Below are 283,033 nucleotides of genomic sequence, written 5' to 3' on the forward strand. Positions count from 1 at the left end.
TTGAGCAATTTCATCCCAGGACTTCTGAGAGCAGGGATGAAGAGTCCCCCTCCTCTTCCTCCTCCTCCTCCTGCCCTTTTGGGGACTTGGTTCACCCCAGAGCTTCCTTGGCTGCATCTCCATCTCCCCCTCCCCAAACATCACTTTGCCCCAGCACTGGGGAAAATCTCCATCAGAGGATGGCTGAGAACTTCTGCACCTCAAGTTTGATGGCAAAGAAAGGAAAACCAGTGGATGAGGAGCCAGGAGCACCACCCCTGCTGCTCACATGAACCCTCATGTGTACAGCAGGTCTGGGCTTGCTCTCTTTATCATCTTTTTATTCTTTTTATAAAGCACCAAAGCAAAACTCCTGCTTTTGGAGCTCCCTCCTCCTGGAGAACACCAAGCTGCACCCACCCAGCCCCCTCCTGCCCTGGCAGCACCAGGAGAGCTGCAAGTCCACCCCAAAAATCTCCACCCAGCTCCTCATGCTGAGGCTGTAGATGAGCAAAACCCTGCTGAGGCTTGAAGCTTTTATATGATTGAAGATGAGGAAATGAGAAGCACTTGGAGGCTGGCATTCAGATCTGAGCATTAAATGAGTCTCGTAGCAATTTGTGTCAGCAGAGATTTTACAGAAGTCCTCACACTCCCCCTGGCTTTGAACTTGATAGAAATTCCATCCTCCTCTGCAGCCTGGTGCCCAGGAGCCCTTCTGGAGCACCCTTCATGCAAATCTGATTCAAGAATTGCAGCAGAAATGCTGCAGTGACCCCAAATGCTGGTGCAGATGGGGCCAAAGCCCCCACAGCTCGCTGCCATCAAAATCCAAGAGCCTGGTGCTTGTCTTGCCCACCCTCTGTGCCTGTGAGCCAACCCCTCCAGAAACCACCCCAGCCTCAAAAGCTGAGAGGAAAAGTGCTGTGCTGAAGGAAGGGATTTCATCAGTTCACTGAGGGCAGGGAAAACCCCCCTTGTCTCTGGGACAGGTGCTCCATAAGGAGGATAAAATCCCTTTTAGACACCACCCTGAGCACATGGGGTTGGGAAAAACGTGAAGGGCAAAGCAAGCCAGGAGAGCACAGCCTCACCCAGCAGAAAGCCTCGGTACCAAACACTCTGCAGAGTTTAAAACAACTTTATCACACAGCAATCACAGAATCTTTGAAGTTGGCAAACACCTTCAGGATGCCCAAATCCAACCTCAGTGGGTGGCTTTTGCCAGATCTCAGGAAACCAGAGGAGAGGGAAAGGGAAGAGCTTTGGAGGAGTCCTTTTCCTTCTTTCCTGCACTAGATTTTTGCAGAGCACAGAAACCCACCCTGCTGTGAGCCCTTACACTGAGCAGGGCCCAGGTTTAAACCTCCTGTGTTTGTGCTCTCCCTGCAGCAGCCAGAGCTCAGGCAGTGTCTGTGCAAAGGTGCAGGTTCTACCCACCTCCCCCAGCAGCACCCTATGTCACTAAAATGTTGGAGTTTGCCATTTTTTATCAAGTTCAGTGTTAAAAATAATCAATAGCAGACACAGCCACCTCTCCCAGAGGCTTTGCAGGGCAGGTGGAGCAGCAGCAGAGCCCTCTGGTGATGAGCAGGATGGTGGAGGGGCAGCTGCCAGCACTGAAAATCCAAAGGAGTCAAAATCCAAAATCCAGAGGAGCCTCATCCTGCTTTGCTTTCACACAACCTCAAAAGCTCATTCTTCCAACACCTTATATATATTTTTTTTGACCCACTCTGAGCAGTTTTTCTTGATGTCACTCCACTCCCACTCTCCTCTTAGCAGCTCCCTACTCTGCCAGCCAGGACAGAGCCCCAGGAGAGGAGCATCAAGACAAGGATGGTGACAGTGGCAGCACAGAGCCATGAATGTGATCAGCCCAGGATTCCAGGTTTATGTGGTGCTGCTTTCTGAGGGGAAAACAGGACAGAATCCAGGCAGAAATGCAGACATGAAAGCCTGGTGTGGAAGCTGAGGAGATTTTGAAGTACCTCAATTAAAAAACCTTCAAGATCAACAACTCTGTCTCCTTGAGGAGTGCCAGCAAACCCTGGCTTTACAGAGCTGGGCACTCAGGGAGAGCAGCACCAGGGTATTAAAGCAGCAATTTCTCCACTCTAAGTGAATTTAAACTGTGATATTCTGGCACCTTCTCTTTGCTGGAGGGTGTTGCCTGTAACTGAAGGGAACACAGGCAAATTGGAAACCACCCCTCTGAGCCATTTCTGTCACACAAAGCACTGGAATGTGAAGATTTCACATGGTGCAAATGAAGCAGGTTCCTTTCAAAAGGCACCACAGCACAGGGTTACTTTCCATTATCCTTTAACAGCTCAGAAAAGTGGAATATCCTCACAAAAAGCCCTTGTCAGGACACACTTCTGGGGTTCTCAGCATGGATCTACCCCAGGACAACACTGCAGTGATGAGCCAGGGGTGTCACAGAGTATCCTGAGTGGGATGGACCCACAAGGATGATTTGGTCCAGCTCCTGGCCCTGCACAGACACCCCAACAATCCCACCCTGGGCACCCCTGGCAGTGCTGTCCAAACCCCCCAGGAACTCTGGAAGCCTCCGGGCTGTGCCCATTCCCTGGGGATCCTGGGCAGTGCCAGCACCCTCTGGGAGAAGAACCTTTGCCTGATATCCAACCTAAACCCACCCTGGCACAGCTTCATGCCATTCCCCATTCATGCCAAGCCCAGGAATTCCCAAATGAAATCCAGGGTCCTTTGTCATCTCCTGAATTTCTTTCAAGAGTGGATTAATTCCATATTTGCTTTTAGCCAGGCATAAACCAGCACTACTTTCTAAGAGTGATGGGTGATTCTGGTGGGATGGGACACTAGGAGGTTCCTAGTTCCCACTTGGAATGAAACTGAGCTGATGCAGGAGTTTAGGGGTTAATTGCTACAGGAATTCCCTCCCCTAATCACAAGAACATGAACGTGCAAGAGCAGGCAAGATCTTGCACAGCCAGCAGGAGGAGGACCTGAAATGAAACCTGAGGTGTGCCAAGGGCTGCTCAACACAGCCCTTCCCTGTCCTGTCATGAGAAAACTGGGAAGAGGACAGGAACACTGTGATTTTATCTCCCAGTCTCTCATCTAACAGGGAGGGTTCCCTTTGGAAAGTGATAACAGGGAGCAGAACTGTTCCTGCTGCTGCACTCACCTGGGTGTAGCCTGGGACTGCATGGCAGCTCATGACCTGCTGCTCAGGGGACACAAAGTCCCATTGTCACCAAACAGGACAACCTGACCACCAGGGAATCTCTGAAACAAAACTATCCCAGAATCCCCGGGTGGTTTGGGTTGGAACAAACCTTAGAGATGATCCAATTCCACCCCTGCCATGAGCAGGGACTCCTGCCACCATCCCAGCTTGTTCCAAGCCCCATCCAACCTGGCCTTGGACAATTCCAGAGATGGGGCAGCCACAGCTTCTGTGGGAAACCTGCTTCCAACAAACCTGAGAGATTCTGCAGGCAAGAGTGACCAAAAGTATGTTCCCTCTCTGTTATCAGCTGGCATTTTTAGTTAACTCACTGCACTGCCCTGTGAGAGCAGAGGAAAAGTTACAGTAGTTCATCCCACCACATCAGCCTTGGAAATGGGAAAACTGGGCCAGCAGTGAAATAGGGGAGTGTCCCACCAGTGGAGGCACCACCCCTCCCTGTCCAGACCACAGCCCTGGGTCCCACAGGCTGCCCAGGGATGGGGGCTGTGGGTGCAGAGCTCTCTGCCCTGCATGGCACAAACACCTCCAACACCCACCAGAGACACACCTGGCTCCAAGTCCTCCTGGGATCCCCCTGCAGCTGTGGCTGGGATGAGCACAGCCTGGTGGGACTCTGGGAGTTATTCCTGCTGTGTGGATGAGATGGTTGGAAGCTTTGGGTGAAAGTGTGAAAATGTGTGTTTTTTCATTGCCCTGATACTCAGACAGCAGTGCCTGGTGAATAAATGGCTCTTTGGTGTGTATGGAATTGCCCTCTAAGAACTGAAATTCTGAGCTTAACTTTAGAAACAGGGCAGCCAATGTTAATGAAAATACACATGGAGCATTTCATCCTTCCACAGATGCCAAAGGGCTCTCACTGCACTGGGGCTCAGGACACCCTTCCCAACAAGGTGGGAGGGGGCCCTGCCCACAGCAGGGGTGGAATGAGATGGATTTTAAGGCCCCTTCCAACCCAAACCATCCTGTGATCACCACCTCTCTCTCCTGGGACAGTTTGGACTGGCTGGGAGTGAATCCACTGACTGGGCAGAGCAATGGAGCTGGGCTCACCCACGGGAGTTTGGGCACCTTCCTTCCCTGGAGTGGAGCAGAGTGACACACCCACAGCAGGATGAACCCTGACTCTCCAACAGCCCTGAACAGCTCTTACTCCTCTCCTAAGAAATATATAAATACCACTTAGAACCACTGAATCCTTCAGGTTGGAGAAGCCCTCTAAGATCGAGTCCAACAATCCCCTCAGCACTGCCAAGGCCACCACTGACCCCTGTCCCCAAGGGCCACATCCACACAGATTTTCAATCCCTCCAGGGTTGGGGACCCCACCATTTCCCTGGACAGCTGTGCCAGGGCTGGACTATTCTTTCCAGGAGGAAATTTTCTCTAACATCCAATCCAAACCTCCCCTGGTGCAGTTTAGTTCCCTCTCACCCTGTCCCTTGTTCCCTGGGAGCAGAGCCCAGACTGCACCCAGGGAGTTGTGCAGAGCCACAAGGTCCCCCCTGAGCCTGCTCTTCTCCAGGCTGAGCCCCTTCCCAGCTCCCTCTCACAGGACTTGGTCCCTCAAAAATATTCAGCTGAAGTTTTCTGGGTCTGCAGGGCAGCAATTAACCCCACTGCTTCTGCATGGCCACGTCTTCACTGATGCACAGGAGCTGCAGGCAGAATTCATTTGAGAAATCCAGAGGAAGGGACAGTGCCACAGCTGAACAGGCAGGACAAAGCACTGCCCACACACTGCACTGCTCTATGAACAGATGTCAGGATTATTTTTGGACCATGGCCTAAAAAGAGCTTTTTGTTTCTATTATTTCCTTCTCACTGCTGCCATTTTTTCCCTCCCTGAAGGGTGAAGGTGTGAACCAAGGCAGCAGCATTGGCCAGCTCACTGTGACTGCTCTGCAGGACAATACATGGAAATGCAGCCACAAGTGATGCCCAAATTCAGTAGTTCACACTGATGCCAAGCCCTGGAGTTTCTGTTATTCACTTTATCCCATCAAACTCCTGGAAGTGTGTAAGAACAGGGGTTGGGGGGTCACTTACCACATCCACGTGTGTCAATCTGGCACAGGAATTGTTCAGGGGCAGGGAAAACACACACACAACTCTTCACAGGTAAAAACCAGTCCCATTCTTCCTCTGGAGCAAGCAAGACCAGATCTTTTCTCTCCTAATTACCAAGGAACTTGTGAACAGGCAGTACCTGGGGCTGACATGCTACACCAGAGCCACGGTCCCATCCACATTTAATATCCCTTATGTACAGGCTGCAAATACCACAAAAGGAAGAGGAAAAACACTCACAGAAGTCAAGTAATTCTGATTTTATATTCAGGCTTTGCAAATCAAGGATGTCCTATTTTTACTATTCATTCAAGGCAAAAGTCTACACAGGCATGTCAAAAGCAGGAATTGAAAAACAGTGAACACAACAGTCTTGAAAATACGTTTAATGTCTAATCTTATACAAAAGTGACAGCATTTTCAAAAAAATATCAAATCCTGTATTTATAGCTTCTCACTATCATACAGCAATATTTGTTTCATCTAAAGAAAATACAGCAGCAGGTGATAATCTATACTTTAAAGATGTGATTGCTTATATTTCGTATTGTAAACAAATGCAGTATGTCAACCTCAAAGCACAAGTCAAAACGAACTCCTCAGCAATTGAACTCAAAATGATGCATAGAAATGTACAAATTCCATTGCAAAAGCTTCAGGCCAGAAGTTGCTCACACTTGACATAACATGTGATAAAGTTACTACACGGTATATAGTGACACCTTGAGTTTTTACACAATAGATTAACAGGAATACCCTTTTCACTGCTATGCAAAGAACTCTGCTCACAAAAACAAAGGGGTTATGAAACAGTTTTCATGACCTCAAGAAATACGAATATACATTGAAAAACATCCCATATATATTGAATTTTAGCCTAAATGTTCCAGTAATAAATCCTGCCTATTTCAGGAAGAACCTAGAAGTCTAGTTACTTTTACAAAACCCCTTTCCTTGCTACTTTTGCTTTATCCTTTCCTACCTCTTCCCATTCCCTGCAGAGACATATGGCCAGTGCAATTCCAACTGGAGGGCTGCTACTGCATGATCCATTCATTTGGAATAAATGTTTTTTTCATTACAATGATTTACAGTCTAAGGCTGCAGGTATCAAAAAAGCACTTAAGCAAATGCAGTCAATGTTGCTTATGTTAATTTTTAATTAGTCTTGCCAAGTCTGCTTGGGGGGCAACTGGGGGTTTTTTTAAGGTTAGTTGCACTTTTGGTTCTTATTCCAAGGGTTAATTGCTGGGGTTTAAGTTGAAGTGTTAAAGTATTTTTGTTCAGCTCCAGTATTGTCTTCCTAAAAGAAAAAACAGACATTCCTCTGCTATCAGCTTTCATGACATTGGATGAAAGCAGCCACAGCTCAGCAGGCTGCTTTCTCCTGCAAAAATACTGTAGGACTTTGCCATAAAGGCTCTAACTACCAAGGAGCACCACACCAGGTCACCCCATGTGCTTTCAGAGTGTCCATCACATGCATGCAGGAAGCCACCAAAGCACTGGAAGAGAATTAACTCGTGTTCACAGTTCCATGATACAAAGACTCCCTAATGAGCTACCATGTGAAGCAAAATCTGTTCCTAATTCTACCCACAGAGGCTAAGTCAGGAGATCCCCAGCTGGGGAGGAAACAAACTGTCCGTGGTCCAAGTGCAGGCCATGAAGTACCACCAAGAGACGTGGCCGTGTCTCGGCAAACCCCTCGGACGTGCTTGGCACAGATATGGCAAGAACACGAAAGCTCAGGGCAGTGCCCCTTGGGAGAGGCAGCTGCACAGCAGTGCACAGGCTTCCTGACATTCAATTTCTCCCAAATTCCTCCTACTCCGTGAGGTATGCAGACACCCAGCTGGGAACAGGGGCTGCTCCCAGGGACAGCAAACGAGAGCCCCTCGCGCCCAACCAGGATCTCTGTCGTGACACAACCGTGCCAAAAACTGCTGGGAAGGGAATGCTCAGGTTGGGTTTTAAGCTCAAGTTCAGTTTCCAGGGACTCTGAAAAAGTCTGCCAGGTTTACACAACCCAGCAGCCAAGTCAAATTTGAAATGACTAGAACCCAGGTCAGAAATAGGGAAGTACCTACGTGGGGATCAGTTTCTCTTTACACAGACCAAGCCAAACTTCCAACCACCACAGAATGAGAACTGGCAACAGGATGTCCTCATTTGCATGCATAAAACTCACATTTTGCTGATTCAAAGTTAACTGCACATCCAGGTTATTTCACTTGCACAGGAATGCCTGTTTGTGAACACCAACAGTGTGCTGACAAGTCACACCAAGGCTTCCAAACGTGGCTCTTCTCCTCCGTAGTCCCAGACCGAGCAATTGGTTTGAGTATGTACAAAATGCTGAGAAAACCTTCGAGTTCACATGCTCTGTCTTGTTAGTTTGAATTACTGTAGCACGTTCAAAAATTAGGTTTCTTGACTAAAATGTTGAAACACTTTCTCTATTGACTTTTTAGAATAACCTGAAAATAGACAAAATATGACTATCCATCCGTTCAATGACCAGCAGGAGTCTGGCAACGAGACTTAAAGCATTAATTTAAGAATTAACTTTTTTAAAATTCCATGGGCCTGATTCTTTATAATCCTTACATGGCAACTCCTGTTTTTCCAAGGAATACTTGCCAACATAAGAACCACAGGTGTGTTAGTTGATTTCTTCTCTTTGTATTTCACTTGATTAAACCAAATAATTATGCCAGCATATGAGCAAGGTAAATTGATGTAAACTGCTCCTTCATACCTCAAATGCACATACAAGAGGCAATATTCTTCATAGCCCCATACATTACTGAAACAAAAACTGTAAAAATCTCTGTAAGTAGTGGATGAAGGTGGAAAACTACAGTATTTTGCTGCCCAGAACGTATTCAGCGGTAAGGCTGCAAGAGACAATAAGTCATGGTCAATACAGGCTTTTCACACAGCAGTTCATTCACAGTTACAAATACTGTTAATTAATCACAAATTCATCCTTATATTTTGTTATTCCCTCCCTGTTGCTCTATCAGCAAGCTCTCTTGAATAAGAGATCAGAATATTTTCTCTTTCACAATTATTACACCACTTTCCCCCCCCTTTTGGCTTTCAGAGTCTTTCCAAGCAGTGGAAGACCACTACAACGTGAGACATTAACATAATTTAGCCATTCTGGTATATTTAATATTTAAATTGCTGTTATCCCACTGACCTGAGGAACTAAACTTGAGATGTGCTGAAACTCCTTACCGGCACTAACAGGTTTTACGCTACTGAATTTCCCCACTTAAAAGTGAAACACTTTAGAGTAATTTGAGACCAAAAAAAAATACTCACATGGGGACCACCAGGCATTGATGGAGCACCAGCAGGACCAGATGGCACTTGAAAAGGATTAGGGGGCGTAGGATATAGTCCTGGAGCTGGATATGATCCTGTGGGTGGAGGGAATGGGCCGGGCGGTGACGGTCCCCACGTTCCGGGTGGGACCGTCCCCCACGGTACTGTCGGCGCAGCCCCTGGAGTCTGGGTGGGAGCAGAGTATGGCCCTGGGGGTGGATATGGCATGCTGGGAGCAGGATACTGCCCTCCCATTGTTGGTCCCCATGCTCCAGAGGGCATGGATCCCCATGGCCCAACAGGAGCAGGAGGTGCAGCTGGCTCTGTTGGACCTCCGTAAGGTCGTGGAAGCTCTGGAAAGGGCATATTTGGTGGAGGATACTGCCCTGGTGGGACAGGACCTGGCACAGTTGGGGGTGGATATGGACCACCAGGAGGAGGGCAGGAGGGTCCAGTAGGAGGAGGAGGAAATGGAGCAGGCGGTCCCGGGGGCATTGAAGGATACATTCCCGTGGGAGGAGGTCCGAAGGGCACGCTGGAAGCCGATGTGTTTGGTGGCAGTCCCGTTGGAGTCATAGGGGGGGCGCTGGGGTTATTCCAAGGGTTGGAAGCCGGCCAGCCCTGCGGAGGCTGCCCGGGCTGCTGGCCAGGCTTGGTGCTGCTCACTTTGGAGGTTTTAGCAGGCGACTGGTCTGGTAAAGCATCTGCCAACTGAAAGACAAAGCGCCGGTGAGAAAGGAATGCGGGCCGGAATTCCCGGCTGCAGCCATCCCCCCACCACGTGGCTCCAGCCCAGCTGCCGGAGGGAGGGAGGAGAAGAGCTCTCGGTGGCTGCACAGAGATGATTACATTCATTTTTGTGCAGCTCCTATCACTAAGGCAGCAGAGGCATTCTGACAGGCCACAGTTAAAAAGCCAGAGATAAAAGGCGACCCACCACACGGAACGACAGGCAGCTGCAGCACAAACCTGAAAACATTTCCCTAAATTTCCATTGCAACTATCCTGATGCCAGGAAAGCACAGCTCCTTTGTTAATGTCACAGGAGAGAACCCACGAGGCACCCAGCAGCTTCCGATGTTTAGACCAGGGATTGCTACGTCTACCCAAAAGGAAAACACCAGCACTGCGACACAGAGGAAATCTCAGTTGTCAGAGGAAGTCTCAGCTGTCAGCTCCCCTTTTCCTTCAAAAACTATGGCAGCTTTTGGGATAATCAACACAACTGGCTGATTGAAGTATTTTCTGAGACCCCTGACAAAGGGAGGAATGATGAACCTGACTCCGTGTTCTTAGACAGCTAATTTATTATTTTATGATCTATATTATATTAAAGAATACTAAACTAAACTATACTAAAGAATAGAGAAAGGATACAGACAGAAGGTTAAAAGGTACTAATAAAAAACTCGTGACTCTCTCTTCAGAGTCTGACACAGCTTGGTCATCGTTGGCCAATAACTAAAAACAATTCACGTGTTGGATAAACAATCTCCAACTACCTTCTAAAGCAGCAAAACACAGGAGAAGCAAATCAAACAATATTGTTTTCTTTTTTTCTCTGAGGCTTCTCAGCTTCCCAGGAGAAAAATCCTGGGCAAAGGGATTTTTCAGAAAATATGATGGTGACAGCTGATCTTCAGGAAAGAAAAACTGTTACTTACCGAAAAATCATCAGTTCCAGACATTGTGCTGAAAAGTAAGGTAAGATAAAGTGAAATTTGTTGAAAATAATAAAGGTATTTTTAAGCAAGACTAAATGAGACATCTACATTTGTCTCATTTGGAGCACAGCAGGTGCTGAACCTGCAGCACCTCTTGGTGCCTTGGTTTGGTTCCAGAGCCTGGGGCCCACACCAGTCCTGGAGCAGGGATCAGGGTGATCAGTGCTCATGGACACCTGTGCCAGGTGTTGCTTTGGGGATCCTCACTTAGTGAGATAATGGCAATAAATTTACTCTCTGTGTTTAAGCCCTGGGTTCATTGCTGTCCCAGCTGACTCCCTGTGCTCAGAGAGTGACCCAAACTCCTTTCTCTGGATAAAGTTCCCATGAAAAGGAAAGCCCTGAGCCTCCACCTGCCTCCTCTCAGACAGGTGTGACACAGGAGGCAAATGGGTCACATTGCAATAGCAAAAAATATTTTAAGCATTCATATGGAGCCTGCCCAGACAGGGATGCCTGGGAAGGACTCCAGGTGTTTTCTAAACTGGGATTTGGAAAAGGTATAGCAGGATTTTTGTGGGTGAAGTCAATGCCTCTAAACCAAAACATGATGAAATCAGAGAATCATGGAATGGTTTGGGTTGGAAGGGACATTAAAGATCACCTAGTTACACCCCCCTGCCATGGGCAGGGACACCTGCCACTGTCCCAGGCTGCTCCAAGCACATCCAACCTGGCCTTGGGCACTTCCAGGGATCCAGGGCAGCCACAGCTGCTCTGGCAACCTGTGCCAGGGCCTCCCCACCCTCAAAATTCTTCTCAATATCCCATCCATCCCTGCCCTCTGGCACTGGGAGCCATTCCCTGGGTCCTGTCCCTCCATCCCTTATCCCCAGTCCCTCTCCAGCTCTCCTGGATCTCCTTCAGGCCCTGCCAGGGGCTCTGAGCTCTCCCTGGAGCCTTCTCCTCTCCAGGTGAGCACCCCCTGCTCTCCCAGCCTGCCTCCAGCCCTTGGAGCAGCTCTGTGGCCTCCTCTGGACTTGTCCCAACAGGTCCCTGTCCTTCTGATGCTGGGGACCTCAGAGCTGGAATCCCCACACAGATCTTATTGCCAAAAAGAAAAGAAGTACAGCTTGCTGATGGTTTATCTTCCAATTATTTCAGAATAAATATCTACACCAAGGGCAGAGGATGCTCTTATTTACATGAACCACTTCCAGTAACTGACTGCAGAAGCATCACCAATATATATCCAACTTCCAACCTCTCCCCACTTCCAAAAAAATAGGCACCAAAAATTAGGGACCAGTGAGATATATTAACACATAACCAGAAGTGAGGAACCGTTTAAAAAGATTACCAAGAGCAGCCAAAAAGTTTTAGGGGAGAGTGTAGGAGCCAGAAAGGAACATAAGAGCAGGAAAAATGTAAAACAGAGTACAGGAGTACAAATACTACTGCAGGAGTTGGTCCTCACAAAACAAAATCCTTGTATTCCCCTTGTTGATGGGGAAGAACTGACTCCTAAGACAGAGAATGGTCTCAGGGATGGAGGTTTGTACAGAAAGCCCAGATCAAATAGGTTTTTAAGCTCCCTTAGGTTAATATATATCCACATTATTTACATTTTACTCCCTTAGGTTAATATATATCCACATTACTCACATTATATTATCTATACAATCTTCTCTGAAACTGTATTGTAAATTTGTTACTACCTACACAATCTCCTGACCTCAGGACAGGTCTGGATCAGACAAGAGCCACTTAGCTCAGCATCCCATTTTATTTTAACCAGTAGAGACCACCCCATTTTATCTTAACAATGACCAGCAGAGAAGAACAAGAACAGGAATGACTCTCACCCAACACTTCAGTGATTCCAATCTCAGCCACTTCCTAAGCTGTAGACAATTTCCATGGAGCAATAACCCTCAAATAATTCCTTTTCCACAAACACATCCAATTTCCTCACTCAGATGAGGGGATGTCTCATTTGCCCACTTCAGAGTTGTTCCTACAACACCCACTGGCAAGGCACTCCACAGGCTGCTATTTGTTGCACAAAAGCCACCTCCTTTTTTTGTTCTAAACCTGGATTTTACTACTTTCACTTGTAGCTCCTCCATTATTGCAGCTGAGGAAATCAGCAAGTCTATTCTTACCCAGCCTGCCCATGCTGATCATTATCCTACAGATTTTTACCATTTTCTTTCATCTCTCCCTTCTCCAGGCTGAGTTCCAGCTAATTCCCCTGCCCCTTGTGCAGCAGCTCTTCCCTACCTTTGATTATTCTCCCTGCCTCAGTCTGAGGCTTTTCCAGGTCTTTTGTATCTTTTGGGATGAATGACAAGAAAGAACCACAGAGAATTGAAGATGTGGGATAACCATTGATTTATGCAGTATCATAATTATGCTCTGGTTTGTCTTCTATTTCCTTCATTTTTCAGCTGCTTTTAGATCCCTATGGAACTGACACTTCTGCGACAATATTTCACTCCTCAGTGTCAAGGGTCAGCCCAGCATTTTATATGTGAAATTATATGCACCACTCTACATTTATCTACTCTGAATCACAGCAGATTTATTGCCATTGAATTATTTCTGCCAATTTATTACCCAATCCTTACTTTCCTGAATGGCTTTGGATCAACAGGACACTGCTCATCTCATTTCCCGAGTTATTTATGACCACATGGAACAACCCAGACCTCTGTGGAAACTCAGTGAACTTTTCAAGTTACTCCTAATAATTTAAATAACCTTTTAAGAAATACCTTGTAATTTAAATAAACCTTTCAAGAAATATCTAGTAATTTAAATAAGCCTGTCAGGAAACACCTAATAATTTAAATAAACCTTTTAAGAAATATGTATCTACAAAGCTGATGGAATTCAGTGCCTAACTGCATGAATACAAAGGTTTGTTTAAACTCCAGTTTTAATTTATAACAGCAGTAGTTCTTTCAAGTAAGGACTCAGTCTCAGATGAGGAACATTTCAGATCAAGGACTATTTGTTTAAAATTGAGAAACCAACTGAACTACATCAGGGAAGTGGTTTCTGCTCTTGCTATTAACAGCTCAGCTGTCTGAGACGTATCTATTCCAAACTCAATTTCTCTTCAAGAAATACCTCTTCTGCTAAGAATTCATTAATTTTTGCAATTAACCACACTCAATAATAAAAAGTTGGCAGGGTACTTTTGGTGGTACTGTAGTTCAATTTACCTCCATAGACAGAGAAGCTATTTATCATAACCCCAAAAATAAAGGAAAACAATCATTAATATACAGACAAGTACAAAAAAACTTTTACATAAGGGGCACAGATAATAATCATCATCATCATCTTAATCAAGTTATTTAAAAAGCACCAAAACAGGTCAAGAGAATCCTCATTTCTTTAGGCAGATGGAGAGATGGGATAAGACCAACTGAAAACCAGATCTACAACAGACTGAAAATAGTCCACAGAAGAAGTTGGAACATTTGCTGCGAGGGAGAGAAGGAAGAGAAGAAAGGAAACTAAAGGAGAACTCAGAAGAAAATCCTGTGATCTGTCACCAAAGTGTCAGAGAGGAGTAAATTCAAGTCAAGCAGTGGGTGAACACAGTTGAAACAGGCCTGCTTCCCAAATATCAACTGATATCCCCAATATTTGTTAGCAGATCATTCCCAAATATTTCTGTGCCATGAAAATGAAGAGAACAATTCTGCTGCATGATTTATGAAAAAAAAAAAGAAGAAAAAAATAGTTAAGCACAGCTTATAATGAGATTTAGTGGCTTTTTTACTTTGGCAAGCAGACAAGAGCAACATTTGTTGGCAACATTTGGGCTAACTGAGCCCATGCCAAGCATGTCAAGGATCCTCTTGCAGAAAGGATGCCCTATTTCAGGGATGTTTTTTAAACAGACATTTAATCTGGGTACTGCCACCTTCATTTCATAAAAAAGAAACTGAAATTACCCTTAACATTCAGACAACATATGAACTCATCTGTACTTAAATCTGGAATCTATATTCCATTCAGGTTGTTCAACACTAGGTAAAGAATTTCAGTGCAAACCTTACAGGAATATCAATTATTTTGTTACAATTATTGCCCAAGGCATTCACATGCTCACCAATCAGACTCACAGACAGTGTCAGACAGAAGACCCCCAAGTAACTAAATTTTCAAGTCCCTCCAGGTCACACATGGGCTCAAGATTTTAGAAAAAAAAAAAAAAACAAACCACACTGAAGGGTGGCTTGATGGGATTTTTAGAGTGATTAGAATGAACCAATTATCTCTGGAAGTTTTCCTGGTGCACAAGCACTGACAGCAGCAGAGAAACCCATTCATGTAACAGACATTCATTCTGCCACATTGCAACTCCACTCCAAATTATCTTCCCTGCAGTTGGGATGAAGAAAGAACAAATGGAAGGAGGGTTCAGGAGTTGAAGTCACTTGGCAGGGAGGAGAAAGACAGCAGAGCTGGCAGCATTCAGAATGAAGTCCTGCTTGCATCCAATGTGCTGTGAGATAAGATTCCCTTTGTTTTCTGAAGGCCAACGCCCTGGAAACATCTCTGCCCTCCCAGAAGCCCAGAGCCTGCCAGCTCCAGCTCTGCTGCTGAGGGCAGCACCTCTCAGCCCCCTCGGAGCTGGATGGAGAGAGATGATCAATGCCTGCAAAACCAAGGCTGCCAGGAGCTGAGTCTCTCTCACCCTTTATCCTGAAGAGCCATGAGAGGCAGGAAGGATTTCACTGCACCTGCCTAGAAATTATAACCTGCAAACCCTTCAGGCCAGAGGCCAAGGCCTCCTGGATATCCTCTCCACGAGCTGCTCCCAGAAATTACCAGCAGGTAGGTGAGATGAGAGAGGCTGCTCTGGGAGGAGAGAAAGGCTGGGAAGCACAATTCCAACCCAGCTCTGGCAGGAGAGTTCTTCCAAGAGCCTTCACAACCACGGGCTGACTCTCAGGGAGGTCTGTGCCTGGTTCTGGCAGCCTGGTGCTACGTGTGCTGTGCTAAATCCGTCCTACTGAACAGCTTCCACAACAAACCAGCTCCACGCTGGTTTTTGCAGCTCCAAACCCTCTTGGATTGCATCCATCTCACTGAAACTATGGTGTAGTAGCAATTTTTCCCATGCTTTTGCCTTTCCTGGCTTTTATCCACCATCAGTCCTTACAGACCCTCATTAGGAAGAGCCATCCAAAGCACTTTTTCTTACCCAAAACTAAGCATCAACTGCTTTCCTACTTTTTTTTTTTTTTGAGTTGTATGACATTATTCCAACACTTGATGTGCCAGATTTAGTTCCTGTCTCCAAGATCATCTTTCAAACACAGCAAAAAGGTTTTCTGGATGTGCAACAGGCTGTGCTGCATTTCCACTGGGTGGCACGGCAGCCTCGGCAGAGAGGTTCCTTTGTCACTCCAACATGACTAATTCCTGCCAGCATCACCTCATCCACAACAGCATTTCTGCCCACATAAGTGGAACTACCCAACATAGCACCCGGAGAAAATGGAAGAGACACCAAGTCTTTGACGGCTTCTAAATGTTTTCTAAAATATGCAAATTTCTGCAGCTTCAGGCGTTAACTATCAACACTTCTGAGTCGGCCTTTAGAGAATCCCAGAATGGTTTGGGCTGGAAGGGACTTTAAAGCTCATCTTGTTCCACTCCCTGCCATGGGCAGGGACACCTTCCTCCACTAGCCCAGGTTGCTCCAAGGCCCATCCACTCCCAGGGATGCAGGGCAAACACAGCTGCTCTGGCAACCTGAGCCAGGGCCTCCCCACCCTCACAGGGAAGAATTCCTTCCAAAATCCAATCCATCCCTACCCTCTGGCACTGGGAGCCATTCCCTGGGTCCTGTCCCTCCATCCCTTGTCCCCAGTCCCTCTCCAGCTCTCCTGGAGCCCCTTCAGGCCCTGCCAGGGGCTCTGAGCTCTCCCTGGAGCCTTCTCCTCTCCAGGTGAGCACCCCCAGCTCTCCCAGCCTGCCTCCTGCCCTTGCAGCATCTCCAGCATTTCCTCTGGACCTGCTCCAGCAGCTCCACCTCCTGATTTTGGGGGCCCCAGAGCTGGACACAACACTCCAGTGGGGTCTCAGGAAACTGGAGCAGAGGGGCAGATCCTCCCCCTTTTCCTGCTGCTCACTCTCCAGGGATCCAGGGGCAGTCACAGCTGCTCTGGGCTCCCTGTGCCAGGGCCTCCCCACCCCCACAGGGAAGAATTCCTTCCCAGTATCCCATCCATCCCTGCCCTCAGGCAGTGGAAGCCATTCCCTGTGTCCTGTCACTCCATGCTCCTTTAAACAGCCCCTCTCCATCCTTCTTGCAGACTCTCTTCAGGTACTGCAAGGCCACAACTGGATCACCCCAAAGCCTTTTATACTCCAGGATGAACCATCCCAGCACTCTCAGCCTTTCCTCACAGGAGAGCTGCTGCAGCTCTCTGATCATCTTGGTGGCCTCCTCTGGCCCCTTCCCCATCCTCAAAGCCTCCCCAGTGCTCACATACCATAAAATAATTTGGTGTGCCCTGGGTGTTTATCCATTGGGAAAATAAAGTTCATTGACAAACTAACCCAACAGCTACATCATCTGTGGTTATGAGAGATTTGGGGATATTTCTGCTCCTTTCCCTGTCTGTTATAAATGAAAAAATGACAAAAGTAAAATTTCAGATTTTCAGGACAGATGTCATTAAGACCAACAACCAAATGGAGGCATTTGCTATAAACTGTCAATCCCAAAAAGAAAATAATTCCTCAAAGCAGAGGAGCTGGCAGTTTCCAAGAGCTGTAAAACACAAAGCCATAAGGATCTGTGATGTGTGCCAGCTCCTCACCCTCACCAGGCCATTCAGCTCCACAGCTGCCTCCCACCCAGCCAGAGCTGGTCCCCAAGCCCAGCAGATGGGCAGACACAGAGCACAGGGAGGTGCCCTGCTTGTGCCAGCTGTGACACAGAGACACAACAGAGACCCCCTGCCAAAGATCCCTCCTGTCCACAGCACCCAGCCCTGGGAATTCTGAAAAAGATCTGTTATTCCAACAGCTTGGAATGAGTCCAGCTGATCTTTCAGAGCTGCCTCTAAATTATCTTGAGAGCTACAGAGCCTCACATCTGAGAATCCCAGAGTGGTTTGGGGTGGAGGGGACATAAAGCTCATCTCATCCCACCCCTGCCATGGCAGGGACAACTTCCATCATCCCAGGCTGCTCCAAGCCTGTCCAGCCTGGCCTGGAACACTGCCAGGAATCCAGGGGAGCCACAGCTTCCCTGAGCAGCCTCTGTTCTCCTCTCAAGCATTATCAGCTTCATTATTGTCATTGTTTTGGATGAAATAAACACTCTGACTCTGAGGAGTGACTATCAAACAGCTTCACTACGGGGTTTTGGTGTGCCACCCCCTAAAAAACCATCAAACCCACGTGTCCCAAACCCAGCTGTATCTCACCTCTGACACACACACCCAGACACATTTCTGCTCCTTGGCAGAGGCTCCTTCCCAGAAAAATCACTTCTCAGGATTTACACCTGCCACCTTTCTTCAACTGGCACTGTTAAAATGCACTTGAATGAACTCAAGCTTCAAGAATACCCAAAATGCTTCCCAGGGCTGGCCTGATATCCACCACGAATTTTTCCTTCAGCCCCTGATCTCCACAGCTCCCAGGAAGGGCAGTTTCAGGGCGTGTCATTTTGGTATCAAAAAGACAAAGCAGCTACTTTTGTTCTTCCTCCACTAGCAATGAGGCTGAGGAGCATCAGATCAGCAGGGTTTTCCACGGAATTGTCCTACAAACAAGTTTTTCATCAGAAATAAAACCTGTCAGGCGAGCAGCACTGATACCACACAGTGCTGGCCATCCCCTGTGCGTCAGCTGCCTTAAACACATTAGAATTTGATAAACCAACTTCTCACCAACTCTGCAAAACCGGCTTTCCCGAGCCCTTCTTTAGAGAGGAAGCTTTAACTAAAACTCACTTAAATGCAATCCACGCTCGTTGATGTGCTCATTAATAAACTACGGCCGCACAGCACACAAATAAAAAAAAAAAAAAATTTAAAAAAAAGCCGAACAAATATTGAACCCAGCCAAGCCAGCGCCGCCACCGCCGCTCCAGAGCCACTAGGCCCCGCCACGAGCGACCCCCGGCGCTCTGCAGGGACCAGCACCGCCCGCCCCCCGCAGGTGGGGCGGCACCTCCGGGACGGCTGAGGCGCGGCCCGGCGGCTCCGCGGCCGCAGCCCCCCCGCCCTCCCGCGCTCCCCGCGGCGGCGCGGGGTCCGTGCCGGCGGCGGGGCCGGTGCCGGTACCTGTGCGGGGGGAGCCGGCGCAGGCCCGGAGCGACGCGGCGGCCGCAGCTCCACCGCCACCGCGACGGGCACCGGAACCGGAACTGCGTCACGGCGGCCACGCCCACCCCGCCACACCGGAGGGGCGCGCGATCGACCACGCCCCTCTAAGGCCGCTGTGTCACCGGCACCGCCCACCCGCGGTCTGGCCACGCCCCTTTCCTGCCCTCAGAGAGCGTCACAGGCCACACCCACCTATGATCACGCCCACCACAGAGCGTCACATACCACGCCCATTAATCATGAGACCACGCCCCTCTCCGCCCATAATGCTGGGTGGAGCCACGTTACAGCGGGCGCGCGCGCCCCGGCCCCTCGCGGTCACGTGACGCCTCCCTGAGGGGCGGGCGCGGGCCCTGAGGGGACGGGGCCTGGACGCCCTGAGAGCTCCTCTTGAACAGCGTTTCACCAGCATTTCTCCACCATTTTCACCACTTTCATTAAAAAAAAAATTAAACTTGTATCTTGATTTGTCGCCCCCCTCGTCCGTGCATCAAAATCTGCGCCGTGCAGTTCAAGACCTGCAGCAGAAACCGACAAAGCAAAGGGCTTACTTTCTGTCCCTTCAACGGGGAAAAAATGTCGAAATATTCTTAGTGTAAAAAAAAATATATCGGTTTAACTACTAGGGAATTAAAATGTTACTTCTTTGTGCAAGGTAAATTGCCATTGATGGTTCCAGTAAAAGCTCCAAGAGCATTGATTTGTTTAGACCTACAGCCGCCAGCACAAACACTTCAGCAGAAGCTGCACAACTCCTGTCATGTTTAACAGTGTAATTAACAATCATATAAACAGTGTAATTAATAATCATACTAACAGCTGTTTCTAATGGATCTGTATGACTGCTGAAAATCTGTGAAAAATGCGTATTTTATGATTGGCTTTTCGTGAATATTAAAATGAATCTTATATGTGTTGTGTTAGAAAATAATGCTGTATTCATTCTCTTAAGTAGTGTGTTAAATATAGTCTTAGGATATAACATAAAGTTAAAATAGAAACTATGTATGTGGGATATTTTTTTCAAAAAGGAATGAGATACTTGAGCCAGATAGCAGCCACAGGACGCTCAAATCTTTCAGAGAAAGAGAATTTGTCACAAGAAATGAACTTCTTCCTGCCTCACTCGGGCCTGAATATGCCATCAGAATTAAGAGGAAGAAGCTGACACTGCCCAGACAGAATCCTGTGTTTGAATGGAATTTATGCCTCATGGATGAGGTGTATGAATATACAACAGGCTGTTGCTTTTAAGGGTTAATGCTCTGTTAATGTGGGTCCTTTTTCGGGCTTATTTTGCCCAGAAAAGGTACCCGGACCGTCCGTAACTCTTTGTTTTTATTGTCTCGTATTGTCCTAATCCCAATTGTTCAAATTTTTATTACTCTAATTACATTACTATTTTTATGACCATTTTATTACTATTAAACTTTTAGAATTTTAAAAACAAGTGATTGGCGTTTTTCACACCTGCCCTGCCCTTCCCAGCTATGGCACTAATCCCGAGCCTTTCCATGCCCGGAGAATTCCGTCAAACTCAGCAGAAACACGGGCACGGGCGATGCCCAGCACATGCTGCTGGCGCCCTTCCCTTGGGAGGGAGCATCTGTTTGTGCTTTTCAAGGTCATTATTCGGCCCTTTTTGAAGGAACAGGGAAAATTCAGTGTCAGGAGTAGGAGCGGGGCGCTGGCAGCCCAGAAACTGCCCATGTCCTGGGCTGTGTTCCCAGGAGAGTGAGCAGCAGGAAAAGGGGGGGGATCTGCCCCTCTGCTCCAGTTTTCTGAGACCCCTCTGGAGTGTTGTGTGCAGCTCTGGGGCCCCCAAAATCAGGAGGTGGAGCTGCTGGAGCAGGTCCAGAGGAAATGCTGGAGATGCTGCAAGGGCTGGAGGCAGGCTGGGAGAGCTGGGGGTGCTCACCTGGAGAGGAGAAGGCTCCAGGGAGAGCTCAGAGCCCCTGGCAGGGCCTGAAGGGGCTCCAGGAGAGCTGGAGAGGGACTGGGGACAAGGGATGGAGGGACAGGACTCAGGGAATGTGTGCCTCAGGGCAGAGATGGATTGGAGATTGGGAAGAATTCTTCCCTGTGTGGTTGGGCAGGCCCTGGCACAGGTTGGCCAGAGCAGCTGTGGCTGCCCCTGGATCCCTGGAAGTGTTCCAGGCCACGTTGGACGGGGTTTGGAGCAACTTGGGATGGTGGAAGGTGTCCCTGCCATGGCAAGGGGTGGAACAAGATGAGCTTTAAAGTCTCTTCCAGCCCAAACCATTCTGAAATTCTGTGGTGTCCGTAACAGGCATGAAACTGCAAAGTTTTTTACTGATTAATTTTCATAAATAATTACTACCAAAACAAAATGGGCATTTGCTAGAGACCCCATCCCATAAGGACACGACAACCTGCCTTCTGAATTTAAATAAAAGCCATGGAAGTTTTGGGCTGCCTTCACAGCTCTTTCACAATTGCCTTTCCGAGTCCAGGGATCACTGGGAGCTCCTGTAGGAGCAGCCCTTTCAGGTGGCCTTGTTGGGAGAAATGAGCAATAAGAATGAAATCAATCCTCCTCCAGCTGTGTTCAGGGCACCTTTGCTTTTCCACATTTCAAAGAGCAGCACTGTGGGTGGCTGCTGCCATGTCCTGGGCTGCCAGTGGTGACAGCAGGAGTCCCCAGAGCCTGACGTTTCTTCCTGAGCAATCTGGTAGTTAGAAACCCTAATTAATGAGCAAACATGCAGCTGACAACGGTGGCAATGTCTCACTTTAAATATCAGACTGGGACTGCAAAGCACTTTTAATCAATAATCTCACCAGCCAACCTCACCGAGCTTCACATTAGGGTCACACAATGTGTAGAAGAAAATTATGAGGAATTTTAGAACTTTTTCCCCTCCCTTGGGCAAATGCAGCTCTTCAGCTGTGTCTGTGTATATGCTGAAGGCTGTAAAATTAATCCCAGAATGGTTTGGGTTGGGAGGGACCTTAAAGCTCATCTTGTTCCAAGCCCATGCCAGGGGCAGGGACGCCTTCCACTAGACCAGGTTGCTCCAAGCCCTGTCCAACCTGGCCTGGAACACTGCCAGGATTGAGGCAACCACAGCTTCTTTGGGCAGCCTGTGCCAGTGTGGAATTTACATTCAATTGATTCATCTCAGTGCCAGGGATAGGTCTTGGGAAGGGCTAGCACTGATCCCTGGCCACATCCTATTGCAAGATGTTACTTTGCACACCAAATTATGTAATGAAAGAAATGTTGGGGTGAAACAGTGAATTTAAATTATTCACAAAGCTGTTTGGTGTAATAATGTGAGGGCAGTTCTTCATTGCAGGCCTGCATTGCAGGGCCTGCACCATGCCTGTGTGCTACAAGTGTTGGCCACTCTGTTTTTAGCTCAGCTTCATGTAAATATTTGGGTTGGAAGGAAGCTCTGGTCTAACCTCTGTCTCAATACAGGGATAGCTGTGAACCTTGTCTGCCTGAGTTCTGAGTGTCTCCAAAGTCAGAGATTGCTCAACCTCTCTTCATGCTCCATCCCTGGAAACAGCCCCTGTGAGTGCTGCCATTATTCCCTGCATCCCGTCAGACTTTCCCTTGCTGGATTTGTGGTTGTCCTCCTGGCATGTACCTCTGCCCACTCAGTACCACCCGCCTGGATGGCTGGAGGCTGCCGTGAGCTCCTTCCTAGCCTCTCTCCCAACTCCAAAATACAATTTCCACAGCCTTTCTTCATGCTCTGGCCCCCAGCTGTGCCAGTGGCCCCTGCTGAACTCCCTCCGGTTTCAGCATCTCTCTTGTCTTTCAGTGACAAAATTGGGCATAATTGCCTGCCTCAGCCTTTGTTTTGGGGTAAAAGACCAACAGACAATACTTAAATTGTCTGATTCCGTACTTTTCAGGGACAATAGCACAGATCTTGAGCTGTGACAGGCATCAGAGGCAGGGAACTTTATCACACCCGGAGGGCTGTTCATGCCGTGAACAGTAAATTCAAAGGAACAATAACAATATCTTTGTTGTACCTCCCTTTGACATCAGCCAGTCAGGAGGAACAGCACACACAGTGCAGGCATCACTTTGCTGTCCAACTCGGAAAAAAAAGGGTTTTTTTAAAAAACGAGTTTAAAATTCTGGAATGTAACGTCAGCTTTCATTAAGAAAATGCCAGCCTCTTGCTGATGGGCTGGAACAGTGAGCTATAAGATATTAATCTTTAGTTCCAGTGTTGATTCTTACAGGGCGATGTCACTCGCTTTTCAATTCGTGCCTCAGTGTGCTCTGTGAACATCAAGCACTCTGAAGAATTAGCTGAGCCACCCTGAAGCTAGATTTTAAAGGATACCAGATGGTACGTTCAGTGCATGTGGTAAGCTTTTATATGCTTTTCCCCTATGGCCAATCACTGACTGATCATTTATTTCAAAACTCTCATAAAATAAATCACTTTGAAAACGACGCTGTCTCTAGTTAATAAGTGCTCTTCCTCAAAGCAGAGGCTTGTTGCCATGAAGATAAAATCATAAAACTGGTTCAAAGTGCATGGGGATGGCAAATTCACCCTATTGAGGAGAGGAGATAAACTGGATTGAACTGGAAAGGAAGCGTAGCTGTCTGCTTGTTGTGAAATTCTGAGCAGGTGAACTGTCATTAAAGGCACTCCGACAGTCACTTTGGTACTAACACTTGGGCTCTCTGTGACAACGAGTGAATTTTTTGGGTACATTTTCTTCCCACATTGGTGGATATGTAAAGCTTTGATCATGTGTCAAGTTACTGTATGAGTTTGTTTTCAGGTTTTGGAGTTAGTGATTATGTCTGGCAGCAAAAAACAGAGCTCTCTTCACTTTTTTTTATTCTTTTTTAGTGAATAAGAAGTAGGAAACTCCTCTGTGGGTGACAGCAATGGAAGCCACCCCGTCATCTGTCCTCTCAGAGAGGTGCTCACCTTCTCCTCACCCCCAAATTGAGAACCACAGTTTCCTGGAGTGATCCAAACCTTTGTCACTACTCTCTGTCATGCAACCACAGAATCATTTAGGTTGGAAAGGACCTCCAAGGTCATTGAGTTGAACCTGTGACTGTCACCACCACACCAGAGCGCTGAGTGCCACATCCAGTCATTCTCTGAACACCTTGAAGGACCTTCATCACCTCCCTGGGCAGCCCTTTCCAGTGTTGAGCTACCCTTTCCATGAAGGAATTCCTTCTGATATCCAAAATTCCTTCTGATTCCTCCTTCTGATCCCTTCTTGCCCTTCCCCTTTGCTCCACATGCCCAGTCCCAGAGCGTGGCTCCCAGCATGGTGTTGCAATCCTCTCAATGAGTGTGTGACATTTGCTGGCTGGCTGGCAGCCATGGCTCCAACAGGCAGATGATAATATAGAATTATGGCCCTTCCTTCTCTGAAGGATCATGTTTTCAAGTGCTCAGTGCTGCGGAGAAAAAGCTGGAAAATTTCTTTATCCAAAACCTTGAAAAGAAGATAAAAGGACCTCTTATTTTATTTCACTCTGATGTTGCAATTGTAAACAAAGAGCTTGTTTTTTTGGTTTTGTTTTTTTTTTTTTTTTTTTTTTTGAGAGGGAGGAGGAGGAGGTGAGGAATAACTGGCTGTGGAGGCTTTGCCCTGACAGTGAAGGCAGAGTTGATTTTCCCCGTGGCCCAGATGCTCTGGCAGATATAAGCACACAGGCACATTCACACATCCCTGGGGGAGAAATTTTAGAATAGTCACAGTGGGACAGCCCAGAGTTCCAGCTGGCCTCTTGACTGTGGATAACACCAGATCCTCAGGAAAAGGAGAAGGACAAGGAAGGTGGAGTGATCCATCCCTTGCCAAACCTTCAGGCCTCTGGCAATTGGCACTCTGGGGTTATATCTGCAGCAGCAGCAGCCATGGGAGACCCACCCAGGGCAAGGCAGTGGGACAGTGGCATTTGTGCCATGGGATGGCTGCTGGTGATCCCTGCTATCCAGGGAGCAGCTTCCAGCAGGAAGGATGTGCCTGGATTGCTAAAATCTCAATCACTCCGTTTTTCAGCACTTCCTCGTGACACCAGTTGTGGCTGTGTCGTTGTGTCTCGTTTTTATCTTTCTGTGTTGGGATCCATTTGCTCACTGGGAGAGGCTTGCCTGCTCAGGCACTTTTCTCTGCAAACCTCTGAGGTCTCTGGTTTAGCACAGCCACGACACAAGCCCCGGGGACATGGTTTAGTAGTGAATATGGCAGTGGTGGGGTAATAGTTGGACTCGATGATCTTGAAGGTCTTTTCCAACCTAAATGATTCTAGGATTTTGTACATGACATTAAATGCTCGGTCCCAAGTTGTTCTCTCTGGTTCCGACGTGTATTGATGCTATGGCCTTACTGGCAAGGTCAATGATCCGCTGATGGGTGCCAAAGAACACATTTACAGGCAAATGGCTTGTAGTAATGCAGGGAATGAGGCACGGAAGGATCGTTTGAGCTCCTGAAAGATCTCTAAGTCATTGATGTGACAAAGGTGCTGCTGAAGGGCATGTGATGAATTATCGACGAGAGTATTGAGTAAAAAACACTCTGTGCAAAGTGTTACATCCAGAGCTGATCCTGGGGAGGGGGTGGCAGCGTGGGCTGAGCTGCATTCTCTGCTTTCCTGGTGTGCTTCTGGTAATTTCAGTAGTTTCAGGAATCTTTCAGGGTGGGAGAATTTTCCCCCAGCATTTCTTCGCTAAACTGGGGTGAGCATTTACCAAGCACCTGGTGCAGCTAAGAGAGTTTATTCCGTTCCAGGACTGAGTTTTGTATCTTACCTCTACCCTCCCTGCTCGGGACAGGGATTTGATGGCTGCAATTCCTTTGCCAGTTTTGGTCTACCTCATAAAAAGAACCCGAATTTCACCCGCTGCAACTTCATACAGTTAAATCTTGTCCCTATTAGCCATTTAATGCTCCAAGAAATTCTGTGGGAATAACACCCATGCTATTCCTCCTCCTCCTCCACTTTCAGGCCCTGATTAAGCAAATAGCTTAAGTGCCGGGCTGAAGTGGTGCCTTTTAGTTGCTAATGCCATGCAAAAATGCCCTGAGAATAAAGCCGTTTTCATGATCACTGTTAAGAATCCGCTTCCTTCTTTGGGTCTTATTTTTCCATCAGCCTGCTGGAAGAGTACAGCCAGAAAAGAGATTAGCTCGGGACAGACTTCTCAACTAATAAACAAACCACAAATGCGCTTCTTAGTCACATTTTAGGTCAAATGGATTTGTCAAGTCAATAGTCGCCCAACTATGAAGAAGTCCTATAAATAAATGAGACATATATTTTTAATATCTGCCTAACAGAGATCCTTTAAAGTGCAGATAGAGCTGGAATTAACTGAAGTCAAGATCATTTCCAGAGTCATTAAAAAAAAAAAATAAAACAATAATTTGAACTTTTTAACCTTGGGCTTGTTTCCAGACACATCTCTCACAATGATAATAAATTCAGAAAATTCCATGAAAATCTCTATTCTTTGGACTCTTGAGGCATTTAGCATAATGTTCTCAGTTCCTCTTTCTCTTATGAAAACAGGAAGAAATTATGCAGGGTAGTAGCTGTTTAAATACTAGAAATTCTCCCTGGGGAGATTTACAGCCATTTCAGTGATAAATTGCAAGTGAGATAACGGAAGGTTGGGAATGAGCCTGATCCGAACTTCATTTCCAAGCTTCCTCACTGATTTCAGGGCTTTTTGGGTGAGGTTTGAGACGAGAAAGTCTCAAACCTGCTGAGTTTGAGTGGCAGGTTTGTCTTTGTGCAGGCAAGTTCTCGTTGAAGCAGGGCGAAATAATGTCAGCTCAGCACTGGATTTTTCTGCATGGAAATCCTCCATCTAGAATTCATCCCGAGCCTTCCCAGCAGCCAGGCTGCTCTTCCCCCGTCGGAGCAGAGCCTTACAGCCCCAGGCTGGGAGTGAGCATCATCCCTTACCTCAGCTCTCCCTGCCTGGGGGCCGGCACTCCTCCTCCTGTGAATGTTTGCAATATGGAATCTGTTTCTTCTTTGGCTGAAGAAACAGATTCCAAATCCCCACCGTCAGCTCTTTCCCCCCGCCAGGGGCGAAGGCATCCTAATTAATTAGCGGGAATACTCCTCTCTGCAGCAGTTTGGAAAGCAAAGGGACTGACTGTTGTGCTAAAGTGCACGGCAAAACATCCCGGGCTGAGCTCTAACAGCATCGCAGGGACCCGAGGACATAATTGCCTTGTTATTTCCGTGCTCCCCAGGGCTGTGCTGGAGGCACTTTAGCAGAACGGGCATTTAAAAAGTGCCTCCAGCAAACTCCGCTCCCCGCTGCCTGCTTTCCCAGATCCCTCGTTGCCTTTGCTCCGCTTGGCAAGAGCTCGTTTTCCTCCTCCTCCTCCTCCTCCTCCTCCTCCTCTGGGAAATTCCCGTGCTTTGGTTCCCCATGCCGCGCCTGCAGCCCCGGCCGTGGTTAACACTGCAGAGCCCGCCCGCCTCCAGCACCGCTCCTGGAGCCATCTCCTCTTTCCCACTCGGAATTTCTTCGCGACGTGGAGCATCTCCTTGGCTGGGTTTGGTTTCGAGGTCTGCAGCACCGAGCGCCTGTTGCAACACAAATAAAATGAACACCACCCGGTGATGTCGCAGCCCGGTGTGACAGCGCTCGGGCCGGCCGGTGACCTGAGCAAACCAGTCTGGTTCGGGACCGTGGCACACTCCTCCCTTCCCTCGGCGCTACTGCAGCTCAACACATTCTGGGAAAACAACAAGATATGCTGCCAAAATAGCAGAGAGGACCAACTCCCCAAACAGGAGGCCTCCCCCGAGCTTGAACCGCGGGTTTAATGAAGTAACAGGAGGTAAAAACAACCAGTGCAGTGTTCTTTAAACTTCTGAATAGCACCTAATCACACACATTGTCTCTGAAGAACACGTAGGTAGGAGCAAGGATTGCAGGATAAGACTCCAGCGAAACCATTATGCTGAAGTGCAGTAAAAAAAAATCAAAGGACTCTTTCCCTCAGCAAAGATTTCATGGATTTCTTTTAGGCAACGTATACATTACAAGTGTGCTAAAATGTATTTTCATAGTTAACAACGAGCTGTAATTAGCAAATTAACTAAGCACACTTTTTTGGAGATCCACTCTCATTCACTCACTGATTGCAGTCAGTTGTTTGCAATGACTCTCCGTACTGACAGAAATTCAGACACTTTATAACATTTAGCCCATAAATGTAGAATCACAGATTTGCAGAAGATCCCGAGTTGGCAGAGACACAAAAGGAACATTGAGTCCAAGTCCTGGCCCTGCACAGGACAGCCCCAAGGATCCCAACATGTGCCTGAGACCATTGTCCAATGCAAGAATTCAGTGTTTCATTCGAAGCAACTTCATACAATAATGCTTATTTTTTATTTTGAGATGAACAAAGCACACATTGGTAAATGGGGCTGGCCACTGCCTGAGATCCTCTTCCTTGAGCCTTCACTTGTGGCCACTGTGGGATACAGAGGACTCGTCCATATGGACTTTGGCCCAGCTTGGCGTGGCCATGGACATGTTCTGCTTTTAGAGAAAACCAAATAAGTCTTGTATTGGAGTACAAAAGGGAATTTTGGATGCTCATGACAGTGCTCCAGCCAGCAGGAGATGGAGGGAAGTGTACATGGGTTTTTTTGCTTTACTCCCTCCCACTGAACATTTCAGGTTAAGGTGAATAAGACCCACTTGTGATTTCAGCTGTTACAGTATTAAATTTCATTTGCTAATGCCATATGTTATTTGTGTGCTAACAAATGTGCCATTTTTAGCTCGTAAAGTGCTGAATGAATTTATCTGGGATAATTTCCACCCTAACATGGCCAAACATTTGGCAAACAAAGTTCCAAAGTGAGCTTTTGGGAGTTGTGTTTGATGACAGCGTGTGGGTATCGAAATAATTAGGAGTGCAGGCTGGGGGAAGGAGGACAGAAGATTACAGAGCAGGGACATAACTCATAGCTTGGGAAGCCCTTGGAAAGAGGTGACTCCGGTTCCTCAGTTTCCCTGCCTCCTCTTTCTGCCTCCTTCCTTTCCCCCTCGATAATCCTGCCTGTCTGGAATCAATAAAAGGAGCACATCAGATAAGGCAAGGGATTATTTCCTTGTGCTTTTGCTATTATACGAGGCACAATATCAAAGTATTCCGTGAATCCTCCCAGCTCCTTGTGAAAGAAAGGATCCTTTTATTCCTTGGCTGGTCTTTTGTCTAGCCAAGTATCTGCCACCCACTCAGGTAATTTGTACCAACAGATCATACCTGTGGTAGCAGAAGATCCTGTCAGGAGGGAATATCCAGCAGAAAGCAGGCATTGCTCATGTGTGAGGAAGGCTGGCTGGAAAGGGGAGGAGAGCTGATTTTTTTTTTTTTTTCCCAAATCCTTTGGAGAAGGTGAAAACTTGGGAAGAGACTTTTGCTCAAGCAGGGAACTTTTTTTAATCTTACCTTAATAAATGTGTGTGTTCCTAGTGAGATGATGAAATGCCTCATCTGCTGAGTGCTCAAACTCACACCCTCCCACTCAGCGTCCCCCTCAGCCATATCTTCCCCAATAAAATATTCTCTTATTTCCCCTTCATGTGTGCACCCTCCTTGGGCACAGCACCCAGATTCCTGGTGTATGAGCACACCAGATCCAGCAGCATCACACTGGGATATAATTTGTCTTGGAGAGGATAAAAATGACAGGAGTGCAGAGATGACAGGATGTCCCCGTGGCCAGCCCTGCGGTACCTTGGCGGCAGCGACATCTCAGGCAGCTCCCAGTCTGATGCCAGAGGTTCTGCTGGGGAGAGAGGGACAGAACCAGCCCTCAGCTTGTCCTCAGCTTCCAGCTTGCCAGGTCAAAGATGTCAAAAAACCAGGGTGGGGGTTCCCATTCCACTGCTGAGGTCATAGCCAGCCCCACAGAGAGGAGGCTCTGCTGACCCCAGCACTGGCTTTTTGCCTTGCTCCAGCTGTTAACCCAGTTCCCCTCTCTTGCTCCTCTTTATCCCACTCTGGTTATGGTTCCTGCTCCTGCAGACACCCTTCCCTCAGGCTGACAGCACCCTTTGTGTGTTTGTTGCATGAGAGGCTTCTAGAATAACACTACCATGCTGATAAAGAAATGAAGTTTGAGGGGGTGTGGGTGGATTAATTTCTAATGTGCTAAAATCGTCCAAAAAATAGCCACAAACCTGACATTACCTCAATTTGCAACAGTGCAAATGTCATATTTAATAGAACTACTCCTTTTACACTGCCCCAGTGTTCATAGAGACCTTTCCTCCTTCCCCTGAGTCAGAGGATGAGAAGTTTTGGATGGCTCCAAACAACACAGCCAGTGCTCAGATTGATTATTCTTGACTAAATTTGCTTAATTTTTTTTCTTTTTCCGGCTTTGGATATCAATTAAAAGAACACAACTCTTTTGTCTTGTGTGTTGCTCCCCTCAAAATAATGAACTGTTTAATACACCAGAGGCAATTTCAAATTATCTAGTTTAATGAGGAAGGTTGTGACGGAAGATTTATTACCCGTTCTGATCTGCTAATGTATTTTCTCAACCATCCCAGCAGAACCAATCACTGTATTTTCATTATACACTCTATTTTCAGGGCTTCATTAGTTGTAGACTAAAAATAACAGCGAAGGTCTCAATCTGAAAGCTAATTCAATTTTTTTTAATTGGAAACAAAATTTGATCAGACAACTTTCTAATCATAACAGCATCAAGCATCAAGACCCTTACTAGGTGTTTTGTCCAATTTGGAACTTCATTTGGCTACACATAAAGACCTGACCTAGAAATACAATCATGTAACAGCTAGGAAGGACAAACCCAGCCTTTTCCTGAACAAAAAAAATTCCCACGTTAGCACAAGCCATGGACTGTGGTCTAATCCAGCTGACACACATTAAAAATAAAATGTCTGGCAATTTGCTCACCTGAAACAAATTCAAGAGATGCTCTGAGCTACTGGCTCAACATCAGGCTTAAGAAATAACTAAGACTTTTTTCCCCCAAAGAGAATTAAAAATAAAATAAAGGAAAATAAGATGGAAGAGCTTCTAGATAGACAAATGATCTCCCACCTTCAATTTGGATTCAAATCTTTGGGTTGGCACTTCCCAGCAATGCTGGATTATAGGATTTAACATGAGCCCAGTGTTTTTCCTGCTGCATCATTTTGATGTGCAAGAACCACAGGAATAACAAGAGGACAGGGAAGAGGGATGCATATTCCCAAGGCCCATCTTCAGCAGAGGGACTTTGGCCCTCTACACAGGCCAGACATCCTTCCTGGGAAATGATGGTAATTATTGAGACAGAGTAGAAATTTTCCAGAGTAGAAATTAATTTCAATTTAGGTAAAATGTACATCTTTAAATTAAGTCTGTAGCTTGTAAATATAGCTGTTTAGTCTGACTGCCTGTTCTCACAAAAAAACCTATGCTCAAACAAACTACTTCGGCCAAAAAACAGAGATAAAGAAGGGCCCCTTGAACTCTGAAAGAGACAGACAAGCTGCAAAAGACAAAGCAAAATGACCCAGAAGTTCTTTCTGTACTTTCTGATAAAAAAAATAGCTGCAAGTGTAATGCCAAATCAGTGAAATGAGTATGTACGAACCTATTGTGCAATTACATGCATATGAATTAGTAAAAAAAAATTAAAAAGGATCTAGAGTTCCCAGAAGTACACCTGTCTTTTTGAAGAGAGCAATCCCCACATGTGTCCAGCACTGTAATAAACATACCAGCTTTACAACTTGCACAGAAGTTGTAGAGTTTGTTTCCTTTTCTGCAATTTGTTATGTTCTGGGAATGTTCCTCTCAGGATCACAGAGTGGTTGGGGCTGGAAGGGACCTTAAAGACCATAACATTCCATCCCCTGCCATGTGCAGGGACACCTTGCACTGTCCCAGGCTGCTCCAAGCCCTGTCCAACCTGGCCTTGGATACGTCCAGGGATGGGGCAGCCACAGCTTTTCTGGGCACCTGCCCCAGGATCTCAAACCCCTCACAGGGAGGATTTCACCCTAATATTCCATCCAAACCTATTCTCTGTCAGTTGAATCCATTCTCCTTTACCCTGTCACTCCATGCTCTTGTAAAAAGTTCCTCTCCATGCTTCTTGTAGGCTCCCTTCAGGTACTGCAAGGCCACAATTAGGTCATCCTGAAACCTTCTCTTTTCCAAGCTGAACAATTCCAATTCTTTCAGCCTTTCCTCACAGCAGGAGAGCTGCTCCAGCCCTCTGATTTCCTTGTGGCAACCTCAGGAGCTGTGCTTGCTGCGGGCATCCCTCAGGCTGCTCCCAAACCCACTCTGTTCTAGGGATTCTCCACAGCCATAAAATACCTGGGATGCCCCCACAGGGCCATCCAGGGGGTCTGTGGCAGCCATTCCTAAAGGATCCCCACAGGAAGATGTTTGCCATGACCTGCCTGTGGGGAGGCTGGGCTGAGGATATGTTTTGTCCAGATAACACATCCCCCAGACACCCAGGGGATTTTTAAAAGGGATACAGGGAAGTTATTGCACCTCCTGCCAGCCCCACGCTATAGATTTTAGATGCATAAATTATATATTTACGTTCAAAACTCTATTATTCATAGAGTTGAGTAAACAAGTATCGATTTTTACACTGTAGCACGGATGAGTATTTGCAGTGATGCAGAGGCTCCTCTTTCACCCTGGGTACCTCTGACCTCATCGGTGCTTCCTGAGCGAGGAGCATCCTTTGCCGAGGATGATCAAGTTTAAAACCAGCTGGCTGCTGCTGCTGGGAATGGAAATCAATGTGCATTTCCTTCTCAATGGACACTTCTCCACCCACGCCTCATCACGTGTGGCTCCCCGGGATGCGGGGCCAGACAGAGGCGGGCACAAAGCGAGGGAAGGGAGGATGTGTGAAACCATCTCAGCTCACACAGCAGCCTCGGCTCTCCCACCTCCCGGGCGCAGGCTGTGTGAATAGAGCAGGAAAAAGGAGCTTGAATGCATTTTAGAAGTGATACTACTGCAGAGAGCACGTTAAACCCTCTGTGAAGGGTCAAATTTCTCTCCATTAAACATTTCTCTCTATTAAATATTTCTCTCTATGAAATATATGATGCCACCATGCACATTTAGGGGTGGCAGAAAAAAGAAGTCCTCTAACTGCATTTTCCAGTGCTCCACCGTTTCAGAGGTTAACCAAAATCACTTACTTCATGGCTAACTTTGCTATATTGAATCAATGAACAAGTCCCTTATTGGATTTTTATTGCAGATAAAATTGACAGGGAAAATCACTAGGATATACTTAAAAATGGGAAGGAAATGTACGTTTACAATAAAAAGGTCTCTGAAGGTCTCTTGTTTCATAGGAAGGAAGCTGTCTTTATAGTGCATGAACTATAAAAAATGATTAAAATTGAAGAGAGACAGGAAGCTGATAATTTGATTTATCATCTTAATGGCTATGATTCATGAATAAATAATATAATGGTTTATGTCTCTCTTGTAAAAGAAGTAGAGAAGAGCAATTTGTCTAATAAATGACTTCAAAAATTACAGCTGAGTCTTGTTTGCCACGTTTGTTCTATTTAAAAAGAATGAGTGAGTATCTTATTTCTTATTACTTACTAGGACATTTGTTGTATTATTTATAAGAGTCAAAAACCTTAACTAAAAGCCACTCATCTCTGACCACAGCCTCCCATTAGCTTTAAATTCAGGAAAGAGAAAAGGATTGATCACTAGATCAATAAATCTAACCTTGGATCTGACTAAAAGCTTCCTTTAACCTCCTTCCTCCAGCATCCTTTTTCAAAATTAAAGTATCCCCGTTTTTAATTATTTAAGAGCATGTCAATTTTATAGTAAGGCCCTGTATGACTGCATCATACAAGGATTTCTTCTTTATACTGGAAGCCCACCAGCATCTTTAAAAGGAAAGCCTTTAAATCATGATAAATTGTTGGTTTGTTTTTTTTTTTTAAGTTGGATGTGCTGCTATAGATACACATATCCTTCTCCAAATACACAAATTTCTTGATGAAATACACTGGATTTCATCAAGACAAATGCTAGAATAGGAAAATGGAGAAGAAATGTGTATTCCCAATTCTCAGACACACAAACCATCCCAAGCTCATCAATGACTCTGCTGCAGCAGAAGTTGCTCTGTATCGATGGCCCCGGGCCAACGAGTGACATTGGTACAGACCTGCAAAAAATCATTCCAGGCAACAGCAAACTCCAGAGGACACAATTAATGGAAAGAGTGTTTAATTTTTTTCTAAACCATCCCATAAATCTAACTTGTATATGTAGTTTGCCCAGTGTGCATCAAGAGCCTGACCATTTCCCTCCCTCTTATATCAAAATAATTTAGGAAAATCAGATCTTTTTTAACCAGAAGCTGTTCACACCAATTCAATACACTCTGTTTCCACTGTGCTGCTGTGGGACAACCTTCAAAACAATTCAAAGCACATCTTGCAGACACAATACCTGATGCAAAGCTGGTTGGGTGGCCCAAAACAGGGCAGCTGTGACCAGAGTCACCTCTGGATTTATGACCTTGCTCATCTGCTGGCCTGCTGCATAATCTTGAACACATGGGTTTGGACACATCTCTGCACCTTGCCTTGTTCCACTTTAAATCTTCATCCTGAAGAATGGGGGATCTCTATCTTGGCAGGATTTGGGCTGAGAAGAGAGGTTGTGGACTCCTCATCCTGGGAAGTGTTCAAGGCCAGGTTGGATGGAGCTTGGACCACCCTGGGTGAGTGGAAGGTGTCTCTGCCCATGGCAGAGGGTGGAACTGCATGATCTGTGAGGTCCCTTCTGACCCAAACCTTTCTGGGATTCTAGAAAACAGTTCTTACCTGGTTTTGAGGCTAATTTTTAAGAGGGTTTCAAAACCGAACTCAAGACTAGCTTGTCTTTGGGCCAAGGTGTTCTAAGGTGGTACTGGAGCAGCACTGGTTGGACTGATAATGACAGCAGTGGGAGGAAAACTTTAGGGTGACAATTCTTGGCATATTGTAAAACCAGTCCTGCCAGGTTTATTTAAAACAGAGAGGGAAAGAAGAGAAAAAAAAGGTAAATGGATTGAAACAAAATAGACCTTTTGAGTTCTTCTGTTTCATAAAACAGGTAAAGTTCATGGCATGGATCTTGCACAGACTGCATGTGTGACACAACTCAAGTGTTGTTAGGGACAAATGTCACACAGGTGGATAAAAATCTGGAAAAAGTAGTGGGAACTTTCACAATATCTCATTTATCAATACTTTCCACATATGATTTCTCTAAACTAATGCAATTAGCTGCCCCACAGTCCAAAGGCACTATTTTTATGTGCCACACCTTCTTCCCCCAACTGCTGTATTATATAGGTCTCCTAAATTTGGAGTGCTCAAGATGTTTTTGGGGTAAGTGATGCATCAACTCATGTCAAAACAATGTAGGCTGAATCCAGAATGACACTGAAACACAGTGTGTTGGGGAATGATACCCCAAAAAAGGTTCTCTCCTGGCCTTTCATTTTGAAGGGACAAAATCTTTGCTGATTTTTATAATGTCAGTGGCCTTCACTAATTTCTGAAGCACAACTTTTGGTCAAAATCTAATTTTTGTGCTCCTGCCATAAAAATAATGCTAATCCCTATCTAAAATGATGAGCTTTTTTCCGTAATTAGGAGTTTTTGAAAGAGAATTTTAATCAAGCAGACTGCAAATATCTCTGATGTCACTCCAGATCTTGAACCAGAAGCTCTTCCTTTCTACTGCAACCCCCCAAATCCCAGCCCACCATCCCAATATGATGGGCAGAGAGGACAAGAGCAGAGCAATGATGATCCTTATGTTGCATCTGGAAAATGGCAGTGACAGGGTAAAATAGACTTAGCAATATAAAGCTGCCCTTGATAAAATACAGTTTATGCAAAAAGCAAAGAATGGAAGCAGCACAAGATAAAAATTACAGAAAAAAACCAGAGTGATTTTTCTGCCATCAGTCCCACAATTCCATTTGGATATGGAGGAGGGAGGATCTCAGCTGGGATGAGCCACTCTAAGTGTATCAATGAAGCCACACTGATTTATAGCAGCTGAGAATTCGTCCTGGAGCGCGTTCACCCGTGCGCGATGCCACGGATTGATGTGTTAGCATTTTCTCCCTGGAGACTTTGGTTCCAAACCTATTTAAAACCCAGGGAAAACAAACGGGCTGGTCTCTAGGCAGATGTCCCTGGAAATCTGTTTACATCATCACAGTGGCAGCAGCTCAGTGGAAAGGGTTTTATCTGCTCAGGTTGGGGGTAAGGGCAGGGTGTGGTGGAGTTGCATGGCAAAGCTCCCTTGGTAATTCCTGAGCAGCCACCTTGCAGGATGGATTTGATGTCCACAAATCTATAGGAATCCATTCAAGGTGAAATGAAAAGATTCAAATAGAAATATTGCTTAGTCTGAGTCTACAGTCTTGGAGCCAGACTCTACAGCACTGTGCTCTACTGCTCCTTGCCTGCACACAGATTCCCAAGGGATCAGTGATGGGTCCAGTCTTGTTCAGCTTATTCACCACCCTGGATGAAGGGACAGAGTGTTCCCTCAGCAGGTTTGCTGGTGATACAGAACTGGGAGGAGTGGCTGACACACCAACAGGCTGTGCTGACACTCAGCCAGACCCAGAACAGGCTGGGGACATGGGCAGGGAGGAACCCAAGGAAGTTCAAGCAGGGTGCCCCTAACCTGGGAAAGAATGACTCCACGCACCAGTCCAAGTTGGAGGCTGAGCTGCTGGAAAGCAGAGTTGTGGAGAAGGACCTGGGGTGAGCCAGCACTGTGTCCCTGTGGCCAAGAAGGCCAATGGAATCCTGGGCTGCATGAGGGAAACTATGGCCAGCAGGTGATCCTGCCCCTCTCCTCAGCCCTGGTGAGGGCTCAGCTGGGACTGCTGTGTCCAGTTCTGGGGTGCTCAGTACAAGAAATACAAGGAATTACTGGAGAGGACCAGTGGCTGTGAAGAGTGGAGGAGACTGGAGCATCTCTCCTGTGAGGAAAGGCTGAGGGAGCTGGGCATCAGCTCTGGAGAAGTAACAGCTGAGAGGGGAACCAATCAATCCATACAAATACCTTAAGGGCAGGTGTCAGGAGGATGGGAATAGACTCTTTCCAGTGGTGCCCTGAGCAACAGGCACAAACTGAAACACAGGAAGTTCCATCTGATTATGAGGAAAAACCTCTTTACTGTGCAGGTGATGGAGGCCTAGAACAGGCTGTGCAGAGAGGTTGTGGAGTCTCTTTTGGACTCTGGAGATGTCCAAAACCCACCTGAATGTGATCCAATGCTTGAGCAGGGGGCTTGGATGAGATCCTCTCCAGAGCTCCCTTCCAACCCCAACCATTCAGTGATAACCTCACCCACAGGTCACTGCTGATTTTCTGATAGGATCCTTCACATGCACGAAATTCAACACATTTGTAATTCGACAGGCTTGGGGCTCAGTTTCAAAAGCATTTTGAGAGGATACAAAGGCTCCCTGTAGTCAAAGGAGAGGAAACAATGTGGTCGTTGGAGTTACAATTACACCATCTCACATTCTTTTGGCAGAGGAGTTCCGGGCCCAGTTTGGGAGAGGAGATAAAGCACCAACAGGGAACAGAACTGCAGGTCACTGCTGCCCCTCCTGCAGCTGCACCCCGAGGCCAGCCTGGAGTTTCCTGTCTGAACCCACATCCCCTGAGCCTCATGGGATTCCACCAACAACTCAGCAGCAGATCTGCCTGTCCATGTAATGTAAGTAATGCTTTTAGGAGCATTATCCATGCATGGTTTTCCCGTACATGGAATTTGGCAGGAAGCCATTGTGACCGAATGCTTCACATTGCAAGAAAATCAGCAGACTTGTTTTCTTTTAAAATTATACTTATTAAAAATACAACCCCCCCTACTAACAAAGTAGGAAAGTTATTCACCATCACCTCAGGCTCAACCATGCAGAATCAGATGGTTAAATATGCAGATTTTAAAGGAAATATCTTCCTTCCCACCCTCCCACCCTGTGCTTTATCATTTAAGCAGTGGCAGCTCCTACAGCAAAACCTGGGTATTTCATATAATGCAACAGTAACACAGAAACAGAGTTCTCAAGTCCAAGCCCCATCTATCATAAGTAACTACATGATTATCTCTTCCAGACACTGATCAAATCCCAGTTTATGAGCAGTTTGCTTTTTACTGCTATTACACAAAATGAAAAGCTCTTCCAGAACCCTGCTGCTCTGACGATGATGAGTCTTCCTCCTCTCCAACCAAAACCTTTCCAGGACCAGTTTATACATGTTTGTTCCTGCACTGAGTGTTGTCCTTAACTTGAATTGTTTTTCCTCTCCCTGGTATTTAGTCCCCTGATATATTTATAGAAAGATCATATCCTCTTTCAAACTTCATTTTGCTTGGAATAGTAATGTTAGAAATAGACTGACGAATTTACTGCAGTGGATAGGGATGGACAGACACACACACACGGAGGCTAGAGCACTCATTTTAAAAGAAATGCAGAAAATACAGATGAGTCAATCTTTAGTTAACAGTGCATTATTTCAATCATGTCAGCAACACGTGTCAACTACAATAGAAAAGACAGATCAAGTTCAAAACTGATTTTCAAGGGATTTTAGATCTAACGTCTCTCCATCTATAGAAATACCAGAAAGCCTACCTGGAATTCCATAAAACTCTAGCCTAGGGACAGTACCAAAAGCCCACAACGAATATAATTTCTAAAAAAAGAGAGCTGTGCAGACTCAAAAGTATATTTAAACAGAGACTAGTTTGGGTGGTAAGTAATATGCAGAAAAAGAAAAAACAATCAAGTTGCTATTAAAAAAAACACCTAGAAGGAAAAGAAATTGAACATACTATTGTCTGTTCTGAGAAAATTTCTTTCACAAAAATATTTTCTAGCTTTGCTGCTCTGGTACATCAATCCTGAGCACTCTAACTTTTGACTTATAATGATATTCCTTCAGATACAGCTTCACCGAGGGAGGAATGGGAAGTGCATCGATACCATCATAAGTTGTACAGTTGCAAATGACCGTTCTACATATATGCTGGAGAGAGAAGGGAAAGGTCCTGTTCAGGGGAGTGGATAAAAGTGGTTCAAAGAACATACAGGAACTTGGATCTTTGTAGTGTTCTAGGAGTCCCGTGATGTCAGGAGAATGGAAGACACAGGGATCGTGGGCATCAAAGCTGAAGTTGTGATTCCACTGCTCTATCCGGGCGTGGAGGGAGCGACTGTAGCGGCGGAAGCTCACGGAAAACAAATAGTCCTCCTGGGCAGAGTCTCGCAACAGAAACGTTCCCTCTGGCTTCCCTTCCAGCAGTGCCTCGGCTGCGTATTTATCCATGACTCCCCAGTAGCAGGGATTGTTATTGATCTGGAGGAGGTCTGGCACTAGGCAGTGGACATAATCAATCTGGGTGTGGTATTTCGGGGGCGTCTCCATCCGTAGCAGCTCGTCATCCGTTTCCCACTTGGGCTTGTTTCGTTTCCGAGAACTTGTGCACAGAGTTATGACTTCATCATCGGAGTCCATGTCGCTCTCATCTCTACTGCTCCTTGCCACCTTACCTGTCACCAGCTCAGGCCTCGGGTCACCCCGAGAAGAACTGCTGTCAGTGAAGTCACAGGACTGCGAGGGAGAGTCCATCCCCCCATTGGCAATCTCCTCATCTCGCAGCTGATCCTCCCTTTCCTCGTGCTGGGATAAATCAGCAATTATCCATTCTTCTGCCTTTGGACTTATAGGGGCCGTGTGCCTTTTGATCAAGTGCCACCGGAAAGCCAGCTCTGAGCGTGGAGGGAAAGGACACTTATCCAGCATCAGCTCACTGATATGGATCTTCCTTTTGGATGGCAGTCCAGAGGTGTGCCGGCTGCTGCAGTTCTTTATGGGAAAGCACTGACCCACAGCATCCTGCAGCTTCTGTTTGAGAGACCGCCCTAAAAACCTGTGGCCACAGGACCGGTCTAGATCCAGCTCGATGGATGAGCAGCTATACTTCCTCTCTTGGCTCCTCAAATTAGTCCCCGACCTTCCTGCAGCGCTTGCTGTTTCAGCATCAGGACAATGCTCACTTTTCTTGGACCAGGAGAGCTTTTTCCCACTCCAGACGTAGCCATCCTTTCTGTCTGCGCTCCTGCTCCGGCTGCTTTTGGGCCTCACATCTGCGTTTTTCACACTGCCGTCCTTGTTTTCTGCCATTGTGACAGCTTTGCTTCACGACTTGCCAGGAAGCACACTGAGTTTCTTGTGGGGTTTTTCTACATAAGGAAGCTTCCTCGAGGCACTTTCTGGAAATATCTAAGGAAAAAGAAAACACAGCTCAGTTAGCTGCTATGCACACACACAATGCAACAGCCGTGCTGGTGGATACAGGACAACAATGACAATTAATTACTGACCACGTAAAAATCATGTGATTGAGGTGAATTCAGTAGCACACCCCACAAATACCAGCCTGATCCCAGTAAAAGCTCCCTTAACCCTTCCTTGGGAAAAGCATCCTCCAGAAAAAACTACCTTAACATATTTGTTGAGTTTTCATTCTGATTATGCAGCAGAGCAGAACGTTTTAGGCGTTGGCAACCCCATTGTGCCAGGGTCCATTTCAGAAGAAAACCCTTCCTGGGGCAGGTGATACTGCTTTAGCTGGTTATGGAGCAAATCCTGCATCTCTTCCAAATAACCTTTCAAGAAGGAACAAACCAGAACAGAAACAAGTAGGTCAGAGTACAAAGAGCTACTGTACCTAGATGATATGCCTGTTTGCTACTAATCCACAGGATGGGATGCCAGAGATCTTTTTCTTAACTGACACTTTTGGGTCACTTTTGGGATAAAAAAAAAAAAAAAACAACTAAATTTTATCAGTCACAGATTCTGTCAGTTTCTGAAAGCTGTTTTCCTCTGCCTTTTCAAAGGAAGGGAGCAAGGAAATACTGAGGCCCTAGGGGATTGAAATATCTGGGGCTTTACATACTGAAAAGGATTAAAACAATCCAGTCCCTTACTAAAAGCAATTTTAAAAGGCTGTGAAAGATGGAACTGCTTATTACTCATTAGAGAAGGAAGTTTACATTATTAAAATCAGTGTTGCTTTGAGACCTACAGTTGCTGATTTCATTTTCTTTTGTTTCCAAAGTTATATTGAATTCTCAAATAGATAAGAGGTTTCCTTTTGACTGCTGCACTTTGAAAAAAAGATGAAAAAAATCCTCTTTTGATTACTCAGTTGAAAGTGGAGCAGGATTTTTTCAAGATACATAGACAGCAATATGGTATGGATGCTGTACCCCCTGAGGCATGGCAGGATGTAGAAATATTTCCCACCACTAATCATAATCAGGATATTCTATGATTCTGTGATGCTTCTGCACCAAAACCATGCACAGCTCCTCAGTTGCACTGGGGCTTTTTTTCAGCTGTGGGTTTTTCTGTGTTGTTTTAGGGTTTTGGACTTTTTTTACAACTAATTGACATGGTAAATACTAAGCAGGAAAAGAAAAGGGCATCCACTTCCTCTCTTCATTCAATCCATTCTCATCATCAGGATTAGCCAGCATGACACAACCTCTCTGCAGTCCCCCGGGGCTGCTCTGCGCAGGCTGAGTTCGAGCCTCTGCTTTCAGTAAAAGAACAAGACAGCCTTGCCAAAAGGCTCACATGCAATCTGTGGGCCAAATGCATCCCAGATGGAACTTTCACCCAGGAATTTTTCACATTGCATTCCTTATTTAAAACCCACAGACCTGAGAGCTGTGGGGGAAAGGAAAAGGCAGGGGAAGGGAGGAGATGCAGAAATGTAGAAGGAAGGTAAGATACGTTCAATATTGGAAATATGCTAGGAAGAAAAATGGCATCAGAGCAGTGCAGATGAATATCACCTCACTGGTACCAAGAGGAATCACAGGAAAGGCTCCATATTTCAGCAATTACAAATAAAATATTAAACTAGAGATTTATTTTTCTTCTCTCGGGGTTTTGCAAATTGCTTTTCAGTGAAAGCATGATGAGACACAATGAAGACAGGAGAAATGAAACATGCATATGAGACTCAAAACATCTTTATTTAGACCAGGATTGATTCATTGATTGCTTTTGGAACCTTGATATTTTTCATCCAGCAATACCTAGAGCGAAGCACTGAATTTTCTCCACAATTCAAAAAAAAGAGGGGAAAAAAAGCAATCTCATTTACCCTGGTGATAGCCTGAAGTCACTGAAGACAAAAAGTTTTTAGATTCAGCCTGTAGTAAAATACATTAATTGTCTATATATGGGATTTTTAATTGGACAGAGAGATATCACTGAGGTTGCAAAGTCAAGTACTTAAAAATTAGGATATGACAGTTTGTAATTGCTTTTGAAACCTTCAATTATCTCATTCTGCTCATCCAGCCCATATAAGGAATAAGAACATGCAGATTTTGGGCTTTTAATTAAAATCTGCAAAACATACAAAGCCCAGAAGTGCCTGTTATCTCCTAACTTCAGCCTTCCAACTGAAAGAAGCTTGGGTTTTATGGAATTTCTGGGCTGCTGTTGTATTGAGCTGTAAAGCCACCTTCCCCTTTGTACCTTTCTCCTGTCATGAATCATTAGTGGTACCTGAACCCTGAAAGAGAAGCTGAGGAAGCAGCACGTGATGCTGCAAAGCCACGCACCATTAGCCAGAGCTGCTTCCCTGGGGTTTGAAGGGCTGCTGGAGCCCAGGCGCTGCTTCTGCCACGTCAGAGCAGGAATTGCTAATCAGACAGAGCACTTGAGCTGTGAAAAGAGCAGGGAACAAATGAAGAAAAAAGGGATGTCATCCTACTAAAGCCAGGTTTGAACCTGACCGTGTGTTATAAGCTGCGTGCTGTGGGAGAGCTGCCTCCCAAATCCCAGTGTTTGGCATTACAGCCAGGGAGCACACCTTCACACCCTTCTGGATCAGTGATTCACAGCCCCACCAATAAAATGGGGAGCAAAAATAATTCAAGTGTCAGGAAGAAAAAGGCATAAAGGGCAGGGAAGGCATTCAGTGCTCTATTACCACTTGGGGCCATCCATCTAAAGCAGCTCTTCCTTTCACTGCAGCATCCAAGGGAAATGCCACGTACCTCCATTAACGGCCTGAGAGCTGCTGGAAGAGCAGGACAGGAGGGCAAGGATAAAAGAGAAGGAACACAGAGTGTACTTTTCCCTAGAGGGGAAGGTTAAATGGAGGAGTCCAGCACTGTGCAGCTCACACACATCAGGTCTGAGCTCTTTTTGGGAGAAATAATGAGTGCCCTGCCTGCAAAAGCCTCGTCCTGCACGGGGACACCTCAGGCATCTCCCATGATGGCAGATTTGACAAAACCCTTATGCTGGAAACCCTTTCCCCTAAGGAAACAGCAAAGATAAAAATACATGGGGGGATGAGCAGAGTTCAGTTCAGGCCACAGGACCCTGCTGGTAGTCCAAGGTTACCCAACACTGTCACGTACAGTCCCAGAGGACAGGCAGAGAGCTGGGTGGCTTTTGCTGTTAGTTTTGTGCTCCCTCCTTCAGAGGTTCCTCTCTCTTGTCTGCAGACAAAGTGCTTTTTCTTTCAGGAGCTGATGCCTCTACCCTGAGACTTCAAGCCCAGACTAAAACCAATATTCAGTTGCTGTTTGGAGGGATAACAATATTCCCTCCTAGCCAGGGGTAGGCTGCAACCCACAGCTGTGATAAGACAGCGACAGCCTCACCATATGTCTAATCAATAACGCCAATACCATACATGTAGACAGACTTTTTTTTTATTTATTCAATAAATACTTGAACACTGAACTGCTTTAACCAGCTACTTCTGTCCTGAGCTGCTGGATCCTTGCCTCTAGCCCAACAGTCCCCTTCATCAAGCTGCTTCCCTTTCTGTATAAGGAGGGAGCAGATGGTGGGGGGTCTCCAGCCCAACCTCCCACTTGGAGTGGGATTGCTGCCAGTGTGGGCTCAGGGGAGCCATGGCATGGCCTGGCCATGTCCTGAAAAGCTCCCAGCATAAAGGTCCCACCACCTCTCTGGTGCTCCCAAGCTGCACATCCCTCCCAGTGCAGGAAGTACCAGGAAAGTTTTCTGCCCAAGCACACGAAGTGCTGCTGTACTGTTCCTCTAATTAAACAACAAAAGAAGGCTCACAAAGAACAATGAATCAATTTTGGAATTGTTATGGAAGTTGATTTTGTAGAGCTGATAAAATCTTGAGAGAGAAGAGCAAGCTGCAATAAACTGGAGTACTTTTTCTTTCATAACTTACATAAAAGTTATTTTAAAACAAAATCTCACTGGTCACAAGCTGTTTTCATTAATTTCACCCAATTAGATTTTGGCCACAAGACCACATTTTAAAACCTGACCTTCCCAACCTACTAAGCATAACAATAAATCTCAATTCCTTTGTCTTAAATTATTTTTCTTCAGTTCTGGCTTTACTTTGATTTATGATACCATCTAAAAATACCTAAGCTTAACTCCAGAGGCCTTTACAGCAAATTAAAGCAATTATCACACAGACACACAAAAGAAAAAGACTTTCTAAAGGTACCATTGGCAACCTAAATATTTCTTCCTTGGAAATACCCTTGATTTATCCCCAGAACTGCAGGAGGAAGGGGGGGCCATGCCCAGCTAATCCCAACACGGGGGATATTTTATTCACTCCCAGGAGGTAGAACTGAGCTGGCAGCAGGTGCCAGAGGTGAGGGCTGCTCCCATCTCCTGCCTTAATGAAGCTCTGCTCATTAAGCGTGGCGGGAGAGATGCAGGCAGCGCTCGGCAAAGAGCAGCTGCCTCTCCAGCACTAAATCAGTGAAAGCTTTATGGTCCATGACCAACACTCCGTGCTCCACCCAGAAACCGAGGGGAGCAGCGATTCCCGGCTCGCAGCCACTCACACCTAATAATCAAGGCAGCAGCAGCCCGAGTTCCCAACCGGATTTAAAGTCTTAACTTTGCACTTGGTGCCGTGTCACTTCGGGCAGAGCCACAGCGCCTGCAGTGCCCTGGACAAGTGACCACCCCTGAAAAACCTCCCCCTGACACCCCCCTGAAAAACCTCGCCCCAGTTTTCCTCTGCTGTTCAAAGGGTGATCCCAGCAGGCAACACCTCCAGGCAAGGAAATTCGTTGTTACATAGAAGCGAATGTAAAATGACTTTTGTACTGCAAAACACTTTAGGTGCAGTTTCTGTCGGAGACTCTGAAAATTAAAGTGATTAAGAAAAATAAACACATTTGACAGGCATTTGTCTCCATCCCAGGCAGCGGCTTGCAGCAGGAATAGCTTGGTCTTCCCACTCATCTGATAAGCAGTTCAGCTCCAAATCATTTCTCTAGAACACATTATCCTCGCCAGAAATCATGATTTACTGAAATATGTAGGATACACCCATGGAAAACATGTCTCTACACAGCTTCCACGAGGTTTAATAATGAAATCTGGCCTTATTTCTAAAATTTTTTTAAAGAAGTGTGCCTGCTTTGTAATCCTGTCACTGATTCATTCATGAAACTACCAGCAATGTAAGTGTTAGAGAGAAACACATTTCCAATACAAATAAATCGCTCTGCTCACCCCAACAACCAATAACCCCACTGCAGAGCAAAACTGAAGATAAAAGGGCTTTTCCTGGAAGCAATTTTTTCTTAGAAACAGGAATAAACTGGGCCAGATCATTAAGGCTACATAAAGGGAAAACAGATAATGCTGTTTGTCCCTCTTTAATTCAGGCATGTTCAATTCTACCATTTTTTTAACCCTCCAAGAGATCAGCCAGGATGCTTTCTTCCTATTTTTCAGCTTAAAAAAAAAAAAAAAAAAGAAAGAAAGCTGAACGATTTTTGCAGTGCAATCACTACCTGCCTGACTACCACTGCTGTCAACTCCACCTCGCACAGGCAATCAGGATGGCTGGAATTCCAGAGTAATTCCATAATGACCATAAGGATCTCCAAAGGGACAGGTCCTGCGGCTGGGTGAGCGCAGCCCCCGCTGTCATGGGGGTGCTGCCCAAGGGGGGCGAAGGGCACAGCCCCTCATTCGGGCTTTCCCCGCCGCTCCTGTGCCTCTGGAGGAGCTGCCATTAAATCCATACACAGAAGGATAAGCTGGGAATCTATGTGCCCTATTTGTGTTCGGGTACATAGGTCGGGCACGGGCTTTTTCAGAGGGGAAGCAAACGGACCGAACCCCCCGGTGACAGAGCGAAGACCCTGGACCGGATCCTCCCGCCGTGAACGGAGACCCCGGGCTGAGCGCCCTCGGTGCCAGGAGACGCCGAGCCCCCCGGGCACTGACAGCGGGCCAAGCCCCCCGGGGACGGCAGATCCCGGACCAAGTCTCCCCCGGTGACAAGGCTCGGCCCCCGGGGTGAGTTACCCCGGCGACAGCAGAGCCTGGACCGAGTCCCCCCGGCGGGCAGCGCTGACCCCGGTCGGAGCACCGCGGTGATAGAGGGCGGAACCCCGGCCAACCCCACTGGTGACAGGAGACCCGGTCCGGGCCCCCCAGTGACTGACAGGGCGCAGCCCCCGAGCCCCGCCGGTGACAGGAGACCCCCGATTTCCCCAGCTCACCCCCGCCTGCCGCCCCTCAGCCCCGTCCCCGCCGGCCCGACCCCAACTCACGGTGGTGCGGCGGGCGCTGCCCGCGGGGCCGGCGCTCTCCGCCGGCTCTGTCCCCAGCCGGGTGCCGGCGGCTCGGCGGGCTCGGCGCTGGCAGCCGCGGCCCCTCACCCGGCCGCCGCCGCCATCCCCGCTGCCGGGGCCGCCCCGCGCCCGCCCCGGCCCCGCCCCGGCGCTGACGGCTCGGGCCCAGCCCCGCGAGGGCGGAGCGGCGGCGGCGGGCGCGGGAAGGCTCGAACGGGCGGCGGGGCCGGCGGTGAGCGGCGGGAGGGACAGGGAGGGATGGCGGGTGTGGCCCCACCGGGACCCTGCGGGACCTTTCCGGAGCGAGGGCAGCCGCGGGGAATGGGGGCCCCTGCCGGGGTCCGGTGGGTGGCTTGTCCGGCCTGCCCTGGGACGGCCGACGGAGAGGCCCCGGCATGGCAGGCCCCTCCGGGCCTCGGTAACCCGGGCCCGCATCCCCGCGGTGTCCCCATCCTCACACCCCCTAAACCCGTGTTCCCAACTCCCATTCCTGCGATATCCCCATCCCTGAAATGTCACCCTCACTACAGTCTCCCCATCTCCCACCCCGTGACCTCATCAGCGGGTCCTTCATCCCTGCAATATCCAATCTCCCCATCTCCTATCCATCCCCATGCCTATTTCCCGATGCCCCCATCCCTGTGGCTCCCCCTACCCCGTGTTCCCATCACTACAATGTCAGTGTCCCTATCATCCTACAGCCCTATCATCCCTACAGTGTCCCTATCTCCTGTCCCAGTGACCTCATCAGCGTGTCCTCATCTCCCATTCCCATGCCCCCATCACTGTGATGTCACCATCCCTGCAGTGTCCCCTGCTCCCCTCCCAGCAATGTCCCCATTCCCATGTCCTCATCTCCCATCCTGTGTCCCCAGCCAATGTCCCCATCCCTGCAGGTGAGGGTCCCAGCAGCTCTCACCTTGTCCCCCCATCTGATCCTCTTCCCAAAGTGTTTCCCTTTAATTGATGTTATTTCTCCTCTTTTTTCCTCTCCATGAGCAGACAGGTGGGAGCAAAGATGCCACCAAAGCAGAAGCCAATGCGGTATGGCCACACCGAGGGGCACACCGATGTCTGCTTCAATGACACCGGCAGGTAACAGCCCCGTTCCAGAGCCAAGAGAGGGCTGGGCTTGTTCCTGTCTGATGCTTTCCCAGCAGTTTGGTATTAGGAAAAATTTCCTCTCTAAAAGAGTGGTCAGCCATTGGCACAGCTGCCCAGGGCAGTGGTGGAGTCTCCATCCCTGGGGGGATTTAAAAGCTCTTTGGATGTGGCACTTGGGGACATGGATTGGTGGTGACCTCAGCGGTGCTGGGGGAATGGGTGGACTCGATGATCTTAGAGGGCTTTTTCAATCTGAATGATTCTGAAAGTTTCTATATCAGCCACTGCTGTTTGAGATACTGGGATGGATTTATGGCCTGGCATGGTCCAAGAAATCCTTTGGTTTTTGCCAGTGCTGAGAACTGGATGTGTGACATATTTAGGTGCTCTGATTTTAGAAGTGATTGATTTATAACTTAAGTGTAAGCATATATATATATATATCCCCATGTATATATATATAGTAAGTATTATATATATATATAAACTATATGCACATTTTATGAGTGACTTCATAGATTTTAGCAGAAATCAGTGTAGTGTGGGAGTAAATACGTTATGTATGCACTAAGAAATCAAAAATATAGTTGAAGGAATGCAATATTGGGATTGCTATATTTTCATCTCTTCCTTGTGCTGGTTCTTGAATGTATAAATACAAACTATATATTTAGTATTACCTTTTTATAGACTAAAAAGTAAACTAAAAAAACCCCAAGCCCTCTCAAAACAAACTCAGAGGATCCACCTTATATACTGGTTATGGTTAAAGTCCATATTATTTTATTTGTTTCTGAAGTTCATTATCATTGCAAAGACTGTTCATAAGAGATGATCTGGTAACAATCCCTTGAAACCACAAAAAGCCTCATTTGGCATTCCAACCAAATGCTTGAAAAAGGATGCAGATTCCTGGTTGTTAACAAATCCTGTGTCTTTCCACAGCTGCATTGTGACTTGTGGCAGTGATGGAGATGTTAGGATCTGGGAAGACCTGGATGATGATGATCCAAAGTCCATTAATGTGGGAGAAAAGGCCTACTCATGTGCTCTAAAGGTAGGGTTGTTAACACAGCTCCTCACAGTTGTGGATCTTCCTCCAGATTGTGGCTCTGCCAGCTCAGGGATGCTGCCTCTGTGGGTAACAATAAGCAGGAATTACCTCTGGCAATTCTTTCTACCCCATACACAGCTGTAGAGGAATTATAACTTACACTAATTTTGTAATGTTTTTTCCCCCTCCTCTTCCTTCACATTGAGTTATATCAATTTCTGACTCTGATCTCCTTTCTGAGAAACAAACCCAGCAGATTAAGCTAATTATGCAGTGAACTTTTTAGGCTGTTTCAGTGTTTTCTCACCATGTGAGTTGCAAGAATTTTCCCAGCATAGGATGTGATCATCAAGTATTAGGAAGAAAGCCAAGAGGTTGTTTAGTGTGGGCCTGTGTTAAAGTCCAAGGAATTATAATCTGTATTAATCAAAACTTGCTTTCACAAAGTGAGTAATGGTTTGGTAACACTTTTTTTTTAAATAATTGGTTGATGTTTCACTCTCAGAATTGTTGCTTGGCCTAAAGATGCCTCTGACCTAGTGTCCCTGAAGTGAGAAGAGGATTTATATAATAGAAAATAATTATTTTTACTATGCATGTTCATGTATTTAGCTTGAGAATTGTCACCTTATTTCTTTCATGTCCAATTTTTTATATGACATTAATCATAGTGGGTCTAAAATATTGTCTTTGTGGCAATTTTAGAAGTCTTCCAGAAGCCTACACAAATATTGTGTATTTAACCTGGCAGTGATAAAGAGAAATTTTAAGATTGTTTTTCAACTACTTGGGATTTTGTAGAGGAGTATGAAAGAGGAAATAAATGGGTATTAACATATTTGTATTGCATTATAAGAATTATCATTTGCACTTGTGTTCAGAATTACTGCCTTAATTGAATCCTCTTTCTTATGTCCTTTTTAGCATCCCCCATGTATCTATTCCTCAATGACTGTAAAATCTATTTTCATCATTGATTTTAAGGGTATTTTGCTGTAGATTTCCCTCACATAAATTATTGTTTCATAAACCAACCACATGACTTGAATGGGTTCTCTTAGCAAATCAGTGGCAGAGCCAGAAATTGTTAAATCTGTTAAAGAATAGAGAAGGAAAAATCTTGGGAAAAATTGAAAAAGATTTTGAATTGAAAACTCCTAGTTTTGAGGGATGTTTTATTTTTAAGCAGTGGGAGACTAAATGTCAGGAAATCCTTTTTCAAAAATTACCCATCAGTAATGAAATGCCATGAGGGGCTGTTCTGAGATGTTGATGTAATCTAGGTAATAAATCGAGTCTCTTATTTTTTAGGTTATTCACTGCTGGCTGCTGCTTCCTTTACCTTCAGGATTTTTACTGTAATTTTATACACCTTAATAAAAAACCCCAACCACAATACTGCCTCCCCTCAAAAAAATACACACAATAAAAAAGAAAACAAGGCATTTCTTTATATTAATTTTAAAGTTTTACTGCTGTGTACAACTGAGGAATAGCATTGTCACTCAAAGAGGTATTATTTTCCAAGAATTGGATAATTATTTATTTTATTTTGCACTTTTTAAAATCTGGATTAATTTTTAGTGAGCATCTGCCTTCTGTTTTCTGCAAAGAACTGAGCTATAGTTCATGAACTTCTCATCTTTCCCTGATGGCATTTAACTGAGAATTCCAGTCCAAGGGTGCCCTCTCCTGATGCTGCAGCAGATGAATCTAAATAGCATGCAAGTTAGTTTGGTTAAAGTGATAAATTATTAAAGTGACTATGCTTGTCTGTAGTTTTGGGCAGAAAAAAAAATAAGTTAGAGAGTATTTCTTGTACTACTCTTACTGTCAGACCTTTTTGAAAGAATAAAGAATGAATAAATAAATGAATAATTTGACAAAATATTTGGGACATCAGAGTGGGATTTTCGTCTCTGTGTGCATAAATGTGTTTTAACTGACAGATTTTGTGGCTGATTTTGTTGTCAGAATGGAAGGCTGATCACAGCAGTCTCCAACAACACTGTCCAGATCCACACGTTTCCTGAGGGAGCTCCAGATGGGATCCTCACTCGTTTCACCATGCCTGTCAACCACGTCACCTTTAGTCCTGATGGCACCAAAGTTGCTGCTGGATCCAGGTAATGTGTGAGGAAAAGCACTGCTGCCCTTCAGAGTCTGCAATCTTCCTCCCAGGCAGGTTGTTACCAACAAGGTCATGAGCCCACAGACCTCTGAGGGCTGGAAAATGCCTTCAGGGGGGTGGAGGGGAAGAAAGGAATGAAGAGGAGTTTAGGAAACAATGCTCTGGGAGATACTTCATCCACCAAGTAGTTTTATGTACAAGTCTGGTGTTGTGAAATAGTTTCTTTTCTTTAGGAGCCTTGAGTGTTTTCAGCTCTCAGGCTGAAGCACAAGTGTTCACCCTTGTGGATGGCTCCTCTCAGTGAGGGTTTTGTCACTGGGAGCTGAGGATGATGTCCCAGCTGCTCAGGATCATGGGCTTGCAGATGAATGTGCACATCTAAAAGTTAGATTGGCTCTGATTTGTGTGAGAGCTTTGAGTCATTCTCTGGCATAAGCATCACTGATCTGCCAAATGATAACAGATGACACTTTCAAGACTTGCCTGAGGGGAATTTAATATGTAGTTTAGTTCTTTTCTTAGGGCAGCACGTGTGTTTTTACAGAATATACTCTAGTCCTTAAACAGAGGAGGCAAAATAGCCAACAGGCAATGAGTTTTGTGGGGTTTTTTTCAGTGTATTTAAGGCTCAGGTGATTCTCAATTGGATTTGATGAATTCTTTGGGCAGTCATAGCTAATTCAAACTGCCTGCTTGCCTCTCCTGGAATTTTGCTCCACAGGGGAGGTGGCAGAGATCTGCTTCCTGACTCCTCGAAGTGTGAATTGAACCAGAAAAGCATTTTGGATGAACGTGCTGGACTGTGAACTCTGGCAGCAGCTCCACCAAAACTGGGAGGCTGGGCAGTAACCACTGTAATCTCCAAATCTGACAGGGATCATGGCTTTGGCCCTCTGCCAGTGCTTGTTTCTGAGAGAACAGCTCTGCCCCAGGATCCAGCTTTGATTAGAGAGATTAGGCAGACAGCAAACTCTTTGCTGTTTCTAAAACTTTTATAACCCCCCAGAACTCCTGCAGCCTGGCTGGGGCTCCCACATTTTTAGGAAAAAGAGCTCACAAGACTGTCAGGCCATCCCTCAGTGGTCTTTGTGTCATACTAAAGGAGGATGGTGGAAGCCATGAAGTGTGGGAGTGCAGCTGAGAAGAATTGCTTTATTTGTCCCAGATTTCTCCATTTTTACATGAAGTCTTCAGACTTCAGTTGTTCAGTTGTATAAATTTAACATCCAACTGGCTGCCAAAGTTAGCATGATTTACATGAAAAAGGTTAAAAGTAATGGTTAACCCTATAGAATTAGATCCTAAAATGAAATTTCTGAGGGTATTGCAATGAGGTCTCAGAGGGAGTGGTACTGGAAGTTTATGACAGGAGCTCTTTGTCTTAGGAGTTAGGATTGATATTTTGAGTTGAACTGCAGCATTGGCTGCAATTTTGGAAGAAGGAATTAAAATGTTAAAATTCTCTTTTTGTATCTGATACACTAAATAGTCTTAAAAATCCTGTTAAAAAATCACACAAAATAAACTACTTGCACCATCTTTTTTTTTTAAAGCCTCTTGGCCAAATAATTATATTAATGAATATTGGTCCCACTCAGTAGATGTCATCAGCTCTCTGGTATCTGAGCAGAGATTTTTATTAGATGATGTAGAATATTATATTGAAGAGATATATGGTCTGTGTGTGCATAATATCTTTTTCAAAAAACAACCATATTTTATGAATTTTGACATGAACAAAAATAATTTTCTGGTAAAACCAGTCTGGCCTGACTCCTATTGTAACAATCCTCAAGATTCTCATTTTACATCATATAGTGTTGAGAGCTGTAACTTCCCCAAAAGATATTTAATGCCCAATTTTTATTGCCATAAAACCATAGTTTGTCGTTGTTAATAGCAATGATAACAATTTTATGTCATTGTGATCTGCAGTGACTTTATGATCAAAGTTGTGGAGGTGACTGATAGCAGCAAGCAGAAAACATTCCGAGGACACGATGCGCCTGTTTTAAGCCTTTCTTTTGACCCCAAGGATGTTTACCTGGTAAAAAGAAACTTTTCTTATTTGCTTTCTGCTTTGAATCTCATTTTCCTTGGGGGGAAAAAAATTAGATTTTTTTTTTACCAAAAAAAAACCAACCAGGGACTGGGCAGATGAGACAATTTCATTTCATCTGACCTTGCTGGTGATGGAGTCTGTCACAACTTGGTGCCTCCCAGGAGAACTCAGTCTTTGCTTTACTAATCAGTTACTGTCTGTGTTCTTCTGGAATTTAATTTAGAGGAGAAAAGGTGCTTCACTAAATTTAATATTAGTTTTGAGCCTTTTTTGCAAATAAATAGCTCACTTGAAGTATGAGGGTTTGTAATTACAGCAGCTTGGAGCTGAGTACAGCTCCAAGATGACAGCATTGGAAAGTTTTAAATCTTATAGTGGTTTAAACAGGGAGGTTTTCTTCTTAAAACTGCCTGTGTATCCTGTGTGTGTGGCAATGGTTATAGGGATTTTTCAGTTCTCTAGCATTAATTTCTCCATGTCTTTAATTATTAATTTGTTTACTCCATTCTCTCACCGAGGCCTCGGCGAGCTGTGACGGTTCTGTCAGAGTCTGGAGCATTGCAGATCAGGTAAAAGCTGCCCTCTCCACGTGAAATCTTTCCTAAGCAATCCAGGATTTCACAGACAGCAAGAAGAGCTGGACTGAAATAACCCTCCTGGAGTAGGATTTTCCTTTTGGGGATGAAATCTAGCTACACTTCACAGAATACTTCTCTCTGCTTCTGGGAGAAATTCCAAAACCTGATTATGAAATGTTGCCTGGGTAGCTGTGTTTTGTTCTTCCTGCCTGTGAAATCCCTGATTCCTTCTGTTCATCTCTCCTAATTGGCCAACACTGTAAGTGCCAAGGACAAAATAAGGATAGCAACTGACATCAGAGTCCTCATTTCAGAATTTCAGCACTGAGGAATTTTGATTATAATAAACAGTTTATTAAGTGTAGTAAACACATTTAGCCTCTGCTCTTAGAACTCTAAGGAACTTGAGAATTTCAGGTGAAGGCTTTAATAAGGCAGCCGTGCATATGGCTATGGCATTAGTTTTGCTAAATGCCACTGACTGGAATAAGAATCCCTGTGGAATTATTCCTGTAAGTGCAGTTGAAAATATCCCCCCCACACTCGTGGCTTGCTACTTTTTTATGACACAAGCATAGTTGTGTGAAATCTCATGTTCCAGACTGACAGTGGCTGCCTTCTGAGGAAATTATATTGAGAATGTTCCAGGGTTGGGGCAGTTTGATGCATGAATCTGTGCTGTGATTTGAGATTACAGCCATTCATTCTTTATACAGCTGGGACCATACTCAGGCTGTGGTGTGTCACCTTGCTGCAGTTGATCTGGGTTTGACAAATGCTTTTTGGCCACATTTCTCTATAACCTAAGAATAGATGGGCTCATTTGTTCTGTACTTGGTTAAAAATACATGTTCTGTGATCTTATTTCTGTTACAAGTAGTTTTATTGTTATTAAAATAGTTTCAGGGCTACATTGACAAATTATTTTTAAGGCAGTAAGTACTACTGTATTTTTATGAAAGAGATTATTTCAGTTCAGATACATTTCTTTTGGTTTTTTTTTCCCCACCCATTTCTTTTAAGAATTTGTCCTAAACAGCAGATTTTTGCTGAGCTAAAAACCTTATTTTTTTAAATTTTGTTTTCAGACATGCACGACAAGCTGGCTGCTGCTGCAGAAATGTAATGATGTGATAAATGCTAAATCAATCTGCAGGCTTGCCTGGCAACCTGGCACTGGCAAGGTAAGTGACATTCTTTTATCATGTCTTAATCCTTCTTTGGCCTCTGAGTCCAATGGTAGAATTCAATCTAGGCAAACCCAAATTGCACCTTCTGGGAGTAAGGAAAATATTTGGGGTGAAGTTCCCTTTTAGGAAACATAAAAAGCTGGAAATGGCTCCTTGTTTAAGCTCCAGACTGAGCTTGGCAGGAGTCCTGCTGTCAGCCCTAACCAGCATTAAACAGTCTTGGTGTGCTTGAATAGGAAGGAACATGGTACACGAGGGAAGTAATCAAATTGTTCACAACAGAGCAATAAAGGACTCCTGTCCTTCTCTGCTTTGAGTCAATTTTGCTCTAGTCAGTAAATATTTCCTCAGTAAGTTCCTCCCTTTCTTTTCACCTGAGGATCAAAGTTGCAGCCAGGTGGGGTTGGTGTCTTCTCCCAGGTCACAAACATCAGGACAAGAGGAAATGGCCTCAGTTTGCATCAGGGGAGGTTTAGGTTGGATATTAGGGAAATTTCCTCACCAAAAGGCTTGTCAGACCTGGCACAGCTGCCCTGGGCAGTGGTGGAGTGCCCATCCCTGGAGGAGTTTAAAATCTGTGTGGATGTGGCACTTGGGGACATGGGTTAGTGGTGGAGATGACACTGTCACATTAATGGTTTGACTTGATGACCTTAGAGGGCTTTTCCAACCTAAGTGATTCCATGATTCTTCAAAATCCCTGGCTGCTATGACAGTGTTATGTATCAATTTTCCATGGAAGACTGAATGTCACCCTCAGTACAAATTGTTTCAATATCCATATTGCATAAAACCAAATAGTTTCCATTTTTTAATTCTTCACACACACATGTATTCAAAATGTAAGCAGTTGCCTTGCTTCTCTTACAAAGCAAATTGTTGGAATCCTAACAAAAACAGATCCTAAAGAAATAACCAGCCAGTAACATCAATGTAGTTTTATGGAAAATGAAATGAGCTGGTTTAGGAATCAGCTATTCTAATCAGATTTATTGAGAAATTGTAACCTGATCAAAAGGAGTTTGGGGAGGGAGGGTAAAGTATCACCTAAGCCTTGTGCTCAGGGCATTGAAAATTATGTGTGTGTGTGTGTCATGTTTTGATAAATAAGAACCTATAACCTTATGGTGCAGTTTTCTGCCAGAAGGAAATGAAAATTACAGTAAAAACAGGCTTGTTTTGCTCTGTTGCCTGTGGAAAGCATTAAAGAACCTTGTAATTTAAATTACTTCAGCTTGCTCTCTCAGTTGGCATGGCTGGGATGTTAGAGAGCTGTTAAATCCTGAGGCAGTCACATCTGTGAGGCTTCTGAATGAGGGAAATGTGCTGCCTGAGTGTTCTGTTTGACAGGTAACTTGTTCTAAATGGTGTAATATTTTTCCTTTGAGCAGCTGCTGGCAGTTCCTGTAGATAAAGTTGTTGAACTGTTCAGAAGAGAGACCTGGGATAGTCAATTTAATCTGTCAGATGCCTCCATCACACAGGTAGGTGCAGAAACCAGGGGCTTGTTAAATACTCTGCAATTTAAATGTTATTCTGCAAGAAATTGTCTTCTGCACAGTACCTCTCCCTGGCCCCCTTCTCTTGGTAATGATTGTTCACATTTTCTGTTTCTCATCCTGTTGCTTTCTGTTGGAAAACAGGGCAGAGATGCTGAGTGGTGTCAAACACCTCCATGTGATTCCCCTCCTTCATTTATAGTAACCCACCAGGTCTCTAAAGTCTCCTGGTGACTCAGCCACTGCAGCTGAAGAACATCTGTTTCCACAAATTGCTCTAAATACAGAGCTTTTTAGAGAAAAATGTCAGGAGTATTATTTCTGTGTGGAGCAGAGATGTCACTTGTTCACTTTCTATTTTATTGAGCTGAAGTTTAGTAGACCTGATTGTGCCACCTTCTTTCTTTTGGCCTCACTGTGTACTTGGGATTTTTTGGGTTGAAGAGAATCACCTTCTAGTGTTATTAAGATGCAGAACACACAGCCTTGGATTTTCATTTGTGGGACTGCATAAAGTTCAAAATAAATAAAGCAAGGCTTAGTGCTGAGTTTGCAAAATACACTCTGCTTCTTTCTGCAGGTCTAGAATTGGGTTTTGTTTGGCCTCATGACACTGTTTAATGACAGAAGATGCATATTCTGAAACAAAAATATGTGTGCTGTCTCAAAGAGTGTTTTTTTAAACCAACCATTTTTATAATAGTTTTTAAAGAAAAAGAGTTACTTAACCCCAGCCCATATACAGGAGGCTGGATATGGTCTGCTAAAGATGATTATAGATTTTTTTTATTTCAGACTGTCTGTTTTAAGCTTCAGAATAGGAATGCTGTGAATTCATTGGTTACTTTTTATTATAATTTGTTTTATTTTTTGTCCTTAGCCCTTGAACGTTGTGGTCTGGTCTCCTTGTGGGCAGTTCCTGGCAGCTGGAAGTGTGGATGGGAATTTAGTGGTGTGGAATGTGGAAACCCAGCAGTGCATAGAGAGGTATTCAGTGTTGTTCCATAAATCCCCAAATTCTTCTCTTTTTCTCAAAATAGAACTTAAAGGTCTTTTCTGTAAAACTTTTTTGTGCAAATATAGAACTCTGCCTCTTGGAAAACTCTGAGATTTACAGGGTTTTCTCCTTTAACCTGGCAGGCACCTTAGGGAAGGGACTTGAATGTGGATTTTGTTCAAATCCCAGAATCTTTCTCTTTGTGTATCTGTTATTATTTTTGAAACTGCTGATTGATTAAAGGATAGCTTTGATGGAAACAAATTTTCCTCTCATCCCAGACCCCAGTAACAAGTTTTCTAGAGGGAAAGGGAAACACAGCTCAGTCAGTCAGCCATCCTCACCTGTAGGCCAAAAAGGACAGACTGGCAAATGCAAATTGGTTAATTAAAGCTCTTAAATAACCCTAAATATCCCCCCAGTTAAAATCAAAGGTATTATTAAATGAGGTAGAGAAGAAGAGAATTATCTGAATATTCTGTGTAAGAAACATGAATGTAACTACAATCTCTATGTTAAGAATTATAGACAGATCATGTAAATAATTAATGGGATGATTTTTGTAAGGATAAAGGGTGGAAAAGATAGAGGATTAATTTATCAGTTTATTCAAGAGAAACAAATAATGTTCTTTCTATAGCTGGATGGTTCTGGAATAAATGAGTGCTGAGGAGTTTTTTTGTCTTCTAAATGTGTATCAGGAAGCTGTTGTTTTAAGAATATAATTCTGATTGATTTTCAAACCTTAAATTATTTTCTTCATAGAAAAGGAAGACTTGCTCTGTTTTTGTAGCAGCTGTTTACTCTGAAGGTGGCCTATTAATTATCTTATTATGTGTAATATCATTTTCTTGTACTAAATAAAAATTACCACTTTTTTGCAATAACTTTTGGAGGGGAAGGTTCTGCCCTGAGGACTTTACTAAAATCCATTATTTTCATAATCTTTTTAGGATGAAGCATGAGAAAAAATACTCAATTTGTGGACTGGCATGGCACCCTAAATATAAGCAAATTGCTTACACAGACAATGAAGGAAATCTGGGGCTCTTGGAAAATATTGGTGATGCAGAGAAGCCAAATGACAAGGTGCTCAGTACCAATGACTTCTGGAATGAATTTCATTATTTAGGTTATGTGGAACACTCTGTTTTGTGCTTTGCAAGTTCCATCTTGTGTGTTAATTTATTTCTTGAGTTGCATGTCCAAAGGAAGTTCTGTGCTGATGGCTAATCTGGTTGTAGGTTGCCAGTGCAGTGGCCAAAGACTACAACGATCTGTTTGATGGAGATGATGATGATTACTTAAATGGGGATGTGATTGAACCTCCTTCTTCCCCAAAAACTGGAGATAATGAGGATGATGCTGATGACCTTATGCAACCCCCAGGCCACGTGAGACGGGCAGTAATTGATGATGATGATGATAACTCACTAGGTACACAATAACTGATTTTCCAGAGCTCTTTTACTGGGATGATCTTTTAGCATCTTCTACTCAGATATATTCTGCTTTGTTTTTCCAGAGAAATCTTGTCTGTTTTAAATTTTTTTAACCTATATTCTGTCATAATACTGTGTGTGAGGGTTTTTTTTGTTTGTTTTGTTTTTTTGTTTTTTACTTCTAGATATTGGGTTGATAAAAGCTAGTTCTGGTCTTCTTGAGAAGGAGGATGATGGTGATGATCAGACTGGTGGTGGCTTTTCAGCTTTGCCACCATCATCTACACAACAGCCTTTCTATGATGGGCCAATGCCAACCCCCAGGCAAAAGCCCTTCCAGTCTGGCTCCACTCCTGTGCATCTGATGCATCGATTCATGGTAAATCTGTGTGGTTATTTAGATTTAGATGCTGGTTATTTAGATGTAAAGTATTAGTTTTGTATTTAATATTGTCCATTTCGTGTCATGTTTTAATCTAGTCCAATATTTTTTAATACTTTAGAGTGTGAAGCTAAGTAATGGAAAGTAGCTTTGTTTTCATGCAAGGACTCCATAATGTTTTGGTTTACATTGCAGTTGCTTTAGAAGTAAATACTTTGCTTTAAGACAAAATCAAGCAATGCAGTTTGTACCCATGCTGCTCAATTCTAGCAAATCCATTTTAAAATTCCTTTCTATGTCAGAACTGTGGATAATTTTTGCTGTTAATACTTGTATGTTAAACATTCACTATTTCTTTCTGTCTGCAAGTTCTTTACACTTAATTTGGTAGGGAGAAAGGTGGCTGAGCAGTGAGAGTGAAACTACTTTCTGCCTAATTCAGCTGTTTTAGGAACCACAAGTCCTGATTACACAGGTCTCCAATCTTTATCCAGCCTGCCACCCACTCTGGTTCCAGATAAAATAATTACAACAGGCTGGTTTAGGGCAGTCTATCTGATGGATTGAGGACATTTGAGTTGATGGGTTTCTTTGGGTGTGTGTGGTTCCTTCTGCCAGGTGTGGAATTCAGTTGGAATCATTCGCTGCTACAACGACGAGCAGGACAACGCCATAGACATCGAGTTCCACGACACCTCTGTGCACCATGCCACTCACCTCCCCAACTCCCTGGGCCACACCATGGCTGACCTCTCCACTGAAGCCATCCTGCTGGCCTGTGAGAGTACAGAGGAGCTTGCAAGGTAAGTCATGGCCTTGCTCTGCACATCCCATAATAGGGAGGTGCTTTCATCTTGTTTCAAACATTTTGGCTTTTGTTATCGGCTTCAATCAATTCTGAGCTTTTTGGCTTTTGATCATGCACTTTATTTATGGGGGTCTTGTTTGAAAAGACAGGTGTCTGCTAAGGAAGGCAAGAGCCTTCCTTGAAATGGAAAATGTAAACCCCCTCCCTCTGAATTATTGTAATTTTGAAATCAAAGGGTTTTCAGGTGAAGATATGGGAATAGGAATAACAGTTCTTTACTAGGAAAACTAAAAATACAAATGCAATAAGTGCAAACAAAAAAAAAAAAAAAAACCCAAGCCAAAAATACACTGAGAGAGTCAGAATAGGAGCTGACACCCTCTGGGTCAGGGTGTTGGCAGAAGTCCCATTGAATGGTGGCTGCAGCCCTCCTGCAGTGCCAGCTGTGGTTCTGCTGGAGCAGGGATCCTGCACAAGGGGGGAGTTTTCCTCTGCAGCTCCAGAGGTGCTGGAGATGGGCCTGCTCTCCCTCTGGGAATGCAGGGGAGAAGAAAGCTGATCCTCTGGGAGTGCAGTAGAAAGGCTGTCTTGGTGTCCCAAAATCTCAGATTGGATCCAGGTAGGAATGCTTGGCTCCTCCCCTGGGCAGAACATCTCCCCATGGGATGATGGAATTTGATCAGCCCTGCAGTGACACTCAGTGGCCATGGACAGCAGAGATCTCCTGGAGGGAGGATGGGCTGTGGGAGAGATAAAGAAAACTGCCAATGAACAGAGGAAAACTGCCCCACCTCTAGCAGATGGTAATTGAATACACACCCAGCTAAACCTGAGACAATGGTTCCCCTCTCCAGGAAGATTTTAGCTTCCACCTACTTGGAGACTTCAAGAATATTGAAAAATGTAATTTTTTTCTTAAGAATTTCTTCTTAATTCCTTTTTCAAATGTATGTATACTGGAAACTTCACACAATGCAGACTCAAAGGAAATTGTAAACATGAACAACAATTTTTCAGTCTGCTCAGATCAAAGATCAATCATAAGGGTTCAGCTATTTCTTTTCACACTGTTGCTAAGGAGATGTTTGGAGATACCCATAAGAATTTCAAGTGTGAAGAAGACAAGTTTATGAAAACCACAGAAAGATTTAAGAAGCTGGGCCAGCTAAACTCTGTTCTTGCATTTAAGAACAATTTCAGCAGTATTTTATTTGGTTTCTGTGGAAATATCTTGAAGAAAGAGCTTTCTTCTTATTTTCACACATACAGCCTTGTGGTAAGTTGAAGAGCATCCTTTAAAAGTATTATTTGTTATATATTGGTTGTCTCTTTTTGAAAGTATCAGTGTTTTCCTCAGTGGAAATGGGTAACCTCTCAAAAGGCATGATGTCTCTGGATTGGTCATAGGCAGTTTTCAGTTTTTAAGGACTGAAGTTTCTAATGCTTTTTTCCCTTTGAAAGATAGCATAACATGACTGACTTCTAATGAGGGCTGATATTCAGGGTGCCAAGAAGGACATTTACCTACTTCCATCTAAAAAATCTCCTCTCAGACCTTTCAACTCTCTCTGCTTCAGACTTTAGAGACTTTAAATCTACAGTGCTAGAGGTCAAGCTGGCTCTTCAGTTTTTGAATAATAAGAGCAACACCTCTGCAAATGACCACTTGAAATTTGTGGTGCCACCTGTAGTTCCATCAGAGATCTCTGACAAAAATTTGTTATACTGGTGTATTTTCAGATGTTGTATTTACTTCATGTTGAGATGTTTGTTGGTTCTTTGTCTCTGCCTTAGCAAGCTCCACTGCATCCATTTTGGCTCCTGGGATGCCAACAAGGAGTGGACTGTGGATATGCCAAAGGATGAAGAGATTGAGGCCATCTGTCTAGGTCAGGGCTGGGCTGCCTGTGCCACCAGTGCCCTGCTGGTCCGTGTGTTCACAGCTGGAGGAGTCCAGAAGGAGATCTTCAGTCTCCCAGGCCCAGTGGTGTCCATGGCAGGACATGGAGAGCAGCTGATGCTTGTTTATCACAGAGGTAGTTTTCTCCCTTTTGCCTTTTTTTGAACTGGGATTGTTTTCAGTCTTCACCTCTCACTGGCTTCACACACTGGTTAATTTGTTTGTAAACACCAGTGTTTTCTTCTTTTTTTCTTCATGGCGTTTGTCCTTTTCCTCTTCTGGGTGATGCTTTTACAAGCTCATCCATCACAGCCCATAGACCTGTGACTTCTGACAGCAGAGCCTGTGTTTGATATTGGGATGCTGAGATTAAACTGTGGGGAAGGGGAGAATTTTGCAACAGTGAAATGAATAAATTAAATTTGGGTTTCAGATGTGCCAGAAGGAATTACTACAGGAAATTAAGGAAGTTGTTGTTATGAACAACTTGTGTGTCCAAAGTATCAAATAGTTGTGTATCTGACAGTGGTATCCATGGGTAATGCTGCATTAGAATTAACTTTTGATTCAAAACTAATTTAGCCAATTCTTATGTTTTCTGACACAATCATTGAACAACTTCTTCCTAGGTACTGGGTTTGATGGGGACCAGTGCCTTGGGGTACAGCTGATGGAGCTAGGAATGAAGAAAAGACAAATTTTGCATGGAGACCCTCTTCCTCTGACAAGGAAATCCTATTTGGTGTGGGTTGGATTCTCTGCAGAAGGTATGAAACACCTGCATGAGAGGTGATGGGAAATACTGACACTGCTGGGGGGTTACAGCAAAGCTGGAGAGGGACTTTGGACAAGACAAGGAGGAATGGCTTCAAACTGCCAGAGGGCAGGGTTAGATGGGATTTTGGGAAGGAATTCCTGGCTGTGAGGATGGGAGGCCCTGGCACAGGCTGCCCAGAGAAGCTGTGGCTGTCCCTGGATCCCTGGAAGTGTCCAAGGCCAGGCTGGATGGGGCTTGGAGCAGCCTGGGATAGTGCAAGGTGTCCCTGACCATGGGAAGGGGTGGACCAAGATGGTTTTTAACATCCCTTCCAACCCAAACCATCCTGTTATTTTATGGACGAGTTTGCCTAATTAATGACCTTTCAATAATGTAGATCTTAGGAATTGGACTTTTTCTCCCAATCTCCTCAACAACAAAATTCTATTTTTCTATTCTTTCAATGTATTTGTCAGAAATCTTCAATATTTTCCCATTCAAATGTTATCAGAACTTGTTTTCCTGATTGCTTTTCCTGCTCAGCCAATAGAAACAAACTCTGTTAATACACCATAAGAGCACCCCAACCCCCTAAAGTTGGTAGCTTGGGAGGACCTTTTATAATAAACATAAAATTAATTGTATAATAGCTGGTTTCCTTTGGGAATCAGCCCGAGCAGTATAAACTCGATTTCTCCATAAAATGTTTTAATTTGGAACCTGCCAGTTGACCAGCAGTGCTGCTGGCTGACAGAAGGTGGCGCGTCTCTCCCAGGAAACTGCCTTTTCCAAACGGATTTCTGCTGAGTTTGGGAGAGGGGACGTCTATCTGAAATATGTAAACCATCATTTCCCAGCTGTACCCACCACTCCCACCTTGCTGGGCTGTAATTTGCTGCCTTTATGAGGAACTGCTCTCATTTGTACAAACAGGCACCCCTTGCTACGTGGATTCCGAGGGAACCGTGCGGATGCTGAACCGAGGGCTTGGGAACACTTGGATTCCAGTGTGCAACACCAGAGAGCATTGCAAAGGGAAATATGATCATTACTGGGTCGTTGGCATCCATGAAAATCCCCAGCAGCTCAGGTCAGATAATTCATGCTTTGTTTGTCTTGGTTTTCAATCCTAGAGAATCCTTTCCAATCCCTTTTTACAAAACAGGTGCTGAAAAAGGTGCCTGGTAAATATTCACAGCAAATGGTAACTCCCCAAATAGAATTCTACATGGAAGATTCTTTATTAAACTGGTTTTGAGTAACTCATTAGAGTTTTCTAATTTGTGACTGATTAATTGGCTCAGAGGTGTGTGTGCCCTTTATTGACACATTCATAAAACTGCATTTTGCTAGAGAAACTTTCTAAAGTTATGGTGGCTGTTAGAAATCTACTTCTGCTTTTGATGGCTTTGGTTGTTTTTTCTTTTTTTTCCAAGTTTTTGGGGTTCTTGGTGTCTTTACCCCCCCTCCCAAATGTTTTCCCCTTTTTTGACTTTGAAAAGAATCCAATCCTATAACTCATCTACATCATCAGACATGGAAAAATCAGAGCTGTCTGTTATTACATTAATATTTAAACTGTGGCCTTGAAGAACCATTTTGGATGTAAAATTGCTCAAATATTCAGCTGAAAGCTAACCATTTCTTTATAAAATGCTATACTGGTGTGTCTAAATAACTTTCTTTTTAGTGTGACATGCATACTGGACATTTTGTTGCTGAGCTTTATTTGTAGCCTTTTTTATTCTGTGATCTGTGTCCTTTTCCTACCAGGGCAGAATCCATCAGCTCCCATATTTTACTGAAATTTAGACTCTCTTACTTCACTAATTATGGACAATTGTAGAGTTTGGTGGGAGACTGAATTTTATTTAAACTCAGGTGGCATTCTTCATAATACTTTGCTTTTTTGGAATAGGGGAAATAATTTGATACCTTTGTTAAAATGTCACTTCCCTGCCTGTTTCTCCCTCCAAATCATTATGTTGGCCTCCAGAAAATTCACCAAAAATGTGCAGGTCACATCAGATTGATAAGATGGTCAACTGTGAGTCTTTCATCCTGAGTTTTTCCTTCTACTCCAAGAAAGAGGGTGCTGTTCTCTGAATTGTTAAGAACATTTTACTCAAAGCCAGCAGCATAATGAAGATAAGGAGGGGGGAGGGTTGTGGTAGAAACACCACATGCCTTAATTAAGAGATAGCCAGAACACTGATGCTTCCTGTTCTTTTTTTTTTCAAGTCTCTGGAACAGCAGCTTAGAAACCCAGATGTTTTTGTCAATGCTGCATTGGTGCTGCAGGAAACACAGCTCTTCCCCAGTCAATGGTTTGCTTAAGTGATTGTTACCAGAAATTATTCCTTTAAATATAATCAAGCAATAAGTCTGTCCCTTCAGTTGTTCAGTAGCTTCTGATTTTAATATCATGCATTTACTCTTTGTGACAGCTGTTAAATCAAACATTCTGTGAGATCAAGATCAGAGAGTGTTATGTGCCACATGTGGAGTTTAAAGTGTGAACAAGAGCAGTGTGTGCCTGGCTGGTTTTGAACTCTTTTCTTGCTTGCCATGTAAAGATAACCCTTTTTCATGCATTCTTACACATTGGTGTATTTAAGCCAGTCATTTAATTGCTACTTTCCAAAGGGCAAATGCTCTTCAAGTATCCTGCTGCTTAGGAGACCTGGTTTGGATGTGGAACATGTGGTGAGTGTGCTGTGTTCTGTTTCTGTGCACAGGTGTATCCCCTGTAAAGGAGCCCGGTTCCCTCCCACCCTACCACGACCTGCTGTAGCAATCCTGCCTTTTAAACTTCCTTATTGTCAAGTGGAAACAGAGAAGGGACAGATGGAGGTATGGAATGGTGTGGAGTCCACAGCTGGGAGGCTCAGGTGGCCCTGGAGTGGGGATGATACAAGACCCCTGTTAATCCCCTCTGCTGTGAAAGAGGAACAGTGCAAACCCTGAGTAAAACACGTGGCCGAGGGTTCAGTCTTTGTGGAGCTTCTCTGGTTTGGTTCCCAACTGTTCCTAGGAGAGCACAAAACAAAACTGGCAGAGCTGATGCAAAGCTGTATTTACACATGATCTGTTTCTGACCACTGCGGTCTTTCTCACTCCTGGTTTTTTAGTGGGTTTTGATAGCAGATTTGGGGATTCCAGTCAAGGTGTCCTTGATCATGTCTGGGTTTTACTATTTTAGGCATAAGAGAATTTTTGAAAGATGTACTAAGTATCCAAATTCATAATCACTGAAAACACAGGTCTTCTGGCTTGGCTTATTTAGAGGCTGGTTGGAGCAAGATGTGCCTGTGGACCACTTCTAGACAAATAATTGTCTTTATTCTTCAGGTTTTATTGGTTTAAGTATTTCAAACTTGTGATGCTCAGCTGTAATGCGCAGAAGAGAAATGAACATAAAATTCTAACCTCAGCCTTTCAACAGTTGAATGCTATTTGAAATTTATTCTCTTTGATAGAAGTGTAGATAAAAAGCTTCTAGTGAACACCCTGACATTTTTAATGAATTCTCCTTCATTTGGTCAAGTGTTTTGTTTTTCTATCTGATAGTTTGCCATTCCTCCCTCTCCCCAAAATAATGGGATGAGAATGCCAGGAACTGTTGATTTGGCTTGAGGGAATATGTGTAGGTGAACATGTAGGTTTCATCCTGCTGCAAGTCTGTCATATAAATGGAATTCAAAATATATGGCAACTGTTTGGATCAGTTTGTGTAAGTGTGGTTGTTATCCGTCTTTTCCTTGGTAGCATTGATTTGAAGGAGAATTGTTTGCCCATCACCCTCATTATCAGAGGAAAGGAATGTTTCAGAATAAGTGGATAAAATCCATTGTAAATGATTAGACATTATGTTATGGACTGCTTTTCCCCTCTGAATTCCAACACTCATCCTTCTCCCTTTTTTCAGGAGCAGTACTGGCGTTCTGTTTTATTTCACAGCCACATGGATTACTTGTCAAAAAATGGATATGAATTTGATGAAAATGCTAAAAACCAGGCAGTGAAAGAACAGCAGGAACTCCTAATGAAGCTGTTTGCTGTAAGTACAAATACATAACAGAAAGAATCCTTAAGATTTATCCCTGAGACTGGAGGGCCAGGATGGCCAGGGCTTGGAGCAGCCTGGGATAGTGGAAGGTGTCCCTGCCCGTGGCAGGGGGTTGAAATGAGATGAGCTTTAAGGTCCCTTTCAACCCAAACCATTTTATGATTCTATAATTTATTTGTAGATGGCATCTGATGTAAATACTGATGTGATTCCTCTTCTTAGGAGTCTGGCTAGTGACTGGCAATCCAGCTGGTTCAGACTCTGATAAAAGGTGGGCTGCAGTGTGAAGGGTGGGGGGGAGAAGGAAACAACAAAGCTTTTCTTTGATTTGTAGCTCATGATTATTGGTGTCTTACCTTTATTCATTCACTCCACCAAGACCATGATATCCCACTCCTGGAGTCTTGAGGGAGCTGTGGAATTGAGGTGTGTGACTCCCCAGGCTCGTTCCCTTGCAGCTCTCCTGTAAGCTGGAGCGCGAGTCCCGCTGCGTGGAGCTCGCTGGCCTCATGACCCACAGCGTGCTGAACTTGGCCATCAAATACGCCTCCCGCTCCCGCAGGCTGAACCTGGCCCAGCTCCTCAGTGAGGTGGCTGTGGAAAAAGCCTCAGAGCTGGCAGCAGCACAGGAAGATGAGGAGGAGGAAGAGGATTTCCGAAAGCGCTCGAGCGCCGGGTAAGGCGAATTTCCGTGGCTAAAAACTGGGATGGGTTTTGCTGCTCTGTTAAGGTTTTGATGCACTTCTGTAGCCCACAGTTTGCAGGGTATTTGTGGCTGAAGTGACAGCTCGAGTTGCTCTGCTTGGAAATGATACTTGTGAATGACACATCCTTGCTGGTGTCTCGTGAGGACTCCTTAGTCCCAGGACACCAGCACAGAGGGAAATATCTCCCCTCCTCACTTCCTGTGTGCCTGTGTCCAGCAGCCTCAGAGCCAAAGCAGGCTCAATGCCAAGTTGCTCAGACTGGAATTTTCTCTTCCCACATTTCCCTACTTTTGTTTGGCTCCCACCTAATTTTTTTTTTTTCCTCTTTGTCTCAGTCTCTCAATCTCAATTCATTCCACACCTGTCTTAAAATCCTATCTTTCTCCACCCATCCCTTTTTTAGAATATCCCATCTCAGTTTATTTTATTTGGTCTTATTCCCTCCTAACTAATCCCAGCTCTTCAAAGCTATGGAACATATTACAGATTGCCTTTGCATTCTTTTTCTCTTTCTGCTATCAATCTTTCCTCTCCTACCTGCATCTGCTTTGTATAAAATGATGAGGCAAAAGGTGTGTGCTTGTGTTTTGGTAGGTATTTTTTAATTGTTATGGAGTTGCTTTTTAACATATTTAAATTTATAATAATAATAATGACATATATTTATATTCATTTATGTAATATTGTTGAAAGCAATGTCTTCCTATAGCAATTTTATGTGTGAAGTTTGGGACTTATTTAAGCAAAAGGAAGTGATAAGTCCCTGAATTTATCTGTAGCCTTTCCCTTATTCTTCTGTGTTAAACTGCACAGTCAAAACTAATTTCTAAATATTCTGGCTTGTTCTTCTGGATCCTGTGTGGAAGCTGTAATCCCATGTCTGCAACTTCAACCACTCTGAGGGCTAAAATCCATCACAATCATTATGTTGTTCTTAGTGCCAGAGTAATCTAATACTGATTGTTTTGGTTGAAAGAAATGGGCCTTTTGTTTATGTATATTATACAGATTTTGGTAATTGGCAAATTTTACGAGGAAAATGCAAGAATTGTACATCCTAGTGTGTTGGGAATTTAGAGAATAATCAGATTAAATGTTCAAACTTGATGCCTTCAGAATGAAATTATATATCCATGTTTTATACATATATATATATACATATATATGTATAAATATAAAAATACATATATATAATATATATGAATATACTGTGTGTATATTTATGGATGCAGAAAAAGTAATCTGATGATACTGGAGGTTTATATGTTTACATGGAGATTAGAGAAGATCTTTAATATTTCCATTTATATTTGTTGCAAAGTGTTCTGGCAGTAACGTTATGGAGTGGTTAATGAATCTTTAATCATCACAGTTTAATCAAGGTGTAATGCACATAAATGCCAAATGGTATTGTTCTTATTGTCTGATTAGGTAAGTGAGCTTGCCATCTGTTGTTTCAGTTTTCCTTCTGACTTGGTGACCACTTCCTTTGTGCTGAATTCCTTCCTTTAGTTCCAGCAGCTCTGCCACCAAGTGGGGGCAGCTGCCAGGCAGGAATGTTCAGCAGGACCAAGAAGTGGAAGATGAAGAAGAAACTGATGGCTGTGAGGAAGCAGAAGAAACCCCAGAAGTGCATAAAGAGAGTAAGAAAAATATATTCTCTGAATAGCCTGGGAGTTATCCAGATAGCTTTTGCAGACTTAATAAGGAATTAAGTGGCTCCATATTCCAGCCTGTGCCTGCAGTCACTGCAGAGAAACAAGTTCACTGTGTGTCATCTGCTGTGTCACAGCTGTGTGTGCTTTGTGCTCAGTATCCATTAGAGGGGCCCTGGGGGATTTTTTCCTGTTGCCTGATTTTATTCCTAAAGGACTGGCTCACCTTCTAATCAGTTACTTTGATTTCAGCTCCAATCTTGCAGGAGGTAGATTGATAGATGAGTAGTTTGAGCACACTTTAAGGAAGAAGCTTAAGGTTTAAGAAATAAATTTACAACTCTTAATCTAGTAGAGATTCCAGATGGTTTTGTGAAAGTGTTTGTACTCTCTGATAATTTAACTGTAGTCATTGAATCACAGACTGGTTTGGGTTGGAAGGGACCTTAAAGATCACCCAGTTGCAGCCCTGCTGCCAAGAGCAGGGACACCTTCCTCTAGACCAGGTTGCTCAAGCCCCATCCTTTCTTACTTGTCTGTTTGGTTTGATTTTTTTTAAAGAATTTATGCTACAATATTTTATTGCATGTAAATATATTCTCCTTTCCTTTTTCAGAAGAGTCAAGTGGTTTCTCCAAAGGTGTCACTTCAGCAGAGGTGACTACTCCAAAGCCTGGTGAGGAAATCATTCATTCCAGGATAAAAAGATGACACCTTTGTCATTCTTCACAAATCTGCTCCTGTTTTTTATCCCTTGTTCTCCCATTACTCCTTTAATTTACTGCATAACAGTGTTGTCAAATGGTAAAGTCACAGAATCATGGGAGGGCTTATATTGGAAGGGACCTTAAAGCTCACCTCATTCCACCCCCCTGCCATGGACGGGGACACCTTCCACCATCCCAGGCTGCTCCAAGCCCTGTCCAACCTGGCCTGCTCACACAGATTGTTTTTTTAGAGGTTCCCTATTCCTGTCTTCACTACCTGATGGTGTTCATAACACTGTTGCTGAATCAGTGCCTGCCTGGCTGTGCCATGAAGGGACAAATGAGAACAGTGATCAATGGATTTGTTTCACTACTCACAGGCACGTTTATTACTTGCAAAGCAGAGTGAGAAATCCTGGAGTAGAGCTGTGAGTGTGGGCAGGCAGGAGCAGAATGTGACCTCCAGCAACCTGCCAACCCTTGAGCAAGAATAATAGGAGTGGAAACGGATTTGGGAGTGGAGGAAGTACTGGGTCTTCCTCTGGGTTTGTATTTTAAGCTGTTGGTCCTGTGTGGCATTTCTGATAACTAAGAATAGCTGAGCACGTACAGCATAACCTTCACCGGGTTATTAAAGTGTCTTTCTACTCATCTAAAATGTGCTCATTTCCTCAAAGATTTGGATATATGTGTTAGTGCACACATTTTTATGTTCTTTTTTCTCTCCTCTGAAACAGCTCTGGTTGCATCCAGCAGCAGAGGACGAGTGAATCCATTTAAGGTAAGAATTTTGCAGCTTCGATTGTGATGCTCTGAAAACCACAACAGATTCTGTCTGGAGTTTCCAATATAACTGATACCTTGGAGGGGAACATGACAGAAAAGAAATAAAACACCTATTTCTTTGTTTTGCTAGGTGTCATCCAGCAAAAAGGACCCAGCGGTCCCCTCAGGAAATGTTTTAGACAATATGACCAAATACTCAAAGAAAACATCTTCATCTGGCAGTCGAGCTGCAGACAAGCAGAACCCTCCTGTTATAAAGCCTCTGACCCCCAAACCCAAGACCAAGCAGGTAATGTTTGTAGTTTTTTCTTGCATCATTTCAGTGAGGAAAGAACAAGAAATGGAATTTTACCAGCTTTTACTAAGTATGAAACCCTGTGAGTAAAGCAGCTTAGATGGCAGAATTCATTTAAGCACGGTGCAAAGACTATGATAGCACATAAAACAGCAGAAAAAAGAATCAATTGTAGAAATTAATTTCTGTACTGATCCTTGTGCTTTTATTTTAAATAAGTAAACATCTGCTGTGCTGAAATTGGATGGACTAGATACTCTTTCAATGCAAGTGATTATTATGTCTTTAGGAAAGACTTGGGGTTTGTCAGGCTACATGGTACATGTTGTTTGAGAGTGAGGTGATTTTACATTTTTCTTTCTTATTCTCCATTTCTGTAGGCTTCAGCAGCCTCCTTCTTCCAGCCCCGCACACCTGCAACTAATCCTGGTGAAAAAACAGTGGAAGAAAGAGAAGAAAAAGCAGGAAATGAGTCCCAAGAAGCCAAAGTCACTGCACAGGAAAACACTGAAAACAGAAGGTGAGAGACACTTGCATCTCAGTGCCCTATTCCAATTTTGATAGAAATGCAAGCCCAAAATCTGTTTTATTTCTGAAGATGTTGGACTTGCCAAAGAAATATAACATGAAGATTAAAGTTTAGCTCACAAGTTGTCACATTCATGAACCCACTTGAAAAATGTGGGAGGGAATAATAAATGAGCAGTTCAAAATATAATTTTGGGGCTCTAAGCAACATTTTTTGCCTTGATACTGCTTGTAATGACCTTTGATAAATGAAACCATGCTGCTGTGACAGTCCCAAGCACAGCAAATAGTACAAATTTCAACAGCTCTAGAAAATCACAAAGTCTCAAAGCTAAGGGTCTTATATGAAAGAGTAAAAGCTTTATTTTGGTGGGGTTTTTTAAAGAGAAGGTCAACAAAATCTTCAGTCACCTGAGGAGCTCATCTCTTCCTAGCTGAGGCTCCAATCTGTCTTGTTCCTGGGAAGCAGATGTATTTCCTAACAACCCCAATCCTCATGAAACCTTCATTATTGCAATCATGTTTCATTTAGCTGAGGAAGGTAAAGGTAATTATTACTCCTTTGGACTGGCATTCTTTCAGTTAACCTTTACAGATGATGTTCTACAAGTGGCAAGGAGAGCTGGGAGAAGGATGAGCTGAGCTAATGAATGTGCTCTATTTTTAGCTTGATGGGACCCTGTCAGAAAGGAAGAGAACCATTATGCTTTGTCATTCTAAAAATGTTAATCTCCATATATATATATATATATATATCTCACAGTTTTAATAAAAATGCTTGACTTAGTCTTGCCTTGTCAGCATGTTCTCAGAGCATCCTGCAGTGGAGAGAGGAGGCTGCTGCCCTGAGAGGTCTTCTGAGCAAAAATACCCAGTTTGGTGCTGCTCAGAAATGTTGTTTTGGGAGGATGTGGTTTTCCTATAATCTTCTTAACCAGACAATTTTTGTGTGCTTGCTTTAGACCTAAGACAGGTTTCCAGATGTGGCTAGAAGAGAACAGAGCAAACATTTTGACAGATAATCCTGATCTGAATGAAGCAGAAGTAATAAAAGAAGGAATGAGTCGATTTAGAATGCTGACATCAGAGGAAAGGATGGTAAGAAAACATTCTCTGATTCTGTGGGTTTGAAAATTTTTTTCTCTCCAGTGAATCCCTGGGTTTTTTTCAGTTAGGACTTTTTTTTCCTGGGAATTCCACTCTTACCCATCTTTATGGATTTCAGTTTTGAACTGTGCCTTGATCTATGACATATAATTTATGAAAATAGAAACTGAATTATAAGCAATATCAGACAGCAGCTTTTCCAAAGTGAGCTTGTGAGAGGAGAATAATCAATGAACAAATAACAAAAGGAATGAGTTCCAAGTCTCATAGCCAGACCTAATTCACTGGGGATTAAATTTGTTCTCATTTAACTTGTTGGGCCTTTTCTCTAGAAGACAATTAAGAAAGATAATTTCTCCAGAAAGACAATTAAGAGCTTCAATTTCATACACAATCTCAAAAGAAGTCCAGTTTTGAAGGAGAATGTTGTTAGAAAAGTGAGGAAATAGTTCCTTAGTTAACCTATTAGTTCATCACAGGAATTATTTCGGTACCTTAAAATCAGAGTAATAATGTGTATAAAACAAAAGTGATGAGTTTTGTGACCTAATTTGTACTTTTCTGTTTTCCTTCAAAGATGTGGACTGAAAAAGCAAGAGGAGGAGGAAGAGTCAGTGACTCAGCAGAAGACAAAAAGAGGAAGCGTCCCACAGCTGAGGAAGATGAAGTGAAAAAGAGCCAGGAGCAGAAATCTGAGGACACAAATGCATCCAAAAAATCCAAGCCTTTAGATCCATCCACAAACAGATTGTCAGCTTTTGCCTTCAAGCAGAGCTAGATGAAGTGGTGCCTTCTCAGTGTCTGTGTTCTGAAAGAATTCATGGCAGAAATTCCTCTGTGTTGAGGAGTTGGCTGCCATGCTTGAAGAGCACTGGCAGAAAGAGTGCCTGGCTCCAAATAGTCTGTTAGAAAGTGGTTTATGATCAATTTTTGAGAGGAATGTTGAATCCCCTCCCACAGTCTTTGACAAGTTCCTGCTCATGGGCCTGTCCCTGGCAGCACACCCTGAGCAGAGCTGTGTAGCTGTGGGACACCCTGGGTGCCCTCATCCCAGTGATATTGGGGGCTAAATGCAGATTAATCCTTCTGGGGAGGGTAAACTGTGTCCAAAATCTGCCCTGTGGTTTTTAGAGAGGCAAAATAATGGCTTCCTACCATCCCTACTGCCTTGAGAGTAAGACACTCCAGGAAATGGGTGTGAGGGGCAGAAAGCTGAACACCAGCAACGTGTTCAGCTGCATCTTCAACAGCTGTGGCATTGACAGAGCCTGATATGGGCAGGGATGGAAAACCAGAGCAGAAGCTGAGTTAGGAAGGTCAGGTGTGCAAAGCCAAACCATTCCAGACTGTGCTAAGGTGCTTTCCCAATCCCTGCCTCAGCAGGATCCAGAAACTGCTCAGAACTTGTGATGTTTCTAACATTTGTGTCTGTAATGTTTGTTTCTTTAAATAAAATGGCTGTTTCTTGGTTTAAGGTGGTAAAGTCTTCTTTGCAGATGTAATTAAAGTAAACAGATTTCTACCAACCAGCCCTAAGGCAGTCAGTTGGTTTTACCCTGCTCTGGAGACAGAGCTCTATAATGTCTAATAAATGCATTTGAAGCAAATTCAGATTTTAGAAATGTTTTCCAAGATCAGTTAAAATAATGTAACTTTTTAACATAACAGCTGAGACTGAAGAGTTCTCAAATTCTTTTTTTCCCCTGTGTTTGCACAGCTTTTCATTGTTTCCTTCTTTCATTCCTCTTCATACTGGCACAGGGTGCCCAGAGCAGCTGTGCCTGCCCCTGGAAGTGCCCAAGGCCAGGCTGGACAGGGCTTGGAGCACCCTGGGATGGTGGGAGGTATCCCTGCCCATGGCAGGGGGTGGGAAATGGATGAGCTTTAAGGTTCCTTCCCACCCAAACCACTCTGTGATTATTACTGAAAATACATCAGTATTACTGAAAATACATCAGTTGGACTTGATCTTGAAGATCTTTTACAACCTTAACAATTCTTTGGTTCTATAAAAGGCAAATGACTTTCAATTCAAAACACACTTTAAACCTTGAAATCTGTGGATTGAAGAATGAGTGAGATTTCACCAAAAACCATTAGATTTTACCATAACAAGTGTTTTGTTAGACTATTTTATCACTGGCTGTAGGTAATTTTGGAGAAAACAAAAAGAAGAGGCTTGTGATGTCAACCAGGGATGGGAAATACCAACAGAAAATCCTGAAGACCTCACAACCTCAATAAATCCACAGTTCTTATCTATCATTTCACATTTTATTTATTTAAGCTGACAGTGGACAGCAAAAAATATTTAACATACATAATTTTTTGCACTGACACAATGCTGGAAGCATTCTGATTTTTCTGCATTCTTTGGGTAGAAGTTATTGTATCAGAGACTGGGATTTATTTTTAGTAAAGCCTATTTGGATGTATTGTGGAAAAAATGGGGTTGCAGTGGTAAGGAAAGCATCCTGATGAAAAATCACTGGGCTTGGTGAACTGAAATGTTTTCTTTCTCCTAGACTAGACTGTTCTGAGGGTGACTTGAGCATCTTGAGTGTGGTGCTGGGAGGTTTTCCAGGTAATTCTTGTCATCCACATCCAAAATCCATGTTTGGGCTGCCTGACCAGAGTCCTTTCTACAGACCTGCTGTTGGAAGTGGGCAGGGAAAACTTCCAAGGGATCTGGAGAGGCATCCACTGCTGCAAACAACTGGTCCTAGAGAGCATCCAAAGTCCTTTTGGCTCCCAGTGGAGGGAGGCAAACAGCCAAAATAAACTTCCAGAGGAGTTTTCTGGGAGCTGGATGTTTGCAATCACACAGTTCTTCTGAACAAACACACCAAAGGTCAGTTTAAAAGGAGGCTCCTGGATTTGGGGGTGGTTTCATGGAAATCACTGGGGCTTTTGGGCACCATCCTGCAGGGCCCTGATTTCCAAGTGGTTTTTTCTCCCTGCATAACAGTTTTTGCAGTGCAACATTTGTGGGTTTCATCAGACCCAGTGTCCCCAGCCTTGGGGTCACAGTCTGGCTCTCAGGGCAGGTTAGAGCTGGCAGAGCTGTTTCCAACTGCAGATTTGAAAATTTGCATCAGAGCAGTGTGTGGGTAGAATCAGAATTCTAGAACCAGAATTTTTAAGGTTGCAAAAGACTTCCAAGGCCATTGAGCCCAACCATTCCCCCAGCACTGCCAAGGCCACCACTCACCCTTGTCCCCAAGTGCCACATCCATGTGGTTTTTAAATCCCTCCAGAGATGGGGACTCCACCCCTGCCCTGAGCAGCTGTTCCAGAGCCTGAGAACCCTTCCCATGAATAATTTTTTTCTAATGTCCAATCTAAACCCCCTGGTACAACTTGAGGCCATTCCCTCTCCTCCTGTCCCTGTTCCCTGGGAGCAGAGCCCGATCCCCCTGGCTGTCCCCTCCTGGCAGGAGCTGTGCAGAGCCACAAGGGCCCCCTGAGCGTCCTTTGCTCCAGGCTGAGCCCCCCCAGCCTCTCCTCCCAGGACTTGTTCCCTGGTGATTGCTGTCCATGGCCCTAAACAAACCCCAGACAGGCTCTTGGGACCACAGCAGTGAATATTCCAGCTGCTTTACTGCTGGGAGGATCAGCTCCCATGAGGCTGCTGTTACATTTCTATCATCAGAGATGGGGTTTGCTCCATTACACAGCTCCAGGCAGAGCTACAAATACATCCTCCATCACCTGGAGCCTTGCAGGGAGCTGTGCTGAGCTGGCCAGGGACGGGGTGCACTCATCCAGCAACAGCAGGACAGGCAAAGGTATAAATCCTAATTCAAGTGGAAATGAAATGCCAGACCAAGAAAGAGAAAATGTGGAATGGATTTTCAAGTGAAACCAGGTAAACCTCTACTACCTGGTTTTCACTTTTTGTTTGATTGTTTTAATTTTTTATTTAACGACATTGCTATATAATTCAACAGAATTTCACTGAAGTCTTCAGAAATGTTTGTTTGTCCTGAATTTGCCCCCTTTCTGCTGGAAAACCAGGAACTTGGAAACTGTGCCAAGGAATCTGCCTGATAGTTGGTTTTTTTTTTGGCTAGGAATCCCAGTGATTGGGTTTGATGTTTGGACTTGGTGATCTTAGAGATCTTTTCCAAGCCAAATGATTCTGTGGCCTGGGAGAGTCAGGATGGATCTATCACTCTTGGATTCTCAGGGTGGAGCTGGGCAAGGGAGAACCTGTATTTGGACAAGATTTCCCCTCTCAGAGGTCCTCTGGCTGTGAGATCCACCTCAGCTTCCTTCCAAAAAACCTAACTGTGCTGGTCATGGAGTGACCTGGTGGTCTTGGCTGGATAATCCAGGGAGGAGATGAGCTGTGAGAGCTGCCTGTGAGGAAGCTGGGTGCCTCAAGGAGCTCTTTGACAGAGAACAGCAGATCTGGCTTCTCCTCTGCCTGGCTGTTGCACTGAACGTGCTCAGCTGAATGCTGCCAAACAAATCTAATAGTAAATAATTTACTTAAAGGCAGGCAAAACACAAATACCAACCCAGGCTGTGAAAAGAGCCACTTGATCCTGACTCAATTGGACACAAATGGCAGGGAAAATTTGCAGGAATAGTTTCAAGCCATGTGTTGCCAGGGAACAGTCTGGTCTCCAAATCATATTATTGATATCTTGGGGTAATAAACAGTGAGGAGAAATTGAGGGGAGCCATGCAGGGACACGGCTGCTGTGAGTCCAAAGCCACCCTTGGTGATGGAATGGAGGGACCTAAGGATCATCCTGGCTGATGTCAGGTGCCTTCTGTTGGGAATAGGTCCATGAGAGCCAGGAGACTTGTGTCATATGTCTGGTTTCACATTCACAAACATGAATTCACCTGCTACAGCCTGCACAGCCCAATCCTTCTGAAGTTTTCGAAATTTTTGGGAGGAAACATCCATTGGCAAGAGACCCTCTGTCCTTGCTCTGTGAGGGCAGGGAAGGAAATCTGGGGCAGGGCAAAACTGCTGCCTCCACCTCCAGCCTCATCCTTAAACTGTGAGACCCCCACTGAGGAAGTTAAAGTGCAGATCCCACCTGCAGAAAACCCCTCAGACCCTGGGGATCCTCTGTCCTCATGGAGCAACAAATCCTCCTGTAACAAATTAGTATTTTAGGAGCCTGTAATCAATTTTGCTCGTTATTCTGGGTAATAGAATTAAACTGCTTGTGATTCACTCTTTCAACTGAATCACTGTGATTCCAGGGGCTGATAAATCTCAGGCTGTTTCCAGAGCATAGGAAGGATGTCTGTAGGCTGGGATGTTGCCATCCACGGTCTCTGTGGGCTCAGCTATTATTCCAGGATCACGCTGGGGCCACGTCCTGGCTTGCTGTGAACAGCAGCATTGATCTGCTTTGCTCTTTTGCTGCTTGAGCTGTTGCTGAGGGGCTGGGTTGGCACAGATGGACTGAGAGAGTGGAATTCACCATCTCTAACTTTAAGCTCTGAGCCCAGTCCTGAATGATCCCATTTTGTAGCCAACAGAGGAAAAGCAGGTGTCTTCTGTGCATGATTCCTATTTATTCTGACAGCTTTTTAGCAGCTGTTGGTGCAGAGATTCCCTTTGAAACACCTTCTTGATGGATTCACCTGCCCCAGTGAGGACTGCCCGGGGTATTTCATCCTTAGCCTTGGCATGGAGAGGTTTCTTTTGGGGACTCCACTCTTCCAACCAGAAGCACATTTCACACACAGGGAATGATGCTCCTGCCCTTCCCAGGAGGGTCTCACCAAAGCCATGAGGAAGCTCAACAGACTAAAACAGGCCAAGGAGTGGAGCCTGAACACAGACCTGCTCCATCCTGTCCCTTTTTGATATTTTCCCCATTTTCAAAGACAAGAGAGGCCTCTGAAGGGCTTTCCCATGGACCTTGGCCCCCAGCAGCATCCCCTGGCTCTCTCAGGGACTCCCAGTGCCCTTCAGTGGCTGCACAGGGCTTGCACCTCCTCTAAACCTTATTCTACATTTGACAATAATCCAAGTCGTTGTTTTGTTGATCTTTAAGAATTTCTTCTCTTTAAAGTGTGAAAATACCCTCCAAGCTCTAGGCAAGCAGAGGAGAGAAAACCAGGGCACATTCCCTCTAGGGGAGGGTCTGGAGCACAAGTCCTGTGAGGAGCAGCTGAGGGAGCTGGGAAGGGGCTCAGCCTGGAGCAAAGGAGGCTCAGGGGAACCTTGTGGCTCTGCACAGCTCCTGACAGGAGGGGACAGCTGGGGGGGTGGGGTGGGGCTGTGCTCCAGGGAACAGGGACAGGACAAGGGGAAACAGCCTCAAGTTGTGCCAGAGGAGGTTTAGTTTCGATTTTGGGGAAAATTTCTTCACTGAAAGAGTGGTCAGGCATTGGAATAGGCTTCCAGTGGAAGTGGTGGAGTCACCATCCCTTGAAGTGGTCAAAAACCATGTGGATGTGGCACTTGGGGACAGGGGTTAGTGGTGGCTTTGGCAGTGCTGGGAGAATGGTTGGACTTGATGGTCTTAGAGGTCATTTCCAAGCTTAAATATTCATTGATTCCTCTGGTTTATAGTCTGTATTTCACTTTTCTTTTGTGTGTACTCAGAAATAGCAAAGAAAAACTTATTTGAGAAGGCTTAATGAGAACGTGGGGTGTAAATAACAGGGAACTATCAATAAAATCTCATCATAACATACTTCAAAAACCCAAAAGTCTTAGTGCTTCCTCTTACCCAGCTGATGTGGGGTTTTGTTTCAGAGGGAGAGGACTCCACCGTGGCTGGAAATTGGGCTGTGTCCTTCCACATCCTGGCACAAATCCCAATTACCTGAACCTAATTCCATGTTGGCAAAGGCCATTAACAGAACTGCTGGCATCAGCTCCTGTGTGTGCAACCCCTGCTCAAACACCCTCAGAAAAAGAGTTTTTCTGTACAGCCAGGCAGTGATCACGCTGGTAAATAAGCTGGAAACTGCCCTTCTTGCCCCATAAATAGGAGAAAAATTGCAACCAGCTCCCACAGCAGCCAAGCTCAGGTGGTTACAAAGTCAGGGCTGACTCCAGAGGGAGCTTATCTTCTTTTCCAAGGAAACAAAGAGAGCAGAGACTGGGGAGGGCCAAGATGCTCAGATGCCCTTTGCTAACCCCTTTTCTGTATGGCTGGTTAGGTCTCAGTGGTTTGAAGCTCCTCAGGAGCTTTACCCAGCCCTCTGAACTGAGCCTGCTGCGCCGCGATCCGAAGGGAAGAACGAGGCCCAGGGATGTTTTCAGTGAGGGAGCTTGTCTGGTTCAAAGAGAGGATCTGAACAACCTCAGAGGGTTGGGAAATGAGCTGGGTGTCTGGGGAGGAGCAGGGATGCAGTTCAGGGCTCCAAATCCTTCTGGTGCAGCAGTTCCTGCTCCTGCTCAGAGCCTGGGGCAATAAAACCAAGTAAAGCCTGGCTGGCTGCAGGGCCCTGGATTTCACCTGAGTCATCCTGACTCTTCTGCTAAAACCTGTGACCAGAAACCAAATGATAAATGTGGAAATGTGGAGCATGTTACAGCTGCTGGGGTAATTTTTTTCTTTTCTTTTGCTCGTCTTAGTTAAATGCAGCTCTTGTGTCAGGAGGAGGAGGAGAGCCAGTGAGTCACACCCCACCCTCTGACAGCTCCTTCCCCTCCTTATCTTCCCAGAAATTTACCATTTCCTAGGCACAAGAGGGGGACAATTTGTCCCTGCTGCCTTAAGGACCGGTGGTGTGAAGAGAAGGGTTTGTGGCTCCTTGAGATCCTGGCCATTTATTTGATTGCAATCCAGAAAATATGAGTGCTCCTGCTCGTGCTTGGGTGATGGAGCATTCACCCTATGCTCAGCTGAGCCTTTAGACTCAGTTTCCACCTCATAAAATCCCAGAATAGCTCCAGCTGGAGGGGACCTGTGTTCCAAAAATCTGCCCCAGCATTTATTTGTTCACCAGCTCTTGAACCCCAGCTGTGCTCTGTCTGCTGGGTTTGCCCCAGAAGTGCCCAGGAGGATGCAGGATGCTCAAACCACCTTTTAGGGTGACACACCAATAAGTTCCCCAGAGAAACTTCAAAATATTTGGTCTTGGTCACAAGAGTTTGCACATTTCCAGAATCTTAGGTGGGAATATGGAAACACTGGGACATGCCAGCCCTGCAGCAGGAAGGTGTCTGCAGAGAGCAGGGGTTTGGAGGGATGGAAGCCCAGCTGGGATGAGGAGGTGGGAATGGTCACCAAGGAGGGTCAGTCTGTGCCTGGGATCATTCTGGTGACTGCATCCCAACCCCAGAGGCCTCAGAATGGTGGTGGTGGCATTCCAGCAGTGCCAGGGAGTGATTGGGTGGGATGTGCCAACACCACCCTGGTGGGAAAGGAACCAGCTCTAGGAGTTTGGAGGGATGGGGAGAACATGGAGAATGATGCTGGGAGCTGCTGTGAAGGGCACAAAGCATCCCAGCAGGACCTGCCCCATCCATCCCCATTCCTTTGCTGCTCTCCCTGGGCTCTCCAGAACCCTTCCCCACAGTGGGGGATGGAAGGAGGCACCCTACAGCAGCTTGGGGCTGAATCCCCAGCTCCCCCTCAGCGCAGGGAATCCCCCCCATAACCCCAGCCCACATCTCAGCCTGGAGAACCCCAATTCCCCCAGCCTGAGGGATCTCCCTGTACCCTCCCCCCACACCTCAGGGATTCCCACTGTGCCCCCAGCCTGGGGGGTCCCCCTGTACCCCATCCCACACCTCAGCCTCGGGGGTGCCCCACATCCTCAGCCCCAGTGATGCCTCCACACCCCCAGCACACCTCAGTCCGTGGGATTCCCTCCTGGAACCTCTGGATCCCCAGCCCAGGTCTGAGCCCAGGGATCCCTCTGGATCCTCCCACAGCCCCAGCCCAGGGCATTCCCCCCCTGCTCGCACACCTCATCCTAGAGAATCCCATGTCTTGGAGATCTCTTGGGATACTCCCACAGCCCCTGGCCATGCCTGAGCCCAGAGATCCCCCCTGCCCTCACAGACCGGCTCTTAGCTCGGGGGGATCCCCTGTGATCCAGGAATCCTCCCCGTACCCCCAGCACACCCCTCAGCCCAGGGATGCCCCGGTACCCTCAGCCCCGAGATCCCCCCGGATCCCCCCTGCACTCCCAGCCCCGGGGATCCCCTCGGATCCCCCGTACCCCCGGCCCACGCCTCAGCCCAGGGACCCCCCCGCACCCCCAGCCAGGCTCTCAGCCCCGGGGATCCCCCCAGCCCGGGGTACCCCCTCCACTCCCGGCGCTCACGGCAGCCCGGGGGTCCCCTCGGATCTCACGACTCCCACCCAGTTGTCACCCAGGGATGCCCCCTGTACCGTGCCCGCATCCCGGGCACCCCGGCCCCTCCCCCGAGCGCGGCGGGCTCCCGGCAGCGGCGGTGACATCGCGGCGGTGACATCGCGGCGGTGACTCCGCGCCGGCGGCGGCCAATGGGGGCGGCGCGGGCGGGATAAAAGCGGCGGCGGCGGCGGCCGGGCCGGGCAGGGACGGCCCGGGGGCAGCGAGCTCGGGCACAGCACGGCCCCGCACGGCCCCGCTCCGGCGCTGCCCATGGAGGCGGCGCGGGGCTGGAACGGGTACGCGCGGCAGCAGCAGCGGCCGCCGCCCTCCCCGCCCGCGGCCGCGGAGAAACCGCGCGGCCCCGCGGGCACCGGCAGCGGCCCCGGCAGCGAAGGGTGGCGGGGAGAGCGGCCCCGCAGCGAGGAGGACAACGAGCTGAGCCTGCCCAGCCTGGCCGCCGCCTACACCTCCATCCTGCGGGCGCTGGGCGAGGACCCGCAGAGACAGGGGCTGCTCAAGACGCCCTGGAGAGCGGCCACGGCCATGCAGTTCTTCACCAAGGGCTACCAGGAGACCATCGCGGGTAGGGAGCGCTCCCGGGGCTGCGGGGGTGGAGTTGGAATTGATGGGTTCATGAATTTCGTAAAACATCGTTGCCCCTTCGCCGCGTCACCCAGCTCGTTATCACCTGTATGTCTCGCTGTCCCCACCCTCCCCAGATGTCTCGGGGTTTATTTTATTAAACTCTGTGCAGGTAAAGTTTCCATTCTGTCGTAAACCTCTCGTTTGGAGGACCAGAGCGAGTGGTTTTGCTTTCTCTCTTCTGATGGAAACTTTTCCAGCCCTGGCGTAGGAACTTAGGGGTTCCCTCCTTCCTCCCTCCCCGGCCGAGGGAGGCTGTGCTCGGGCAGGGTGGGAATGTTTGTTTCCATTAGCAGACAGAAGAGGGTTGAATTTTCTCGGGAAAAGCCCTGTTCTGCCGGTGCATTAATCGAGTGAGGTTTTTCAAAGGTGGGAATGAAACTATAAGGAAGCGAGGCGAGGAGAAAGGAGGAGGACAGGGAGATCCCTTCCCCATCTCAGGGTCCCAGCAGCAAGTGCAGGTGTGGAGAGGAACCCCAGGTTCACATCCCTGCCCCAGCTGGGTGAGGGTGTGAGGAAAGGAACTGGCTGGGATATGTTCTCATCAACAACTCACAGCTCCAATGCAGGGTAAATACTTGAAAATTTGATTTTTTACATCACTTTTCCTCTTCTCAGCCTCTTGGCTAAGGACTGTACCCAGTACAAACAGTAAAAAAGAGCCTGGATAGCTTGGGAATTCCCCTTTCTGCTCCTTCTTACAGTAAAAGGCGAGTTCCTGTCAGGGAGGGATGCAAAGAGAGTCAGCAATGATCTCTGAGTGTGGCTGAGGAAGGGCTGCTCCTGCTCTGCTCTCTGGAATGCAGCCCTGGTGTGCTGAGCCTGCCTCTGGGCTCCATCAGGATGTTGTAGCCGAAAGCAAAAGCTGCCCTGTGCTGATTGATGGCATCAGGGAGCTCCTGCTGGCACATCAGAGTCCTTTTCTAAGTGCCCTGTGCTTCAGCTTAAAGGCTGGGAGTTGTGTTTAGTTTCTCTTTTTTATTTCTCTGCTGTTGGCTCTTTCGAAATCAGATTTCTACAACTTCCAGCATTCACTTAAACTCTTGTGCCACTGTTGTGTCCCAGGAACAGCATTTCTACCCTGGAAGTTGTTCTGACTTTCAGATCAAGCCAGGTTTTTGGCTCACATCTGGGAGCAGGCTGGGCTGCAGTGGCCATCCTGCTGCACGGTGTGTTTGAGGTGAGGTTTCATCGGGAATCATCTTTTGTTTGCTGGGATTCACTTTCCTCATTTTACTGCTGTGAAACACAGGAGGTCTCTCAGTCATCCTGCCAGGCTCTAGCAGAAGGAATGTTTCCAGTGATAATTTGAGCTGGAATTTCTGTGCTGAACCTGGATGAGGTTGCTGCCCTTCTTAAGTCCTCTCTTATCTTGCTGCCAGTTTTGTGTGCTCAGGTTACCTGAAGTAATTTTAAAAACTTTTTTCTGCTCCAGCGTGGGTTCTCTGGGATCTCTGGGGTCTTCCAATCTCTCACATTCATTTAATTAAGCAGAGTGGTTCTGACACTCCCCTTCTCTGATTATCCATGGCAGAGAGCTGTACTATATCCAAGGACAGAAAATGCCACTGCTCGTGCTCTACTCCTGGACTGCTTTTTTCTTTTTAGGAAATCATGTGAAGCTGTGACACTGACATTCCTTCCTGTGTCAGGTGGGGAATCCTTTTACTTTCCAGCCACCCACCCCTTCTTGCAGGATGCTCAGCTTCCACTTTTCCCAGCCAAACAGAAGGAAGAGCTGCAGCTGAAGGACAAGCCCACAGCAGATAGCAAAGCAAAGTGGTGGATGAAGAGTTTGTTAGGACAATCAGTATATGTAAACTCTTTTTAGAGAGTTTTAAATACCTGATGAACCCTAGAGCCAACAACTACAGAATATTTGGGCACAAGAGTATCTTTGGGACTGCTGTCTCTGCTGAAGCATCCCCTGCTGTTCCCTTGGTTATACTAATCCAGCTCTCTGCCTGGCCAGGCTGGGAACTGGACCAGCAAGTGGAAAAGAAAATGAACCAAAACAAGCCCAAAACTTCCCCAAAAACCTGACAAGAAGCAGCTCTGACCTCTTGTTTCCCCAGGCTTTTTTTGCAGCTTATTCTGCTCCTCCTGTGGAGCCGTCTGGGTAGGCAGAGGTTAAAGCAGTGATTTGCAGGGTGTGTTTTGAGGAGTGTTTCCATTTGATCCCTGCAACAGGCAGAAGATGAGGGGCTCTTACAATAGCTGCAAGTTCCATCCTCCCCAGGAAGGTTCCTCAGGTAAAAGCTCAGGGGTGGTGGTGATGGTACAGCCACATGTCCAGAGGCAGAGTTTGTGTGTGTGTTGCAGCAGGTCCCTACTGAGCTCACAGACCCTGCCAGGGCATGGAGGTGCTGCCAGAGGTACAGCCAGGAGGGAGTGACACAGGTGAACCAGGGCAGTGAATGTCAGAACAGGGACAGCCTTTAAAATCAGCCCTGGGACCTCGTCTGCTGCAGCATCTGCCCTGGGGAGGCAGGGAGGAAGCAATTAATGTCTGATGGAGTTTTCATTTTCCATAAAGGAACACAAAGGAAGATGTGATATACACCCAAATTATGGAATTGTAAAGGTTGGAGAAGCCCTCTAAGATCGAGTCCAACCATTCCCCCAGCACTGCCAAGGCCACCACTAATCCCTGTCCCCAAGTGCCACATCTACATGGCTTTTAAATCCCTCCAGGGAAGGGCACTCCACCCCTGCCCTGGGCAGCTGTGCCAGTGCCTAATCACACTTTCAGTGAAGAAATTTTCCCCAATATCCAATCTAAACCTCCTCTGGCACAACTTGAGGCCATTTCCCCTTGTCCTGTCCCTGTTCCCTGGAGCACAGCCCGACCCCCCCACTGTCCCCTCCTGTCAGGAGCTGTGCAGAGCCACAGGGTCCCCCTGAGCCTCCTTTGCTCCAGGCTGAGCCCCTTCCCAGCTCCCTCAGCCTCTCCTGGGGCTCCAGCCCCTTCCCCAGCTCTGCTCTCTCCTGAGAGTGTAAAGTTGCTGTGCACTGCCAGGTCTGTGTTTGGTGGGCTTGACTTTCACCTCCCTCTCTGTTATTGCAGGGGTTGGACTCGATGGCCTTTAGGGATCCCTTCCAGCCCAAACCATTCCATGAGCTTTTTGCTTTCTGTGTGTCTGAGAACAAAATAAAAACAACTTGGAGCATGGTTAATGTGCTGTCATTTGATCTCCTGTGCTGGGTGTTGTCACTTTGCTTCCATGACACCTGCTTGTATTTGTATGCTTATATTTCCCAGAGCTTAACTTTGTAGTATTGTAGGGAAGATAACACCTGAATTCTGTCTCTCCATTCAGTTTTGTGAGCAGCAGAGAAGCTGATTCTGCTTTCCAGCTTCTACTCTGTGTATTTCCTGCCTTGTTTTCAGCAGTGCAGAGGGACTGTTCCTGCCTTACCCTCCATTCATCTCTGCTATCTGTGTTCTGCAGCTGCTCAGGGTTCTGTGTCAGAGCCATTAGTAGAGTTTACTTGTTAAATATCTGTATCTGGCTCTTTCTGTTAATTCCAGATTGTCATTTATTAATCCTGGCTTTACTAAAGGTCTCAACCTCTTTCATTGACAGGATGTATTCAAATGTGCTGTTCCCACATCTGTGGTACCAGTCATCACACTTGGCAAGAATCCCTCTAGTGATTTCAAATAAAATCCACCTGGGGACCAGATTAAAAATCCTGACAGCTCAGTGCAGACACTCAAGCCCTGGTATAGACTGGCAGCTGCTGCAACAGAAACCTCTCAGTGTGTTGGTGAGGATGGCAGACTAGGAAAGTCACCAAAAAAGTAACTTCCAATTTCATGCAGTGCTTCTGTGCCAGCATCCAGGACCATCTGTTCTTTCCCAGGGTCAGATCTATCAGCTTCCTATTTCTGGGTGTAAATTGTATTTCAGAATAGCCCCCTTGGCTGGTGAGGGCTAACAGCAGGGCTGGGAGAGCCAGGTGCCTTTCGCTTTTTGAGAGCTGGTCAGGCAGCTACCTGCCACACAAAGGTCAAACCTTGTCCCTCCTTTCACTAAAGGCTTCATGGCATGCTCAGAGGTGCTGCCTGAGGGTCTAACAATAAATACTACAAAGCACAGGTGTGTGCAAAGGCAGTAAATGAATGAAGAAATGGAAATACAAAGTTGCAGACAGCGCTAACTCTCAACTGAAGCTGAAGGTTTCAGACCCAAGCCAGTGGTAAGTTACAGAAAGTGAAAGGTGAATCATAAATGAGCTGGTTTGGATTGTGTAATCCTGCAGGAAACATTAGGCACAGGGCTGGACGAGCTGCCTGCATCTGCAGGAGGAAGTTAAGTTGTTCTCATCAGCCACAAACCCTGAAAGCAAAGCTTGTTCACCAGTCTGGGCATGCTGCTGATGGTGGGAGCTGCTGCCAGGGGAGTCTCCCAGCCTTTATTCATGTGAGCAGCTCTCAGGCATGTGGGCAGGTTCCCTGTGTTTAACAGGGAAATGAAAATCAGAAGTTCTGGGAGGGGATGGCTTTGCTTCCTGGACCTCTGTGGTTTGAAAGGCTGTGTGTTAGCTGCCTGCAAGGCAAGTGACTCTACTGGGCAGCTTTTATTTCAAAGCAAAAAACTAGTTAGGTCATTTCCTCACTCATCAGTTTCTATGCTTTTCCTACACTGAGGGGTGAAAAAATTCAACCTTAATAATCTTTTCTTCTAGCCTGTGTGGATTTGGTATTTTTATAGAGGACAACAATGGTGTAAGCTCCTAGATTTTTCCAGCCTGCTTGGTTTGCTGTGCTGAGGTGCAAAACACACAGTGCCCTAAGCAAACAAGGCTGTTTGATCAGCAGCACTGCCCTTTGCTGGAGCTGGGGAGCTGCTGTGTTTTCCTGGAATTGAGGGGCTGCTGGCTCCTCCATGAGGACATGGATGCAGCACTGTGATCTGATAACAGCTGAACCCTCAGCACTGCTGTGCTCCAGCCAGGCTAAACCAGAGGGTGGGAAATACAGGATTGTTCAGAGAGAGAGTTCTTGGGGTTTCTTCAACCTCTGCCCCCACAGAAGGGAAGCCTCCCATGCTGGAACACACATTCAATGCAGTGAAACTTCTGGGAACTGGGACTTCCCTTTATCATCTGCCCTTCCTGTTGATGCTCAAGTAACACTGAGCTTGGTTGGGTCAGGAATTTATTAAATATTGTAACCTCTCAGATCTGAACTGTTGCAGGCTTCTGATCTTTCCTGTTGCTCTTCTAAAGTGTTTTGTCTTTGATTTTTCCTTTGTTTCAGTTTCAGAAAGAAGTGTGGATGAGCACCTTCTGTGACATGGGACATTGAAATGGTTATTGAAAAATCCTGATACATTTTAATGAGCATCTCCATAATGCTGCTTTCCCTCACATTAATAAACCTCCTGGCAGAGGACAACTTCTAGAACCTAATCTTGGCTTCATCTGTCTGCAGTAGCTGGTCTGTTATGAATAGAGTCCAGTCTCACTACAACAGGGAGGGCATCTCACAGGAAAATAAACAAATCTGTACAAATCACAGCCAGAATTAGCTGAACAGCAATAATGCTGCTCCTTTATCTTTGCTTCCATGAAATGTCCCTTGAATCCCATGTCTGGCTCACCTCCCTTCTGGTAACTGAAGGATTGAGCTTTGCTTCTGCAGCAAATGTTCCTGTCTGAAGCTGAGTGTCTGTTTCGAGAAGTTTGGTGATGAAATCTGAAATAGCAGCCAGAAAGTTGTAAATTCTTTTGTGTCCAAGGTTTCTCCTGGTCCCTGCTGGGAAGGTGTGTTTTCACAAGTGTTCATTTCTCAGCATCTTTTGGACTCTATGCCTATTTAAACAGTCATGTGGCATCTCAGGCTGTGCCTCTTTCTAGAGCTCTTCAAGACTTCTTGAAGCAAATGACACACCCAGAGCCTCCTTTTCTTAGCAACCTGAAGTCATTAACTTTCTGCAGCAGCACAAGCCCTTTACATTAATGTTTTTATAGCCTGGCTCTCTGAATGCATAACAAATTCCTGGTGCCTTTTTATACTCAAAGGCTGCAATAATTTTCTTGTTGCTTGTCTGGAATCTTTTCCCCAACTACAGTTACCTGAAATGTCATCACATCAAAAATGAGAAACAAAGTCAGGTTTGACTTTACATTTTACTGAGAGGTTTTTCCAGCAGTTCCCTTCCAGATTTCATCCTGACCCTGCAGCCTGCTGGTTTCCCTGCCACACATCCAGCTGTTAACTGGTGTCTCCTGCTGCCAGTCACATCTGTCCTCAGCTGGGCAGGAACTCTGAGAAAGACAGCCAGAAATGTCTGCCAGCATTCCCCAGGTGCTTCTGCCTTAAGGACCAGTGAGCCTTGGCTGGCCCCTGGCACTGCTCTTCTGGAGCACCATCCAAACCATCCCCTGCTCCTGGCTCCCGTGAGCTCCCTGCCTCTGCTTTGGCTGTAACTCTGTGTTCTGGAGATGTCTGAGCTCAGCCAGGGTGTGAATTGTCCCACAGGATGTCATCCTGCCTTGGCCTGAGCCCATTCCTGCCCTGCCTGTGGCACTTGAGGGTCACTGTGGAGAGCAAGGGGCAGTGGGGACAGCCAGGACCTGTGACACGGGGTCAGGAGAACCTTGTGCCTTCTGTCTCTGCCAGGATGGATGAGCTCCAGCAGCAGTGTCAGGGAGCTCCTGAGGCTGCCTTGATCCTGCTGGCACTGAGCAACCTGCACTTAAATTGGAGCTGTGAGGCAGCTTATCACCAGAGGGAAGTGCTTAAACTCCTGGGGAGAGCAGCCTGCATCACTTCACTCCCAGCACAGTAGAAAAGGCAGCTCTGGAGTGCTGTGAAGCTGCTGCAGTGCTGCCATCCTTCCTCCCCTTCACCTCCTGAGCCCATTCTGGGTGGGCTCTGCCTTCTCTGGTTGCCAGAGGTGCTTTTACTTTCCTGTGTCATTAAAGCCATGCAAATAGTTTCTATAGCAACAGGTATCTTTGCTGAGCTCTGACGCAAAATCCTGAAAGGTCTTTCTCATTCTGTCTTCATATGAGTTCTGATTTTTTATTTTATCAACTCTTTTTGAAGATAAAGGGCAAATTAATTCTGCTCTGTTTCAGGAGTTAACTTGCAGCCCAAGTGATTTTTTAGTTTCAGCAGCCCACTGAAGTTTTGGCACCAGGAACTGAACTTTGGCTGAAGGAAAATTCAGCTGGAATAATTTGGAGAGCACCCTGGCTGTACAAACCATGAGGTCAAACTAGTGAAGCAGGCAGCATGGTCTGGTAGGTAGAGTGAAAGAACAGGAAAAGGGGCAAAAATTTGTGCCCAGCTTTGCTTCTGGCCTGGTTGGTCTGAGGCTGTTTCCCCTTCTGTCCTTTCAGCTCTGTTAAACTTTCCAGAACATGAGCTGCAGCACACGGGCTGAGCTTGTCAGAGCCCTGTTTGATGATATTGCAAATGGGAAAAAATAGAAAAAAAATTCAAAAAACCTCTAAAAACCCTAAAAAACCCCTGACAAATTTAGATAAAGTGGTGTTGCCTCCCTGCACAAGGTGTTTGAGTCTGTGCCAGAGAAGTGTCTCCTGTGCAATCACTGCAAACAACTGCTGCAGTGGGACACAGGTGGAAGCAGCTGTGAAAAGATGCTCTGCTCACTCTGCTTTTGTCAACACGGGATGGGGCTCCAAAGGGGAGGTGTAGGGATGGGCAGGCTTCCAGCTGTGCTGATTTTCAGGAAGAGAGACTTGTGAAGTAGAGACTGGAGCAGAGTAGGGGTGAATGACCACTCAAGACCGTGGCCATTTACTCAGGTGGTGGCCTTCAGCCTCACACTTGGTTTTACCTTTGTGTCCTTGTATCACCTGGCACTTGTGCAGGACTTTTTGGAGGGCCTAACACTGAGCTGGTTTCTTCCTTTGTGGGCCCTTCTCAGGGAGTATCTGGTGCTGACAAAATCAGCACATCTCACTGCAGGCACAGCCGCAGGCGTTGTCTGTGACCTGGCTGCTACTTGCTGCTAATATTAAATAAATAAATGAAAGGTGCAAAAATGGCAAGACCACTATAAATAAGAAGAGTGAAGCACCCCACAGCTCTGTAGCTGCAATTCTTGATGTGCAGATCTGTTTTCTTACCTCTAAAACTCCCCTGGTTGTGCTGGGGCATTGCCCACACTGCTGAGACTGGGCTGTGGCCTTAGAGGGGATGTGCCAGAAGGGTGGATGCTCTTTGTGCTCCTGTTTGATTGCTTTGGCCATGAGAAGGTTACAGGATGCCTTTTGTTCCTGGAGCTGCCTCTGTGGTTCTTCTGAGGTCACTAAAGCTTCTCTTTGGCTGAGCTGTGTCCATGATACAGCACAGCTGGGAGAGAAAGTTTGTGAGCACCCACTAATATACATTTTGTGTGTTAATTAGTGTATATCCATCCCTATACACGTGGATATGAGGCTCCATGAGTGAAGTACCTTCTGTTGTAGCTGTGGCCCTGCTCTGTGTCACACACCAGGACTCTTAATGAGAATTTGGCCATTTCTGGCTGTTCTGAACAATCTGCTTTGCTCGTGCGCTGACGTAAATCCATATCTGACATCAGGCTCTGATATGCTCCTGGTGAGGCTGGTGTGACCTGAGCTGGGGGTCTAATAACAGCAGCAGCCACTCTGGAGATGCTTCGTGGATCTGTTTGGATTTTGTTTTAATAACTCTGGCCATGGCAGCAGGTTTTGTGCAAGCAGTGTTTGCCTTTCAGCTGTGGAAATGGCACGGCTGCAGAGTGCTGCAGGAGGGAGCTCTGAACCCAGACTGCTGCTCTGCCTCCCCTTCCCTCTCCCGTGAGCCTGTTCAGATCCTCTCTTTTGGCTTCTCCCTTTGCCTGCCTGAATTCACAAATACACAACTGCATGAGCTGCCCATGCACTCAAAACCCTCCCCAGCAGTGCTTGGTGTAAACCAGACCCAGAAATTCAAAGAACACAATCCTGTGCCTTCACAGAGCTGTTCCCTGGCCTTTTTCATGCCCCTATTCCTGCCCTCTGACCTGATCCAAACCTTCCTGGGATTCATCCTGGCTGCCTTAGAGCTTGCCAGCCCTTCTCAGGAAAGATCCCGTGTCGCAGGCGGAACGCTCGCGCGCAGTTTCCAGGGTTACCTGTGCAGGGCTGATAGCAGGCAGGAAATTAAAATGCTCCATGAGGATGATCCCTTATCGACAGCAGATGGTGGCCATTAGCTGGATGTGCTTGTCAGGGGAAGGCTCCAAGGCAAGCAGAGCAGACATCACTGCTGGATTTGTGTCACCACCACCGCTGAGTTTGTGTCACCACCACCACTGGGTTTGTGTCACCACCACCCCTGCTGGGTTTGTGTCACCACCCCTGCTGGGTTTGTGTCACCACCATGATTGGGTTTGTGTCACCACCACCATTGGGTTTGTGTCACCACCATGATTGGGTTTGTGTCACCACCACCACTGGGTTTGTGTCACCACCATGATTGGGTTTGTGTCACCACCACCATTGGGTTTGTGTCACCACCACCATTAGATTTGTGTCACCACCACCACTGGGTTTGTGTCACCACCACCATTGGGTTTGTGTCACCAGCACCATTAGATTTGTGTCACCACCACCACTGGGTTTGTGTCTACACTCCTGCTGGGTTTGTGTCACCACCCCTGTTGGTTTGTGTCACCACCCCTGCAGGTGCTTCCTGGTGCTTTCAGGGCAGTCCCTGAGTGCCCTGGTCTGGCTGTGGGTGTGTGGGACTCTGCTTTCCTGGAAGTGACTCCAAGGAGCCAGTGTGGCTTCCAGCTGAACTTGTTTGCAGAGTTCCTTGTCCTTGTTATCAGCCCTCCTGTACAGCTGCTTCTCTCCTGCAAGTTTCTCCTTCATACACAACTTTTCTCTCTTGTTCTTCAAAAGACCTGGTTTCTTGACTCTGAGGTGCAGAATTAGGCTGGAGTGTGGGTGTGCCTGCCCATTTCAGATCAGGACAGCAAATCTCTCCCCAGATGTGTCTCTGACTTCTGTGTGTACCTGAACAGCTGCTGCCAGGCGTGCTGCAGGATGAAGTCTGCATGCAAAGCCTTCTTGGAGACAGCAGTGCTGCTGTTAAAGTGTTTGCAGGAGCCACTGTGATGGTTTAGGTTCTCCCTGACCTCGGGCTGGCTTTGCTTGGTGGAAGCATGGATGGAAGCCCACAGTGTCAGCTGTTAATTGCTCTTGAGATGTCAGTAATTCTGCAGAGACCAGACCTGTTCTAACCCGTGCTCAAGCTGTTAATTAAATAAAACACTCCAGGCTGACTTCTGGTGCAGCACGTAGGCAGTGTGACACCGGGACACGTGCGGGATCATACACGACCAAAACGAGCTTGTGATGTCACTCCTCACTGCCCTCCCACGCCTTACCCTAAAATCTATAGCCCTGAGAGAGTTCTGCCCTTGCTACAAGCTTTCTCAGGCCCTGGCTGGAAGAGCCTGCCATGATTTTGGGGTTTATTTTTAATGCAAATGTTTGATTTCAGATGTCCTGAACGACGCCATCTTCGACGAAGACCATGATGAGATGGTAATTGTGAAGGACATAGACATGTTCTCATTGTGTGAGCATCACCTCGTTCCATTTGTTGGAAAGGTAACTCTCCCTCACAGAGCAAACGTGGGAATGCACAGTAAAAGACCTTAAGTACATGTAAAAGACTTTGCAGCTGTAGCTACAAAGCTTTTTAAGGCTCTAAGTACTTGCTGCTTACGGCTACAGTTCTAGAAGTTTAATCTTCAGAATACAAATAAGGAAGGTCTCCTTAATGTGAGGTTTGATTTGAATTTAAGCTCCTGAAATATAATGCTCAACCTTTCCTAGTCTAAGTAATCTAATGGTTTCTGACATTTCATATCAAAGCTCTTCTCCATGAGGCAGCAGCAAGCCTTGAGGGCAGACATCTCGATATTAAACCAGCTCACCCTGCACACTGGCTCTGTCATGGATTTAGCTCCTGGCTCAGAGCTATCCAGAGCACATTCATCTCTCTGAAACCCCCTGAGAGTGGAACAAACTCATTAGCAGCCCTGCCTTAATTATGGGAGCCAGGTCAGTGAGAGGGTGGCCAAAACTGGCTGTGCTTGACTGGGGAGTCCTGTGAGCAGGGCTGGAGCTTCAGAGGGTGCTGGAATTGTAGTGCCAACAACTTTAGGAAAATAAAATTTCTCCAGTTAACCACTGTGGAGGTGATGAAGAGTTCTGAGTGGGAGCTGCACATCTCAGCCTCTTCAGTCCCTTATCAGCACAGAAGGATGGAGCTCAGCCTGAGCCATCTGTTCCCATGAAGTGCTCACAGGTCCAAGAGCAGCACGTGCTTGTGTTGTCTATAAAATTCAGTCAGTGCCACAGATGTTCCAAGCAAATTGTCTCCCAGTATTAAAATACAGGAGCAGAAACCAGCTGTTTATTTAGTTGGGTCAATTCAGGTTTGCCTGCTTTCTTTTCTTGCTGTTGGTGTTTTATAGTGGAGAAAAGGATAACCTCTTCTGTGCAAGCTTTCTGTTGTGCCTGTTACTCTTGGTTGTGTGCACTGTGTGTACTCTCCCTGTTACTCCTGTGGCAGTGTGTGCATTTTGTTTACATCCAGCTGTTTAGCCTGTGTGGTTTGGAGAAATCTCCTCACAAGCACCAGCTCATCCTACAAAATGACTTGGTATGGCTCTAAATATTCAGAGTAACCACTGCCCTGCTGGGTGCACCAAACAGGCTGCAAACACTGACCTGCAGGTCTTGCACTTGCAGTTCTACCTTACAGGAAATCAAGAAATCTGCAAAAAGATGGGGAACAGGATTCAAAGCCCATTTCTAAGTGGTGTCTCTCACTTTGTCTGAAATGTTTCATGTCTTTTCAGGTGTCAGTGGGTTGATTGCCTAACAGGAGGGGTAGGATTGAGCAAGTTAGCCAGGTAATCAGGTGCACTGTGGTACCTCTACTGCAGGTACAGCAGCACAGGATTCTGAGATGGGGCCTCCAGGCAAAGCCAGAATCCCCCACTGACACTCCCCTGCTCTATCCTGGCTAATTTTCCAAGTCTCTGGTACAGTGGCACAAGGACTGGTTTATAATCTGTTATAACTCTAAACCCACTGGAATTCAGTGGGTTTCTAAAAGCAAGGAGCTAAATGTCCTCCCCTTCATATCTGAGCACTTTTCTGCTAAACTTCTTCCAATTTACTTCAAGTACACATTCAGCAAATCCATATTTGAGCAGGATGGAAGCTGAGTTAATCACCAGAGATCTCTGATACTAAAACAAGAAAAATAATCAAATCAGGAAGTGCAGCCTGATTTTTGGTGGCAAAGTGCTTCTTGCCACCAGAACTTTCACTGGAAGTAAAGCCCAGTTCCTTTTCCTTCCTCTCCCTAAATCCATTTAAGGTCTTGAAAGAAAAGCATGTTTATTTTAGACAAATAGTGCTGTGCTGAGTAATAGACTGCCTTTGTACCCAAATGCAGCAGTGTTCTGTGGCATTCCTGAGACTTGGAACATGAGCCTTGGCTCTTGAAGAGCTGTGACTTCTCTGCCCCTCAGAAAAACTCCCCTGTTCTTCACCAGGACCTCATGAGATATTCCCAGCCTCAGCTCCACAATTCCCCAGGCTTGCATGGTGCTGTGTTCCTCCCACATGCTGAGACTCCTGGGCTGTCCCAGGGTTAATTCTGGGCCAAGTGCACATCCCATTGTCTGTGCATGAGTTTCACATGCCCCTGGAAGGGTGGTTTTGCTGTTCCTAATGGTTCTTCTCCCCTGCCCAGGTACACATTGGTTATCTCCCCAACAAACAAGTGCTTGGCCTCAGCAAGCTTGCTAGGTAAGTGTTCTAATGAAAGTGATGCTAATTTGTAAAAAGGATTCCAGGCTGTGCTAGCTGTGCTAATCTTTTTAATCTCTCTAAAGCTCAGTCCACTTTGTGTCCTGGGTTTGGATTTAGACCAATCCTCAGCATTGTTTTATCTGTGTGGAGAGGACAGATAAGTCTTGGAGCTGTGTGTCACTTCTCAGCAGTGGCTGCAGCAGAGCTCTGGTGCTTTTGTAGGTTCCCCCAGAGCACTGGGGTCTACAAGGAGCTCTGAGGCAAAGAACAGGAGAATTTTGTTCTGTTCTAAGGCAGGCCACAAAAACCAGTGGGAATTTCCAGCTCTCTACCACTTGGGTGTAAATTGACTAATAAGAACAAAAATCTGTAAATGAGCACATTTTATGGATATGAATTCAATCTAAAGCTTTCATCTCTTAGCTGACTCTTCAGAAAAAATGTGACATTTCTTTCTTTCACTGAAAATTGCTGAGAGTGCTGTGGGGTAGATTTTATAGATAAAGTTCAGCCTAAGAAACAAAGCAATTGTGATACACTTGAGAAATCCATTTATTATGTAAAATAGCTTTTTTCCTCAGCAAGTGCCCTTGGGTCAGTTGTTGCTCTGACTCTTGTTATTAAGTCCCACTTGCTCATGCTGGTGAGGAAGAGGATGGTAGATCCCTTCAATAAGTAGATTATTTGGGATCAGAGTGGGAAGGGTCCCTTTTTGAGAAACAAATGTAAAAATTTGGCTGCAGCTCAGAAAGACCACATAGGTTTTGCTTCCCCTGATGGGTCTGTTAATCCTGCTGTAGTTCCAGCAACACTAATGAGAAATTAGCCCTGCAAATCTGCCTGCCTGCTGGGTTTTCTTAGCAGGTAAGAAATGTGTAGGATATGACAGCAAAATGTCCTGAAGTGAGCCAGATCTGTTCTGGGCTCTGCTTGCACAGCAGGGAGTTGGGTTTGGAGGTGGAAGGATCCTTGGAGGTCACATCTCTGCTGTGTAACCTCATATTGCAGGGAGGCATCTCCCTACCCCCAGCCCAGGGAGTGGGCTTTGCTCTGGTTAAAAGGCTGCAAAGAGGTTTTTCAATGTGTAGATTTTCTCCTGCATGGTTCTTTTTGGTTTTTTGGGGTTTTTTTGGTGGCTGTAGGAGCTGCTGGAATTGTAGGGTGAGTTTCTGAGCTGTCAGACCTGCAGCTGCTGGGCAAAAGTCCTCATCTCCTGTTGGCTGCTCGTGTTTGGGGATGTGTGTGGCATCCCATGGCTGGTGTTGAGTTTTGGGTGGGTCTCTAAGTGGTGCAGGGCTGGGGGGTTTGTTGTTGTTGTTGGATTTCTGAAGAGAATCCATTCCTCCTGAAGAGACTGTCCTCAGCACGTGGTTTCATTTCTGCAGGGCTCCAATGCAGGATCAGGATCACATCTGAAATGTGCATCCACTGGTTTCTGCTTGCTCTGGTCTCCATTTCTCTCTTAACTGCAGCTGTACAAAGGAGCCCAAAATGCTTTTCATGTTTTTTTTATTTTTAATGCAAGTGGGAACATGGTGCTGGAAAGATACAAATTTCCTCCTGTTTATCCTCAGAATGGAAACCTGCATCAATGTGTGCAAGGCTTCCTGAGCTGTGCTCAAAGCTCAAATCCTGCCTCTTTCTAAAGTGAGGGTGAAACTCCCATATTCTGCAATAATGAGAAGATTAGATTCTTGTAGAACAAAATGTTCTCACTTTGGAGTGCTCCCCATGAAGGGGTTGGTGCCTGCCTTTGGTGCCCTGTATAATGCAACCAGTGTTCAAGCAAAGATTTGTGAGGCTGTTGGTGCTCTAGGCCTAATCTTTCATAATAGGATTAGTTTTATGGGGTGAGTTTCTGTAGTTGTGGATGACCTGTATGCAGTAAACAAACATCTTTCCCTGGGTTTTAAGCTCAGGCTTGAAAATGCTCTTTCAAGTAACTGTTTTTACATAAACACCTTGTTAGGACTCCTTCTGTGCAATATCTGAGCATGTTTCCTATCCATATGGTTAATCTAAATATTGTGTTGCTTTGTTTTATGCTGTGACACAACCATTTCATTGCTGGAGGGGACTTTGTGCATTTAATTCTCTCTCAAAAACAGCAGGAGAGTCTCATTGTCAGGGATGATTCTTGTAAGTGATGCTCGAGGCTGCCAGCCAGTGTCTGGCTTTTGTCTGGTGTGACCAGACAGGTATCAAAGCTTGCTATAGCAACTCCTCTTTGTGGCCACTTGAAGTGTAATTAAGCATTTGAGGTTGGCATGAGCAACCCCTGCAGTTAACAGAGCAATTATATGGATTTTCTTAAATGTGTGGACTCTAGAGCTGACATTGAGTGTCACTTCCACTGCCACCAGTGGCTGAAATTTGGAATTGTACTGGAGGGGACCATTAAGGTGATCCCTGCACTGAAATGTGAAGGATGGGGTGAGATATGAGTGGGTGGAGAGATCCTGTTTTAAATAAGACCAATTCTGTCTCATTGTTCTCAGCTAAATTTGTGGTCAAATGCAAGAATCCAAAACATCTCTTGCTCAATTTCAGCATTCTGGGCATCCATTATCTGAGCTGACCTTAAGGCAGCCTTTGGTCTAGCCTGAAGCACAGGGAAATGTTCAGGAGTTAGGGTTCAGGGAGACTTGGGCCATGAATTCCCCCACAGCTGTGGGATGCAGGTGTGTGGGATACAAGGAATTCCAAACCAGCAGGAGACCTGGTTTGCCCTAAAATAGTCCCTGGTGCTGCAGGTGGGGGGAACCTGTCACTGCACACAGCGATGTGCCCAGGGCAGTCTGAGATATTCCTCCCAGCCATGGATTTACACAGATCAGCACAGGGGGCTCTTTTGACAGCCCCAAATTAATTGTGAAGATCAGTCAGTGGCCAGCTGGAAATGACTGTAATCTTGTCTTTTTCCTTTCTCCTTTAGGATCGTGGAAATTTACAGTAGAAGATTACAAGGTAAACACGAAATTTGGTGTTTGTTGTGTGCTCTCCTCTCCTAGTCAGTGCAGGGGGCTGGAAACTGGGGGTGGACTGGAGATGTGGAGTTTAAGAGGGGAGAAAAACTCTTCTTGAAGGGGTTATGTTACTGTTCTTAGCCCCTGCATTCCCAGGGAAGGTAACTTCTGCCTAGGAAACTCAATGGAGGCTGGAACTGATTCCAGGGATGAATGTGCTCCAGGTAGAGCTGCCAGGAATAACTGAACCAGTTGGATGCTGCTGGGGATGAGCTCTCCTGCAGAGATTTGGAGAGATGCCTTCAGGATTCCTTGTCTGAGGCAATGGAGCAAGAGCTGCCTCCTGCCCCTGAGGAGGAGAGGAAGCTGCAGGGTCCAAACCTTGGGTTGGGCTGATCCTGCTGCCTTTGTCCTTGGCAAGAGAAGTCTCAGTGCCCACCAGGCTGGTGAATAGAGGGTGCTGGAGCTGCAGGAAGTAAAGTTTTGCAGGACAAAGCTCATTTTTGATCTCAGTTTCCTTTCCCTAAGAAGAGAAATTGGGCGTGTGGAATAAATGGTGCAGGAGGAACGTTGGGAACAAACACATGAAAAACTGAAACAGAACAGAGAGGCAAGAAAATCCTCTTGCAAAATAGGAAATGGAGGAGCTGTTAGAACAAATTGTGGTTGGAGGGATGGAATGCAAAATGGCTCCAAGGATAAACAAGAAAATAAAAGGTCTGTTCCAGGATGCAAATGGAAAAGAGGATGGACGGGGCTTGGAGCAACCTGGTCTGGTGGAAGGTGTCCTTGCCCATGGTGGGGGGTTTGGAATGAGATGAGCCTTAGTGTCCCTCCCTGCCCAAACCATTCTGGGATCCTGGGAGCCTGAATTCCCTGTTGTTCCCTCAGTCCAGGAACGCCTTACCAAGCAGATTGCAATCGCCATCACAGAAGCCTTACAGCCCGCCGGGGTCGGCGTCGTCGTGGAAGCCACGTGAGTGATCCCAGAGCTCCAGGGGGGGATCCAGGAGCTCCAGGGGGGGATCCAGGAGCTCCAGGGGTGGTTCCAAGGGTGGGATCTCAGGAGCTCCAGGGGTGGAACCCCAGGAGCTCCAGGGGTGGGATTCAAGAGGTCCAAGGGTGTGATCCCAGGACTTCCAGGGGTGGAATCCTGGCTCTGAGCAATCCCAGGAGTTCCAGAGTGGGATCCCAGGAGTTCAGGGCTGGGATCTAGAAGTTCCAGAGATGGGATCCCAGCTCTGTGTGATCCCAGGTGTTCCAGGGATGGGATCCCAGGAGTTCCAGGCATGGGATCCCAGGAGTTCCAGGGGTGGGATCCCAGCTCTGTGTGATCCCAGGTGTTCCAGGGGTGGGATCCAGGAGTTCCAGGGGTGGGATCCTGGCTTTGTGTGATCCCAGGTATTCCATGGATGGGATCATGGCTCTGTGGGATCCCTGTGGGATCATGGCTCTGTGGGATCAGGGCTCTGTGGGATCCCTGTGTTGCAGGGCTGGTGCATGGTAGCTCTGTGCTATGCTTGGTTATCAGGCAGAGGGATTGTACTTACAATAATTATAATAACAATCCTATTAATAGTAACATATTACTAGTAACAATAAAATTTAGTGATCCTGATGTGCTGGAGCCATTCAAAGTGGGCACTGCCTGATCCTCTGTGGAGATGTGGCAGTGAGGAGCTGTCCCCACTGCACCAGGGCTGTGCCCTGTGTCCTTCTGCCTCCTGGAGCAGTGCAGAGCCTGGGAGCAGCAGCAGGCATGTCCTGTGGTCAGAGAGCACCTTGGGAAGGTGGGATTTTCCTGGGATCAGAGGAGAGAAGGCAGAGCTCAGTGGCTGAGGATGTGACTCTCCCACAGCTGAGGTGCTGCAGATGCCATTTCTGGCTGTGGAGGTTTTGTGACCTTCCCAGAACCGAATGTCACCGTGTAAGAAACATCTCCCCCTGTGGGATTCCCTTCCCCAGGAGTGTTCCTGAGGCTCTGACTCCTCTCTGCTCTCTCCTAGGCACATGTGCATGGTGATGCGTGGGGTGCAGAAAATGAACAGTAAAACTGTGACCAGCACAATGCTGGGCGTGTTCCGGGAGGACCCAAAGACCCGGGAGGAATTCCTGACCCTCATCAGGAGCTGAAACTGTGTCACCCTCTGGATTGTTCTGTCCTGTGTCACTGTCTGTCCCTGTTCTAAACTAAATCGTTGTGAGTTGTTGTCATGGTCTTTGTGCAGTGAAAGGCTCCTGGTGGCACCTGGGAAAGGTGGGATGAGGGAGGCTCCTCCTGGATTTCCACTGATGCTGATGTCACAGGGCTACAAGCCACAAATGGGAGTTTGGAAATGTTTTTCCATCCATAGTGCAGAATATCCAGCAGTCAGGAGAGAAGTGGGGCTCAGGAGTGAAGTGGATATTTATGAAATAGTTGTGTTCATTAGAATAAATGAACAGGAAACACCTGAAAGGATGTGGATCTTTGTAGGACTGGGATTGTCCTGAATTATTGGACCATGTTTTATTGCAAGTCCTGCAGTGTCTGTTTCAGTACCTGGATTTGTGTGTTATACCTCTGGTGTGTTTTATATTCTTGCTAGTATTAACCTTCCTTTTCTGTGTTTTTTTTTTTTTTTTTTGATTTTGTTTAAGAAATGTGTAAATTCCATTTTTCCTATCCTCTTAACAGGCAGGGAATTAACTTCTGAATTATTTGGGGCACAGACCTCTCTCAGTACATAGGGGTTTATGCACCTTTTTCTCTGTGCCTCAGAAGGTCTGACCACTTGAACTGTCAGTTCCTTACTGCTTTTAAGGAAACTTTAACAGAGTAGAGGAAAAAACCCTGCAGGGTCTGTCTGCAGAGTACTGAGGTATCCAAAGAGGTTTTTAATGATATTTATATCCTGAGCTTTTCTTCTTGGATTTCCATGGGTTAGACTGAGAAGCTAAAATTAGTCTGATAATGTGAAAATGAAGATTTGCAAGCATTCCAATGTTTCCATTTCCAATGTTGGACCAAAGGTGGGCATGAAATCCTGAGCACAGCACGTGGTGCCTCCCCTCCCTGCCCACAGGTTGGGTTATTTCAGGGCAGAGCAACCTGGAATGACAACAGCTCTCATTTCATAAGAGCAGCTGACAGAAGCATTTCCAGGGCCACCAGGATGAATCAAACCACATTTCCCCCCCCCTGTGTATGTGGCAACCTCTGTAAGTGCCAGAATTGGTGCAAAAAGTTTCAGTCCAGCTGGACTTGGCTGAACTTCTGCTTTGTTGCCATTTTAATGGGTGTTTTGTAACTCCTAATTGGGAAAAGATGAGGAGCAAATGAGAACCACCCTCCTCACCCTGAGCTTGCAGAACAGATGTCAGCCAGGGGGGTGGGTGCCCACAGGTTCCCAGGGCCCTCTCTGCTTTGCTGGACATCAGTCCAAGATCCCTGAACCTCAAGGGCACTTCCAGCTCCATCTCACCAACATTCCTCCCTCTTGCTCCAGCTGCAAACAAAATGAAAACCATGTCTGGTCAGATGGGGCCCAAAGAACTTTTTCAGGGAGAACAAGCTCATGTGTTTAATTACACTAATTTCACTTTGAGGATGCTCACAGCAGTATTGGAAGAATCTTTTATGGCATCCTCTGCCCTGGGTTCTGGAGGATTAGGTGCTGTAACAGTGTTTGTCTCTGCTGTGAACAAGCTGTGCTGCACATTGCAAAGCCACACCAACCCCATGGCATTTGTTCTCCTGAAATTGCCAGTTTTCAGTTCAGTGTGTTACAAATTTCCAGCTGAAAAGCCTTAAACCTTTCTTGCCTGAGCCTGGCAGTAAACCTCTCCTTTTAGCTCAACTGGAAGGAGATTTTGGGGACCAAAGGGGCACACACCAGTACACTTATTTCTCTTTCCTTGCTTCAGTTTGGGAATTAAGTCTCTGTAAAACACTGTCTTGGTCCTGAGGCACCAAAAAGGTTGTGTTTTAACCACTTATCTCTATTCAGGATAAAGTTCACGTTGCACCACCTCTGTTCTTTATTTCCATGTGACCTGTAGTCCTTAACACACACCTCTCTCTACTCGTGGCCTTGGATTTTGTTCCCATTTTTGCTGTTGTCAATCTCAGTGAGTTTTTTGGAATGTCAGCATTGTTCAAACACAGGAGCTTTAACCACACCCCGTGTGTAAATATGTAAAGGATGTACAGCCCCTGTTGTACTGCTCATTGTCTCTGAAACATTAAAGCAAAATGTTATCCTTTGGAGTTGGAGCATCCTTGGGGCACCTGGAGGTGATGGCCCTGCACAGGAGGGGCCAGAGCTCCCTCCCCCAGGGGGAGGTGGTTTTCACTCATGGATGAGGTGCTGGGTTGTTCCTCTGGGTGCTGGGTTCTGTTATCCACAGGTGAGTCCTCCAGGATTTGCTGTCACCTTCTTCTTACTGCTGCTTGGAGCCAGGGGAATCAAGAGCAGGTACACTGGAGCAGGGGTGGTGAGGGGCAGTGCCTGGGGGGTTTCACACTCTTCTTGTGCCCTTCTTGAGCTGTCCTGGACCTCCCATTGGCCTGAGGAAATTCCTGGTTCCTGGCCAGATGCTGAAGTTACCTGAACAAATAAATCCATCAGCATCTGTGACAAGAGACCTCAAAGGTGAAACCAGGGTGGGTTGGGTTGCTCCAAGGTTGCCCCAGGGTGGGTAGATGGGCTTAAAGCCATTCCTACTGTCCTGCAGCCTGCCAGGAAGAAGATATTGCTGGGATTCAGGGGAAAAAATATAAAATGCTTGGATCCCAGAGTTGTGAGGAGCAGGGCAGCCCCAGTGCAGAGGGAGGGGGGTCACAGGGTCTGTGTCCACTCTGGTGGCCAGGAAGGGAGGAGGGGTGAGGAGTGAAGCCTCCTCCAGCCCTTTCTGTGTTTTTGATCCAAATGCTCTGAACTGTGTGGAAATAAAGCCCCTGGGAAGCCCCAGGAGCATTGGCAAGCCCCATCCTTGTGGTGAGGCTGAGTTCTGTCTTTCCCACAGCTGTGCATTCAAGCTGCTGCTTGTGGTGGGAAATGGTCTGTTTGGGAAAAACAGGCACTTCTGCAAGGAATTATCTATTCCCTGCCTTTCTTTTCTTTTTTTTCTTTTTTTTTTTTTTTTTTTTTTAAGGTGTGGGATTGGGAAGGAGCCTCACTGGTTTTGCCATCATGGGAAAATCCATTTTCATTGGGGTGAAAAAATATTTCACTTCAAAGTATTTTACTCCCAATATTTTGCTTTATAGCTAAAAAAGCCCCAAAACCAAAACCACCAAAAAACTCCAAAAACCTGCAACAACAAGCTAAAACAGAAGGACCAAAACCTGCTAAACAAGGGGACACCCTCCCAGGCCTGACCTGCCCATTTCCCAGGACCCCACCTGATTTATCCCGTGCTCCATTCCTTTCCTGATGCTCTCAGTGCTATGTGCTGCTTATCAATTTTCTTTTCTCAAGAGTCCCCCATCTGAGCAGCTTCTTTGAGGATTTTTCCTCTCCCTTTGGTTATTTTGGGTGTTTCCCATCACCTCCTGCCCCTGGGCTGTGACCAGTCCATAAATCCCTGTGCCATGTCCAGCCAGGTCCTGGGCTCTTTGGTCCTCACCACCCCTGTTCCACCTCTAGGTGCAGGTTTTTACCAGGGAATCATGAAATTTGGGAGAGCCCTCCCTTGCCACCAAGCCCAAGTTACCCCAGCACTGCCAAGCCCACCAGGATGTTCAGTTCAGGCAAATTCCTCCAGCTCTGGACTCCAAATTAGGCTCTTTTTAGACAAAAATCTGCCTCCCAGCAACTGAGTGGCTGCAGGCAAGGGCTGGGATCATCCCAGAGGCTTCGTGCAGCCTCCACAACCTTCCACACCTTGGGGAGCTGCTCAGAGAGCTCCAGCAACTCCTCAGCTGCCCCTGGTTCCTGCTCCTGTTTCTGGAGTTGGGGAAGAGCCTGAAATGAGCTGTGCCCTTTGAGCCTTGGCTGAGCCCTTCTGGCCAGCTCCTGGAACAATAACTTCTAGGAAAAGCTTTGCTTCCAGTTGTTTTGGAAGCTACACTCATGATTTAGGAGTTGAGGGGGCATGAAGCATTGAAGCTCTTGTTAGTAAGTCTTGGATTGGGAGGGACAGAAAATAAATCCCATAATTAAAGAAATATTCTAAAATACATGAAGAATACAATCACAGGGAATTTATTTGTCGTTTTTAACAAGTTTCTGTTGTGTTTTTGGTGTTGGGGTGTTGCAGGGCTGGTTTTGGGAGGTGAGCTGTACCACCTTCCCTCTGCTTTTCTCCCCACCAGGATTGGGACAGTGAAGCAAAGGTGAAAAACCCCCTCTAGGAGGGATCAACTCCACTGCAAAGGCCTGAAAATGATTTTAAAAGTGCCAAGGCAAAGCACAGAGGTGCTGCTTTGGCCTTGGATGTGTGGATGCCATGGAGGGAATAATTGCTGGGACCCCTGGCCAGGTGTCTGTGCTTCATCTCCCTCCTGCCCTGGCTGTGAGTGCCTCTGATCCCTCTGAGCATCCCCTGCTTCCAGCCCAGCCCATCCCACAGCTGGCACCTCCTCAGCCCCCTTGTCCTGGAACAAGGCATGGAGCTGCTGGGGGGCTGCAGGAATGTCTGGAGGAGGTGACAGTCACTGCTGCAGCCTGAGCTGCATCAGTGTGTGGGAAAAAGGCAAAACTTCAGGATAATATAATATAATATAATATAATATAATATAATATAATATAATATAATATAATATAATATAATATAATATAATATAATATAATATATCTGTATTATATTAATACAAAATACTATAGTATAATATAGTATAATATTATATATTATTATATAACTGTATTATATTAATACAATATCTATTATTCAATATAATATATATTATTAAACATAATATCTCTATTATATTAATACAAGATACTATATATATATATACTATATTTTAGTATAATATTATATATTATTCTGTAACTGTATCATATTAATACAATATCTATTATTCAATATGATATATATTATTCAATATAACATAATATATGTATTATATTAATACAATATACTATAGTATAATATAGTATAATATTATATATTATTATATAACTGTATTATATTAATACAATATCTATTATTCAATATAATATATATTATTAAACATAACATAATATCTGTATTATATTAATACAAGATACTATATATATACTATATTTTAGTATAATATTATATATTATTCTATAACTGTATCATATTAATACAATATCTATTATTCAATATAATATATATCATTCAATATAACATAATATCTGTATTATATTAATACAAGATACTATAGTATAATATAGTATAATATTATATATTATTCTATAACTGTATTATATTAATACAATATCTATTATTCAATATAATATCTATTATTCAATATAACATAATATCTGTATTATATTAATACAATATATATTATATTATATTATATTATATTATATTATATTATATTATATTATATTATATTATATTATATTATATTATATTATATTATATTATATTATATTATATTATATTATATTATATTATATTATATTATATTATATTATATTATATTATATTATATTGACATTATCCACTAAAACTATCCTAAAGAAAGAGAAGGGATACATCAGAAGGCTTCACAAGAATGACAATGAAAGCTCCTGACTGACTCCTCAGAGTCCGACCCAGCTGAGGGTGATTGGTCATTAATTACAAACAATTCACATGGAACCAATCAAAGCTGCACCTGTTGGTAAAGGATCTCCAGACCACGTTCCCAAGAGATCAGATAATTACTGTTTTCATTCTTTTCTGAGGCCTCTCAGCCTCCCAGGAGGAGGAATCCTGGCGAAGGGATTTTTCAGAACCCACCGCGGTGAGCGCTCCCGGCTCGCAGCGCCCGCCCGGGACGCGCAGTCTGTGGCTCCCTCTGCTGAGCCGGGCCCCGAGCTCCGCTGGCCGCAGGAGGAGCCGGAGCTTCCTTGGGGCTGGAAGGCTCTTTCGGGAAGCCCAGGGATCACCCGAATGCCCGAGCGGGGCCCTGGGGGCGGGAGAGGGGCACGCAGCCCCTGCACTGCAGCCACTGCTGGTGATGCTGCAAACTCCCCCCTGTGCTGCCTCTGGACAGGGCTGGGGATGGAGCTGGTTCGTCCCAAAGCAGAGGCTGCATGCCAGGATGAGGTACCAAAAAATGTATTATTATTTACAATTAGCCCCAAAATCGATTTTCTTTAGAAAAGGGGGGATTTTGGCTGAGCTGGACCACATCTGCTCTGACCAGGCTCTGTCAGTGGGGTGTTTCCATAAAGAGGGAAAATCATAGAAACACAGAATGGGTTTTGGTGCAAAAAAAAGGGATCATCTTCTGTCCAGTCCCCTGCCATGGGCCGGGACACTGTCCACTATCCCAGGCTGTTCCAAGCCCTGTTTAACCTGGCTTTGAACACTTCCAGGGATGGGGCAGCCACAGATTCTGAGGATAACCTGTAACAAATTCCTTCCTAACCCCTCATTTAAATCTCTCCTCTTTTAGTTTAAGACTGTTCCCCTGCTGTTCTGCTCCTCCAGGCACCTGCTCTGCCTGTGCTGGGCTCTGGGAGCAGCCATGGGGAGCTCTGTGGGTGCCCAAGCTGATCCCATGCCAGGACCACCCATCCCTGCCCCAGGGTGCCCATTCCAGCTGTGCACTCCCAATCCCTTTGCTGACCCCAGCTAAAGCAGCTCCCTGCTGGTGGCAGAGGCCAGGCTGGGTGAAGTGGCCACTCTGCTGGCCTGGGCTGCCAGGAGCAGCTGGGTGTTTGTATATCCTGGGAGCATTCCTGGCTGGCAGCCAGGCCAGCAGCATCACCCTGCCTCTGGCAGAGTGGGGAATTCATTATTCCTTGATCCCAAGGAGCTGTGCTGGAAAAGCCCTCTCCATCTTGCATAAAAACTTCCCTGGAGTGGGAAATCCCTGCCTGCTGCTGCTGGTAGGTTGTTCCCTGGGCTATTCCAGTCAGTGTTAAATATGAGGAATTTGTACCCACACCAGGAACCAGGTCAGGGAGGAGGGGCAGGAGCCTCCCCTTGGAAGGGGCACCTGCCTGGCTCCAGGGCTGGGGCTGCTTCTCCACCACCTTTTGGAATAGGTAAACATGGAATAAGAGTCCATAATAACAAATGTGGGGTTATCCAGCTCCTGCTGGGATCACAACAGCCCAGCAGCTGCTGGAACAGCAGCCACCAGCTCCTGGCTCTGCTCCCAGCTGGGCAGGGGCTGCATCCAGCCTCCTCCCAGCAGGAGAAGGGAATCAGATTTCCCCAGGCTGGAGGGGGCTCAGGTGTGGTGGAATCCAGGTGCACTGGCAGGTAAAGCCTTCAGTGTCTGGGATGGATTCATCCAGCAGCTCCTGGCAGCATGGAAATGTTTTTTTCCCCTCCTGCTTTTCCTTTTTTAAGGCTCTTTCATTTGCCAGGCAGCAGGGCCCACAGGCTCTCCCTAACCCAGGGCTGCCATGGACTTTCCTTGGAGCCTTTTTGGCCCTTCCAACTCCACTTTCCCAACCCAGGTGTTTCTGCCTTTTCCTTTTCCTTTCCATTCTCTGTTAGTGCAACAGCCCTGTGCTGTGAGAGCCAGACAGCAGCACAGGAACCTGGAAAGGCAAATTGTTTGGAAGGAAATGGCTTTTTTTTTGGGATTTAGGTTTGTCTGAGCTGTGTTGGGCTCCCAACAAGTGCAGGGAGCTGTGCCCAGTGGGCTGTGGATGTGGATGGACAGGGAAATTCAGGTGGGACTGAGCACCATGGCAAATATTTCCCTTCTGGGGAGGCCTGGCCCAGGATGCTTGGGAGTATCCCAAATAGAAAGAAGCTTGAGGGCATGGTTTTGGGGTCTTGGCACCATCAGCATTTGGAGAGCTCACCAGGAGCCTCATCCTGGGAGAAGCAGCAGATGAAGAGTTCAAACAACCTGAATAAACCCTGAATGTGTTTGCAAGTTCTGCTCCTCATGGGGGACCTGAGCCAGCCAGGCTGTGGAGGGGACAGTGAGCAGGGTCAGGACACCCAGGAGGTCTCTGGAGGACATCCCTGGACCTGGATGCAGGAATGGCCAGGCTGATGAGGCAGAGAAGAGCCTGCAGGGTTGGGTTTGATCAGCCTGGAGGTGTGGAGGCTCAGTTTGAGAAAATATGGAAAAAGCAGGGGTAGAAGGTCCTGCCCTTGGCACTTCCCACAGCAGAGCATCCACAGGAAGTGACAGCACCAGCTCTGAGTGTCCTTCCCTGCTTGATCCAGCCCCAGGAGGGTCTGAAATGTGCAGGTTTTAAGCCCAGAAAGAACCCAGCCCTAAATTCCCACCCCAGAAATCTCCACACACACGGTGAGGCATTGGGCCAAGCCTCTGTGTGCCTCTGCAGCCTCCGAGCTGCTCCAGCCCCAAATCCAGCTGATTTCCAAGGAAAATCCTGCATCTGAACAGCTCCTGGGGCATGGGCACGGATGTCCCCGAAGGGACAGCCAGGCAGCTGCGTGGGGAATGCCAGGGATTTGGAAGCTCTGCCACAGGCTTTAAATAAAGATCCCCAACCCCCTGTGGAGCTGTGGAGGGCTCCTCCCCTCTTGCCCACGGGACGAACATCTCTTGAATTCTGATTTTTTTGTGTCAAGGAGTCCGAAGGCAGCTGCCAAAAAGGGGATAAATAAGGAGGCGCCACACCCCAGTGTTACAAAACCTTGTATTAATCATCTCCCTTCACTTTCAATATAGAGCAGATATGAAATATAGCCATGGTTCCTAGTTACACGGGAGGAAATGAGTAATAAATACATCGGAGCAAGTGGAAATCACGAGGGTGTTTCACTGGGAACAACATTGGAAAACTGTACACTTGCAAAGACTGGCATCTCCAAACATTAGTACTTCTTTATATCGGGAAGCTTTTACATGTAACAAACATGCTATTGCCTTATATGACCAAAAAAAAACAAGAAAAAAAAATGAAATTAAAATTTAAAAAATAGGCATTGCTCGGCAACATTAACTAGGCAAAAATAGTTCTTTTGTGCACTAACTTTGTACAGAAAAACCAGGACAAAAGGCATGCATGGACAAGGAGAGGCTGCCCGGGAACGGCATGCAACAGAAGAGAGGTCAAAGCTCTTTAAAGTCAGCTTACAATAGGCATAAATACATCAGGGTTATATATATTAATAAGGGAGGAAGTATTCTGTTTAACATTATTAACATTCCTGTTTTTTTAATGTATTTTTCTTTTTTTTTTCTTCCTATTCCTCCCAGAGGAATACACATTCACCTTTAAGTAAAGATAAAGGAATACAAAAAATAAAACTCACTTTGCAAACTCTGATGACTCGTATAAAATCAACTTTAGTGTTATCGTCGCTGTGTGCAAATTATAGACGTCTGCGGGACCCACCCACTTTCCACCAGGCACATTCCGAAAGCCAAACCGACATGGAGAAAAGGTGACAACACAAATCGCTTCCCTAAGTGCTGACCCAGCTCGTGGGATTTTTCTGCTGGAGCCCGACCCGGGCTCGGCCGCCCTTAAACCCCTAGGAGGGTTTTGCTGAGCTGAGCTCAACTCCAGCGCAGCCGAGCTCGGGGTGTCCCTGGGCATGGGGACGATGAAGGGACAGGCTTGTGTCCCCGCGGGTGTCGCATCCGCCGGGCCCAAGGCCACTTGTGTGCGCTGGGCTGGCCGGGGGAACAGCACCAGGAGAAGGTCCCGGCGGCGCTGGGGGGCAGCGGGAGGGGGGGATTTGCCCGCCCGACCCCCGGGACCCCGCGGCGGCGACATCGCCGACAGGACAGGAGGGGACAGTCGCAGCGGGGCGAGCGCGGATACAAAAAGAAAGGCACTGCCGCTTTACTACTGAATATTTGACTTCACAGCCTCGCTCATGCAACTGTCGGAGGAGGTTTGGTTGTTGTTTTTTTTTTTCCCTTTCTATAAATAACTTTTATTATTTCTTTTAGGATTCAAGCTTTTTCCTCCCTCCCCCGCCCCCCGCTTTTAAGCTTCTTTCCCTGGAGCTCTGCCACCCGCACTTAGCACCGGCAGGCAGAGCCAGGCAGCACTTCCCGAACACAACTGAAGCCACTTTTTTGTTGTTTTTACTCAAAAAACAAAACAAGAAACAGCAAACACAACTAAGTCGTTATTAACCTCTAGACTGTCAATGGAAAATAAGCGATTTTTCTTTTTTTTTAACATCAAAAGGATAGAACAATTGAATTATTTGGTGGTTGTTAATAACAGACATTATCATGGTTCCCAGCCACAGCAAGTTAATAGGTAAAATATCCAAAATAATCTCTCTGAACAATCAGAAAACCTCCGTGTCCATAGTCAGCGAAGGAATAAATAGAATTTCAGCTCTGTAAATACACTGGAGTCGCCCTGAGGGAGGCTCCTGCCACGGTGGCTCTGCTCACACCTCACAAGCTGGGGGTGCTCGGGGGTGACCCAGGTCCCCAGCGCCAACCCTGCTTTGCCTTCACCTCCTCACACCTCTTCCCAACCTCCCTGGCCTTCAGGTTTTCCCTTCTCCACCCTCCCCATCGCCCCCCTCAACCTCCTGTCTGCCGGGAAGCAGGACACCAAGGAACAGCAAACATAAAACATTGCATTTGGCACTTGGGTTTTTGTATACATATATATATATAGATATATTTCTTCTTTTTTTAGAAAAACAACTTAAAAACGCTGCATGACAAAAGGATTCACACGTCTCCCAGCCCTGCCCATGCTCTGGCTCCCCCTGAGCCCTGCTCCCTCTGATCCTGGCACACAATGCTGCCCATGCCCTCACAGCTCATTTTGGAAATATTGCTGCAACCCATCAGCTCAACTAATTGATTTTATATCTGTTATTATTCCATTGGAGGAATAATAACAGGAATAATGATAATAATAATAATAAGAATATTCCATTGGAGGAGTTCCACTGGAGCAGCATCGGGACCGGGGGAGCATCACTGCAGCTCAGAGCAGTGCTGGGTCAGATGTACCAATTTAACACCAAATCTAGCTCCTGTTATAAAAAGCAGCAGTGGGTGAGGGGCAGCCTAGCCCCTGCCAGCCCCACGGTTAATGCCAAGAAAACCAGGCTGTGAAGCTGCATTTTGGTGCCCTTTGTGACTTGGGTTTTATATGGGGGCTCCTTCATCCCTCATTGGCCATGCTGGAAAAGCCCCTTACAGCTGGATTTGGGCAGGCTGGGCCAGATGTGTGGAGCCAGGATGCAGGAAACTCTCCCAGTGTCCCCAGTTCACAGACTCCCCCCGGGACCCTCCTCTGGGCGAGATGCCCCTGCTCCATCCCACATCCCAATGCAACTGGGGTTCAGGGACAGGCACCCCCTGACCCTCCACTGCCCTGAGCACAACGCTGCCTCCACACTGCAGATCTCTTGGCTAAACTGAAAGGAAATTTTGGGGTTATTTTCTTATTTCTGTTTCAATCTGGGCTCGCCAGGTCTGCCCACACCCGAAAGCGGCGAAACTCGAGATGGGACTGCCCGCCCCTGGCAGGGCAGTGAATCCTCCCAGAGGGTGTTTGGTCACACACCCCCACGTGGTGTTCCGTGCTCCTTGGTATCCTCCTCCAGGAGCAGGGTTTGCCCACGGTGAACCCTCCATTGTCAGCACTCTCCTCCTCCTCCTCCATGTCCGCCCCAACCTCCCCACGCTGCTTCATCATCGTCGCTGAGATTTTTGTTTTTTTGCCATCTTTTTCCCCCCCTTAGCATGGATGTAATAAATGACAACACAAATTCCAAGTCTAATGATATGTTCACAAGGACAATCTACACATTCACAAAATTAAAACAGGAGAGAGAGAGAGAGAGGAGAGGAGAAGAGAGGAGAGAGGAGAAAGGATGCAAGCTATCGCTGAGGCTCCCTCAAGCCCCGACCTCGCCGCTGGACCCGCAGCAGTTGTTGTCCCGCCCAGCGTCCCCGTGGCGACGCCTTCTAGATCGTGGAGGTTCTGTCGACACCATCTGCAAGTGGGAAGGGAGAATTAGGAGCAGCCCCAGTGAGCACTGGTACCCCCCAGGCTGGGGATTTGGGGGATGGACCCCCCAGAGCACCCCCAACCCACAGCCCCTACAGCAAGGTGGTGCTGGGGCCACCCCCACCTCCTCCCATCTCCCCAAGGGGCGCAGAAAGGTTTTGGGGTGTCAGTGCTCTTCTGGTCCCTCTGTGCCATCAACTGTCCCCACCCCACAGCAGTTTCCCCAGTTGTTGTCCCAATACCAGTCCAGGCCTTCTGCCACAACCCCACAACCGCTTTCCCAGGAGCAGAGGGGGTTTCTGAGCAGTCTGGACTTGTCACAAGGCAGGTGACAGTCTGGGACTCTCCTACAGCATGACAAGTTCATGTGTCCCTGACCAGGAGTCAGGGGACAGGGACAGAGCTGGTCCCAGGGGCTGCCTTGCCCACAGTTCACCCAACCCTGCAACAGCTGCACCGCAGAGGATGCAAAATTTTCCACCACCTGAGGATCGTGGAAGGACAAAAAGCCCCCAGGCATCCTTTCTGTCTCCCCAGAGCCCCTGTTCCCAGCCCCTGTGGCAGCAGGGATGCATCCAGCCACAGCCCAGTCCCAGGAGCGAGGGGTCCATGACCCATCCCAAAGCCTCACAAGTGACCCCGGTACCAGCAGCCCTCTGTTCCCACCCAAAGGGGCAGAAATCAGCAACCAACAGCACTTCCAACCCTCCAGCCCTGATCCCACGCCCGTCCCCCATCCCAAACCCCATCCCCAGGATGGAGAGTGGCAGGAGGCAGCTCCCAGAGTGACTGTGGAACAGAGAATTCCCTGTTACCACCTGGGGCACCACAGCCACCTCCCTTCTTGACACTAAAAACAAAGAGGTTTGTTACGCCTTTTTTTTTTTTTTTTCTCCCCCGAAAGGTTTATTTTTTTAAGAGCTATTTATAGCACGACTGGTTTGGAGAGGCTCGGGGAATGCGACCTGGAAAAAATAACTTGGAGGAACAGTACCCTGCAGAGGAACAAGACAGCTAAGCCTCGGCTGGGCACACGCCGGAGAAACGCTTCGGGTGACAGAAGTGTCCTTGTTTTCCCAGCCAGGGATGCTGCCAGGGCCCTGCTGCTTCCCACAGTCCTTGTTCTCCCGTTCCTCTCCCCAGGAAGGGCTGCTGCATCTGCAGGGAGCCTGGTGGCACTCGTCCTCTCCGAGGGCTCCTGTCCTCAGCCATGGGTCACGGTCCAGGATTTCCGCAGCGAGACCCGAGCTGGTCACTGGGGGCTCCGGGCGACGCCGGCGGCCACGCTCGTCCCATCGCCGGGGCCATCCCTCGTGCCTGGGGCTCCAGAGCGTCGGCAAGGGACACCGGGAGCTTCTGCTGCTGCACCGGGCTCTCCACTGCTCTGCTGCTGCTGCTGCTGCTGCCTTTTCATCTTCCCTGCTTGTTTTTGCCCCGTCCTCCTCCCTCCCCGTGCCCGTTATCCACTGGCACCCCTGGCTGTGTGAGGACTGCCAGCACCAGGGCATGGTGCCCGGCACAGCCCCTGGCACAGCCTGGCAGGGATTCAGCCCCCAGCTGTGGGGCACCCCTGGCCAGAGGAGGGATCCAGTGGCAGGAGGGCACAACACTCCAAAGCCGTGACCCATCAAGAGTGTGCTGGCAGCAGGGGCTTTATCGAGAGCTAACGAGAGTAGCGAGCTAACACTAATTATCATTAGCAAGCTGAAGAGTGGCTAATTAGCACAGACTCCACTAGTGCTGGTGCGATCCCTGCGTTCGGCTTCGCCCCCTGCCCCGGCCGCCTCGCCGAGAGAAGCCAACGTTCCCATGGGAGCACTCCCGGGAGCATCCCTGCATCCGGCCCCGCCCCGCTCTCACAGCCACAGCCTGTCCCAGCTTTTGGGGGGCACGGGGCAGGAGCTGGGGGGCTCAGCAGAGGAGGTGTGGACGTGCTGGAAGAGCCCCAGGAGGAGGGAATGCTCACCGCTGAGTGCGTGCTCCGTCATGCTCAGGCACAGGGACTCCAGCCTGTTGTTGATGTCAGGTTCAGTCACCGGCACCTGGAACTCTGCAGGGAGAAAGGGAATAGGAGATCCTGGTCAGGGACCTGGCAGGGACCCTGCCTGCCTGCTCTGGTGGGAAAACCATCCAAAAAATGCCCCAGGAAAGTCTGACAGGGCTCCCAGAAAAATCAACTTCAGCAAGAGACACTCACAAAAGCAGTCATCCCCCCCTGCTATCCATAAAGGATGAATCTGAGGGGGTTCAGGTCCTGATAAAAGATGTAAGGGACAGCTGGAGCAAGAGCAGGAGCCCACCCAGGGAGGGGGCAGCCCTGGTCATCTGGGGATGGATGCTGTCCGTGCAGGCAGGGTTAGTGCTTGGACATGGGATGGCAGCACAGACCAGCACAGCCACTGTCTGGCTTCTCTGGGACCAGCCTGGCTCCCACTCAGCCGCCCACGTCATCACTGCCACATCCTGGGGGATGAGCACAAAAAAAGGGACACACACACAAAGTTTGGAGTGTTCCAACACCCCTGTCCTAATCTAAAGAGCGGCAAACTTTCCCCACCCTGCAGCAGAACCTGCAAATACAGCTTGTGCTACTGTGCTGGACGGCATCTCCTGCTTTCCACTGGCTCACAGGAACATGGGACGAGATCCAGGAGGGTTGAAGTTCCCCCCACAGCCTGGCAAACAGTGGTTTGTGAGCCCAGCATCACATCATTGCTTATTTTTCTCTAGACTTAATCCACAGCTTTGGCTCCCCAGTCCTCCTACGCCCTCATGCACCGCAGGCTGACAAGAAGAGAAACCCATTTATTCTCCTGCAGCGCCTGAGAAATGTGCCCTTGTCCCAGGGTTTAATCAATACCTGGGAACAGCTGCTGCTCCTGCTGTAGGGAACATTTGCTGCCCAAATGCTGCAGTTTAACACCACTGGCTGCCAGCCCAAAGCAGCAGGCGTGTAGGGATGAGGGTGAGCTCACTGGGGGATGGATTCCCTGTCCCGAGGTGTAAATGGTTATGGGGTGTTGGTGGGAAAAGGCAAGCTCAAAGCTAAGGAAGGGATACACAAAGAGGCTTCCTCAGGGCCAGGATGCCCCAGGTCCAGGGTCCAAGGTCAGAGGGATCCTCCCTGAATCAGAGGATGCTCCTATACACAGGAGCACTTTGGCAGTGCTGGGGAAGGAAGCACTGACACAGCACCATTTCCCTTCACACGCACTGTGGAAAGAATTTCCCCTGAGTGCATGAAGGCAGTCCTTCCGCACCGGGGCTGTGGCCATCCACGAGGAAAAAGTGATGGATGAGCCACCACCTTCCCTCCTGACAGGAGCCCCTCAGAAAGGAGCTAGGCAAGGCACCAGCACTGTAACACACAGAGTCAAGGTGGCACATACAGGGTCAGAAATGCCTCCAGCGATGTCTGGTTAACCCAGGAATTCAGAGATACCCCAATGGGAGCACACTGTGGGCCATGTGCCTGTGGGGAGGCTCACCAGCACAGCTCCTCTCACCTCCCCTCATCTCCCCTGGCTGTGGGTGAGTGGAAAAGCACCTCTGCTGCCTACCTGGCTGCTGAAACATCAGCATGGTCTGCGGGGACGTGTGGACCGGCAGCGAGCGCGTCCTCTGCACCGAGCTGTGGCTCCGGCTGGGCATGCTGTTACTGCCCCCAGGGTTGGCAAACCACAGGTTCTGTGGGGAGCAAACACAGGGGGTAGGATGCAAAGCAAAGCCCTCTGTGCTGTGGGTTTATGACCACTTTGGGCTTGTAGAATCACAGGATGGTTTGGGTTGGAAGGGACCTTACAGATAATCTTGTTACAACCTCCTGCCATGGGCAGGGACACCTTCCACTGTCCCAGGCTGCTCCAAGCCCCATCCAGCCTGGCCTTGGACACTTCCAGGGATCCAGGGGCAGGCACAGCTTCTCTGGGCAACCTGTGCCAGGGCCTCCCCACCCACAAAGGGGAGAATCCCTTTGCAGTATCTCATCAAAATCTCCCCTCTGCCAATTTAGAACCCTCCCCTTTCTCCTACCACTATCTTGCTCTTGCCAAAATGCCCTCTCCCTATTTGATAAGCCACTTCAAGGACTCAACTTTTCCCCTTCTGCTGCTTGGTTTGTCCCCCTCCCGCTGCTCCCACCTCCACATCCCACTGCACAGAGGGGAGCCCAACCCAAATGCCTGCAAACTTCTGGAAGAGTGGGAAAAAACTGGGGATGATCTGGACAAGTCAGAGAAGGAAAACCAAATGAAGCTCGTGGGAAAGGGATGGAAGAGCCAGAAATGCCAGGAATGCCGACCAACCTGTCTGCCTTGCTTGAGGATGGCAGGGCTGGCAGCAGGGCTGCGCTGGGGGGTGCCCAGCAGCCCCGTGGGGCCCAGCAGCCCCAGCCGGGCCGTGGGGAGGTTGCGGGAGGGGATCTGGAACTGCCGGGGGTTCCTCCGGGCCAGCCCCGCCCCCGCGGATCCGGCGGTCGGGAGCGAGTTGGACTGGCCAAAGCCTCGGCTGTGGAGAGAGAGAGAGTGGGGGTGAGAGAGAGCCCTGACCCTGCCATCCCACCAGGGGTGGGACACTGACCCCCCCTGGGAGAGGGTCCTGACCCTCCCATCCCACCGAGGGTGAGACACTGACCCCTGTGAGGGAATCCTGACCCTCCCACCCCACCGAGGTGGTCCCTCCATCCTGCACAGGCAGTCTGGGTGTGCAGCATCCTCTCTTCCTCCCATCTGCTCTCACCTTCCCACCCTTCTGCAGATCTCAGAACCACACTGGTTTTCTTTAAAGCTTATTTTACTCCTGCAAAATGGGTCTGTTCTTACATACAATCTAAAATAATCCAGGTAATGCCCCAGGAACTTGATTTCTTTGAGAATTCTCATGAGTGGATTCTCCAGTGTCTAATTTAAGTTCAGCTTTTGCTGTTGCATTTTCTTTCTCCCCTTCTAGGAGGTTTGTTTTTACAAATGTGGTCACCTCTGAGACTTCTCAAGTTCTGTAAAATTTGGTTAGAATGACCTAATAAATCCAAGGTTTATTAAGAAGGGCTGAGCTAAAGGAGCTGAAATCTCATCCTGGAAGTTCCTATACTCCCAAGTTATCTCCAAAACACTGTCTGTTTTGGGAATAAAAACTTGCAACAAACCAGGTTTGAATGAAACAAAGTGGTGATGCTGTTAAAAGTGATTTAAAAATCTTTTTTCTTGGCACAATCCCTATGCTTTCCAGGATCACCTGAAATCCAGCATCACCCTGGAAGTGAGCAAACATGGTGTTCCCAACATAGCCCTGCCTGGTTTTCTGACTGCACCTCTGGCTCTGCAAAGCTTCCAGCCTTTTTTTCTGCCACTTGACAGCTTTTGGAGGAAACTCCAGTGCTGATGCCATCACCAAAGGGCAGCAGGGAAAGGGCCCAGTATTGGGGATACCCTGCACAGCTGGGAAGTGCTGGGTTTGGAGCCATGGAGACAGGGTGGGATGGGAGGGAAAGGCAGTGACCACACACACAAGGACACTGCCTGCTGTGCTCCCTTCCCAGCCAGCACCGAGGATTCCACTGCTGAAGCTTTTCCAACCCTTCCCCTTCCCTAAACAAAGCTCTGAACACAGCAGGACCCATCCCTCCCTCTTGGGGGATGTTCCCACCTGGAGTGCTCTTGCTCTGGCCACTGCATCCATTCCCCCCTCCTGAAATCACAGAATCACAGAATAATGAGGTTGGAAGAAACCTCTGAGATCACTGAGTCCAACCTGTGCCCTCACACCTCAACCAGACTGTAGCACCAAGTGCCATGGCCAGTGTTTCTTTAAACACATCCAGAGATGGTGATTCCACCATCTCCTGGGAAGAGCATTCCAGTGCTTTATTATTCTTTAGGTGAAAATTTCTTCCTAATATCCAACCTGTCCCTTCCCTGCCGTAGCTGGAGACTGTGTCCTCTGGTTCTGTCAGAGACCGACCCCACCTGTCTGCAGCCTCCCTTCAGGAAGGTGTAGAGAGCAATAAGGGCACCTCTGAGCCTCTTCTCCAGGCTAAACAGCCCCAGCTCCTTCAAAGGGTTTGTGTTCCAACCCCCTCTCCAGCCCCAAGCATCTCAACCTCCTCCCCAAACTGAGGGGCCAGAACTGCACACAGCACTCGAGGTGTGCCCTCACCAGCACCGAGTACAGGGGAGGAATGACCTCCCTGCTCCTGCTGGCCACACCATTCCTAATGCAGGCCAGGATGCCACTGGCCTTCTTGGCCACCAAGGCACACTGCTGGCTCACATTCCCACTGCTGGCTCATATTCCCACGTACCTCCTCTGCTGCCGATAGCCTGACAGCTCCAGGAGGGATTTCCGAGGGAAAGACCGAAAGAGTTTCTGCACCTGCTGTTTCCATGACAGCAGCCGCTTCTTCTGGATCTCTGTAAACGCCTGCCCAACAAAAAAAAAGAAAGAGGAAATGGATGAATAATATTCTTCTGGACAAAGCCAGTAGGGATTGTGCATGTGGGAGTGTGGGTAAAGAAAAGCAGCTGGAGAAGGTGATGGGGTGAGTTGAGCCCCATCAGAAAGTCCAAGGGGAAACACTGGTCTTTCCTCAGGATTTACTCATCTCAGGTGGAGAAAATGCTCTGGCAGCATTCCCTGTGTCCCAGAGTGTCCCAGCCTAGCTCTGCCTCAAGGCTGCCAACTCCTTTTGGCAGAGCGAGGGTTTGATGGTGGGTCCTGACGGGTGGTGACACTTGTCACCTGGATGTGGCTCTAGAAATGCTGCCAGGGTGAGCAAAGCTGGGATTTGGAAAGCTGAGCTGCCCTGTGGCATCCTGCATCCCATCCCCCTTCTCGGGGCTGGGCAGAGCTTGGCTGTGATCCTGGCACTGACAGGCTCTGGGGAGGTCACCCAGGGTGAGCCTGTCACCCACCCAGGCTCCCTGCAAAGGTCACCCTGGCCGTGACAGACCTGGCAGTGACAGACCTGATCCCAGAGCTCCAGGCAGGAGGTGTGGGCGACAGGGACACCTGCGTGCCACCACTGCTAACTTTAGACACCCTGGGTCTCTGTTGGAGAGCAGCAGAAGTCTCCAGAGGACAATCTGGAGGCTCATTAGTGCCTGACTTGATTGCTCCGAACCACTCAGGAGGAGATGCTCTCTCCTGGTGCTGATTACGCCGGAGCCAGCGCAGAGGGTGGTCCTGGGATGTGGGTGGCTCTGCTGGGAAGAGTGCAGGCACTTTGGGAAAAGTTCCATGCTCTCCTGGCTTTGCTCTCTGGTCCTCAGCTTCCACCACGTTTGCTCCCATACAGGCAGGTGATGGAAGCAGCTTCTTCCAGGTACTGCCAGAGCAGGTAGGAGACACTGCAGGACAGGAGCGTGCCAGAGCCCTGTGGCACAGCCTGGGCCATCCCAAGCCATCACCCAGCCAAGGCAGATCCTCTGGGAGCAGGAACAGATGTAAAACCCCTGTTGCAAAATCCCAAGACCACGTGGAGCAAAACGGGAGGAGGCAACGCCGAGGGATCGCCGGGTCTGTCTGATGGGAACCGCCTGCACATTCATCCCAGGGTTCTTGCTTTCATCCAGCTGCTGATGGGACTGATTCTTGCTTTCATCCAGCTGCTGATGGGACTGTCACGAGCCAGATGAATTTCCCAGCTCCAGGCCTTGGCAATTAAACCAGCGTGGGGGGGAAGCAACATTTCCATGCACCACGTTGGAGCTACTGCCTGCTCCAAGCCCGTTCTGTCAGAATTACTATTAATACCCCCCAAAAATATTTGTGTTAGAAACCCAAAGGTTTACATAAACAGACACTTTGGAAACAGTTTCCAAGTGATGAGAACAACAGTTTTAGATGATCTGACACGACTCACCTCGTGGATTAGACATTTGTCTATGAGCTGTAAATAGGAACTTATATTCTCTTCATCGGGTCGGGAAACTAAAAGTTGTGTGCAGACTGGAAAAAAAAAAAGAAGAGAAGGGAAATGGGCATGGGGACACCAGGATGGGGCCCAGGAGGGGTCCCACAAACACCTTGGACATCCTGTTTCCCTTGTAACCACGAGTAGGTTTTTCATCAGTGAGAAAAAACGCCCTTCCCCAATCCCTGCCATACCTTCCTATATTTAGGCCAGATTTTGTTCTCTGTTATGATGGTGTAAATCCAGAGTAACCCCATTGGAGTCCCCAAAATTAGACCTAAGCAACTCAGGGGCACAGGATTAATCCCTATTCATAGACAAGAGAGCTTCTTCTCCCATGGCCAAATCTGACCCCACTGCAGAGTGGTAAATTCCCACCTTCCCTGATGAATTTTAACCTCTTCTGGAATGAATGTCATTGAAGGAAGTGGGAATGAGCTCATAGAGGAATGAGTTTCTCCTGTTGTGAACCCCTGGGCAGGGATGCCTGGGGGTCCAGGAGGACACCACATCTTGGCAGGGATTGTGCCACACTCTGACATTTGTCACAGGAATAAAATGAGGCCAGAGCCCCACATGTGGCCGTTTCTGTAGGGGACAAATTCTGCACCAGGTTCCTGTGCAGAAAAAATCTCAGCTATTTCTTTGCAAGAAAGGTTGGAAACAGAGACAAGGCTGATATTTCTTTGTGGCACTCCAATGAGGTTCTTCCTGTTCCCAGTCTCCAGCAGATGAGACCCCCTCTCCCCTTCCTCTTCCCCAGGGAGATCTGCCTCCATGCAGCCAGCACTGACACCTCAGGTGCCACCAGCAAGGTTAGGGCACATCCAAGCTCACACAGATTTGCTCCAAGAGCCCTGAATATTGCACAGGAGGTCGGTCCCCACCTCAGCTGTGGTGTTATCCCTGATGCATGAGGCTGCACACCCTGCACTCGACATGGAACAGCATTGGAGTATTCTGGATGTCCTGCATTCAAACTGGGACATTAAAAGGAGCTTGGACCCACTGACTTGCACTCCAAATGGCTCATGCCCAACCCATGCACCACTGCTACCCTGCTCCAAGCAGGGTAAGTCCAAGGGATGCTGCTCAAAACACCTCTGGATCAGTGGGATGACCCCAGGGCTCTGGATAGGAAGAGAGAGGACATCTTCCACTCCTGACCTCAGGAAAATTGTGATTTCTGCCTCTGTTCTGGGGCAGGGAGGGGATGCAAGAGAATGCTCCACCTTGGACCTGGAGTTTGGAATGCATGTTGTCCACCTTGGACCTCAGTCAGGCAGCTTGGGCCATTGCTGCCCCTGCCCAAAATCACAACCCACCTGCCCTACCTTCTTACCTCTAACCCCAGCATGACAGGACCTCAAAACCCCATCACCCCTCCGACTGGGACCTGCAGGAGCTCAGGGAAAGGCAGGAAGAGAAAAGCTCAGGGAAACTCCTCCCTAGTGACGAGTGCCCAGGTCACAGAGCACAGCTGGCAGCCGCTCACCTTTCCCCATCACTCGGGTGAACTGCCCGGGCAGGTCGCCCTCGGGCAAAGGGGCCCCTCCCGACTCGCCCTCGCATCCCGGCAGATGGTGCTGCTGCATCCCGGCGGCCGCGGAGTCCTTGCACTCCGAGCCTTGGCTGTCCCTGTCCCTGTCCGAGCCCAGCAGGGAGGAGGGGTGGGGGTGGTGCGAGTCCACGTCCCGGCCGTGCTCCTCCGTGCTGGAGTTTTGGGAGGAGTAGGCTTTGATGGGGGTGAGGATCATTTGGTGCAGTTCCTGCAGCGGGACACGCAAGTTGCCACCTTCCAGGATGTCCTGTGGATGGAAGTGGAGAGAGGAGGGTTTGTCTTTGCAGGGACAACGAGACATCAGCTGTACACCAGACCCCTCCCGTGACCCCCTGAGAATTCCCAGCTTTGCTTCTGCTTCAGGATCCTGCTGCATTCCACAGTCAACAGCCAGGTTTCATTCACTAAGTCTTTTCTTTTTAGCAGGGGAGTGCTGCAGGGACTGGCTCTGATTATCCATGGATGTGTTCACACCTGAATCCCCACAGACAAATGTGCCCCCATTAACCACTAGGACCCAAACCCAACAACAATGTTTCCACATTTCCACCGGGGAAATGGCAAGTCCATGAAAATGAGTGAGCCTGGGAGATTTCAATGCCCAGAGTAGCAAATATCTTGTTGGTTCCCCAGCAATCCCAACATTTCAGCTCTATTTCATTGGAATTACACTACCATAGGCTCCTTTCCTGTTTCCAGCACCACCTTCAAGCCTGGCTCCATTAACTGCTCTGCCCCAAAACTGCTTGCCATGGCATCCTCATGCTCTGGGATCATCTCAGAGCCCAGGACCACGCTGGGATGCAGGAGCCTGTCCTGTGGCAGCTGTGGGGACATCCCTGTCCACTCTGGGATGGGCTGGGGGAGTGGATGCAGAGGGCCCTGGGAGGGTTTCAAGGGGAGCAGGTGATTTGTGGTCAGATACAGAAGGGAACTGATACTCCCACAGCAAAACCATTCAGCTTGGAGATCCTGGGGCAGATCCATCCAGGAGGGAGAGAATTTGGCTGCACCCCAGCTTTGCTCCTGGTGTGGATCAAGAACTCCATTTCTATGGTCAGATCCTCGTCCCACTGATGGGAAATAACTGCATTTTGTTTTTAATGTGGCCTGGACCAGAACAGCTCACTGCAGGCTCCTGCACAGTCCGGCTCATGGGACACTGCTTGGAAAGAGGCAACTTTTGGAGTGAATCCTGATGTGCTGAAGGAAGGAACACTAAGTGGGCACATGGGATGTCTGCAAGCCCTGAAACAGTTGTTGATTCTAATTCCTGCTGCATTCCCAGCTCACTCTTGGACGTCTCAGCTCCATTTCTCACAAAGATCTGGTGTCAGTCTGCTGGGCACTATTTTTCTGGGAGCAAATACTGCCCTGCTAACTAAGGGGAGGGGTGGAGCAGCTCTTTCCAAGAAAGCAGCAGTATTTAGCAGTGAGACACGGCCCAAAAACATCAAGTCCCACACATGCTCTTGTTTAGCAAAAACTGGATGGGAAGCCTGGAAAAGCAGAGATGTCTCCTCCCAGGGAAAGCAGCTCACAGGCAGCTCCGAGCCCCAGCAGAGCAGGACAGGGTCACAGTGCCACAGCCCAAACCCATCCCAGAGGGCTCCAAACCAGTCCCTGCCACTCTCCTCCTGTATTTTACAGCGTGCCTGGCTGGCTGTGCCAGCTGAGCTGGGCTCCAGCTCCTGCACAGCTCCACTCAATCAATACCAGATTCCCAAATCCCAGTGGAGGAGTGGAGGAAGAGGCTGTGCAATAGCCTGGAAAACACAGGGCTGCAGCCAGCTCCATCCAGCTCTTGGATTTAATAGTTATTATTAATAACGGAGGTAAATATGGCTTTATTAGCTCCTGCCATACTCTGAGCACAAGCCCATATTACAAATAAATAGTGAAGCAGTGAGCTAAGGAAAACACCAATAAATAGCAACACACCACAGAAGTATTTAAAAGCCCCTAGTGGGAGGCTCTGCAAGTTGCTGTCTGAAGATGGTGCAATTAAGTATAATATAATACAGTGATAATAAATAGGGAGAGGTCGGGTGAGCTGCTCCCAGCTAGGTTGTGGTGCTGCTACTTCCCCAAAAGCCCTTCCTGCAGGGTTTAAGCTTTTGTTGAAGTGATAAAGAAGTTTCTATTTACTCTCCTTGGAAATTCAAGCTGTTGTTCAGGCACTGGTGTGGGTGTCTGGTGTTTTATCCGAGGACAGGGTGCCCGTATGATGTTCCAGGAAAGCTCAAGTCTTTCTGAGCACCCTGGAGCTGGCCAGGGTTACAGGGTACATCCAATGCCAGCTGTGTGAGGTGTGGGAGATGCATTAGGAGCCACTCTGCAAAACACAGCTTTGAGCAATGTGGTCTAGTGGAAGGTGTCTCCCACACCATGGCAGAGGGTTGGGACTTTAAGGTCCCTGCCAGCCCAAACCATTCTGGAATTCCGTGAAATAAAACCTGCATCAGATCCCCACAATATGTGTAAGCAAAGAGTACTTCACCCCAGAATTAATTCCTGGCTTCTTGAAAACACAAGAAATACAAAAATGGTTGTGATTACTTACCCCTTCTAGAGATTTGAGCAGGTTTTGTCTTTCTTTTAGCTTTTGGATACTGATGACAATTTTGTGTCTCGCGCCTTTGGTAACGTTCTGCAAAAACAGGATAAAATTTGATGTTAACACTTCCACAGGGCAGCTGGCCCAACCCAAACCCTTTCTCTCCCAAACAGAAAGGGCTGCCAGAAATCAACCACATTTTTGAGTGCAGGGATTTTTGGGGGACATACAAAATCACCCAGAGACTTGCTGAGGATTCCAGCTAGCCTGTCCCTCCCTGGTGCACCTCTCACACAATGAGAGCAATGGTGTTCCCATTCCTCTTTATTCCAAGGATAATGCAGAGGTGAACCTGAGAGCAGTGGGGTCGGAACCAGATAATCTTTAAGGTCACTTCCAACCCCAACCAGCAATATTCTATGATTCTATAACATTTTCAAAGGCAGTCAGCCATCAAAACCCCACTGCCTTTAGGGGAGTTGGCTACCACGGGTTGCACCCCTGAAACTCCTAAACTTAATCCCAGCTGGGAAAAAACCCCAAGCACAGCTCCCAGTGAAGGGACTTCCATGCTGGCACTCCAGCAAGGACACAGAGACAAGGTTTTTTTCAGATACAATGCGAGATTTCACTCCTCAAGACCAAATTTCCCTTTTTTTTCCAACCATGGGAAGACACACAAAGGGACTTTGGAAGCTGTCACCCCCCAGGTGAGGTGGGACGTACTTGTGCCTCGAGCTGGCATTCGGTGAGGGCCATCATCTCCTCGTAGGTCATCTGGGAGAAGAGGGCGGCGTACTTGTGCAGCCGGAGGCTCTTCAGCCAGGCTGGGACATCTGCAGCACAAAGGCAAGGACAGGAGAGCTCTGCTCAATTCATGGAACAGCACAAGCACGAGCAACAGCATCAGCACCGACACGAGGAGCATCCCAAGGGACACCTCCCTGAGCTTCATGGACCTCTGGGAGGACACAGGGCTGTGGATGTGGATGGGCCCCGGGATGAGGACACAGGGCTCTGGATTGGACAAGGAACCAGCCCCTGGATGAGACACAGGGCTGTGGATGTGGATTGGACAAGGAACCAGCCCCTGGATGAGGACACAGGGCTGTGGATGTGGATGGGACAAGGAACCAGCCCCTGGATGGGAACACAGGGCTGTGGATGTGGATGGGACAAGGAACCAGCCCCTGGATGGGAACACAGGGCTGTGGATGTGGATGGGACAAGGAACCAGCCCCTGGATGGGAACACAGGGCTGTGGATGTGGATGGGACAAGGAACCAGCCCGTGGAGGAGGACACAGGGCTGTGGATGTGGATGGGACAAGGAACCAGCCCCTGGATGAGGACACAGGGCTGTGGATGTGGATTGGACAAGGAACCAGCCCCTGGATGAGGACACAGGGCTGTGGATGTGGATGGGACAAGGAACCAGCCCCTGGATGAGGATACAGGGCTGTGGATGTAGATGGGAAGAGGAACCAGCCCCTGGAGGAGGACACATCTTCAGAAGTTGGGTTTCTGTGGGAAAGCCACCAAGAATTAGCCCATGGGGAGCTGGCATTCTGCCACTGCACACCAAGCTCCTCACTGCTGTTTTCCCAGGAACATGGGAACTACTGAAGCTCATGGAGTGGTTGAGCTCAGGACAAGCAACGGGCTGCTTTGTGGATGGCAGACACTGATTTATGGCATGAGGGGTGGTGGCATGTGCTGAAAATGGAACTGGCTGCTTAAACAGAACTAGAGAGATGGGTTTGGGATGGAAAAATGATGTGCCACACATCATTTGGCCCCACACCCTACTTCAAAGGGTGACTTGGGACCTAAAATGCACCGACTGAAATGACTTCTTCCTTCCCACTTGTTACCTGCAGTGTAGCACCTCTATTCCTAGCTGGAGGGGTACCCAAAAATACATTTATCCTCCTGACTTCAACATGGTTTCACAGTGAGGAACCTGCAAGGGGAATCCTTCCTCTGGGACATTCAAAACCCCGTGGACTCCATGATGAGGTGTCCTCCATGGAGAAGGCAATGTGAAACAAGCAGCTATGCAGGGCTTTGCAGGTTTGGGGGTCTGTGGTGACACCCCACAAAGGAGGGGGGCCCTGCAGGTGTCTGTGCTGCAGCACAGCACTGGGCCTGTGATGAGGTTTTTAGTTTGTAAAGGCTTCAAATGCTTTGCCAAATTGAGACTTGCTTTATTCAGCACCTACAACCCCACAGGAGCTCTGCCACAGCAGAGCTGATGTGCTCTGCTCCCAGCAATACCTTGTCCATAGTCCTTGTCCCCTTCCCTACCAGGGGGACACTTGGGAGCTCATTCCCACTGCTGGGACATCCATCTCATGGTGTGGGCCCAGAAGCCCCACACTGTTGAGCCCCACCTGCAAGCCAAGGATTGTCCATGACCTCTTCCTGAAGCAAGGCCTCGTCACTGGAAGGGACAGGGCAGGAGGGACCTTGGGTTGGCTCCCTAAGGCAATCCATACATCTGCCAGAAGTCTCCTGCTGCCCAGGCTGACTGCAAACCCACCCTACACCCAGGCAGAGGATGCAAACAATCCCAGCATGCTGTGTCTTGCTCACACTCTCCAAATCCCAGACACACATCAAGATTCACGTGTCAGTGAAATTCCTCCAGTGCTGCACAGGAGATCAACCCCACACCAAACGTGGGGAAAAGCAATGACTGAGCATAGAAGGGCTGAAATTCACTGTTTTCCAAAAGTTCTGACATGCAACAGTCCCAAAGTCTGCTACCAGCTCCCTCTAAAACTGACTTCTGTTTAAAATAAATGAAAACCTCTCAGCAAAAAGCCCCATTTCCAGCACAGGCTCAAATTTCAACATCATTTTAACATAAAACCACACCATTCTAGTGACAGCACCTTAAAAGTCTCCCTGATCCCACATCCCCACGGGACACCTGCCTTTGGCACACACCCATGCCAATGGCAAAGCCCACAGGGACACTTCCAGAAGAGAGATTCAACTTCACAGAGACACTGAACCCTGCAGGAAACCCTTCTCCATCCCTTGCAGAAGCAGCTCTTTGCCTTTGCATCAGCCTGTCTGGATCAATTCTGGGGAGAGTGATGGTCCCAGAGCCCCCCTGCCAGCAGAGATGGCAATCCTGGAAGCAGGCTGGGGAAAAGGAGCCACCCCAGGACAGAGAGAGTGTGTTGTGTGTGGTGGAGCTCTCCCCCTTCCCACAGGGAAGAGGCAACCAGGAGGTGCAAGGACATCCAAGGTGATTTCCTGGTCCTTGGAAAGTCAAACTTCCCAATGCTCTCCATGGATGGGTGAACCACCTGCCTGCAGAGCTACTCTTTAATCAGCAATTACCAGGAGCTAATTGCAAAGTCATGGCACGGCTGTCAGGAAATTTAGAAGGAAAACAACTCACTCTGCAATATTTGCACACAGGACACGTTGGATATACTCCCAGCAGAAACCCCTGGCTCTACCCAGAGCTTCCTCCTGGTGCTCCCCAGGCTGTGCCCCAGGAATAACAGAATCCTGGAATGGTTTGGGTTGGAAGGGACCTCAAAGATTATTTCATTCCAACCCCCCTCCATGGGCAGGGACATGGGAAGGGACAGACAGACAGACTGGGATCCATGGAGAACCAAGTGTCCATATCTTCCCCTGGAGAAACCAAGAGCCAGGATAAAGCCAAAGGGCATCTTCCCTTCAGCATGAAGATAGATGGAAAGAAAAGAAATGGGAGCATAAAGATAAACAGAAAGGAAAGAAACAGGTGACACTGGGGGAGATAAACTGGTGAGGGATCTGTCACGACATTCCAGATCCCGTGGGTCTGGATCCTCCTGGATGCTCCTGAGGGTGGTAAAGAAGGAAGCAGCCGAGCAGGAGCAGGGGGGACACCCAGCCACAAGAGCCTGCAGGCACTCAGGGAGACGTGGCTGCAATTCAGGACTTGGCAGCAGGAGCAGCCAGCCTGGATGGAGAACGAGGCAGCCCCATAAAAATGCACGAGCTGTGCGTTTGTTTCTGCAGGAACCAGAAACGGCACGATCGGAGTGCAGGGAACGGGCAGTCCTCTCTTCTCTCTCTTTTTTTTATTTCAGGAAAGCTGTGGGGATACAATGGGTCATATGCAGCTCACAGTGCTTTGTTATTTGAGGACGATGAGCTACACAGCCACAGGAATGCTGTCTGGAGGCAAACAAGCCTCTGCTCTGCTTCCAAGTCCAGTTTTGGGCAGCACACCTTCAATAAAATGAGGACTTTTTGGAAAAAATCCTGGTGGAGAGAAGCAGGAACAATCCCAAGTTTAGAAAACATCATCTGGGAAGGCAGTGGAATGGTTCAGCCTGAAGAAAACCCAGCTGAGGGGGGAGGACAGGGTAGGCACAGACACCAGAGGTTGTGAACATCTGTTCTGCACGTCCCTGGACAGGGGGACAGAAGCCATTTGGCTGAGTCAGCAATGGGGGAATCATGTTTGGAAGTCTGGAAAGGGACAGCCCGAGGAAGAGTGGACATATCCCAGCTGCAGGCAGCAGCAAGGGGATGTGTTGATATGTGGGGGTTATTTAATTGATCATTGCTGGTGGACAGCCTCTGGGTTTTGTGGATTTGGCCACACAGGTTGGTTGCACAGCACTGGGAAGTTTCTATCCACGCAGATCCCGGAGCTGCAGCTGTGGATCACAGGGAGCCAAGCTCCTCCACGGTCTCCTCCCCAGCTCCTTCTGCAGAAACCTGGAGAAATGTAGTGTTTAACAGCCCCCCCCAGAAACACTTGCTTCCAAAAAGTTCTCCCTGGCCAGACAGACTGCAGGACCCGACCTGCCTCTATTACATCCCCTAGAACCATGAGGGGTTTTTCATGCATCTATTTCATGCACATCAAAGCCATCCAGAGCCAAGCCAAATGCAGTCCCACATCACACAGATTTATCCACATCTCAATTTGTCTGTAATTAGGCTAAAATCAGACCTTGTGACTGTTAAAAAATACAATTATTTCCCTATTCTGATACACCACTGGTTTGCACACAATCGAGCTGCTTTGCATTAATACAAATTGGAGCTGTTTAAATCAGTCTGAGAGCTGCAGGGTCATTTTCAGTCTGTTCCCAGGAACACACAGTTTGTGTGTTTGCTCAGTTTTTAGCTGTTTATTCCTCCTCAGCATGAAGTTTGCTCTGCATCTTTGACTGCAGCAAGTGGGGTTCATTTCTGCCTTGTTTACCACCAGAACCACATACACTTATTGCCAAAATCTCTGTGAAATGTAGGTATAACGGGAAAACCAACCGAAACACACAGGTTAAATTCACTGCAAACAAATATCCCAAGCCAAAACTTCCCCAGGTACTTGGTGGGTATCAAACACTGCAATGGCAAATCACACGTGGCTTGCTAAGCTTGCTCTAAGCTATTTTTCACTGGCATAAAAAAAAAAAAAAGAAAGAGAAAAAAGAGCACCACTCACAGCCAAAAGCCACAGGCAATGGAAAAAATCCAGCTTTTTGCAAAGCTGGCAGCTCAAAGGATTTTGGGGCAAAACCAGCCCACTGGCACCCAAGTGTAAGACGTCAGATCAGGACCAGCTGCTACTTAAAAGAAAACCCAAGGCATTCCCCTAACCCTGAATTCCTAAGGTGGGGAGAAGAGGCTGGGGATCCCAAAGCGCCGAGCGAGAGCCGGGAGCACGGGCAGCTCTTCCCCTCCTGCCTCTGGGTGCTGGGGGATGGGGTCTGGTTTGTCACTCACCTTTCATCCCACTCCCTTCCTCCTGGAATGTGTTACGAGCAGAAGGCTGATCTTCTAAATGTTCACTCCCACCACTTCCCGAAGAGGCTACACTGCTTTGTGGAGACAGGGGGGCATGATCGGAAGGGATGCACTGGGGTCCTCTAGCTCGTAAGTCCTCATGAGACATCCATCCATGTCCTAGAGGTTGGTTTGGCACATTCATGGGTGGGGTAAGGGACACAGAGCGTTTCAAAGGGCTGTGGTGTGTCTGGCCTGAGAGAACTGAAAAAAAAATAAAATCAAAGAGGTTATTCCCCCCTCGCGGCCCGGGATGCAGCAGAGTCCCCCGAAAAAAAAAGGAAAAAAAAAAATTAAATGAAATTATAAAATGTGTGGTGGTGGTTGGCCATGGTGCCTGGCTGATGGCTTTGCAGCACCCCTGAGCCCTACCCTGAGCTCTCTGCTTTGCCTCCTGGGAAGCAAAAAGGATGGGAGTACCTGTAAGGAGATGGGGTCACACGAGCTATGCTGGGCTGCTCAAGGGAAGGTGCTGTGTGGATTCCAGCTCTAGGGAAAAAACATCAATCAAGCAGTTGTGGAGCATAAAAATCCCCAGGATGGGGATGTCCCACAGAGATCCAAGGGAAGCATCTCTGTCTCTCCCTTTGGGTTAGGACCTGGCTTGTGCCCTGAAGCAGGAGCACTTACACATCTCCCAAAATCACTGCAAGGGCACTTCTCATCCACAGGAATATCTGAGCCTTGTTGAGTCCTACTAAAATCACAGGATCATGGGATAGTTTGCGTTGAAAGGGACCTTAGAGATCTCATTCTAACCCCCTGCCATGAGCAGGGACACGTTCCACTAGACCAGCTTGCTCCAAGCCCTTCCAACCTGCCCTTAAACAGTTCCAAGGACTATCTATGTTATCAGTACTGAAAAAAACATTAAAAGATTGTTCTGCTTGCTTAACAAAATTCAAATTCCATCACCGAGAGTCACTAACCTACTTGTCTAACCATAAACAGAGTGTATGTAATTTAATGTACAGATTTAGGAGGCAAACCAGGGAAAATTTCCCTGCTGCAGGAAAACCTGAGGGCAGAGGGATTAGAATGACCTTTCAGCTTACAAGAAACAGAAGCGAAAACTTTTCAATTTTTCTTTCCAAACCAAATTTTTAAACTGTACAAAACCTGGGGGAAATTCATTGTTCTCATGGCTTTTCCATCCAAAGCACCAAAGCCCTAAAGCCCCTTAATCCCCTTTTTGCATTTACAGCAGTTCACCAAAACCACTCAGACTCCTCTCCATGTTATTATTTAATATAAATGAGTCTTGGTGGAAAACCCCCAGCCAGGTGCACCCTGCTGCAAAGGTTAAGCCAGGCTTAATTCCCAGCTCAGGCCTGGGGGAAAACCCACCATCAAAGCCATCTTGCTGACCAGGAGAGGCATGAAAATGAGGCACTAGTGGGGTTACAAAAGGAGGGGAGAGAGAAACACCAGAGCACATTTGCATTTATTAACCACCTGCAATAAGCAGCTGGTACCACAGGCAGCTGCTGGATGAGGCCAAAAAACCTGTGGATTTCTGTAATGTTTAAATAATTCCTACTTCTGAAAGGGTTTTCTTGTGCCAACACACAACACTGACACCACGCTCTGCAGGGAAGCACTGGGGTGGCTTAGGGGGAAGAATTTATTCCCTTCCCATTTAAAGACTATACAAACATCTTCCAGAAGGCTCTTGGCAGAAAAGGATGTCAATGAGATCCCGAGATTGCTTCCAGAGCAGTGTTATGATTCCTAAAGCTCTGATATGATGCATCCCAATGGGGAAACAGATGGACTTCAGAAGGTCCTGGGCAAGTTTTTTCAGCTTTTGGCTTTGCAATTGTACCCCCAAAACAGCATCTGTAGATGCCACACCACCCTCTCAGGAGAAAAATATATTTAGGACTTAAAACCCCCAAAAATATAGGGGGAAAAAAGGATAAATTGGTTAAAATGCATCACCAGGGCTGAGCATTGGCTCCACATCACCCAGAGCCCCTCGGTGCCTGCTGCCCCCAGCCGTGGTCACTCTGCCATGGGGAGAGAATTCACCCTGAATTTGCTGTAGGAAAAACTCTGGTTTAGGAAATATTTGTGCCTCTTAGATGAAGGAGAGATGCAGGAGAAGGGGCAAGGAGGACTGAGGTTAATTGTCCCCTTTCAGGAGGCCAAGGGCTGCTCTGCTAATCCAGCTCTTCGAGGGTGTGTGCAGACACTGGTACCCAGCAGTGCTTACACCACCCTGCACACAAGAGGGGATCTCTGGCAGAAATCCAGCCCAGATTCCTTCACGAGCAGCAATACCCCTGCAAACTGCTGCTCTTCCATCTTCATTTCATGTCCCCTAATTAGAAGCTGGTGTCAGCTGAAGGAGAAATAATGAACTCCAAAGGATGGCCAGGGACAATTAGAAACCACCCAGTGCACCAGACAAAAATCAGTTCCACTTCTTTCCCCGAGATAATGCAACACTGGATCCAAGAGAACACATTTTACTAAGCCAAACTTTTACTGAAGGGTGAGTCAGTTCCCACAACACCTGAGCTGCAGTAGGGATATTCCCTCTGCAAAGGATGCTGCAAGTCCCCAGCTCTTTGAAACCACCCAGCTACTCTGGGGACCAAACTGAGATGATTTAAGGGCTCTTAGCACTGGTCTAACTTTAGGGTCTGTTTTTTATTGGTGATAATGTGGTTTCTTGCAACCCCTCTTATCCATTTCCATCAGCCCTAAAAATGCTGAGAATCCTGGGATGGCACCCCTCTTTTACTCTGTAATCCCCAGGGGATTCATAAAGGCCCATATTTATTATATTTATTAATAGTATTTATTAATAATATTTATTAATTTTTCTGCTTGTGGTCACACTCTCAGTTTTTTAAATAAGAGGATGTAGCTAATTATTTCCAAAGCATCAGTTTATTGTAGGTCCTGACCTGAATTTGACCATTCTGTGTGCTTTTTTGGATGGTCCAAGGTGAATCCAGGGCTGCTCCTGGCTAAAATAAATGGTCCACATGGGCTTTAACTTCAGCAGAAGAAAACTAAATGTGAGTTTATCACCTTACACTCATGCCTCCTCTTCTTTTACTACAAAACTATTAAGCTTTAATTTAAAAAGGAAATCTAAAATGTTATTCTGGGCCAAGATAAGCTCCCAGGAGGTGAGTGGGCACAGCTGCCTCTCTGAGTGCTGTGAGCTGGGCAAACAAAGAGGGGAAACCACGGCTCCAAAGGGCATCCCACACTGGCACAAGGATCTCCTACAGCCTGTAGGCATGCCCCACTTCTGGTTTAGAAGTGTTTTCCTGCCCTTTAGGTGCTGCAAGACTCTACTCAGGCACTGCCTGGTCCAGCTCCTTCCAAGCTGGTGTCCAGTGGGACAGGGGCTGGAGCAGATCATGCTTTTTCCTGGAATCAGTGGGCTGCTGTTGCCTCTTTGCTCTGAGCAGCCAGGTTGTGCTCAGCCCACACCAGACCAGGTTTCCTTGTAAGAAACCTCTCCATGATTTCCAGACTGGGATCAAGCTCAGGGCAATATTCCCAGGTTAAAAAAAAACCCAAACAGAGGATGGAGAAGGAATGATGGCAGCAAAGCTGCCCATGACAGGAGGCAGCTGCTGACCACGCTGGGAGCACCCCTGTGGGAACACCCCCTCCCCAGGCAAATCTGGATTTATCTCAGACCAACCCTGCCTGGGCTGGCAGGCACCACAACACACTTACAGAAACTCTGAGGCTGCAAGGGCTCTCACCCCCTGAAGCCTTGGCTTTGGGATTTTTCCCTCCCCCCTCTTTTCCCTTTTGAAGTGGTGCTGCCTATTTTGGGAGGCAAGGGCTGATTTCAAGAGGGTTTTTGTTCACTGAGGACCATGTGGAACAGCGTCAGACATTTGTGTTGTGGTTTCTCAGGGTTTTGGGCCAATTTTTTTCAGCCTGAGAAGGGAAAAGCCACCCATTCCTGTAATTAGAGCTGAGAAATTGGGCTCTGCAGGCAGACCTTGCTCCACACAGCGTGGGGCAGCTGACAAGGTGCTCACTCTCCCTCTGCCCTTCAGGAAATCTGGCTTAGAGTACTGCAGAAGTCCTTGATAGAACACACATGTGAGAGCTTCCAGTGAGAACCAAACCCACCACTGGGAGGATTCAGGATGTCTCCAGTCCCCACCATGACCCTGATACCCAAAGGACCAGCAGTGGGTCCATACATCAGGTTACAATTCTTTGGAACATCTTCCCCGTGCCTGCAGAGAGGAAAAAGCACTGCAAGGTGCATACTGAACTCAGTGAGAACTTCTTTTGTGTTTTTAGTTTAAAAATGGCACTTTCCTGGCTGCAAAGCTGTTTATGGTGAGTCCTCAGGCAGCATCTGATCACACACAGCTCCTTTCCTGGTCTCTTGGTACCTGGAACAGCAGCCTGACCCCAGAAAATGGGGATGTTTTTAATCCACACGAGGTTTTGTGCAGCCTGGAAGCTCCCCCATGGAGAAGGAACACTGAGCACCCCCCTCACAAAGCAAACCCCAAGCTCAACCCAGTCCTCCCCTCTGCCTCCTCCTTGCCATCCCAGTCACGACACATCCTCTCCTCCAGGAAGGCTTCCCCGTGCTGGCACACCAATGCCCAGGGCTTTTCCAGCTTTCCTTTGCCCAGAACCCTTGGAAAGAGCTGCCAGTGGGTCACACTGCCCAGCTGGCACCCAGCCTCCTTCCTGGGCACCTCATTCACCCTCTCCCCAGGCTGCCCCAGGCAGCTCCAGCATGGCCAGAGCAGAACCTGATGGAACATTTTTCAGCTCAACATCCCCTAACCCTTGGAGCCTCTTTGTGCCTTTTTTCCTTTAATCTCCCTGAGTTCTGTGACTGTGACTTCTACACAAACTGTGTTTGCAGGAGCTGGATAATCCATGTGCTGGCCTCTGAACCACGAGCTGATCTAACCCATGAAGGGGTGAAATGCAAGGTCCTAAATGCAAGAAGCCACTGGGGAAAAGGAAAATTGTGGTATTAGGAAATTAGTGGTGTTAACCTCTGCATCAGGGAAAAAAACCCATACAAGCAGAGTGCTGCCTCAAGCAGGGAAGAAGCACAGACTGCAGAAAAGACTGTCAAGCAAACCTTTTTAAAGAAATGGTGTTTTTAAACACAGTTTCCTGTTGAAGAAACTGGACAGAGAAACAATAACCCATTTGTTGCTGTTCCCTCCGAGCAGCGCATGCGAGGCCCCATCCAGGCTCAGCGGGGAAGGAACCCTCACAGGGGCTTTTGAAATTCCCTGCATGGCACAAACACACGTGGAGCTGCTGTTTGGCTCCAGCAGGAACTGCTGTGGCTGTTATTTACTCATTTGTGTGGCAGCAGGAGCGGGGCTGCATCTAAAGATGTGTAAATTCAGCCCCTGGTGGCTCCGGCAATCCGACGGGATGCGTTTCTGGAAGGAAGCCCAGCTTGTCTCAGCAAGCAGCAGGAGCTCAGGAGCTGCTCTCAAGCTCCTTCACAGAATCCTGGGATGGTTTGGGTTGGGAAAGACCTTAAAGAACATCCAGTTCCACCCCTGTCATGGGCAAGGACACCTTCCACTATTCCAGGTTGCTCCAAGCCCCATCCAACCTGGCCTGGAACATTTCCAGGGATGAGGCAGCCAGAACTTCTCTGGGCACCCTGTGCCAGGGCCTCACCACCCTCACAGCCAAGAATTTCTTCTTTATATTCAACTAAATCTCCCCTCTTTTCCTCTTCTTTATGAGCCCCTTCTAATTTCTGACTTCTTGCTTCCCACTAGAGCATCCAGCAAGGTGGGAGCAAGACAGAACAGATGTGAATCCAACCAGGATTTAACTGACAGACAAAGGAATGCATGGAATGGTGGCTCAGGGAGGTGGGAATGGGTGGGGGATGGAGGATTAGGGGCATGTTGCAAGGAGGGGCTGCCCTAAACCACAAGTGCCCCAATGTCCAGGCCAATAAATGCATTTTTTTCTTCTAAACCTATACACAAACCACAGAAAATCACTGTTTGTCCCTGGGGAATCCTGGTCCATTAATATCAAATGCTGCTGTGCTGAACCAAGCCTCCCTAATTATCCCAGAAAATAGCTTTTGCTATGGGCTCCTGGGAGAAATTCCTCCCCTGCTCAGATAAACAGCACTGGGATGCAGAAACTCTCCTTCCCAATGTCCTTTTCCACCCAAAAGAGATGTCCAAGAACATTTTCATTGCTCAAGCAGCAGCCAGGGCTCCCCACTGCCTCCATCCGTGGTCTGAGGAGCATCTCCCTGCTGAGACTTGCAACAGCATCAGATTCCATCACACACTACACATGGGGAAACCCCTCCACCACTTCCAGCCATTTCAGGGGGCCAGCCTGGAGGATGTGCATCCTTTACACAGCAATGTGCAACCTGTGGAAAACTGGGAGTGAGAACAAAGGGCCCTAAACCAGTCAAGTGAAAGGTGTGAATGCCAAACCTCTGGGATTGCCCCAAGAAATTGGGATCCAATAATCCCCAGAGTCACTAAAAAGCTGTGGAGTGAGAGCAGGGAGGCAGAGTGGCTTTAGCAGTGATAAAATACATGAGGACAAGGAGTGTCTCATGTGATGTGCATCCCACAGTCATCACCCAGACTGAAACACACCTGTAGCCTTTGCCATCCTTGCCAGCTCATTTGGATTTTCTCCTCCCTTACCTCTTTTTAGCCACTTTCACTCATTCAAAAAAAAAAAAAAAAAAAAAAAAAAGCCACCTATTCCCCCTCTCTTGTAGGCACCATGGCACAAATTTTCCAAGACAAATTCCTCAGTGTTTCAACCTTCCTCTGGCCTCCACCTCTTGGGAACTCACACACCCCACCCTCAGCACCTTCCCCTTCCATCTGGGCTGGCCATGTCTTATTCCTTCTCCTCTTTCAAAAGCATCAAATCTTACCAGCTCCAGGAGAAAAGAGAAGCCTGCTGGGTCTCCACGGCCACCAAGGGGCAAACACAGTATCCAGCTCCCACCATGAGAAGATGTAAAAGATGGGACAGCCCATGACAGGGAGAATGGCTTCTCACTGCCAGAGGGCAGGGTCAGATTGGATATTGGGAAGGAATTCTTCCCTGTGAGGGTGCCCAGAGAAGCTGTGGCTGCCCCTGGATCCCTGGCAGTGTTCCAGTCTAGGCTGGACAGGGCTTGGAGCAACCTGGGATGGTGGAAAGTGTCCCTGCCTGTGGCAGGGAGTGGAACTGGATGTTCTTTAAGGTCTCTCCCAACACAAATCAGTCTGGAATTCTAAAATTCTCTGACTTCCAAATCCTGAGCCCAGCAATGCTCCCCAACAATCCCCAGCAGCTACAGCACAACCACGGCTGGTCTCATAAACCAAGTATTAATTCTTTCCCATTACTGCTCCAAATTAGCTCAGCTCAGCTTTCCACCTCCTCTACATACCCACAGCAGATGCATCCTAAAAATCTGCCTTCATCATCCTCCAAAACATTCCTGATTGCTCAGATATTGCCTCGCAGTGGAGTTATGGCACAGATCCCTGCGCCAGCTAACACGAGCCCGCATTGCTCAGCAAACAGGGGGGACCATGGTTACAAGAAAACATCAAATCAGAGCCACCAGCCTGAAATAAAATTGCATAACGGATGGGAACAGCAAAACTTGAGGGGAAAATAAAACAAAATCTAAAAAAAAAAAACCAGCTTCAAGGCTGCCAAAACTGAGCCATTGATTACAGAGCATTTGATCCATTTGCATGCAGAGAGCTTTGCTTTGGAGCTGAGATGGAAACAGTCTTAATATAGCTGGAGAGAAAATATCCTCCTTGCACTCTCCTAACTGCACTTTGATAGGAAGCAGCCACAGAGCAGATGGTGCCTATATATAATCACCAGACCTATTATCCCAGCCTCTTTTAGTAATTTGAAGGATGTGATAACCACAAGGAGAGCAGCAAATATTCCCCCTCCTTTCCTCCCTTCCCCTGCTAATTAAAATATAAAAAAAAAAAAAAAAAAAAGAAAGAAAGAAAAGAAAAAAAAAAAGGGGAGGAAGTTATAATTATGGTAACGAATAAAAGAATTTCCAAATGAAGTAAATAACTATTTTGTGCACTGCTCCTTTAAACCAGAAGTCAAAAGTTAATTAAATAGCAGCGTGTTACTGAGTCAGGAGAACACTGCAAGTCCCAGCAGTGGGGAAGGAGACTGGAGACACTCCAGATGAATCCAAACCACAGCACTTCCATCCCTCCTCCGTGCCCTCCTGCCACTTCTCTGCAGATGCTGTGTGATGGTGGGGGGAAGGAGAGCTCATCTCTTTCCATTCCTCTGCTTGCCAAAGCCTGGAGTTGCACAGATTCAAAGGATGAGCAACAGGAAGGGGATTCTCTCCAGGGGTTTCTTGCTGCATGAAGATGCTCAGGAAAATATCCCAAATGTGATTTTAGTGATGCTTTGAGAAAAGGCTGGGGAATGGTGGTATTGGGATGAGGTCACAGAGAAGCAAGAAAGGTTTGAGGAGGGAATTACTCCTAAGGCCCTTAACAGATGTATGTTAATAGTGGAGGTGCTGAGGAACATCCCTGGCTCCCAGACACAGCCCTCAGTCCTCTGCTGATGGCTCCAGGGATGATACAAAGTGCAGAGAGGAACCCACAGGTAGGTACTCATGGGGTGATGGCAAAAGCAAAGCTTCCCTTGGGAGAGCACCAAGCTCCCATGCACGGAGTGACCACAGCTTGCTGTGCTCTGTGCCTGCATCCAACAGGCACCAGGGCAGCTGGAAAAACACACCCAGCTCTAGGAGAGTCCATCCATCAACCAAACCTCCCAGAGAGAGAGGAGACTGCCCAGGGGTCTGAGAGAATTACTGGGGCTGTCTGACTGCTCCACAACCCAGAGAGCATCAATCAGCTGCCCTGGCAGCTTCTGCACCACCTCCAGGTCAGAAGCAGCATTCACTGGTGACAGGAATCCCAGGGACTGTAGGATACACTCAAAACCATTGCTGCTGCTTCCTAGCATCCATCCCTGAGACACCCAGACTGCTGTAAGGAAAGTGGAGGTGGCATCAGAGCCACAAGCTTCAGTCTCCCCCATCCCAAACTGCCCGTCAAGGATAGAGTCCTACCCTCCTGTCAAGGGACAGGCAACACAACAGCAAACCATGGCAGGCATTCCCTGCCCTGAGCAGTGATTGCACTGGGATTTCACAAGCTGAGAGGGTGGGAACACCCCTGGGTGCTACTGGAAGAGATTCCCAAATGAGGTGGCCTCATTCCAGTCACGAAGCTGCAGAGCTGCTCTGTGTGTGAATGTGGGAGCAGTGTAAGAGCACAGAGTCACAGAAGATGCACAGTTGGAAGGGACCCAAAAGGATCATCAAATCCAGGTTCTGGCCTTGCACAGGACATCCCAAGAATCCCACTCTGTGCCTGAAAGTGTTCAAATACTCCTTGAACTCTGTCAGGCTTGGGGCTGTGACCACTTTCTTAGGAAGCCAATTCCAGTACCCAGCCACCCTCTGAGGGAACAAACTTTTCCTGCTACCCAACCTAAACTCCCCTGACACAGCTTCATGCTGTTTCCATGTGTGAGTACAGACCAAACCTTGCATAAAGAAGGCCTGGAGGAAGGACCTGTGTGAGCCCAGAGGACACATGTGTGACATGCCCACTCTGGGGACAGCCACATGTCTCTGGCTGGCAGCCAGTGCTCCCTCTCCTCCTCTCCATCCGTGCAGACCAACCACCACCTGCTCCAAGGCTTACCCAACCCAGGCCTTACCCAAACCCAGGGTTTGCAAGGGCTAAAGCAACCCAGAGCACATGGATTGCTGAAGTGCCTGGAAGCACCACCTGGTGTCACGAGGGCTGGTTTAGGAGCACTCACAGGTGTCTGCATTGACCACACGTGGTTATGAGCCACCCACGGCATCATCACCTGGTGCAAGTCACCACAGAGCCCAGCCTCAGGGTCTGCTCTCCTCTTTTGGAGACCCTTCTGCCTTCTGGTGACATCTCTGCCTCCAAGCATTGTGGCTGATGAGGGGTCAAGCAGAGGCACAGCCACAAGATCTATCCTGCTGCCCATGTGAAAATCCATTTTGCCAGAGCACACCCATGGGAAACGTGCTCCCTTCACTGCCTACTCACCCTGCTTGGCAAGCAGGGATCCCTCACCTGCTCCACACCCTGCTACAGCAGGACCAGCACATCCCAAGAGCTGTAGGCTGCACATATGCCCTGTGTTGTCACTGGTCCCCACGGGAGAGCACGGCAGGCACGGCAGTGAGGACCCTGCTCTGTCTCTGTGCTGTCTGATGCCTCAGGTAACATCAGCTCTGCCTTGCTAACCCCACTCAGAGCCACCCACATTCCCCCAGAGCCATCCACATCCTGCCAGAGGCATTGGAATCTCCCTTGAGCCCCCCACATTCCCCCAGAGCCATCCCCATCCCCCAGGGCCACCTGCACGCTCTGGGAGCCAACAGCTGCTGGTAAGAGACTCCTGCCCCATGGCTGCAAGGATGGACAACCCCATGAGCAAAGCTACCTGTGATCTGCAAGTTCCACATGAACAAAACAGGAGAACCCCTCTTCCAGATATCCTGAGCTGAGTGTTCTCCAGTGGTTGATGGGTTACTCTGTGAATCTGTCTTTTCTTCCCTCCCAGAGCAGGTTATGATGTTTGGAAGACAAGAAATGGGCTGATGAGCTTGGGTGTCAGGTTGGGAACCCTGTGGAGATGACTGAAGGTGGGACCTCAGTGACATGGACCTTTGTCACTCAGCCAAAGGCACAGTGAGACAAGAGATCCTTTGGGAGCAAAGAAGGGAAGGGAATGTGCCACACAGGCTCAGAGGAGGATCCAAATGGGCAGGGGCAGCTAACCTGAAGTTCAAAGGTTAGAACAGGAAGGGACACTGGCTGTAAAACACACTCAGGAGCAGGGCCAGATCCTTCCAGCATTGCTGACACATCAAAAGGACACTGCTCTTGTTCTCCACCACCACTTCCATCTCCAGTGCTTGATGGCCTCCAGGGTGAGGTGGGTGACCACCCATCTCACTGGCTGAGTGATGGTCTGCAGAGCTGTGGGCTGTGTCTCCCAGGGACAAAGAGCTTTGAATTTATAGAGAGGACAGAAAATCTGTGTCTGCTGTTCAGTGCTGGAGTAGAAGATTACAGATGGACTCGAGGATCTCAAAGATCTTTCCCAACCTAAGTGATTCTATGTTGCTCTCACTCACAGTCCTGTCTGCTGCTGTACTGATGTATGTGGATTTCAGCAAATAACTCTGCTCACACCTGCTCTCCTCATACAACAATTCTGATTTCAAGCTAGAGGATTAGCAAGATTTTGTAGCACTGGGAACCTGACAAAGTGAGAGACTTCTGGAAGTGTTCCCTGCCCGTTGTGTGTGACACTAGAGGGCATGAGCAAGACAACAAATGCCCTTGTCTGCCACCACTGAGAAGCTCAAGTGTAGTAAAGGCCAACGAGCTCTTCTCAGTCTATCAGTAAAAGAGAAGACAAGCAGACATGAGAGGTGTCCCCAGCTGGCAGGATGAGTGCCAGGGTGCCAAGTCTCAGCAAGGCCAACTGAGCAACAATTTTCTGAAGGCAATTCCAAAAGCTAATCCACCCCCAGCAAGAACAGGACATTTGTTTGCTTCACTGCTGTAACCTCACTAAGACTTTTTCATTTTCTCATGACATGTTTTGCTAAGTCTGCATGGGAGGAAATGTGTTCCTCTGTGTGAGGCAAAAACAGGACACACAATTCCCTCCCTTCAGTTGCTGCTGAAATCTACACAGAGGACTACAACTTTGAAGCTGCCAATCAACCCAACACAGATCAGGGTGGTCCTGTGGGTTGAAGCATGCAGGTGTCCCATAACCAGCTCAGTTTGGGTACCAGGTATGGTAACAGGGCTGTCTCCAGTGGTAGAGAGGCAGAGAGCTGCTGCACAGCAGGGCAGGGGAGGAAGAGTCAGGAAACCCACACACTGCTCATGGCAAGAGCGTTTTTGGGGTTGTTTGTTCCACCTCAATTCCCTGATGACTTGGGGAGAGCTCCAGCATGTTCACCTGCCCTCTCACTGGGGATGCCATAACTGGAGCAAATGTTGGCAAAATCCTGCAGGCCATGTCACACACACACATGTTCTGACCCACAGCAGCTGCAGATCTGCCTGTAGGGCAGCATCACAGAAACACAGAATTGTTTGGCTTGGAAGGGACCTTAGAGATCATCTAGTACCATCCCACGCCATGGGCAGGGACATCTTCTACTATCCCAGGCTGCTCCAACTCCTGCCCAGTCTGGTCTTGGACACTTCCAGGGACAGCCACAGCTTCTCTGGGCAACCAGCCTTGCCATCCTCACAGGGAAGAATTCTTCCCACTATCCTGTTTAACCCTGCCCTCTGTCAGTCTGAACCTGGGCTGGGGTGCATGGAAGGAAGAACCCTGATTTACTACTCTTCAGCTCTAGGACAATCTGGAGATTTTCCCTTTTCAGGACAAGAAATTTGTACAGCTGAGTATTTCTCCTCCCTTGCTCTGCTTGCTCTCCTTCTCCTTGCAGACAAACACCACCAGTTTTCTGGCAGAGACTCCCATGGGAAGGGTGTAGCAGGCCTGAGCACCCGGCACTTTTCCCATTTGTGCAGGAGGGGAAGGGTGGCTCCAGACTGGCAAGAGCTTTGCTGGTCCCAGCACCTCTCTGCTCCCTCTCAGGGGAACCCAGGCAGTGCAGTGACACTGGGACACCAAAGAGTGCAACATCCCTCCAGTATGAACACAGTGCCAAGGCCTGGGATCCCTGCTCTGCAGGATATTCCCTGACAAGGTCTCTGATTGCATCTGTCCCTCACTGACCTGTGACTTTATGGTCCAGATGAGACCAGTGCATCTGCAATCCTCCTCCTCAGCACAGCTAATGAGAGATCCCCCTTTGCCTCTGCAGATTCCCATCCAAGAGGGTGGAAAACACAGGGCTAAGCTGTGCTTCCACCTGACAGCAAATCCTGCTGTGCCATCAGCGCTCGGGGGAAGCAGTTACAGGGGCAGGGAAGGGGCTGGAGCCCCCACAGGAGCACTGCTGGCAGCTTTGCAAACAAGCTGCTTTCCTCTGTCCTTTCAGAGTTTCCAGGCCGTGTCTCCATCACAAAGACATTGTGCAAGCCCAACATTTTGCAACTGCTGCCTGACCTGGCCACAGAGGCAGGACTCCAGGCTTCACCCCGTCCCCCACGCCGGCGCAGCTCCAGCTCCAGCTCCAGCTCCAGCTCCAGCTCCAGCTCCAGCTCCAGCCTCCTCCCTGCCTGTGCTCCCGAGCCTATACCAAGGCTGTCTGCACTCCTAGAGTGTTAAAGCTTGGTTTAAAGTTGCATCTGAAGCTTTGCAGGAATTGCTGATGCAGTGGATGGGAAGGAGCACATGAACATCACAGAATTCCAGAATGGTTTGGGTTGGAAGGGACCTTAAGCCCATCTGGTTCCACTCCCCTGCCATGGGCCAGACACCTTCCATTAGACCAGACTGAAGACTCATCCAGCCTGGCCTTGAACACTTCCAAGGATGAGGCAGCCACAGCTTCTCTGGGCCAACTTCCATTCTTTGGGGTGAGTCCATCTCCTCTGATCACTCCAGACTCAAGTTCATCACTTAGAACACTGGTCCCACTCCTGGAGCACCACTTCTGTGGCAAATCCAGAGTGACTCCTTCAGAACATTCCAGACTTGCCTCCTGCAACATCTCCTCAAACCTTGGCTAAACCTTTGCTAACCCCTGTCAGTGCAGTTGTGGAGATGAACCAATCCTGAACCAAAACTCAAAACTGGAGTCTAGGTCGAGTCAAAGTCAAGGACAGCACAAAGCAAAACATCACATGAGCTTCAGCCACCCATATTTCAGCCCTGTGCCAGGACAGCATTAAATCTCATTGTGCCACAGCTCCAGAAGAACATAGCTCAGGCAACACCACCACATCACTGGTCTGGGAAAGACTTTGCCCCATTTTGGTGTCAGGAACAGGCAGTGCCTTTGCAGGGATGGGTCAGGGAAGGTTGAGCCCTGCAGGGTGTTGCTGGATTAAAGCCTCTGCACAGATAAACACCTCTGAGTAAGAGGGAGAACTTAAAACTAATAACAACATTAAAACCTAAACAAACACGAAGGAGTTGAGGGCTTTGCTTTGGAATAAAAGATTAATAAACATATTGATTGAGTCAAGGGGCTGGGACAAAGGCTGACAGCCGTGTTTATTTTTTAGCATCTATCTGTGGACTTACCAGGCTTTTGCCCAAGCCAAATATTGTGTTAAGGAAGTTTATGAACTGACACATGAAGTGTGGTTGGGTCATCTCCAGCTCAGCCCACGGTTGTCTGAGCATGGTGCCACCAAAATACGTCTGCAGGAGTTACAACAGCTTAACACGTGGGCCTAGACTATCACCAGCAGAGGATGATGCAGCCAAGCAAGTGGCAGAGACTGAGGAGGAATTCAAGCAGAAGACTGGGTAAAGTGTAGGGCTGTTGGCAGACCCAGAGGTGTTCCTGTCCCAGCTGCTGTGAACACACTGAATTCTGAGAGAATTTAGAAAAACCACAGCACTGCAGCAGCTCAGGCTCTGCAGTAGTTCAGCTGTTGCCTCAGTTTTGGCATCTTGTGCCAACACTTGGGGACCACAACGGGCAAGGGTGGGTCAATGCTTCTGCTGAGAGCTAAGTCTGAGCACAGAAAGGCTCAAAAATCCACCAAGAGGTTTGTGGAAAGAGTCCTTCAAGACCTAAGGCATCTTGCAAAGTTCCAGCCACTGTCAGTGATCATCCTGCTGCACCCACCACACCTCCCTGCTTCCAGATTCTAACCCAAGGAGCCAGACTCCTTCCATGGTGTGCAAAGCCTCTGAACCACCAGGCACACAAAAACCACATGGAAAACCCCCCAAAAATAATCCTTGGAGAGGTTTAACAGCCTGACTGCAAGTAGATTCATGGGGTTTTTCTCACTCTGCCTCCTTGTTAGACCCTTCTCATGCAGCTCAGTCACCCAGGAACAGCTTCTCAGCACAGGGTCTGGCTCTCAGAGAAGCTGAACATCACACAATCCCACAGCAGCAGGAGCTGGGGGCTTCACAGACAGGGGACTGGATGGGAATGATGGTTTAGAGTCTGTGGAGAAACTGAGACCCTTCTGCTAAATCCCCACCTGCCTGCAAGGGTGGACACAGGAGAGGCAGGGACCAGGGTGCTACAGCAATAAACCCAGAGGTGTGTTTTATATTGCTGTTGATTTGAAACACCACTTAAAAAAAGAAAAAGCAATTTTTACAGGAGAGAGAAAAGCCCAGAAGCCTTAAGTGACCATTTTAAAGCTTTTAGCTATTTAATTGTGGCTTTCCACACTCTGATAAAGAAACCAGGGCTGCTGCCACAAGAAGCCTCTCCACCCCAAAGTGCTCTCTGCATCCCTGATTTCTAGGAGATGCTGATAAAGCATCTTGGAGAGATTTTTGAATATCCCAGAGTGAAGGAGGACATGCAGCCCTGCAGGTGACATGCTGGCAGTCACCCAAAGGTGTGACAGAGTGAGTGGGTGGGCAGGGGAGCTTCTGAACCCCACACTGAGAAGATGCTGCATTCCTGCTGTCCCAAAGAAGGCTCACAGGAATCAATGGCTGCTTTGAACACCAGCTGTAGCTGCACTACAGCTTCACACCAAACCCAGAGTTGGACAGATCTCCAGCCACAGAGCTCCAAGTGTCCAAGCCCTGGGTTGGGTTCTGCACCATCCATCAAAGCCTGGAGAGGTCTCCATGGGGGAAGAACCACCCAGCTCTCCTGGAAAACACTGAGGACTGTCCATTAAACTCCTCAATCACCACCAGCTTCACACCTCTGCACTGCAAATACAAGGGAACCTTTTCAGATACCCTGAATCTGGTGGATTCCAGTTCTGCTTCCAAAACTTTTGCCTGCACTCAGGGTCTCAATCCCATTTTTTTCTCTGTAAGTCCTCAGCAGAGTTTTGGACTTGCCACAAGGCATCCAGCTCACTTTTGGACATGAAGCATCAGTTTCCTGCTTGCTTTAAACATGAACTGTAAATCTACACTCTTGAAACATGAACTGTAAATCTACACAAAGCTGCATGAAACACAAGGGGTTCCCTTCAGTAAGGCACATTTTTTACTCTAACTTTTTCTTACTCTTTGCTGTTTTTCCCTCCTCTCCAGCCCCCAGGTCTTCAGAACCCCACAACACTAGAAGAAAAGGCAAAACTGGAAGAACAGGCCCCAACAAGGCAAGCAAGAAATAAAAAAAGCAGGTGAGGAAAGGAAAAAGAAAAAAAAAATAGAGTTTTCTATGGCCCAGATGAGTTCAGCCCCTCTGCTAACCACGGCAAAGCAGCAATTCCTAGTGGGATGGGGGGGACTGTCCCCAGATGCTGCCGTGAGTACTCACTGGTGCTTGTGCTAGTGCCGATGGTGTTGATGGTGGTGGGGACGGAGGAGGAGGAGTAGAGGGGCAGGTGGCCGTTCTCACAGGCCAGGTTTTTGTCCTGCCAGCTGGAGGCGCTGACGCTGATGCCGGAGTCCCTGGAGTTCTGCCAGCCGTTGTTGAGTTTGTCGTCCGAGTTCTGTCTTTGGTGATAGTAGTGAGCCTGCCCGTAGTCCAGCGAGTCCGAGCGGCCCCGGCCCTGCCCGCCAAAGCCCCCCGACGACGACGACGACGACGACGACGATGTGCGGTCCTCCAGGTGGTTGAGCCACATGGCCAGGGCGCTCCTGTCCTCCAGGGAGGTGGCAGGGTGTATCAAGGCGTAGGAGAGCAGCTGCCTGCTCTCCTCGATGTGCTGGTTGTGCTCGATGGAGTGCGCCAGGATTTTGGGCAAGAGTTTCATGTACTCGACTTTCGCCTCGATGTTGCCGGGCTTCAGTAAAGGCAGGTGGGTTAACAAGAGGGAGATCACTTTGTCCTTGGATTCTTGTTGCCACTGGTTAATGATTCCTGTTGAAGGAATAGGGAGGGGGGGGAAAAAAGGAGATTAATGAGAAATTGATAAACAGAGGTAATAAGGAAATAACGGGGTCCTGGCAGGGTAAATGTGACACGCCAAAGGGATTTGCACATGTGTGGTTGTCACAGCCATGTTTTATGAAAAATCCTTTCCTTAGGATTTTTTCTCCTGAGAAGCTGAGAGGCCTCAGGAACAAAATGTAAACAATGACTATCTGCTGCTGTGGAATGCAACAGGTACATCTTTGATTGGTCCATGTTGGTTGTTTCTAATTAATGGCCAATCACAGTCCAGCTGGCTCCGACTCTCTGAGAGTCAGGAGCTTTTGTTTTCATTCTTCGTCTTGCTTGCTTCTGATGAAATCCTTTCTTCTATTCTTTTAGTATAGTTTTAATATAATATATATCATAAAATAATAAATCAAGCCTTCTAAACATGGAGTCAACATTCTCATCTCTTCCCTGGTCCCGGGACCCCTGTGAACACCACCATGTGTGGTAGCACAGCATGAGCATCTCCCTGGCAAGGGGGTCACTGCTGTATTGCACTCAATACTTATCCAGACATGGATTCTTACAGGTCACCACCCTCCAAAACCATCATCAGCTTGCCAAACTGGACGCCAAAAGTTACCAGATGCCTCTGAAAATCACTGAGAAAAACAAACTACACCCAACTCTATGTGGGAAATGCATTTATAGCCATTTTCCAACTCTACTGCTGTAGCTCTTATTTTAATCAAAATCACAATTTGGCCTGAATTTTTCATATTGTTGCAGATTACAGAAAATACTGCACAAAACCACTCAGTGGATAAAGCTAACCTTTCAAACAAACTTGGCTGGAAAATTGAAAAGGTCAAGATTCAAAGGAGATAACACAGGAGGGAACCCCAGAGGAAACACAATCATCCATTCAGGGTGTTGGTGCATCCAGCAGCCCCAAAGGAAAGGAGGGAAGCAGCCCCAGAGCTCCTGTTCCTCTGTTAGATCACAGCAAATAGGAGAGATTTTAGAAAACAAGGGAAAAAAAAAAAAAAAAAAAAGAAACCTAGGGGTTAGATTTAAATATGCAGAAGGAAAAGTCAGGGAATTACAAACTGGTCACTTAACTCGAACTCCTGGAAAACTGATGGAACAAATAATGAAACAACCTATTTGTAAGCACTTAGAAGATAACAAGATGATAAGTGACTGCCGACACCCATTTGTCAAGAGCAATTTGATTTCCTTCTGCGACAGAGCAACTGGCCTGTGAATAGCTGGAGGAACAGGCAGTGCTGTATATCTTGATATTCATTAGGTGCTGCTGCACATGGCTCCCTCAGCAGCACAGCAGAGAGAAACTGCTCTAATGTGGGCACACAACTCATCCGAAAAACATATGGAGGGAGCTGGTGCTGCTGATTCACTGTCAGACTGGGAGGATGTGCTGGGCAAGGAGACCTGTCCTGGGCCTGGCACCACCCAGAATGTCACTGGTGATAAGGGTGGTGTGATAAATGTGATCAGCATGCAGGTGTTGTGCTAAGAGAAAGGAAAACACTCCAGGAAAGTGGATGAGAGGTCAAACTGTGTTGAGGATTCGAAGGGGCGGCATGAAGCTGGGTCAGGGGAGGTTTAGGCTGGAGATCAGGAAAAGGTTCTTCCCCCACAGGGTGGTGGGGCACTGAGCAGGCTCCCCAGGGATTGGTCACAGCACCAGCCTGCCAGAACTCCAGGAGAATCTGGACAATGCTCTCAAGCACAGGATGGGATTCTTGGAGTGTCCTGTACAGGGTCAGGAGCTGGACTCGATGATCCTTGTGGGTCCCCTTCCAGCTCAGGACATTCTATGCCTCTATGAGACTTGGAGAGATGTGAAAGAACATCTGCATTAAGCAGGTGCAAACATCTGCATGCAGGTGGGAACAAAGGGCTGTGCAGCACGAGGTGGGCAAGAGCCTGGCTTGGGAAGCACCACCTCAGTCAGACACCCTGCTGCACAGAAAAGCTGCACCAGGCAGCCTGACCCTGGCTGAGAGGTGAACACTAGCAAAGCTGCTCTCCACACCTGCTGCTGCCCAGGGAAATGTGGAGTCACCATCTCTGGAGGGATTTAACAGCTGTGAGGATGTGGCCCTTGGGGACATGGGTCAGTGGTGGCCTTGGCAGCGCTGGGGGAATGGCTGAACTCGGTGATCTTGGAGGGCCTTTCCAACCTAAACAATTCTCTGATTCTCTGACTTGAACTGCAGCGAAGATGAATGAGGTTGGACACGATGAAAGTGCAGATCTCCATCACCAGAGGTTTCTCTGAAGAGCTGATACCAACTCCAAACACCTACCAATCCACCCAGACCAGCCAACAGACACTTCCCAGCCCCAGGGCAGTCTCTCCTCCAGTGCTGACCAAACCCCTCTGTAAAGCCTTCAAATCTTCAGCCCTGTCTTAGGCTGTGCTACAGGAGCCACAACTGAACTGTGTGGTGGAGAACACCCCCTCCTGCTTGCTTTAAACACACTGCCCAAAGCTTCATCAGGTGAAATGCTGAAAAAATCCCCCCAATTTTATGTTCTCTCTCCCTGTCTGCTGTCTTCAATCCATTCTAGACAGGAAGCTGCTCTAAATCACTGATTATCCCTACAGCCTCTGCGTGTTTTTGAGCTAGGGTAACTGAACCCACACCACTGAAATGCAGATCCAGATCTCCATCTGTAGGATCATTCATCAGGTTTGCTCTTGGGAAGGCACAAGAGCAAATCAATATCCAGCTCAGGATATTCTGTGACTCAGGAACTGGACTCTACAATCCATGTGGGTCCCTTCCCCCTCAGGATATTCCATGATTCTATGATTCTGCATGACCCATGCTGCCAGCCAGGAGCTAACCCAATCCTCCCACCACCCCTGACCCAGAAGAGAGCTGTTAGAGCAGCAACTTCTCCCAGTTTGGGCCAAACTCTGTCCACCAGCTTCCCGACACGACTGCGGCAGTGAGCAGCACTCGCCCCTCCACATTCACCCTCCCAGTTCCAAGGCATGCAACTGTTTTAATAGGAAGCCACTAGATGGCTTGCTGGAAACACTGGAGACTCTCCCTGGAACTTTCTGCACTGGTATTTACTTCTCCACAGAGCTCCCCCTCCTCCAAAGCCACTTCCTGAGCCAGCCACAGCGTGCCTGAGCCGTCCTGTGCCGAAAGGAGCAAGGGACACGACGTGGCACAGCTCTGGTGGAGAAGGAACTGCTGTATTTCAGCAGAGGGGACTTCTGGTACCCTGGGTGTGCTCCTGTGCCCGTGGGAATACTGTGAGGTTGTTGTGGTGCTAAAAAAATGGGATTTGGGAGAGCAACATTCAGCATAAGTGATGCTTTAAAGGATACATGAGTGTAGCGGGACTCAAGGCTCACCAGTGCATATCCATATTTTCCATATGCAGATGTCCCTGCTCCAGGCAAGGCTTCCTGTTGGGATGAATCTGATTTATCTGTCCCCTCTCTCTTAGTCAGCTGCCTGGTGAGTTGAAAACATGTCTTATTTTCTCCCATCCTCCTGCAGAGAGGGATGTCACACCCCGATATTTTATCATCGCTCTCGTGGTGGTTCAGCAGCACTTTCAGGCTGGCACAGCCAAGCCCCAGCCTGGCACCAGCTGGGATTCTGTAGCAGCTCAGATAAACTGAGAAATCAAAGATCATTAAAGAAAAGGCCTGCAATGCACTGCTCAAAGAAGTTGGTGCCACTTAAAACAGGAGCAAAATACACGTAGAAAAAACCGAGTCTGGTGTAAACTGGGTGCAGGAGAGGAGGAGGAGGAGGAGGAGGAGGAGGAGGGAGGCAGGCGGCCGTGGCTGGGCTCTTCCTCCTCACATGGGGGAGAGCTGAGCATGAAGGTCCCCACTGGGGAAACACAGGATGGCGCCAGAGCTGCTTCTTGGGAACTTTGCCTCGGACCTCCAAGAGATCTGGGGGTTTAAACCACAGCACCAAAGAGATGGAGCACTGACCCAGAAGCCTGTGGCTGATGAAGGGTTGGGTGCCCTGGCCCAGGCAGGAGCTGTTCTCCTTCTCAGCCAGCAGCAGGATGTGCACAATTAAACAAAAATGGAAAATAATTAGATCTGAAAGAGGTTTGGCTCTCTCTGAGATGGGGCAGAAGGTCAGGCTTAATCCTATCTGCCAGAAAAGAGAGGGATCTGGAGAGGGCAGTGCAGGAGAGGAAAGCTGGAGCTGTCTGTGGGCAGGGGGAGAGGGGCTGGCAACACCCCAGAGCCCCTCTCCAGGCTCTCCCTGAACACAAGAGCCCCCCTTCAGCCCCTCACCTGCTCCCATGCACTCCTGGCCATCTGGGATATCTCATCCTTCATAGCCAGAACAAACACTGGGGCAGCTGAGATTAGGATGTGTTTTGGAATCCCACATCCCAGGGTCCTGACACGATACCTGTGGTGGGTCACAGGCACTAATCTCATGACAGCCTCATTATTTCCCCTGGATGCCTCTTCAGGGATGCCTGGTGCTTCCCATCACAAGGGTTTCACTGCTCTGTGGAATGTCACAGCTACTGGCAAATCTGAGCATAGAGAGAGCCCCAAAGCTAAGAGTCTCCCCACTTGCTGCCTTGAAATCCCCCAAAATCCCTGTCCTGCCCACTGCTGCCATTGAACTGCCATCTCCTTTTGGAGCTGAGGTAAGATAACAACTGACCAGCCCTGCACTGGGAAGGGATGGGAGCTGCTGGTACCCCCGAAGCAGAAAATCCCAGTTTTTATTATGGGACATTTTCTTGGATGAGAAGCTGAATGAAGGTGGGATGTGAAACTCCCTTCTACTGAAGGATTACTGAACTGACAGGATTTTGCTGCTAGACAGCCCAGCTGATGCATGTGCAGCATGCCTGGATAAATCCAGCTCCAAATATAGCTGGGTCCTGCTTCCAAGACTGCAACCTGTGCTTGTGCTATGAATAGGACCAAGACCATCCCCAAAACTGGGGCTTCTGGCTGGAAAATGAGGGGAAGTTTGTAAATTTATTAGGCTATTAAGGGATTTCTCTGTCACAAATCTGCTCAATCACTGCTGCAAACTGCTAATTGCCACCAAGTCCCGTGGGGATGGATCCACCCCTAAAGCTGCACTGCATGAGGGACCTTCCTGCCCTTGCTCTGAACCTGCCTCCTGAGGGATGAAGGGGTTATTTCAACCATCAGCAAGGCTCATGGTTATGATGTCCTGGGAACAGTCACAGTTTTCCAAGTGTAAAGCCAGACCAGATGGACAAAGGCAGGACAGACACAGTCCCTGCAAAAAACGTGAGTAGCACACTGGAGCCTGCATTTACAAACTCTGAAGGACCAAACTGCAGGGTTTAATTCTAGTTTTGGTTTTTGTGAACAGACTTCTGGGTCAGAAGATTCCAGTTTAAAAACACCACCCCTGCTGAGAGGGATGGCCAAGAGCAGCTGTCAGCACAGGAGAAGAAGGTGTAGGTCTCACCAGGTGACTTGTCTTCAAGGAACAATAATGCCAAGTGCCCTCAAGCCCTTGAAGGAACCCAAAAAACAATCAAACCCTTCCAAGATAAACCATTTCATTTTGGAAGCAGAAACTGGGTTCTCCTCCTGTTACTACATACAGCTTGTTTCACAGTGAAGCACAACCCAAGTGAAGTGTCCAGAGGAGGCCACGGAGATGCTCCAAGGGCTGGAGGCAGGCTGGGAGAGCTGGGGGTGCTCACCTGGAGAGGAGAAGGCTCCAGGGAGAGCTCAGAGCCCCTGGCAGGGCCTGAAGGGGCTCCAGGAGAGCTGGAGAGGGACTGGGGACAGGGATGGAGGGACAGGACACAGGAATGGCTCCCACTGCCAGAGGGCAGGGATGGATGGGAGATTGGGAAGGAATTCCTGGCTGGGAGGGTGGGGAGGCCCTGGCACAGGATGCCCAGAGAAGCTGTGGCTGCCCCTGGATACCTGAAGTGTTCCAGGCCAGGTTGGACAGGGCTTGGAGCAGCCTGGGATGGTGGAAGGTGTCCCTGCCCATGGCAGGGGTTGGAATGAGGTGGTCTTCAAGGTCCCTTCCAATACAAAGCATTCCAGGATTCCATGAATTTGATGATTGTGATTTTGGTGGAGTGAGATGAGTGATGTGTAACTTATGAAACAGACAACAGCTTATCCTGAGCAACAAGGACACCAATTTAAAGACTAGAAGTGTTTTAAAAACTGCCCAAGGATCTTCCAAGTAACAAAGAGGACATTCACACAGGAGGTTTGGTATCATTGCCCCTCAATGCTAAGTCAGTGCACTTAAGGGCTCCAGTTGTCAGCAAACTGCTCTTAAATTACTGTTTTATTATGCCCTTGTTTTCAGTTTTCCATAAAAAGTTCTCAAAAGCCCATTCAGATAATTTGCCCAAGCAAGAAATGACTAAGAGAGGGATTCATAGGATCATTAAGGTTGGAAAAGATCTCTAAGATCATTGAGTCCAACCATTAACCAGATGCTCAAATCTGAAGGGCACCCTCCAAGCACCTTCCCAGAAGGGTTATGAATTCTACTCTCAGATGTATTTGGGGAGAAAAACCAGGAATTTGTACTAAAAGTTTAGGCTGGGATCCTTGATCTTGTAAAGTGACATACTGCAGCATCAGGGACTGGAGAGAGGAACTGGGTGTTCCTGGATGGCAATCAAACCTTTCTGGGGATGGACAATACCAAAGTTTTCATGTCTTGGATGGCCAACAGCAAAAGAGAAATCCAATCCATGCTTAGGCAGCTGGCAACTGCTTTCAGTGAGCCTGGAATCAGTGGCCACAGAGCAAGAGATGGCTATTTCTGGGTTTGCAGGAAGGTTTTTCAAGAGGTTTCCTCAGCAGCTCCCAGAAGAGGTTCCCATTGTTTGCTGTTTCCTGGATTATGAATGTGAAACTGAATCTGGGTGATGGCAGAATTGTGTGGAGGGCACCCATTTCTTATTGTCAGAGGCAGAAAAATCAGCACCTGGACTCATTCTGCTGTGCAAAGACCCAGCAGCACATCACCACCCACCAGCTTCTCCACACATCCATGGCAGATGCTGCACTTCCATCAAGATCCCCCAAATCTGTGCTAAACGAGGTCATCTCCAGCCAGCCCTGGGATCTCACACCTATTCCAGCTGCCTGGATGCCTTCACCAGAGCAAAAGGGGTCAAGAAACCTGACCCTGCATATGAACACAGCCCAACAACCTGAGCTTGGCCACAACACCATCTCCCAGTGAGTGACCATCATCAGACAAACCTGAATTCTACGTCTAGTTGTTCCAGTTTCTCCCAAGCACTTCTGTTTGCTTCGTTTCCAGTTGAATTTATCTGGTATTATGCCTGAATTCATCTGCTTCAGATTCTGAACTAGATGATCTTTAAGGCTCCTCCCAACCCAAACCATTCAGTGATTCTATGAGTGGGGTGGAGAAACCACAGCCCCCCTCACACAGGGCAGTTTGCTGCAAAGATAAAGCAGGGGAGCAAAAAAAAAAATCAAGAGACTTCACCCACAAGTCTGAACCTGCACCAAGTGTATCAACCAAGGGCAGGTTGCTGCCAGTCCCAGCCTCCCCACAACTGGGTTTACTGGTCTGTGAGATGGTCCAGCTCCCCACCACCCATCACAGAAATCCACTCTCCAACAGTACTGCAGACACAAACCTCTGTCCTGGCTCCTGCTGCAGCAGCTCGATTGAAGGTTAAGCACAAAGTGTTTCCAGCTGAAGGGATTTAAAATTATTATTTGCAGTAATTAGCACCTGCACGTTGACCCAGTCACAATACTTTGTTTGGGCAATTCTACATCATTCCCTTCATAAATCAGCCTCACTCAAAAGGCCAACATGAAGGAAAACAAAGCGAGAACCTCATTGGAAACACTCTGTACCCCATCCAGAGCACATCAATACCTTCACTGTTAAACCTGGCAGCCTTCTCCCTCCACCAGAGGCCAAATAATCAGAATTTCAGCATGTGCCTCCTCGTTATTGCAACCGGTGCTAATTAAAAGGAAAAACATCTCAACGATAAACATTACTGCTGACCTGCCAAGTGCAGCAGGCAGAGAGGCTGTCACTGAAACACTGCTGAACCTGAATCCTGCTCCTCATCCCCCCAAAACTGATGCCAGCAGAGGAGAGAAGACATCCATGATGCATCCAAGCACCTCCACATCCACAAGGCTGTGGTGTAAATCCCAGCAAGGAACCCAAAAAACAACCAGACCCATCCAAGATAAACCATTTCATTTTGGAAGCAGAAATTGGGTTCTCCTCCTGTTACTATATACAGCTTGTGTCACAGTGAAGCACAACCCAAGTGAAGTGTCCAGAGGAGGCCATGGAGCTGCTGCAAGGGCTGGAGGCAGGCTGGGAGTGCTCACCTGGAGAGGAGGAGGCTCCAGGGAGAGCTCAGAGCCTGCTCTGAGCTCCCCCTGCTCCAGGTCTGGATTTATGCCTGAGCCAGTGCTGACCTCAGCGGGGTGGGAGGACCTAATGCCACATGTCTGGAGGCAGCAGGAGCCGTGCCAAGTGCCAAGCAGCACCGTGCCTGCTGGACCCACGGCTGCCTGGCACCTCCCAGGGGAGGCCAGCTCTGCATCCTGGGCACAGCTTCCCCACAGGTCACCAACACCACTCACCCCAGTGGATAATGTGGGATCTGACAGAGAAAAAGCCCATAAACCCCCGTGGGTGGCTTTTTGCAGTCATTCCCTTCCATTCAAGTCTTGCAGGCCAGCTTGGGGGGGAATTGGGAAGCACTGGTGAAGCTCCTGCCTTGGAACAAGTCTCTGCTAGGAGCTGGGAACAACGTGCAAAAAAGCCCTGGATACCGGAGGGCTTGGGGACTGCTGGGTGTGGGATTAAGGGCTCTGCACCTCCCCTCCCACAGCACCCAATCCCACAGCTTTGAACCTCCAGGTCCAACACACTCAGTGCTACCCCAGCATCTTTGGTCTATAATGAGATTTAAAAAGGCAACCACACAATTCCCCTTTTCCTGACTGGTCACTTTCCTTTCCTGGGCAGATTGAAGGGTGGATAACCTCTCTGAAGGACAGGTGGACCTTTTGTCCACCAGCACCCACAAGGAGAGGACAGACAGACATCACACAAGGCACATGCAGCCACATCCCACCTCACACCCTGGCTCCGTCGCGGTGCCAGGGAGCACCAGAGCGCGACGGAAAATCTGCCAGTGATGCACAGCAACCTCTGGGTTCACATGGTGCTGGCTCCCCTCCGTGTTTCCAGCAGCTACATCACACTCAAAGAGGCTAAAAATACATTAGGAAAGTACTTAATGTTTCTTTTCCACCCCAGCGGCTGCTGCAGAGAAGCTCCAAGGGGGAGGGGAGGTGAACAGACCAGAGCGGATGCAGGGGAGGGAGGCAAAAAAATGGAGCAATGGAGCAATGTGGGCCAGCACGTCCCACAAAAGGTGGTGGCCTGGGAAATCCCCACTGCAGGCAACACTGGCTCCTTGGAAAAACAAAGGCAAGAGCCATGTAACCATGAAGAGCAAAGTGTTTCTGAATACAGAGAGGATTAAGGCCAGGCTGGACAGGACTTGGAGCTACCTGGTCTAGGGGGAGGTGTCCCTGTCCATGGCAAGGGGTTGGAATGAGCTGATCTTTAAGGTGCCTTCCAGCCCAAACCAGTCTGTGATTCTGTGGTTCAGCACTGACAAGAGCACAGAAGAATTCATGAAGGAGCATCTCCTCCATTCCTAATTACCAAGATTAAGAAGCTCCATGTAAATTAATTACACAATATTCCTTGTTAAATGCAGCAGTGAATATTTAACCACCAAACCCAATTATGTTCCAAAGAAATAATCTTCCTGCAATGGCTCCCAACGTTTCCCCTGTGTGCAACAGGTGAGTCCTTCACCACCCAGGGCCAAGGCAGGAGGGATGGGTTTGTCAGCACAGCTGGGTGGCAAGAGGCACATGGGCTGCTGCACTTCACTTTGGAAGAACAGCCAGTTTCATGGAATTCTGGAATGGTTTGGGTTGGAAGGGACCTTTAAGACCACCCAGTTCCAACCTCCTGCCATGGGCAAGGACAGCTTCCACTAGACCAGGTTGCTCCAAACCCCATCCAACTTGGCCTTTAAACACTTCAGGGATGGGGCAGCCACAGCTCCTCCAGGCAACTCTTTCCACAATTTCTCACAATTCTTCTTGGGACACCAGGCAAGGGGCAGGTGACATGTAAGTTCTGGGGGAACAAAAAGAAAACAACCCCTTGCTCCTGTCTCCAAAACCCCAGTGTGGGCTAAGACATGAGCCCTACTTGGCTTGTTGCCCTTTTAAAAGCAGCTCTCCTTGGGCAGAGAGGTCAGCTGTCTGTCACTGGCAGCTCTCCTCTCCACTATGCTCTCCAAAGCAACATCAGCCCCACCAAGTGTTAGCAGGAGTTGGGAATTTCAGGACAAGCTTCGATCAGATCTTCCCATCCTGTCACCCCAAACAGGCTGATGAAACCCCACCAGCAGACAGAGCACCCTCCAATTTGTAAACTCCCAACGGGAGCAGAATGCCCAATATTTTGGTCAGATGCAGAGCAAACTGGAATATTTCTCACCAAAACATCCCTTAACTCCCACTGAGATCCACAAGGACAGAAGAGCCCAGCTCCACTGTGAGTAGAAATGAGTAAGATTTTCATATTTTTGCCACTATTTTCCCCCTCTGCCTCCTGAGCTTGCCAGAGCTCCAGTCATTAGGAGGCTGTTTGTACAAACCCAGAAGTGATGTATTTTTAGCACTGGAGAATTGCATGGCACGATCATTAAGGAGCTTCTGCAGACAGCAACAAGAGCAGGGATTTTTCCTTCTCTAAATTGGCTCCAGCCACTACAGTTTTCAGCCCAAAGCAGACTTTCAGGAAATTCAGGAGGAGAGGGAGCCTTTTTCCATGACATATTTAATACTGAGCTGAAGTACACTCGATTTTCACACTGTGCATCCGACGGGAGGTTTTATGGATTTGTTTTCTAGGCTGTACTGTTGCACACTTTTGCTACAGAGCATAATACCCTGTATTATCACAACACTCCCTAGCAACAGGACTTTAATTTAGTGCAGAGATTTCCAATGCTGAGAGCATTTCACTGACTCAGAGCAAAGATGACACGCTGGGAAACCTTATCAAAAGCCCCACGGGTGCCAGGGGAATCTACACCACATGAATGATGGCATTCAAGCTTCTCAACACAACGTGGCCAGCCCTGGCACAAGGAACACCTTGGGAAAGAGGAATTTGCTTCACTGATTTCACAGTCCACAGTCCAGCCAGCCTGGAGTGATGTCTACAGTGATGGCAGCAGTGCCAACGGGTGGGAGGTAAGAGTGAAAATCCAACAAGTGCTCATTGCTCCGACAGAGAAAGGTGGGGGATGGTTCAGTGTCACAAATGAGAGCTCAGAGCCAGGAGGGACATCAAGCAGGACAAGGTGCCACCTCCTGCTTCTCACCCTAAGGTCAGGAGGAGGACAGATGCTTGGCAGACAAACCAACCAACCTCCTACAAAAGCTGTCCTGAAGACTGAAGCCAGCCTGACACAGGACAAGAATGCCCAGTGCCAGTTTCCCTCTACTCACTGGAGCACTCAAGCCTCTGAGCATCACAGGCATCCTGTTCCCAAACCTCAGATGGGGAGGATGGACTTTGGGAAGCCCAGGAAAATACTGCCAGGGTCCCACCTGACCACAGAGAACTTGCAAAGGTGCAAAAGCTCCACCAGCACTCTGGTCACTGTCAGGTGAGGTGTTGATCCACCTCTGCCAGCTGGGGCAGAAGAGTAGGAGAAAGCAGGAGCACCATCCATGGGTGGGTTGAGAAGGCTCTCACGGCAGAAATGACACTGAAACCACGTCCCTTGGGGAGGGCAGAGGGGAATCCATCAGCCCCTGTGCATGCAGTGAGGAGAGGAGACAGGAATATCAGAGCAGCCATGCCAGGCCTGATGGACCAAGATATCCTGGCGAGATCCTGGCTCAAGTGGCTTTTGTTGGCTCTGTGCAAAGCCAGCTGAGCCCAGCCAGCCCATGGCAATGGCATGGGTCAGCAAGGATTAAAAGCATAATTAAACAGGAGCTGCAGATTGCTTCCAGAAGCCCCACCACTCCCTGGAGCCCGTGAGCTCAGCCATGGGAAAATGCTGCTGGTTCTGCTGCTTCTGGGACCTGGGGTACAGGTGGGAAATGAGTTCACTGCCTGCTTTCACTTACACCAGGGTTATATTGCTCACATGCCTCCACACGCCCTCAAATCCAGATTTTCAGTGGAATTTCCTAGGATGCAGGAAGCCAAAGAAATAAAACATGCAATTTCTGTATCTCTTTTTTGAGCTTAAGCCACAAAAACACCCAAATCTTCCTGACTTTCAGTGAGGAGACTACAGGCACAACCACAGGCATGGAGGAAATACTCCTCTGACTTCTTAATTTCAATTGCAAAAAGCCTTTTACCAAAAGCTTAATTGAAATGCAGATAAGTTCCTTCAAAGGCTAAAATAAATATATAAAAAATTATCTGAATGTCATAACGGTGTTGCCTAAAATGGATAAAGGATTTAGAAGGGGGAAAAATAATACTAAAAATAAGTTATGAAGGGTATGCAAGGTATTGATATACAGCACATGGTTTAAACTGTTAATCATTGAACAGATTCCAGTATAAAAATAAAGAGACTGAAGCTGCACATAATGGAGGAGTTGCTCTATTTATAAACTTCTCTGTGCAAAGGGCAGCGAGGGCCAGGATGAGCCAGCAGTGGAGGCAGAGGGACGCTGCTACGGAGCCTATATTTGAGGGAAAATAAACAAGGATTTTTTATTTTTAAAAAACATTGTCAACAAAATCAAACCGAGTTGCCCAGGAGCCTGTGTGCCCCAGCCATGTGAGCAGCATTTCCAGCCCTGGCATGTGACAGCTCTCCCAATTTAGCCAGTAACTGACTCCCTCTGACCTGTAATAACACCGCTCCCAAATTAGAGCCCTCAATTTGACTTGGCTCTGGTCCTTCCCTCCCAGCAACATAAAGCATCCTTTTTCCCCCCCTCTCCCTGAACATTCCTAATCCTGTCCTTTTGCACTGCCAACTCAAACTCCCATTTAGTCTTTTCCTATTTTTTCTGGGTGGGGGGGGGGAGGTGGTTGTGGAGGGACGAGGGGGTGCAGGCAGCAAAGGGCAGGGAAAAAAAGACCGGTGGAAAAACACCAAGAGACAAAAACAACAACAAAATCAGACAAAAATTCCAAGTTGGTGACATTCAGCTGGAAAAGCTCAATGACTCACATGCAAATAAAATCTGCCTAAATTCACTGTTGCATGACGCAGGCCACTGGCTTCAGCATGAAAAGGGCCGGGATGAAATCATCCACAATTAAATGGGAGCTTGGAAGGCTGCAAAAGCAGCAGCATCAGCGCTGCTCCCTCAGCTTAATGGGAAACACAAAGGAAGGAAGTTCAGTGGAGTGAGAACATCCCCCTTTTCCCCTCCTCCCCACTGACACCTCGCACCATCAGTCATCCCCAGCCCTCAGAGTGGCTCCTCCAGCATCACACGTCCGTGCTCGGCTCCAGCAAGCTGCTCCCCAGCAGCCTGCTGCCAGATTTTAATGGGCTTTCCTGGAATACCAGCTCAAAAGTGAAATAAAAATAAATGTGGCTACGTAGCAAGGCACCCCCCACAATCAGGCAGCGGCTTCTTCCAGAGATTTCTGTCCTGATCTTTGCACAATTGTTTGGAGATACTGGAGAGTTAACATTGAGAAACCCTGGACCAAATCCAGTCCCTCCCCAAATTTAAATCTCAGTTCTCAGGTTTGCTCTTGCATTGCAACAGTGCTTTCAACCTTGTGAGTTCTCAAATACTGTCTGAAGTCACGTTACAGGAATGCACTCACAGGGAATGGGGTGCCAGGGTTTCCCCTTCTGCCAGGATGAGCACCAGGCTCTGCATCCTACCCCTCCAACACAACCTTCCGTGGGGCTGTGCCATGAACCAGGTCACTGCCCTCCTTCAAGCCCAAAGTAACAATGGGAGGGGGAAGAATAAACTAAAAAAGGTCATTTTAACCTGGATTGGGAGTCACAGCACAGTTTTCAAAAGGCTTTTGTTGCTCCAGCTAAGAAGGGAAAACAAACCTGAGAACAAGAGCTGGCACCTCCAAAGTGCTGCTCTGGGGATCACCTGGTGAGTGCTGCTCCTTTGATCCGCTCTGGTGGGATCCCATCTGGAGTCTGGCATCCAACACAGGGACCCCCAGCACAGGAAGGACATGGAGCTGCTGAAATGAGTCCAGAGGAGGCCAGAGATCCTCTCAGGGCTGGAGCCCTCTGCTCTGGAGCCAGGCTGGGACAGCTGGAGGTGCTCAAGGGGAGAAGAGAAGGCTCCAGGGAGAGCTTAGAGCCTCTTCCAGGGCCTAAAGGGGCTCCAGGAGAGCTGGAGAGGGACTGGGGACAAGGGATGGAGGGACAAGACAACTGGAAATAACTTCCCACTGTCAGGAGTAGATAGGATATTGGGAAGGAATTCCTGGCTGGGAGGGTGGGGAGGGCCGGGCACAGGGTGCCCAGAGGTGCTGTGGCTGCCCCTGGATCCCTGGAAGTGTCCAAGGCCAGGTTGGACAGGGTTGGAGCAGCCTGGTGATTGTATGATCCATCTGGGAATCAGGAGGACAGTACCCCAAGCATCCAAGAGTGGCCACAACCATTGAGAGAAGCCACTGCACCTCACTCCAGCTACAAAGTGAATCCTCTCTCACAAGAGGAAATCAGGAGATTACCTTCACATTAATTTGGAAACTGGATGCTTCAACCTGTCTGGACTTCCCTTCAGGCAGGATGTGCCTGTCCCTGGGATTATCCCCAGAGCTGTGCTTTTGGAAGATTCCAGCCTGAGCTGAAGGCTTCTCAGCACTGCTCACCCCAGCCTGCAGTGGTTGCAGGGTGTGAACAGGTCCATAAAAGGGAACTGGGAGACTTGAGCCTCCTGCCAGTAAAGCCTACATTTGCTCTGGAGGAATCTGCACCTCCCTGGGAAAAAAAAACCAACCAAACAACAAACTATAAAAATAATATATTGAGGTCTACAAGTGGGGAAAGGCTGCAAGTGCCTGCAGGAGGACATCCGACTGTGCCTGGGCCATCTGGTCACCCACCCTCAGTGACACTGCCCTCCCTTCACCACCAGATGCTAATTCCTTTCATCCTGCCTGGCCCTCCACTGGTGTAATTTTAGGTCTGTGAATAGGACCATCTGCCTTTGAGATGCTCATTTATTTTTGGCTGAGCCCTCCCTTTCACCACTCCCTCCTTAAAGGAAGTCCAAACCAGGCACTGTTGGGAACAGTGCTCCTTGTCTGCTCCTCTAATCACCAGGCATTAACGAGCTATCTAAGGATGTTCTGCCCTGCTGTCACTCATCAAATTGGGGGTGTCATTATCTTCAAAGCACTTTGCAAACACTTTTTTCCTTCCTCCCCGTGTTGCCACCACAAAGTAGTAATTATTCACTTCTCTCTGAATATGGTGGGCTTGGTCCAGCATCCTGGAGCTCGGCCAGGACGTGCTCAGCAAAATTCAACATGGCCAAAGTAAAGCTAAAACAAAGTGGTTCCTATCTTTGGATGCTGAGGACTGCTACCCTTGCTTCCTTTCCCACAGCAGACATGGAAATGGTAAAAATAAAAATAAATGCTGGAACCACAGCAGCCAGTAGAGTAATTTCCACGTATTAAACGATGGCTGCACAAAAAGGGAGTTTTGAGGAAAGTTCTGCTTTTATACACATCTAAGTGCTATGAATGAAAGTCACTGTCACAATTATGGAAAACAGTAATTAGCAAAATACTGCACAAAAATGCTGAAAGAAATGCTTCTGGCTAGGGTGACCATATGGGTGCTCCCAGCCAGAGCTGCATGTGGATAAGCCCTGAGAGCACAGCAAGGCCATGGGCAACCTCACCATGGCAGGGGCTCAGCCCATCTCTTGGGATGGGTGTTGGATCCATATTCTGGGATAAATGTGTGTCCTCCTACATGTCCCAGGCAAAGGCATCCTGGGTTACTTGGGGGGAAGCAGGCAGGGTGAGCTAACAGGCTGAATATGTGCATCTACCAGCCACAAAATCACTGATTTCCCTTCTTTTTAAGAGTTTCACAAGTGTCTGAGACAGGTGGGAAGAATGGTTCCAGGTCACCCCTTCCAGAACCAATCAGTACAAATCCAGGTTGTGCAAAGCTTGTGCAGCTCTACCAAAATTTGCTGGGTTTTTTTTAAAGATGAGGAAGGTTGTGGCTCAGTCTGATGTTTGAGCCAGTTCTCAGCTCTGTTATGAACCTCCAAGAGCTACAGGACCTGGAGCCTATTGCTGGAAATCAGTGTTAGACACCAGAGGACATCAATACAGGGGAGCCTCCCTCACTGTATGAACCCCAAAGGCTGAAGAGAAGAGCCTGTTCTGCTGCCAAACCCCTCACAGGGAAAACATACCCAGGGCTTCAAAGAAGAAAATTTCTGTGCAATGCTTGAGGTGTTAAAATCAAGCCCTGGTTCTGGCTGGACACAACTCTCTGCCCTGCAGGAGCCTGGGGAAACACCTGGCTGTTCACTGCTTCAAATTCTCTGCAGTAAATGAAAGAAAAAGCAACTTAATGGATCTGATGAGATCTCAGATTTGACAGGATTTCCTGCCTGGGTAAGAACTGACCCATTTTGCTTTGCCTTGAAGGTACGATGAACAGAAAACTCCACTAGCTGGGCTGTGAAGTGAGGACAAGCAGCTTCACCCCCACGCTGGGGTGAATTCCCAGGAGGAATTAGGGGATGCAGACATCCCTCCCTCCCCTCCCCTTTCTGCTGCTCACATCACCCAGAGCAAAGCACTTGACCAAAGCCAGTGATGAGTCACTGCGAGGAGGAGACTTTCTAATTTCACCCGCTTTGATCCTGCCCTGAAGTGCCAACGTCAAAGAGGAGGGAGGGGAGAGCTGGGGCTGACTCAGGGAGGACGGGAAAATCTCTGCATCTACAACAGAGACATTCAAAGCAAAGTGAAACCCCTCCTTTTTGAGGAAACCCCCATGAAAAAGGGACACAAAGAGCTGACTCTCCCCAGCTTGTAGCAGAGCAGCAGCACTCAGCTGACTCCCTGTGTCTTTCCCAGCTGTACAAGCACTCGTGAGGTTAAAATACACTTTTCCCTGGGTAATTCACCTTTCCCTGTGGAATTCACTGTGCTGCACTGCTGCCTGCAGCAGCTGGCTGGTCCTTCCTTTATTACCAGCCTCACATTTTGTTTCTCATGTACCCACGAAGTGCTGCAGGATCTCAAAACAAAGAGTGACATTGCTCCTTCAGAATAAAACCACTGTTGGCCCAGTTTTTATTGGTATTTCACAAAAACATCCCAGGAGCTGTAAAGATTCATTGGTGGGGGGGCTAAAGTGATGTGTCCCAGTCACAGCTTATTTTCCATTATCTTTTTCCATAGAGAACACATGAAATGGGTAAATGTGGACACTGAACTCAAAGGACAAAGAACACAGGTCCTGGCAATTACACATTCCCACTGCTTGGTTTCCTCTCCCATAATTGCTGATGCCCACCAAAGGCATCACAAATATGCTGAGGAACTCAACCTCTGTCCCAGCTCTGAGCAATAATGAGTTTGACACTTGTTAGTGCTTGAAACATGAAAAGCTTTCCCAACTAATTCAAGTTTTCACTAAACCAAAATCATCCTCCTCCCCTTGTCTGGCTAAAATGTCTGTTTTCAGCTATCAGAAAACCCACAAGGTTTTGAGAAATGAAATTTGAGATTTCATTTTCTTGACCAAATTCCATAATATTTGGGAAGAAACCTCCAACAAAATGAAAATCTTGTATTTTTGTGCAGGGTGGGGGGAGGCACAGACCTCCCTGCAGAAGAAAATTCCCTTCCCTGCATCCTGTTTTCCTCTGAAGAGCAGCAACACATTGCAGTTACTCACAGGGAAGGATTCAACCTCCACAACTCAGAAGAGATGAACAGCAGGCATGACAGGATTTCTGGAAGCTGACGACCCCTCTCTCACCCTCCAGGCTACTGATTCCAGCTAATTGGAGCCTCAAATGGCTCTGAGCCAACTGACAGCAACACAGCAATAAATGTGCAGAAATCCACTAAATGCAGAGAGATACACAACGCTGGCTGGGGTCCAACAGCCTGATCCATTCAGGGATGATAAAAATTAAAAGAATATTGTTAAGGGCATTGTCCAGCTGCCTTTTCAACACTGACAGGTTTGGGGCATCAGTCACCTCTCTGGAAGGCTGTCCCAGTGTTTGACCACAGACTTGGTAAAGAAATCACAGATCCACAGACTGCTTTGGGTTGGAAGGGACATTAATGACATCCAGTTCCACCCATGGTATGGGCAGGGACACCTTCCACCAGCCCAGGGTGCTCCAAGCCCTGTCCAACCTGGCCTGGAACACTTTCAGGGACAGGGCAGCCACAGCTTCTCTGGGCAAGCTGTCCCATTGCCTCATCACCCTCACTAGAAGGAAATCCTTCCTAATATCTAATCCAAACCCCTTTTACTTTAAAGCCACTACTTCTTGTACTTCCAAGTGAAATATTCTATTCTGTTCTATTCTATTCTATTCTATTCTATTCTATTCTATTCTATTCTATTCTATTCTATTCTATTCTATTCTTATCCTATTCCTATTCCTCTTCCTATTCCTCTTCCTATTCCTATTCCTATTCCATTCCATCCTCATGCAATTCCATGCAGCTGGGTTCTGCTGCATGGAATCCTGCAGAAAGACCTGATTCCTGAATACCTCCAGCAATTCAGACCCTGTCTGGAGAGGTGCAAGCTGCTGCACCCATCCAACACTGAAGAGCCTGGGCAAGGCTTTTCTATGTCATGTTACAGCAACAGCAGCATCCATCCCACTCAGCACTACATCTGCAAGCTCTGTGGCAGGGGGAGGTTTACATCCCCACAGGAAAAGTGAAGCCCCCAACTCAAAAGGATTCCTGCAACTGCTCAAACACTCCAGGTTTCCAGCTCTCTTTGTGTGGTGTGAAGGGAGAATTCAGGATTTGGGGTTTTACACAACTCTGAATTATCCTCTGCCACCTCCACTTCCCCACTGTGTCTCCTCCTGGTATTTGGAAGGGAAATGTCTCAAGAAGAGGGGAATTTGAGGCTGCAGCTCTCTGGCAATCTGTTAAAGACAGGCACTCACACAGGCAATGCTTGCAAAGCCTCTGCTCCTCTTCTGGGCCACTTCACAAGCAGCAACACAGCAAGGGACTGGTTAAAGGCAGAAAATTGGGCACAAGGAACAAATTTCCTGCCCTGCCACCTTGCACAGCCCCTTTGCTGCTGTGGAATATGCACACACAGACACAGGACAGCAACTGCAGCTCTCAGTGTGTGACAAGGAAAGCTGCAAAGTAAACACTGAGGGGTTTATATGGAAACACAGCAGGAAGGAGTGTTATTTCCAGAGAATAACACTTCTCCATCAGATGCTGACAATTGGTTCAGAGCATGAAAGTGTCCCAGCTTCAGCAGGACCAGCTCCCAGCAGCACAGGGAGGAGCTGGCAAAAGTGGTGAGAAGCCCTGGCTTCCCACTCACACCACATACCCCTGGGAAAAACTTGGAAAACAGTTTCTGGGGAGAGATCAGAGATGCAGTAAATTCCTGGCTTGATAAAGCAACCAATGTGTGGCCATGCTCAGCTTTCAGGCCTTATAACAGCCACCACTGTTTGCAGAAGGAAATTATTTCGGGGTGAAACCTGATCAGCTCCCAGGGCAGCAGCACAAAGGCTGGGAGAAGCATCTCACTGCTCTCCCTGGGATGCAGCTGCCAGGGAGCTGCCTGAATCTCAGTGCTGGCACTCCCTGCTGTCCCTCTCCTGCCCCTCTGTGTCACACTGTGCCTGCCTGTGCCACTGTCACCGACCTGGATGGGATCAGGGTGGTGCTGAACACGAGACAGAGTGAAGCAGAACACAACAGAATAGAATTGATTTTCTCCCAGTCTCCCAGAGGACTTTCACTCCCTGCATGACTTCCAAATGTCTTTTCTCCTGCACCACACCAAGAGCTCAGCACAAGCAGTGAGGATTCCTCCTTGCTGGCAGAGATAGACAGATCCCACTGGAAAAGCCATGGAGCTGCAAGGCTGGAGCTCACCAGCCTTCCCTTCATCCTCAGCCTGGCCCTTCCTCTCTTTCAAGTGATTTTGACAGGAGTTTAAAGCTTCCTGCACCTTTAGGGGGTGTGGCAGGACACCTTGTTAGTGGCAGAAGAGTGGCAAAGTCAGAGCTCATCCAGCCCTGCAGTCCTCCTTGACATCAAGGCTGACATCTCTCACTGCTCCATATCCCAATGATTTTCTACTGCACCAAACAAATTAGAATTGGGTTTAAAAAACCATCCCTGAGCCCAAACCAGCCCAACTATCAGTAGTGCAAGGAATGAGGCAGTGCAGAATCAGCTCCATGTGACTCAGCTGCCTCCAGGTGGGTGACATCCAGGAGTTCCCCTGGATTGCTGTTTCACTGGAATTCACTGCTGATGGGATTGGGAGCCTCCCTGCTCAGGTTAACACAGGTGCTCATCAGCCAGAATTGCTCCTGCAGCAACTCATGCCTTCCAGCCATGACCAAAAACCACCTACCCAAGGAGAGGAATGCAAAAGCAGCGTGGTTTGGGATTTGAGAGAGGAAAACAACATTCAAATGTTGGATGAAAACAAAACAACCTCTGAAAACACTGCTCCTTTTATTTGGTTTGAGGCACTTTCTGGGTAAATCCACTGAATCAGAAGTACCCAAAGCCCCAGCAGCTGCTGGGTCCTGTGCAAAACTTGCATTCAAGGAGGTTTTTCTTCTCCCCAGCTCTTAAAATAAAAAGTCTGTTTCTCCAGCCTGGCCAAGCCACTTCACCACACTGCAGTGCAAACCCACTCCCAGCTCTCCCAGTGCTGGGGATTACTGGGTTACAGACCCATGGCCTTTCCATACAAACCCAGTTTCCTGGATACTTGCACCACAGCCTCTAAATTCTTTTGTGGTCTGGACTTCACAGCCTGCTGGTTTTAATATTTTTGGATGCTGGAAGCAAGGCAAGTTCCCTGCAAACCTCAGCCATTTTCTTAACCTTTTTTTGGTTTGGTTTTCCTTTTCCATGATGCTGTGGAAGACACACAAGCCATGATGTGGCAGGACACAAAGGTGGCTCTAGACACAGCTGGGTCCTTCCATCCCTGACTCTCAGCAAGCAGTTTCTAACAGATGATGGGGCTGCCTGAAACCACAGCTGCTTCCAACCTCTTTTCATGTAAAGACCAAGTGAAGGTACTTTTCATTACGTAGATGTGTCTATTACCAATATAATTTATGGCTTGGCATTATTCAGGGAGATTAATGAAGTGTCCTTGCTTCTAAAGATAAAACATCTTTCCAAATCCTTCCCATACATGTGCTGCTTGCTCAGCATTCCTGCATTATTCATTGGTAACATCAGAGCACTCTTGCAGTGCCTTTCCCAGAGCAGTGCCCTCCAAAGTGGGCTGCTCCAGGTGGGATGAGGAGACCCAGACTCACCTCTTTTTCCTGAATAGGGCAGTTTAATAATATTTGAATAAAGCTCTAGGATTATTCAGATGAATGGGGCTGTGACTTCTGTACACTGTTTCTCCCCAGAAGCCTCCCAGCCTTTCACATCAGGGTTTATCTTCCAGCCTCCTCCTAAAGGATCATTTAGATTAGAAAAGATCCTTAAGATTCAGTTCAGCCATTAACCCAGCACTGACAAGGCCACCATTAAACCCTGTCCTCAAGTGCTACATCCACTCATCTTTCAAATCCCTCCAGGGATGGGGACTCTCCCACTTCCCTGGGCATCCTATTCCAATGTCTGACCTTTGCTCCAGTCTGATGCTGGGGCCTCTCTGGGTATCTTGCCAGGCAAATTTCCCCAAAGTTCTATGAGAAGCTGAGGCTGCTGACACGAGCAGTAGCATCTGATCAGCCAACGTGTGATGCTGAGTAAGGACATGTTTGTCATTTCTCCTTGGCCTGTTTCACAAGCTTTGTGGCTACTGTCATGCCCCAGGCACCTTCACAGTACACGGGGAGAGGCCTTAAAGGGAAAGGAAAAAAACCCCAAGCTCTGGGGAGGTGACTGCAGCTGGGTTCAGGGATCAAAGCTGTGGGCAAAAACTCCCAGGAAACTGCAACACCAAGAAGCATCCAGACCTCACCCAACAGCCAAAAACAGGAAAGAAAACCTCACTGCACATTTGAATCAGAACCTCAGTCCTCTACACCCTAAAACCCATTTATTTTTTGATAGTATTGTGCCCTTTGAGCTGATGTGGGGAGGCAGGACCCATGTGACTGACCACTGTTTTAGGAATGGCCAAGCCAAGACCACCAGGTCAGTGCTCCCCTCTCAGTGCAGAACACACAAACCCCATCCTGATCAGAGAGCTCTGGAGATGGGCAGAACACACAAACCCCACCCTGATCACAGAGCTCTGGAGATCTGGAGCAGAACACCCAGATCCCTCCTAATCACAGAGCTCTGGAGCTGGGCAGAACACACAAACCCCATCCTGATCACAGAGCTCTGGAGATCTGGAGCAGAACACATAAACCCCATCCTGATCACAGAGCTCTGGAGATCTGGAGCAATACACCCAGATCCCTCCTGATCACAGAGCTCTCGAGCTGGGCAGAACACACAAACCCCATCCTGATCACAGAGCTCTGGAGCAGAACACACAGACTCCACCCTGAACATAGAGCTCCAGAGCTCTGGAGCTGGGCAGAACACCCAGATCCCTCCTGATCACAGAGCTCTGGAGCTGGGCAGAACACCCAGATCCCTCCTGATCACAGAGCTCTGGAGCTGGGCAGAACACCCAGATCCCTCCTGATCACAGAGCTCTGGAGCTGGGCAGAACACCCAGATCCCTCCTGATCACAGAGTTCTGGAGATCTGGAGCTGGCCAACGCTGCCTTGCATTGCCCAAAACCAGACTCTGGTTCAACACTGGCCACACACACCCCACCAAGAGAAACCCACCACCAACCCCACTCCATCTCAGAGAATCTCATCACCTGCACACTCAGAACTCCAGGAAACCTCAGTGCTGGCAGAGGACAGGCAGAGAAGAAGGCAGCAAATACCTCTGTCATTGTATGAAAACAGAGATCCTCAGCAAACAGCATTCAGGAACTTGCTTTTGATCTCAGGTTTTGCCTGTAGCATCTCCTTGATGAAACCTGTATTCCATCAACTAATCCTATCCCAGGGGATAAACTAGATAATCAAACATTTCAGCTTGTTGCTGAATTTCCCAAAATAAACAGCATGTTCATAGTATCAACCCAAACTCTGCTAATCCTCCCAGCTATCACCATCTCAGCCACCTGAACACTGGTGGCCTCCAGCAGAGTGTGTCACTGATCTTCATCATCCTCCCTGCAAGACTGCAGCAAAACAAAAGCTGTGCTTCAGCCCAGACCTCCCTGATGCCAGGTGTGTTGTCACACAGGAGAGCAAGGCAGCTGTTTCACTATGGGAGTGAAATCCAGAGCTCCCACAGAATTATTTCCAATTCAGGCAGGGAAGTGCAGCTCCCTCACTCTCCCACCCACAGTCCCAGGTGTCCTGCACAATCCAGGGCTCCCAGGGACTTTCCCTGCTCTTATAGTGGCAAGTTGGCTTCCAGAAAATGAAGGCAAAGTGGTGGAAGGAGCATGACTTTAATACATCAGGGGAAATTTATTTGCAATAAGGACATCCAAGCTCTGGACCAGGGAGGCAGGACAATCTTTTTCAGAGGACAAGTTTAAGAGCAGAGAAGACAAATGGGTCCAGACAGACCCAACACCACCAGTGCAGAAAGAGAGAGGTCACCTCAATGCTCCTTCCAGGGGTCTGTATAGGAGATATTTTCAGTACCTTTATAAACAATATAAAGATAAAAACACTCATTCAGCAAATTCAAAGTTAACCAGTCCAAGGGACATCTCCATCATTTGTTCTTCCTGAGGCTCCTGCACACATCAACTGATGCTGCCCTTCCAAAGCAGGGAAGGGCTGTACCACAGAATCACAGAAGGGCTTGGATTGGAAGGGTTCTTAAAAGTCACTTCATTCCAACCCCTGCCATGGCAAGGACACCTTCCACTATTCCAGGGTACTCCAAGCTCAGTCCAACCTGGCTTGAAACAATTCCAGGGATGGAGCAGCTTCTCTGGGCACCCTGTGCCAGGGTCTCCCCACCCTCACAGGGAAGAATTTCTCCCCAAAATCCCATCTATTCCTGCCATCTGTCAGTGGGAAGCCATTCCCTCTTGTCCTGTCACTCCACTCCTTGTCCCAAGCCCCTTTCCAGCTCTCCTGAAGCTCCTTTAGGCATTGCAAGGGGCTCCAAGGTCTCCCTGGAACCTTCTCTTCTCCAAGCAAAACAATCCCTGATCACCTTCCCATGGATCTTCTGCAAAGGTGAAGCTGAGCTCCACTCCACACTGAGCTGCAGAGATGCTCCTAGGCTGAGCTGGACTGTGACTCCAGCTCCCTATTGCTCAACAAAACCAGGATCATTCCCACCTGCTGGGACACTTTCTCACCTCTGGCAGATGAAGCCAGTTGGAAGTTTACAGTCAACAGGCTTCTCCCCCTCCTCTGCAGTTCAGTGAAATTGTTTTAAAGAGCTTTTGTCTAGAACAACACAGACAGCAATATTTACTTAAAAACAAACAAGTAGGACAAAAAGTGCTTTTCCTGAGCTCCTCAAGGCACGAGGGTTTGACTGGAAGGGGCAGGGCTGGTGGGGTGGGGAGTCTTGCTCAACAGCTACAGGAGGTGATACCACTGAGCACCTGAAAGGCTGGAGAAATAGCTTTAGAAAGCATTAGCTCCCTCACTTTCATGTAATCAGATACAATGCTAGCCAACAAAATCCTGGGTTTAATAGCCAATCCAAGTTTTCCTTGGCTGGCAGACAAAATTTGCTTTCTGTTTTTTAACTCCAGCATAAGTCACTCTTGAGAAACAGATTTTGCCTGCATCATATTTTAAACAAGTCAATATGAATGTGATTTAGAGGAGCTAGAACTCAAAGGCTGGGGTGCTGTCTGTCCATTTCTTATTCCTGAGCAAATGTCCTACTCCTGTCTGTCTGTCTGTCATGTAGGAAGCCTGTCTAGGGCAGCAATGTATGATCCCCCAAGTGATTTGAGAATGACTTTCCATCACTCTGAGCAGATTTATTCTGGTTTATAGCCATTGTATAGACATGCTCACTGTATCTCACTGCCCTGGCCCTAAAGATCTCCATGTGTGCACAGGTAAGACTCTGAATGGAGAAAAAAGGGTGTCCATGCCAGTGATTAAATGTATTCCATAAGAGAGGAATCAGGGCATACATATATACACATATACATACACATATACATACATATATATATAATATTTTAGAATGTTACCCTTTTGGATAACTGGCCTATTCAAACTCAGGTACCAAGATACTTTCTGAGCTGGGAAAGCTGCACAGTTTAGATTCCTCTCAATAGCTGAAGGACCCATTTTCCAGTTTTCTAAACCCACATATGCACAGGAAATAGTTGACAACTTGTGACCCAAAGGTGAGTATTTTACAGAGTGTTGGTTGCCTAAGGCAGCAGTTGGACTTGATGATCTTTAAGGTCTTTTCCAACCTAAACTATGAATCTACAGGTATGTATTTGAATAAATACACTGGTTTTGGAGGAAAAGATTGTTCTGAAGACCAAGAGCAGGTATTGCACTGTATGGTTACACGACATTACTGCAGGATGCATTACTACAAATGGGATTTTTCTGTCTTCACAGGCCACTTAAAAACCCAACAGGATGCTAAGAGGCCTTTAAGGTTTTATTTCCAAACTTTCTTTAAACCAGCCATGCATGACCAGGGACAGGAACCTGTCAGTGAAGCCCACACCCCTGTGCCCAGGCGGGCAGGAGGGACAGGAGCACATCAGATACAGCAAACACATGACCACAGCCCTAAAAATACACCCTGGTATCACAAGGCCAGGAATAGCCCAGGAAGGGGAGATGGATGGAGCCATCCTGACAGGATTTTCTTTGTTTTATCTTTTCACACCTCCCAAAGGCTGCAACTTTGAAAGATTAACCCTGTGAGAGGAGTCTGCGTGCTTGGCTCCAACCATCACCCACATGAGGCAATCCCTAGGGAATGGCAATCCCTGGGGAATGGCAATCCCTGGGGAATGATGGTGGTGCCAGCAGCACCAGGTGAGCCTGCTTCTGCCAGGACCACTACTGGGAAAGGCTCCTTGGGCATCCCTGCTGTGTGGCTGTGGCACTTGGGGACAAGATTTAGTGGTGGTGTTGGCAGTGCTGAGGGAATGGTTGGACTTGATGATCTTTGAGGGTTTTTCCAAACTAAACAACTCAGTGATTTTATGATTCCTGTGACACTTTTTTACTCTGAGTGTCTTCCCTGTCTGAAGGGATCAAAACCCCTATTGGAAGCCCAGTTATTGATCTGCTTGGGTAAACAGTGTGACCTGTCTGGAACGCACACAGCTGAGTTCAGGGAGCCAAGAAAGGTCCCTCCAGGCTCTGTATAAAGGGAACTTCATAGGGAGGAAGTGAAGAGAGATCACAGCCACTGCCAGGTAACCCAAGGGCCTGCCAGCAGGCTGGAACATCCTGTCTTCCCCCTGAAAAGGGATCGGTATTTTCAGAATGTGCATTCTGAAACAAAGCTGGAGCCCAGGGAAGAAACACAGCAGGTCTGTGGAGAGACAGAGATATGAAAATAAACCCACCAAAACCCCCACTATGAGACTATTCACAGATCCATCAGTGCCAGGCTCAGGAGGGGCTGGACTGTGGTCATTTACTCCTACTGACTGAATTAGAGGAGGAAAGAGAATTTTACATTTGGGGAGCCCTGTACCCTGGCCTGCAGCATCTCCACCAGGGACCCTGTGGAAGCTGACTTCCCAAATTAAACCCCATGCAGAGTTCACCCGAGTCCCTCATAAGCTGCTGCAAGGGTTAATCACACCACAAACTAAAAACCCAAACCCAATCTCCAGCCTGAACACCTCCAGCATCCATTTCCAGCCCTCTGAGTTTCCAAAACCAGCTACCACCCTCCGCTGAGAGCGCCCACGTGGGTATTTATACATGGATGGATCAATTCCTTGTGTCCTCCTGGATAAACCAAATGACTGAGTTTCCTTAATCATTCCCCTGAACACAGGCTGCCACAAGCACTTCTCCCAGAGCACTACCTGCTGACAGGGACTAACACAGATTTATCCCCCAGGCAGCACATCTTTTATTCACTGTGTTATCCCTGTCCAAAGAGAGCTGGACCTCCCACATCTTTGGTAAAGGCCACATCTTACATCTTCCTCCAAGGAACTGCTGCTTGATATGCAAACCAGACCAAGCAACTTCCCATTCAAATTCATCAGCATTTAAATGAGGGTGAGTAGCTGCTGTGCACAGCAGGGCTGGGACTCACAGGTCTAAGGGTAAGGGGAGGAATTATGATAAACAACACCCATTGTATTGATCATAAACCCAGCAGGTCTGTCACTCTCCAGATTACTGTCTCCAGCAGCTGGTCCTCTCCTAACCTGCAGCCACATTCTTCCTAAGCCTGGGTTTGCTGCAGGGGGATTTATTACAAGATGTGGAAGGAAGAGCACTCCCATCCTTCCCTGCTGAGGGCATGATGATTAACAGAATCATTTAGGCTGGAAAAGCCCTCTAAGACTGAGGGCAACCATTCTCCTAGAATTGCCAAGCCCACCACTCACCCATGTCCCCAAGTGCCACATCCACACAGCTTTAAATCCCTCCAGGGACGGGGACTCCACCACTGCCATGGGCAGCCCATTCAAATGCTTGCCAAAAAAGGACGTTTGCAGAGAAATTCACAAAGAGAGGTGAAAACCTCGCTCCCACCTCCACACTCATGTGGCAAATTCAATTTATCTCCTGTCCTTTGATGGAGGGTTTTGCATAGTCCCTCGTGGCCTCCACGAGCACCCCCACATCTCCTCCCCATCCCAGGCTCCCTGTTTTGTCCTGCCCAGTGGGTGAGGTTTTGCCTCCCATGCAAAACCACCACAACCCTTCAGTTGTGACCCTGGGTGCTAGCAAGGGATGGATGCAGCACCAGAACAGTTCAGGGCATGTCCTGCCAGCACAGGGAATTAGGGAATCAGGGAGAAGTCCAAAGCAGCAGCTACAACCAGGCTGTGCAGGGACTTGCTTTGTATCTGAGCTTCCAGGTGAAGAACTGAACGCCGCCATCCACAGGCGAGCGAGGAGACGGGGATGAAACAGGGCTGGGCTCCTTCTCCCCCCCTCCTTCTCCTTCAAGTGCCTGAAAATAGAACATTTTGTAATGGCAAAAGAAGTAAAAGAAGCAGAACTGGGTCAATCAGCAAACGGGCTGATTTAAGAGAGAAATCGCGGCGTTCGTAATGGGCTAAAAACGGCGCTGCTGCGTTGCCGAGAAAGAATATAATTAAGAGGCTTTTTAAAGCGGCGCTTCCCCACCCCAGCCGCAGAAATCACAGCTCACACTACCAGTATTGCTTCCACCTCATGGAGCAGGAATGCGCTGGCGTGCCGCAAGCTGGCCCAAGAATGCGGAGTTTCCGTGGGCCGGGAGAAGATCCCGAACGGACGGACGGACGGACGGCAGCGGTTCCCGGCATTCCTTGGCGGGTACATCACTGCTGTCCTGTTACACAGCACGGCCACGGAAATCAGGCTGGGGTGGGCAGGGGGGAGAGCTGAGGTTTTCATTCTTTTGGTATTTAAGGAGGGGGGCTGGGAGAGCTGGGGTAGGCCAGTGGGTAAGTGAATGAAAATGAGGATTAAATAAATGGATGGATGATGGGGTGTCTCTCATTGGAGGCTCTTCCCAGGAATGGCCTGGGAGGACCTACAGTGAGTACTTCTATAAGGAGCACACTTTTCAACAGCATTCATTCAAGAATGAGCTTCTTGGAAGAATACCCTGCCCTAATTAGGTACAGATGGCCCCATTCGAACAGGCAGCAGGCGTGGAACTGCCAAGGGGAGATGTGTGACCCTGCGCTACCCAAAGGGTCATGACAGCAAACTCTGCCTCTCCTTGGACACCAAACCCAAACCGATGCCTCAAAGCAGAACGGGACTTTCCTGGATTCTCCTAGATCTGTACAACAGCGTCACAGAATTATCCAGGTTGGAAAAGACCTTTGAGATCATCAATTCCAATCACAAACACGGCCCAGCATAAGTGCTGTGCCCCTCAAAGTTTGCTGGAGCCAAAGGGCAGAGAGCTTGACTACAGATCCCGTAGCTCTGGAAACCCAAACAGCTGGGGTGAAGCCACTGCTGCATGTCCAAGGACACCGTCACGCTCTGGGAGCATCTCTGGGGACATCCCCACCCACCCTGCCCTGCCAGAGAGGAACAAAGTGGATGAGTCAGTCCTAGAAAGTTCATTCCTTCAACTTCTGCTCCTTGCTCTAATTAATCTTTGGGACAATGAGATCAGCAGCCCTTCCTTTAATCTTGCCCAAGCCAAACTGCATGTGGTACCATCCACCTTGGGGTGGTCACCCAGAGCTGGTGCTCCCCTCCTTCCCTACAGGAACCTCCATCCCCATCCCACAGTGACAACCCTTTTCCTCACCATCTGTCCCAAACACACTTGGGATCAAGGAAAGCTCTACATTGGCTGGAGGTGATGGGGAGAGAAAGGGTCAGAGGAAAAGCCACAAAAAGAGAAGCAGAGAGAGCTGTTCCTGTTGAGAATCCCCAATTAGCCCAGTTTGAGCTATTCCACCTCCCTCTAAACATCCAACAAGGAGCCGGCGCATCGGGCGTGCCAAGCCCCAGCAGCTCCCCGCTGGAAAATTTTGGTTGGTGCCTCCCCCTCCCTCCACACAAACCCTCTCTTGCAGGCACGCACAGGGAAAGGGAGGGAGAGCAGAGCAAAAACCACAAGCAAATGTTCTGGTGCAGTATTTCCCCTCGTCAGACCGTCGCACTCGAGATTCAAATCGTGTTTAAGGAATTTCAAAAAAAAAAAAAAAAAAAAAAATAGCCCTTCCCCAGTGCTGGAGGCAGCTCCAGTGGGACACGCTGCTCTGGCTCACCAGTGCAAACACAGATCTTTCCACAAGAGCTTAAACAAACTGGAAAATAATTAAACATTACTGAGAAATTTCGTATTTTTTAATATGGAAAAAATAATCGTGGTAGACGATATACGCTGGGAAACCTCCAAGAGTTTGACCTTTAACTGAGCAGCTAGGACAGTCAGACAAGTATGCCTGAGGATTGCATATACATGCAAAGAAGCTCCAGAGGGTTTTCCAAAACCTCCACAAACAAACCACGCATCTCTTAAAGAAAAAAGACAAAAAAGAAATGTTTTGCTCTCCATTTGCCTGTTAGAGGATGCTTAAGTCTGTTACACATAACATTACCCAACCCCACACTGCACTCTGGGAGATTTTATTTCACTGGACTCTCAGCTGAATAGGAGTAATGAGCCCTCTCTCCTGATTTTAAAAGGAAAAAAAAAAAAAGGAAAATGAAGAGTTAGATTCCTCATTACTCCAAGGAGTCTTTACATTGCTCTGACAATGAAAAAGAGTGTGGGGAAGTGTGCAGAAGAAACCCATTCATCTTCTGAGGGTCCTTCAGTCAGCCAAAATAAGATGTTTCAGCTTAAACACAAAAATCCTTATAGCAAAGAGACAACCAAACCTGTTTTGTTGCAGAATAATGCAGGGAACTCAAACCTTATCTCTGGAAAACCAGGATCAGAGGTAACCAACCTGATGTGGCTGTTTCCATCCTGCCTCCCCTACAGTGGCTGGAGCTGCACAATGTTTCCAGCGCTTTGGAAAAATAGTTTCAGGTTCTGCTGCCTCTATCTTGGCACCAAAACCAAGTTTCCATTAGTGAAAGGCTGAGGGATGATTTCACTTCAGAGCTGAAATGGGGAAACCAGCAAAATGAGTAAGATGTGACTAAATGTATGCTGGGGTCTTTGTCATAAGCCTGTGCTGAAAAATGGGGGTTTATCCATATTTTTAAGGGTACAAAATAACCAAAACACAAAAGGCAGATGCTTTTACAGAGGATTTCTGAGCTGTGTGCCAGCTAATGCACCAGCATCAGGGATCGTCAGGGATGGTGTGGGACAGCCAGAATGGAGGAGACACCCCTAGGAGGGTGCAGGGGTGCCCCAGGATGGGCAGAGGTTTGGGGAGCAAGGGATCCAGCCCAGGAAAACACCCTGGGATCCAAGAGGGTCTCCCCAGGCAGCAAAGGTGCAGGAATGCAGCAGGCAGGGAAGCTGACCTCCAGCTGGCTGCCAGCGAACGCCGAGGTTATTCACGTCCAAACAAATAATTCTGCTATAAATAACGCGGCTGCTCTGACTTCCTGAGCAAAACCCTTCTCCTCTGGAGCTCCCGGAGGTGGAAGGAAATGGCATCAGCTTGGGAGCTCATGGCAGGAGGAGGAACTCCACAGAATTCATGGGAGGGGATCACAGACCAGCTCCTCCACACGCTGTCCCCGTCCCTCTGTGTGCCACACGTGCCCGAGCCAGCACGTGTGACACACACACAGCTGCCACGCAGAGCACCCCACCAGGAAAACAAAAAAACTTGTTTTCCTTTTTTCCTGACCCCTTCCTGCTTTTTATGCCACCACAAGAAGGTTTGGAGCTCAAGCCATCAAGTGACAGCTCCTCACGTACATTAAAGATGCATCTTTGAGGCACCGCTCCTCTGGCCCAGCACAGCAAAGGCACCTTGGAGTCAAAAAGCACCAAGACACATCCTCGGCCAGCAGCCAGGACAGGCTGCCAGCATTCCCAAGCAGGAAGGATGCAACAGGGACTCAGGCCAGGCATGCAACAGAGGGTAGGAAAGGTGCAGGTCCTTTTCCTGGGTCCTCTTGTTTTTGGAGCATCTTGGTCCATCTTGTTGCAGGGCTGCCTGAAGGAGCCAGGAGCCTCCCACAGGTGTGGGTGTGAAAACAGCAGAGGTTGGGTGCACCTGAGCCCTGCCCCGAGGGAGCTGTTCCCAAAAACCTCCTCCTTCCTGAGCCAGAGCCATCTGTCTAGACTGAGGACATTCCTCAGCCCTCCTTCAGCCCAGTGCCTGGTATGAGCTGTGTCCTCACTTGTCAGGGGCAGGATCCATGGTGAAATCCCCCAGGGCAGAATCCTGATCCTCCCAGGAAAGACAACAACGCCTCAAGAGGTGTTTTGGCACCTGAATTCCCTGGACCAGGAAGGATTCAGTAGAATGCTCAGGCATCTCCTCCAGCCCCAGGAGCTCTTCATGGAGAGGCAGCACCTGGCAAGACACCATGGAGAGCCAAAGCCTGTCAAGGTGCCCAAGAGGACCCTTGCTAGGGTGGAAACATCCCTGGAAGTGCTCAAGGCAAGGCTGGATGGGGCTTAGAGTGACATGGTCTAGTGGAAATTGTCCCTGCCCGTGGCAGGGGGTGGGATGAGATGGCCTTCAGGGTCCCTTCCCACCCAAATCAGTCTGTGACTCCATGAAACCAACCCCCAAGAGCAAAGGATGGATCCTGCACCACTGCCCAGCCTGAAGGCTCTATAGCAGCTGGAGATGTCAGGGAAAGTGAGCCATGGCATCTCCAGACATCCAGAGCTTCAGAGAAAAACACACAAGATCTTCTCTAAGAGGTCTGACCCGTATCCTCTTCTCTGCAGCCAGGAGAGAACCAGCCCAGGTGATATTTCAAAGCAGAATGGCAAAATCAGGATCTTTTCCCTTCTGCTTTTAAGAAAAACCAGACATCACAAACACACAAAAGCCTGAGTGCTTCCTCCCCATGCAGCTATTCTGTAACTACAACTGCCCACTGGTTCCCAAACCTTTCAGCCCCTGAGTCCCACTGACTTGCAGTAGGTTGCAGACATGAAGTTATTTAAAGCACTTTTAAAATATTAATTGACATTTGCCTTACAGAGGGGAAAAAAAAGGGAAGAGACAGAGATAGGAACCCCAGGGATCCAGACGATCCAATTTCAGGCACCTAATTAAAATTAAATTTCAATTAATTTCCAATTACTTTAGTTTAAACTTATTTTGTATTTATACTACTTCTTTTTTTTTTTTTTTGCTAGTTGCCTAAAATGAATCTGTCCCTTTGGTTGCTTTTCAATTAAATATCATCTTGACACACAAATTAATGTTTTTATTTGGTAACTCCGAGGTTATTCAAAAATCCCTACACATTTGATTCAAGGACTTCAGGAGAACTTGACAGACATTCCCCACCTCCCTTTTTCACTACAGTAGGAATGATGAATCATTATATTTACTACAGGCTCATTTTCTGCAGCAACGTGTTAAACTTTGCTCAAGTGGAAACTGAAGAGTGGAATGACAAGGTGGCTTCAGCACTGCAGAATATTTATGGAGGAAAAAAGGGGATCAAAGCTTGTTTTGCTTGTATTGTGCTTTTTAATGTTGAAATTTATTAATTTTATTTTTATTATTATTTTCTGGTTGGAATTGAGTTTAGAAGCAGCCTGGGGGGGATCCCTGTCCTTGTCTCAGCCCTGATGACTCTCTGTTTTTAAGGGATCAGCCATGGAACAGAACTGGTCAATTCAACCCAAAAGGAGGAAAATTTAGCACTTCAGTAACTCTTTACAGACACTTTGCTATAAACTCCCTCCCCCAAGAGCATGACCTGAACACTCTGGCAGCAAACAAGCAGCACCTGAATATTTAATATGAAGCACAGCAACTCATCGTGGTATGTTTTTATACTAACACAGGTTGTGATCATGTTAAGTCTCACTTTCATTCATTTCTTACAAAAAGAAAAGCTTTAAACAATTGGGATTTCTTAATTTTGATTTATTTAATCTACCCTGTTCTGTATTTACATCCTACACTTTGCCTGAGTTTCCCAGCATTATGCAAAGGCTGGGAGTTGCTGCAGAGAAAGAGGATGGCTGATGCTGTGATAAATACCTGTAGGCTCTCTGCCACCACTAATGAGAGAAAATATGTATAGAAGTAGGAAAAAAAAAAAAACTCTCCAAAAGTTGGAGTTACAGTGCTCATCTCTGGAAGGATTCCCACTCATTTTTGGAAGCATGCATGCCAGGGGGGAAAAAAAAGAATCCAACAAAACCTGTGGGCGTCTGAAGCCACCTCAGCTTTGAGAGACTGAAGATCTGGTTTAAAATTGGCAAAAACATCCCTCTGCAGAAAGACAAATGGCAGACAGGCGCAATTCAGGGCTGCCTGGGAGAAAACCTGGACCAGGAATATTTGCAGGGAAACTAAGAGAGAGAGAGAAAGGGCAAGAAGTGCCCCAGAACGCTCTGCACAGGATTCCTTCCACTTTGCAACTGGAAACAATTTTTTTCCCATTAACACATCACTGACACATCGTGCATTTCTCCTCTGCCTCTTCATCCCCCCCCAAAAAAAAACCCCAACAGAGCACTGGTTTACATCAGAGCTGCTTCTGTTGAGAACAGGGAGTTCCTGGTCACTTCAAGATCTGACGTCCATCCCTGCACTTACTGCTTGAGTGGAGCCACTCCGGGGTCACAGGGACAGATGCAGTTGTAGAAAAAAACCCCAGAATAACCAATAAACACCACAAAGTGACTCCACCATGCCAGTCCATTCCACATTGCCCCAGGCTGAGCTCTGTGCTGCTGCACCAGGCTGGAGCCCAGGGCTCCTGCTGGAGCTGAGCCAGGCTCACAGGGAGCTGCAGGAGCCGGGGCAGAGCATCAGAGACTTACCCAGGAGCAGGCAGGGGCACTGGAGGCTGCTGACAGCCAGTAAAACACCCACACTGAGCCCAAACCAGGCACACCAGGAGCAGCCACCTCAGGGAATGAATGGTGTCTCCACACCCTCCCTGAGCACAGCTGAGTGACACTATCAGCTCCCGAATCGCTTACGCAGAGCTTAGAATTGCCTCTACCTTCAGTGCAAGAAGCTGAAAGATTCCTGGCACCAGCACATGCCACAAATCCTGCATTTTTTGCCCCCAAGGGCTTTTCAACTCCTGGGACACCCTGACAGCCAAAACCAGGCTCCTGGTCCCCCTCCCTTAGGGCACAGCCAGTTCTCCCCATCAGCACAGCGACCACCCTGCTGTAAATGGTCACAAAAGGGAAAAAAATCCAACCATCCCATGCAGCAAAAACAGGTCTAAAAACCAGTGGAATAGTCAAGAAGTTACCACTCCCTTCAGATCACTCATGCACAGCCTGAGAAATAATGTCAGCAAAACTGCAAAGCAAATGCAGGTTTTTGTTTTTAAGCTGTGCAAGCAGCAGTTCTTTAAAAAAAAAAAAAATCAGCTTTTCTCCAGTTTTGTTTTCCTCTTGAAATCTGTCAGTTTGAATCATTTTTCCGGATCAGGAAAGTGCTTTATGATCCTCCATCCCCAAACCCAACAGCTTTGCTCGTAACGCCTTTAGAAAGAATTTTTTTTTTCTTCCTTTCTGTTCTTTTTCTCCATCCTCAAAGAGGCTGGTTGGATTCCTGATGCTCCAGCATATTTCTGTCTTTTACAACACTTCAAGGCTATTTTTTCCCTGCCAAAATATGCAAGGAAAAGCAACACAAGCCCTGCAGCTTTGGGGGAAGGGCCAGCCCTGCAGCTCTTATTATCTTTGGATGGGAAAAGGGAGACAGACAGAGACACTGTTGATGCCTCAGATATTTCTAGATCCTACCACTGCCCTACCAAGGAAGTCTGAAACCCAAAATGCCATTGGAAACATCATGGGCCATTAAAAAAAAACACTCTAAGAGTCTAATTTGCTTATTATCAGCATCTGGAGTCTCCTGGATGTAACCAGCTTGAAGATTGTGCTGGTTACACAGCTCATGTGCTGCTCTACACAATTTAAACCAGCACCAAACCTTCACCTGGGGGTTCACATCTCCCTAAAAACATCTCTGGTGTCAAACATTTTATGGACTTGAACATTTCCATGCATTTGGGATGTGACCTGACATCCAGCTGTGCATCCAGCCAGGGCAGGAGCAAGCCAGGGCAAGGTATGGGGTTTGTGCTCCTCTCTCGTGGTTCACAATTTTGTGACCCAGCAGATAAAAGTCTGGCATTGACCAGTTCACAGCTGGTTTGACAATACAAAGCTCAGAACTCCTTATTTTGTGGGATCAGTCCCATCCCCACCCTGCCTCAACCCTGACCAACAAAGGCAGAGTTGCCAAGTGCATCAACTCAAAGCACCATGGCTGTGATGATCCACCATCCCTAAATCCACAGTTCAGCACTGTGGGTGCTCTTCTCCAAGGATACATTTAAAATGGGGGGTGATATTAATTGCTCTGCTGAAAAGTCAGACAGAGAGCAAGCACAGCTTCAAAGATTTATTTAATTCCCCCAGAACAAGACACAAAGCCCTTAAGTCTGTTTTCCATTAGAAAAGAAGTAGCCCAAAGAGATTCCCATTGTTCTCCTGCTTTCTGGGGTCAGTTTCCCAAACTTACATCTCAGCACAGTGGGTCTGGATGGAACTCAAGGAAGTCCCCAAAAATGCTGGGCTTTTGGGAAATGAGTTTATAAAGCATCACTTTTAGGCCTTGTTGCTGAGAGGATTTCCCACACATCCCCTTGCAATGATCCCAGCACAAATTCCCTATCAGGCTGAGGATGTGGCATCCTGTAGGTCATGGGTTAAGGGATACAGCAAGCACATGGGAAGGGGAGAAGTTGGACAAGGCACACACAGAGCCCACCTTTAGCTCCCCAATTTCAGCACCCAGTGTCCCAGAGACTCAGGACACAGAGCAGGCAAATCCAATCAGAGAATCCTGGAATGGTTTGGGTTAGAAGGGACCTGATGCTTTCTCATTCTACACCCTGCCACAGGCAGGGACACCTTCCACTGTCCCAGGGCGCTCCAAGCCCTGTCCAACCTGGCCTTGGACACTTCCAGGGATCCAGGGGCAGCCACAGCTGCTCTGGGCACCCTGTGCCAGGGACTTCCCACCCACACAGTCAGGAATTCCTTCCCAATATCCCATCTAGCCCTGCCCTCTGGCAGTGGGAAGCCATTCCCCCTTGTTCTGTCACTCCAGGCCCTTTTCCAAAGTCCCGTTCCAGCTCTCCTGGAGCCCCTTTAGGCTCTGGAAGGGGCTCCAAGGTCTCCCTGGAATCTTTTCTTCTCTGGCTGAACAGTCCTAAACCTGTCTTTCCTACCAGGAGATGTTCTCCAGCCCTTTTATCACCTTCCTCTCCCTAAAATAACACCAGCTCCATGCTGCTCACATCCCTGGGGCATCCCCAGCCATCAGCCCCATCCAGTAGAACCAAAGGCAAGCTGTCAGGTTTTCATCCACAGCTCCATAAAACAACGGGCATCTGTTCACCAACTCCACCACGACACAAACCCAGACTTTACAGAGTTTGTCCAGAGCAATTCTTTCCAGCTCAGGAAAACCAAGGCTCCCTGGCTGAGGGACAGGCCCTGCTGCTTTGTGCACGCTGGCTGTCCTGCAGTCTGCCCCGAGCAGCTGTGCAGATGGCAAAAATCTCTTTTTTTAAATCCTTTGGAGCAGCATTCACTGAGATGGTCCCACGGGAGGAGCTCTGCAGACCAGGAATGGGTCTGACAGGAACAGGACTTGCTGTGCCGATGGTCTGGGAAATCCCTCCCACCCCTTCACAGATGTTCCTCCAAACACTTCTGCTGATGGAAACGACACCTCCGTGCTCACATGAACATATGGCTGTACCAGCACTGCTTTAATTGTTCCTGCAAGGTGTTTTAAGGACAGGCTGGACCACAAGGGGATCATTACAAACCTCTTTATGAAAAAATAGCCTCTAGGGTTTATTTTTTTTCCCCCTGCAGAGCCTGACCATCCCTGCAGTGCCTGGGTATGAGCCTCGGAGCTGTGGTCCAGGTGCCTGGCTTGAGGACACAAGCTGTCCCCTGCTTCCCTGGGAATCCAGCTGGAAAAGGTCCAGAGAGCTCTAATTAACCAAACTGCTCGTTTACCTTTACAGAGCTGCTTTTCCCGAGGGCTCCACTGAAGATGAGGGAGAGATGCTGGGCCCTGTGAGGACAGATGGATGCAGAGCTCTCAGCTCACACAGGTGCCAGTGTCAGCCAGCCCCTCCAGTGGTTTCATGGCCAGCAGGACAAAAAGGAGAGTTGAGAACACAGAAGTCTACTGAGACAAGAGCAGGTTTACCAATCTCACAACCACACCAGGAAAGGGTTTGCCAAAGGATGCTCCTGCATACCAGGCTCACAACAGATCACTTCTTCTTTCCTCAAGGGCAGGTCTCATTATACATAATCCCAGCTCTTCTTTAAAAATAAAGTTTTGCCATATGAAAGAAAAAAGTAATTTTAAAAAAGCACTAGGAAAAAGGACCCTCCAAGTGAAAGGGGAGTGGGGAGTCCAGGTAAGACTCGCTTCCAGAAGAAAATAATCCAGCTATAGAGCCATGAACAGTTTAAAGGAACAGGAGAGAACATGGATAGCAGGGAACATGTGGGCCAGAGAAAAGGGGGTCTGTGGCTAGAAATAAATTTTAAACAGGAAAAGTGGGACTGAAAAAGAAACTCCACCAGGAGTGATGCAGAGCTGCCTTTCAGTGCTCCAGCCCTTGTGTTTTCTGGCCTTATTTGTGAAACACAAATAATCCAGCCTTCTCCGTAAGCAGCCAGATCCGGTGGAATTACACGTCTGAAAACTCTCAGCAAACAGAGGCAAAGCTGTGGAAACACAGCTTAAGGCAATGTGCATTAACAAGGGGGCCTTTATCACTCAACCTGGCCCTGGAGTCCGTGCCCCTGGTGTGTTCCATGGGCTGCAGGCTGGGGATACCCCCAGCTCCAGCCACTGATTCTCCCTCCTCCTGATGCAGATGGGACCCACTGGAAACAGGCAGGGAGAGGGGATGCTGCCACCCATCACTGTCCCTTCATGGGACTGGAGAAGGAAAGGTAAGAGCAAAACATGTTGGAAGCATCCTCCTACTCAGGGCTGAGCATCTGCCTTCACCTCTGCATGAAATCCCTGCAATGACACTGACATGCACCAGGTTAGGCATGGGAGAGAGGATTTCCAGCCATGGGAGCACATCCCCAGTGGAAAGAGCAGCAGGCAAGAGCTGACCCCATTTCAGGGAGTTGATGGAAAATGCCAAAATCAAATCCAGCTCACCCAGAAAGCAGGAGCTCAGCTACAGGAATGAGGGAAAGTAATTGTCTGGCCAGAGCAGAGGATCAGCATGCTCCCTTCTGGCTGGAGGATCTAAGGATACAAAAGTATTTTCCAGACCCAAAACATACAGATTTATTTTCAAAGATCTCCTGTTAAGGAGAGCCCTGTTCCTACAGGAACAAATTCCCACCTCTGCCAAAAAGCTGTTCCAAGCCTTTTGCAAGGAAACCTCAGGGCAGAGGGGTCTGCAGAGCATCTCCCCCTTTACCCACATCTGGATGGGTGAGACAAATGCTCCCTGCATGCAGGATGAACGGGGGGCTCACTGTTTTTGGCCAAGCTGGCCATGTCCAGGCATCCCCCAAAGCAGAAACCCCACTCCCATCTCTCCCCTCCTTTACTCACATGAAGGGTGGCAAAGCCACTGCAGCCTCCTGCTTCTGCAGTGTGCTCAAAATAAATTATTATAGCCAGTCCAAATAAATTACTGAACTCAGCTCAGACACCTCAGCTCTTACTTCCAAGTATTCTTGACCAAAAAGAAAATAACCAAAAAGAAAATAATAAAAATTGAGGTGGAGCTTTACTGATTTCTTTTCTAACCAAAGAAACTTTCCTTCTACTTAAACCTGCCTGATGACAGGAAGGGAGTCAGGGCTCCTGATGAAGAGCTGCAATCCTCTCTGATAGTCAGGTAAGGAAAAATAAAGAGTCTTCAAATGCATTTCCTGAGCAGGGATCTGTAACGTGTGACCACAGAACCCCAGGGTGGTTTGGGTTGGAAGGGACCTTAATGATCATCTCATTCCAGCCCCTGCCATGGGCAGGGACCTCTTCCACCATCCCAGGCTGCTCCAAGCCTTGCACAACCTGGCCTTGGACACTTTCAGGGATCCAGGAGCAGCCACAGCTTCTCTGGGCACCCTCTGCTAGGGCCTCCCCACCCTCTGAACAAAGAATTTATTCCTGACATCTCACTGAAACCTGCCCTGTCAGTTTAAAATGGTTTAAAATGGATGGTTTAGTCTATGATACAGGACTCTGATAGAGAAGGATGGGAAAGACAAGGCTTTGCTTTGAAAGCTGGAGATTGAATATTCTTCCTACATTTACCCCTCCAGCTGTACAGGTGCCTTTTAAAGCCACACTGAAAGACACGAGCACATTTTTCCATGCAGGTTAAGAAGCACCATCCCAGTGCTGTGCAGCACTGTGCTCACACCATGTTTTGTGCTTACTGCAGCATTTTCCACCCAAAGACCTCAGAGTGAATCCATTCACCCTCCCAGTTCCTCTAACAGAGGGAGGAGAGGACCAAGAAGCAACCCTGGGCTAAAGATGAAACCATCCCACCAGGACTGCCTTCAGCACAGACCCTCTGTACTTTTCAATTTCTTTCCCCCAGACCTGCAGAGAAGTGTGTTTGCACAGTGAGCACACAAAAGGTCAAGCATCAAGTCAGATGCTGATGCTCTGACTTCAACCTGTGCCTGCCCAGGCAGGGGCTGTGTGCTGTCCAAGCCCATAGCAATGTGATTTCAGAAGATCAGGTTTTACCATCTGAATTCAAGTACAGGACAAGGTTGGGTATGTGGGATGCAGAGACGTGGGTCACAGATCTTGAGACCCTGCAAGAGCTGCTCTCACCACTTTTTCTCTTCCCCCAGTATCAGAGTATCTCCCCCCAGGTCCTGCAATTCCTGATGACTTGACTCAGAAGCAGGAGCAGAGATGTCACAGGTGAGGTGGAAATACACAGGGCAGCAGATCTGGTGGGAGGAGGAGCAAGAGGAGCTCCAGTCACTGCAGATGCCCTGTCCCACTCCTGCCCCAGGGCACAGCCACTTATCCTGTGCCTGCAGGAGCCAGCTCCTAAATTTGAAACAGCCAGAGAGCAGCTTTGAAACAACAGCCAAGCCTCTGGGATATGTGTGTGTCAGAGGAGGAAGGGAACACATCCCCACTCTTTCCTTCAGCTTCTCTCACAGCCCTCGATTCCCATTTTCCACCACAGTGCCTACATTCCCATTTTCCTGCTGAAAACAGCACAGCAGCAGCTCCAAGAGGTCTGGATTAGGGGCATCAGCTCCTAGTCTGGGGTATGAGGGATCCCACAATGAGCAAAGGGTCCCCTTGGAGCCATCTCACAGCAAGCCTGGGTGGGCAGGCACCTTCTCACCCAACACACCCACAATTCCCAGCCATCCCACCTCCAGACTGGAACTATGCAACAGTTCAGCTTGGAAAGACCTGAGACCCAACACAGGCATGACCACCTCCAATTCCCCTGCCTTGGGCAGGGGACACCTTTCTCTACACCAGGTTGCTCCAAGTCCAAGCTCCAGCTGTTATTTCAGACAGAAAATGCTTCCTCTCTCATGGCAACACAATAAAATGAGAGATTTCTGTGGCTTCTACCTTGATGGGAAAATGGCCAGAGCTGAGAAATGAGTGGCCACAATGAGCCCTGAGTGAGCCCTTGCCATGCTCTACTGCCTGGCTCTGGCACTATGTACACAACACTGTCCTTCAGCTCCAAGTAGGATTTCCTCTCCTTTTTCCTCATTTCCAGACATCACCAGAAACAGGAACATCTGAGAGGAAGCCAGATTTTTTTTTAATTTTTTTTACAAAAAAACCCAGCCTTTTTTTTTGTAAAAAAGCTGTTATTTCAAAAAAAAAAAAAAAGCTGGAATATCACACAGCCCAATTCATCCTCTATTTGATAGTTAAGAAGAAACCAAAATCCTTTGGATAGAGAGAGAACTTCAGCAGCTCCAGCCCCAACTGTAAAGTTCCATCCCACAACCCTGAAGCTTTTTTCCTAAAACCACAAACCCCTTTTTGCTCAGGAGTGAGGATGCACAGCCCATGCCACCATAGCCCTTATTTCCCTAAACACACCCCTAATGTGATTTTGTGTTTCCACCCTGCCAAAAGCACCTAAAGCCTGAGAGAAAAGGGGCTGCAGCATCCCTGTTCCCTCCCTGGCATGCAGGACACAGCAAGCCACTTGTCCTTTGGTCCCTGTGTAGGCTGACAGGGAGCAAAGAAAAATCCACAGTTACCAAATCTCCACCCTAAACAAGCAGAGAGATGTAGGATGGAAGAAGCTGTGCCCAGGCTGGGTGCACAGGAACCCCACAAGATGCCAAGAAGATGATTTGGGACCCACCCACAAGTCAGCCTCAGGAGAACACAACAAGAAGCAGCAGTGCTAAGAAAGGAGGGAAAACCACTGCACACATTCCCCAGTTTTACAAGCTTTTCCCAACTGCTAAAATAAAAAAACCCTGAGCAAATTTAGCAAAACATGTCAACAAGTTCTATGCTATAGCCCAGACACACGTGTTCTCCTCAATAAGTTGCATTTTTAGAAACCCTCTTTTGCAAAACCTGCTGGTGTTGGTGGGCCTTTTGTTTTCTTTTCCAGTTCCAAGTACTCACAAGCATCCTGGGGAATTAAAAAAAAAAAAAAAGGCCATTTTTAGACTTGCATGTGCAGAGAAGACTAGGAGAGTGTCACCATGTGTCTGAGATGTTAAATCCTCCAAAACCATATGCTGATGATTGCTCTAACAAAAGAGACTGCAATGATAAAAGGAAGCCTTATGTTCAAGTACCCGTTAGTGGTGCAAGATTAGAAATTACCTCACAACCCAATCTTTATAAAAAGGCTTTAAAAGCACAGGATTTCTCCTTAATATGAAAGCAATGAACTGATAGCTACTCATTATTGAATTACTCATTCAGATTTAACAGCAGCACGAGTACAAAGATCCTCATCTTCTGTGTCCTCTTGACAAACTACAGGGGAAGGACAAGAGGCAAATATTTCCCATGGGATTCACTCCCAGAATCACAGCAAGGTTGGAAAAGACCTCTGAGATCACTGAGCCCCACCTGTGACTGTCACCACCTTCTCAAGCAGACCAGAGCACTGAGTCCCCCATCCAGTCATGATGGGAATGAACACTTCCAAGGATGGTGAGCACCCCCAGGGATGGGTTCCACAGGAACCTGGGCTGCCCTGCTGAATGTGGATTTACTGGCTGACCAATACAGCATATCCCCAGGGCAGGAGAAGCTTAATTATGGAAAAAATGGGCCACATATTAAACAAGTAGTGCCAAAACTAGTGCTGATCAAACACAAAGGAGTGGGTGGACACCTCCATGCCCAAGAAAACATGGCCAGACAAACCATCCCCTGAAATAGCTCCTTCCCAGCCTCCTCCTCCTCCCAAACCTGGCTTCAGTTTCAGCTCCAGCTGTTCCCTCACAAATTGCTCCTCCTTAAATAGTCTCCATTCCTCCTTCCTAGGGGAGGATTTACCCCACAGGATGACAGCAGGCTGAACTACCAGGAGAAAACTAAAATAGACTTTCACTAAGATTAATGTCCCACTAGCAGCTGTATTACAGTGAAATGCAACCACCTGGAGGGTTAATAAATATACAGATGGATTAATACAGAGACTGAAATTTATAAATAGACTGAACACTTCATTTCTGCAGCAAATTCCCCAGGAAGGAGGAAGGAGGGAGCACCCACAAAATAAGGAATACACCATCCAGGCAGAACAGCTGTGCACACCATGAAGCATCAGGAAGAAATTCCTCTGTGTGAGGGTGGGGAGGCCCTGGCACAGGGTGCCCAGAGAAGCTGTGGCTGCCCCTGGATCCCTGGCAGTGTTCCAGGCCAGACTGGATAGGGCTTGGAGCAACCTGGGATAGTGGAAGGTGTCTCTGCCTATGGCAGAGGGTGGGAAGGAGATGATTTTTCAGGTCCCTTGAACCAAACCATTCCTGTGATTCTCCATCTGCAGCAACAACACTGGAGGAACGTGAGGATACAGAAACAGGAAGGAGCTAACAATGTTCTTGTCATTTACCACCCAATGCACAAAATTAGAGATAATAAAGCAAAGCAAATCTGAGATGCATTTTTGGGACAGAAGGGACCAGAAGGCAGGTGCTTCAATACCTTAAATGAGTGTCCTTGCACACATCCAAAGTCTTCCCAAGCAGTTTCTGGAGAGGTGGCTGCTGCAGTCTGGCTGTCTGCAAGCAAGTGATGCAGATCAAGCACTCAGCAGCATTGCAAAACCAGCTATAAAACACAACTGCCACATGAATCTGGTAAATGGGAAAGAAAACTAACCTGGATATTGAGATTACTCTTGGAAAGACCAACTGTCCCTTCCCATCTGCCAGAAGTAACAGCAACATGCTGCAGCACAAGCAAGGCTTTGTATCTATGAAGTCAAGCTACAAGAATGAGTTTGTGCTCAAGTTGTGGTTCAGCACCAAAAGGACCCATCTCAGGAGCAGCAGAGTGCTCAGTGCAGGATCAGATGCAGCAATCTCCACAAGCTGCACTGTTATCTGGGTGCACACACAGCTCCTCCATAGGATACCTGGTGGTGGGATGTGATAAATGGTAAAGCTGTCCTTAGCAACGTGAAGGCATCACATCTATAAAACACCAGCCTCATGTAACAGAGCAAACACACAGTGGGAAAAGCAGCTGGTGACATGAGGGGAAAAAAGAGGGGTAAAAAAGCCCAATTCCTTGAAAGGATTTATTTTTAAATGATGGTTGCTCAAGCCTGCCCAGGGATTCAGTACGTCAGGAGCCGCTCCTGTGCAAGAGGATGAATGGTGACTCAGCAGGTAAAAGCTGTCAAAAACACATCCAAAGTTCAAATTATAAAATAAAAATCAGGAGGAAAAGCAATAAATCCCTCCAGCAGTTTTGCTTTGTGCACTGGTTGGATGCCAGGGGAACCCCACTCCCATGCCCAGCACCCACAGGGGTTCCCCCTCCAAAGGAAGAGCCTGATGGGATCCCCGAGCCCAGGAACCACTTTGGGATCTGTGTCTGTCCCAAATACACCGTGCCATGGGATCCCATCACCACTGAATTCCAGCTGGGATGCTACAGACAGCCTTGCACCCCAAGGCACACTCTACTCCAGCCTTCATTGCACGTTGCTCCAGAGAGGACAGGAGTGAGACTTCTTAATGCACATTCAGACAAAATGGGCATTCTTTTTTTACACTGCCTTTTTTAAAGTTTTAAATAAAAGTCAAAAAGCCCAGCCAACATGAAAGGCTGGATAAACACTCCTCCTTTCCCCAGCAGAAATTACAAAAATGCCTTTGAATTTGTTTTGGCAAGAAACAATGTTTTTTATGAAAGAGCTTCATTGAAAAGTCACAATTTGGAATGTATTCATCTATTCTACATTTTAAAAAAAGTTTTAATTACCACTTTAGGAGTATTTTGACATAGTTTATGGTTTGTTAGATTGTGCTGTGTGCTACAAATGCCAAACACACCTTTTGGAAGTGCCTTATTATTGTATTAATGCAAAATGTTGGGTTTGTGCTGCCGAGACTCGTGATGGCAAATGAAAAATAATAAATTAATTCCATTTGGAAAAAAAAGCTGCCATTTATAACCCAGCAATTAAGAACAGATTTAATTTTAGATATTGCTGCACCCTTCAGCTTAGCAAGTTATTCAGTACCAACACTGGTACTGTCAGTGTATGCTCAGTTCTTTAAAAAACAGACCCAGGCCAATTTCTCACCCCTTAAATTAGCGATGCTAGACATGAAAAGTTAATGCTGCTTTCCTCTCTCCTGAAAGTTGCAACATATGGATTCTGTTGGGGGAAAGAAAAAAAAAAAAAAAGGCAGCACATGCTGGGATTTCTACTATAACAGGCCAAATTTTATCAATCAGGGGCACATAAGGAGTTAAGGAAAAACCCCAAACTTCAATGGAGCGAGGCAGTGTCTGCAAACCAGGGGGGGTGTAGATATTTTGAGGGAGAGGAAAACAGCCCAAATCCTGGCTCTGGAGAGATCCCCAGAGCCCCATGTCCCTGCCCAGGGCCAGGCAGTGCTGAAGCAGGTAGGAGATGGAGAGAGGAAAACCCTTTTTATTTGGCTGTGGCTGTGCCAGCGGGAAGGTGATGCCCAGGGAGGGCTGGTGCTGCGGGCAGGGATCCAGCTGGCACCGAGGGCACGGGAGGCTGCTGGCTGCATCCCACACAGGAACACTCACAGGGACCAGCACCTGCATCCCTGGCACTGATGGGGCAAGCCCAGGACTCCCTGAGAGCCAAAGGCTGGCAGGAAATGGGACCTCAGTGTCCTGGGTGGCTCCCAGCATAAAACACTGATGTCACCACCAGCGACCTCAGCACCACGCACACAGACTGTGGCCAAGGGAAGGGAAGGGAAATGGGAGCAAGGACATGGGAACTCCCCTTCCCCCACGTGTCCTGGCAGTGTCACCAGCTCCCAGGCACCTCCAGCAGCAGCAGGAGACCACAATGTACGGAAAGAAGGGACACACACGGGCTGTGGCAGCAGTCCAGACTTGGAAAGCAAAATTAACACATGTGGGAAGGGACAAGGAGGGAAACAGCTCTCTGATGATGGCAGTGGGGCCCAGGGCATCCCCTGCAGCACTGAGGTGACACAGTGACACCTCTTTGCTGTTGTCACAGCAGCACAGCTGCCAGGACACGTTGTGGGTCCCCAAGGGTGGCCTGACCAAAGCCAGCTGTGTTTTTGTCACATGAATGCTGTGGGCTTGCTGCAGGAAAAGCAGGAAAATGCTTTGGGCTTCTTGTTACACAGGAGGCCAGAACAGGCAGCACACCCAGAGCTGTGTGAAAATAGCCAACTTTGGGGATTTTGACATCAAGAAGATGAAGAAAACACTCACCACAGTGAGTCTTAATAGTGCAACAAAAAGATTTTGTGAAGCACTAAGGGGATCCCCCCAAAATCCCAGCACCAAACTGGGACAGAGCAGCAGAGCTCAGAGAAAAGCTCTCTGCATCCTTGGGAGCCTGCCATGGGTAAACCCAGATAAACCAACTGATAAGAACTCAAAACCCCCAGGGTTGTTTGCCAGCCCCCAAAAGATCCAAGGGCACCTTCACCACACCTTAACCTGCCACAAGCCCTCTTGGGGCACACGTGAAAGCAAGCAAAACTAAATTAAACCTTGCCTTGTATAGGGCTCCCCCTTCTCCTTGGACAAAAAAAGGAAAAATAAAAAAACCCCAAGCACATTATTTTTATTTATCAAGATTCCAGCAGCCTCTTTTCCTGCTACATCCCTCTCAAAGGCTGTACTGAGGAGGATTGCTGCACTAATTGTAAGTCTCTGGAGAAACAGGCTTTCCTCTGCTTTCACACTGGAATTAGTTACGCTCAGCCTGACCTTGCATTATTTTTAAGCTCTGCAACATTAAAAGAAAATTAAGAGAGACTTGTTAAATCCCTTAAAAGGTAAAACAACCCTATTGCTCCAGGTTTACACACACACAAAAAAACTCAAACCCAAACCAAAAATGAGCTCTTAAATCACAGCTACCCCTTTAATGTGGTAGGATTTAGTCTTATATTTTAAATTCATTCATTTCTCATTCACTCAAACAATCACACCAGCTTTAATGAGCTCCCCCTATGAAAACTCCAACTACAAAGGATCACATTTGCTCTTGTTCCAGAGCTCCACACACCTCGAAAGGAAATCCTAAAGCATCCTGTGCTTCTTAGCAGCCAGATTACCAGCTTTTAATCCTCTCTGCCAGATGTATTTTTAATCTTTTTGCGTGTAATAAAGCAAATTAGTGTAATTGTATGGGTAAACTGAATCAAAATAGGCACATAAGATTAAAAAATCCCTGAATTTGGTTATGTTTTGCAGATCTGGCAACTAACAGAGCTGGGAGCTGAATCAGCCCTGCAGGCACTGGCAGAGGGAGAAGCTGCTGCAGGGTGAGTGAGGAGCTTCATCATCCCTTGGCCATAAGTCATGGGCTTGTTTCTCCTCTGGGTTCCATGCAGGGACAGCACCAGCTCCTGGATGAGCAACCACAGCATGGTTTGGGTTGGAAGGGACCTTAAAGACCATCCAGATCCACCCCCTGCCAAGGGCAGGGACACCTTCCACTATCCCAGGGAACTCCAAGCTCCATCCAGGTTGCTCATCCCTCCAAATTGACACTGCTCTAGCTTTCTCAAGCCACCCCTGTAACTCATTACATGGGCTCTTTGCTATCAGCAGGTTAGATGGAATATTGGGAATAAATTCTTGGCTGTGAGGGAGGTGAGGCCCTAGCACAGATTTCCCAGAGAAGCTGAGGATGCCTTTCAGGTATCTTCTCACAGAAGCCATTCTGCTACCAAAACCTTGCCAGGCAAACCCAACACAGCCCAGGGAAATGGATGTTCCAGCCAGTGAGGATTCTGCTGTAGCTCAGTAGGGTGTGGGCTGGACCCCAGCTATCACACACTGAGATTACTCACTGCTCAGGGCAGTGGCTGAAGACACCAACTACTCCCACTTTAAAACCAGAAACCAACTGAACATCAATGCTGACATCCAGTGTGACTTCAGGAGGGATTTAAAGAACTCAGGCTTCTTCACTCCCTAATCCCACACCATTCCCCACTACCAAGCAGGATCCATTCCTAACAATGCAAAAGCATCTGAGCACATTATTGTAATTATTTCAGACCCAGCAGAGAGCACCCTCCCCTTTCTGTAGGGTTAATCTAAAGAACAGTTGCCAAAATGCTGAGAACACAGAGGAACAATAGCTCCTCTGATGAAATTCCTCCACTCCATAGAGAAACCAGTATCCTCCAGCTGCTGTGGCTTGTCCAGAGAGATCTCTGAGTGTTTACCAGCTCCCATAAATAACAGGGGAAAAAAAAAATTTAAAAAATTACAAACTCAAAGATTTGAGTGCAGCTTGCAAAAAAAGGACTGCAGAGCCCTGCCATCTAACCACAACACAAGTTTTATTAATGCAACATTTGCTTTGTGTGAAACATAAACCCAGGACATCAGCAGAGGGAGTGCAGTGTTGGCCACCTGTCCCTGGGGTAGAGACTCACTAAACTTATCAGCACAGAGACCACTTCCAGCAGCTCCATCCCTTTAAATCCTCATTCTCAGTGGAATCTCTGATCAGTCATTTATAAAAGCTGGGAAGCCAGGCTGGACAGCTGAATTACAGCAGCTATTATCCACATATGCCTGAATACCAGCAGACACCTTTATTTATAAAGGCTCTCCGGCTGACCGAGATTTGACATCAGCTACAAAAAGCACTCAGCATCCAACTGGCTGCTCCAGAAGAATGTGAGGAGAGGTTGGCAAGCAGGGGCTAAGCAGACACCTTTGCACAGCTTCCCTGCTGCTGCCATGACTCCTAACCCAGCAGGTTTAAGTAATTGATTTCCTGAGCAGACACACAAAGTTGCACACCTTTGCCTCTTTTGCTATGGATTTAAATGCATTGTTTTCCCCTCATCCCTAATTCTAAAATATTTGGGGTATTTTATCAGGCCTATCCTCTCTCTTTTTAGGGTCTCTGCACTTTCCAAGATGCTGTTTGTTGTTTGTTCACCTTTGGGCTCACCCCCACCTTTGAGCTGTGAGCTCATTTTCCATGAAAATTGGGAACCTTGACAGGTAATACAAAGGCAAGGAGATGGGAAGGAAGGAGGTGATAAAAAAAGCCCAGTTGCTCTTGGCAGATTTTCTTTAGCTCTAACAGTCTCACTAACAACCCCTGATAGCAGAAGGTGACCAAAGTGTGAATTCTGCTTTAAACTGACAGAATTCCCAGGAGCAGCACATGCAAACACAGCCCAGGGGGTTCAGCTAGGCCAAGGAAGGCTCAAAGTACCCATCACACTCCTGGATCCACTGCAATAACCTGAAACAGGAGCTGGCACCTCTGCCAGGACACAGAGATTGGGTCCAGTTCCCAACAGGGCTCCAAGGGCTACCCTGACCCTGCCAGCACAGCCACTGCAAAGAAGGGATTTCCTTGCCTCATTCCTCATTCCTTAAGCAAGAACCATTGAAAGCATCCTCCTTTGACCTCCAAAAGCATCCTTGTTCAGCTGGAGAAGAGAAGACTCCAGGGAGACCTCAGTGACTTTAACAGCACCTACAAAAGTTATGAGAGAGCTGCAGAGGGGCTTTGGATCCCTTCATAAGGGATGAAGTGACAGGACAAGGAGGGACAAGGGATGAAGTGACAGGACAATGGCTTCCCACTGCCAGAGGGCAGGGATGGATGGGATTTTGGGAAGGAATTCCTGGCTGTGAGGGTGGTGAGAGCTGCCCAGAGAAGCTGTGGCTGCCCCTGGATCCCTGGAAGTGTCCAAGGCCAGGTTGGGCAGGGCTTGGGGCAGCCTGGGACAGTGGAAGGTGTCCCTGCCCATGGCAGGGGGTTGGAATGGGATGATCATTAAGGTCCCTTCCAGCCCAAACCATTCTGGAAGTCTGTGATCCTTCCTGCTCCCAGCACCCATCCCTCCCTCCCACTGCAGCCAAACCCCCAGCACCAGACTGAGCCTCAGCACAACTCCCCAGCTAAAATTCCCTACAGATGATGAAAAGTAGAGAGCTGAGAGCAGCAGGAGCAGCCAAGTGACCTCGGGCATCCCTCACAGCACAACCTGGAGCTCTGGCAGGTTACCCCAAGGAGCTGCTGGATGGGATCCCTGTGGTGCCACCCTCATGCCCCCAGCAGCAGTGTCAGGAAGGAGCTGTGTGCTGTCCCTGCACTGCAGAGTAAGTTGTTATGGTTACTGAAGGGTTTGTTGGGCTTTTTTTCCTACTCTTCTAAAAAGAATTCTTATCAGTTTAACATAATACCACCAGTCAATAACAATTCTTATCTTAAAAGGTCACTCAGGTAGTTATAACTCAACATTTCATCTATGTTTGCATTATCTGGAGGGAAACAGCCAGGGGACTTTGTATTTTTTTTTTTAATAATCCACTTCTTTGCAACTGTAAGATTTTAGAAAAACCCTACCCAGAACCAAGCTGACCCTGTGGCAACTTGAGCACGCTGGGGAACAGTCAGAAAAAAGGTAGAAAAATCACATTGATGCTTGCTGCATGAGAAACAAGAGGAATATCCCAACAGGAAAACTGAAAGGCAGGAAAATGTATGGACACAGACTGCAGCTGCTGCAGAAACACACATGTTCTGCCTGTAAATGTCAGACCAGCCAAGTTTCACCACAATAAAAATTGTGGGGTTGGTTTTCCCTCCACATTTCTCTCCCCAATTTCTTCCTTCTTCAATTCCCATTGCTGATGGGGGACAGAGAAAAGGGGACAACAGGAAAAACCCATGACAAGAACTGATCTGTGATGTTCAGGGTTAAAAACACTGGGGGAAAAAAAAAAAAAAAGAAAAGAAATGCAGCAGCATGGAAAGTGGGTTTCAAGATGCTCCAGGCTAAACCAGGTTAAACCCTGTTTTATCCACCCACTCAATTTCTTCTTGTAACAACAATTAAAACTCCAAACACAGCACATGCCCATTCCCCACCAGGCAACAGCACAGCCAAGGAGCAGGAGAACTAACTGGTTAAAAGAAAGGCAGGTTTGTGGCTTGCCTGAAACAAGTTGTATTAAAAAAAAAAAAAAAGGGCAATCTGGAATTAATTATTTGTGAGGATCAGTAACATAAGAGAAGCTTTTTGAAGCACTCCATGCTTCTAAAGCAGGGCAGCCTTGGTTGAGAGCAAAGAGTGGAGCAGAGCTGCTGAATCCTGCAGAGGACAGTCACAATATTAACATTATTTTAAGTAAAATAACATCTCCAGGCATGATAGCTCAACAAGCTGGGCCACATCCAGCTCCTGCAAGTAACAGGGAAGGCTTGCAGGGGTTGTGGCAGGAGCTGGCTTAGCCCTTGTACAACAGAGCTATCACAGTGTCATCCATCTGTGTTTTCCACCTTGGACAGTCCCTTGTCCACAACATAAAATGACCCTGAATTTGTGGTAGCACCTTTGTCTGCCCCGTGGTTTATTCTGACAGAATACAAGAAAGTGTTTGCACTGCAGCTCAAGCACTGCAAACACCCTGAGAAGTCTGCCAAGGGCAGCAGCCAGGGTTAATGGTAGAGAAATACATGGTTTACACCCTGGGTTCAACTCAGAGAGCAGAACTCTACAGGCATCCCCAGCAAGCTCCAGACAGGAGTGCTGAGCCCAGGAAGCCTCAGCTGAGGTGCTGCAGCCCACACCTGCATAGAGCACATCAGAGAAACCAGGCTGAAATTCAGGCACCTTCACCAAAACTCCTGATACAGCCAGGCCCTGGAGTCACTGTGTAAAAACACATCAGTAAAACTCCATACTGTGAAAGGGGTGTGATGGGTGAGCCTGTGCTGGAAAACCCTTCACTTACAGCTCCTTTAGCCAGGTGTGTTTGTCCCCTGTAGGAAAAGCCAGGAGAAGCCCATGTGCTTCCAAACACAGCCAGCTCCTGCCAGGTACAAAATAAAGTACTGTCTCCAGCTGCATCAAGGGAAATACAGGTTAGATATTAGGAAAAAGCTTTTTATAGAAAGAGTGATAAAGTTCTGGAATGTTCTGCCCAGGGATGTGGTGGAGTCCCCATCCCTGGGTGTGTTTAACAAAGCCTGGATGTGGCACTGGGTGCCAGGGTTGAGTTGAGGTGTTGGGGCTGGGTTGGACTCCATGATCTTGAAGGTCTCTTCCAGCCCAGTGATTCTGTGATTCTGTGACACTGGGTTTCTGTCTGTGCAGCTGGCCCACTCACCCTGACCAGGCTCATTTTCTGCTCAGCACCTAAAACCAGAGCAAACCAAGTTTCAGGGCTGTCCTGCTATGGATGACACCATCCCATGGTCTGCTCCATCAGGGAAAATCCAGCTTGCAATCCCCCAGTGCCAGAAACACAACTCCCTCTGCCCACAAAACCCCTTCCAGAGAACAGCCAGCAACACCTTCTCCACCAGAGAATCCCAGCCTGTTTTGATGAGATCCTGCCCCTCCACTTAATGCATCTGCTGCAGAAGAGGAAGCTGGGAACGGATCTGCTCACTCCAACCTCAACTTTATTTGTAATTACTGGGCCAAGATGGAAAGCCACTGCCTTGGCTGTTTGCCATTGCCCAACTCGCACTCAGTGATGACTTCTGCAAATCTCTGTGTCTCTTCCTAGGACCAGAGCACTGGAAAGATAAATACACCATTTTTGAAGGGAAAAGGGATGACCATGCAAGCCTGGGGATCCCTTGCATCAGACCTGCAGCCTCTTTTTAGATCCCTCAGCAGCTCTTACGTAAGCAGGAGTTAGTAAAATAGTACTGGTCTTGTTTGTTTGGTGAAAACAGGAAATACAAAGGGCACCTGCACACTCAGAGGCAGACTTGCACACACACAGAATTCACGTGAGGGCTCATCCCACCATCCTTGGGGCCTTTCTGCAGGCAAAAAGGGCTTCAAACACAACGACCTGTGCTTGGTGTGGGCTCCTGCACTTAGCTGGCATCCTGCAAGGAGGGAGGAGGAAACTGGGACCATCAGGTGGGAGCCCCAAAACACAGCCCTGCAGTACAGCAGCTTGTCCCCTCTCTGATGAGCCCAACCCAGGGTTGGGGGGCAGTGGCAGTGCCAGGGGTGCCCTTTCCCCCAGCAGTTATCTGTGGTAACACTAGACACCAGCTCGACGCTGGAGCGCTGAAGCACTGACGGATGCATCCCAAAATAAAGCTGGAGCTCACACTAATTACTATTTCAGTTACACTGATTGCAAACATAACTCCCAGCTCAGAGAGAAGTGGCTGTCACAGTCCACAAATGAAACCAAGGTGGTCTTTTTTGATGGAGCATGAGAAAAAGAAAGGGCAAAGCTTGAGAAATTGTAGGGAGATGGGAATTTCCACTGTGTTCCACAACCTTCAACTGCTTCAGGGAAACTCTGTGGGAAAATTCAGCTGACTGGAGCATCAACTGCTTTAAAATCAACTGGCCTAATTGCAAATATATAACTGGTGAAATGGGCATGCAGCTTTGCTCAGATTTTGAGGTCTAACAGGCCAAAAGCAGCAACTGTGCAGAGGATCATGCAGCAGCAGCAGTGTGAGCTGCGAGCAGAGCGCTTTCCCCACTCATCCATTTAATCTCATTTGCAGATAAGTGTATTCACAAACTAGATTATTTTAATTGATGGCTCTACAGCTGGTTCCTATTCAGCTCTTGATCTAAAGCTGTCCTCGACCTCTTCCATCAATCTATATCCTGATAGTGATGTTCTGTGTGCTTCCTCTCCTTCACCAACATCTTCCCTGCACCCACTCTGGTAGGAGAGAAAGAACTCCAGCTCTGCTGCTTTTCCAAGCACAAACACAAGATATGTGCACAGAAGGAACCAAGGAACAAGCTGGTCCAGGCAGAGAATTCCAGCTCAGGTCCGTGATGATGCAGGAAATGCTTCCCTGCCTCTTTCACATGCACTTCAACAGTGGGATTTTCCCCAGCTCAAGTCAGTGAGGAAATTAACCCTGGCATCAGGCCTCTCCCTGAACTACCTGAGAAAATGGTTAAAAGGACACTGCAAAGTATGGAAAGGTCTCTGGGAAAAGCAGCCCACCCATGAGCAACCCTCTTGCACCACACCATGCTCCAGGCAGCAAAACAGGCTGTTACCATTAGTTAACTTTTTCCTTCCCATTTCAAGCATTACTGCCTAAAAATTACCACCCTGGCAAGCTCTGCCACCCCCCCTCCAGAAGACCTGGCCCTCATTAGCTCTGCCAGTGGAGGAGACTTTGTCATTCATGCTGGCAAAATTCTGGGAGCAGGCACAGGAGTATCTCCTTACTCCTCTTACTGCAAGGGACACATGCCAGGAATGACAAAGGAGGGAGGTTTTAAACAAATAGGAGAAAACACAGAAGAGCAAAGTGCAAGCCCAGAAGAGTCTCCTGTAGGTCCCAGCACTGGGGTGAGTGGGACAGCAAAGGGGAACCTTTGTAATGCCACACCACAGACCTTCCTGCAGCCTGCAGTGCTTCCCACAGCCACTCTGGAAAGCATCCCTAAAAATAAAAATAGCTTTGAATCACAAGAGAACACTGGGTGTGTAGCCTGGCTCAAAGCCCCTGGCTAACAGCACTCTGTACTTCTGTACCCCTACCCTTGGTATTTCCCAAAATCCCAGCACTGATAGTTTTAGCACTCAAGTTGGCAAACAAAACCTGGAAAAGATGTGTGGCAGCAGGTCAAGCACCTGCAGGCAGGTTAAAAGCAAGTGTCAGCTCAGCAGATCTGAGGCTTGCCCAGGTCACCCAGAGAAGCTGGGGCTGTCCCATCCCTGGGAGTGTTCAAGGCCAGGCTGGATGGAACTCTGAGCAGCCTGGTCTGGTGGAAGCTGTCCCTGTCTGAGGGATTTCAACAAGATGATCTTTCAGGTCCCTTCCAACCCTTCTTTGACTCCCCTCTGTGATCTCTCCATTTAGGAGTCCCAGCTCCTAATTTTTAATGAGCAGAGCCAGCAGGGCTGCTCACACGCCTCTCCAGGCAGAGACAAGTGTGTGGAATGACCACACAATGCCAATGTCCAGCCCTGCACTTAGAATTCCCCATCACATCCAGGAAGCACAGGCTAAGCTCCCCACCCCATCCTCCTCCTGGGCTCCTCCAGTCCCACTGTGTGACAGCCCAGCAATGCCCTCACACAGCCCAAGGACATTTAAGCCAGAGCTCAGCATTGCAATGCAACTGTAAGCCAAGAATTTTTTTTTTTTCACATGGGAAACACCCTCCAACTGGACACTGGATGATTTGCCATCAGTGGGGGTCACTGAGGATGAACTACAAAATTTGCACAGTGCAGGGGTAGCAGCTTCCTGATGGGATGGGAGACTGTCTGTGGCTGGGGTGGCAGCAACAGATGCAGGGCTGGAGCCACAGGGAGCTAAGGATATAAGCAGCAAGGTCTGCAGGAATATGTAATACCTTTTAATAGACCAGCTGGTACAGTTGGGAAAAAAACCCACAAGCACACAAGCCCTCCTTTGAGCTGGTGCACCTTCATGCCTGGCCATTTTTTCCAGCTGCATCACTTGGTCTATTAAAAGACATTACAGCTCCCTGCAACCCTTGTCTCTTCCTTTGGCCAGTCCTTCCCAGGCTGAGGAATCTGGGTCATCCTGATGCTCCCCTTGTGATACCTGACAGCCTGCTGAAATGAAGATTTTGGCCCTAACACATGGAGCAGGTAATGTCTTGTGCATAGGCCAGAGAAAGCTTGTTGTCCTTTAAGGCCAAGAGCTTAAAGCTGTCACTGCTTCCATCAGTGCACGTGGCTGTTTGGACACCTGGAACACCTACAGGAGTCTTTGGGCACTTGTGTCAACCTTGCAGGAATGAGGAAGCCAGGGCTGGTGGGATGGGATGTGGGACTGCTTTGGGAACAAACTGCAGAGGGATGCTGGAGTGGATGAAAGCAGATTCTGCACTCAATGTTAATATCCTACAGACCATGTTTCATGGACATGGCCCCCACATCTCCTCACTGGGTCTGCAGCCCACAGAGCAGCCATACCCAGCACCCCTGGAGGAGCACAAGTCCCATTCCCACCCCACTCCTGCCTGACCTTTCCTGGAAGCTTAGAGGAGGTCACTGCATCCTGACAGCTCCGAGCAGCTGGGACTGAAGCTGCCCAGCAAGGCCAGGCTGGAAGGAAGGAAGGAAGTTATAGCAGGCTTTTAAATAGTGCTATGCAATACCTGAAACTTCTATTTCTGTGCACAGATAATATGGTTTCCATATTCTCCTCCTTCTCAGCAGACCAAGCCACTCACACTCCAGTTGAATTAACAACAACCCACACTCCTCACCAGTTTAAACCATTAAAGCTCAGTGAAGCCACTGTGTAGGACAGTCCCAAGCTGTACATTTCAGCTAATGAAGAATCTATAGATGTCCTTCCATGTTTGCTTCCCACTCCTATTTTCCCTTTATAAGCAAGCAATGGATTGCAGGTGGTCTTGCAGCCCCCAGACACCAATGCAGCCTCCTGCAAGACATCTGAGGTTGGCAACAAGGTTACATCCACCCCTCCAGGCTTAGACAGGGAACCATGGAATCAGGAGGATCCTCAGGGCTTCCTGAGGGTCATACACATCTGTACACAGCAGAGCCCCGTGGGGTTTGCAGTACTGATGAGGACAGCTTGGCTGTCATTACGAAAATACCCTCACACTTGGAAAAAAAAACCACCAAGATAGAAGTCCTCCAAACTAAATATACTTGCTTCGCTGTGGCAATTAACCAGTTTAAAAATGTTCTTCCTTGAGTTTTCCCACCACAGTTGCCATTCATCAAACCTCACATCTTGAGTCTACCAGGCAAGAAACAACCTGGACTCCTTTGCTGAAATGGGTTTTCTCCACGCCTGGTGCACACACCTGAAGGCTCTGAGCCCAGCACCACCAGTCAGAGGGGACTCTGAGCTCTGGTCACCCTTTGGGACCCTCCTGATCTCTGCTCTTGGTGATAACATTTCCAAGGATGTTGCCCATCCACCATGGACCACAGCAGGGCTGCCACCTCCTCCTAAGGACCATTGCACCTAGGAGTAACATTCCAGTTTTCCCACCTCCCCAAAGGGTTGGGACAAGCAACACATCCTGCACTTACAAAACAACTCAATTCTCACAAGGCCCAGTGTAATTCCAACACCTGCTCCAGGACATTAGCCCAGCAGTTACATTAAGCTGGTGACACCCCTTCCCAGACAGTGGATTTCATGGAAAGGGAACATCCCCTGCCCTACAGACCCCACCAGGATACCAATGGGACACCTACAAGCAGGAAGCCACTATTTCCAAGTCAGCAAACGCCAGGAAAATGTACCAGGAGCCACCTCAGGCCCCAGCCTGGGAAAGAATCGAGCCCAAATCAGTAATGCAAACACCAGGATTCGAAGAGTAACGAGTAATGCAAGGTTTGGTGACGATGCTGCTGTTCAGGACTTGGTGTGATTCCATTGCCAGGGAAGTGACAAGTGCCAGACTGCCAAACAGGCGTGGAACAGGAGTGATTTAAGGAATACAGGTGGTTTTAGGAAAGCAGCACTAACACAGGAGACTAAAAGCTATTTCCTAACTGAGCCTGGTTACAAATCTCAGCTAACCTTCCCTGCACTGCAACAGGATTGCCTGGAAGAGTGCATGTCCTGCTCTGCAGGATGCATGGATACATCCATCCCATGGGAAAGCCATACAGAGGGGATGCTCCATGAGAAAGAGGAACTCAACAGACCCAGGTTTTGGCATCAGACCTATGAATGAGGAAGAGATCATTTTTGGAAGGCAGGCCAGGGAGAGCTCAGGCAGCTCCACCAACGCAGCAAGGGCCAGGCAGGAGGCTGGGTGCCAAGCCCTGCACGCAGGAGAAATCCTCACGCCAAGCAAGGTCAACGGGATTACAGGGGCAAGCGGGGATTGCTCGCACGAGTGGAGATGGGAAGGGCCCAACACTGGTCTGCACCCAGGCTTACACTGAGAAAATGCCACCACAGGGTCAGCCCTACGTGACTCTGTGTCCAGGACCACTTCAGAGCCCTGTTTTCCTTCACAATTCGCCTTTCCTGATGGCAGGAGGCAAATCACCCCCCTCCAATTCTGTGGCCGAGCAAGGGGACACAGCTACTGCCAAGCCCACAGCCAGAATGAAAAGCTGAGATGCTGAAAAAATTAAAATTAAAAATATATTGCTCACACCAACTCGCAGAGGGAATCACAGCAAAGCTGCGCTGAGGCTGGCACGGGAAGCTGCAGATTTATCCAGGAGCAGCCGAGTTTGGAGAATGTGTTCCCTCCCGGCCCCCCCGGGGCCTCCCCACCCAAAGGGATGGATGAGGTTCATCCCTTCAGCTGTTTATAAAAGCAGCAGTATTGCGCCCAGACGCACTCGGCAGCATTCCTCCCTCTCATTCCTGCGAGCTATATAAGGGAACGGCCAATTCCAGCCTCGCTCCCCCGTAGCCAGCCCCGATCCCTCTGTGCCGGAGCAGCTCCGGGCTCAGTTTCCTGCAGAAGGACTTAAATCCGTCCTCGGTGGAGCACGGCGCTGCGCTGGACCTTGTCATCAAATGGCAGCACAGGCAGCTGCCAAATCCTGCCGGCTCGGTGCTCTAATAGGGAACAGCTGGAGAAGGACCCTGCATTCCTCCCGCCCCGTCCACACCGGGGGCTCTGTTCGGGATCCGGCCGCAGGATTTCCATCCATCACGGAACGCAGCCGGCCGCTCCCCGGCACTGCTCTGCCACGCACAGCCCAACACCCAAGGGCTTCCAGCCCCCTGCGATTTTGGTGCTTAGGAATGGGGGGTTTGCTTTGCTTTTTATGGGTTGTGGGATTTTTTTGGTTTGGGATTTTTTTTTGAGAGGTGTTGGAGAAACAGAACTGCGCAGCTAGATGACATTTGCCTTCCCTGCTGACCCTCCGTGTCACAAAAACTCTATACTTGAAGCAACTTGCATCCCTGTGTACATCCACACTTAGGAACATACACATCTGTAACACACCCCCCATAAATAAATACGGGAACACACGGCACAATTCACACAGTGCCATTCCCATCCTGCTCCAACTCCCATTTACTTTGGAGGTAGTTGAGCAACTTGTAATGGCAAATAAATAGAGGAAAAATACACTTTCGGTAGCCACGCACATTTGCTGTCCTGCACCCTGCACGCTCAGTAACATGAAACAGTCCACTCATATTTTCTCAGAGCTCTGCTGAAACACAAGGGGGTATTCAGAGCCGCAGGAAAAAAAATGCGTCCAAACAGGATCTGAATGATGAAATAGGAATTGCCACATTTAACAGGAAAAAAAAAAATAGGATAACCCAGTTGCCCAGACCTTTATACAATAACAGTTCGTCTGAGGTAGCGATGGGCTGCTTCTGCATGTTGCAGAGAGCAAAGCAAGCCACGTTGCCCAAAAGAAGCCTAGAAAATCCAGACTCTACGTGACCTGACTTACTTATTTCACAGGAAACTGCATGGAAGGAGGAAGGGGGGGGCACGGGGGGGAAAGGAAAAAAAAAAACCCACCAATCATTCATGCTACCGTAGTTACACCACGCCATGGAGCGGAGTAGTTTGCTGTGAAAAACCAAACTGAAATAAGCCAAACCCCGTTTGGAAAATAAAACGCGAGCAGAGAAGCCGTTCCCGCAACCGAGTTGGAGGAGCCCCCCGGCTCCCAAACCGCACCCGTTTGTCGGGTGCATTTTTTTTTTTTTTTTTTAATTTCGACGGCATTAGAGCACCGCCCGAGAAGGCTCGCAGCAAACGCCAGCACTCACCGGGATTGTTGGCCTCCCCTTCGAGGATGTGGAGCTCGGTGCAGTCTGCCAGGGAATGCTCGAGGCAGAGCTGGAGGAAGCGAGCCTGGGTCCGGCTGACGCGTTTGAGCAGGGAGAGCAGCGCAACAGTCTGCTCGCACTCGTTCCAGCCCTTGAACCACCCGGCCAGCACGCCAACCTGGTCTCGGAACATCATGGTGAGCCGGAGGGACAGCTCTGCGGGGAGAGAATAAATAACCGGGACAGCCTCCCTGCCCCGGCGCCGCTGCCGCCACCGTGCTCGGGTCAGGGGTATTAAAAATAAAAATAATAATAATAATAATGATTAAAAAAAAAATTCCTCCTTTGCGACGCGAAGGGCGGGTTTGGTTTCTGGACGCAGCTCTCGGCCTGGGCTGGGTTTTGCTCCCTCTCTTCTGGCTTCGGTGCAGCGCTGGATTCCTGGAGGGAGGGAGCGAGGGAGGGAAGGAGGGAGGTGGTGGGGCCGAAAAAAAAAAAAAAAGCCAAAAAAAGGAAAATCCCAGCGTCAGGGCTGCAGCCAGCGAGGGGAACGACCTCCTCCCGGCGGGGGCTTCACACCTGGAACAGAGAGAGGAGGGGGCGTCAGGGGGGCTGCAGGAGGACGAGGAGGATGGAGAGGAAGGCTCGCACTCATCCCGCTGCCTTCCTCCCACTCCTCACCCACCGCGCACTCCCCCCCCGTCACCTCGATCCCCCCACATCCAGCACCGCCATTTGGGATGGGGGGGGAGCACCCAGCACAATCCCCCCCCAACTGCAGCACAGCCCCCGCCAAAAAGTTCTCCCCCGCACACACACTCCGTATAAAAACACACTCACCTGACTCATAGCGGCCCCGGCGATCGGGGGAGGAGGGGGCGGCGCGGCGCTTTAAGGTGGCCGTGCCATGTCCATGGGATGAAGGGGGGGGAAATGAGGGAAGGAGGCGGGAAAAGGGAAAAGGGAAAGAGGGGAGGGGGGGGGGGCGCGCGCGCGCTCCGCGGCGCGAGACTGAGCCCGGCCGCGCGCCGGGCCCCCGCTCTCCCATGTCGCTCATTTGCATACGGGTGACGTCATCGGAGGGTGGGCGGGGCCGAGCCGCGCGTCGGAGGGGGGAGCCCGAGGGGGACGCGCGTCCCCCGTGTGTCCCCTCTGTCCCCCCCTCCTCTCTGCCACTCCCCCCGGGAATTTTGGGCGCTCCTCCTGCCCGGGGAATGCTGGCAAACACACTCCGCATCCCCTCCCCGCGCCGCTGCCGGCCCGCGGAGCTCCCGCTGGAGGAAACCACCCTCTAGTGGGCTGCGGGGTAATGGCAGCGGGGGATGTCTGGGGGGGAAAAAGCGCCGCTTTGGGCTCTGGTAAATGTGGCCTCGTCCCCTAATGGTCATTTTTAAAACTTTTTTTTTTCCCGAATTTTGCATATTAGATATACGTGTTAAATATACATGGATTTAACCCTGTCAAGCGCCAAGTGTGCAAGGACAGGATTTGTGTTTGGGTTATCATTTCCTGTGCAGATTTTATTTCCCTTTCCCATTTCTCATTTATTTCTTTTCTTTTTTTCCTTTTTTAAATTTTTTTTTTATTTATTTCCATCCCATTTCAAGGGGTGAGTGATACAGGTATATACAAGAATGGAAATGGGGGAGAAAAAACCCTAAGCATAAGTGTTTGCAAGAAGGCATCAAATACTGAACATAGTCAAACATTTTACAAAGCAAATATAAAGGTGTAAAGTGCTTTTATCTGTGGGCTTTTCATTTGTGGGAGTATCTGTCAGTTTTAAGCCATTTCTTCTTGTCTTGTCACTCCAGCCTGTTGTCCAAAGTGGGTTTCCAGCTCTCTCAGAGCCCCTTTAGGAGTCCCCAGAATACTTGATCCATGCTCAGGAACAAGTGACACTGGTACCTCTGCCCAGGACAGTGGTGGAGTCCCCACCCCTGGAGGGATTTAAAAGCTGTGTGGATGTGGCACTTGGGGACAGGGGGCAGTGGTGGCCTTGGCAGTGCTGGGGGAATGGTTGGGCTCAATGATCTTAGAGGGCTTTTCCAACCTTTACAATTCTATGATTCCATGATTCTACATTTGCAGCATCTTCTGGTCCTCATCACTTTGAGGACAGGGAAGCTCAGAGTTGGGAGACATGCCCAGGTAGTCAGGACATGGTCTGGGAGGGAGACATGATGGGATCATGGCAAATGGGGGGAGGGGGGCTGAACCCCTCCACCAGTGAGCCACAGAATCACAGGTCTTAAAGCTCATTTCATTCCAAGCCCCTGCCATGGGCAGGGACACCTTCCACCATCCCAGGATGATCCAAACCCTGTCCAGCCTGGCCTTGGGCACTTCCAGGGATCCAGGGGCAGCCACAGCTTCTCTGGGCGCCCTGTGCCGGGGCCTCAGAGCCATCCCAGGGAAGAATTCCTTCCCAATATCCCATCTGACCCTGCCCTCGGACTGTGGAACCCATTCCCCCTTGTCCTGTCACTCCAGGCCCTTGTCCCAAGTCCCTCTTCAGCTCTCTTGGAGCCCCTTTAGAAATCCATCCCCTACAGGTGGCTGTGTGCTCTGGTGGGGGCTGGAGAAAGGAAAACTCCATGTTTGTGTGTCCTTTGGTTGCCTTTAAAGCAACACCTGTCTGAATCTGGCCCTTTTGGGGGGAAAACAATAGTGGGGAAACAAAGGCCACCCAAAATCACCAGGAACACCTGGTCCCCTGTGCTGGAACATCAATCCCACTGCAGGATGATGAGATGAGGATCACCAGGTAGACATCAAGTGCAAATGGTCCATCTCACCACACTTGGAATTTGCTTTTAGCTCTCAGTCTATCTGGTGACTAATTAAACAAACAGGACTTCCCTGCCAACAAACCCCGGCCATCTGCCTCATCCTCCAGCTCCATCCCAATCAATGCTCCACCAAGGAGCCCCTTTCCCCTCACCTAAGTGCAGAGAGCCCTCCTGCTGTCGGGGTGTGCTCTGGGATGGCCGCGGAGCCGTGAGGATGCACCATCTGCCGCGCCGGGTGCGCGTCTGGCGCAGGAGCGCGGAGCGAGGCTCCGGCGGCACCGGGAGCTCCGGGTGGGAACGCTCACACCCCGCTAATTTAAGGGTTGCCAAGCTGGCTGTGCCAAGAACGCCTCCCAGGTTTTGCATTTTGCATGTCTAAAGTGGGAATAGCGGCGATGGGAAGGATATTTAGGGCTGAAGCAGCAAATGCATCCCGCGGTGAGGCTGGGAAGGGCGGTGGGAAATGGTGTCCCCCCACTCCAGCAAGCTGTGGAGGAAAGGAGTAAAAGGACCAAAGCCACGGTTTGTATCCTGTGCTCCAGGAGACACCAAATCCATGCTTACTAATTAATCCAAAAATAATCACCCACCATTTAGGACCCCCCAGTTCCTGCTCCCCAGAGTGTCCCAAGGAGGCAGCTGTGGAGGAGTGAGACCCTGACGTAACAGCACACGCCTGATGTTTGGAGGTTTCTATGGTAATTAAAAAACAGATCTGTGACCCGTGGAAGAAATTCCTTGCTGCATTCCGTGCTCTGCAGGGCGGGTGCCCGTGCAGATCTGTGTGATGGAAGGATCCTCAAGCTGGCTGGGAGCAAATCTCCTTCCCTGACTGCACTGGGGGCACTCACCAACACCCCCGTGGCCACTCTCTTCCCTGCAGATGGAGAATCCAAAGTGCAGATCACGTGTCCTGGGAGCAAAGACACCCCATGCAAAACACAAGGCAGATTGAGTGGAAAAGCAGGGTAATTCTTTTTTCTGTGGTAATTCCTGAGGGACCTTGGGGTCTTTGCAGATCCAGCTGGAGCATTTCTGCAGGGCTGCAAGTGCCTGGGTAGGAAGCAGAGGCTGTTAGTGGGGCTGTGCATCTTGTTGTGGGCTGGGGCAGAGCAGACACTGGGCTGGGGTGGGTCATGGAATCACAGAATATCCTGAGCTGGAAGGGACCCCCAGGGATCATCCAGTGCAACTCCTGGCCCTGCACAGACACCCCAACAATCCCACCCTGTGCCTGAGGGCGTTGTCCAAATGCTCCTGGAGCTCTGGCAGCCTTGGGGCTGTGCTCATTCCCTGGGAAGCCTGTTCAGTGCCCCACCATCCTCTGGGGGAAGAACTTTTCCTGATATCCAACCTAAACCTGCCCTGACAGCTCCAGCCATTCCCTGTCACTGCCACTGAGAGCAGAGATCGAAGCTGCACCCTCCATGAGGTCTCCCCTCAGCCTTCTCTTCTCCAGGGTCAGTACAGCAACATTTAGATTTGTGTTTACCATTTCAGAGGGAAAACAAGAGGCCTGTGGTAATATCAGCCAAGCAGGTGGTCTAAGCAAATTAGTGAATCCTGACGATTCCCGAGTTCAAAGGAAGCAGTTGCTCATCTCTGTGGAAGCTATCTGATAGCATATTTAGCTGAAGAAAGAATGAGTGTATCCACCAGCACACAATGGCCCAGATTTCCTAGCTCATTAAACCCAAATATTAGTGAAAATACCATGGTAAGCAGGCTGAGATAATTAAACACAACATCACTTCCATTTGTTCCTAAACAGTGTGGGAATTGGCCACTGGGATGGCAGCATTTCTCTTACCTTGTGTAGTGAAGTGGAGCTGTAAAATTCACAGCAAAAAACACCCTTCAAAAAGCAAACTCCCACCAAAAAGAAATAGAATAAAATAAAACCTTTGTGGGTCTGTATTTCCAAACTGGATGAGGCACATATTAAAAAAATCCCAGAATCCCTTGAAGGATTTGGGTTGGAAAGGACCTTGATGACCATCTTCCAGCCCTAACACGACCTTCCACATGGATCAGCTCTCAGTGTGGATGTACAACCACTGCTTCTTAAGCCCTGTTAGTAGCAAATGAAGTGTTGCACAGCCCAAATCCTGGTGAAAGCAGCATGGGCTGACTCCTCTGATGCTGGAGGCAGTGATCACTGGCTGATGGAGGATGAGGGCTGCAGGGAAAGCACATTTAACCCTCTGGTTAAATGTGAGGGTTAAATTGAGCTGATCCGAAAGGGAAAGAGGAGTGGCAGCCTCTGGGTGCAAACACCTGGGGAAAGGAGCACTGGGAAATACTGGTTAGCATGGAAAGGCTGCTCACATTGTATTTGCTCAGCCATTGTCAAGGGGGTGCTGTGAGAAGATGCCATGTCCTCTCTGAAATGCTGGAAGTGCACGGACATCGCCTCTCCAGCAGTGTCAGCTCTGCCCTGCACGCTTGATGAGCTGGCTCACAGGGACCCCAGGGACACAGAGCCAACAAAATAAATCAGCTTAACTAATGGTGCTCAAAAAACCACCCCTGGCAAATGTATCACAGGCTGCTCTCGTGCCTGGAGATGCCAACAGAAAGGTGATGAAGAGGAGCTGAGGGAGAAGGGGATGCAAAAAGCATTGTGAAGGATTTCCTGTAAGTTTCACTGGGCTCTGCCAGTTTCAAACAACCCCTTGAATATAAACATTGCAACATCTGATCAACAGCAAGTGAGTGTTTGCAGAATGTGCCTTTGCAGGACTGAGATCTCTGTGCGTGTTGGCCTTCAGGGCAGCCTGGTTATCAGTGCTGGATTGTGGGGCACACGTGCCATGTCCCATTCCATCCTTTCCAGCCATTGGCATGGAGAACAGCTCCACTCACACCTGGCATGGGTCTGCACCCCTGAGTAGCTCTGGGCCCCTCTTCATGCACACCAACACCCCTAAATGCCTGCCAGCACAATAACTCCCTGCATGGCTGTATCCCACAGCCAGCCTCATGTTTACCTACAACACTTGGATTTTTCCAACCATTTCCAGCCAGCACTGAGAGCAGCTTGTTATAGGACTTGGAGCTGACTGAAGCTGTGTTGCAAGCAGATGGCCCTGATGAAACAAGACACTGATCCCCAAGGAGGCACCGTGCAACGGAGCTGCTCGACTCCCCGGCTCCAGCAGCTCCAAGGCAGCCTTGGATATGTGCATTAGCACGCACCATCGAGGAAATTGCTTCCCTAACCACCCCTCTCAAGCAACTCTCTTTGAAAGCCTGGTTCCAGCCTGAGACACGTGTCAGCAGCACTGACACTGTGGCAGTTTCCCTCGTTAGTTATTAATAATGGAGCAGCTGACAAAATTAGGGTAATTTAAGAAAATCGTTAGAGGAGAGAGGAGGAGTTTCCAGGCTGGGTGAGGGTTTAGATGTAGCCAGGATGCTGGGGTGGAGGAAAGCCTCAATGCTCATACTTGGTGGAATGGAATGGAAAGGGATCCAAATGTGAAAAATAAACACAGGAGAAAACAACCCTCATTGATCCTCCTGCTCTTGGCTCCAAACAACTTCAGCAAAATCCAGGGAAGTGCCATCTAGGGCTGCATGGACTAACAAGCATGTGTGGGCACAGCTGGAAGAGATGTAAATGGAGATGATCCACTGAGACCTCTGAGGGCTGTTCTGCATCTTACCCAAGCCCTCCTAATGACAGAGTGTTGAATGCTGTGAAATTTGATGGAGACTTTTTCATTAAGAAGTTGGTGCCAAAAGGGAAAACTGGAGCTGGCAGACTCATTCACACGTTTTTGTGTCTCTGGGAAGACACTTAGAGATGGAAAGACTGGGAAAGTTGTAGTCATTCTTTAATGGGAATTCACCAGCTCTTGGCAAATACTCCTATTTGGTCCTATAGCAAAATGTATAGGTAAATTCTTGTGTCATTCAAGCTGTCTCAGTAGAGGAGGGTTTGGATGATATTGCAGCCACTCCAGCCAGGGTTTGGTACAGAGCACCTGGGAGAAGAAAGGCAGCAGCTGGGTCACCAACCCTGTCTCATGTATGACAGCATCTGGTGAATGAAAATCACTGCTTTCCAAGCTGTGCTGTGCCATAAATCACTGCCTTGCTCTTACTTGGATCAATGGAATGTGCTGCCCACAGGGCTCTGCTCACCCTGGCAAGCGGAGACAATGCCATGTCTGACTTACTTAGGGCTCCTCACTTGCCATAATCATCCCCAGCCTTGCTGCCAGCAAGATCCCACCCCAGGCTCCCTCCAAGCTGGTGCTTTTCAAACTGGCAGTCTTTCCCTACAGGGAAAATCCTTGAAATTGAGGACCCTCAGGAACTGGAGTGAACAAACCAAATGTGGTGTCTGTGCTGCACGTGAGCAGGGAAGACACAACATCTGTATCTCACAGCTCTGCTGGCAGGAGACTGATGCCTGATAACCCCTGGTAGAGCTCTGTTCTGCCTCCAAACTCAACAGCATCTGCAGAGTTACAGGGAAAAAAAGAAGAGGGTAACTATCAAAATAATTCACAAGTTAGCAATCCTCCCTTGCAGCCTGCTTGTCAAAGTATTGTTCACGAGGAGCTGATAGACACTGGAATAAACAGCATGTGGAGAGAGAGAAGTGATGCATTAGACCTCTCACCAGTCCCCTGACTGCAGCTACTACTGAGAGATATGCCAGGAAATATTAGATGTGAAGTGGCTATGCAATGGGAGAGGAAAAATTATTAGGAACTGCCAAAACCCCTCAGCTGATGAAGACAAAAAGCTGGAGGAAGCATTTAAAACCTAAAAAAGCTTTTTAAGTACAAATCTGCTGATAAAAGGTCACTGCAGACTGAGGATAGAAAACACAGGTAACAATTAATTGTCCTGATAATTATTGCTGGTCCCACAGAAGCAGTTCTGGGATTCAATCAAATCACAGGAGGATCCAGGTAATGCAGGTATTTTCTAAAGAATGGAAATCAGAGAATCCCAGAATGGTTTGGGTTGGAAGAGACCTTAAAAATCAACTTATTCCAACCCTCTGCCATGGGCAGGGACACCTTCAACGTGGGCAGGTTGCTCCAAGTTCCACCCAGTCTGGCCTTGAACACTTCCAGAGGTGTGACAGAAATGCAAATCCTCATGTCACAACTGTGACAAACATCCCAGTGTTGCCCTTTCCATGCCTGAGGACTGCATGTGCAGGGAGAAACCCAAAAGGAGTTTTTTGGGTTTCCCAAGCCTGATGAAGGCTCAGTAACTGCAGCATGAATTTATAATGTCACTGATCTCCAAAATTCTGTGGGAGAAACACCAAGACTCCTCACTTTGGACATCAGACTCTGCTGATGGATTCATTTAGTCTTAAGACTGTGTCTCCATACAGTATTTTACTCTTTTAAATCATTCCCATTGTGAGACGGGGTAATTAAGGCAGGACCTCTCCAGCTCAGCTGCAGCAGCACCCACATAAAGGTGCCTTTATGTTGGTGTTGCACATTCCCACTAATTTATGGAACCCAACCAGTGTCAGGCCCTTTTTACAGCTATATCCACACTGCACTACAAGCTCTTGTCTCTCTACACACATTGCTCACACAGAGTGAGTAAAAGCAACACAGAAACAATTTGCAGAGCTGCCCTAAGTGACTCTGAACTGTTCAGCAGACACTTTCTGGCCCCCTCTGTGGTATTGGGGGCTGTTGTGGCAGATCCTGCAAAACCCGGGGCTCTCTAGTGCTCAGCTGTGGCCTCATAGCTGTGCTCAGGTTTGCACCTGCATCCTTGTGTGCCATCATAAACGGTGGTAATACCAAAGTTACCCAGAAATGAACACCTAACCCGATTTTCTCTTTTTTCCTGCCCAGCATATTCCAGCAAGGCAACACCAAGCCTTTCTACCAGCTCAGTTCAGAGGACTTCTGCTGTAGCAGATGGAATTCAGCTTTCCCTGGCATTAATTACATCAGCTCCACACACACAGGACACCAGGGACAGCCTCTGCAGGGGTTGCACGTCCGCTGCAGTGACAGAGGCCAGTCCTTGTTTACTCTGGATGTGAGGACAGCTGAGCAAGTGGTGACTGGTGCCTGCAGAGACCTGCAGTGACAGATGTCAGCCCCAGACCTCCCTCACCTGGCAGAGTTTCCTCAGGGCACAGGGAGCCCCAGAAAGGTGCAAATCAGCAGGAGAAACTCACCCAATTCCTGTCTACTGTTACCACACCTGAAGTTTGATGTTAGCATGTAAATGAGGCATTTAAAACAGATTCACACAGAAGCTCATCTTAAAGCTGAACAAAACATGTACCTGGGCAGCCTGTGGACGGTCTCACCACCCTTTCAGTGAAGAAACTTTCCCTGATATCCAATCTAAACCTCCCCTGCTGCAACCTGAGGCTGTTTCCTCTTGTCCTATTCCTTGTTTCTTGGGAGAAGAACCAACCCTCAGCTGGCTGCCCCCTCCTGTCAGGGAGTTGTACAGCAGCCACCTGAGCTGACATGGATTTCCCTACTACCATTTTCCCCTCTACTTAGGAGGCAGATAAGGAAGAAGGAAGATCCTAACACAGCAACTTTCCCTGCAGAAGGAAGATGCCCATGTCACAATCCATTGGCACTTGGAAAGACACCTTGGGACATCCTTAAATAGCACCACTTTGTCTGATCAACCCACTTGGAAACCTCAGCTCTGATTAGGGCTGATGAATCAAAGCAAACCAACCTCTCCTGCAGCAAAAAACATTATGAATCTGAAACACCCCGGTGCTGCTTAAAAGAACCAAGTCCCATTGCCAGAAGCCTTCCAATGTTCCTTGATGTCACCAAAACCGTAAACATCATCTATAATGAGCAGAAAAGGAATGTTATATCACCTCTATTACAACAGGGTGACAGAGCAGAACAGCCTCTGTCAATACACTGTGTTTTTGTGGGTCATAGGAAAGTTTTATTTCTCTCTTACAGCCTTGCATCCCTGCTTGAAGACAACCAAGGGACACACTGGGCAGCTTTAGAGCTGCTCCTTTTCCTTCTCACCTGATCTGTATTTTGGCATGGCTTCTCAGAAGAAGGGCAAATGTAATGAGGCAGCTACTATACTTTTTATAACTCTCATCAGGTCTTTCATTTGGGCCAGCAAGGAAGCTTGTTAGAGCAGAGAAAGCAACTAAGCATCTCTGGAAAATGCTATTAAAAGAGCAAGTAACAAATGAAAAGCTGGGACAGACTTAATGGTAAATACATGGCCTGGCAGCTCAGCACAGCTACATCCTGCTTGCCATTATTATTTAATACTGGCATCAATTGAAAGATGAGGCAGACCAGGCAACTCTCTGTGGGGTTACTTGAATACCATTTCATGTGAGATTAAATAGGCCCACAGGTTTGGATCATGCTGTTTGATGGGAGATTTTAATTAATTGATTAAATATTGGTGACTACTGCAGTCGAGCAGTAAACAACACCTCCTTCATCATCTCTGTGGGCAAACAAGTGCCTGCTAATTGTCAGTGCCCAGCTCCAGGCTGGAACCAGCACAGCATTAACCTGCTCCTCTGGAATAACAAGCTGCCCAGCCACTGTCCCACATGCTGGGTGAGCTGCTGGTGTGGAAGCAGCTGCTGCCATGCATCAGGCACGGCTCCATCCCCACAGACATTCCTGGTTGATACACAGTGCAAACAACAGCCTGGTTTGTCCAGAAGTTTATTCCCAAGTTGTCCCTGGCCAGGATGGTCACTTTAAGCAGAGCAGATAAATTATCTTACAACCAGCCTGCTGATCACTGGCTGGAAATCTGTGGCCATGGGCATCAATTCCCCACTTCCATCTGTCCTTACAACTAACCATTACTCTTCCCAACAGCACCACCTAAATCTTTTCCTCAGAGGTAATTGCCAGGAGTTCAAAAGCAGGGTCACAGCAAACAATATAAAAAAAGAAGGATGGAAAGGTGAGCTTGGAATACCTTTGAGTGGGGGAAAATTCCTTCCCTGGTTTGGAGATGTGCAGCACCTTGTGTGTATCCTGGAGCTGCAGGAGAGCAGAGCTGAGGATCATGGAGCACAGCTTTCCCTGCCTGAGCCTGAGCAGTTGTCCTGGAAGTGGATGTGGAGAAAAGCTGCAAGGAAACAAAAGGAAGGACAGGAAGCACCTACTCCCCATTTCTACAGGTTCTAAGGAGCATTTTCCCTTACATGAGCAGGTGTGAGACTCAGCCCATTTGTCCTTAGGAGAATTTGTCTTTCTTTAAAGAAACAAAACACTTTCTTTTCTCAACAGGCATTTTTATTGCTTTTGACAACACACCACTGAAGTGAAAGGAAATAATTTTCTGCTATTCTTTAGCTTCTTCCTTTGTTAGAGCAGGTACATTTCCTGGGACTGTTGATAAGGGTAACTGGTTAACTTGTTACTGGTCATCCAAGCTGACCATGCAAGTGAAAAGAGTTGGAAATCCCTCGAAGCACCACAAAGCTGCCACAGCTCTGGAGAGTGATTAACCAACATTTGCATGGAGAACAACTTCTTACAGGCACTGCCAACAAGACTGAAAGTCTGTGTCACAAGATGTCATCGCAGGGGCTCAGGCTTGAAAGTGTCATCAACATGCAGTTCAAGAATAATCAACAAAAATCTTTCCAAAGGGCTTTGGCTGAAGTCCCTCACACACAAATCCTTCAAACCAGCCAGAAACAGTGTCCTGAGCCCCACCTTCAACCCCCAGCTCCTGCCACAGCCCAACCTTCAGCTACAAAATAAACACACACAGGGTTAACGATGAAGAATATTTACTTTCCTTCATATGGTACATTCTGTAAAGTGCTAAGTTCCTAAATTATACCAAGTTAAAATGATATACAGCTCTAGTATTTTAAACACAATAAATATAGAATGAGCCTTGGGCAACTGCACTTGCAAGTTTTATTCTTTTTTTAGTAGACAGCCTAAATTTAGTAGTCAAAATAGCCTCCAATAGTGCTCCAAGAAAATCTAGGAAGCAGTTATAAATAAATTCACATCCTTCAGATCTATCCTACGCACTTCTCCTGTCCACATTGCACGGGGAAGCAGCGCTCCTGTGAGCATATGGAGCGAGGAAAAATAAGGAAGCCGAAAATTACCCAACAAAAAAAAGCAAAATCCTACAAGTTAACACTACATATCCTCCCATAAATAGTCTGGCTTCCACATTTAATCTTAGTGCACATAACCCAAGTCTTTATTTTTAACTCCTGTTAAAAAACTCTTCCAGGAAGAACATCTTGCAAGACACGGGTCGATTCATCCTCATCTTGCTCCTTTTTGCTGCAGAGTGGAAAAGACTCCTGCACGAACTGCCTGCACATTGGGCACTGCTGGAAATACCTGATGCAGCCATCACACAGGCACGTGTGTCTGCAGGGCAGGAGGACCCAGTTCACAGGGCCATTCTGGCACACAACGCAGTCTTTGCTGTTTTCTTCCTGCAATTCTGGTTCATCTCCAGCCAGCCCAGCCTTTTCCAGCAGCCCTCTCTCAGTGCTGCTCTCACCAGGGAAGGTATCACTGGAGGAGGGTGCAGGACTATTTGCAGACATGAAGAGTTGCTAAAATACACATAAACACAAATATTTAGGAGAGAACAAACTCTTTCCCAATCTCTGCATACACACAGGTGCAATGGAAGTTCCACTGGATCCATTCACTGGATCAAACAGTGCCAGACTCTGTGTGGGTCCTGGCAGCTGCCTGGCTTCCAGTTAAAGGCATTTCAGAAACATGAAATTACATAAAACAGTGGGAAAATATTAAAGATAAGTGCTCAGACCTTGGTTCTATCAAATCAATGTCATGCATGAAATTTAACAGAAGTGCTCAGGTTTTGAGCAGCTCGGGTTTGTTTCTGGTCCATCAGTCTCTGTGCCTAGAGGGATCCTCTATCTGTTCCTACCAAAATTATATCCACCATGCTGTCAAATCTGCTTCACTCAACCCATTCTGCTCTTGCTCATATTCCAATCCCCTACTCCTTTTTTTGTCTTATTTTACGTGAAGCGCAAATTCTTCTGGGCATGATTCCTAAGCACAGTGCAAGAAAAAGGAATTTAAAAAAAGTAAGTTTCTTCTAAGGCTTTCCTGATTAAAAGGGAATTTTGAAGAAAGGAAATAACAATTCTGGAAAGAAGAAGCATTCAACAGTGATTTTTTTCCTACTGCTTTACTAAGTGGACACTAGGACTCCTAGATTAGAAGCAGTTAATTTCTCTGGGAAATCTTGAATATTTTAATAGAAAATATTTCTGTACAGTAAGTTCCTGTGGCACTATTTAACTGATAAAATAATTTAAACTACCATCCAGTTCTTTGCATGACAATAGAAGTCTTGTACTAATTTAGGCTCCTGAAAGCCTACACAAGCTAAAGTTAACACTGTCGTACACATGAAACCAGACTCCGTGCGTGGCTTACCTTCAGGTCATGGTATTGACCTTGAGCTAGGAGGAGATACTGATACAGAATTCGGCAGGAAAGTCTGTAGCTTTCATCAGGAATGTGAATTACAGCTACCATTGCAATCTACAAACAAAAAAAATTTCTATGTTTAATAACCTTATCACTCAGGCTGAGAGAACTGGGGGCGTTCACCCCAGAGAAGAGAAGGTTCCAGGGAAACCTCAGAGCCCCCTCCAGTGCCTGAAGGGGCTCCAGGAGAGCTGGAGAGGGACTGGGGACAAGGGATGGAGGGACAGGACACAGGGAATGACTTCCACTGCCAGAGGGCAGGGATGGATGGGATTTTGGGAAGGGATTCCTGGCTGGGAGGGTGGGGAGGCCCTGGCACAGGGTGCCCAGAGCAGCTGTGGCTGCCCCTGGATCCCTGGAAGTGTCCAAGGCTAGGCTGGACAGGGCTTGGAGCAACCTGGGCTAGTGGAAGGTGTCCCTGCCCCAGGCAGGGGGTGAAATATGATCTTTAAGGTCCCTTCCAACCCATATTATTCCCTGATTCTCTGCTTTGGTACAGCTTCTGACCTGCTTAATTCCTTAGACAATCAGGAATTCAACAATGTTGACTTGAAGCACTGATTAAAAAAAAAAATTACAGTGGACAAGGTATAAACAGGATGTGGCACAAGAGAGCCCTTGGAGCTCCTTCAGCTTCCCACCCTGCTTCCCCATGGAGCTCTTCTGTGGCCAGTTTCTAGCAGAGACCTGCTCTGGCTGCTCCCACCTCATGGAATTACACCCCAAACTGCAAGGTCACCTGAGCAATCTTCTCCACTTTCTCCCCCTTCCCTCAGAAACACACAGACTGCAGTTTTTAGACTCCAAAAATCACTAAGAAGTGATTGGCTTGTAATCTGAGCAGGCAAAAGACAAATTTCACTGGAAAGGATTCTGAACCCCCACGGGCTGACTTCAGATAATTTCTCTGGAAATACAAGCACTCCAAGCTTGCATGCTGTGCCTAACAACCCCAACCCTGCCCAAATTACGTAATAGCCTCTAAAAAGCTGGGAAAAAAGAAAGTGAAATTCAATATTATTGTAGTTCCCAGAAGCTGTCAAAAGAGAAATGAAATATAGAAGCTGTTTTGCTTTAAAAAGAAATTTAAAGGCAAATTAGACTTGCACTTCAAAATCCACACATGGCTAATTAAATACAGAGTTCAAATGTGTATGTACCTACACATATGGATTTATAAGAACTGATTTCACTATTCCTTGGCAGAAGGGTCTTTTTTTTTCTAAATCACAGTGCCTGAGATCTAAGCTTCCACTTTAGCCATGACAGTCTTCCAGTAATTTCTGTACATTTTATATATGGTCATGCTAATTTTCTGGATCTAGAGGAAAATGATGGCACAAAACCAAGTAGGGATGATCTTGCCACAAAACCAGTTAGGATAAAAATCAGACAACCTCCCCCAGGAAAGAATCACTGAAACACCATCCACAGTTATGGACACCCACAGAGAACCCCCAAATATAATTCCAAATGGTAATATCACACTGGCAAGGATCCATTTCCACATTCCATTTCTATTTTACAAGTTTGTTTCAACAAACCAGACACAATTCTGACATTTGTCTGGCAAGGAGTTCAGGTGGAGTTACTCCTGACTGGATTTACAGATGTGTTCCTTTCCTCCAAAACCAGAGGAAAAATACCTCCACCACTCTCCTTCCATCCCTTTCTTCTATGTTAGGGCTCAAAAGAGAGGTGCTACAAATTCATGCCCATGCTAATGTCAAATACATTCAAATATTACATTTAGAGTCTCTATAAAAAGGTATTGAAACATTAAAACATCTCAAGTGGGGACAGGAGGGAGGAAGGCAGTCCTAAAGTCAGGTGACAAGAAGCCAAGGACAGCCATCACCTGGAAAGGGGACAGATTTCTTAGGCACTGGTGTGATTACAGCTTGCAGGTGAATGCATGGAAAAGTGTTCAGTGGATTTAGGCAATTTGCTTCTGAATTCAGTTGTGCTACTTTTCAAGGAGACAGTGCAAGCAGATTATCAATCCAATGAAAACTTGGGAGATAAAAGGGTCAAATCATTCAGAGTTCATCAGTTTAGAGTTTATAAAGGGTATTGAACAGTGGCAAGGCTGAAGCTGCTTTAATAGCAAGAGATTAGGAGGAGACCCTTTTTGAGGAGCTGAGTATCTCCTATCAGCCTCAAGCCAGACTTTTACCCCTTCCTGTAAGTGCCCTGGAGTTGGCTCCTGTGAGACACAACCATGACACAGACCTGGGGCAGAAAGGTAATTTCGAGGTTTCTAATAGCCAAGTCAGCAATCAGCTCCATATCTGTGCCAGACACTTATTAAAAAAACCCTCCAGCCTTGCCAACAGAATCCACGAATCTGTTTAAGTGCAAGAGCTCCACCACATGCCCGTGTGATCCCAGAAACCAGAGCAACAGGTTGCTAACCTGCCCCAACCCTCATTCTTCAAGGACATTGGCAGGCAGAAGCTTTGGGGAAATCACAACCATCTTTTAAATGCTGTAGTGAAGAAGTAAAGAGTAAGCAGTGTTTCTCCACTGCCTCTTCAAAGACTGATGTTTGGAAGTTAAAGCTTTGAAATGCTTTATTTTAGAAAATAAGAAAGTGAGGGACCAAATTCTAGGGAAGAGGAAAGTGAAGCTGCTTTTTTTCAAGCCTTTCTCCTGAAACATTCAGACGTTAAACACAGTGGCCATGAAATATACTCTGATATTACTTACAATATCATATATTTCTCTGTCTTCTTCATCTGCTAACGTCAGCAGCGCTACCAAGGGATAGCGAGCTCTAGGCACGGGGCCAAAATCCACAACTTGAGCATCTTCTGGTAACTGACAATACTTCTCTGCCTTGTCATTTTTTTTAATGCTTTGTCTGTGTCAAGGAAAACAATCAGTGGCTGCAATTGCAGACAAACATGACGTTTGCATAAAGAACATTTCTCATCGTGTTTGCTCATAAATGAGTTGTGCCAAAATCTGTAGCACGTTTACCATCCTCAATGCTCCCCGTGCCAAAAAAATCAACATATTTTGTCAAAACAATTCAAAAAAAGGATACAAGTACTGCTGTTTGTAGAGGTATTCGTTGTAGAGAGCATCCTCTAATGCCTGAGGAGTCTTTATTCTGAAGCAGTAGACGTGTTTCTGCAGCGCTTCGTGGAGTTTCTGGACATTGCAGCCCCAGTAGCAGGTAAGGACACAGTCCTCCAGGCAGTCAGGTGTCAGTGTTACACCCCCTTGGAGAAAGAGGAGAGGGATTTCATTAACTCACCATGTGCAGAAATCCTGGAATTCCCAAGTCTAGATGCTTGAAGAGCTACAGGCAGAAGACAATTTCAGTGTCACAGATTTTTATCATAGAACCATAAAATCATAGAATGGTTTGGGTTGGAAGGGACCTTAAATCTCACCTTGTTCTACCCCCTGCCTGGGGCAGGGACACCTTCCACCATCCCGGGCTGCTCCAAGCGCTGTCCAGCCTGGCCTGGGACACTTCCAGGGATCCAGGGGCAGCCACAGCTTCTCTGGCACCCTGTGCCAGGGCCTCACCACCCTCCCAGCCAGGAATTCCTTCCCAATCTCCCATCCATCCCTGCCCTCTGGCAGTGGGAGCCATCCCCTGTGTCCTGTCCCACCATTCCTTGCCCCAAGTCCCTCTCTGTGCAACACATGCCTGGGTTTCACTACCCTCACAGGGAAGGATTTCTTCCCACTACCCCATCTATCCCTGCCCTCTGGCAGTGGGGAGCCATTCCTCCTTGTCCTGTCCCTCCAGGTCCTTGAAGTCTCTTCCAGGCTCCCTTCAGGTACTGAAAGGCTGCAATTAGGCCACCCCTAAAATGGTAACATTATAAAATAACAAAAACTATTTATCATTATAAACAAATCTTCTGATGATTTAGATTCAGCTTAGTGTTTATGGAAGTCAGTGGGGATGAGGAGGTGGATGTGAGGAGATAAAATGGCTGATTAAGCTCACAAAAATATCACATGCATTTTATGAACGGTAAATTTTAACTTCTGGTAACACTTTACACACTCATTGGCAGATCCAAGAGCACAACCTTAGCCCAAAGTCCATCCCCTCCTGAGATAATGGCAGTAATTAGATCACTCATCTACAAAACTCTCTGTGATCTCAAAGAACAAGGCTCTTGATCATGCAGAGGGAGGAGTAAAAGGGCCTCTATGCTCTCCATTCTTTTTTCAAAAACCTGTCAACTTCTAAACACTTCCTGCACAAACAAGAGCAGGAGTGCTCAAAGCTCCTGAAAAATCCCAGTTACCTGAATTGCTGGATTTGTTGTGTTGGGGGGGTTATGTTGAGGGAGGGGGGAAATCTGCTGCAGCCCTTCCTCATGCATTGGAAGGCCCCACATCTGTGTGGGTGGAAGAGGCTCAGCCTTGCTCACTGCTCCCCAGTGATGCAGAAGGCCATGAACTCACTTCCTCTGTGGGTGATTTCAGGAATGATAGGGGTGGCTTGAACTCTGATTCAAACAGATACTTAAATTCAGTTTCCATTGGAGAACAGATAGAAAAAGAGAGTGGTGATTTATTTATTTATTTATTAAAAACTGTGCACTTCCAAACACTGCTGATGATCTGGGCTTAGATTTAAGTGGGTGGCACATGTTCCATAATGAATTCTGTACAATTCTACAATTCCATTAAATTTATAGAAACGCCCACAGTGGTTGATAATTTGCAAATGTTTTAGTTACTTAATGATCTGTAATAGCAGGAAATGTTCCATTAATGAGAATTAAACTGTACCTCCATATCCAAACATTTCACTTTTAAAAACACCACATTTATAAACTGTGTAAAAGCTTATTTCTGTTGGAATAGAAGTGTATTTCTGAGAAATTACGATAGAGAAAAAAGATGAGAGCAAAAAAGATGATCTTTAAGGTCCCTTCCAACCCAAACCATCCTTTGATTCTAGGCAGAAAATGGAAAGTGCCAAGTTCAGGAATGCAAACTGACAAAACCCACATAAGAAATCCACTGACTTGTTACTGAAGCTGCAGCAGGATTAGTGATCTCCAACCCAAAAGGATTCTTCACTTGTCTCATCCGCTTTTTCAACACCCTTGTGCTGGATTCTGTCTCTTCAGAGTTCCTCAGAATAACAGGAACACCCAAACCAAACCTAGGAGACAAAAAACAAGAAGAACGAGTGGGTTCAGTGTTAGTGTTGAAACATTTGATTTACTTTTTTTTGTCAGCTCTAAATAGCAAGTAGCAGAACAAATAGAGGTAGCTTGGCTTTCCAGAGTATCTGCTAGGATACTTGGATAATACATCCCACCATTTGGACTTCAGCTTTTTGTCAGAAGGCAGGAGTCTGCACAGTGATGCAGGGAATCTTTAAAGGAGGAATATTTTACTCTGGATTTCCACAAAGGAAAAAAAATTAATGAGAGTTGTCAGTGCCCTCTAGTGGTAAAGGGTTAGGCGAGAATTTCCTCCCATCTGAGTTCCGCAGAACTGAGCACCATTCCAGCCTCCTCCCGTGAGCAGGGACACTCGGCACTAGCCCAGGTTGCTTCAAGCCCCATCCAACGTGGCCTTGAACAATGCCAGGGATGGTACAGCCACAGCTTCTCTGGGCACCCTGTGCCATGGCCTCATCTCCACCACAGCCAAGAATTCCTTCCTAATATCCAACCTCAAACTGCTCTCTAAAGCCATTCCTTTCATGGAAACATTTGCACTTCATCAGTGGCACCATCCAAAGCTCTTGGCCATCCTTGATTTGAGCACAGCTCAAATCAGCTCTCTCTGCCACCCACAGAGGGAAAACACCCACAGTGACATCCCTGGGGCTGTAGGGGAGAGAATATCCCAGTTAAACATCTCACAAAGAAACCAGAGGCAGCAGCTGTTTCTCTTCTTCAATACCCAAACCTTAACAGAGCCCATCTCTTCAGTCCTGTTTTATACCAGAATCTGCCTGATTGTGGCGAAAAATTCCTGTTCCTTGGAAATTTTCTTCACTGGATGAAAGCAACAAGATTATCCTCATGAAAAACAGCAAGATAAAAGAGCCTCTAGCACAATTTTAGCAGGAGCTGAAGGCATGGAGGCCTTTCTGTTCCACAGTCAGCTGTGGTTTTCTGTAAATTTTAAGTGTAGAAAGTGTAGGAAGGATGAATAAAGATATAGTTTTTATTTTGTGATCTAACAATCCCGACCATTAGCTGGTAGAAGAGAACATTAATTTCTTCAGAGCTGTGCTAGCTTAGAAAAAGCAGGAATTTCCAAGGGTTTAGTTAATGAATGAGGGTTTCTGCAGAGGCAGACTTCCAACAGGTGCTGAGCCTTCAGCTCCACCAAACAGGAGCATTCCCCTCCAGCTAAAAATAAAATGCCCAGGTAATCAGGTGATGTAAATTCCACCTCACCCCTGTGCCCAGGGCACCTGTGGGGCTGGCTCTGGAAGCTGCCTGTGCATTAACCTACTTGGATGGTGAGCAGAGCCACAGGTATGCAGAGCTGGCCACAGGAACAGATGCTCCTCCCATCACTGCAAGGCCTGACAAATGAGAACATGAACATTCCTGAACAGTTGGTGTTTTTCAGGCTGACTGACACCAACACAAACACATCATTAAAGAAATTAATGCTGAAAATTATGGGGGAGCCCAAATGCCACTGCAGCAATAGATCAGGTATTCTGTGCTCTGGTGACATTTGCATTTACAGTGCTCTGTGTGGCAAATGAAGGATTTGAGTTGTTTTCATGAGCAAGATCAGGAGCACTTGAGCTGTAACTGCAGCTGCAGGCACAGGAAAATCCCTTGGAGGCTCCTGGATATGGCCATGGCACAGGAGAATTCCAGGGGAGCAGCAAATACCTCTGAGCAGCTGCCCACACATTCACCTGCTGGTATGTGCTGAGCTCCTGGCTACAGCACCTCCTTGATTAACAGGCCCTTCATACTCCAGTTTGAAGAAAAAAAAAATGCATGTATTTCCATAAACTGCAATAATACCTAGTGCAGGTGCAACTGGAATCTCTGATCCTGGAAAAAAAAAAGCCTTTGGACAGTCCTCTGTACACCCTGTACCCAAAAGACACCAGTGCATACATGTTAGGATCTTGTAGCACAAATCTCTTTCAGACCTTTTCGAGCAGAGGACTGCCAGAATTTACTACAAGTAGATAAATAATGATTAAATTGGCAAATGGATCAGTGGATAGGGATAGACATGATGAAGATTCATCAAAATCATGGTTCAGTATGACAATTTTTTAAAAGATACTTTTATCACCAGCACTTTGCAGATATTAATGTGGAACCAATGAGAGGAAATTCAACAACTCCAGTTTTATTTTTACCACAAGCTACACAAGTCTGCTGTAGCCACAATTTCTACATGAAAGATTTTGATTGCCAATCAATGATCTTCTCTTGACAAGTATCAGTATTTACATACACAGCCACTCCTGAGAGTGAGGGACATTCAAGGAGCTGTTTCTGAAAAACGCAACAGCGGCGTTTTTGCATCATCCTCTCTAACACTAGCAGAAGCCCTTTCACTCACCACCCCTCGAGACACTTCAGGACACAGATTCACAGAATCATGTAGGTTGGAAAAAACCCTGGTCGCACCCAGGGAGCTGTGCAGAGCCAGAAGGTTCCCCCGAGTCTCCTTTTCTCCAGGCTGAGCTCCTCCAGCTCCCTCAACTGCTCCTGGCGCTCCAGACCTTCCCCAGCTCTGCTCCCTTGCCTCGACACACACACATAGCTCAGTACATACAAACGCATTGTTTGCCAGTATTATGAATGATATTACGAAAACCATTAAGAAAACACTTCGGTATTACTAAAACAGAAACGAGCTTAACAGAAATACGTTAAATTATTTTTATTGCTCGTTTAAAATTATTTTTATTGCTCGTTTATAAGCCTAGGAGTGTTTGGGTTGGAAGGGACCGTTCCAAGCCCCTGCCGTGGGCCTGGCCTTGCCCCCGCTCAGCACAGCCCAGGCCCCCTCGGCCGAGCCCCACCGGCCCCCGAGCACTGACCAGCCGAGGACGAGCGCGCTGGTGACGAGGAAGCAGACGGACACCAGGGCGATGTAAAACAGCGGCGAATACTCGTACAGCGTAACCAGGAACACGGCAGCCATGGGGCTGGCCGCACCGCCCTCAGCCTGCGACTGAAGCCGCTGCCCTCACCCTGCCAGGGACGGGGTGGGGCCATGGCGGCACCGAGTGAAGCCGCTGCCCTCAATGTGCCAGGGACGGGGTGGAGCCATGGCGGCAAAGAGCGAAGCCGCTGCCCTCAATGTGCCAGGGACGGGGTGGGGCCATGGCGGCACCGAGTGAAGCCACTGCCCTCAATGTGCCAGGGACGGGGTGGAGCCATGGTGGCAAAGAGTGAAGCCACTGCACTCAATGTGCCAGGGACGGGGTGGGGCCATGGCGGCACCGAGTGAAGCCTCTGCCCTCAGTGTGCCAGGGACGGGGTGGGGCCATGGCGGCACCGAGTGAAGCCACTGCCCTCAATGTGCCAGGGACGGGGTGGAGCCATGGCGGCACCGAGTGAAGCCGCTGCCCTCACCCTGCCAGGGACGGGGTGGAGCCATGGCGGCACCGAGTGAAGCCTCTGCCCTCAGTGTGCCAGGGACGGGGTGGAGCCATGGCGGCACCGAGTGAAGCCGCTGCCCGGACCCTGCCAGGGACGGGGTGGAGCCATGGCGGCACCGAGTGAAGCCTCTGCCCTCAGTGTGCCAGGGACGGGGTGGAGCCATGGAGGCACCGAGTGAAGCCGCTGCCCTCAGTGTGCCATGGACGGGGCAGGACCATGGCGGCACCGACTGAAGCCTCTGCCCTCAGTGTGCCATGGACGGGGTGGGGCCATGGCGGCACCGAGTGAAGCCACTGCCCTCAATGTGCCAGGGACGGGGTGGAGCCATGGTGGCAAAGAATGAAGCCGCTGCCCTCAGTGTGCCAGGGACAGGGTGGAGCCATGGAGGCACCGAGTGAAGCCGCTGCCCTCACCCTGCCAGGGACGGGGTGGAGCCATGGCGGCACCGAGTGAAGCCTCTGCCCTCAGTGTGCCATGGACGGGGTGGGGCCATGGCGGCAAAGAGTGAAGCCACTGCCCTCAATGTGCCATGGACGGGGTGGAGCCATGGCGGCACCGGGTGAAGCCACTGCCCTCAATGTGCCAGGGACGGGGCAGGACCATGGCGGCAAAGAGTGAAGCCACTGCCCTCAGTGTGCCAGGGACGGGGTGGAGCCATGGAGGCACAGGGTGAAGCCTCTGCCCTCAATGTGCCAGGGACGGGGCAGGACCATGGCGGCTACAGGGTTCCAGGGCTGGCACAGACACATGAAACGTCACAAATGAAATAATATGTTGATGACAACTTTATTGAAATTCATGACAAAAATCAAAATATAATTTGTATCTATATCATTTGCATCGATCGTTTCTATCAATTCCTATATTTATAGCCATTATACATTCTGTGACATCTATTACATGAAATATGCCATTTACAATTTATAAAATACAGGTTAAAATATACTCTTATGTATTACTGTTAAATTCTACCATATTATATTTGATATACATATACATATTTTATATCATGGACATATAAAAGACATATAATATATTTCATATAATACACTGCAATGTAATATGTTTTTGCAATACAAATAAAAAAAATGTGGCATTCCTGACTAATAAATTTACATTCCCCTCCAGCAAAACTCTAGTACTACATTTTTTCTAGATTTTACATATTATAATTGAATACTATTACAAATCATAACAGTTAATATATTGTACAACTGTATTATTCAACAAAAAAAATTATCCAGATATAATCAATATATATAGTTATTTCTAAACTTTTCCCCTGTTGCAATCCAGGAACATCAGTCTGGCGCAATTCTCCTTCAAACACCTTGATCCAGGAGCAAGTGCAATGTTATGGCAGGGAAAAGCATTAACAGATACAGTTACTGGAGATACAATAAAGAGACAGAGAGAAGAGGGGCAGGGTGTGGCAGGAGCCCTGAGCCTCTGCCCCAGCGCAGGGCTGTGCTGGGCAGCAAGCACAGCTCTGAGCGCTGGCTGCTCCCAAAGATGTGTGGCTTGCCTTGGCCAGCCCAAAGAGTATCCTGCTCACCTTCCTGTTCATTCAAATCAGCCTGGCCATTTTCTTCTTGATCATTTTCATGGTCCTCCACATCTCCTTCAAGTCTTTACATGTCCTCTTGAAGCGAAGCCTTCTCTGCTCGATTTCCATCCTGCGCCTTCTGGCTTCTACTTCACCTCTCTGGGCCGCTGCTCTCTGGGCCGCTGCTCTCTGCTTCATGGCTGCCCTTCTGTGCCTGAGCCAGAGGAAGAAAGGCAGGAACAGCAGCTCAGCAGCAGCCCAGTAGGGCCCCTGCTGCACGGCTGCCGAGAGCAAGGGTCCCCAGCCAGGCTCGGGTGGCTCTGGGGGAGCCTGCTCCAGGTCCTCTTCGCTCAGCTCTGCATCCTCATCTGAACCGATCACCACGGGCCGTGGGAAGAGAAAGAGGAGCAGAAGAAGCAGGACAGTGAGGGATTTGGACACCATGGTCTGCAGGAAGAGAGAGACAAGGGTCTCAGTGAGGTTGCCAAGGGAGCTTGTGAGGGCTGAAGTAAGGCCCAGAGACTCAGGGATGGGAGGGCAGGAAGCAGAGGGCCCCAGGCAGCTGGCAGGCAGCAGGGCCTGTCCCAGTGGGCCAGCAGCAGCCCCATGCCCTGGCCAAGGCGCCACTCCGAGGGGCTGGCCCTGGATGCAGGGGGACAATGCAGGCCCGGCTGCGGCGCTTGTGCCCCGGCCCTGGCCCAGCCCCTCCCCGCCACGTGCGCACTCACCGCTTGCCCAGGCTGTACTGGGCCAGCGTCACCTGAGGGGGCCTTTTCCAGCTGCCCCCATTGTGACACGCTCGCCCTGATGTCACATGGGCCAGAGGCATCACAGCCGGGCCAGCCCCGCCCTTGGTCCCCACCCAAGCTCAGGGGCTCTGAGTGGGCCCAGCAATGAAAACCCTGGCACCCAGCAAGTGCAGCCCCTCTGGGAGGGAATGGGCCCCAGGGGCTCCCTTCACAAATTAGGAAGAAGCCCCTGCTGACTCTTGTCAAAGAGAAAAGAATATAACCAATAATGATGAATATGTTGCATAATATCAAGTATGAAAGCACCAGAGGTGCTTTTTCTCATGGTGCTTCTCTGAGATATAGTGGGGCTTGCTCAGTTTTTTCTTGCTTGACTATGCCTGGATCCAGCCCCTCCAAGACCTCTGTGAAACCTTCCCATTATCAGACAAAAGAGATAAGGAACTTTAGCCACACCACCTCCTGCCTCCTTCAGATCAAGAAGCAGCAGAGGAGCAGTTCTGGCAGGCAATCCGAGTTGCTTTGCAGGAGAGTTGCACCCATGCATTATTAGGGAATGCCCGCTCCTGTTTTGCCAGAACGCTTGAGCAGGGGTAGTAATCTGGTGTCAAAGTGCATTCGTGTGCTCCATGTTGCACAGGACATTCGTGCAGGATTCGTGTGCAGGAATACAGAAAACTTCCCTCAGAAGGGATCTGCTGTGGCAAGGACCCCTCTGGTTTGGTTTTCTCCTCCATGGAGCAGTTTGCATGCAGAGTGTGGGCCGATATTGGCTCAGCATCGTCCTCCTCATCCCTGGGTTTCCCTTGCACATCCTCAGCCCCTGCGTTCTGTCAGGGCCCCTGGGCAGGTGGGATATTCCCAGAGGAGAGGGTCCGGCTGTGTCCCCATTCCCCCAGTCCCTTATGTCCCTGTGTTCAGGTGGGCACAGAGAGGATGGGGACTCCTGCCTGCCCCGCGTCCTGTCTGCCTGTCGGGCCTGTCCCAGGGCAGCCGGACTGTGATTCCTGTCCTGTGTCCCCCTGACCCTGCTGTCCCTGCTGTCCCTGCTGTCATGGCCTACTGCAGTGTTCCACATCCTACACAGCCATGGTGGCTCCTGAGCTCTGCAGGGACCTAAGTGACAGTCTGAGTGGTGGCACTCCTGGTTTTCTTGCATTTGGCATCCCGCAGAGCAGAGGGTGGATCACAGCAGCAAAGGAAGAGCTGCTGGAGGGGAGGAAAGGAGCCTCTGCATGGCCAAGGGTTGCTGTGGTGCCCCTCTGTCAGGAATTCCCCACAGCTGACACCTGAGTCCAACGTGGACACTCACAGACACGGCGTTTGTTCAGGCACTGCCTTTATTGGATCCTTGCACTGACTGCAGCTCCCAGAGGGAAGTTACTCTCCCAAGACAGGAGGGCAGTCAGTGTAATTTTCAAATCCAATAATATATTTTAAACATTGAAATTAACAACTTGTGATTATATTCACTCTTATCTAAGTAACTACTTTATATACTGTTATATATTAATATTAATAAAATAGTTAAGTATTTTAATTATGAAGATTATGGAAAAATTCACTGCTTAAGATAAAAATATAGCATACTTAAATTTTGTTTAATTCCTAGAATTCATACTAATTTTGATAAATGACGGTACTTATATAATATAAAGAATAAGTGCCATTACTTATTACTTATTATTACAATATTAATCTAGAATTATTCTACATTAAAGTTATTAAAACTCTGAAAAATATTTTTAAATAAAATATTTTAAATATTTCTAAACTATTTAACAATTTGAATCAATCTCGAGGCATTCAGCTGGATCCTCCTTCGAATGGCTGTGTCCTCGAGCAAATGCAAAGTTTCTGCATAGAAAAGAGGAAAGAGAGACATGAATATAGATACAGTTAATATAGATACAGTTTAGAGACACAGGGAAGAGGGGCAGGGTGTGGCAGGAGCCCTGAGCCTCTGCCCCAGCGCAGGGCTGTGCTGGGCAGCAAGCGCAGCTCTGTGCGCTGGCTGCTCCCAAAGATGTGCGGCTCGCCTTGGCCAGCCCAAGGAGCGTCTCCAGCAGGAAGCTTTTCGTCACCCAGGCCACTGCCTGTGCTCCTCCAAAAGCCTGCCCAGCCTACCTTCAGCTTTCTGTTTGTATCCCTATTCATTCGAACAAGGCTGGCCATTTGCTTTTCCATTTCTTTGATGGTCCGGCGCATTTGCTCCATGTCTTGGTATCTCTTTACAAGGAGCCGCCTTCTCCGCTCGCTGACCATCATCCTCCTTCTGGCCTCTTCTTCAGCTCTCAGGGCTGCTGCTCTCTGCCTCCTTGCTGCCCTTCTGCGCCTCAGCCACCACCCCAAAGCCAGGAACAGCGGCTCAGCAATTCCCCAGAGCTGGTGCAGTTGCTGCAAGACAGCCAGGAGCCAGGGTCCCCAGCCAGGGGTACTCTGGGGGGGCTCAGGTGGCTCTGGGGGGGCCGGTTTAATCTCTTCTGCATGGTGTGGCCCATCCCCACGAAATCTGTTCACCACACATTGTGGGAACGGGAAGATGAGCAGCACAATCACAGCTAGCAGCAATCTGTCCGCCATGGTCTGCAGGAGGAGAGAGACAAGGGTTTCACTGGGGCTGCCAAGGGAGCTTGTGAGGGCTGAAGTGAGGCCCAGAGGCGCAGGGATGTGAGGGCAGGAAGCAGAGGGCACCAGGCAGCTGGCAGGCAGCAGGGCCTGTCCCAGTGGGCCAGCAGCAGCCCCGTGCCCTGGCCAAGGTGCTGGCCTGAGGGGCTGGCCCTGGATGCAGGGGGACAATGCAGGCCCGGCTGCGGCGCTTGTGCCCCGGCCCTGGCCCAGCCCGGCCCCCCCACGTGCACACTCACCGCTTGCCCAGGCTGTACTGGGCCAGCGTCACCTGAGGGGGCCTTTTCCAGCTGCCCCCATTGTGACACGCTCGCCCTGATGTCACACGGGCCAGAGGCATCACAGCCGGGCCAGCCCCGCCCTTGGTCCCCACCCAAGCTCAGGGGCTCTGAGTGGGCCCAGCAATGAAAACCCTGGCACCCAGCAAGTGCAGCCCCTCTGGGAGGGAATGGGCCCCAGGGGCTCCCTTCACAAATTAGGAAGAAGCCCCTGCTGACTCTTGTCAAAGAGAAAAGAATATAACCAATAATGATGAATATGTTGCATAATATCAAGTATGAAAGCACCAGAGGTGCTTTTTCTCATGGTGCTTCTCTGAGATATAGTGGGGCTTGCTCAGTTTTTTCTTGCTTGACTATGCCTGGATCCAGCCCCTCCAAGACCTCTGTGAAACCTTCCCATTATCAGACAAAAGAGATAAGGAACTTTAGCCACACCACCTCCTGCCTCCTTCAGATCAAGAAGCAGCAGAGGAGCAGTTCTGGCAGGCAATCCGAGTTGCTTTGCAGGAGAGTTGCACCCATGCATTATTAGGGAATGCCCGCTCCTGTTTTGCCAGAACGCTTGAGCAGGGGTAGTAATCTGGTGTCAAAGTGCATTCGTGTGCTCCATGTTGCACAGGACATTCGTGCAGGATTCGTGTGCAGGAATACAGAAAACTTCCCTCAGAAGGGATCTGCTGTGGCAAGGACCCCTCTGGTTTGGTTTTCTCCTCCATGGAGCAGTTTGCATGCAGAGTGTGGGCCGATATTGGCTCAGCATCGTCCTCCTCATCCCTGGGTTTCCCTTGCACATCCTCAGCCCCTGCGTTCTGCCAGGGCCCCTGGGCAGGTGGGATATTCCCAGAGGAGAGGGGCCAGCTGTGTCCCCATTCCCCCTGTCTCTTATGTCCCTGTGTTCAGGTGGGCACAGAGAGGATGGGGACTCCTGCCTGCCCCGCGTCCTGTCTGCCTGTCGGGCCTGTCCCAGGGCAGCCGGACTGTGATTCCTGTCCTGTGTCCCCCTGACCCTGCTGTCCCTGCTGTCCCTGCTGTCATGGCCTACTGCAGTGTTCCACATCCTACACAGCCATGGTGGCTCCTGAGCTCTGCAGGGACCTAAGTGACAGTCTGAGTGGTGGCACTCCTGGTTTTCTTGCATTTGGCATCCCGCAGAGCAGAGGGTGGATCACAGCAGCAAAGGAAGAGCTGCTGGAGGGGAGGAAAGGAGCCTCTGCATGGCCAAGGGGTGCTGTGGTGCCCCTCTGTCAGGAATTGCCCACAGCTGACACCTGAGTCCAACGTGGACACTCACAGACACAGCGTTTGTTCAGGCACTGCCTTTATTGGATCCTTGCACTGACTGCAGTTCCCAGAGGGAAGTCACTCTCCCAAGACAGGAGGGCAGTCAGTGTAATTTTCAAATCCAATAATATATTTTAAACATTGAAATTAACAACTTGTGATTATATTCACTCTTATCTAAGCAACTACTTTATATACTGTTATATATTAATATTAATAAAATAGTTAAGTATTTTAATTATGAAGATTATGGAAAAATTCACTGCTTAAGATAAAAATATAGCATACTTAAATTTTGTTTAATTCCTAGAATTCATACTAATTTTGATAAATGACGGTACTTATATAATATAAAGAATAAGTGCCATTACTTATTACTTATTATTACAATATTAATCTAGAATTATTCTACATTAAAGTTATTAAAACTCTGAAAAATATTTTTAAAAAAAATACTTTAAATATTTCTAAACTATTTAACAATTTGAATCAATCTCGAGGCATTCAGCTGGATCCTCCTTCGAATGGCTGTGTCCTCGAGCAAATGCAAAGTTTCTGCATAGAAAAGAGGAAAGAGAGACATGAATATAGATACAGTTAATATAGATACAGTTTAGAGACACAGGGAAGAGGGGCAGGGTGTGGCAGGAGCCCTGAGCCTCTGCCCCAGCGCAGGGCTGTGCTGGGCAGCAAGCGCAGCTCTGTGCGCTGGCTGCTCCCAAAGATGTGCGGCTCGCCTTGGCCAGCCCAAGGAGCGTCTCCAGCAGGAAGCTTTTCGTCACCCAGGCCACTGCCTGTGCTCCTCCAAAAGCCTGCCCAGCCTACCTTCAGCTTTCTGTTTGTATCCCTATTCATTCGAACAAGGCTGGCCATTTGCTTTTCCATTTCTTTGATGGTCCGGCGCATTTGCTCCATGTCTTGGTATCTCTTTACAAGGAGCCGCCTTCTCCGCTCGCTGACCATCATCCTCCTTCTGGCCTCTTCTTCAGCTCTCAGGGCTGCTGCTCTCTGCCTCCTTGCTGCCCTTCTGCGCCTCAGCCACCACCCCAAAGCCAGGAACAGCGGCTCAGCAATTTCCCAGCATGTCTTCAGCTGCTGAAAGACAGCCAGGAGCCAGGGTCCCCAGCCAGGGGTACTCTGGGGGGGCTCAGGTGGCTCTGGGGGGGCCGGTTTAATCTCTTCTGCATGGTGTGGCCCATCCCCACGAAATCTGTTCACCACACATTGTGGGAACGGGAAGATGAGCAGCACAATCACAGCTAGCAGCAATCTGTCTGCCATGCTCTGCAGGAGAGAGACAAGGGTTTCACTGGGGCTGCCAAGGGAGCTTGTTGGGGCTGAAGTGAGGCCCAGAGGCGCAGGGATGTGAGGGCAGGAAGCAGAGGGCACCAGGCAGCTGGCAGGCAGCAGGGCCTGTCCCAGTGGGCCAGCAGCAGCCCCATGCCCTAGGCAAAGCACCGGCCCAAGGGGCTGGCCCTGGATGCAGGGGGACAATGCAGGCCCGGCTGCGGCGCTTGTGCCCCGGCCCTGGCCCAGCCCGGCCCCCCCACGTGCACACTCACCGCTTGCCCAGGCTGTGCTGGGCCAGCGTCACCTGAGGGGGCCTTTTCCAGCTGCCCCCATTGTGACACGCTCGCCCTGATGTCACACGGGCCAGAGGCATCACAGCCGGGCCAGCCCCGCCCTTGGTCCCCAGCCCAGCTCAGGGGCTCTGAGTGGGCCCAGCAATGAAAGCCCCAGCACCCAGCAAGTGCAGCCCCTCTGGGAGGGAATGGGCCATAGGGGCTCCCTTCACTAAGTAGGCAGAAGCACCCCCAAGCTCTTGTTTAGGGGAAACAAACATCATCAATCCTGCTGATTATAATCAATAATATTGTCTATAGAAGCACCGGAGATTCTGTTGAGATGGCACTGGTTTTTCTACAACTGGAGTGGGTGAGGGTGGCTGTGTTTTTCCTGCTCAACTCTTCCCAGATCCAGCCCCTCTAAGATCTCTCACAAATCTTCCCATTTTCACACACCTGCACATGGTAATTTCCCTGTGGACAATTCCCTCTGCCAACAGAGAGTCTCCTGCATGTCCAAGAAGTTCAGGTTCACAGTGCCAAGGCCCTGGGCAGTGTCTGGGATGAATCACTCTTCATTGCATCCCCAGTGAATACATGGAGGTCCCAACAGCAGTGCCTCTTCCCTGTTCCCTGCCCAGCCAGACCTTCCAGCCCCGCTGAAATGCCCAGCATGGCTTTTGAGTACAAAGGGATTGCAGAGCAAAAAGCATCTGTATAGCCAACCTGGTCTTCAGCAGCTGCTGCACTGGGGAGGCCAGTGAGAGGAGGCCACTGCTGCTCTCTTCAGAGCGCTGCTGTGCAGGGATGTCCCTTGCCCTGCTGAGTCTCACAGCTGCCCATGTTTTTGCCTGGTCTGAGGTCAGGTGGATGCCATCTGCTCCCAATCCAGCTGCTCCTTGGTAAATTCACAGATATGGAATGCAAAACCTTGAGTATCCCCTGAGTAGCTAGGCATTCAACCATTCAGTTCGTGTTCTCCTTCCCATGACCCTGACCCCTTTGCCTGCAATACTAGTGGAGATTAGAGTGGTGGAGGGAGCACAGCACATTCTCCCCTGAGCTGTTCCCTCCACATGAGCCCTTTCCACACAGATGGAGAACTTCCTCCCGGCCATCTGCCCTGCAGTGTCCAGCTTCCAGGAGGAAGGTGTGCCCTGGCAGATGATTCAGGGGGAGGAGCACACAGCACACAACATCCTCCCCACATGGACTCCAACTTTGGAGGTCACTGCCCACCCCAACGGCTTGTTTGGCAGAGGACAGAAACTGTTTTACAAGCTGAGTCCAAAAACATGTGTCAAGTTGTCCATCAGGTCAATTATCATGGACCATTCTCTGTCCAAGTGCAGAATAGGCCATTTTTTTAGACAAACATGTCCTTCTCTAAAAGTTTTCTGAGCTTACTTTCAACATCAGTGTCTTCATCTTCTTCATTTGCATCATCACTGCCTTCCTTTCCTTAATTTCCAACATCGTCTTCTTCATTTGAAACAACTCTGCCACTTTCTTCTTCATTTCCAACATTGCTGTTGTATTCCTCCACATTCACATCACGCTTTACGCATTCACTTGCGTTCTCATTGCCTTCTTTTTCTTCATTTCCAAAATCAGTTTTCTTTGTTTGCATCAATATTGCTACTGTCTTCTTCATTTCCAGCAATGTTGTTTTCCTCCACATTTGCACCGTCACATTTCACTCCTTCCTTTGCAACATTGCCTCATTTCTTCTTCCTCCTTCTTCTCCTCTTCCTCCAAGTTGCATCTGGAGCTCTCCTCCTGGCCACTGCTTCCTCCGGTGTGTTGGGTGCAAGAAGAACTGGCACGATTCAGATTTTGGAACAGTAGGGAAATTATACTGAAGTATAAATTTCCTAAATTCAGTGTTAATATATGTAGCTACCTATATACAGTTAAATCTAGATGCAGTTAATTTATGTACAGTTCATACATATTGATAGATACTGTCATCGGACAGCTCTGTGCCATCCTGAGCCACCATGGCAGGGGTGTTCAGGAGGTGCATCACAACCATCTTTAAGGTCGAGGTGGAAAAGCCTACACCCACCAGCATGTGGGTGAGGAGCTCCTGCATTGGCAGTGCCAGCTGTGCTGCTGGGCCTGCCCTGCCATGTGCCTGAAGAACTCAGTCTCTGCCACAGCGCTGTCTCAGGTCACGCTGAGCTCGGCATGCATCAGACACTGAAATGTTATATTTGCTGATTTAAAGTTCACTGGACATTTGCTTCTGCATTACTTTTGCTGCCCTCCACAATACCTTCATCTCCTTGAAACTCTTCTTTTAGCAAAGTCTTCTGTGCTTGATTTCCATCCTGCACCTCAAAGCCTCTTTTTGAGCTCTGCAGGCTGCTGCTGTCTGCCTCAAGGCAGCTCTTCTGTGCCTGAACCACAGCCCCAAAGGCAGCAACAGCCCAGAAGGGGCTGCCCCAAGGCAGCTCTGAGTTGAGCTCCCCAGCCAGGGTCAATTAGCTCATGGGTGCCCAGCTCCAGGTCCTCCACATGCTGCTGCCACACAACCTCTGCCAATTTTTATGTATGATTTTTGCCTAATATTGCAAATATATATTATACAAAGGTTAACATATATACATATTTTATATATACATATGAAAGCTTTTTATGTATAATGAAGCTGGTTAAAGATAGATACAGGTAATTTATATACAATTCATATATCACTATAGTCAGGCAGCTCAGCTGCCATCAGACAGCCCTGTGCCTCAGCATCCCTTTCAAGGGCTGCAGAACAGGAGCTGATTGAACCTATGTTGCAGCCCAGCGTAATCATGGATGGCCTCAGTGCGGGCACCTGGATCATGCACCAGGTGCCAGAAAAGCCTTGGTGGTTCAACCACTCCAAAGTCTGGCCCCAAGCCAATCTCCACAGGAAGCCTCTTGTTGCCTACAACAAAGTGGTCAAGGTCTGTCTTCTCCAGGCAGCGGCACAGGCTCTTGAAGATATCCAGCAGGAAATCCCTCCTGAGCCACCGTGGCAGGGGTGTTCAGGAGGTGCATCACAGCCATCTTTAAGGTCGAGATGGAAAAGCCTACACCCACCAGCATGTGGGTGAGGAGCTCCTGCATTGGCAGTGCTGGCTGTGCTGCTGGGCCTGCTCTTCCATGTGCCTGAAGAACTCAGTCTCTGCCACAGCGCTGTCTCAGGACACTGTGCTCGGCACGTGTCAGAAACTGAAATGTTATATTTGCTGATTTAAAGTTCACTGGACATTTGCTTCTGCATTACTTTCATTGTCCTCTATATTTCCTTTATCTCTTTGAATCACTTCTTTAAGTGAAGCCTTCTCTGCTCGATTCCCATCTTGTGCCTTCTCATCTTTGCTTCAGCTCTGCATGCTGATGCTCTCTGGCTTATGGCTGCTCTTCTGTGCCTGAACCACAGCCCCAAAGGCAGGAGCAGCAGTTCAGCAACAGCCCAGAAGGGGCTGCCCCAAGGCAGCTGACCCAGCCAGGGTCAATTGGCTCATGGGTGCCCAGCTCCAGGTCCTCCACATGCTGCTGCCACACAACCTCTGCCAATCTTTAGATGAGATTTTTGCCTAATATTGCAAAACTATATATATATATATATATATATATATATATATATATATATATATATAACACAAAGATTTACATATATACATATGAAAACTTTTTATGTATAATGAAGCTGGTTAAAGATAGATACAGATAATTTATATACAATTCATATATACACTATAGTCAGGCAGCTCAGCTGCCATCAGACAGCCCTGTGCCTCAGCATCCCTTTCAAGGGCTGCAGAACAGGAGCTGATTGAACCTATGTTGCAGCCCAGCGTAATCATGGATGGCCTCAGTGCAGGCACCTGGATCATGCACCAGGTGCTGGAAAAGCCTTGGTGGTTCAACCACTCCAAAGTCTGGCCCCAAGCCAATCTCCACAGGAAGCCTCTTGTTGCCTACAACAAAGTGGTCAAGGTCTGTCTTCTCCAGGCAGCGGCACAGGCTCTTGAAGATATCTAGCAGGAAATCCCTCCTGAGCCACCGTGGCAGGGGTGTTCAGGAGGTGCATCACAACAGTCTCCTCCTCCTTCTCCAAGCTGCTGCTGGAGATCTCTATCTGGTCACTGCTCTGTGCCTCACAGGTCCTTCTGCTGTGGCTACCACCCCAAGAGCAGGAGCAGCACTTCAGCAGTAGCCCACAAGTGCCACTGTTACAAGTCAGCCCCGAGCAGGGCTCCCCAAGCCCTGGCACTCTGCCCCAGGCTGTACCAGCTGAGTCACCTCTGCTCCAGGTAATCAAAGCGCTGCTCCATGCACTGATATGTGGCATCCATACCAACCACCCTCCTCCAGCTGTGGGGACTGGAGAAGGCTTTAGAAAGCAAGAGAAGGATTATTGTCCCTACGTCCTCTGCATTCTCCAGTCCCAGACTACCTTTTCTGCATCCTAACCCTTCCAAGAACTCTGTGAAACCTAGAGGAGAGGGGCCTGCTCTGCCACCACTCCCCCTGTATGTCACTGTCATATTTTCTGAAAAATTCCTTCACCAGGATTTCTTCTCCTGGGAAGCTGAGAAACCTCAGAGATAAATGAAAGCAATAATTATCTGATTTGCTTCTCCTGTGTTTTGCTGCTTTGGAATGTGGTTGGAGATTGTTTATCCAACATATGAATTGTTTTTATTTAATGACCAATCCCAGTCCAGCTGTGTCAGGACTCTGGAGAGAGTCACGGGTTTTTCATTAGTATCTTGTTAAGCCTTCCGTAAGTATCCTTTCTCTATTCTTTAGTATAGTATTCTTTAATATAATATCATAAAATGATAAATTATCTTTCTAAGAACATGGAGTCAGATTCTCAATTCTCCTTTGTCCTGGGGACCCAGTAAATACCACACCTGTGCCTTAAGTCCCTATGTTCAGGTGGGCACAGAGAGGATGGGGACTCGTGCCTGCCCTGCATCCTCTCTGTCTGTCAGGCCTGTCCCAGGGCAGCTGGACTGCGATTCCAGCCCCCTCTCCCCTCAGCCCTGCTAGCCCACAGCCCTGCTCGCTATGCAGAACCTTTATGCCTCTGGAGGAAATTGGCCCTTGTCACTCCTGGGCTCTTGGCAGAACTGCTGGTTCCTGGCAGTGCGCTCGGGCTCCATGTGCCCTTACAGGTCTGTAGAGCACCAGGAGGGCTGTTGCTGTTGTGTGCTTGCACAGAGAGCTCTTGGAGCCACAGTGGTGGCACTCAGGGCAGGATTCAGCTTTACCACCCTGCCGGAGGCTGGAGAGCTCAATGTGCCTCAGCTTTGTCCCTGGCCGCTGCCAGTCACAGCTGCGGTGGCAGTGGCTGTGAGGTGACCAAAGCTGCATTCCTGGCAGCACATGGCTGTGCTTTGCTTCCTCCTTGTGCTGGAATGGGAGTTAGGTGGGCTATTGGCAAGGAATTGCTGCCTGTGAGGGCTGTGAGGCCCTGGCACAGGCTGCCCTGAAAAGCTGAGGCTGCCCCATCCCCTGCAAGTGTTCAAGGCCACGTTAGATGGGATTTGGAGCATCTTGGCCTAGTGGAAGGTGTTCCAGCCCAGAGCAGTGGGGTAAGAACTGGCTGATCTTTGGAGTGCATTCGAACCAGACTGTGATTCTGTGATTAGGTGATCAGGAAAAGGTTCTTCCCCCAGAGGACTGTCAGGCACTGAACAGGCTCCTGAGGGAACGGTCAGGGCCCCAAGGCTGACAGATCTCAATGAGCATTTGGTCAATGCTCTCAGGCACAGTGTGGGATTTTTGGGGTTTTCCTGTACAGGGCCAGGAGTTGGGCTAGATGATCCCTGTGGGTCCCTTCCACCTCAGGATATTCTGTGATTTTTTCTTAGGCTTCAATAACTGCTCAGCAATCTCGGATATCTGTGGTGTTTGCTAAGCCCTTGGTGAAAATCTGCAGTTTTATCTTATAAATTTGGCGTTTAAATCATTAGTGTAATTCACTAGAAGTTGTGTCTGAGATGTAAAGGCCGCATCTGTCCTTTCATTCTAAGGAAAACAATTATATTCTTAAATCTGTTATGGAATCCCTTGAAGTGCATTTTTCTCTGCTCGAACAGCATCTAAAATTGTGAGTGGCACAGAAAAGGCCAAATATTCACTCCAGCATCAGGAGAGCTTCACACCAAGGCCCCATTATTGACAAGCAGCGTGTGCCCAGCTGTGGCTGTTCCTATTTGTGTCTTGTGTGCTGGAGACCCCGCATGACTTCCAGAATTAAACTCCACTTCTACACATAAGCACAGCAAGCGCAACAACTTATTCATGTCATGCTTCAATTCCAGGGTTTAAACCTTCAGTCCTTGCCCTTTTGAAGGCACATTAACAGGTGTAAAGCCGAACCCACCCCCTCCCGTCCCGCGTCCCCCAGATCCCCTCAGAGCGAAATGGCGCCTGAGGGCGAGCCCGCGAGTTGCCATGGCAACAGCGAGGGGCGGGGCCTGAACTGCACAGCAACGGGGAGGAGCTTGGTGCTGCGGGATCACGTGATCCTGCGTTTTCCCGCCCTCGGCGGCCTTGAACCTCCCCGCTGCCCGTAGGCGCGTGACACCGCCCCGCCCGCCCGGGGGGAGCGCAGTTGGTTGGTCGGAGGGCGAGGGAGGGGGCGGGGCTTGAACCGCGCAGGCGCGGTGAGGGAGGGGGCGCAACCCAGTGAGGAGGAGGCGGCGGCGGCGCGCGAGCGGCTGTGGTCGGTGCGCGCGCCAAGATGGTGAGGGGGGAGCGCGCGCCGCTCCCTCAGGGGGGACCCGGGGGGATCGCGAGGGGGGGTCCGGCCGGGAGGGGGCTCACCCCGCTGAAATAGTGATAGTTCGCTGGTTCAGAAAGATTTGATAGGGAAATGATGGAATAATCAGCAGGAAAACGCGTGATCTAACCGCTGAGGAACTGATTATGTGTCTGTGAAACGACTGAGGGCTTGGTCGCACCTGGTTGTTGGTTGTCTTGTAATGTTTCGAGCTAATTCATTGACGAACGTCTGATTGTTGCTCATTGAACTCATTTGCCCGAGTGGTGAATTTGAACTTGAGCTGTGATTGCTGGTTGGAACAGACCAAGAGAAACAAGGACTGGTGGATGAATGCTGTGGGGTACTTTGCATTAATATTGGTTAATGGGTAAAGTAATGGTTGTGGAGAAATGAAGAGTCATGCATGCTGCTTTTAGTAAAGGTTTGGGAAGGTAAACCTCCTGTGGAAGGAGCAGTTGCAAAGCAAATTTGATCAAATCTTGGGCTGTTTTGCTGTTTGCCTCTCTGGTGAGAGCCGTGCTTGAGGCACTTTGGGAGACTGATGTTTCCTTGTTAGCCTGATGATGAGGGGAGGGGGTGTCCCGAGTGGGATCTGCACAGGAGGTCCGGGAGCAGCAGCACTCCCTCGGTGGTGCTGGCAGGTGTAGGTGTGCCCGTGTCTGTGCAGCAGTCCTGCCTTGGCTTTCTTCAGTTTTTGTTAAGCCAAGCGTTGGTGAGCCGGCTTAGCCCCGATAAACAGTCTGAATCTGATGTTACCGAGTGTTTTCCTTCAGATCCCCTCAGGGATTTGTGTTTGTGTGGCTGCACAGGTGTGAGCAGGAGCATGGCTTCTCTGCTGGGAGAAGCTGGTGAGCCCAGAGGACTGGGAGAAAAGCTTCCTTCACAAAAGAGTATTTTATATAAAATATAACCTCAGCTTTGAAATGCAGCCCTGAGTCCTGTTGGGTTTTTAAATTGAGACCTCCTGGGTGAGTGAGAGTGGGTGTAAGTGACATTTTATATGAAATACAAGTTCAACTATGGAATGCAGCCCTGAATTCTATTGTGTTTTAAAGGTTTTTTTCCCTGTATGAGTGAGAGCGGATAGTAGGGATGTTTCACAGAATCCAGAATGAGTTGGGTTGGAAAAGACCTCTGAGATCATCGAGTTCAGCCTGTTTGGGTCCGAGGGACCCACTCGCTGATCAGAGGGAGCCAAGAGTGATCTTTGACGTTTAGGGGAAACAAGCAAAATCAGGGACACTGTACAGGCAGTGCCCGAGCTCTGCTGTCACAGCAGAGCCTGATTTCCTCTCCAGCTGTCCAGGGGAAGCACAGGGATGAAACTTCGTGCCAGGATCTGATCAAGGTGGAAATCTTTTTAGGAGCAACAACAAACGTGGGGTATTGGAAGTGGGGAAGCAGAGCCACCCGTCTGCTTTTTGGGGGAAATCTCACCATGTTGAACACGAGGAGACAGAACTGGGACCTTAAATGGTGACATTGTGGTTTAAAAGCAGTGATTTGTGTCAATGCAAGAGCTCTTTATTAGAGCTTTTGATTGGTAATCTTGCACAATTTTTTTATCTGAGGAATTTTTTTAAGGAAACCTTGAAATACAGTTACTTTGGTACAAAGTTCTTGATGCCTTGGGAATTCACAAATACAGTTCAAGCTGCAGATTTTAAGTAACTTCTTTATCAAGCTGGCATGAACCCCTTGGAGATGGAGGTTGTGTGTATAAAATGTTGCTCAGGAAATGGCAGTGGTTGGCTTGGTGCAGTTCAGAAATTGCTTGTGTAAGGGAAGATAACCTGCATGGCTGCTTGTGAAACAATAATTTCCTTCCTCATCTTCAGTGGGATGACTAATATGTTGCTTGAGCATCTCTGAGAGCTTGGTGTGCACAGGGGGAAATGGCTGCATGTTTTTGGGTTAAAATATCCGAAACTCTTTCTGTGTGTGTGAATTCAGGATTTTTGTGGGTAAAAATAAACAAGGACAATGTTGTTGTTAAACACCAATAGTAGCTCTTACTATGTTAAATGCTTAAATTACTTGATCCCATTTGCTGTTGCTCTAAGGGCCTCCCTTATTTCAGGGCTTGGAAAATGAAGTGTAAAATTTAATTTTTAAGTGTAGAAGTGTAAAATCCACTTCTGAAGTATAAAGTTGACTTCTGAGAGCTCTGAGAATAATCCCACTTCAGGAGTAGTTAATAAATACTCCTAGTTAACTGTGTGGCTTTGAAGAGGGAAATTAAAATGGATAAATATTCTGTTAATGTGGTTTTAAAAAAAAACATTTCTTTCGTCCATGTTTTTTCTGTTTTATGTGATGCTCTGAAGCTTTGGACAAGCTGCATGCAGGCCCTCTTAAGTATTTATGCACAGATGTGTGACACAGGGATTTTTTTGTCTGTTTCACTTTGTGGAAGGATTTATCTCTCCCTCCCCTGTGCCATTTCCTTTTTGCAGAGTGAATCTCTGGTGGTTTGTGATGTTGCCGAAGACCTGGTGGAGAAACTGAGAAAATTCCGATTTCGCAAAGAGACCAACAATGCTGCCATTATAAGTAAGTTCCAAACGTGCCTGACAAAAATTGTCAGAAAATCCTCTCTCCTCTTTCCTTCCCTGTGTAAGATTGCTGCTGCATCAGGTAAACATGAGCCAGGGCAGTGTTTGTTCTCTGAGCTGCAGCACTTTCAATTCTGCTTGTAATTTTAACAATAAAACAGTGCTCTTCTTAGGATTCAAGTCTCCATCTGCTCTTAGCAGAGTATTTATATTTAATTATGGCTCAGAGTCTACCACTGTTTGTAAAATGATTTTGGGAAGTCATGGGATACACTGAAGAAGAAAGACAGAATCACAAGGACTATAATTGTTGAGTGCTAAAAAGCTTCATGCATCCATTGTGTAAATCGATTGAAAAAAACATTGATCTGTGTTTTATTTTGATTTATAGTGAAAATCGACAAGGATAAGCAGTTGGTGGTGCTGGATGAGGAGCATGAGGTTTGTTAAATGAATTGTAAATAAGAGTATCTTCAGCCTGCAATGTATTGTTGTCTCTAAGGTACTGCCTTAGTTTCAAATTGTTATCAAACTCTTAATCTAATTTGGGTCATGAGCTTATTTAAATGCATGGTCACTCTGCATGTAAAGCACAGCACCATTAATAGTGAAACTATGCAGAAGCAATTGAGTTGACTAATTAATTGCACCCAAAAAAAAAAAAGTTATTTTAAAGCTGTTTTAATGATGTAAAAAGCATCTTTGGCACCTGCTGGCTTTTTGAAGAGATTTCTGCTGTGTTTCCACGTAGATCTGCACATTTGTCTCTGAACTGGTCTGCCATCAATTAGAAGCAGGATTGCTAATCCCCTGCAGACTCTAAATTTGATGGGTGGCATAATAAGGTCAGCCCAGTGTGTGGTGTTTCTTAACGGTCCATAGGGCAAAATTAAATCCTTCCCAGGGATTTGAGCATTAACCAGAGCTCTGTTCCCTAGAATGTAGATGTTAATGTAACACTCAAATGTAGTGGGGAATCTTTTTTGTTTGTTGAAGAAGGAAGGGCTGAATTTTTCAAACTTTTGATTTATGTAGCTGATTTTAACTTACTTTATACTGTGTGCTTACTTATTTGAGCTTAGCACTAGGGTTAGCAAAGCATGGTAACTGCCAGCATAGCCTACTAAAACCAAAAATGTTTGTTCAGCTTATTATGCCTAAAATAGGGGTGATTATTCATGCTAACATTAATTCTGTGTTTAGTCATAGGAGTCTGTTGGCACACAGATGTTCCTAAACTGCTGTAGTAATTTGGGAGGTCCTTATCAGTTCACCTGTAGATCAGCATCTGCCCTACAGGTGTTTCAGTGTCCACTACCCTGCATAAACCTTCCAGTGTGAGGTACTTGCTCAAATATTGCTTGTGTTTAATGTCACCAGGGTATTTCTCCTGATGAGCTAAAGGATGAGCTGCCCGAGAGACAACCTCGATATCCTTCCTATGCTGCTGCCATTTGGACTTACTCACTCCTGGAAGCTGTTCAAAATGTTGGACTTCACCTTTTTAGGCCAATAATTGCTGTAGTGTGATCTTGCTGATCCTTTATTTGTGAAATAACCCAGGGATCAGTTCTCAGGCTGCACTGAACTGTTGTACCACTTGCTGAAACAATGACTCATTTAAGCCTTTCCTGACATTTTATTTCCTTTTACACTATATAATGTTTGGGGAAGTAAAGCAAAGCCACGCTGCTGGTAATGTAAAGAAGTGAGTAAAATGTACCAGTCAGTGGCTATTTCTAAATACAGGGTTCTGCCTGTGTAACTGGATCTGTTTTGATACTTTCTCAGGATGTGGCTGTTGTTGTTTTGCTGCAGTTACTGATTCTGGGATTGCTGTGGGCATGTGATCCAGGGAGGAATCCCTGTTTTGAAAAAAAAAGGAACAAAAGAGGGTCAAGTAAATTACACTAACTAGTGAAATAAAAGGGGTACTTGAGTTACAAGTGAAGAAAATACCTGCCCTATTAGCCTCAAGAGCTGGCTGGCACCATTCCCTGTGCTGTTCTGAATCTTGCCTTTTATGCCTGCAGTGCAGTGGGAGGCTGTAAAACAGAAGTCCTGGCTAAAACTGCAGTTCAAATTGAGCAGAACACCTGAAACAACGAAGTTCTTGGTCAGCAAAGAAAGAATTTGGCTTTCATTAAAAGCCAAAACCACACTGGTGGGTGTGTGAAGTCTTTTTACAAAGCTGGAAGAGGAATATTTGTGATGAAAGGGTGATTTTTAGGTCTGATGTGAAACATTGCTACAGAGACAGCCCTCACATTGAGGCAGGGCCAGTTCTGAAAGTCAGATGTGGAAGTGAAAACAAAACAGTGAGGTTTTTATTGCCAAATTAAAACATAATCTAAAATCCAACACTGACTTCTGCCTACATCAGGCTCTGATAACTGAGGATTATATCCTACTAAAATAATTGATTTCTTAGTTTCTTTAACCTCAGAAAAAACATTTATTGTGTATAGTTACAAGTACCAGCATGAAGATGGAAGAGTTTCCTATCCATTGTGCTTTATCTTCTCCAGTCCAGTTGGTGAGTGAGCTCTGAGGCTACTGTGTGTTGTAAATTTTGGAATATTCTTTTCTAGGGAAGATAAAACTGAGTACTTAGTGCTCTCAATGAGGTTTTCCTGCCTTTGAGGTTCACATTTAGGGCACTTCAGATGTGTTATAGAAGAGATACTCTTTTTTCCACTTCTGAAGGCTGAACTGGAGTGTTGGTTTCCTGCTTAGCTGGCCAAAAGGTGTGTCTGCCTAAATGTGACTGTTCTCAGTGTGCTCAGCAGCCCTCCTTTGAAGGGCAGGGCCTGGAGCACTCTGCATCTCCTCCTGGAGGTTTAACCCAATTTAACCTGTTTACTCCTCAGATCTTGGGGAAGCCTCAAAACATGACCCTGTAAGGCTCAGGAAGTGAGTGGAGAGAGGGCTGGAAGACACTGCCTGTGTTCCTGAGTGATTCTGCTCAATTGTCTCTTGCTATTCAGACATAAGTGATTGGGAGGGAGCAAATTCCTCTCATCTCAGAAGGACATGGGAACCCATTTCTTTCTGAGGATCTTGGAATCCTATTCCTTTCATTCTACCCATGAAAGGAATAGGACTTTTTAAGAGGGTTAGGATGGGATTTGAGAGGAGTTTTCGGGGGGCCTGGGTGTAATTGGGCAGCATTAGAGGATGCTGTGAGGGGACAGTCTAAAGGGCTGTCACAGCTGTGGGGGAAAAGGAGGAAGAGAGGGCTCCCTAACTCAGATCTGAGCATGTGAAAGTGCTGGGGGAACAGACTGTTCCAGGAGAAACAGACTCTAATCCTGGATCATCCCAGGTTTGTAGAGAGCAGTATAGAGCATCTTCTGCTTGTGTCACAGCAACCCTCACCATCAACTTACCTGCACAGGGCACTGTGTCATTTTAATAGAAGCCAAATAACCTGGGTCTTGGTTTGGGCTTACAGAGCTGAACTGCTCCTGGGCTTCCATCTGTGTTCTGAGTTGTAGTAGTGTATCTTGCTGGTATTACTGGATTATCCTTGTTATCCCCTGGAAGAAGATAAACAGATTGCATTGTTTTACCCTTTATTTCTCAGACCTAGAATAACTACGTATATAAAAGAGCTTAGCAACTACTGAGCATATTCTTCTGTAGTTACCTGAGACTCTTCCTGTGAATGTCTTTAGCTTTCAGTTTGAATTACTAAAAAAAAACCCCAAACTTATTTTTGAATTGTTGCAGTCAAAATAATTAAACAAAATCTCTTTTTTTTTTTCCCCAATAACTTCAGGATGTAAGCCTGAGCAGCAGATGATGTATGCTGGAAGCAAGAATAAGCTTGTACAGACAGCTGAACTCACTAAGGTATAACTGGCTTTTGAAATAACTGCAGGTTGTTGTTTTGTGTCTTGCTTGAACCAATGGCAAGAAGGGTTTTGTGAGAGTCTGTGATTACAGTGAACAGAGTCTGGTTTAGGAAAGCTGAAGGAGGAGTATGTGTGGAGATTTCTGTACCCTAAAACACCAGGAGGAACAGTGTTCTCTAAAACAAAAATATCCCTCAGTAGGATGGACATCTTTGCTGTGGGGGAGGAATTTACTGATGGGAAGAATAGACTGAAGCCTCAGTGTGGTGTGGAACAGATCAGTTTAGCTGGTTCCTGGGGCTGCATCCTTGCAAAACAGCCTGCAGAGTAAGTAACATGTGCCAAGGGATGAACAATTTCTTCCTGTGTTGGGTTCTTCCAGTACTGACACCAGAAGAAATCACTGCATTCACTAGGTCTGGCTGTGTGTGTTTTAGAAAAGAAATGTCACCTGTTTTTCAGTTTGGAGATCTCTGAAATCTTTGCCTAATTGGCACCTAGACTCCTCCTTGCCTCAAGCTTAATAGAGTCAGTAGCTGCTTCAGGTTTTTCATACCGTGTGAAATGAATGACTTCAGCACTTCCCACAGCACTGTTCCCTTTAGGTCTTCCTTATCCTGCTGAGTCCTTTAACATTCCAGTAAAAATGTCTGTTGGGCCAGTAAGAGAGCTGTGAATCACAGAATGGCTTGAGTTGGAAGGGACCTTAATGTTCATTTTCTCAAACACCTCCCACTAGAGCAGGTTGCTCCAAGCTCTGTCCAACTTGAGCCTTTTCCAGCTGTACCTTGTAAGAGAAGACATCTCTGTTCTAAATTAGACCTCAGGTTGACAGGAGTCAATAGGAAGACAGCAGAAGATGGCAGAAACAATCAGCACAGCCCCAAGAAATCTTTTTTTAGATTTCTTGAGACTGCATGATGGAGGCCTGATAACTGTGATAGAAAGGAGGAAGACAGTTTTCAGTAAGCAAGAAGAAGGGGCTGGTGAGAAGAAGGTGAAAGCCTGCGAAGTAGCTCAGTTGGAGTTCCTATCACTTCTGAAATGGGAGAAATTCAGCCTGAATGGCTTTTGAATGCAAGTCCAGGACTGGGTTCATTCATCTTTCCTGAAGGCAGAGAACACAGGCTGTCTCCAGTTGGGATTGCCTGCTTGCTCTTCAAATGTACTTTATTCTTGCCACTTGCTGAGCTGTGTTTCATTTTAACTCCTGCTGTGACTTCCTCCTAGTGTGATTTTTGCTCATGACTCAGCTGAGTTCTCTCGTCACTCTCCAGAGACTTGCATATTAGCTTGGTTCCTGTTAAGCTTTTCTGTTCTTGTAACACTGATTTTTGGGGTTTCTTCATTTTGAAGGCCTGTGAATTTATAAAATTACCTGACTTTTGTCTTTGGGCATCTTATGGACTCCAGTCATCAGTGCATAATTAACACTGTTATTTAACAGGCTATTAAAAACAAAACCCAAACCCTAACCAGTTACTTGCCCACATGGAATGTAAAGAGTATATTGGTGTTTTGGACCTTGTTTTCTGCCTAAAGTCTTCATTAAAGACTCCACAAAGCTTTGGATTAGTAGTTTTTAGATTGTTCTGGGGGTTTTGCCCAGAGATGCTGTGGCTGCCCCCTCTCTGCAAGTGCCCAAGGCCAGGTTGGATGGGGCTTGGAGCAACCTGGGATAGTGGAAGGTGTCCTTGCCCATGGCAGGGGATTGGAACTAGATGGTCTTTAAGGTCCCTTCCAACCCAAACCATTCTATGCTTTTAGGATTTTGTTGGTTTTTTCCCCCAAGTTTTCTATTTTGAGATATTTTACAGGTAAAACAATATGCTACTGGCTACTATGAATTTATTTCAGTTGAAAGAAAAAATAGCTGTTGGACTGAGTAAAATTGCTGAACTTTGGTCTTACATCAACCCAGATATTAAATTATTTGTATTCTTCAAAATACCATCTTGCTGAGATAATGCATGTGAGGAGGGGCCACTTCAGGGTTATTTTAAAATGCAGTACATGTGCTTTTCTCATATTCTTAAGGAATAAGAGTAAAGCCTAGAAATAGCAATTACAAGATTCTTGTTCATGTTAGTGATGCTTTTTGCCACTTGGTCTTGTGTATTTTCCTCTGATCTGATGCTTTCAAGAAGGCACCTGAAAATTGTAGGTTGGTGAGTGGTTTATTGCAGCTCAGACAGTGTGTGTGGAAAGGTGCTGCTTGCATTGTGTGCTTGTCCCTTTCCAGTCCCATCCCTCAGGAATTGATGCAATGCCATTTTGTTTAGGTATTCGAAATCAGAAATACAGAAGACCTAACTGAAGAATGGCTGCGTGAGAAACTGGGCTTTTTCCACTAAGGAAAACCTCTAAGTATTTATGTACCATCCTGGTGATACTGGAACCAGACATGAATACTTACATCCAAGCAATGCACTGTATTCACAGCTGTCTCCTGCAGTATCTCTCTTGTGCAGAGTTTGTGCAAAGAATAGCAGGTCTGTCTCCTTGAAGTAACAAATCTTTGCAGGTGTTTCCTTATTTGTACCTGCTAAAAGGGAATACTCCTCTGCAGGGACTCCTTTTGCACTCCTGTGACTAATATTTCTGTAACTAAAATAGTTCAGTTCTGGATTTATAACCGTGTACAAACATCATTTGGAAGCTGACGCTAACTTTTTCTGAGCTACAAATGCATCCTTATGACACACATTAGCCATTTATATGCAGAATTTATGTACTGTCACTTACCAGATTTTTTGACTTAATGTCTTCTCAGTTTTGAGGCATTTGTTGGAAGCTCCCTGGAAGCACTTGTTTGGTATTAAAAAGTCAAAATCCTTGTACTGCAAATCCATCCATTTATCTTTCCATCGAGTCCATGTGAACTGTCTCAAATTCTTGGAACTAATTTTTGTCATTCCAGTAATTCCTCAGTTGCCTGAGTCAATCTTCTTAAATTTCAGGGCAAAGCTTTGACTGTCCAGTTCTCATGCTAATACAGTCTCACAGGAACTAGCTGATAACTAAGGGCTGAACTACAACTCTGGTTCCTCTTGTACCAGATTTCTTCTTGCATCTCTGTTCTGACACTGTTGAGAAGTTTACCTCTGCTCATTTCCTGTTATCTGAACACCTGGTGATACTGTGTGCCTTTCATTTGTTAGCTTTAAAAGGACTTGAGAATTTTACACTGCCACTTCTTACAAATTTGGTAAAAACTTTGTTAAAGAATCCAAGTAATATTTGTTCCTAGTGCCTCGTGCTGCAGTTGACATCTGTTAAATCAAAAAGCCAACCTCATTTTCTTTGAAATTCCAATCATCTGCTCCATTTGTAGGAGTCAGGAGGTTAAAGCTTTTCATGATAATGAACGATTTATATCTCTTTTGTTATAAAAGCTGGCCACACATAGCTTTTGAGTACTTTAATTACAGCCTCTAACTTTCTTAATCGCATTTTGGTCAAAATTACATTCCAGATGAAGCTTTTGCATAAGTGATCATTTTATTTTCATCTGCTTAACAGTTCATCTCTTTGAAACAGCAAATCTAATGTGAAAATAGTATTTAACTTTTATAAATGACCAGTCTTTTTACAGGTCTGTTTTATATTGAATAGAGTAGTTGTGTGATGTGGGACACGTTCAGCACGTGCTGTGGCAGGAGGAGCACTCATGGGACAGTCTCTCCCTATCTTGCTCGTGAGTGTTTGTTGTGCTTCTGAAGAAGTGTCTGCGTAAGAGCAGCTTCCTGTTGATAACATACCTTAAAATACAGCTGCCCCAACCAATCTCCTTGCTGGGAAGGAATGCAGTGTTAAATTTGGAGGCCAGTATTTCATGCTGTGAAGCCTTTGCTGAAAGTGGGGTTATTTTTCATTTGTCAACTTAGGTTGTGTTAGTGTTAAAACACTAACTCCTGCAAGATCACAAGGAATTCATTTGCAAAGGTCTTCAGTGTTGGTGAATCTCTTCCTAGTTTGATGTTATTGCTCATTTATTTGTATATAAATCTGACTTGAGAGGAGCTTTTCAAAATACATGTTGGAATGATCCAATTAAATCGATCTTTTGGTGCGGGAAAAGTGCTTGTAATTAAATTTCTGTGTTAACGTACTGAACTGGAAAAACAATTTCATTTCCCTGGACGAAAAAATGTTGATTATGAAACTGTTGCTTGATCATTCTGTACTGCAGATCAATAAAAACTATGTCTTTTGTGACAAACATTGTATAAATAAGACTTCGGCTTAAAGGGTAGTGTCATTCCAAGCATCAGTCTGGAAACAGCAAGAATCTCTTTTGAGGTTTTTTTTGGGATTGTACTAAAGGTGAGGCATGTCAAAGTACAGTGTGGGCGAGAGGGAAGCTGCTGCTTGGAATGTTCAGCTTGATTTGCAGTGGGGAAAAACTGGATTAATCATGTCTGTTGTACTTTGTACACTGGTGGGCTGCCAGCAGCCAACTGCTGCCTGCATGGGTCTGCAAAAAAATAACTGTACAAGAGGCCTGTATCAGGAGGGAAGGGAGGAGCTGCTGCATGAAATGATGAAATTTGACCTTTCATCTCTGGATTGCTCTCCCTTCTGCCAAGAAAACATTTCTCCTTACAGCTGAATCTTTAGCTGAGTTCTTCCACTTCACATGTTCTCGTGCCTCACTTAAGCACTTTCTGCCTTGGGTGCTGCCCCTCCAGCCTTGCAGGGAGCAGACAGATCCTCGTGAGAGTGTTCAAGCCCAGTTTCTCCTGAAAGGTGCTGTTGATGCTGCTCAGCCCACCAGTATTGCTCTTCAGCCAGCCCTGCCTGGCAGCTGTTCCTTCTTCCCTGGCTGAGCTGTGGAAGCAGCTGCACGTTCTGGGAAGATGAGTGTGCAGAGGGTGTTTGCTGTTCCAGCCTTGTTTGTGTTCCCTTTGGTCTTAATGCAGTGTTTTGACACAACTGGCTGCTGCTAATTGTCCTGGGCTCTTGAGATGCAGGTAGCGCTAACACTTGATTAAACAAAGACATCATTATGTCCAGGTCTTTCCTGCACAAATAATCCTTGTTTTCATAACATCTTTCCCCACCTTATCTGTAGAACTGTGTGTTCTGTGCTGCTGCCCCCTTAGGCTCAGTGGGAGGCAGATGAGTCCATGTTCAGGCCAGTATGTTCCTGCTGGGCTTTGCTGGTGAGTTGCCCATCTGTAATCACACATTTCTCTTGAATTTTCAGACCTCTAAAGAGACATCTAAAGGACAGCATAAATTAGCCTAGGGGAGCCTTTGTAGCTAAAGGTCTGAGAGTCAGCATTTTCCACTGGGAGCTCCTATTTTTCAGGAGTTAGTAAGTTGGCCATAAAATCCTTGGTCTGGAGTTAAAGGTCTCTCCAAGGGAGACTTCTGCCACAATTAATCAGGTTTGCTTTAAATATTGACTAGATGGCTGGGATACAGCTCTTGTAATCCTATTCACTGAGGGTAAGCTGAATTAAAGCATGAATTTGCATGTCAGCCCATGAAATAGACTTGTAGTGTTTTGAATATTTTTAACAAAAAAATGTAAATGCTGGTATTTGATGGTTTAAGTGTATTTCTAGTATCATGAATACTGTTTTGATCTATTAAAGGAGGCAATAATGCAGGTGTTGATACCTTTTTCACTTCTCCAAAGGAGCATCTTTGCATTTGTACCAGAATTCCATTTTTGTATCTTTAACTGTAAAATAGCTGGTACAGAAGCAATGTTAAACTGATGATGGGTCTGACTCAAACAGGCACAAGCAAGAGGATTCAATTCCTTCCTTCAGAGCATTCCAAAAATAAACATCATGAACATTGTTTTTATACATACATGTAGTGACTGTGAAGTGGAGCTATGGTGGGACACGAGAAGGGGCTCAGTGAATCTCTTGTGTTTTTTTGTGGTCCGGACTTGTCTTAAAAGGTGTGAGAGGTTCATGGCCAGATTTGAGAATTTGGCAGTTCCATGAAAATACCAGTAACCAGTACAACTTCCATATGCTGTTTAGTCTCTGCTATTCACATTGCATGTTTACTTTAAACCAAATCTTTTTTTTGCTAAGCATGGTGCTTGTATTGGTTTAAATAAAATGTTTCATTAAGAGGTTGTGTTGGCCTGCTTTAATTGCAAAGTGGTCCCTGTGTGACAGGGAAAATCTGGTGATGCTTGATATGACCTTCCTCCTTTTCTCAGCTTCCTGGGGTTTGTGTTGGACTTGTAAGGTGTCTTCAGTCTCAACTGCTCCCTCATTTGCTGTTGTACCTAAAATAATTCCTGTTTCCATCTGCTGTGATGGGGAGAAGAGGAGCTGTTGGAATACTACAGGGAACTCCTGTGCTCTGCTGCTTTGCACCTTTGTGTCACAGACCTCCCACTGCCTCCAGATGAGGTGCAAGGCAGCGTGGGGCTCCGTGTCAGCCTGGAATGTCACACAAACTTCCCTGTGCCACCTCTCCCATGAGGCTCCTGGCAGAACCTGGAGCTGTGGAATACAATACAGAGTGCAGGTGCCCCCTGAACAGTGTCAGAGTAGCTGTCAAGGAAACCAAAGCTTGAAGGAGACAGAGGAACTTAGTTTTTTTACCTTCCCACAGTCATTGGCTCATCTCTTTCCTGCCCAGGAGACCCCTGCATTAATTTGATTTAAGCCCTTCTTTCTGCATTCTTGCTGTTTCATCCTGTTGTGATCTTTGGAGACTTTAGTTCCTCTCTTGTTGAAAAAACTGCCAAGTATAACCCAAGGAATTCAGCTTCAGTACCTGACGTAGATTGTTTCTGTGAACACCAAAGAACAGCATTAATAGGCCACTGATTAGACATGACAGAAATAAACCCCTTTGCTCCCAGGTGAGAAGACTCTGTGAAGGAGTAAATGCACAGCTGCTTCAGCACATCTGGCTCCTGAATGGCATCTCAGTCACTGAAAGGCAAAGGAATAAATAGCATTTATTTATTCTGTGGCATTCTCTGCTCATCACTGAGTGTGCTTCACTAGGAAATGGGCAGTAGTTCATTGGTACTGCCACATCACAGGCCATAAAAACAACAGCAGAGTAAAGAGAATTGCCAGGAGATCAGGGATATGAAGGGCAGCTGCTTCCATTCAGGAAAGGTCATTGGCTTCTAATAGTTATGATGAAAAGGTCAATTGAGTGGTGATTAAAGTCAAAGCAAAGGGGGAGTAGGAATCAAAATGGGAAACCTCTGCAGAGCAGGACCAGCCTGCAGTGTACCTGCAGCCTGAGCATCTCACAGTGGTGCTTTCCCTTCCAGGGCTGTGGAGACAGCTTGCCCAGGGCTGGGAATTTGCTAAGGAGATCTGTGGCTTGGCAAGGTGTCTGGGAATAATACAGAGGAGAAATGAGGTTTGTTCTGGAGGAGCTGGAAGAAGAATCACAGGATGGTTTGGGTTGGAAGGGATCTTAAATGCCACCCAGTTCCACTCCTGCCATGGCAGGGACACCTTCCACTATCCCGGGCTGCTCCAAGCCCTGTCCAACCTGGCCTTGGGCACTTCCAGGGATGGAAGCTGGGGCAGTTGCTGTCTGTGTGTGACAGTGTGTGAGTATGCCTGTGCTTGCTGGGTTGTTGAATCACCTGGAATACAAGCTGGCTCTCCCAAGCTCCTCACAGTGAAGTTCTTGCAATTTCCTGTTTAGGTGCAGGTGAGGGTGGGAAGCCAGGCACAGGCAGTGAGATTCTGACACAGTGCCACTGAGAGGCAGAACTGACATGGAGCAGCCTTGAGAGGGAGGGCTGGTGGGGCTGTGGGAAGGACATGAGGTACTCTGTGTTAGTAAGAGTGGCTGGAATTTGTTCAGCTGCACTCCTGTATGGCAGGGCTGAGGGTTTAAGGTGGGCCTCACCCCTTGGAGCAAAACTGAAGATGTGGCAGGTGGGTCATCCCCTGCACTTGTTAGTTGGCACAGTTGTGTCAGCTGCAGTTTTGGTGATGTACTACAAGGTCTAAAGAAATTAAGCTCAGCTTTCTATGGGAAAGCCTGCACAGAGGGACTTATAAATGCTGGAGGTGTTGGATTTGGCTTCTACCTGTGTAACTCCAGTTTGGTTACATCCTCTGCAGGGCTTCCCTTAGGGTAGGTAACTGCTTCTCTCTGCCAGCAAAGCAGAGCTGTGGAGGTGTCATTTGTTCCCACCTCCTTCAGAAGGGAACTGAGCCCAGGGAATTGGTCTTGTCTGCTGAGCTGGCCTTGAGGCTGGTCTGGGAACACAGTTTAAATGATAACTGCTGGGGAAGAGAGAGATTTTCTGGGATCTGAGAGGCAGCCCTGGTGTTCTTGAAGAGCAGCCTTGAACTGCCAGACATGCAGGCATGAAGGTTCCTACAGTACAGCAGGGAAAAGGAGTTGTAGTTCCCAGAATATGTATCTGGGATCAACCTCTTGGGGAATTGGCATCCTCTCTCTGGGCTGCAGAGTAAGGGAGTGCACTAGCTTGGTTTATGCTGTGTTCAAGGCATTGGAAATGTCAATTCTAGCATGGTTTTAATAAATACAGTTCTGAAGTACAAGGACCCCTGGCTTTAGCTTTTAACTTTTCAAATCAATACACATTTGTATCTGGTTTCTATATTGAAAGGTTGAACATAAGGCTGAGCAATTGCATACCTCAAGTTTTCTATTTTCATTTTGTGGGAAGTAGCAAAGGTGAAATACTAAAGTGAATATCCTCTGTAGGTGGTTAGAACAGTGCTGGCATGTCATCAGCCTGTTGGAGTGACTCCTCAGGAAGCCACCAAGTTGATCAGAGGAATAGAGCATCTCTGCTGTGAGGAAAGACTGAGAGAATTGGGATTGTTCAGCCTGGTGAAGAGAAGGCTTACAGCACCTGAAAGGAGCCTACAAGAAACATGGAGAGGGAATATTTACGACAGCCTGGAGTACCAGGACAAGGGGGAATAGCTTCAAACTGAAAGAGTATGTTAGGATTGAATGTCTGAAAAACTTTTTGACTGTGAGAGTGGTGAGGCACTGGCACAGATTATCCAGAGAAGCTGTGAATGTCCCATCCTTGGAAGTGTTTAAAGCCAGGTTGGACAGGGCTCGGAGCAACCTTGGATATAGTGGAAGGTGTTCCTACCTAGGGCAGGGGGATTGGAACCAGATAATCTTTAAGGTCCCTTCCAACCCATCCCATTCAGGGGTTCCATGGTTCTGAGTTCACATCAATGTAAACTTGGGCACTGTTCCCCTCCCAGGTCTTGCAGGCTGTTTTCCATGTGTGCTGTTCCTTTGGGTGCTGTTGGATGCCGTGATCCTGTGTGAATAAGAGGCTGTCTGATGCAGTGTGTGTGTGCAGCATCCTGTGCAGCCTCGCTGTGCTCTGTGTGACCCCCTGTCTTTTCTCTAGCCATGGAACCAAGGGGATGATTTTGATGCCTTTGCAGAGATGTGGTTAATCAGAGTGCCCCATTGTGTCCCAGCATGGGGGGATCGTCTCCTCTGGACTGTCTGTCGTGTTTCATTCCTTCAGGGATTGCAAACATGCTCTGGGTTAACTTTGTTCACCTCTGGAGCAACGTGAGGTGTCTCCTACAGAACTAATGGAGCTGGGCTGAAACTCCCCTGACAGCTCTCACAGCTCCTCAGCAGGGGACAGAGGGGAGACAGGAGCAATTATCATCCAGAGGGACTCTGAATGCAGAACAGACGTAAACACTGGGAGAACAGCACGTCTGTCTTTCACGGCAAATTTACTCCTGTGACAGGGAAGTCCTATCCAGGCTGTCTGAAAGGCACACACTGTCACCCCCATTCCTGCTGTTCCATGCCATGAGCCCCATGAATGCAGCTTCTCTTCCCTCTCCTGGAGCCCTTGGCTCAGCAATTAATATAATGCACCCTTGAAATCCCTGTGCCAAACAGCAGCTGGTGTTGTCACCTCATTTCTGTGGAAAATGGGAAGACAGCAGAAGAAAATGGGGCAGAAAACATTCAGTTGAAAGGGAAAGGGGCACCAGCCATCCTGTACTTTTGCTGAGCCTTAGAGCATGGAAGCAGAGCAAAAATCAGTGATCATTGTCCCTATGGAGCTGAACAAGGAACAAGAGAGATCTAACATTTGTTCAAAATAATGTCTAATTTTAAATATCCACTGTTGGAAATCGCTGCTGGATAATTGGAAGGAGAACGTGCCTGCCTTGCTCACAACTGCACTCTGCCTGGCCATCTGCTCTGCCAGCAACAAATCCTGGATTGATCTGCGAGTGTGATTAATTCAGCGAGGACGACAGGATCAAGGGATCAGCCAGAGACAATATTTATACCCTACCTCCAACTGTGAATGTGCAATTGTTTGGTTCAGGAGTACAAAACAAATTGTATAGCTGTATTACTGGGAGAATAGAAAAATAGAAGCATCCACTCACGAGCCCTTCTTTCCTTGGATGGCCCCATTCCAAGGTCTGTAAGTACAGTTTAATACAAGCCAGTTCCCTGTCTGGGAGGTGAACAAAGCTGTTCTCATCCACAGAGAACTTTTGCATCTTTACTGCTGCTGCCTCATTCCTGTGGTTTAGACCTAAAACCTTGGAGGTACTGGCTCTGTGCCCTCATGCACACGGGCTGTGGATGTGGAGTGTGAGTCAGCCACTCCACCCAGCTCCCTGTGCCTGAGGTTACTGGTGGGAGCTGCAGCCAGAGCAGAGCTGGACTTTAAATATGAAGCACAACCAGTGGGGTGGATTTCTAGCACTGGTCCAGCTTTGAGCTGATTTGGTAATACGGATGTAGCTGGAGAGATCAAAAGCAAGATTTGTGAAGGAATTTAGATGTGGATGGAGGCTTTTGAAATCCTATTTAGTGTGATTTAAGTGTATAAATACACATTGGGCCTGAAGGTGCCATACTCAGGGCCACAAGGAATGTCTGTGGGAGAGCAGGAAGACCAAAGTCAGAGCCCTCCACAGCTTATTTTTTCTGATATAAAGCTGAAGTTGTGTGTATCTTGCCTCCTTTTGAGCAGAAACAATAAGGATGTTAATCCCTGGAAGTGTCCCAGACCAGGCTAGATGGGACTTGGAGCAACCTGGTCTAGTGGAGAGTGTCCCTGCCAATGGCAGGGGGTGGAACTGGACAATTTTAAGGTTCCTTCCAACCTAAGCCATTCTGGGATTCTAAGAGCTAAGGACTAAGGGTGACATTTTTGGAGCCACCACTGCTACAGCCAGGCTAATGCAGAATGTTTTGGAAAATCCCCTCCATTGTTGATGAGCAGCCAAATCCTGAAATGCATTATAAATTTTTTTTAAAAAATACAACTCTTGGTCCCTTTTCCTGTTCACACACTGTTATCGTGCTCAGAATTGTGTGGAAAGCCATTGACAGGAGCTCTACCCAGCATGAGAAAAACAAACCCTGTTATTTATGAGGACAGGTTGATATTCAGTATTTAGCCTATTAAATGAAAACTGTTGCCATCTGACCATGAATGTTAGAGGGATTGAGGCCACGAGTGGATTCTGTAATGAGTCCTGGTGAGATGCCTGACAGCACCCGTGTTCTGAAATTGGGTTTTAAATGTGATTGTTTCTCTTGAGACTGGCTTTCATGTGCAACGGAATTTATCATGTTAATTTGTTTATGTGATCACTACTAAATGGGAGAGCCTAAGCAGGGATTCTGGAGGTGAGTTAATTAGTGCAATAGGAAAGGGTATTTGCCAGTGAGGAAGGGGAGTTGGGGCGCTTGCAAGTGCAGGGTTCTGTTTACCCTGCTGATGAAAGACTGAACCAATGTCAGTTAGTGGATAAAGGGGGTAAATGGGTGAGGAGTTCTGTGCTCTGGCTGCTCCTGATGTGTATTTATTTACAGGGGTGCAGGAAGGTGACCTTGGCTAGACTCTGTTAGAGATACTCAGAGAGTTTCTGCTAAATTCACAGAAACACAGGATGGTTTGGGTTGGGAAGGACCTTAAAGCTCACCTCATTGTACCCCTGCCATGGCAGGGACACCTTCCATCATCCCAGGTTGCTCCAAGCCCTGTCCAACCTGGCCTGGAACACTTCCAGGGATCCTGGGGCAGCCACAGCTTCTCTGTGCCAGGGCCTCACCACTCTCACAGGGAACAATTCCTTCCCAATATCCCATCCAACCCTGCCCTCTATCAATTGGAAGCTGTTCCTCCTTGTCCTGTCACTCCATGCCTATATAAAAAGTCCCTCCCCCTCCTTTTTATGAGCCCCTTACATTGTAGATATATACTCAGTTTTTCCTCTCCTGAAAACCCAGTAAGTGAAGTCTATTAAACTCAGCGGGATTTTTATTACCAAGTTCAATAGTATTAGATTTCTTCTTGATATCTATAACTGAAATGACAATTTTTAATGTTGAAGGATGTGGTTAACCTGTGCATAATTCAGAGAAATTGCTCCATGATCTTTCCTCACAGTTCTCTGCCAAAATCTTCCTCATGAACAGCCTGTGACACACTGAATTATGACTGATTATACGGCTGTTTTCCAATAAGGACAAGTACTTGAGAGGGATTTAAGATGAAGGGAACAGACACTGACATTTTCCCTGGGGATTCCAATCAGGATTAAACTCACTGTGTCCAGACTAACAGGAAAGTGCATTAAGAGCTGTGGGCCATCTCCAGAGCTCCTCTGTGGCTTCCTGGCATTGTTTTCAAAGTTTAATCAGAGAAGATACTCAGTCATTGTTTGATTTGAGATACCAAATGGATGTGAAATGAGAATTGATTAGACCATTTTCTACAGAATTTGCTTTTCATTTCCTTTTGTGTTATCTTAAAAAAAAAAAATCTATGATAAAGAAATCCTTCAGTGCAGAAATCTTTGTTGTGCAAGATTACAGCTGCCTTCCTCTTTTCCTGACAGGATAATTGCAGTTGAATGGTATGCCAGCACCTGAGGGAATAAAACACCGCATTCCTTGAGGCAGAACCAGGATTAATTGCAAATGCAAGTATGTGGCTGACACACCTTTTTACTTCTGAGACTGCACATCCCTGTTGCACAACATTTTCATGTACAAGAAACCATCAAATACAGAACTATCTACCTTGAATGGATCAAACTGCAGTGGAAAACCTGCATTCCCCAGCCCCAAGGTATAACAGGATCTCTGCACACATCCTGTTTCTCTACCTCCCACAGCTCTTCTGAGGCAAACTGCCTTTGGGTGGCTTTGGAAAAGCCTGCACCAGGGAGTTTTCCAGCACAGCCCAGTCCAATGTCTGTGGGAATAAGTGTGCCTGTGCAGCTCAAGGGTATTCCAAATAAGAAATAAACAATTTGCAAATAAATAAGGCTAAAGAAGCATCAAGTGATATGAAGAAAGCTGTTATTGCAGAGAGATTGCAGAAATTGTTGTTTCTGGCTCCTCAGGAGTGAGGGATGAGGAATGGTTGGAAGGTGGCTGTGATGCACTGCCAGGGCCTCTCCTCCTAACCCATCCTGTCACCCTGAGCTGGAAGGAAACTACAACAGGCTCAGCCCTTCCTGATGTTCTCACTGCCCGGTGGTCTTCTTGTCTATCCTTCTTTCAAGGTGATGGGAAAGCTCCTGGGACAGAGCTGGGAATGGCTCAGAGCAGCTGCCTGGGCTGCAGTACCTGCCCCACACTCTCCTGGCCTTGTGTTCTCTCACCTTCTTATTAATCTCAGAGTCACAGAATCATAGACTGGTTTGGATTGGGGGTCCTCAAACCCCATCTCAGTCCAACCCCCTGCTACAGGTAGGGACCTTCCACTAGAACAGATTTTTCAGGGCTCATCTTCACTAAAATTTATTTTAAAATCTGTTTTCTGGGTTTCACATCAAAGTTTCATGGGTCATAACGATGCCACAGCACTTTTATTGGGAGTAGTTTGTGGATGAGATGAGTGATTTTATACTGAAACATCAACTTTATCTTTGCAACAGCTATTTCCTAAAGACAGCTCATTTGCTACAGCTTTTCCTGTATTTTGGTGAAGGAAATAAAGTTTCTGCTCATCTCTCATTGTGACACTCCATTAATTGTGTATAAAGCTTTCCAGCAGATAACACTGGAAAATATTATTTAGTTTGGCAGCTGTTTGTTTTAGGGAAATCATCCCTCACTCTGCTCCAGAGGAAATGATTGCAGCAATGTCACCCCAGCTTGCCTTTACTGCAAGGTGTCACTGCTTAAACTGAAACAACTTTTACATTAGCTTTTGAAAGGAGAGTGGTGGGATCTTCTCCTCAAAGTATTTTCTAATCTTGCTGTTTCCTTTGGGCAGGCTCCAATTTGTATTGATTGGGGATTGTATGAGCAGCCCTCCCTTCTCCAGGGCTCTCACAGCACAGCCTTCTTCAGCATTTCTACCTTAATTTGCCATCTCCCTTTTCTCCAGATGTAGCTTGTGCTGAGCAGGGAATTTTACGTGAGAGGGAAGGGATAGGACATGGGGGAATGGATGTAAACGAAAAGAAGGAAGATTTAGATGAGGTATTAGGAAGAAATTCTTCCCTTTGAGGGTGGCAAGGCCCTGGCATGACTTGCACAGAAAAGCTGTGGCTGCCCCATCCCTTGAGGTGTTCAAGGCCAGGTTGGACTGGTCTAGTGGAAGGTGTACCTGCCCATGGCACTGGGTTGAAAATCGATGGTTTTTAAGTTCCTTTTCAACTCAAACTCCTGGAAAAGCTGTCAGTCCACGGCTTGCACAGGCTTACCCTAGGCTGGGTTAAGAACTGGCTGGATGGCTGGGCCCAAAAAGTAGTGGAGAATGATGCTGCACACTGGTGGTGTTCCCCAGGGATCAGTGTAGGGCCCAGTCATGTTTAATGTCTTTACTGATTATCTGACTGAAGGCATTGAGTCTACAAATTTGCAGACAATGCCAAGCTGTGTGGGAGTATGGATCTGCTGGAGGGCAGGAAGGTCCTGGAGAATTACCTGGACAGTCCTTCCGGACAGTCCATGGACAGGCTGGATCAATGGACTGAGACCAAGAGTCCAAGGTTGAGTAAGACCAAGTGTCAGGTCCTGCACCTGGGTCACAACAACGCCATGGAGCGTTCCAGGCTGGGGCAGAGGGTTTGGAAAGTAGGAAAGCACCTGGGGATGCTGTTTGACAGTGGCTGGACATGAGCCCAGGTTTGGCCAGGTGGGCAATTGTTCAGTGGCCCTTGGCCTGTGGCAGCAATAGTGTGGCAGCAGGACCGGGGCAGTGACTGTCCCCCTGTGCTGGGCTCTGGTGAGGCCACCACGTGCTGTGCCCAGTTCTGGGCTCCTCAATTCAGGAAGGACATTGAGGGGATGGAGCGTGTCCAGGACAGGGAATGGAGCTGGGGAAGGGTCTGGAGCCCCAGGAGAGGCTGAGGGAGCTGGGAAGGGGCTCAGCCTGGAGCAAAGGAGGCTCAGGGGGCCCTTGTGGCTCTGCACAGCTCCTGCCAGGAGGGGACAGCCAGGGGGGTCGGGCTGTGCTCCAGGGAACAGGGACAGGAGGAGAGGGAACGGCCTCAGAAAACCTCAGGGGAGGTTTGAATTGGATATCATGGAAAAATTGTCCCTGGAAACGCTGGTCAGTCGTTGGGAAAAGGCTGCCCAAGGAGGTCTGGAGTCCCCATCCCTTGAGGTGTTCAAGGAATGACTGGAAATGACACTCAGGGCTCTGGTGTGTTGACAGTCACAGGAGTCGTTGCAGTCGATGCTCTTGTAGGTTTTTCTAAACTAGACTCTGTGATTCCATGATTCTACGCCAACCCTCTCTCACACCGCGCTCCGCAAAGCGCGATCGCACTCCCTCCTCCCACACTTTAAGGTGAAAACTCCGTTTTTCTGTTCCATCCCCTCACGCCCCGCCTCACGAAATGGCGGCGGCGGGCGGGGCCGGCAGGGGGCGCTGCGGGCGCGGCCATGGCGGCTGCGCGGCGGCTGCTGAGGCGCCCGGCAGCCCCCGCGCGGCCCCGCCGCCATGGCCTTCACGTTCGCCGCCTTCTGCTATATGTTGGCGCTGCTGCTCACGGCCGCGCTCATCTTCTTCGCTATCTGGCATGTGAGTACGGGCACCGTGGAGGGGGGGGACCGTCCGGGGAACGGCCCCGAAGAGCCCCCAGGGCGTCCCCGGACGGCCGCCGAGGGAGCGGGGGAACCGCATGCGGAACCACCCTAGGAGCGGGAATCGGCCTCTCTGCGGATAAAATGGGTTTTTGTACGGGCATGGAGTGGCAGGACAAGGGGCAGTGGCTTCCAGCTGACAGAAGGCAGGGATAGATGGGATATTGGGAAGGAATTCTCTGTGAGGGTGGTGAAGCCCTGGCACAGGGTGCCCAGAGAAGCTGTGGCTGCCCCTCGATCCCTGCAAGTGCCCAAGGCCAGGCTGGATGGGGCTTGGAGCAGCCTGGGACAGTGGAAGGTGTCCCTGCCGGCAGGGGTTTGGAATTGGATAATCTTTCAGGTCCTTTCCAGCCGAAACCATTCCATGATTCTGTGATTTGCTCCTCGAGGCTGGCACTGGGAGGGCAGCCAACAGGACCCTGCCTGAGATGAGCTGCTCTGAGGGAGGATGTGATGCTTGGCAGGACACTTGTGATGTACAAGTGCCTTTTGTGCTTCATGCTGCATCTTTGAGCTTTGTCTTTATTTTTATGTCAAGTAAAAGACCAGCGTACTTTTTTTTTTTTTTTTTTTAAATTGATACACCTTTTGGACATATAACCCGCTCTGTGTGATCCTACTTTGACAGGGAAGTTGGACTGGATGGTCTCCAGAGCTCCTTTCTAGTCCCAACAGCTCTGTGGTTCTGGGATGTATGTGGGTGGGTTCAGCATTTACTATGACAATGAGGAAAAATATCTGTTGGCTTTTAAGCTTGCTCTTGGTTTTTCTGGAGTAAGGAACCCCATGCCAGATTCCTGCTGGCCACCAAGAGAGTCCTGGGTGAGGCTGGGGTCTGCACAGTGAGTGGGGCTGAAAACTGATAAAGGGGATGTAGGAAATTCATTGCAGGTAAGATGATAAAAAGTTGGAGAGTAGTCAGAGGCTTTTGAATATCTGATGAAATGACTGCTTTCGTATTTGTAAAACCTGTTCTACATCTGTCTTACCTGTGAGTTCTGTAGGCAGAACTTGGGTGAAATGTTACTGAGAACAAAGGTAGCAGCTCTGTGCCAAAATGCTAATTTTAATGGATAAAAAACCAAAATTGCTCCTGGGGAATCAAACCTCTTTTCATTTTTTTTCCCCTCTAGATTATAGCATTTGATGAACTGAAGACTGATTACAAGAACCCCATAGACCAGTGTAATACACTCAATCCTGTAAGTAGTGCACCAACCATTTTGTTCTGCTAAATAAATCTGTGTAAAATGCTTATTTTTGGTGTTATCTTGATGCAATCAGCCTGGGCAATAGAATTGCATCTGGGTTGAGAAGCCCTTGCTGTGGGTAGAAGTTGTAGGGAAATTCTTTGTCTGATTCTTTGGTTTCAAGTTGAATATTCTGACTGTTATTAATCTGATGGTGATCTTGTCAGCTGTCATACTAACATTCTTTCAATCTGCTTTCCACATTTTCGGCTCAAAGACAGTTGAAAAGGTCAAAAAGATTAAAAGAGTCAAAATTGCATTAAAGGTGTGTACTGCTTTTCAGTTTCATGTTTTTGAACTTCCCTTTCATTTTGTTAGGAACATTTGTAATACTATTTAGCTGTTTTGTTTAGTCTGCCTGTTCATCTGCTCGTTATTTGTTCGTTGGGGTTTATAACAACCTCATGGATTTCCATATTCTGTGCCAAACCAATTCTGCTTGCTTACCCAGCAACTTGGGGAAAACTGTTACATGCCTGTTAGGTGTCAGAAAATAACTTCAGGCTGAAATAAATTGTGTTTTTCAAGTCAGATTTACCGAATTCAGATTAGAGGAGAATACTTGGGGTTTTTTTAAAGCATTGATCAAGTCAGTTCTGATCTTTTTTTGAGGATTTGGGTGAGTGGAAGGTGATAGGTGCTGTCCTCACTTCTCTGTTCTGTGTTCCAGGATCAGGGGTTTGCCCCAGTGTCCTCTCTTGAATGCAACTCAGACACTCCTTGGCTTAGGAAAAGAATTTGAGGCAAACTATTTCCCTGCATCTCTGACAGGCCAGCAGCAGAAGGGGGGCTTGTTAAAGAACACAGAGCTTGATCCTGCAGCATTTTGTGCCTTTCTTATGGCTTTTCCTTTGTGTGTGCCCAGGCTGAGGGAGGATGCAGGGACAGCACAGCAGCGTGACCTGAACTGTAGCTTTAGTGTGTTTAAAGTAAAATACACAACAAAAAATAAATTTGCTGTAATTGGGGGTGGAGGAGGGGGCAGAGAGTGTGTTATATGTACAGCACACAAATGAAAGTGAATATTTCAGTGTGAGGAGGGGAGGAGGAGAGGAGGTTTGCTGCTAGGAGAGCTGTGCATCTAACAGTTTCCCTTGCTTGGTCTGTTCAGTCATCTCTGCTGCAGTGTGGGAGAGGCCAACTCTCATTACATTGATGCATTATGACCTTACTGCAACCTTTGTAGTGTAAAATGTGCATGTTTAACTGAATATTAACCTTCTGCTGCCCCATGTGCATGGAGTGTCCCTACATGGCAGCTTTGCAACTGAAAGTCTGAAATAATCTCATATTTGCTGTTCCTGTGGAAGCAGGCTAGTCCCCAAAAGTGAAGTTCAGGCTCTTGAGGGGGTCTGGTACATGATGCTGGACAAACACACGGGCGTGTTGTTTTCCTGTACAAAGAACCAAAGATCTTGGTAGGAATTGAGACACCTCAGTTGAAAGATTAGCCTAAAATAGTAACTCCTTAGTACACTGCTGATTCCTTCTCTTCCCTGCTCCTGTTATAGTCGTGTCTTTTCTCAGCAACCAGATCCATCCTCCCTCACTTCTGTGATAAATATGGTAGGATCTGATGTAATTCATTTTTCTTTAGGACAGGCAGGGAGGATCAAGTGGGGGAGATGAGAAAGAGGCAGGGATCCTGGTGTGGGAATAGAGTATAATAAACAAGAGCAAAGAAAAACATATATTGAGCTATGTAGGTAAATAAATACAGATTTTTCAGGCCTGGTGAATCTGTCTGAGCAGGCTGCCAAATGCATCGTGTTTTGGACAGGATGGTTGTTCTGCTATAAATAATTCCATGTGTAAATGGTAAGTATGCAAAGAAGGATCTGGATGAAAATATTTACTTGAAACATTTTGTGTACAACAGCTGAATTTTGGTGGTGTTGATGCAAGTTTGCTTTGTTTGATATTCTTCATTTAGAGAATTAGAATGTCAGCAAAGTAGGTGGTGAGTGTGTTTGTTGCTCGCTTTTAGGTTTCTAGGAAGATATTCTAGGGTTTTAAAAGAAAAAAAAAATTGGAAACCACCGAAACTTTGATGCTATCATCCCAAGCAATGTTAATCATATTGCACAGAAAGGGAGCAGAGTGTGTTGTGTGTGTACATGCACACACACGAAGACAATTTAAACCTTTGGGTAAAAATGGGGTGTTTTCCATGAGGAGTTTCATGGGGCCTGAGTTGAGAAGGCAAAAGCTTTACAGATCTGCTGCTTCTGCTGTGGAGCTAGGCTGGGAGAGCTGGGGGTGTTCACCCAGAGAAGGGAAGGCTCCAGGGAGAGCTCAGAGCCCCTTGCAGGGCCTGAAGGGGCTCCAGGAGAGGAACTGGGGTACAGGGGTCTGGAGTGACAGGACACAGGGAATGGTTTCCCACTACCAGAGAGCAGGGATAGATAGGATACTGGGAAGGAATTCTTCATAATGAGAGTGCTGAGGCCCTGGCACAGGGTGCCCAGAGAAGCTGTGGCTGTCCCTGGATCCCTGGAAGTGTCTAAGGCCAGGCTGGACAGGGCTTGGAGCAGCCTGGGACAGTGGGAGGTGTGGAACTGGATGGACTTTCAGGTCCCTCCCAACTCAAACCAGTCTGATTTGTATGATTCCTTCTGAACCTGGTAATAAAGCAGTAAATAGCAACACTTTGGGGTGACTTGTATAAAGCTTAACTCGTGTCAGGTGTGAGATTTTGCAGCTCTTTGCATGTGTTTACTCTCTGTACCTCTCCATGTTGTTCCTATTAACAACACTAATCTATGCAGCATTCCATGCTTCCTGTGACTCCATAGTACCTGGTACTGAGCTCTGTGGGCTTCTGCTGGAAGCATGATGCTGTAAAGCATGCACATTGGGAACCTGTGAGGGAGAACTGTCTGTGCAGAGCAGCTCCTCTGTGCAGACCCGTGTGTGCCACCACGTCACTGCTGGTTTGGTTGGGTAAAGCTCTGCCTGGGGTGTTACATTGGGGGAATAATTCAACTTTGGAAAGTTCTGGATCTGTGAAGACCAAAACAGAGCTGTAAAAAAGGAAAACACAAACATATTTTTGCCTATAAACCGTTCTGCAGAGCATGTTTTCTACTGATATTTCTCTGTTGCATGAGCAGAAATATCTCAGTGACCTCTTCTGAGTGTCATGCATAAAGCGTGAAATCTGTTAATTTAATAGAAGCAATAAAAGAATATTGATCTGACCATTAAATCTGATAAATTTTTCTCCTTGGTTCATGAACAGCATGTGAAAACAGCAAGGCACGTAGTGCTGGCTGCTGCTTTCACATTCCACAGTCTTGTTCTTGTTAGTGTTGGTTTTAAATAATATTTTAAAGCAATAGTGTGTCTCCAAAGTAGCTGAAATACCACGTTTTGCTCAGTGCAATCAAAACTTCTAACTCACCTTTTTCTTTTCCAGCTTGTACTTCCAGAGTACCTCATCCATGCATTCTTCTGTGTCATGTTTCTCTGTGCAGCAGAGTGGCTCACACTGGGTCTCAATATGCCCTTGTTGGCTTATCATATTTGGAGGTAATTTTGGCGAGTCTCTTATGCTGAGTGAATTGTTACTCATTCTCCTGTTGCTGTCTTCTGTCCAGTGTTCTGTGTCTTGGAAAAACCCAGATGCTTTCTGGGAAAGTTCAGGTCATGGCTGTACAAAAAGAACCATCAGCTGGCTTTCTTGGGTGGTTTTTATTCTCTTGTGCTGTGTGAGAATTGAGTTGTGTGTGTTGAAGTCGCTGACATGCCAGAGGTGCACTGAGACAATTCCCAGTGTGGAATGGCAGTCGAAGCAGCAATTGCAATTTCCTCTGCCATTCCTTAAGACATGGGAATTGAATTGCTTCTCTGTAAAGGGTGTTACTCGTGTCTCAGCTGTGGCATTCCCTGGTGGGTGGGGGCAGGACTCAGGTTCCCTGTGGCTGTCACCCCACACCTGCCTGTGCCTCGTTCCAGGTACATGAGCAGACCCGTGATGAGCGGCCCGGGGCTCTACGATCCTACGACCATCATGAATGCAGATATTTTAGCCTATTGCCAGAAAGAAGGATGGTGCAAATTAGCATTCTACCTTCTATCTTTTTTTTACTACCTATATGGGTAAGTTTTCCTCTTAAGTCTGAAGCTATGGCTCATTGCAGAGAGAAATACTGTCCATAGGAATATGATCCTTCTCGTGCTGGAAGGGAGCCTGTGAGAGCTGGACAGGGACTTTGGACAAGGGTGTGTAGTGATAGGACACGTGGGAATGGCTTCCCACTGCCAGAGGGTAGGGTTAGATGGGATATTGTGAGGGAATTGTTCCCTGGGAGGGTGGGGAGGCCCTGGCACTGGGTACCCAGAGAAGCTGTGGCTGTCCCTAGATCCCTGGAAGTGTTCCAGACCAGGTTGGAGGGGACTTGGAGTACTCTGGCCTAGCCAGAGGTCTCCCAGCCCATTGCAGGGGTTGGAGTGAGATGATCTATAAAGTCCTTCCAACTCAAAACATGCTGGGAATCTGTATGATCATCTGCAGTGCCAGCTTTCCTGGAAAGGAATCCACATTCACCCTTGATTCAGCTTGAAAACACAAATCTTAATTTGGTCAGAATTACTATTTTGAATCTCTGTTCCATGACTGTAAACTAAAAAGCCCCAAACTTTTGTTCTGTTAAGCATAATGCAATAAATCCCAGGGTATTTTACTTAAGAAGCTGAAACATTGTTTTCAGAGGAAAGTGTTTGATGTAAATGTGATTTTGTTGAAGTCAAAAGTAGAAGAGTAATTTTGGCAGATCTTCAGTCACAATCCATGTATCTCACATGGCCTTGTTCCTTATACTAGACCCTGTGATAATTAAATATATAACACTAATCAAAATGATGCATCTTAATATTTTTTTTTTTCTTCTACAGCATGATTTATGTTCTGGTGAGCTCTTAAGAAGACATTCAACAAGCTTGTTCCAGTTAAGTGCATGCAAAAGCCACAAAAAACATGGATTCTTTACAACAAGAACCTCTGACCAAGATTAAATCCGGAACCTGATGTTCACAATTGAGTTAGAAAGCAATGACTCCCCTATTTTTAAAATATTTCCACATTTTATACTTGTGGAAAGACTGTTTTCTTATATTTTACTGGGACGCTGAAATTAATGAATTATGTGTAAATTAATATAAAGATGACTGGGGTTTGAAAAGTGTTGACTTTGCACTCCTTAAGGAACAGCCATAACCTTCAAGTAGGTGTTGGTTACTACTACCCTTAGTACTCTAGGGATTTGCTGTAGGATGGGCTTTGTAGTGGCTCACTTGGACTTGTGTATCCCACTCTTTACTCTAAACCAGCCCTGGCTCCAAGTGCTTGGGAACAACTGGAATGCTCTATGTTTTGCCCATAGGTGATGTTGGTCTTAGGATATTAATTCATGGACACAAAAGCAAAAATAGTTCTATTTTGGTTTATTTTTTTTATTATCTGGTTAATCTTCCCCTGTATGTGCATCCATAGGCCCAGAGCCTTCTGTATCTTCTGCAGACATTAACCCTGCTTTAATCTCGAGCCTGTGCCATTGTGGTAGGAGAAGCTGAATTGTCCATGAGGGAATGAATTTAATTTTTTTTTTTTTAATGTCTGTGCTGATTAACAAATGGACAAACCTCCAAAGTTTATCAAGTCCAAAGGTGAAAACACTCTTGGGTTTAAGAGAAGTAAATACTACAGACTTTTTCAAAGCAGAAGGTGAGATTGTGAAACTGCCCCGCTGTTCCTTAGTGCAATAAATGATAATAAAAAAAACAAATCTCAAATTCAGCAACATTTCTTTTTATGTGGTGCCTTTTGTTTTGTTTATAGATTAAACAGATCCTTGCTGTGTTCATCAGTTGTTTTACAGTGGATTATTGCATTCCCTTTAAAAATAGAACACAGAATTGAATTACCTCTGGAAAAGGGAAGCTCTGATTTCCTGCTTTTTTTCCTGAAGTTAAATAGCAGATGGGGCAGGGGAAGATGTTTCAGATAAATATTGCATTGTAAATTGTGACTGTGAACAGCTGCTTAATTTACAAGTAATAATTAGGGATCTTTTTCATTTACCTGTGCTGGAGAACAATGCAGAGTTTCCCCATTCTAGTAAAACTTTTTTTTTGCATAAACCGTGTATTTGTTCACTTTGGGTCTCTTGGGTATTAGGGGCAGTAAAAATTGTATGAATGGCTGCACTGGGTTCCACCAGGAATCCAGATATTCCAACACTGGTCTGTTGGGCAGTGGCTGAGGAAAGGAATATGAAACAGGGCAGGTGTTGAGTATCTGCCTGAAGAGTGAGAAATTTGGAAATTTCTGTGTTACAGATGTGGGCTTTGGCATTTTAAAACGCTCTGAATGGCTTTTGTGCCATCAGTTCAGCTGCTTTTAGAGCACTTTTGTAGCCTGGTCTGGAAGACCCCAGAATCCCAGAGTGGTTTGTTTTGGAAGGGACATTAAGTTAAATCCCATCTCATTCCAACCCCTGCCACGGCAGGGACACCTTCCTCTGTCCCAGGCTGCTCCAAGCCCTGTCCAGCCTGGCCTTGCACACTCCAGGGATGGAGCAGCCACAGCAGCTCTGGGCAATCCTGACAGTGAGTTCTGCAGTGGAATTGCTGTGTGCAGAAAACAGGCATTTAACAGTTCTGCCAGACTTGACTTAGTGACCCTACACTCTTTATCTTTTAGGATGTGGTGAAAATGTCCCCCTTTCCCCCTTATTTGTGCTGGGTGGGAATGAACTGACTCTACTCATGTCACTTGTCACAGGGGCTAAATCTGTCTGGGCTCTGGTTTGAAGTCCTTCCACAGGTTTGGGACTGGCCTTTCTCCGCCACAACCCTCCCCTTTTCTAGGCTATTATCACAAAATTTGGGTTCCCAGGGGATGGAGAGTGGTAGTTTCTAGTTTTTATAAATACAGTGGGGGTAAGAGAATTCAGGCTGTGATAACTTCAATTTCTCTTTCCTTAAGAAATAATAGTTCTGGCAGCTTATTGCTTTATACATAAAATTGTTTTTCTCATGTTTCCTTGCACTGATTGAGCATTTCCCATGCCCCTACTGCTCAAGCCTTCAGAATTCCATGATTGTTTTTTTCCTTGTGCAACCATAATTTTTAGCTTTTCACAGAAGAATTTTTGAAAGGCTTTTTTGGAAACTCATTAATATTGTTCCTATTGGACCATTTTTATTTTTCTGCTGCTTGGCTCTTCCAAAGATGTAAGAGATGACTTCAGCCTGTAGAAGCAAAGCTCATTAAACCTTTCTTATGTTTGTATATTTATTAATCCATTATGGAAACAAGACTGGCTGCTTGTAGCCCCTGGCTCTCCTCAACCTTCTAAACAAATCTCTTCTTCCCTTGGCATTCGGGCTGGTTTGAGCCAAATTCCACACTGGAATAAACAATGCAGGCCTGACTGAGCCCAACTGACAGCTGCTCCTGCAGCCCCTCCAGCTGCAAGGGCCCAGCAATATTTACCAAAGTGTTTGCACTGTCCTGCTGCTGAGCAGCTTTAAGTGGACATGGGGTGCAGATGAGTATTCCCAGCTGCCCAGGGGTGTGGGTAACACCATCCACGTCCAGCAACATCAGCCTCGTGTCCCACGAGTGTTGGAGCAGCCCTTGTGTGATGCCTTGCTGGAGTACCAGGCCTTTGGCATTCAAAATGTGGACCTGATCATTGGTTTTGGAGTTCTAGGAGGCAAAATGAGTATGGAGAAGATAAAGAACATTTCTCTCACCCTCAGCAAGCTTCCTGCTGAGTCATGTGATAAATATTTAATATCTGAAAAACGTTAGTTGCAAGGATTAAGTACTGAAGCACATTTGGGGCAGGGTATTTGCTGTAAATCATTCTATGCTGTGGAAACTGGAAAAGTTCCTGTTTGCTATAAGAGTGGGGAAGGGAATGGCAGTAAACACTAATTAATCTGCAGAAATCACCTTTGTGCTCAAAGTTCAAATGTTAAAAGATAAATTCTGAAGTTCACAAAGCAGGGACTTGTTCAACTCCCCTGGTGCTGTGTGGAATCTTGTCCTAACTTTTGACTTGAGATGGTCCTGAACTTTCTCAAAATCCTGAACTTGAGCAAAAGGCAGGAGCTGTTTCATCTTGCTTTGAATGGATATAGTGAAACAGGAGGGCTGGGGACTGTTAGAGGACTGTTCTGTGAGATCCCACCAGCCCACAGCTGATTGTTTGTTTACTCTCAGTGGTGGCAGCAGGCAGAAAGGCTGTGCCAGCTCACCCACGCAGCTGCAGCAGTGTCTTCCTGCCACAGTCACCTACAACCCCCCTGCTGGGTTTGTCAGAGATTTGTGGCACAACACCTCCTGCTTTTGGAATGAGGAGACTCCTTCCCAAATAGTCCTCAACACATCGAGCAGAACCCTGACATTTTAGAGTGAGTTGTTACAAGCTCGCAAGGGGTGAGAGCTCCAGCTTGACTTTGCTTTACAGCAGAGCTGATGGTGTGAGAGTGTTTTAAACAGCTCCAGAGATGGAATTTCTATCAAGCTCCATTCTCCCAGCAGAACAATGGACACAAACACACATGTACATGTATTTTTCAGGCAGTGAGTATTAAAATCACCAAAGAGGGGAAGATGCCACATGTTCTCTAGGCTTTCTTCCTCATCCCAATTCTTCACACACAGATTTGGAAGGCAGCAGCTCTGTCACACAGGCAGTAGCACTGAGGAAAGGTCAGGAGAGAAGTGTCTTGTCCAGGAGTTTTCCACACAGGCACAGATGCCCGCGGCAGGATCAGCTACCGCGATGCCGATCTCAGCACCGGGTCCTTTGTGGCCAGGTGTGCAGCCAGCTTCTCCCGGAAGTCATGGAGGAAATTGTACTGCTGGAAATGCACAACCAGGTCTGCAGTGAGTGCTCTGTGCTTCAGCAAGAGGCACCACCTGTGTTAAAAAGCTGTTTGATACCCCTGGATGAAAACTGCACCCTCTGGTCTATTTGTTCTTCGTGTGCTTACTCCACATCCTCTGGGATTTTTCACTGTCAGACACAGATTCCATGGATGTTGACTTGGATCCTCTGGTTCCCCATAATGGCCACAGGTGATGCATTACCCCAAGGCAATGCAGAACGTGGTCCTCAGAGGTGGGAGATGTCAGAATTCAAAGCTGCTTTATCTTGAATCATGGAATAATTTAGATTGGAAAATCTCTCTAAGGTCTTTGAGTCCAACCATTCCCCCAGCACTCTAAGGCCACCACTACCCCACATTCCTGAGTGCATCCACGTGGCTTTTAAATCCCTCCAGGGATGGGAACTCCACCCCTGCCATGGGCAGCTGTGCCAGGCCTGGACAACCCTTTCAGTGAAGAAATTTTCCCTGTTATCCAGCTTAAACCTTTTCTGGCACAACTTGAGGCCTTTTCCTCTTGGGAGAAGCTGTTTCTTGAAAGCAGGAAACAGCTCAAACCCCAGAGAGCAGCTGCTGGAAAGGCAGAGGTATCTCTGGGAAGTGAAGGAGGGGACTGGCTGAGCTCTCACTGGTGTTTGAACCCACGTATTATTTACTGCAGCCCCATTACCTTGATGGTCTGTATGGCCCCTGATCCTCTCAGGTTCCTGAGGCTCTCTATCACCTGCTGAGGTGCCAGGGTGTCTGAAAGCTGGAGCAGGAGACAGGCAGCCACTGCAAGGGAAAGTATTTACACCTGAATGCTGCTGAGCACCTCTAACTGCACACAGCCACTGATTTGTACCATGAAAACCACCCTGGCAAACCTATCTGGGTTTGTCCCAGAGCTCTTGAATCTCTTGCAGAATCCTATTTCTGGGCACTGGCCCATCTCCCTGCTACTCCTGCCTAAGCCTATGGGCTTTAGAAATAGGTGAAAACCCTCCCACTATGTTCCCCCTGCCTTCCCAGCAGCATCTGGATGCAGTTCCTAGGCTTTTCAGGAATGAGTGCCAGTACACCCAGTTAATTCCCCTTTGTGTCTTCTGGCCATATCCCCACCCCTTCTTTCTGGGAACATACAGTAAGTAACACTCCTGAAAGCTTTAAGGGGCAACCCTGGGATGAATCAGATGCAGAGGAATTGGTTCATGTCCTTTCTATTAACCAGGCTGCTCCTGGTCATGGCAGTTTGGATTGCATCCACAGAGAAGCTTCCAGCAGAATTTGGCTCTGTGGGTTTGTGGGATGGGTTAGTCAGGCATGGAGACAAATGCTTACTTACCAAGACATGAGCGTCCAAGGCCACCATAACAGCTGGGAGAAAAGAAAACATCTGGTTGGAATGAGCTGTAGCAAACTGCAGCACCCAGGGACCCCCCAGCACATAAATAGATGGACACAGTTCTTGACTTAATCAAGAGGAGCAGTGGTACAAAAAAAGTCAGAACAAGAATTTCTACATATTTTCTATATTCTATTTCTATACCTACAGGGATATATCCTATTTATTCTCCTGACCTGCGTCTTTCAATGGAAACTTCAATTTTAAAAAGTTCCCCTTCATTCCTGCTGATAGTCCCAAAGGCACAGGAGGACAGGAAACAGCAAGAGGATGGGCAATTTCAAATTTCTTTAAATCCTACTCCAGATCAAGGGTTTAAGGACACTTGTGAGGAGAAGAGCAGGGTTCTGTGTCATCAGGAAGACCAAGGACTCAGTGGATTTCTGTACAGAAAGCTGTCAGTGGGATCATTCAGGTAACATGGAATTTGGAAAGCTCTTCCCCTCTCTTCTGAGCTCAGCTAAATAAATTCCTTTAAACTCCTTCATGGAAATTAGGAGTGAATTTTACATTGCTGGAACCCTGATAAATAGTCCAGGGAAGTGTTATAGACTCAGAGTGGTTTGGGTTAGAAGGGACCTCAGAGTCACTTCATTCCACCCCCTGCCATGGGCAGGGACACCTTCCATTGGATCAGGTTGTTACAAACCCCAGCAGTCACAACCTCTGACAAAGAAGTGTTTCAGCTCCCAACTCATTCTGTACACCTGATATCCAGGTAGGCTGGGAGCAAGGAGCCCTGGGGTGCCACTCAAAACACACTTTAAACCTCTTGCTGGACAGAGCAAGGGGAAATGGGACAGTCTAATCTTGAAACAGGACATTTTGATCTTCTGAAAGGAGGAATTCTCTCCAAATAGCTGCAGGAGGAGGAACAAGCAGACTTCACAGCATGAACTAACTCTAAAGAGTGCAACTGCCTTTTCACACCATGCTATTTTCGCTGCTCATACACCTGGAGAGAAGCTGGCATCCTTTACAGGAATGTGGGGTGACAGGGAGGCAGAACCTACTGTATCATTGTTTTCTGCTTGTTTTCCAGGCAGGTTCTGAGCTCTTCCAGGATCTTGCAGCAGGTGGCAATGTCAGGAGCATTGCCATCAGGAATGGGGTGGTGGTGCACACACAGCCCGTGCTGTTGGTAGGTGTCAATCAGGTTTGGTACTCGGTATTTTGAGAGCTCTCCTCTGGTACAAAGCACAAAGACATCCTGGATCCCACAGCTCTTTAGTTCTCCTGCCAAGGGATTAAGACACTTGCAGATAAACAAAAGCCTATCAAGCTTAAGGATAAACAGATAAGCACCTTGGTCCTGAGTCTCTTGTTTAATCTTTGGGGCTAAGACAATAGGAGTAGCAATTTTGGTTTGAGCATTCTTTCTTCCCCTCAGTCTCCCCCATATTTCCCTTCAGGTAACCCAGGAGAGGAATTTTCTCAGTTCAGAGGGAATCCTGAGGGAAGTCTCACTGGAGAACACAGCAGCACTCAGGACAGCCTGCTGTCCACTTAAGTATGTTTCTGTCCCATCTCCAGTTAAAATCACAGAATCCCAGGATGGTTTGGGTTGGGAGGGACCTTAAAGCTCATCTCATTCCACCCCTGCCATGGCAGGGACACCTTCCACTATCCCAGGCTGCTCCAAGCCCTGTCCAACCTGGTCTTGGACACTTCCAGGGGCAGCCACAGCTTCTCTGTGCCAGGGCATCCACCCCTCACCAGGAGTTCCTACCTAAGCTTGACTTACCCAAACACTGAGGGGATTTGCTATTAGTCTCTGCTCTTTAGTGCTTACAGCTGAATACTCAGCACAAATCTTTACATAATTCCATCTTTCCTATCCCAATTTCACTTTTCTCTGGGAAAAAGGAAGACTACAAGCTTGTAATTCATCTTGATCCCAGCTGCTCTGAAGATGCCTCATGGGTACTGTGCAGCTCCTGCCTAGAAATATCCTGACTATTTATTCCATAGTCATGGAATATTCATGGAATTGCCCTTGACACAAAGAACACTCACCTACATCTTTCTGAAGATTTCTTCTGATATCCTTAAACTTGCAACCTGAAACAAGTTATGAACAACAATTATCACTGCAGGTAAGTGACATTTATGGGATGGCTGCTGCAGCAGAACAGAGCACAGGCAGCCTCCCCCCAAAATCAAAGCAAGGAACAAAGCCACACCCTGAATAAAACACAGTTCTTGTTTTTGCAAGTAGATCCCTGGTGCAGAAGACAGTTTAGACACCATTATCTGCTTAATACTGTAATGTAATAGGATTGACCAAAGAAATCTGCCCAAGGTTTTAAGGTGCTTTGTGTTTTCCAGATGAAAAGTTTTGGATATTTTAAATCAGGATACAGCATAAGATCTCCCCACAAAACACAAAAAATCATCCAACAAATAAAAGGGCTGAATAAATATCACTTAAGAGTTGAGTGAAGATTCACCATGGCTGCAGTTTTGGTAGTTAAAAATGCAAACAAAGTTTATATGTTTACATTTTTGATTTAAAAACCATGATCTTGCATTAAGGTATTCTCTAGATTAGCTGTGGTGTTTCCAAAACACTTATTCCAGGGGTAGATTACAAAAGAAGTCACCCACAACACAGAAATTTGGGGTACAAGGTATTGCCCCTCTTCAGCTGTCAAATATGCCTGCAAATTTCAGTGAATGTTTCTTACCTGGAAGGGAACATAATCCCAGGAACTCTGAAGAGTAGAGAGGAGACAAAGACAACCTATTAGAAAATAAAAAGTAAAATAAATAAAAACCAGAAGGGAAGACTTCAATTATTTAAATGTATAAATGTCTTTAGAGGGGGTGTCAAGAGGGTGGGACCTTTGATGAGCACAAACAGGCACAAAATGAAACATAGGAAGTGAATATGAGGAAAAATGTTACTTTGAAGGTGACAAAAGGTTTGGGTTGGAAGGGACCTTAAAGATCATCTTGTTCCAATCCCCTGCCATGGGCAGGGACAATTTCCACTAGCCCAGGCTGCTCCAAGCTCTGTCCAACCTGGCCTGGAACACTTCCAGGGATCCAGGGGCAGCCGCAGCTTCTCTGTGCCAGGGCCTCCCCGCCCTGTGAGTAAAGAACAGAGGCCTGGAACGGGCTGCCAGGGAAGTTGTGCAGTCTCCTTCCCTGGAAACATTCAAAACCACCTGGCTGTGATCCTTGGCCCCTGCTGTGCCTGAGCCCTTGGGCAGGGCTGCTGGACCAGCTGCTCCCCAGAGGCCGCTTCCAACCCCAACCCACTGACACTTCCCCAGCACCACCGGGCCATCCCCAGCCTGGAAGGTCACCAGAGCCCGGCTCGGGCTTTCCTTGCGGAGAGAAAACCCTCTTGTTTCTCAGGATAGCGATTTAATACAGTTTCCTCAGAGAAGGACCCCGCGGGTGCCGCCTCACCAGGAGATGTGGAGCGGGCTCGGGTCCTCCTCGGCGGCCTCATCGTCTGAGGAAGCGAAGCCGTCGGCTGGTGCCGCAGCGGGCTGCGAGGAGAGCGGGGGGCTCATCGTGGGGCCGGGACCCTCGGCGACATCCGGATCCGGATCCGGATCCCGATCCCTCAGCGGTTTCACCATGGCGCCGCTCCCCGCCGCCGCCCGTTCAAATTGGCCCCGCCCACCGGGCCCATTGCCCAATGGGAAGCTGCGGCTCAGCGGGTGCGTGGAAAGTCGAGCATGGCTTTCCCCACGGGTTCATGAGAGGAGCGCTCTGATTGGTGAGTAGAGAGGAGGGCGGGCTTTAATATGCAAATAGTGCGGTGATCTGTGCTCTGATTGGGTGAGGCGGCGAGGCGGGAAAGGGCGGTCTCGAGCGCCGGGGGCGGGGCTCCGTGAGGGCTCCGGGCTCCGTGAGGGATGGAGGGAGGGGCGTGGGCAGATTCCTCGCCCCTAATTAAATTTAAAATCCCTCTTGGGGGTGTGTTTATAACTGTCCTATTCCTGGTAGTCCTAGTGGTTCTTTACAGTGATAGGGTAAGGTGGAATGAATTCACATATATGGTAGGGTTAGATGGGATATTAGCGAGAAAACTCTCCCTTGTGAGGGTGGTGAGGCCCTGGCACCCAGAGAATCTGTGGCTGCCCCATCCCTGGCAATGTTCTAAAATCGGCTTAGAGCAACCTGGTCTGGTGGAAGGTGCCTGCTGATTGAAGAGGGTGGAACTGGATGGGCTTTAAATTCCCTTTCAATCCAAAACATTCTATGATTCCATGATGAAACATGGAGACAGATGTGAGCCTTCACTCACAGAATATGCAGGAGCAGGGATGGTCTCGAGTGGGTGCCTTGTGGAGGTTTTGGGTGGTCAGTTCCACATGCAGAGACCATAAGACTTTCCAGTAGTAGAAAATGAGCTGTTTCTGCTCTTTTAAGCCATGAACTTGTGTAGCAGTGTGAAGTCCAATATTCTTGTCATGGTACTGCTTTCAATCGTGCTGTAAAAATAGTTTTTTAAGGGTCTTGCGTGGAGTTTTTATCTGAACATAACTAGCATGAAGGATTGCTCCAGGGAGGAAAAAATATTTTTGGCTCCCTCTTTTTAAGAGCTGGGCTGCTGCCTGTGCTTAGGGCATTCCAGTAGATCTTTTTTTTTTTCAGAATTTCAGGTTTATTCTGTGAGTAACTCTGGCCATTATCAAGAAGAAGAAATACATCAATTACAATGTGGGATTTTGTTTATTAAAATTGTATTAAGGCATTTCTACAGCCTGTGTTGAGACACACAGAAGATATACTGTGAAGGATCCAGACACAAACAGTGAGTTTTGGCATCAGTTTGGAGTGTAATGCCATGGAGGCTTCCAAAGGTGTTCCAAGTCAAAGGAATGGCTGGGCACAAGTGGTTTGAGCTTGGTAGGATTCCCAGTAGGACCAGTGCAAGATCTCCAGGTGTGGAGATTTTAAATTTTAGTCCTACATTAGTAACTTTGGTTCCACAGCTGGAAGTTTTATTGAAACCTGCCTGAGAAGGATTGTAGGAGCAAA

General features: G+C 47.6%; 9 protein-coding genes across 19 annotated transcripts; 4 read left to right on the forward strand and 5 right to left on the reverse strand.

Annotated features, from left to right (window-relative positions):
• Positions 1 to 5,535: 5,535 nt before the first annotated feature.
• Positions 5,536 to 18,736, reverse strand: MAPK1IP1L (mitogen-activated protein kinase 1 interacting protein 1 like). Of its 3 annotated transcripts, XM_059850614.1 has the most exons (5): positions 18,621 to 18,688; positions 18,288 to 18,327; positions 10,291 to 10,318; positions 8,624 to 9,337; positions 5,536 to 8,190 (listed from the first exon to the last, which is right to left on the reverse strand). In XM_059850614.1, exons 3-5 carry the CDS (start codon positions 10,312 to 10,314, stop codon positions 8,179 to 8,181), a joined length of 750 nt encoding a protein of 249 aa, XP_059706597.1. In that variant the 5' UTR covers positions 10,315 to 10,318; positions 18,288 to 18,327; positions 18,621 to 18,688; the 3' UTR covers positions 5,536 to 8,178. The 3 variants fall into 3 exon arrangements, with proteins under 3 accessions (XP_059706597.1, XP_059706596.1, XP_059706598.1); XM_059850613.1 differs by lacking the exon at positions 18,288 to 18,327 and having other exon boundaries at positions 18,621 to 18,736; XM_059850615.1 differs by lacking the exons at positions 18,288 to 18,327; positions 18,621 to 18,688 and adding an exon at positions 17,901 to 18,107.
• Positions 18,737 to 38,195: 19,459 nt separating this feature from the next.
• Positions 38,196 to 46,499, reverse strand: SOCS4 (suppressor of cytokine signaling 4). 3 transcript variants are annotated; one of them, XM_059850616.1, is made up of 2 exons: positions 46,367 to 46,499; positions 38,196 to 40,034 (listed from the first exon to the last, which is right to left on the reverse strand). In XM_059850616.1, the coding sequence occupies exon 2, from the start codon at positions 39,933 to 39,935 to the stop codon at positions 38,625 to 38,627; it is 1,311 nt and encodes a 436-aa protein (XP_059706599.1). In that variant the 5' UTR covers positions 39,936 to 40,034; positions 46,367 to 46,499; the 3' UTR covers positions 38,196 to 38,624. The 3 variants fall into 3 exon arrangements, with proteins under 3 accessions (XP_059706599.1, XP_059706600.1, XP_059706601.1); XM_059850617.1 differs by lacking the exon at positions 46,367 to 46,499 and adding an exon at positions 42,398 to 42,415; XM_059850618.1 differs by lacking the exon at positions 46,367 to 46,499 and adding an exon at positions 40,254 to 40,271.
• A 61-nt stretch (positions 46,500 to 46,560) lies between these two features.
• Positions 46,561 to 73,619, forward strand: WDHD1 (WD repeat and HMG-box DNA binding protein 1). The gene is made up of 26 exons (XM_059850619.1): positions 46,561 to 46,619; positions 47,390 to 47,482; positions 48,437 to 48,548; positions 50,520 to 50,671; positions 52,612 to 52,723; positions 53,257 to 53,307; positions 54,405 to 54,500; positions 55,898 to 55,990; positions 56,886 to 56,992; positions 57,956 to 58,091; positions 58,247 to 58,439; positions 58,630 to 58,823; positions 59,445 to 59,629; positions 61,429 to 61,670; positions 62,164 to 62,301; positions 63,225 to 63,381; positions 65,030 to 65,144; positions 66,220 to 66,351; positions 66,819 to 67,036; positions 68,580 to 68,710; positions 69,339 to 69,398; positions 70,167 to 70,210; positions 70,346 to 70,504; positions 70,891 to 71,030; positions 72,001 to 72,136; positions 72,723 to 73,619. The coding sequence occupies exons 2-26, from the start codon at positions 47,406 to 47,408 to the stop codon at positions 72,921 to 72,923; spliced, it is 3,381 nt and encodes a 1,126-aa protein (XP_059706602.1). The 5' UTR covers positions 46,561 to 46,619; positions 47,390 to 47,405; the 3' UTR covers positions 72,924 to 73,619.
• Positions 73,620 to 81,641: 8,022 nt separating this feature from the next.
• Positions 81,642 to 102,130, forward strand: GCH1 (GTP cyclohydrolase 1). Its single transcript, XM_059850620.1, has 6 exons — positions 81,642 to 82,025; positions 92,583 to 92,692; positions 94,857 to 94,912; positions 97,851 to 97,882; positions 98,773 to 98,857; positions 99,888 to 102,130. Exons 1-6 carry the CDS (start codon positions 81,713 to 81,715, stop codon positions 100,012 to 100,014), a joined length of 723 nt encoding a protein of 240 aa, XP_059706603.1. The 5' UTR covers positions 81,642 to 81,712; the 3' UTR covers positions 100,015 to 102,130.
• Positions 102,131 to 108,612: 6,482 nt separating this feature from the next.
• On the reverse strand, positions 108,613 to 208,310 carry SAMD4A (sterile alpha motif domain containing 4A). 4 transcript variants are annotated; one of them, XR_009487071.1, is made up of 13 exons: positions 208,154 to 208,310; positions 207,314 to 207,892; positions 146,220 to 146,765; positions 129,713 to 129,976; positions 124,686 to 124,795; positions 123,966 to 124,052; positions 121,337 to 121,649; positions 119,791 to 119,876; positions 118,231 to 118,349; positions 116,237 to 116,438; positions 115,493 to 115,619; positions 112,927 to 113,982; positions 108,613 to 111,918 (listed from the first exon to the last, which is right to left on the reverse strand). XR_009487071.1 is itself a non-coding variant. In XM_059850622.1 (13 exons), exons 2-13 carry the CDS (start codon positions 207,507 to 207,509, stop codon positions 111,890 to 111,892), a joined length of 2,163 nt encoding a protein of 720 aa, XP_059706605.1. In that variant the 5' UTR covers positions 207,510 to 207,892; positions 208,154 to 208,310; the 3' UTR covers positions 108,613 to 111,889. The 4 variants fall into 4 exon arrangements, 2 of the variants coding, with proteins under 2 accessions (XP_059706605.1, XP_059706606.1); XM_059850622.1 differs by having other exon boundaries at positions 113,899 to 113,982; XR_009487072.1 differs by lacking the exon at positions 129,713 to 129,976.
• A 10,548-nt stretch (positions 208,311 to 218,858) lies between these two features.
• On the reverse strand, positions 218,859 to 228,775 carry CGRRF1 (cell growth regulator with ring finger domain 1). Its single transcript, XM_059850624.1, has 6 exons — positions 228,619 to 228,775; positions 225,596 to 225,735; positions 223,639 to 223,816; positions 223,299 to 223,446; positions 220,536 to 220,643; positions 218,859 to 219,673 (listed from the first exon to the last, which is right to left on the reverse strand). Exons 1-6 carry the CDS (start codon positions 228,720 to 228,722, stop codon positions 219,323 to 219,325), a joined length of 1,029 nt encoding a protein of 342 aa, XP_059706607.1. The 5' UTR covers positions 228,723 to 228,775; the 3' UTR covers positions 218,859 to 219,322.
• Positions 228,776 to 243,871: 15,096 nt separating this feature from the next.
• On the forward strand, positions 243,872 to 264,412 carry GMFB (glia maturation factor beta). 3 transcript variants are annotated; one of them, XM_059850625.1, is made up of 7 exons: positions 243,872 to 243,978; positions 246,474 to 246,570; positions 246,964 to 247,013; positions 247,953 to 248,002; positions 249,026 to 249,108; positions 250,354 to 250,427; positions 252,712 to 254,651. In XM_059850625.1, exons 1-7 carry the CDS (start codon positions 243,976 to 243,978, stop codon positions 252,781 to 252,783), a joined length of 429 nt encoding a protein of 142 aa, XP_059706608.1. In that variant the 5' UTR covers positions 243,872 to 243,975; the 3' UTR covers positions 252,784 to 254,651. The 3 variants fall into 3 exon arrangements, with proteins under 3 accessions (XP_059706608.1, XP_059706610.1, XP_059706609.1); XM_059850627.1 differs by having other exon boundaries at positions 243,884 to 243,961; XM_059850626.1 differs by lacking the exon at positions 252,712 to 254,651 and adding an exon at positions 263,287 to 264,412 and having other exon boundaries at positions 243,917 to 243,978.
• A 1,884-nt stretch (positions 264,413 to 266,296) lies between these two features.
• Positions 266,297 to 273,608, forward strand: CNIH1 (cornichon family AMPA receptor auxiliary protein 1). The gene is made up of 5 exons (XM_059850631.1): positions 266,297 to 266,432; positions 267,628 to 267,696; positions 271,163 to 271,275; positions 271,702 to 271,845; positions 272,641 to 273,608. The coding sequence occupies exons 1-5, from the start codon at positions 266,352 to 266,354 to the stop codon at positions 272,666 to 272,668; spliced, it is 435 nt and encodes a 144-aa protein (XP_059706614.1). The 5' UTR covers positions 266,297 to 266,351; the 3' UTR covers positions 272,669 to 273,608.
• A 2,719-nt stretch (positions 273,609 to 276,327) lies between these two features.
• CDKN3 (cyclin dependent kinase inhibitor 3) lies at positions 276,328 to 281,658 on the reverse strand. Of its 2 annotated transcripts, none has more exons than XM_059850630.1 (7): positions 281,450 to 281,658; positions 280,720 to 280,775; positions 280,049 to 280,093; positions 279,046 to 279,268; positions 277,973 to 278,004; positions 277,319 to 277,422; positions 276,328 to 276,618 (listed from the first exon to the last, which is right to left on the reverse strand). In XM_059850630.1, the coding sequence occupies exons 1-7, from the start codon at positions 281,623 to 281,625 to the stop codon at positions 276,535 to 276,537; spliced, it is 720 nt and encodes a 239-aa protein (XP_059706613.1). In that variant the 5' UTR covers positions 281,626 to 281,658; the 3' UTR covers positions 276,328 to 276,534. The 2 variants fall into 2 exon arrangements, with proteins under 2 accessions (XP_059706613.1, XP_059706611.1); XM_059850628.1 differs by having other exon boundaries at positions 276,328 to 276,621; positions 281,450 to 281,657.
• Positions 281,659 to 283,033: the final 1,375 nt, after the last annotated feature.

This window comes from Haemorhous mexicanus, chromosome 6 (genome assembly GCF_027477595.1).
Source record: "Haemorhous mexicanus isolate bHaeMex1 chromosome 6, bHaeMex1.pri, whole genome shotgun sequence".
Classification (NCBI taxonomy): Eukaryota; Metazoa; Chordata; class Aves; order Passeriformes; family Fringillidae; genus Haemorhous; species Haemorhous mexicanus.

Excerpts from the sequence above, each read along its gene's own strand:
- SOCS4 (XM_059850616.1), bottom strand. The coding sequence starts at position 39,935 with ATGGCAGAAAACAAGGACGGCAGTGTGAAAAACGCAGATGTGAGGCCC.
- GMFB (XM_059850625.1), top strand. Across the intron at positions 246,571-246,963 it reads CAACAATGCTGCCATTATAA|TGAAAATCGACAAGGATAAG; the intron begins GTAAGTTCCAAA and ends TTTGATTTATAG. Across the intron at positions 248,003-249,025 it reads CTGCCCGAGAGACAACCTCG|ATTTATTGTGTATAGTTACA; the intron begins ATATCCTTCCTA and ends CTCAGAAAAAAC.
- MAPK1IP1L (XM_059850613.1), bottom strand. The coding sequence starts at position 10,314 with ATGTCTGGAACTGATGATTTTTCG. Across the intron at positions 9,338-10,290 it reads CTGGAACTGATGATTTTTCG|TTGGCAGATGCTTTACCAGA; the intron begins GTAAGTAACAGT and ends TTTGTCTTTCAG.
- GCH1 (XM_059850620.1), top strand. The coding sequence starts at position 81,713 with ATGGAGGCGGCGCGGGGCTGGAACGGGTACGCGCGGCAGCAGCAGCGG. Across the intron at positions 82,026-92,582 it reads CTACCAGGAGACCATCGCGG|ATGTCCTGAACGACGCCATC; the intron begins GTAGGGAGCGCT and ends GTTTGATTTCAG. Across the intron at positions 94,913-97,850 it reads GGCCTCAGCAAGCTTGCTAG|GATCGTGGAAATTTACAGTA; the intron begins GTAAGTGTTCTA and ends TTTCTCCTTTAG.
- SAMD4A (XM_059850622.1), bottom strand. The coding sequence starts at position 207,509 with ATGATGTTCCGAGACCAGGTTGGCGTGCTGGCCGGGTGGTTCAAGGGC. Across the intron at positions 116,439-118,230 it reads GGCTATCGGCAGCAGAGGAG|CCGAGGCTTTGGCCAGTCCA; the intron begins GTACGTGGGAAT and ends CTCTCTCCACAG. Across the intron at positions 111,919-113,898 it reads GACGGAGCACGCACTCAGCG|ATGGTGTCGACAGAACCTCC; the intron begins GTGAGCATTCCC and ends TCCCACTTGCAG.
- WDHD1 (XM_059850619.1), top strand. The coding sequence starts at position 47,406 with ATGCCACCAAAGCAGAAGCCAATGCGGTATGGCCACACCGAGGGGCAC. Across the intron at positions 56,993-57,955 it reads ACCCAGCAGTGCATAGAGAG|GATGAAGCATGAGAAAAAAT; the intron begins GTATTCAGTGTT and ends TAATCTTTTTAG. Across the intron at positions 68,711-69,338 it reads CCCAGAAGTGCATAAAGAGA|AAGAGTCAAGTGGTTTCTCC; the intron begins GTAAGAAAAATA and ends TTCCTTTTTCAG.
- CGRRF1 (XM_059850624.1), bottom strand. The coding sequence starts at position 228,722 with ATGGCTGCCGTGTTCCTGGTTACGCTGTACGAGTATTCGCCGCTGTTT. Across the intron at positions 223,817-225,595 it reads TGCTGCAGCTTCAGTAACAA|GGGGTGTAACACTGACACCT; the intron begins GTCAGTGGATTT and ends TCTTTCTCCAAG. Across the intron at positions 220,644-223,298 it reads ACAGAGAAATATATGATATT|ATTGCAATGGTAGCTGTAAT; the intron begins GTAAGTAATATC and ends TTTTGTTTGTAG.
- CDKN3 (XM_059850628.1), bottom strand. The coding sequence starts at position 281,625 with ATGGTGAAACCGCTGAGGGATCGGGATCCGGATCCGGATCCGGATGTC. Across the intron at positions 279,269-280,048 it reads AAATCTTCAGAAAGATGTAG|GAGAACTAAAGAGCTGTGGG; the intron begins GTGAGTGTTCTT and ends ATCCCTTGGCAG. Across the intron at positions 276,622-277,318 it reads GGGCCATACAGACCATCAAG|CAGTACAATTTCCTCCATGA; the intron begins GTAATGGGGCTG and ends GTGCATTTCCAG.
- CNIH1 (XM_059850631.1), top strand. The coding sequence starts at position 266,352 with ATGGCCTTCACGTTCGCCGCCTTCTGCTATATGTTGGCGCTGCTGCTC. Across the intron at positions 266,433-267,627 it reads TCTTCTTCGCTATCTGGCAT|ATTATAGCATTTGATGAACT; the intron begins GTGAGTACGGGC and ends TTTCCCCTCTAG. Across the intron at positions 271,846-272,640 it reads TTTTTTTACTACCTATATGG|CATGATTTATGTTCTGGTGA; the intron begins GTAAGTTTTCCT and ends TTTCTTCTACAG.